The sequence below is a fragment of the Chionomys nivalis genome, chromosome 10 (genome assembly GCF_950005125.1).
Source record: "Chionomys nivalis chromosome 10, mChiNiv1.1, whole genome shotgun sequence".
Lineage (NCBI taxonomy): Eukaryota > Metazoa > Chordata > Mammalia > Rodentia > Cricetidae > Chionomys > Chionomys nivalis.
The window spans coordinates 18,913,876-19,202,233 of record NC_080095.1 but is presented as its reverse complement, the minus strand read 5'-3'; the positions used below and the strand labels follow the sequence as shown (position 1 = coordinate 19,202,233).

The window sequence follows — 288,358 nt, the reverse complement described above, 5'->3', positions numbered from 1 at the left end:
AACCACCATGTGGTTGCTGGGAATTGAACTCAGGACCTCTGGAAGAGCAGCCAGTGCTCTTTACCTCTGAACCATCTCTCCAGCCCCCTCAGCATTAATTCTTAGACTGCAGAAAATTAAATGTGGGGCTGGAGAGATAGATAGCTCAGAGAAGCATTCCAGAGGTCCTGAGTTTGATTTCTAACAGCCGCATGGTGGTTCACAACCATCTACAATGGGATCTGATGCCCTCTTCTGATATAAAGGTGTACACGCAGATGGAACACTCATACAGAAAATAAATAAATCTTTAAAACAAAGAAAATTAAATGCTCATTCATTTTATAGTATAGCCAGCTTGGAAGAATTCCTGTGAAACTGTCCCTCACAGGCTTGTCATAAGAATGTAGTAGAGGGCTAGGGAAATGGTGCCCAGGCTAAAACATTTTCCATGCAGACAGCAGGAATGAGGACCAGAGTTCAGATCCCCAGAACCCACCAGTGAGCTCTGGGTTCAACTGAGAGACCTGGCCTCAATAAATAAATTGGAGAGCAATCAAGGGAGACTTCTGACTTCAGTCTCATGGCTTCACATGAATGTGCACACACATATAAACACACATGTACAGACATACACACAATACAGCAGAACCTATGGAGTTCACCGAAATGCTAGTGGCCTTGGGGACACTGAGAATCTGGGTATGGGTACTGAGGAGCTTGGAGGACACCTGTGGGCGACATCTGCTGCCTCTGTGACTCAGAGTGGAATCTGGCCACCAGCATACTTGCCATTTTCTCTAGTTTGCTCTTGAGGTCCCGCCTAAGAAGATGGCCATGAACCGCAGCCACACCATCGGGGCCCAGGGCATTGCTTCATGAGATGATGCTTCGTCTCAGCAGAGGCTGGGTGCCTTTGTCCCACTCACCACACTCAAGAAGCTTGCCATTATATGGTGGGTGCCCCTGTGGCCCTGTGTCTACTTTATTCTGACCACAGTAACTGCTCTGTGGAACACTGCTGACTGTCCCCCACCCATCAGGTGAGACACAGAGTAGACTCAGTGAGACACATGGAACATTTTATCTTAGTTTCCTGTTGCTGTGATAAAATGCCCCAGCGTGAGCAACTGAGGAAGAAGGATTGATTTTAGCTCAAAGTTTCTGGTTACGGCCCATCACTTTTGGGAAGACAAGGCAGGACGTAAATCAGCTAGTCACACCCACAGTCAGGAGCAGAGAGGGAATGAGTGCATATGTGCCTGCCAGGGCCCAGCCCATGAAATGGTACTGCTCACATTTAAACAGGATCTTCTAATCTCAGTAAACACGGTTCAGATAATCTCCCATGGGCACACCTACAGACCAGCTCAGCTCAGGCACACCTGCAGACCAGCACAGCACAGGCACACCTGCAGACCAACACGGCCCAGGCACACCTGCAGACCAGATGGCCCAGGCACACCTGCAAGACCAGCACGGCCCAGGCACACCTGCAGACCAGCATGGCCCAGGCACACCTGCAGACCAGCACGGCACAGGCACACCTGCAGACCAGCACGGCCCAGTTACACCTGCAGACCAACACGGCCCAGGCACACCTGCAGACCAGATGGCCCAGGCACACCTGCAGACCAGCACAGCTTAGGCACTCCTCCCCCTGACACACACACACTCTTCTTTATTTTGTTTATGTCACGTTGTCAATTAAAAATGACCATCACGATCACTGAGAGATCCATGGAAGAAGGGTGCCGGTGGGGCCCATGGACAGTGCTCAACTTTTGGGGGGCTCTGCTTTTATTAGGGCCAATGTTGTCATCTGGCTGGCTGTCACAGAGTGTTGATAGAGACTTCAGAGAAAGTAAGAACCAAGAGGACAAATTCCTGATGTCCCTGGTGCTGACGGTTGTTTCCTGGGTGGCAGCTGGGGAGTGTGCTGAGGTTTGGGTCAGTGAGATGAAGAATGAGTGAGTCATTCAGATGGGAGGAGAAGCTGTAAGTAGGCCAAAGGTGACAAGATACAGCCAGTTTCCAGTTTCCGATCAGTTCTGACCGGCCTGGAAGGGATGCGCATCTGCGGCTGTGTTAGTTACGACGTCATCTTTGAAATCTGCGTAGGATTGGACAGAAAGCTCTGCCCGTCGCCAAGCAGGCTCTTCTTGTGTTTCTTCCTGGAGAGTTTCAAGCGTTCATTTTTTTAAAAAATGATTTTCAAAAGAATCGGTTTTGCAGTGCTTTTTAAAACTCTAAAGTGCTACACTTAGCCACAGTTTAGATCTTTTATTTATTTATTTATTTATTAAAGAATTCTGCCTCCTCCCCACCCCCACCTCCCATTTCCCTCCCCCAGTCAAGTCCCCCTCCCTCGTCAGCCCTAAGAGTAATCAGGGTTCCCTGCCCTGTGGGAAGTTCAAAGACCACTCACCTCCATCCCTGTCTAGTAAGAGGAGTATCCAAACTGCCTAGGCTCCCACAAAGCCAGTACGTGCAGTAGGATCAAAAACCCATTGCCATTGTTCTTGAGTTCTCAGTAGTCCTCATTGTCCGCTATGTTCAGCAAGTCCGGTTTTATCCCATGCTTTTTCTGACCCAGACCAGCTGGCCTTGGTGAGTTCCTGATAGAACATCCCCATTGTCTCAGTGTGTGGGTGCACCCCTCGCGGTCCTGAGTTCCTTGCTCGTGCTCTCTCTCCTTCTGCTCCTGATTTGGACCTTGAGATTTCAGTCCGGTGCTCCAATGTGGGTCTTTGTATCTGTCTCCTTTCATCGCCTGATGAAGGTTACTGTTCAGGAGGATGCCTATATGTTTTTCTTTGGGTTCACCTTCTTATTTAGCTTCTCTAGGATCACGAATTCTAGGCTCAATGTCCTTTATTTATGGCTAGAAACCAAATATGAGTGAGTACATCCCATGTTCCTCTTTTTGGGTCTGGCTTACCTCACTCAGGATAGTGTTTTCTATTTCCGTCCATTTGCATGCAAAATTCAAGAAGTCATTGTTTTTTACTGCTGAGGGAGAAGATCTTCACCAACCCTGCAACTGACAAAGGTCTGATCTCCAAAATATATAAAGAACTCAAGAAACTAGACCGTAAAAGGCTAATCAACCCAATTATAAAATGGGGCACTGAGCTGAACAGAGAATTCTCAACAGAAGAATTTCAAATGGCCAAAAAACACTTAAGGTCATGCTCAACTTCCTTAGCGATCAGGGAAATGCAAATCAAGACAACTTTAAGATACCATCTTACACCTGTCAGAATGGCTAAAATAAAAAGCACCAATGATAGCCTTTGCTGGAGAGGTTGTGGAGAAAGGGGTACACTCATCCATTGCTGGTGGGAATGTAAACTTGTGCAACCACTTTGGAAAGCAGTGTGGCGGTTCCTCAGGAAATTCGGGATCAACCTACCTCTGGACCTAGCAATACCACTCTTGGGAATATACCCAAGAGATGCCTTATCATACAACAAAAGTATATGCTCAACTATGTTCATAACAGCATTGTTTGTAATATCCAGAACCTGGAAACAACTGAGATGCCCTTCAATGGAAGAATGGATGAAGAAAGTATGGAATATACACAGTTTATATCTTTTGACTCTTGCTTGGATCATCTGTTTTCAGAACTAATTCAAAATGACTTTTGGAGTTTGACAGTAGCAGGAAGTACTCTGGCTCGCTAGATGTTAAGACCAACAAAATTGACTTTTTTTTTCCTGGAAGTTTCAGAACTTTATGTCTTTTTTTAAAGTTGTAATCAATAAACAACTAACATTAAATTTGCCCTCTTACCCATTTGTGGGTGTAGTTCATCAGGGTAGGAATATTTGGGGTTTTTTTGTTGTTGTTGTTTTTTGTTTTTTTTTTTTTTTTTTGGTTTTTTGAGACAGGGTTTTTCTGTGGCTTTGGAGCCTGTCCTGGAACTAGCTCTGTAGACCAGGCTGGTCTTGAACTCATAGAGATCCTCCTGCCTCTGCCTTCCGAGTGCTGGAATTAAAGGCGTGTGCCACCATCGCCCGGCAGGGTAGGAATATTTGTATGTTGTTGTCTAGTAGATGATTGAAGCCTTCCAACTCAGAAAATATAATCTCTCCACCCATAAACAATAGCTCTGTTCTCTGTCCCCACGGCCCCTGTCACTGCCCCTTTCCCTTGATTCTATGGTTTTAACTACAATAATAATAATAAGAAGAATGTGTGTCTGTGTATGTTTGTGTGTGCATGTGTATATGTGTCTGTGTGTTTGTGTGTATGTATGTGCATGTGTGTTTGTGTGTGTATATGTGCGTGTGTGTGTTTGTGTGCGTCTGTGTATGTTTGTGTGTGCATGTGTGTATGTGTGTGTATGTTTGTGTGTGTAGATATGTGCGTGTGTGTGTTTGTGTGTGTGCTTGTGTGTATGTGTGTACATGTTGTGTATGTGTGCGCGCGCACGTATATACTATCACACACATGCCACAGTGTCCATATAAAGGTCAAGATGACAGCTTGTAGGACTATTTCTCACCTACCATGTCAACCCTGGGGGTAGCACTCCGGTCATCATCTTGGTGGTAGGTGCCATTACCCACAGAGCATCTTGCTGGCCCACTTTGGGATATTTTCCACACTTATATGAGTGGAGCTACATATTTGCCCTTTTGTGACTAGTTTCTTTGCTTAATGTAGTGTCCTCAGGGTCATATCTGCTGTAGTGTATTACAAATTTTGTTTTCAAGGCTGAGCGATATTTCATCAACTCTGTATAGATAGGGTTCATTTTGTTATCCGCCATTCAGTGAGGGATAGGGAATTGCTTCCACGTTTCCGCTACTGTAACAGTGCTGCCGTCAGCACATCTGGGCACAGCTGTCCCTGTGTCATGGCATTTGGTCCTTTGGAAAGTGTGTCCATAGTAGGATTGATGGGCCATGTAAGAATTCTGAGTTAAACTTTTGGGAAATCTTCAGGCAATTTTTCATAAGAACTACATCATTTGACATTCCTGCCAATAGTGCACCAGGGTTGGAATTTTCCCAACTGTCAGCATTTGTTAGTTTCTCTTCTTTTTGCTTGTTTGTTTTAGTTATGTTTAGGAAAGTGTCTCCATCTGTAGCCAAGGCTAGCTCTGAACAGATGACCCTCCTGCCCTGGCCTCCTAGATGAGATTATAGGCATGAACCATGTAAAACAAGAAACCTGGCTTTCTCTTCTTTTGGATGTTGTCATTTCGATGGGTGTTGAGTGATCTCTCAATGTAGTTTTTTTTAAGGTTTATTTATTAAGCATACAATGTACTGCTGGCAAGGAAGGCACCAGGTCTCATTACAGACGGTTGTGAGCCACCATGTGGTTTCTGGGAATCGAACTCGGGACCTCTGGAAGAGCAGCTAGTGCCCTTACCCTCTGAGCCATCTCTCCAGCCCCTCTCAATGTAGTTTTGAATTATATTTCTACCCACCCCACCCCCCCATCTATGCAGCCCTGGTTGGCCCATAGCTCACTATGTAGACCAGGCTGACCTCGAACTGACACTGAGATTCTCCTGGCTCTACCTTCTTAGTGCTGGGATTAAATGTGTGGGTAACTACAGTTGATCTTACAATTTTTAATTATATTTTTATTTTATATTTTATTTATTATTATTTTTATATTTATTTGTGTGAGTGTGCCTGAGCATGGCCTGTTAGTGTAGGTCACAGGGAAACTCGGAGAAGCCGGTTCTCCCTTCCACCATGTAGGTCCCCAGGATGGAACTCTAACCGTCAGGCTTGGAGGCAGATACCTCTACCCACTGAGCCATCTTGTTGGCCCTTGCACCTTAGATCATTTTCTCATATGATTGTAGACCATTTATACATCTCCTTCAAAGAAATCTATCCAGCACCTTTATATATGTACTTATCTTGTCGTATTTGTGCTTCTTGAAATAATATCTTGCTATACAGCCCAGGTTATCCTGATACTTGTGATTCTCCTGCCTCAGCCCCTCCCTGTATTTGAATTGCATTATGGTGTTGTCATGGAGCTGTAGAACTTCCTTACATATTGAATAGTCACCACTTAGGTGTGTGACTTGCAGGTATGTTCTGCCAATTCCCTAGATTGCTCTTCCGTTCTGCTGAGCCTTTGCTTTGACATCAAGAGGTGTTCAGGACGTGCAGATTATGGTCTGATGAGCAGAATATATTTGCTTTTGGTGTCAGCTCAAGAAACTGAATCCCACACTCTAAGACTTCTCCTCTGTATTGTCTTTTAGGGGTACTTAGGTTTTAGGTGTTAATTGTAGGTCATTAGTCACTTCTGTGTTAATTTTTAGACATCCTATAAGGCAAAGCTCCTCCCTCATTCTCCTTATGTGTGTATTTCCAGTTTCCCAGTATTCATTTGTTAGAGAGTCTGTCCTTTGTCTACTGGGGAGTCGTGCTGCCTTTATTAGCAATCTTTTGTCCATTTGTGCAACGGTATATTTCTGGACTCACTATTCTGAACCACTGGTCTCTAAAACTACCTTCGTTGCTAGTGTTTGATGTCTTCATCATTGCGCTTTTTTTTAATATTTATTTATTATGTATACAATATTCTGTCTGTATGCCTGCAGGCCAGAAGAGGGCACCAGACCTCATTACAGATGGTTGTGAGCCACCAAGTGGTTGCTGGGAATTAAACTCAGGACCTTTGGAAGAGCAGGCAATGCTCTTACCCTCTGAGCCATCTCTCCAGCCCCCATCATTGCGCTTTTAAGATCAGGAAATGTGAGCCCTCCATCTTTATTTCCTCCCTCACCCCCACCTTTTGTGCCCCCCCCCCCCCGGAGAGATTTGGTGATGGGATTGGGATTTGAGATTTCGAGTGAGTATTAGGTTATCGATTTCTGCAAATCCTGTGGTCCTAGTTCGCTTCTCTGTTGTTGTAATGAGCACTATGAAGCAACTTGGGAGAGAAAAGGTTTGTTTGGCTTCCAGTCACAGGGCATCATCAAAGGAAGCCAGGGTAGGGGTTTAAGGCAGGAACCTGGAAGCAGGAACTGAGGCAGAGGCCATAGAGGAGTGCTGTTCTTGCTCAGCCTTCTTTCTTATACAGCCCTTTCTTATACAGTGCCCACCTGCACAAGGGGGGCACCGCCCATGATGGGCTGGGCCCTCCCACATCAATCATTAATCAAGAAAATGCCCCTTGTATAGGCATGCCCACTGGCCTGTCTGATGTGTGTCAAGTTGACAAAAACTAACTAGCACAATTGCCTTTGCAGTTTTACTAAGGATTGCACTGAATCCAGAGATTGCTGTGGGTAATCTGGCCTCTGAGTCTTCTGATCTACAAACATCTGTATGGTTTCATAGTGCACCTGTTGCTTACCTTCTGAGAAAACTTGTCCTAAGTAGCTTGTTATTTTTAATGTTGTAATAAGAAGAAATCTTTTCTTCATTTCTTTTCAGATCATATGGAAATATACCTGACTTTTGTGTGTTGATTTTTTTAAATCTTGAAATTTTGCTAAGATTGTTTTGCCACAGCCTGCATAACTCCAGGGATGGACTGGACTGGAGCCATGAGGGAATGAATAAGGGATAGACAGCCATACACAGAAGACATACATACACACATACATAAATACACAGAAGACATACATGCATACATACATACATACATACACAGAAGACGTACATACACATACATAAATACACAGAAGACATACATGCATACATACATACATACACAGAAGACATACATACACACATACATACACAGAAGACATACATACACACATACATGCATACATACATACACACATACATACATACACAGAAGACATACATACATACACACATACATACATACATACATACACAGAAGACATACATACACACATACATACACAGAAGACATACATACACACATACATGCATACATACATACACACATACATACATACACAGAAGACATACATACACACATACATACATACATACATACACAGAAGACATACATACACGCATACATACATAATACACAGAAGACATACATACACACATACATGCATACATACACAGAAGACATACATACACACATACACACATACATACATACACAGAAGACATACATACACACATACATACATACACAGAAGACATACATACACACATACATACATACACAGAAGATCTGGAATCAACTGGTCGAGGCTCTTGGATAAAGTCGCCTCAGCAATGTGGAAGCTTAGTGTGTTATTATAGACAACTCATCAAGGAGAAAAGATTATTACGCAGATACAACTGAACAAGGAAGTGGGTTATTACGTGCAGAAAATCAAGGAGGTAGAGTTATGATGTACGGCTGAACAGGGAGGCATGTTTAGCTAATCTTTGTAGAGGCAGTCTGTAAAAATCTGGGGGAGAGAGCTACTGTGGTCATTTTCCTCACACAGTTAGAATCTGCACTTGGACCGGAGGAAGGCTCTGTCTCTGTCACGGGGCTGAGACACTGAGGTTCCTGACATGGCCATGGCCAGGACAAACAATACACATCCAACCCAGGACTTCTCTCTCCCTACGTAGTTTGTGTGTGTGTGTGTGTGTGGTTTTTAAAAAGTTTTGTGTTTCATATTAGCATTTGTTGTCTACAGAGGTGTGCTTTTCCTTTCCACTGTGGATGGTTCACTTTTCTTGTCTAACTCTGTGGCACGCATTCCTAGTACTATGCTGGGTGCTAGAGGCACCCGTGAGCCTTGCTGCTCTTCTCCCATCTTGGAGAGAGTCTTTTCAGCCTTCCATCCTTGTGTACAGTGGCTGTGGTTTCCTGTATGACTTCTGCTGTGTGGGAAGTAGTCAGTTTCTGTTCCTAGTTTTTTTGAGTGTCTTTATCATGAAAGGGTTTTTGATCACTTCTTTCTTTCTAAAATTTTTATTATATTTTATTTATTATTGTTTTACTGGCATGTGTACATGCCACAATATGCATGTGGGGTTAGCAGACAACTTCCAGGAGTTAGTTCCCTATCACATGGGTCCCAAGCTTGGTCAAACTCAAATTTCAGGCTTGAATGGCAAATGTCTTTGCCTACTAAGCCACCTCACTGACCCTCAAAGGCTTTTTCTGCATCAACTGAGATGATTGTGTGATGTTTGCTCTTCATCTGTTACTGCGATTATTACATTGTTTGATTCTGATCTGTCGAGATACCTTTTCATTCAAATTATAAATCCCTGTTGGCTCTGTTCAATCTTTTCCCCCCATTTTTTTTCTAGACAAGGTTTTCTCTGCGTAGTCCTGGCTGTCCTGGAACTCGCTCTGTAGACCAGGCTGGCTTCAAACTCAGAGATCTGCCTGCCTCTGCCTCCCAAGTGCTGGGATTAAAGGAAGATCTTTTTAATAGATTTTCATCAAGGATATTGGCCTTCTTGTAGTGTCTCTGTCTGGTTTTGGTATCAAAGTGGTACTTGTCACATAGAAGGAAGTCAGAACTATTCTGCCCCCTTCAGTTCTGAAGAGGAGGGTTGATGCTAATTATTCTTTCCGTGTTTGATAGAACTCTCCAGTGAAGCCAATTGGTTTGGGACTTTCTTTCTTTGGGAGGTGTTTTTATTGCTGCTCAGACTCCTTGTTAATTAGGGGCTTGTTCATATTTTAATTTCTTTATGATTCATTCCTAGTAGGTTATCTACTAGGACTGTATCCACTTCCTTTGGGCTATCCAATTTGCCAATGTGCAGTTATTCATAGAAGTCTCTTAGAATTCTTTATATTCCTGGGTGACGTCAGTTGCAATGGTCATTCTTTCAGTTCACCCGTTAAGTATTTAAACTCCTCTCTCTGTGCCTCTTTTAGTTTCACTGAAAGTATTTGGATTCTGCTTGTCTTTTTATAAAACCAGCTCCTGGGATTGCTGGTTTTCCTTTCCTGTCTTATGTCCATGTGTCCATGTCTCTTGTGCTGATCTTTATTGGTTTCTTTCGTCTGTCAGCCCTCTGTTTTGTTTTTTTCTGGTTTGCCAAGGTGTGAAGTGAGGTGGTATCTCGGTCTTTACCTCATTTCAGCCCAGTACGAAGGGCTCTGGGGTAGTGAGGGCCATCAGCAGAAGAGGGAGAGAAGGAGGGGAAAAAATTATGACTCATAGCTACAATGCTGTGTGTATGCACACAAGTGTAAGGTGCAAGTGTATATGAGTATGTGTGCTTAAACATGCCCTCTCTAGCTCTGTAGATTTTCCTTTTCTTTCTTTCCAATCTTCTCCTCCCCCCATTTGTAGTATTGACACTTCTTGTGGCACTGGGAATTAAACCTAGGATCTTATGCATGCTAGGCAATCACTACCGTGAGCTACACACCCCCAGCTAGACTTCTTTTTCAATTTACAAAGTGATCCATGCAATTCACCTGCTCTGCTGTTCTCAGCATGGAGCTTCGGACTGGATGTGTGTGGTTTGCTAGACTCAGCGCTGAGAATGAGGAGGACTGTGGTTCTCCAGGCTGCCATGGGCTTCCCATTCATTGGGGGAAGCTGGAGGCAGGAACAGCCGCCTCTAGCTGTGATGTGGTGAAGTGGCTCCCATTAGGAAAGGTTCTGACAGCAGAAAGAAGCCAGTCAGCCTTCCTGAACGTGGAGGTTAAAGCAGGGTGGAGGCTGGGCTCCACAAACACATTTACAATCATGAAGAATGTTGTTGTAATCGCGACTCCAAATGAACCAAGCTGGGACATCTGGGGGGCATGCATGTGTTTGTTTTCAGCAGAAGGCTCTGGGACTGTTAGCCTGGTGCTTGAGAACAAAATCCCCTTTGGAAGCAGTCCAGCCCCAGCGGTCGGTCATGCATTGTGTTGCCAATTAAAACTTAGTCTGGGACTGGGCTCCCTTGTTTGGGAATCCTTGGGAAGAGGTTTTCTTTCTTTTTGTCAGAGGAAAAAGGGCAGAAAATCCAGGGAAGATATTGTAGGTCACACCTTACTCTGTAGACTACTGAGGCCATCAGTTTCCCCGTGCACAAGAAAGAGACAATTGCTCATTGTCTTGGGGGCTTGGGGGAGTTAACAGAGAAGAACAATTGGGGTGTGAGTGTGAACAGAGATCAGAGAAACAAATCCGGTACAGACATCTTTTTAAAAAGTGCGCTGTGCCAGTCTGAGACCGAAAGAGTGAAGTAGCTGTTGCTTCCAAACAGCCAATGGCCATCTGGAAAAACAGTCAGGCTGCTGTTGTTGGATGTGTGACCTGGCAGAAGTCAGTGCCAGAAACACACGCCATGCAAAGAGCCAAAAAGCAAAATCCGACTTCGTTTGATTTTTTTTAGAAAAGTCATTTCTAGACTGGGCAGGGCCACTCATCTCTATCGTCTCAGTGCTTGGGAGCCTGAGACAGTCTGCTTGCCACCAGCACCAAACAAGTGGTGTGTATAGGGGGCAGTCTATAAGAGTTCCAGGTCTATGATACCCGAACCTCACCGGCAAACCACGAATCTCGTGGTAAAATACAGAATAATAGAAACGGGTTAATTTAGAATGTAAGAGTTAATTAATAAGAATCCTGAGCCAAGTAGTGTTACAATTTTTCAAAAAAGAGTTCCAGGTCTAACTGGAATGAAGGGTAAGACCCTGCTATTTTTAATATATGTCTTTGTACTCAGATCCAATACAATGGCATTGTTAATGGAATATAGGTTTTGCATCTGTTGTTGGTAATAAGATGGAGAAGGGGTGGTTATGGTGTTAAGGAAGGGAGAACCAATTGGCCCCTGCTGGTTATCAGAAACCATGCCATTCCCATATCTCAAGTAGTCATTTTTCTGTGAAAGGGGAACCATGCAGTTCGGTAAATGTTTTTCTTCTCTAAGACTTTCTAAGGTGATATTTCTGGGAAAGTACTGGTGTTCTGTCACAAAGGTTTTAGGGACTGGATTGATGGCTTGGTGGGTAAGAGTGCTTGCTGCGCTAGCCTGAGGGTCTAAGTTAAGGTCCTCAGCACCAGCACAAAGAAATCTGGCGTACTTGTGCATGTGTGAAACCCCAGCGCTGTAGGAGGCTGAGATGGGAAGGTTCTGGGGACCACTGAACTGCCAGCGCAGTTTCAAGTTCAGTAAGAGACCCTGTACCAAGGGGAAGGGCAGAGAGCATTAGAGGAAGACACGTGACACACTCCTTGGGCTTCCACATGCACATGGACAGGTGCACGCATCTGTCCTTACACCAACACGCACCACACAGCACGGGCACACACACAAAATAAGGAAGGAATTTTTGAAAGACACAGTTTAATCCATATTTATCATAATGATAGGAAAGAACATTTTTATTGAATTATTAAAGTGTGTTATCTCAGTCTATCAGAACTAGATATTTCATAATAGGCAGGGCATAAAGTCCCTACGACCCTGGTCCCTACAGCACTCAGCATAGCATGGTCAATGCCTACTGTTTGTTGAGTGGGGTCACAGTTTTTAATTCACTGACAGAAACCCTGGTCTTAGAGCTCTGGTAAGATTCCCCCTCATTGTAAGTATTCAGGACCTTTTTGTGAAATTTTGGAGAAACACATTTCTTGAGTTCAAATCCTCTGATGACAGAAAGCCATAATTCTAGCTTCCTGGGCTGAGAGCTATTATCTCATCACAAGGAGGAATGTCACAATCTCCTCTGCAGAAATTTTTTTTTAATCAGATCTGAGACTCAAATTGGCAAGAATTCTTCAACGCATATATAATGAACTAAAAAAGCTGCCTTCTCTTCAGACTTAGAAGTTTGGGGTCAGGGGTGGAGACAGAGAAGCAAATGGGAAGAGATGCTGGTGTTTATGTACGGAAAACACTCAGCCTCCCGCAATCACCAAGAGATGAGCTGTGTTATTGTGAGGCCTCTTGCAAGCTGGTACCCCTGCCATGTCCCAGATAAAGAGCATTGTTTTCAGTTGCTGTCCAGAGGGACTGTAAGGTCTTTGATATTCCCTGCTGGTGATTAAAGGGAGCTTCCTGCAGCGAGTCACAGCCCCACTCTCTCTGACTGCCCTTGTTGCTGCAATGTCTCCAAGCTTTTGTTTTCAGTCCTCCATCTGAGTCCTCCTAAATCCTCTTTAATTCATAAGGTCTCTTGGTTCTCAAAAGGAAATGTCTTATTTCTTTTTTTCCCCTGCATATAGGACAATAGTAACTTTCCTTCTTAAAGTTTAACATTTTGATGCAAATGTGCACATGACAAATGCCCTACAAGAGCTGTGATGAATTGGGCTGCGCTGTGTGAGTGGAACATGGTGTCTGTCTGTTCTGATGCTTGCAGCCTTCAGTTTTCTGAAGCTTATTACAGTTTCCGCTGGGGCTGGAGAGCCAGCTCAGCGGTTAAGGTCACTGGCTGCTCTTGTAGGGGTCCAGGTTCAGGTACCAGCACCCACAGCAGCCTACAACAGAACTCTGGTTCCAGGAACCCTGATGCCCTCTTCTGGTCTCCTTGATCACCAGGCATTCTTGCAATAACATACATACACACAAGCAAGCATTTATACACATAAAATAAAAATAAATAAATCTAAAAAACAAAATGCTTTCCCGCACTGGCACTCTTATATGTGGACAGAGCTCTGAACAGATCAATGCCAAGGCGAAGGAGCTTAGATCTGCTGTGTAATCCTCATTCCCCCCCACTCTAACATGATGGCTTACTGGCTTTATCCAGGGCTTCCCATGTGGCAAGGCTTAGGCTGTATAACTATATCACTTTGTTATATATTGGAATTGTAGAAACTTATCAGATATACAGAGCTGGTGTTCCTCAAAGCCCTGCAGGAACATAACCCCTTTGACATCGCTACTGGGTGACTAAGGAGGCTTCCCGCAGGAAGGTCCTGGTTAGGTGACCAGCAGAGAGACCCTGGGCTGCAGCCACTAACCCAACCACTCTCCGGAGCTCAGACAAGTCACTGGATATCCCTGAATTTATTTTCGTCATCTGCAAGCCGAGGGTGATGATATTCTTGCAGCTAATGTGTGAGATTTAAGTGAAATAATCTTTGTATGACGGGAAGTATCCATTTCCCATCAGCCGCTGTTCCCTTCATCAACCTCCATTGTCGCCTCTTCCAGGCGCCGGCTCGAGTTTGGTTAGTGTTTGCCATAGCTGGATAATAGATGGGCTTTACCATGCCATTGGGCAATAAATTGCCATGAACTTAACACGAACTCCCACAGGGACACTGTAGAGGCAACGCTCTGGGTCTCTTTCTGCCACTGCTGTCTCTTAGGGCCCTTTCAACGGCTCCCACGGGTTTTCATCCAGGGAGGATGGTGAACCCTGGGCATAACAGTTTCTCTGATCTCCAGACTGTAATTTTAGGTTTCAGAAAAATCGAGCTGTCCTAAGACATGTCATTTTCTTGTCCCCAAATTGAGCATTCTAAAACAAAACTTAAAAAAAAAAGAACAAACCATGTGCTGACCTTTAGGCACGCCCGTACAGAGCCTTTTGTCAGATGCCTGGTGACTCAGATTCAAAGCCCCTGCAGTCACCAGAAAGACCGTGTGTAAAAACGATCATGGTCACCGTCACTTGGAGTACATTTGCTCACTCTGAGAACAGGGTGACTTTTCAAAAGCTGGCACATAACACAAGGTTACTGTCGAGGAAGAGGGCTGAAGGCTGGACTGAGGGAGGAAAAGATCAAGGAGGAAAAGAATGGCAAGAAAGGAAGATGGATGAGTGACAGGAGCCCAGCAGGGACTGCCTGTGCTAGAGGCACACAGGGGTGGTTTCATCCTGGAACTGGGCCCTGGTGGGGTCCTGCTGTCTTAGGTCCCTCAGCTCCTGCCCACTACTTTATGAGATTTGATGTCCTGTCTTCCCCCCAGAGGGCATGTCCTTCACAGCTCCTGAGATAATCTCACTCCATCCCACACTTCTCTGTACGATGCTACCAGGTTCTCTGTCCTGTCTCTGCTACCTGATTCCATGCCAGCTTTTCAACCTGCTCCTAAAAAGGCACTTTCCTGGGAGTGGGGAGCTTTTCTCATTTTCTTCCCTCTGCTCTTGCTGCTTCCCCTACATCGGTGGCACAGAGACACCCTTCAATAGCCACCAGATGAATAGTCCTGTCCCAACCGTGACGTGAGTTGCACGCTCATGCATGTAACCACCAAGTTCCATGTGTCCAGCCATACTGACTCCTCTTGAGCACGGAACAGCCCGACTCTGCCTGTAGCAGGAGCAGAGGATGAAGCTTCATTATTTCATCCATTCAGTTCATCCATTTTGGCCTGTGTGAGGCTCTGCAAAGGATGCCAGACTGGCTGGTGTGGAAAGATCTCAAGACTGGCCTTCAAGGGAGGTAAGGGGCCTCCAGAGAAGCCTGTACTGGCCCTGGGCTCACCTAGGGAGTTTTGGCTGCTTTACCACAATACCACAAGTCTGTTGACTGACAAGCCACAGAAGAGGAAGTGGTTGGTTGCTCATGGTTTGGAAGTAGGATTCTGTCACTCACCAGATTCTGTGAGGTCCTCTTCTGGCTTGCAGCCTACTTCTCACTGTGTCTCAGGGAGGAGAAAGACTCTCGGGGGCCCCGTTTATGAAGGCACTAACCATATCCATCAGTGCTCATTGACCTAATTACCTCCCAAAGGACCACATCTCCAACAGTGGTACACAGTCAGGGTTTCAATGAGTGAAATTATTGGATGCTTTGGGGGGAACACTCAATCTTCACTGTCCCCAGGCTCCTTGTTGTGTCCATTTGAGATATATATGGTGTGTGTGTATGTGTGTGTGTGTGTGTGTGTGTGTGTGTGTGTGTGTATGCTGAGACAGGGTTTCTCTGTGTAACAGCCCTGGTTGTCCTGGAACTTGATTTATATAGACCAGGCTGGCCTCGAACTCAGAGATCCGCCTGCCTCTGCCTCCCAAGTGTTAGGTTTAAAGGTGTGCACCACCACACACACCTAGAATTCCAATAGATTGATTGCTTTCTCCTAGACCGTACTTTCAACTGCGTGTGACAAGCATGTATGAGTGTCAGTGACTGAATGAAGGGATCAGGAAAGTTTTATGAATAAAAAGGCAAGAGTAAAAGATTTCTGAACAACTAGCAGCCAAAAAGTAACTCAAAATTAAATGCGTAATGAAGCAGAGGTTTGTGACAGCACCCACCGGTGTGGCATTGTGTAACTTCGCTGCAGCCTTGGTTCTGAACACGGTGTGCACTTTGCGCTGCACACGCTATCATGCCTGCAGTACCAGGGAAGTTTGCTTGAAGCACCTAGGTCCATATTCCAGGCTATGTATACTATAAATTGTAGTGGTATTTCATTTGTATTTTTATAAATAAAGCTTGCTTGAAGTTCTGAGAGTAAAACAGCCACACTGAACAGCCTTACAGACCAGGCAGCGGTGACCAGTAGTCATAGTGGTGTACGCTTCTAATCCCAGTGGTGCACACCTTTAATCCCAGCACTAGAAAGGAATATAAGACGGGAGGAGATAGCTCTCACATACAGTCTCATTCTGAGAGTCCTGGAGGCAGGATCACCATTTTGGACTGAGGTAGAGGTAAGAGCCAGTGACTGGCTGTTTTGCTTTTCTGATCTTTAGGTTGAACCCCAGTTTCTGTCTCTGGGTTATTATCATCGTGCTATAATAAACTGTGGTGTTTTTACTATATATACAAAGTCTCCTGCTCTTGTAGGTACATAATTGCTTAGTGAGTATTTTCTTACTGTCCTTCCTCTGCATGGATGTCTCTAATAACATTCTTTAAATTCTATGGTGTTAGAATGTGTGAATTTTTAAAATTACTGTTTGAGACTGCAGAGATAGATCAGTGGTTAAGAGCACATGCTGCTCTTGCAGAATTTGGTCCCCAGAACCCACACTGGGTAACTTTGAACTGCCTGACCTCCAGCACCAGGGGATCCAGTGCCCTCTTCTGGCCTCCAGTGATCATTATGTGCGTGGATGTGCACATGTGTGCACATCCTCACCCATACCCACACCCTGTGTATATGCATAATAAAAACAAAAATAAAATAATCTTTGAATTGCTGTTTGAGTTACAGCCTTGAATTTTGTAAATCACTGAATAGATTTAGTTTTAGCACAGAATTTCCAACAAGTTCTGATATGATCCTAAACTATACCTCTGCCACTTTGTACTACAAATTTACATGAAGTAGAGATCTTGGCGTCCACAGTTACTCAACCAGAATATCAGTGAGTTCTGATAGACACTGAAGATACTCTACGCCCTGTAGCATCAGATCTACAGCTAAGATTTAAATCTTCATGTCAAAATAAAACAATCACATCATTAGCATGCAAATTGGCTCTCGTTTCAGTAGTAGGAAATCATAGGTATACCAAAGAACTGTTTTCAAATAAATGTATAGTTTATTAGTGGTGAGTGTTCCCTTTGTATGCCCCTGGGGACGGCATCTCTGGAAAAGGCACAAGCAGAAGGCTGTCCTAGACCAGGTTCTTCTGTGTGGGTAATTTTAACACATCCCAGCCCCTGTTGGTGCTTTCCCAGGCTCCCGCATTCCAGTCCCTCTCTTCGTGTGCCTGAAGCGGAGTGCGCGTGTGCTCTCAGACTCTCAGTAAAGGTAGTTAGTTCGCCTGTGGTAGATGCCTCTGCCGTGACCTGTGGCACCCTGTCTGCATTTGTCCCTGCTGTGCTTTTGGCATGAGCTCTCCTGAGCCAGGTCTGTTGCTGCCCTAGTAACCCTCTGCTGAGGGATGCCCCATGCACTGCAGGGTGATCTGCAGTCTCTCTGGCCTCTACCAACCACATCAGTAGCAGCCCCTTCCCGAGTGGTGACCGGAAATGCCTCCAAACATTACCAGGTGTCTCCTGGGGGATAATGTCACCCTTGGATAAGTGCCACTGATCTAGACTGAAGCACTCTCCAAGGGCAGGTCCGGGGCCTTCAAAGCCCTCTCACGGTATATAGGGGGTCTGTGACTCAGTCTCCTCTGTGACTCTGAGCTGAGTCACTTGCCTCAGTTGCAAAGGCAGTGAGCAGGGGTAGGGATTCCAGATGATATTGTGGGAGCCTTTTGATCTCTTTAGTAAGGCTTTTGGACCCCTCTGTCTACATGGCAGTATGATAGCTAGCCCGAGTGTGTACCCCATGTACCTCGATATGCTCAGCAGCAAAGGCCAGTCACCTCTGGAGGCCTCATTCTCACCTGCCTGTCCTTCTTGCAGCATCAATAGGACCAGCTCTTCTGAACGAGTGTCCCCAGGTGGCCGGAGGGAGAGCTCCGGGGACTCCAAAGGAAGCCGCAACCGCACGGGTTCTACCAGCAGTTCCTCCAGTGGTAAGAAGAACAACGAGAGGTAAGGAAGCCCTGCTGGCAATACCTTCTGACATGTTACTACCCGAGGCCCTGTCCGAGCTCCAGGCTTTCTGAGATTGCATTAATGGTGGGGGGTGGGGGACGTGGGGGACAGGGATGACGACAGCTGGCAATCACAGGTCACAGCCTGAAAACCCGTAACTCAGACTTCTAGCCCCCCCTGTCTGGGTTACTAATACTAATACTGATACTAATAAAGCCGTGTCTGAGAAATCAGCTCAGGAAGAGGATCTGAATTGCCAGGTGCGGTACTTCCCATCACCAATACACCCTCCTAAATTAATCTTGAAATTAATTTTGCTGGAGTGTTTAAAGCTTGTCAGCAGTGCTTTCTGGGATAGATGGTTGAAAGCTGTGTTTTTATACTCACTCGGGGGCTGTTTTTGATAGTGAGCTAATGCCAGAATTATGAACTGTTTCCCATTCTGGTATCCTGTCCTGCATTTACTCCTGATTTTAAAGTTTCTATAACTTTTGTTTGCTGCGAATTATGAGAGATACTCGTGAATCACACAGTAACGTTTTACTTACAAAAGCTGCTTTTTGGCACATTAACAGCCTGTTTTAAGAATGTGTTGTGTCAGTGAGGTTCCTGTGCCTGTCCGCCTCGTGTGGACCTTGCTTTTATTGCACTCTGATTTTACTCTGCTCTGTGAAGTCTGGAAGGAGGCTCAGTTTTAGAGGTCAAGCTTGCTTCTTTTTAGATGTTCGTGTAGGGAGACGGCTTAGTCAGAACACAGTCGGTTCCAAACCACAGACTGTAAAGCTTCCAAGTTTGAAACTATGTGGGGATTCAGTCTTGTAAGGGATGCTTGAACTCCTCAGTTCTAGCTCTGAAAAGAATCTTTGTAGAAGGAATGGGAGGAGGAGGAAGAGCTGGCTGTTCTTCCAGAGGGCCTGGGTTCAAGTCCCGGCACCCATGTAGCACCTATACAGCAGCCTGTATGTAACTCCAGTTCCAGGAGCTCTGATACCTCTACCTGAATACTGCATACACATGGTGCACAGACATACATGAATGCCAAACACCCATACACATAAAATAAAACAATTTTAAAAAATATTGACACCTCTTTATATTGTATGGTAAGTTGTGTTCACAGTCCGCTGACAACTTCAGAAACCATGGACTCATCTTCGCAGTATTAGTGCTTCTTAGGGAAGGGTTATGCTAATCTCATGCTAATGGAGGGGGGTGAGTGGGAGACCTTAGCAGTGAGGCCAGGTGGCCACAGAGTGTGGTGGCCAGAGGCTGCTGTGAATGGAATTCAGGCTGAGTTTGGTGCTGATTTGAAATGTCTAGATTTTGGCAGGTCGTCCGAACATCCGATTTTGATTAGGAATTTCCAGAAAGAATCCGCATTGTGTAAACTCTAGACCCGTTTTATCCTTTAAATCCCGTGGTTTTGGTTAATGTACTGGGTAAATATTTCCATAAAAGATATTTACAAAGGGATTTTTGAGAAATGCCCCGGGAAGGAATTTTGATTTGGAAATGAGAGAATGGGAATGTTTGCAAATCATTTTCTAAAAATAATCCTGGCCACTGAAAGAGTCCGCTTGAAGCCAAACTCTCCATCTCATTGGAACCTAGAGACCACCCAGGCCATCATGCTGCCAGAGAGGACACTGGGGCCATAGGAGTGATCGGGTCAAGCTAGCAATGTGGGCACTGCCTGGCCCAGCTCTTCATTGCTGTCCCCACATGAGCAGCTCCCCACCTGGCCAGCTCCAGCATTGCACCCCAGGCCCTGGGGCTTACTAAGAAACCCTTGGGTTCTAGGCTAGTACCAGAGGAAAGCCGGGGCTGAGTTCCAGTGAGTCGCCTTAGGTGGCCGCCTCCCGTCTGAAAGGATCTGCCTGTTCAGTTCCTGTAGGCCATGAGAGTCTGAATGGAAAGTACGTGAAAAGATCCGGGCACCTTCACTTTGGAGAGCCCTGGCTTTTCCTCTGTGGTTTTGAGACTTTGGGGCCTCATCTTGTCACTCCATGCTAACTAGGAAGACAACACCAGTGCTTGGTGCTCACTCAGTACAGGGTCATCTGTGCTGGGCAGCAGGGCCCAGGAAGACAACACGTGAGGCTTCTCGAACTTCTCAGCCAGTTCCTCCTCAAGCGTAAGGTGAAAGTGACTGATGATTTCTGAAGTGACCCGCCTTTTCTTTGGGTTGACAGGTTTAATTACACCTGTATGAATGGTCCAGGTCCCTGCACACAGCTCAGATTTTGACACAATCTAACTGTGATTCTGTGGATGGATGGCCCACTTCACGATCCTCCCAGCGGCCAGCCAGGCACCTGTCGTGCACCGGATGCAGAAGGGTTGGCTCTGGCTGGAGGCCCTTCCACTTCCTCTGATGACAGCCGTTGGCACATAGGTAGAAGGGCACCGATGTCACCCAGGTCTGTGGACTCAGACCTCACACATTAGTAGCCACAATACTGTGTGTCTCACCCCACGTGCAAAGCTGTCATTGGTGTGAGAATACCACACCAATGTGTGTATTCCTCAACATCAGTGAGAGTAACTATAGGGCTGTTCTGTATGCATTGCGCGACTCTTCTCTCTTGAGCGGAAAATAAGTGTTTGACACGTCCTGAGCATTCCCTGAATGCAGTAACTTCTCCTGAAGCAGGTGTGCTTTTCTTTTCTTTGGAGCTGTGTTCTTTATTAGGCCTCCCATGTTTCTGTTCCCATATCTCATTTTCTTTAGAAGTCGTCAGTGGAGGTGCCAGTCTTGCCTTCCATCTTAGACTGTTTAACATGCAAGAATACTTGCTTCTACCCTGCCTCAGGATTTGAACAGCATTTAATCTCTGCACTGACAACTCTTCCGTTCGAGACAAAAGCAATGTAGGGCAATGTAATATTTTACTTTATGTAATATTCATGGCAAATGAATATTAATAATTACATAATGAGTCTTGTCACCACAAAGTACTTATTAAATTTAAATAGGGAGTCAGCAATAACATTCTGAAAGAAGAACGTGATGCAGCCAGTACACTAATCCACTAAGGAATTTTTTTAACTTAAAAAAAGTTTTATATGAGAGAAATGACAGCTTATTTATAAGTTTATAGGCACCATGTATATTAGATGCTGCTGGAACTGAGAAAGCCACTGGTCGAGATGTGTCAGCTTCATAATTAAGACACTGTGTGTCTCTACAATTTGCTGCAATGGGCTGCTTTTGTGGAGTAAGAACTGTCTAGCCATCTGTTGGAAACTCAGTTGTCACATATGTATGCACTGCCCATCTTTGGAGTCAACAAATTTGTGGAGGAAAACAAGTGTCCCCGCCCCCCCCCCCCCCAGGCACCACGCCTTCCTGCTGTACAGCCCAAACCGTGGCAGGCGGCCCGCTGCTTTACAGGTGGCGAGGTCAACTGTGCTGGGCTCTCTGGCCGTTCCTCCTTAGGGCTCAACAGGCCATGACTTTGTCCTCTGGCTGCTTCCTCCAGTTGCTAAAGGCTCAGTTGTTTAGCTTCTGCGTTGCCACCCTAGTGGTGACCTCAGTGCTGAGCTCTGGGTTCCAGGTCCTTTGTCCGGCTCCTCATCCTCTTCTGGGCCCTGACATCACACTTCTCTGGCATGCCTCTTATGTTGTCCAGCAGGGTATTTTTCCTCTCTTTTAAAATTAGTTTATTACACAAGTTACCTGTTTCTGAAAATCCCAGGAGAGGTCTTGAAAATCTCCCATGGTGTCAGCAGTGATTCAGGACTCAAGGGGCACTTTCCTCATTCCCAACCAGATCTTCTTTCTAGGGCGCCCTGCAGGCCGTGTGGTTAATTTTGACATCCCTGGCTCCTCTTTGTTTCGCTGTATAAGCACAGTCCTGTGTCAGCAGATGAACTTATTTTAGAGGTGGGTCCCCACACATCCAGCCAAGTACACAGAGCACTTTACACAGTTAGGTAGTAACAGGATTTTCTTTATCACACACACACACACACACACACACACACACACGATGTATAGTCGATGTGAGTTGAAATGCCATGTAAGAGGTTTACCTTTTCTCTTCTTCCAACACAGTAGAAGGAATATTAGAACAATGAAATACTGTTTTGAATAATCTGAACACCCAGGTAACTGTGTATGTATAGTACACGTTGGGGACTTTAAAAACAAAAGACAGGATTTTGCCAGTGTGTTTCAGATTAGCCTAGAACTGGCTGTGGCATTGGCCTGGTATGCACAATCCTGCCTTAGCCTTCCAAGTGCTAATATTTCAGAAATGTGCCACCACGTTCAACCCCAACAAGGTTTTTCTCAACCAGTCAGACTAGTTCACCGTCTCGAACAGTGCCAAGGCACAAGCAGGTGCCCAGAAAGCATTCGTTGAACAACTGTGCTTATCTCTCTTGATGAGATGAGAGAAGGCTAGAGTGATGGAGCCTGACGCTCACACCCAATTTTCCATCCCAGCCCTGCCGCTTTTTGCTCTATGAGTCTCAGTTTCTTGACTTTGGGAGGGAGGGTGAATTCTTCAGCATAAATAGTGTATATCTCTATCATGAGATATCATGAGGATTGGATGAGGTCCTGCCCCCAGCTTCCCCACACCGGGGTGGCCTGCCATTGCCATGCACAACTGTGATTACTGCTGCTCTGTCCCAGGGTATCAGGGTCCATGTTTGCACGTGTTTGCTCACACCCCGCCTCCCCCCAGGAAAGATGCCGCTCTTCTTGTGGACCGTTGGTGTCTGTCACTGTGATGAAAAGCAACTTTCAGCTCACGGTTCCAGGTCAGGGTCTGTCACTTTGGGCAAGTCGCTGTGGAAGCTTGAGGAAGCGAAACCCATCACTTCCATAGTCAAAAGAAGAGGATGGGGGGCTGGACTTGGGTTCAGTTCCCAGAACCCATGTTGCAAGGCGTGGGGAGGTCACAGCCATGTGTACCTCCAGTTCCGGGGATCCAGCATGCTTTCCTGGCTTCTATGGGTACCAGACATGCATGTGGTGTGCAGGCATACACGCTAGCAAAACACCCACACACGTTAATTTTTAAACGAAGGAGCAGAGAACAAGGCTTGGCTCGAGCCTCTCTCCACAAATGGTGCTGCTCATGTTCAGGATAGGGTGGGCTCTCCCCCACTCCAGGTAACCCAATCCAGACAATTTCTCACAAGCAAACCCCACCCAGATAACTCCTCAGAGAGACGCTCTTCCCAGGTATCGCTGGGTCGTGTCCCGTTGACAATACTAACCATCACACAGACATTTTGGAATCTGTGCCTTTTACTGCCAGCCTGAAAAGAGAGGGATCAGGAACTTGGACAATGCCTATCACCTTACCATACAGTCCCACAGCACTGCTTCAATTGGACCTGCTATGTGTGTGGCCTGACGCAAGGCAGGATGGGGAATGGAATGGGCTACATGAAGAGATTCATCCTCACAGCCCTGAGCAGATAAAATGGCGCTCAAACCATCTTAAAGCGTGGAAGAAGGTGCTTACCTAACTCCTGAGTCACTCTGAGACACCTCCCAGTACCTACTTGTACTGTGGTCTCCCCTCTGGTGCTGTGGAGGGTGGAGGGGCTATGGCAATGTTTGGACGGACTTCAACTCACCCTGCAGGGCTCAGCCCTTCTTTAGGCCCCATCTAAGGTAGTGTTTTGCAGAGAGCCTGTGTCTATGGTTGAGGATTTGCTACCTCCTCTGTGCCCGCCTCCAGTCCCACCCATGACCTATCTTGAGCTCTAGGAGAGCAGAGACATTGTCCTTTCTCGGTCTCTGATCCTGCAGCACTTTGCAAAGTGCAGGGAATAAAAAAACTGCCCAGTATGCATTCCTTGAATGAGTGAAATTATATAAAACCTAGAACCATTTAAGAAACTGGTAAAGAGCGCCATCTAGAGGTTGATTATTGACACCATGCTTTAGCCTTAGTGTTGTTTTGTGTCTTGGTCCCTTAAAGGATCACGGCACTCTTCAAGCCCTGGGGCCATTTACCTCTTTACAAAGTTTTAAATAATTGGTGCTAGCTTTCTTTACTTGTTGTGAGCATCAGCAGAGGGCCCCTGAGATAGAGAAAATGTGGGTTCTTGTGGGTGAAACTGACCGAGAAGTAATTAGCACCAGTGTGTGGGCACTCTGTCCTGTCTCACTCAGTTTGAAGTGTTTCTGTCCATCTTGTGGCTGAAGGAGCAAAGCTTACTGAGGGGAGGCTGGCTGTATTCCCCCAATGTGCTGCACAGCTTTGATTTAAAGGAACAAAACCCTCCAGTACCCCTTGGTGCCTCTTCCATGACCTTTGGTACCCACCTTGTATCAACTGCTCCTAGAAGCTCTTCCCTCTTCTCAGAGTCCTAGAGCTTCCTTCAGGTATCAGATTCCTCATTTTGGTGGACTATTGTCTATAGCTATGTATACGTGTGTGAATGTGTGTCTCGTGTGTGTGTGTGTGTGCACGTGCGCATGCCTGTGCGCTCACCTGTATGTACATATGTGCAAGCCAGGGGGTAATGTCAGTTGTCTTGCTCAATCACTCTCTCACTGAACCTGGAGTTCTGACTGGCTGTGCTGGCTAGCCAGAGTATCCCGGAGATCCTCCTGTCTCTATCCCCTTGGGCCCCTCCCCCACCGGCACCAGCCTCTCTGTGTGGGCGCTGGGGATCCGAACCCAGGTCCTCATACTTTGCAGCAGGTACTTTGCTGCCGGCGTCCCCTCTCCAGCTCCCGTAAACTGCATTTTCCTGTTTCTGGAAACTTCCCAGGATCACTGATACCAGTACCCAGGGCTTCTGCCTCTTTTTACCTGTGTGATCAGCATCATGAGGAAAAGAATTCTTTCCTTGTCTTTTGAGCTCCTATCTGGCTGCCTTGATCCTGTTTCTATAACCTCGGGTGATTCGCCTTGCTGCCTTCTTTCTTAGCCTGCCCTCTGCTGTCCTCACTCTGCCTGTGAGCCTGATGCATAAGTGACATGAAATCGGGACTCTGGACAGATCACAAGTCTCATGCCCTGATAGTGGGGACAAGTCAGGCGAGCCACAGGAAGACCGCCATCCTAAGTCTGATACAGAGCTGAAGCGGTATACTGGACTTAAAAAAACAAAAAAAACAAAAAGGACAGGCCCCTCTCAAGGGACAGGCCCGTGCTGTGTGTTAGGTAAAACGTCAAGAAAGGCGATGGGACTTTGCACACTCTCACACACCCCTTCTGTAGAGCTTCAGGGAGGGCCCAGAACAGACCGGGGTGGGATGTGGGCAGTGATGCTTTCTGAGGCTCATCTATGCTGTGAGGTCAGAGGGGGATACCCGAGAGAAGCAGCCCCCAGGCCCTGCCCCAGTGCCAGACAGTGGTCCACCCTCTGTTCTGCACTGCAAATATCAGGGTAAGCAGGATGAAAATCCCGCATTCATGGGTCGTTCTTCCCAGTGGAGAAGCAGAATAAGCTATAGGGCTGAAAGTGCTATAGACAAAATGTCCAAGGGTCGGGAGTGTGGGGATTGGGTCCCAAGGGAAGACTGCAGTGTTGGCTGGACATCCAAGAAGGCCTCCACAGGAAGTGGCCGCAAGTATAGATGTGAGCAGCAGGTGTGTGCCATTTGCAAGCTGATGTGTCCAGGAGGAAGGTTGGAGCCAGTGATGCATGCTGGAGTGCGCCAGGCAAGCACACAAGACAGCAACTATGGGCTGGAGACAGGCTGGAACTACTTAGTCCAAGGAGTGTGGCTTGCCTAGGGCCATAGAGCCCCAAGGGAAATGCAGGTATTTAGGTTGAAAGGTCAAACAGGGCTTCTACAGCCCTGATTTTGATGACCACAGTTCAGAGTCTAGAAAGCTTCTCCAAGAGCAAATTCTGCTGCTTAAGTCTGAGCCAGGCGTGAGCCACTGTGCAGGCAGTAGCCTTACCACCCACACCACACATGCATGCAGTGACCTGGAAATCAAGGGTGGTCATGGGTAATACCATTGGTACAGTGTGGTCTAAAGGGTGACTTCCAGTTTAAGGTATTTTTCATAGTATTTCAAATAAGAACTAAGGAGACAAAATGTAACCTTAGGATTGTAGGAGGAATGACTCCATTAGAATGCCCACCAAGCAAGGTGATGTGCTCGTTAGTTCTGTGTCCGCTTGACACAGCTGGAGTCATTTGGGGAGAGGAAACCTCCATTGAGAAAGGGCTGTTGGATCCCGCGGAGCTGGAGTTACAAATGGTTTGCTTGACCTGCCATGTGGGTGCTGGGAACTGAACCCAGGTCCTCTGAAAAAAAACAGATAGTGCTCTTGACTGCTGAGCCATCTCTCCAGCCTACCTAAAATGTGTTTTATTAGTTTTTCTCCCTTTTCTCCTCCCCTTTTCTCTGTCCCCCATGTATCCCTGACTTCCCACAGCCTCCTTTCCACTTTCAAGTCGCATATGCTTTATTGCCCTCCCTCCCCTCCCCTCCCCTCCCCTTCCCTCCCCTCCCTTTCCCTCCCCACTCTTCTTTCCCTCTGGGGTCTCATATTAAATGTCAGCGCCTATACCCACTCCCCACTGCGTGCACACACGCAGACAGACGCTGGAAGCGGGACTCTGATAAGAGGACCTGCATGCGTGCTGGCTAGTTCTGAGTCAACTTGACACAAGTTCAGGTGATCAGAGAGGAAGGAGCCTCAATTAAGAAAATGCCTCTATAAGATCGGGCTGTGGGCAAGCCCATAAGGCATTTTCTTAGTTACTGACTGATGGCAGAGGGACCAGTGCATTGTAGGTGGGATCACCCCTGTGCTGGTGGTCCTGGGTTCTATGAGAAAACAGGCTGAGCAAGCCATGAGGAGCAAGCCAGTAAGCAGCACCTCTCCATGGCCTCTGCATCAGCTCCTGCCTCTGGGTTCCTGCCCTGTTTGAGTTCCTGTCCTGACTTTCCTCATTCGTGGATTGTTACCTGGAAGTGTGAGCTTAAATAAATCCTTTCCTCCCCAAGTTGCTTTCATCATGGTGTTTCATCACAGCAATAGTAACCCTAACTAGAACAATGTGCGATGTTTGTCCTTCCGAGTCTGGGTTATCTCAGTTAATATAATAATATTCCAGATTCATCCATTTCCTGTAAATTTCATTTCTCTTTGCAGCTGCATAAAACTCCGTTGTATGCCTATACCACGTTTTTATTCTGTGGTAGACATCTGACTGGTTCCATTGCTCCTGTAGATGGGCATACCGCTGGTTCCATCACTTCTGTGAGTGGACAGACAGCTGGTTCCATTGCTTCTTTTGGTGGACATCTGGCTAGTTCCATACCTCTGTGGATGGACAAACAGCTGGTTCCATTGCTCTGTGGATGGACAGACAGCTGGTCCCATTGCTCTGTGGATGGACAGACAGCTGGTCCCATTGCTCTGTGAGTGACACACAGGTGGTTTCATCCCTTCTGTGGATGGACAGACAGCTGGTCCCATCCCTTCTGTTGTGAATAGTGCAGCCATAAGCATGAATGTGCGGGTATCTCTTTGGCAGGAAATAGGACTCTGCTCATTTTAAATAAGTTCCCTGCGTCTGAGAGAGGGAGAGCAGGAAGTTTAAACCTTACACACTCACCAGGGTCATTCTCACCTTGACTAGTCAGCTGACCCCAACCTGTATCTGCTCTCCTTGAACACAGCTTTGGTGAAAAACAAGATTGCTGTCTCATTCACTTAATTTTGAACATTTATATATACACATGTTTCTTCTGCAGTGGATTTAGCCCTGTTTTCATAATTCGTACATAATTTCCACACCAGCATGTGGAAAATGGCTGTAGCGTGTGGCTGGGGAGTGGTGAGAGGGGACACCCAGGTGCCCTTCAAAAAGTGTTTGGAAGCCGGGCGGTGGTGGCGCACGCCTTTAATCCCAGCACTCGGGAGGCAGAGGCAGGTGGATCTCTGGGAGTTCGAGGGCAGCCTGGTCTACAAGAGCTAGTTCCGGGACAGGCACCAAAGCTACAGAGAAACCCTGCCTCGAAAAAACCAAAAAAAAAAAAAGTGTTTGGAGGCTGGGGAGGTGGCTCAGCAGGTAGAACACTGGCAGCAGCACAGGGATGAGGACTGGAGTTCGGATCCCCAAGGGCACCTGAGTGGTGGTGGTGGGGAGGCGGAGATCCTCGGGAGCAAGCTGGCCAGCCACAGAGCTCTGGGTCCAGTGGGAGATCCCGCCTCCATCTGTGAGGTGGAGAATTACCAAGGAAAAACATGATGCGCCCTCGGACCTCCGCTGACTTGTTTGTTTATTTTCACAGCAAACCCAAGGAGCCCACATTCAGCCCAGGTAAGTTCTGGTTTTTTTCTTGAGTGGGGGGGAGGGCTAAAATTTAGACCTTGGCTGAATGGCAAATAGGAAGTGGTGGCCTCAGAACCAGGCCTCAGGTACCTCAGGAAACAGCTCTGTGTTTGTGAGCACAACAAGACAGCCATTGGCAGCTCAGCCAACAGCAGGATAGCCAGAAAACAGGCATCGAGACTAGAGCCCTCCCCGCCCCTTGTCAGACCCACACAGGCCAGAAAGGGTTAGAGTGGGAACTCCCATATAAAGATTCCCCTGTCTCTCTGCCCTGTTCCTCTGGCCTCTCCTCAAGGGAAAGGCTCTCCCCCGTAAAGCTGTTCAAAATACCTGCTCCCTTTCTGCCTCCAATTTCCTTAGTTACAAACCAGTACTTCATAGATAGCTGTCCATAGATCTCTCTAAATCACACTTTATAAGAAAGTGGATGCTACGTTCTCTTTTTAATATATTAACTGTATTTTAAGATATAGTTAAACATGCAAAAATTATGAGTGTGTAATTAAATAAATTCATCTGATTTTAATTTTCCCAGTGTCCCCTTTCCATACAAAATAAAGATTAATCCCTGAATATGTAATCACCATAAACCCACAGGCGTGCAACCTGAACATACATGTCAGGATACATGAAATGTCCCCTTGTTCCATTGTCCTCTGGGGGCAGGGTAGCACCAGCCCGCAGCTGGCCAGTGAGCACCCCACCCCAGACAGGCCAACCACACTTGCAGTACCAGCCATCTCTTTGTCTAGCCCTTCAGTCTCCGAAACCCCAAGGGAAGCGCCGGGTGACACACTGCAAAGGTAGGCAGAGCTTCCTGGCCCACAGCTCTCTGCACGAGGCTGCTGCCCCAGTCCAGAGGCTGTTTTAATACAGGCAGAGCCCTCCTCGCATGACGTTTCTGTAATTTGTCCTAAGTTCAGCGCACCTCTGGACATTCACTGGGATGGGCTTCAACACGTGGCTGTGGTTTGGACTTGCCATTCATCGTTGGCTGACCGTAGGCAGTCTGGAAGGATCCTGAGGGAGCTAGAAGGCAGCCCCTTGAGTGTCCACTGTTTGGCATGAAGCTCTGCACCGCTGACCTCTCCCCCACTAGCACCTCTGGGTTTGGTGATTGTGTGTTGTGCTCCTAACATGTCTGAAAACAGCATTGCTTTCCCGTGTCGGTGTTGACTGTAGATGTAAGCCCTCTGAGTTTCTAGTACACAACGGCACACAGCTAAACATTGTTTTGGCCTAGGAGGTAATTTTTTTCTGGTCAGGTAAGGAAACCTCAGTCACGGGCGTTTTTCACTGGAACCTAACCACCACGTGATTTCAACAGACTGCCCAGTAGACTGTGCACTGTCTGCGCCCACAACTGGCTCTCCGTCTTTTGGAAATGACGTCATATGGGCCTTGGTCCTCCACCCAGCTGGGCTGACCCACATCTGACAGAGTTAGCGGAATCGCTTCCCATTTCACTCTCAGCTCCGGCATCCCTGCTTCCCTGCTCTCTAAGGTGGGGCTGGTGGCTGCTTTTTAAGTCTCCGTTTGTGGTCACCAATGGAAGAGCAGTACCTTGGGTGAGAGGTTAGATAGCGAAGAGGTTCAGAAGAGAAGGGAAGGAAAGAGCTGTAGCCAAGGCTCAGCGGGAAGACAGGGTGGGTACTGAGAGACACTGCTGGCCTGAGAGAAGAATGCTCGTGGGGTGGATGTAGAAGATGCGGTCAGATAAAGAGAGCCAGGATGTGAGTAGGCAGTGACCATCATGGGTGAAGCATCAGATGAAGGGCAGTCTTTGCTGGCTGCGATTCGCAACAGGCTGCAAGGTGACTCGAGGGAGCACTGCTGCAGATGCAGCCAGGGGGGATGGGTCCCCATGTAAGAAACATCCCAACCATCCCTGGAGCAGTGGCTGGGACAGTGTGTGCTGCGGGGATGAGCGCATTCATGGCTCTTACCTGAAAGTCAAGCTTCATTAAACCCAAAACGAAGTGGCACATGCATTGGGATCTGCAGCGCATGCCCTTGGGGACAAATGGTGTTGCATGCAGCCTTGTTTGAAAGTCCTTAGCCACTGAAGTACTGTGATTGTCTCTCAACTTCTCCTCATCAGTGTCCTCTCCAGGGTGATTTTTTGTGGGGTTTGTGTGGGTATTGCTGTTCACCCCTGCCTATTTTAGTTCCATTGGTTCTGGGTTCTCCAGTCTGCAGGAGCATCAGAGCAGAGGGTCCGACTCCGAACTCAGCAGGAGCCCAGGAGATGTTTTCTCTGCTCGCATCAGAGCCTTGAAACTCTAGTTAGAGTACCCCACGTGGGTTTGATTCTGTTTGTTTTGTTATTTTTTTTTTTTACCATGGACCTTCTACTTATTAGAATACCAAAGGTTATTTTAGGGGCCTAGGGAGATGGTTGAGCCGTTAAGAACAGTTGCTACTCTTGCGGAGGACCCAGGTTCAGGTTCCAGCATCCACATGGTGGCTCACAACTGCAGTCCTACGGTACCTGGTGCCCTCTTCTGGCCTCCACAGACAGCAGGAGTACACATGGTGGATATACTAATACATAAAAATAATAAATTTTCCAATATAAAACAGTTATTTTAATAGAAATGTCATTCTAGAAAACTCTCGCCATCTTGATCCCCCCTCCTCCCTCTCCCCTCCCTCCCTCCCTCTTCGTTTGGCCTTCCCTTTTTATTTTTCATTTCTAGTTTCTCTTTAAGCATTTTTTTATTTTAAAACTTTGCTTTTAGGATTGATTTATTTAGCTGGGTAGTGGTGGCAGATACCTTTAATTAACCCCATCACTCGGAAGGCAGAGGCATGCGGATCTTGGTGAGTTTGAAGCCAGACTGGTCTACAGAGCAAGTTTTAGGACAGCCAGTGCTACACAGAGAAACTCTGTTTCAAATAACTTTTTTAAATTTAGCATTTTCTTTTTTATTGAATCCTTGCATGCACTGAGCATTCTGCTGACTCAGCATTCTTGGCAATTTGAAAACTGTACAGTGTAAAAGATACATGGAAGTCTATTTTATTTTACACTCTTCTATAACAAATCAATTTAAATATCAAAGGAAATTTTTTTTGGATTTTTGAGACAGGGTTTCTCTGTAGCTTTAGACCCTGTCCTGGAACTCACTCTGTAGATCAGGCTGGTCTCGAACTCACAGAGATCCACCTACCTCTGCCTCCATTAAAGGCCTGTGCCACCCCGACCAAAGGACAGTTCTTAAAGTCTGATGCTGAGATTGTATATACACTGGACTCCATGACAGACTGAGTGGGTTTCTTGAGTTAGTTGTGATTCTGGGCTGTACATTTTGTTCGGATGATAGAAACATATCTGCGCCAAGATGTCCCAAGAAATGATTGTGAGAATCTAGTTCATACCTATTATAAATTCTTATCTATGGTGTGAACTTGAACAAGAAGCTTAGAAATAACAATGACACAAACTTTTGTTTCAGGACATTTAATTTTGTGTTAGATCTTTAATTTAATTTTTCTTTACATGTGTATGTGTCTCTGTGTTGGGGTATGTACATATGTATGCAAGTACCCCAGGAGGCCAGAAGAGGGCAGAAAATAGATCTCTGAGTATTGTGAATCATCCCATGCGGATGCTGGGACCTAACTTGGGTCCTCTGGAAGAGTAGTAGTGCTCTTAACCAGTGATCCATCCGTCCAACCCCGTGTGTTCAGTTTTATGTCCTATGGACAGTAACTGAAAAGGACATGGCATGGGGGTCTAGGGGTGGTGGTGGATGGGGACTCTGGGGCCAGTGAGAGGGCTCAGCACATAAAGCTGCTTACCACAGCCTGACCATCGGAGTTTGATTCCCTGGGTCTTCTGCAATGGTAGGAGCCAATGGAAGGAGAAAACAGACTCCCAGAGTTGTTCACATGTGCCATGCAACCCCACCCCACCCCCACCAACACATTAAATAAGTAAATGCATTTAAAAAAAAACAAAACCTTTTAAGGTGCACAAAGGAAATTGTCCCTTGTGCACTGACAGACCAGCATGTGTGTGGCATTTGCTTTCAGGGGCCGAGATATGTCACTGACACTTCATTGTTTTTGTAGAAGAGGGATATGTAAAAATGTTTCTCCGAGGCCGCCCCGTCACCATGTACATGCCCAAAGACCAAGTGGATTCTTACAGTTTGGAAGCAAAAGCCGAGCTGCCAACGAAGCGGCTGAAGCTGGAATGGGTGTATCCTTTTGGCTGACCAGATCGTCGTGGGTGACTTCTGGAAGTCTAGTGGTAAAAGATTCATAAAAGTTAAATATTTTACTGTTAACTTAAAAAAATCAAGTTTTTAAATGTGGCCACGTAGGAGAAGCAATTCCTGAGCAAGTTCTCACAATCGTGGTTTCTGTTCAAATGCTCACCCACTGTCTTCCTAAAGACAGTATGGAAATGATCATTGTATAGATGAATGGTTTGGGGGCCAGGGGATACTGCATGTTCATGGCCTTCCTGTCGATCTAAAAGAACAGTTAGACAGAGGACTCATGATGAGACCATTTGTTGCTCTTGATTTTTGAGACAGTGTCTTACTATGTAGCCTAGCCTTTAACTCACAGCAATCCTTCTGCCTCACTCTCCTGAATGCTTGGCTTGTAGGCATGTGCTACCATCGCCCACAAGAGTTGGTGATCTGTTTCTGCCGCTCAGTGCGGTCGACTCATTTTCACTGTGGAGGAAGGCTGCAGTAGCTACTCACCCCCTGCAAAGGCCTTACACTCAAACACATGGTGATTATCTGCTGCTACTGACTAATGTCACACTCTGAAGACAGATTCTTAGATGTTGATGTCAGTTGATGCTGCTCTGCCTTCACTGACAAGAACTTAGTAGCTGAGGTTATGGAATCAGATTCCATGGAACTCAAAGGATTAGATGTTGCTTGGCAATCTGTTTTGGCGCATGTCATGTATGGGATCTGCCTCTTCTTTAGGTAAATCAGTTTATTAAATTTAATCCAGAAAACGCTACTCAAAAAATGTTTCCTTGTTTGTTTGGGTTTTGTTTTTGTTTTTTGTTTTGTTTTGTTTGTTTGAGACAAGGTTTCTCGGTAGCTTTTGGAGCCTGTCCCAGAACTAGCTCTTGTAGACCAGGCTGGCCTCCAACTCACAGAGATCCACCTGCCTCTGCTTCCTGAGTGCTGGGATTAAAGGTGTGCACCACCACCGCCCGGCTTAAAGTCATTTTTAATGAAAAGATTTAGCTCCTAGATTACAGACACTATAAACAGACTCAGAGTTAATAGCTTCTAAAAAAGCCGGGCGGTGGTGGCACACGCCTTTAATCCCAGCACTCGGGAGGCAGAGGCAGGTGGATCTCTGTGAGTTTGAGACCAGCCTGGTCTACAAGAGCTAGTTCCAGGATAGGCTCCAAAACCACAGAGAAACCCTGTCTCGAAAAACCAAAATAAGTAAGTAAGTAAATAAATAAATAAAAAATCTTCATGCTGTAAAAAATACATGTTTTCACCAGGCGAGGCGTGGCACGAAACAAGACATGTCTGTAATCCCAGAGCAAGGGAGGCTGAGGCAGGAAGATCAGAGTTGAAGCCAGCCTGGGCTACACAATGGTCACATGTCTCAAGTGTATTAGCAGAGTATTTACCTAGCACAGGAAAGGGCCTGGGTTCAATCCCCAGCACTGCAAGACGATATGTTCATATTTTTACTGACCACTGACAACTTAATTTCAGGCATGTAGGTATTAAGGTCTACTAGGTAGAGAGTGTATTTCATTTTGTTCTGTTTGAGACAGGGTCTCACTCTGCAGCCTCAGTTGGCCTGGAACTCACAGAGATCCAATTAAAATTGAAAGCGTGTACCCCCATGCTCTGCACATTTCCCGTCCGATCTTGTTTAAGTTGGCGAAACTGGCAGGAATCATTACGTAGAATTTATACACCTGTGGGATAAAGTAGTGGCTTACCAGCTCTTAAAGGCAAGCTGTTTTCACCTTGACTTTTACTAAGCTATGGGTACCGGGGGCGAGACTGTCGCAATAACCTGTACTTGCTCCCGACGGGGGAGACGGTGTACTTCATCGCATCGGTGGTGGTGCTTTACAACGTGGAGGAGCAGCTGCAGAGGCACTATGCGGGCCACAACGATGACGTCAAGTGGTGAGTCCTCACAAAAAGGCTGTCACAGCAGAGGTGAGCTAGCCTTAGCCGAAAGGGGTGGGGGCTCTGAGACCAGACTGGGCAAAGCATGTATAGCTATTCTTTCTGTTCTCCACGTTGGGCTCCCTGGCTCGGCTGCCAGATTCCTGCTGCTCTCTGTCCTCACTGCACTTCTGCCTGACCAGATATCAGAGGGGGAAAAAAACAATCTTCAGGAAGCTTTCCTAGCATATCAAATGCTAGGCTTCAGATTGGGTCTTTAATTTTAGATAAAGGTAAATAAATGTACTTTGTTGTGTACATTAGGCTCAGTCTGATATGCCTACAGTTCATTTTATAGCTTAGGGAAGACCTTGGAGTGATTGGATGGGTGGATAGATCTGTGCTCATCCTGGATCCCTGGCTAGTGATAAAATATCCTATGGATAAAAATGAACACACGCAGAAATGCCTTGTAAGAAGGGTGTGGACTACGGCAGTTGTTCTGAGACTGAAGTGGTATTTTCCCGAAAAAGGATGCCTTTCCTTAAGTTTAAAGGTTCCCAAGAAGAAATAAGAGGATTCTGATAAATGAAACCGCCCCTACTGTCTAAAGTTGTTGGGCTGTTTAGGGAATTCGGGTGAGTCTGTAGGAAGGGAGGCAGTATGGGTTTTTGTGTTTAAACTTTTGGAAGATTGTAGTTAATGAAAGAGAAGTAAAACTCAACTATGGTGGAGGTGTCTGATAAATATCTTTGTTTTAGCCTAGCAGTCCATCCCGACAGGGTCACCATAGCAACAGGACAAGTTGCGGGCACGTCTAAGGATGGAAAGGTGAGGTTTGTTCATTGTCTTCCTGGTTTGTGTAAGGACCCGGCAACAGCCTTCCAGAAACATTTTTGCCGATGAATCTATCTGGCTACCTGTAGTTACAGCATCTGGGAACTTCTGGGTCCTCCTTATGCAAATTGACTGTGTCATCGTGACCTTAAGCCCCCTGAGCTCACCTTAATTTCAACAGATTTTTAAATAGCATCATCACTGGTTATGGTGGCATATACCCTTAATTCCAGCACTTGAGAGGCAGAGGCAGGCGGATCTTTGTGAGTTTGAGGCAAGCCTGGTTGGTCTACAGAGTGAGTTCCGGGACAGCCAGGGCAGTTAACCCAAAGAAACCCTGTCTCAATAAATAAACAAATAAATAAATAAATAAAACAGAGAGAGAGAAAAAAAGGGAAAGAGAGAGAGAAAACAAACAATACCAACAACATGTTAAAAACATCATTGTCTTGTCAAAGAATCAATTCTTGAAATTCTTATCTCCATACGTGATCAGCATGAAAAGAATTAATCCAATAAGCAGAGTTAAGATCCCATATGTAAGTAACCATGTGTTATGGGAAGTCCTTGGCTGTGAGCGCCCACCAGTCATTTCCTCCGCGGGCGGAGTTGGTGCCTTGTGCTCATTACAGAAGCTGCTAGAAGGAGGTGAGGGGGTGAGTGGGGCCAGGCAGCTCAGACACTTCCAAGCTGGCTTCCATGTGGGTTTGTCATGTTTTATTCAAAACTCTTGCAGCTTCTTAAGCCCCTGTTTGTACACCTTGTGCTAGTGTGACATATAGCCTAAAACCCATCACGATGTGAAGCTTCAGCTTTATCAGCATATATCCGACCAGAAACCATGAACGTGACCTCATCCGAGATGTTTTCATAACAGCGAGTTTTAGCCATCCATTTCATGCTGGTTTTCATCAGCATCCTACACTCGTGAAGAGCGAAGTAACAGAAGCCAGACTTTTATGTGAACGCACGTAAATGGAGCAGTCTTTCGTGTTATAAAAAAGAAAAAGAAAGAAAGCCTCGAAGAACGCTTTGAAATTAGAAACAAACTCTTTATTCTGCCCTCTAGTGGCACGGACGTGTATTTCCATTTCTAGCATTGGAATTGAATCTGGACTGTAGAACCAGAGAGAAAGTTACAGTTATCTGAGCTAATTTTTGACCTGCAGGGAAACTCAGAGAAACCACATGCACAACTACCTGGAGAGAAGGCTGAACTAGAACAGGGTTCACCTAACACCTGCCTAGGCGTTGGGCGCGATTCCCGTGCCCTTTCATGATGACGAATCTGCTGGTTGCACTATGATGCTATCTTTGGTGAAATGTCATTTCTAAGATTTCGAGAAATGCAAATATACAAAGGGGGCATCAGTTACTCTGGTACGGTTGCCAGAGGCTGGCTTAGTCAAAGTTTAAAGCTTGGTAGTCTTCTCCTGACGTCTCAGCTGCCCACACAACCCAGCACCTCCTTCAGCCACGGGGAATACTTACTTCAGTTCCCAGGTGTACCCCTCAAATGTAGAAAGACGTTTTATTTGACGAAGTTGAAGTCACTCCCAGAATAATTTTATGGTTCCAAGATAAAGAAATTAACTGATAATCACAAACGATGACCATATTGTTCCCAACAGCAACTGCCACCACACGTGCGCATCTGGGATTCTGTGACCCTGAACACTCTGCATGTCATTGGCATCGGCTTCTTTGACCGGGCCGTCACCTGCATCGCGTTCTCAAAATCTGTAAGTATGAAAGTGTCCAGGGCACATTTCTAAGCAAGCATCTTTATCCGCATGGCTTCTAGCCTTTCTCCAGGCATGCTGGTCCAGCAGACCCGTACTTGAGGTACTTCAGTTTGGAGGCTTACGTTCACATCGATGGTCCACACACATGTCCAAACACTCCTGTTTAGCCCCCTCGTGCTTTGCCCTGCATTTAACCCTACAGCAGCCATGTGTATAGCCAAGAAAGCAGGCCTCAGAGACAGTGAGTGCGCCGTCTTCATGGGTGATATAATGGACCCTTTCTGTGTGTTGGGCGTAGTGTATGTGCAGCTGCACAGAGTGGGGCAAGCATGCGTACGTGTGCATGCAGGGGCCAGAAGTCAGCCTCATCTGGTGTTCCTCACTTGCTGCCCACCTTGTTTTTGAGGCAGCCTCTCTCACGGAGACCGCGGGTTCTCTGGTTCAGCCAGGGTGGCTAGCAGCAAGCTCTAAGGATCCACCTGCCTCTGCCTCCCCCAGTTGCCATTACAAGTGCACACGCCATCACAACCCAGCTTTGGGTACTGGGGATCAAACTCAGCTCCTCATGTTTGTGCAATTAGCTTTTACCTTCCAATCCCATTACCCATCTCAACAATGAACTCTATTAAAAGTAAAATTAATAGCTGGGTGGTGGTGGCATATTCCTTTAATCCCAGCACTGGGGAGGCAGAGACAGGCAGATCTCTGTTGAATTTGAAGCCAGCCTAATCTACAGAGTGAGTTCCAGGAATTGTTCCAAAGCTACACAGAGAAACCCTGTCTTGAAAACCAAAAAGAAACAAACAAACAAACAAAAAGTTGATTTTTTAAAAAATCATGTTTGTCCCACTTAATTCTCACATGCCGTCTCCCTGTGTATACTTTTTCTTGGCAGAACGGAGGAAGTCATCTCTGTGCTGTGGACGACTCCAACGACCACGTGCTGTCTGTGTGGGATTGGCAGAAAGAAGAGAAACTGGCAGATGTGAAGGTCTCGCTCAAGCCTTTCATTGCAGCTAAGCCATGTCCTGCAGGGCACTGCCTGCACAGCCAGCAGCCTCCAGAACAGCCCCACCCCACCCTGGGGACAGTCCTTTCCTTCAGCTCTCTTTGCTTCTGTCTCTCTTCCCTCATGAGGCCCCGCTGCAGACCCACCAGGGCATGTCCTGCCTCCCACGGTCTATAGGTTTTTTTCTTTACTTATTTCCTAGTGAGAACCCTAATTTTAATTCATTCAGCCACTATTTGCTCGCTTTCATTCATTCAGCAAGCCTGGGTGCCCACTGTGTGCTGGGCTGCCCCAGTGAGGAGTGCCTGAGATGGATGAGGACTGGGGTGTGCTCAGTCCCTGCCAGGATCTAGGGCTACAGGAGAGAAGGGTGCTAGCACCCCAGAAGTCAAGACTCTGCCTCTAATCAACAGCCTAGAATGTTGAGTTGACCTTTCTGTAGCTCTCTTAAGTTTTTCTTTTGTCAAGAGCACCCCTTGATTCCTATTTTTACAGAACAGACTTCTCATTTCTCCTCTTGGCATCTGTGCCTCAGCTAACCTAACCCTAGAGAAAACATCATTCTGCCTTCCTTGGACAGCGGTAGGCTTGCTCAGACCGCCTCAGTACCTTACGGGAAGTTGCTCTCAGACACCGTTAGCTACCGAGCTCCCTGCCTTGTGTCTGGGGTGCAGACCTATATTCTAACCAGATGTGTGTCCAGACCTGACCTTCCCTGTCGTCCACTGTTGCAGCAGGGATGTGTGGTGTCTGTCCTGTGTGCCAGCTTGGGAGCAGCCAGAGGTACAGGATCATGCCCATAGAACTGAACAATTACATGGAAGCAACAGTCAGGGCCAGACACCGTGGACCAGGACGCCTGTCCTGGAAGTAGGAGTAGGCTTGAGAAGGGCTGATGTGGCTATCGGAGAGCCAACTCATGAGACCCCAAACTAAGGAACTCCTGGGGAATCACGGCAGCCATAGTGAGCCAGGATAAGGCAGCCATAGGCTGTGCAGAGTTCTGGGTCCTCCCTAGAGATCCCAGTCACTGAGGAGAGGGAAGGGGGTGGTGTACCTGTCTGTCACCACCCATGGTGACATACCCCTGCTCAGCCTTCCCAGCACTCCCTGGGGCTCACAGCCATAGGGCGGGAAACAAAGGGGAAGAGGCACCAGCCGGAATAACCATGCCAAGTGAAGCCGGTGGTGCTTGAGAGGCCCAGTACCCTGCTCGAGGCTGGTGGCATTTGATTCTCTGTGTTCTTTTTTCTTAAAGTGTTCAAATGAAGCGGTGTTTGCTGCGGATTTCCACCCCACCGACACCAATATCATAGTCACCTGTGGGAAGTCACATCTGTACTTTTGGACCCTAGAAGGAAACTCCCTTAACAAGAAGCAAGGGTTGTTTGAGGTAAAATGCACTTTTCTCTCAGTTTTCCTGCGTGACACATGCGAGGGACTGGGTGGGTGTTAAGGGAGCATCGAGAAAGTTCCTTAGTGTTTGTTTTATTGACAGATATGAATGTAGAGAAAGCTATGCTCCCTTGGCGTTCCCCAGTCTGCTGGGAAATCCTCCGTGTCTTGAGAAGCTCCCTGGTTATAAAATGGGAAGAGAAGTCAGGACCTCCGGATGGGGCAGCTAGCTGCAGTGAGCCTGAGGCAGACACCTGTTCCCAGGGACCAGCACCCTGGCTTTGCTAATGGTGTTGGGGACTGTCTGTGCTCTGTTCCCCATCCCTCATGCCCCCCTTACTGTCACCGTCCTTGAACTGTCTACAGCTTTAGGATTCCACAGACATTTAGGGTTGCAGAAATTTCCTTTCTCTTAGAGCAACTAATCTGGAGGCACCATCCAGCTGGGCTTGATGGGGTCCTAGCTTTATTAGCACAAATAAAAGGATGTCTTCAGTAAATGATATGTCTGTGCGTGCTTGCTACATTCCACAGAAACAAGAGAAGCCAAAGTTTGTCCTTTGTGTGACATTTTCCGAAAATGGGGACACCATTACCGGAGATTCCAGTGGCAACATCCTGGTGTGGGGAAAAGGTAACAAGAAGTTCTCCTAAAGCCATTGGATGCTCAGTGATGCTGTAACTAAGGCATTGGAGGGGATGTTCATAGAAAGGAGCTGTTGGTGTGACATACAGGATGGCCACTAAGTTCCAAGTTACATAGGAGTGTTCATGTGTGTGGTTTTAGTGAAGCTATAAAGTTATGATGGAAGAAAACTGGAGAACACTAACAGTTGTTGGCTTTGCATATACCATTGTAAAAGACTTTTTAAGGTCAGGATACTGTGTGGAGTTAATCACATTGCTGAGAGAGCTAACAGCAAATATAACCCAGATGTTATTAACAGCTATAGAGCTGTGACCTATGTGGGTAACTTTTCTGATCCACATAGCACCTGACAGACATTGCCAAAGTGCTGTAGACACCAATATAAGCGAGACGCTTATGCACAGGTCAGATCTGAATCCCTGCAGTTAGAGAAGGGAGAGCATCACTTACAGTTAGAGAAGGGAGAAGAGGTGCCAGCTAAGGCCAATGAGAATTCACAAGAGTTTTCTAGATTCAGGAAGACATCCCCCACTTCCTCCAGGGTCTCAGAGTTGGGCCTGGGAATGAAGGGGAAGATAGGCCTCCCAATGTAATTTCAAAATGGCAAGGTGATTTTTTTTGGTATCTGCTGTAGACAGTGCTCTTTTGCCCCTTAGAACAGCCCTTCAGGGTAAGCAGTAACCCCATTCTACAAGTGGGCTTGAAGGAAACAGCCCACTAGGGAGAAACCAGAGAGCACTCGCAGAGTTCATGTTCCTGGCCACACAGCTCCCACGACACTTGTGCTTTCCTCGGTTACAGGCGATCCGGTTCATGCACACTGGACTCCGAGAAGGTCAAAACTCTGAGTCGTTGCTAGGAATGTATTAACATAACGCCATAACCTATCATAAGACCTTTAAAACAAACTGAAATGGGACTAGCCATGGCCAGAGGCTAGCCTTTTGATACACTCTTCATTAATGGTGCTTTTCCTGGTGTGTTTAGGTACAAATCGGATAAGCTATGCAGTTCAAGGGGCCCACGAGGGTGGCATTTTTGCACTTTGTATGTTGAGAGATGGCACGCTGGTGTCAGGAGGAGGGAAAGACCGGAGGCTCATTTCCTGGAATGGAAACTATCAAAAACTTCACAAGACAGAGGTAAACCCAATGTGGACCCTGAACCTGTTCACCTGATGCATCTGCTCATTATTTAAAATCTTTAACTCAGTGCTTTGGAAAAATAAATTAGATGAATTTTTATGGGGGCAACAATCTTAGGAAAATCATGGAGGCAGTTTCTGTACACATAAAACAAAGTAAGACTTCAGGCTACTCAACACTTCCTGTTTTGAACATCGTTTTAATAGATGCAATCTTCATTTTCCAAGGGACCCTTTCTCTTTTTTCCAATTCCATATGCTGCTTGCGTATAGCATCACTGTGAACCAGGTACATTGGCGCCTGATTTGTTCACAGCTCTCAGCTGAGAGCCAGCACACTTTCTCACATTTCCGGTCCTTTGCAGTTCATTTCACCACCTAAGAACCAGAAAGCAGGCTGTCTTCCCATGGGAGCCAAACTGAGACCCCTGGCATCCTCAGCCCCGCTGAGGTTTCTCCCTCTAGTTCAGGTTAGGAGCAGGCGGGTTGCAAAATTGGCATCAGTGTGAAGGGCAGCACTCCATCCCTAGCATGCGAAGGCATGTCGATTTCTGCAGCTTCTGAGTCACACTCCGCCATGTCTGTGGCACTGCTTGGGGTAGTCTGAAGTTGTGGTTCATGCTTCCTTGGTAGAGAAAGGCTTTCATTAACAGTCCCTTCCCTTGTAGCGCGAATTCTAATTGGTCTTAATAATAAAAACCTGGAGTCAGATATTGGGGGGTGAAAGCTGAAAGTTCAGAGAAGCAGAGCAGCCACCACTAGTTCTTACTGCTACGAACTCCTCGGACGGAATGGGGTGATCTGTCTCTACAAAACCTCAGACTGAATCCTGAGCTCCTGTCTCCTCCCGCCGTATATTCCTCTTTCCACCTCTTCTCATCTCTTCTCATCTCCACCTCCCTAGTCCTGGGATTAAACGTGTGATCCACCGCTTGGCTCCGTTTCTCTTTTAGACTGATTCAGTCTTGTGTAGCCCAGGGTGGCCTTGAACTCATCCATCTGCCTCTGTCTCCCTGAGTGCTGAGATTAAAGTGTGTGCCACCACCGCCTGGCCTTTATGACTAAGTAGTGTGACTAGCTCTGTACTCTTATCTTCAGGCAGGTTTATTTGCTACAGCACAAACAAAATATCACCACATTCCCTTTTCGTGATTATTTGATAGTATACCTTTATGTATTTTTATGTGAAAGAGTGTGTGATATATATATGATATGATATGATATGATATGATATGATATGATATGTGTGCATATGTGAATGCACACCCATGCACATAATTGTTGAGGCCAGACGATGTCAGGTGTCTTCTCTATAACTCTCTACCGTGAGTCCTTGAGACAGGGTCTCTCCGTGAACCTGGAGCCAGGTTGGCAGCTAGCAAGCCCCAGCCATCCTCCTGCCTCCACCTGTACCCGGTGCTGGAGCCATAGGTGTGCATAGCTGTGCCTGACTTTTTATATGGGTGTTGGAGATCTGCGTTCAGCGTTCTAGCTTTTGTCTTTTTCCCAGCTGGTATCTCCAGATGCTCATGAAGGTCTTGACCTTGGTGGGTTTTTTTATATATATACAGAGTCTTGCTACATAGTCTAGGATAGGATAACCTTAAGCTCATGTGTAGCATAGGCTAGCCTCAAACTCAGGGATATTCTTGTTTCAGCCTTCTGAGTTCTGGATATATATGTCAAAACATCATGGAATGCTTTAAAGACGTATAGTTTTTATTTGCCATGTATATTGTCAGGACTGACCGACCTATTCACACGTACCTGAAAAGGGGAGTGAGGATGGAGGAAAGAAATAGACAAGAGACAGAAGATAGAGTCGGGAGCGCTTCCAGTGAACACTGTAACAGCCCATATTTATTTCTCATAGCCCCTATATACCCCTATCAAAAGGGGGCAACAAAAGACTTCCTTACCATGATACAAGGAACAAGCAAGAGTAATTACTTCCTTACATCTCAAAAATAACCTCGTAACCACACCCTAAGTCAAACATCAGATCTGGCCTTTGAGGAGCAAAGCGACCCGTGGCCACACCTTTGTCCAAACATCCTGTTACTTGTTCTTGTGAAACAAGAAAGGGTTTGAACTCTCTGACCTTTTGTCAAGATGGAACGGAGAAAAAACTGTGGGCTCTCGCAGTATATCTCAGTAAGACTCAACACTCCAGATGCAGAGGCAGAGGTAGGAGAACTTCTGTGAGTTTGAGGTCAACCTGATGATCCACATAGAGAGTTCCAGGACAGCCAGGACCATGTAGAAAGACCCTGCCTTGTTTGAATGCTCACCTTAATAGACCTGGATGGAGGTGGGTGGTCCTTGGACTTCCCACAGGGCAGGGAACCCTGATTGCTCTTCGGGCTGATGAGGGAGGGGGACTTGATTGGGGGAGGGGGAGGGAAATGGGAGGCGGGGAGGAGGCAGAAATCTTTAATAAATAAATTAATTAATTAATTAAATAGAAAAAAAAAGAAAGACCCTGCCTCAAAACATACAACAACAAAACAAAACAAAAAGGAGGTGGAGAAATGCAGAAGACCCAGGTTAAATTCTCAATACGTGCATGGCCACTCACAACCATCTGTAGTCTAGTCTGAGAGAATCTGGCATCCTCTTTCAGCTTCCATGGGCACTACACACATGTGGTACACATACATACATACAGACAAACATTCATATATATAATAAACTAAGTAAATATTTGAATGAAAGGAAAGAAAGAATATGTGAATAGGTATATTATTATGTGAGATTGATATGAGAGAAAGCACTTTGTAAATAACAAATGAGGTGAGACTGTGTATTGTCAACTGGCAAGTTACTCATTATGTTATAATGCCTTTGCCTCCCATGCTGGGATTAAAGGTGTGCACCACCACACCCAACTACTCTATTTTTTTAAAGGACTTTCTCTATCCTTTTTCTTTTCTCTCCCAAGGCTACATATATTTTTAAAAACATTAAACTATTTAGAGGTTTGGTTTTTTTTTTAAATCTGAATCTGTCTTTACTATATCTCTTTCTTTTTCTGAGCACATGAGTCTTTAATCTGCTAAGCAATATGGCTACGGTTAAAGCTGTGGCTTTGGTGGCTGGCTCTACTTCATTCCTTAGCTTTTCGAGAATCTAGCTTCATGGCAGGGGTACTGGCAGTAGCCATATTTTTTGCCACAACTCTGTAGAGTTTCTAGGTTCATGCTACTACCAAGAAGCCTGATGCTGGCTGCACAGAAACAGCATTTAAGTGTTTGGTGGCAGAGGTTGTTAAAGGAGCTGCAAGGTTTTGGCTGCTATTGCTGAGTCAGGAGGTCCTTCTTAAAGGAGCCATACCTCTGCTTGCTGCCAGCAAACAGAGCCTACCAGAGAAAAGATGGTTACAGCTTAACTCTGTTCTTGTCTGTCTAGAATCCTTTTTTCTTAGTTTTCTCAGGCTTTATGTGGAAATTCTTGCCAAATGTTTGGTTGCTGTTTATAGAAGTTTCTGTCCCGCCTGGTCCTATAGCTATTTAGTCCCAATGAAACACACGGAGCCTTATTTTAATTATAAACTGTTTGGTCTATTAGCTCAGGCTTATTATTAAGTAGCTCTTACAACTTAAAATAACATATAATTCTTGTCTATGTTTAGCCATGTGGCTTGGTACCTTTCCTCAGTACAGCATTCTTATCTTGCTTCCTCTGCATCTGGCTGATGACTGCATCTGTACCTATTCTCTTCCCAGAATTCTCTTAGTCTGGTTGTCCTGCCTAAACTTCCTGCCTGACTATTGGCAAATCAGCATTTCATTAAACCAATACAAGTAACAAATCTTTACAGTGTACAAGAGCATTTCCCACAACAACTAATTCATTTGGAGATTTGCTAAGATCTAAGAACACATCTTTGGACAGGCTTGCCCAACTTATCACTGCAAGGAAATTTAGAAGTGTAATGGTTTAAGTAAAATGCTGCAGGTCCCCAAGTGGAGGCAGTGGGCAGCGGGCCATGAGACCACACCGCAGGTCCCCAAGCTGCAGCAGGCAGTGGACAGCGGGTCCCAAGATCAAGGCAGGCCATGAAGACAGCCAGGCCCCAGGCAGGAAGTTGCATAGATGATGAAAGACAGAGACAGATAGGCACACCATGCAGAGTGAGGTTGGTTATTTATTTAGTGGGTTATGGAAGGGGAGAAGAGCAGAGAGAAAGGCAGAGAGAGACAGAGTCAGAGACAGAGGGGGAAGGGGAGAAGTGGGGAGAAGGGAGAGACAGAAGCTGAGAGTGGGGGGAAGGGACTCAGGCTAGATGCTGAAGATCGGGGGAGGGGGTAGGCATGTCTTGTTGCTTAAAGGGACAAGACAGACCATTACAAGAAGACCTGGGTAAGTCATCTAGTTTAATTCCTGTTCTTTAGTTGAGCAGTGCCCTAAAGTTTTACAGAACTCTGAGTCCTGGGATCAGACTGAGACCTGTGGGAACAGGGTCACCACATTGTTCTGAGAAGCTCTGTGCTTGTCTGTCTTACTGAACGGTTGGGTGTGGTTCCATCCTCAGTGTTACTCTGTCAGTGTTCACCATTAAAGAACCATGCTTGACAGTCACCAGCATGTTCTGGACTCCAAGTCTTCTGGACAAAGGAGTTTAGATATGCCTAAAAAATCTTCAGCAACCCAGTTGTGAAGACCAGTTCTGCACAGATGTCACTACGTGTCTGAATTAGACACTGCCTTTCTAGGTCTTTCCTTCAAATTCTTTGTTTTAGGTTCTTCATTGGGGGTCGCTTTCCTTGACATTGGTTTTTCTGTTCCTGATATCTTTCCCTTCGATCATTGCTTGTGCCTCAGTGTAGATAAGTCGCCACCATCTTCTGGCATTTGAAGTTCTTGCTCACACTCATGCCGTCCCATCTCAGAGGACAGTAAAGCTGAGGCACCAGGACAAGACATCACACATGCTGAGTTCAATCCTATAGCACCCGCACCAAAAATAAAAGCATGAGTTCTTTGTAGTAAGATTCGATCAGCATTTGAGGGGATGTGCCGTGCATTGCTAGTCATGGATATTCTTGGCATTCTTATTTTAAACTATAAAGAAGGTACCGGAACCAATTCTGGCATCTCAGAAGATATCTCTCACCACGCAGCTCTTCCACTTCACAGAATGTCATCCCTTCCCTTCTTTATAACTTTTCTTTAAAAAAAAAAAAGCTTCAGATTTGAATTGTGTGTGTGTGTGTGTGTGTGTGTGTGTGTGTGTGTGAATGGGGAGGCTAGGTGTCAACTTTTGGTGCCATTCCTCAAGAGCCATCCACTTTATTCTTTGAGACAGCATTTCACCGAGCTCTGGCGCTTGCCCACTCATCTGGGATTTATCCACTTCTATCTTCTCAGTGCTGGATGGCCTAGAACTCACTATCTACACCAAGCTGGTTTCAGACCCACAGAGACCTGCTCGCCTCTGCCTCCCCAGGGTTGTATTAAAGGTCATGGTGCCCTGATGCCCTGCTAAGACTGTATCCTTGCTGATTCATTTAAGATAGTTAAAATGTTTATAGTTTAAAAAGTAAAGTACTTGCCTAGATACATGAAGTCCCAGGTCCACCTCTAACACCACTAACAGGCAAACACACATGTGTGCATTCTCATTCTCTCTCTCTCACACACACACACACACATATGTGTGCATATTCTCTCTCACACACATACACACACAAACGCACACAGGTTTAGAGTTTTGATCACTTGCTAAACAGCTAGCTGTGATATTTATACAACTGAGTTTCTCTTCTGGGCACATATATATATAACTGTCATTAAAAGTTAACATGCAACACAATTTTTGTTTGTTTGTTTTCAAGACAGACTTTCTCTATGGAGTTTTGGCTGTCCTGGAACTCACTCTGTAGACTAGGCTGGATTCGAACTCAGAGATCCTCTGCCTCTGCTTCCCTGAGTGTTGGGATTAAAGGCATGTGTCGCCACTACTACCGGGCATCACAAATATTTGTTTGTTTGTTTGTCTTTTTCCTTTTAGAGACAAGGTTTCTCTGTAGCTTTTTTTTGTTTTGTTTTGTTTTTTTTTTGTTTTTCGAGACAGGGTTTCTCTGTGGCTTTGGAGCCTGTCCTGGAACTAGCTCTGTAGACCAGGCTGGTCTCGAACTCACAGTGATCCGCCTGCCTCTGCCTCCCGAGTGCTGGGATTAAAGGCGTGCGCCACCATCGCCCGGCTCTCTCTGTAGCTTTTTGGAGCCTGTCCTGGAACTCTATAGAGACCAGGCTGACCTCAAACTCACAGAGATCCGCCTGCCTCTGCCTCCTGAGTGCTGGGATTAAAGGCGTGCACCACCACTGCCCAGCATCACAAATATTTTTAATGCCTGAGATAAATGCTGGTGCACATCTATAATCCTGGCTCTTGGGAGAGATTGAATCAGGAAGATTACCTTGAGTTTGAGGCCAGCCTGGGTTGCATAATAAATTCAAGGCCAGCCTGAACTACACAGTGAAACCTCTCAAAAGAAAAAAAAAGTCAATTGTATGAAATCTTAAATCTTTGTTTCCATGTTACTCTTTACCATACAGATTCCTGAGCAGTTTGGCCCGATACGGACAGTGGCTGAGGGAAAGGGCAATGCCATCTTGATAGGCACAACTAGAAACTTTGTCCTGCAAGGCACTTTGTCAGGGGACTTCACACCTATCACTCAGGTATTGTCAGCTTGGGAAATGCCAAACTCCTACACCCTGCCATTAATGCAGATGTCTGTGAGCATGGGAAGGGTGGCTGGCCCCGGAGTTTCCCAGTGGGATGACCTTCTACTTCAGAGCTGTACTTTGTGTCGTGATTAAGCTGGGGAGGAAGAAGCTGATGAGACCATCTTTTAGACCTGATGTTGGCTCCTCTGTGACCGTGGGATCTCAGAGTTCCTGTGTCTTGGCTCTTTTGTAGGGTCACACTGATGAACTCTGGGGGCTGGCCATCCATGCCTCCAAACCTCAGTTCTTGACCTGTGGACATGACAAACATGCCACTCTCTGGGATGCTGTTGGTCACCGGCCTGTCTGGGACAAAATCATAGAGGTAAACGTGCATGCTCCCTTCCTGGTTTCCTTATAAAAACTCACCTGGGATGGATTTGTGCATGAAATTAACAGTGATAAGGAGTTGTTTAAGAGCGATGTTTTACCTTTTAATAATCGCCTTCTTTTTAAGGATACCTCGTGTTCTCACCCATATCGTTCTGCTTCACCATTGAGCTTCCTCAACAGCAAGTTAGCGTTTCCAAGCAGGTGGTCAGAATTCCTGAGAGGGGCTTTAGCTGACCCAGGTGCTGAGGAAGCCTGGTGAAGAGCCAGTGTTCTGTGATGGCAAATCTAACAGAGCTGTGAGCCACACAGAGGACACGGTGTCACTTACCCCTCTGTGGAGTTTGGTGGCCGAGATAAAGCACTCGCACTGAACTTTGTGGGGGAAACAGATTTCTTATGAGAGTTTCCCGTCCCCTCCCCAGTGGAGACCATGCCTGTGCTGCTGGCTCGTCAGGCTGTGAATGTGTCCTATCATCCTTCATTCCCACAGATCTTCTGCGGGTTGAAGAATTTTAGTTTTGCTCTGACTGTTCACCAGGAAAGTGGAGAACAGAGAGGCTGAGTTGCTTGTCAAGGTCACTAAGTTAGTAAGTGGGGGATGGCTCCGTGGTTAAGTGCACCCCCTGCTCTGCAGAGGACTGTGTTTAGTTCCCAGCCGCCACAGGCCCACTCACAACCATCTGGAACTCCAGTTCCAGGGGATCTGACACCTTGATCTGGCCTTTGGGGGCATCAGGATATGCTTATATACATGCAGACAAAACACTTCCAATCATCATCATCATAATAATAATAATAATAATAATAATAAGTGGCTAATTGCCCAGCTCAGACTGACTCCTAAACCCAGGCTGTGTTCTATCACACTGTAGTGAATCACAGGCAGCCTCCATTGATTACTTGTCTCCTGGTAACTCACACACCCATATAAGGAAATGGCCTTCTTGCAGTGCCCGGGATTGTGCATTTATTCCTGAAAAGCTGCTGGTATTTGCAAGGGCCTGGGCCTGGGTCTGGCCCCGTCACAGGGTGCTGCTCACTGCCCCAGCTGAGCCCCAGGGTTGAGGGTCTGAAGGGTAGGCATTCCCACTGCATCGAGGGAGGGCAGCCCTCCTGCAGTCCCATGAGCATGGCCACCAACTGAAAACCCTGACCCCCCACCTCCCTGCCCTCACCAGGCAGTGAACTAATTGCGCTGGCCTAACATAACTTTGGGACCAGGGCTGGAACCCACAGCCCTGCAGTGTCCTTGACCCTCTGCCCACCATCCCCGATGGATAAAGAACCCTTAGCTTCTCCACCTCCATATGAAAAGAGTTGTGTGGTTCAGGAGAGCTGTTTTATAGAAACAGCTTGTTGGGGAGCGGGTCAAGGGACCCCGAGTTCTGTTTGCAGTGTCAGCAGCACCAGTTTAGTGGGGACAACCACTTTGGAATCAGCTGAAGATGGTGTGACTGGTATCGAGTCTGTCTGCTCTGTGGTTTCAGTTGATCTGGTAGCACCTCTGTGTCTCCGATGTCCACACCTACCCTGGTGATGGCTGGTGATGGTGTTCCCAGATAGATGAAGTCCACTATTTGGCCAACTTTCCGCTGAGCCCGGGGGTCAGTGATGGCCCAGAAGAAGAGCACTTATCTGTCTGCCTTTTGTGACTCCTGTAGATAGGACAGACTATAAGACGACAGAGAGATTCACCCAGGACAGGCCTGCACCCGGATCCCAGTGCATTTCCTCTGGGGAGCAAGGAGGCTTTTCAGACAGAGCTGGGTAGCCGGGGAAGCAAGCTGCATGGGTGGGTTTTGTGCTGTCCTGCTGTGTCTGGCTGTCTATTTACACTTCCTTTAAAATATTTTAGGATCCAGCTCAGTCTTCTGGTTTTCATCCTTCAGGGTCTGTGGTTGCGGTCGGGACACTGACTGGGAGGTAAGCCCCGCCCCCACTCCACCCCTCGCACAGCCTGTGCTGTCAGAGTCCCGGAGAGCAGCTAGAAGTCTGAGCCTCCCCAGAGGCCTGGCAGGTGCAAGCCAGCTTTGGCTGCATCTTTTCTGTTCCGGTCATTTACTGAGAATTAAATCAAAACTCAAAAAGTGAAACTGAGCCCTTCCCATTTGAAACCTTGAGGAAAGCCTCCCCAGCTCCACCCCCACCCTACTCCATCTGCCTCTAACTCCAGAGAGCTCCTGAGAGCCTGCTCAAGAGTAGTGGTTCTCAACCTGGGGGCCGCGACCCCTGAACTCTTTGGAAGATACAGATATTTACATTATTACTCATAACAGCAGCAATATTACACTTATGAAGTAGCAACAGAATGATTTTATGGTTGAGGTTGTGAGGAACTGTATTAAAGGGTCACAGCATTAGGAAGGTTGAGAACCACTGATCCAGAGCCTGTGGAGAAATGGGCAAGAAAACATTCCAAAGCACCGAGGAGCGAAGCCTGCTTTCCCAGCTAGAGAAGCTTTCAACGCTGTAGAAAGTGCCCAGATCCTGGGCCTAGCGTCCAGACTCAGCTCCTCTGACACCCTAGGCAGTAGATCTGTGCTCACTCCTGGCTTCCCCATGAGCAGCAGTGCATCTATGGGCCACGTGTATAAACTCTCTGACTGTCATTCTGATCTGTAAGTTATGGTAAAGCCACCAACACCGGTGACTGAAAGAGCCGTGTACATAGGGACATCTCCTGAGCTGGCTAGCGGGTGATGGCGGTGGCTGGAATTATTGTTGTTTGGCAGGGTTTGGCTGTGTTTCTGTTTTGTTTGACTCAGTAGAGTCTGCCCTCAGGGATGTGGTCCAAGGCCCCTGCTGGATGTCTAAAGATGTCATTTTACAGAACCTCTTATAACCTAGCTCCTTCCTCTCATCCACGCCCGTGATACAACTTCACAGCGTAATGCGGCTCACGTGAGCGGTGAACGACAGTGACCAATAATCAGATGGATCTGTTGAGACTGTAGAGGTTCTGTGCACATGGTTTTGTCTCAAAGGGTCTAGCTATGGTGGGCCCACCCTCCCCGCATGATGGAATAAAATGATTCGGTTCCTCACAGGGAAGAAATGAAGCGAATAGTGTCCTCAGAACAGATACAATGTAAAACTTACAATTCTTTTTCCGAAATTTTCCACTCAATGTTTTCAAGCCTGCGGTTGAAAAGGAGGATAAAATCATTGAGAGCAAAACCCTGCATGAGGAAGACTGAGTCTGTTATAGCCCCAGCTGTATAGTCTTAGATGTTCCCGCCCATCGTCCTTTCCTAAAAGCATACTACTCTGATTTTGTTTTTATACCTGTGGGTTTATAAAGACAACTACTCACACGTCATAGCAAAGGTGTCTTGAGAGTCCTTCTGCAGAATGCTTGCAGGGAAGGGACTGGAGAGATGGCTCAACAGTTAGAGCCCACATCAGGCAGCTCACAGCCATCTGTAACTCCATCTCCAGGGGGATCTGGCACCCTCTGCTGGTCCTTCCTGGTACTACATTTGTGTATAAAAACCCCCGCACACAGGGACCCTCTTTGAGACATCAGAGCTTTAATTCAGTAGGCCCTTCCCTCTGACTGGCTGGCAACCCGGCAGACATCGCCATCACTTAGCTACCGACAGGGAGGTGTGACAACGTTCAGAATGAAGTATCCTAGGATGGAGTAGATGACACCTGCGACCTAATCCTACACTCTGTCTTCTCCTCACACATCTTTGATCCCAGGACCAAATACTCAGCTAAAAGCAACGTACAGGTTTCCTGAAGGCCCCCTGGGTACCCAGATAGTTAGATCCCGAACATAGACAGGACAGCAGGATCTCTGCATCTGTCATCCAGGTCTGAAACCACAGCAGCCAGACCACAGCCAAGGGCCTGGGAGCTCCATCATTCTGATGCTTAACGCACCTTGTTTCCCGCTCCCTGGCCTTAGGAGAAGCTCTGATTAATCCTGGCATAGTGGGGAGCATCGGGGGTCGAACTGTTGTACCCCTCAACTCTCTACCCACATTCTGGGGTCCCCCACCTCATCCTGGGCCAGAGCTCTGGGGCAGCCACCTCGTGTTCTTGGCTCTCTGCTGCACCTCTGACCACAGGCCCTGGTGCCAGTTTTTGCTCGTCTTCCTGCCCAAGGCAGAGCAAACAAGGTCTCGAGAGAGCCTTCCGTGCTAAGTTCTGAAGGGCTTCTGGTGGTTGTCAGTGTGTCGCTCCTTTCCCAAGGGAAGGCTGGCGTGGAGCGAATTTCCTCGAGTGAGAGCTGAGTGCATTTGCAAAGCCCTGCGATTAACAGGCTCGTGCTGTTGGGACAGCCTTGCGTTTTTACGGATACCTCACTGTGTGTCTCATGTTTACCACAGGTGGTTTGTGTTCGACACGGAAACAAAGGACTTGGTCACCGTCCACACAGACGGAAACGAGCAGCTGTCGGTGATGCGTTATTCACCAGGTCAGATACAACTTTCACTTCTCACAGACAATGCCGCTCTGCACAAGAGACAAGTTGACAACTCCTCCAAGGGGACTTAGCTTAAGCATGCATATAGCTGTGTTTGTAGGGCAGCTGTGTTTAAATTTTATATGAAAAAAATCTCTATCTCTCTGTTCTCTCTCTCCCTCTCCTCATCTCCCTCCCCTTGTTAATCTGCCCCCCATACACACTTTAATTTTTTGAAACAGGGTTTTTCTGTGTAGCCTCATTTGTCCTGGAACTCACTTTGTAGAACCAGACTGACATTGATCTCATAGAAATCCTCCTGCTTCTGCCTCCCTAGTGCTGGGATTAAAGGCATGCACCACCACCACCTGGCTTATGTTACAGAAAATCTCAGAATTAGACAGAGTGTTAGGGTGAGGCCCCCACCCTATCACCAGGCTTTGAAGTGATCACTCTCCTGCCTTCATGTCCTTCCAAGATGTGTGCCATTTACCCAGTACAAATGTGTAGTTCAGAGGTTCATGGGGGCTGGGGAGATGGCTCGGTCCATAAAGCATGGGCCATGCAAGCATGAGTCCAGATGTTCAATTTCCCAGACGTGTCTGGTATTTATTCTTCTAGATATTATGATTGTGGATGAAATTTTTCTGAATTTTATTTTCAGATGGTTACTAGTATATTGAAATAAAATTGAATTTTGCATATGGCTCTTTTATATAGGTTCCCTTTTCTAAACTCTCTAATCAGTTTTAAAGAGGTGGGGTATCATATGTATATGTATGTATGTATGTGTGGTTTCTATATATACATGTGTGGTTTGTATGTATTTGTGTGCATGGTTTGTGTATATATGTGTGGTGTGTGTAGTTTGTGTATCATATATGTATGTGTGTCTGTACGTGTGTGTGGTTTGTATATATGTGTATGTGTGTATGGATAGTGTGTGTATGTGTTGTGTTTGTGTGTGGAATGTGTGTGTATGCACATGTGTGGTCTATGAATGTGTGTTTGATTTATGTGTGTGTGTGTGTATAATTCTTCAGGATTTTTCTTATACAGTGTGATATCATCTGTAAATAAGTTTACCTTCTCTTGGATCTAGATGCTTTACTTCTCCTTCACTGCATAGCTGGTTCCTCCAGTAAAATGTTGACAAGGTTGGCCAGGGTGGCTCTCTTGTTTTTCTCTCAGTCTTTCATCTTTAGGGACAGAGATACCGTTTGTAGGGAAAGCATTCTCTTCTGTCCTGATTGCTCTCAGCATAAGAAGTGCTGAGATTTGTCAAATGCTTTTCTACTTATGGAGAATGTAAGAAAAAAAATGAGTTGGGCATGGTGGTGCACATCTTTAATACCCCAGCACATGGGATACAGAGGCAGGAGATTCTCTGAATTCAAGGCCAGTCTGATCTACAAAGAGAGTTCCAGAACATCCAGGGCTATACAGTGAGACCTTGTCTTGAAAAACAAACAAACATGGAGTATAGGCAGAGTTTTCTTGTCCTGGCATCAGTTTCCCAAATAACCAACACTGAGACTTAATATTACTTATAAATGCTCAACCAATAGCTCAGGCTTATTACTAGCTAACTCTTACATTTTAAATTAACTCATATTCCTTGTTTATGCTCTGCCATGTGATGGTACCTTTATTAGCATGGCATGTTCATCTCCTGCTCACTCTGCATCTGGTTGGTGACTCCTGACTCAGCCCTTCCTTTTTCTATCACTCTCAGTTTGGCTTTCCTACCTAACTTTATCCTATTCAGTGATTGGCCAATATAAGAGAGCATTGTCCTGCAACCTGTCTTCCTCAAAAGTTGCTCATGTGAGCGAGCCTGTGTTTCCATTTCTTCTCTGTTATCCCAATGGCAGTCCCTGGAGCTTTCCTCTGGCTAATACTGCCTTCCCCCAAGTCACAAACTGCCCACTGCATGTGAGCACCTGGGCCAGCCAGCCATCTGGAGTCAGTGCTCTCTGTCAACCCAGTGGTTTTGACAAATCAGGCAGCACACTACTGAGAAGCTCCACTAAAAGCAGGTGCCCATGTGTTCTCTGACAGAGGAGTGTGGGAGAGAAAAGATGCCACTAATGTCTAGAAGGTCGCAGAGAAGCCCAGGAGCAGCACCTGGGCAGTGGACAATGACTTTGGGGAGTGGCTGTCCTAGTCAGTGTTATTGCTGTGAAGAGACGCCATGACCAATGCACCGCTTAGATGAGAAAGCATTTAATTGGCTGGCTTACAGTGTTAGCGGTTTAGTCCATTACCATCACGGTAGGGAGCGTGGCACGCAGGCAGCACTGGAGCAATACTGAGAGCTACATCCTGATTTATAGGTAAGAGAGAGACTAGACTGACTGGCTAGGTCTGACATGAGCTTTTTGAAACCTCAAACTATCCCCAATGACACACTTTCTCCAACAAGACCACACTTCCTAATCCTAATCCTTTCAAGTAGTGTCAAACCCTAGTCACTAAGCACTGAAATCTATGAGTTGATGTGAGCCATTCTTTGTTTGTTTGGTTGGTTGGTTTTTTTTAATATTTATTTATTTATTTATTTATTTATTTATTTATTTATTTATTTATTATGCATACAATATTCTGTCTGTGTGTATGTCTGCAGGCCAGAAGAGGGCACCAGACCTCATTACAGATGGTTGTGAGCCACCATGTGGTTCCTGGGAATTGAACTCAGGACCTTTGGAAGAGCAGGCAATGCTCTTAACCTCTGAGCCATCTCTCCAGCCCTGTTTGTTTGTTTTTTGAGACAGTCTTTGTATAGACTCACTTTGTATGGAACTCACTCTGTAGACCAGGCTGGCCTCAAACTCATAGAGATCCACCTGCCCACTGCCTCCTGAGTGTGGGGATTAAAAGTGTGTGCCACCACCACCCGGCTTAATTCAAACCACCACAGTGGCCTCAGCTCCCAGAACTGACATTGGAACCCAGGCAGCCATGAAACACATGACAGGTGAAGGTGCTTACTGCTAAGCCTGGCCGTCTGAGTTGGATCCCTAGGGAGCAAACTAACTCCCTATGAATTGTCTTCTGATCTCTACTCATGCAGTGTGGCATGTGCACACACACACACATGTATGCATGCACACACATACACACATGTGCACACACATACACCCTGGGCCACTATGCTTCTAATCTTAAAATATGGGATTGGCAACCCCTGCCTCCTAATGTTTATTCAAGTTCCTGTGGGAAGAGTTTAGACAACACTGGCCCACAGCCACTGCTTGGAAAGTGGTAGTTACTGTGGTTGTCAGCGTAGAGCGCTGTGGTCATGACCAGATGGGTGTCAGGACAGGGACACTGGATCTTCTGACGTTCCCTGGCCCTGTTTGGAGCCAGCAGTGTGGTGCTCTGCCCAGGATCCCAGCCTCTGTAGTATGCTTCCTTTCCCCCTCTCCAGCAAATATGTTTGCCCCCTCCCTTTGGGCTTCCTGACTGCTTAGGCTGCTTCAATCTTGCCCTCCTCCCCATTTTGCTAGAGCATCCTAAAATACCATTTTCTGGTGGTAGCAGTCCATGCCACCCTGTGTTATCCTCCTATGGGGAGAGAACTGGCCTTCCGGGCAAAGCGATGGTGTGTGCCAGTGGTGCCAGGGACTTCCTAGTGAGCCTAGGACTTCAGGGCAGCCTTCACGTGTGTGTAAGAAAATGGCTCCCAAAGGGAGTGGCACCAGTAGGAGGCGTGGCCTGTTGGAGTAGGTGTGGCCTTATTGAAGGAAGTGTGTCACTGTGGGGATGGGCTTTGAAGTTCCTATGAGGCAGTTCACTTCCTGTTGCCTGCCAATCAAGATGTAGGACTATCAGCTCCAGCACCATGTCCCACCAGGACCATAATGGGCCGAACCTTTGAAACTGTAAGCCACCTCATTAAATGCTTTCCTTTGTAAGAGTTGCTGTGGTCATGGTGTCTCTTCACAGCGACAGAAACCCCAACTAAGGCAGCATGCTCTGTGGGCAGGGATGGATGATCAGTTAGAACAGGACTTGCCTGCAGGCTGGCTGGCTGGAGGAACCCATCATCCCTCACCCCTTCCTTAGCTCCCTCTCAACCACTTGGGGTCACTACTCTGCTGTTGTTCCCTTGTCTTTCCTGCTGGCCCTGCTCAGGACACGCTGGCATTTCTGGACTAGTCTCCAGATCCTGTTTCTTCCTGGTGGGCCTTAGGGTCTCCCCCATCATCAACTTTGGCTGCTTGTTGGCCGGCTACAGGGAGGACTCTGCCACCCTTACCGAAAGCTCCTTGCCTGAACTTTCAGCACCAGCCCTGCAGCCCAGCATCCTAGGCTTCCTTGACACAGGCAGTGAACCCACTGAGGTGGAGCCTCGGGAAGATACAAGGACTCCTTCTAGGGCCCAGACCCTAAGAGGAAGGCTGTGGCTCCAGAGGCCCAGTCTCAGACAGCCGGGGCTAAAAAACACCCTGTAAAGGTAGAGAAGAGGACAGCCAGGGAAGGGTTTCATACAATTTATAGGATTATATTTCAGGGGCCAGAGAGAGCTCAGTGTTTAAGAGCACTAGCTGCTCTTGCAAAGGATCTGAGCTCAGTTCCCAGCACCAACATGGCAATTTATAACTACCTGTAACTCCAGTTCCAAGGGTTCTGACGTCCCCTTCTGGCTTCCTTAGGTACTGCATGTACATGGGGCACATACCTACATTCATGTGGACAAAATATACACACACATAAAATAAAAATAAAGATTTCAAATTGTATTTTAAAAGTTTGAAAAAAAGGATTTTATAAACATTTACCAGACTCTATACTTATACACTTATTCAAACAAGAACTTTGAAAGCTTTATAGGATGCATTGAAAAGCAATGTATTTCCCTTTGAATAGTACGTTAATTGGGCTGCTTGGTTCAGCTCTGTGGTGGCAAGTGCCCTTTTCTCTTGTGATGAATAACACAGTGGCTTCACATTCGTAATCTGTCCTGTTTCTGCAGATGGGAATTTCTTAGCAATAGGCTCTCACGACAACTGCATCTACATTTACGGAGTTGGCGACAACGGGAGGAGATACACAAGAGTCGGCAAGTGCTCTGTACGTTTTTTCTGTTTCCTGGGGGCGCTTACGTGGTCATTTCATGACGGTGGCGTGGTGTCTGCCCCGTCCAGAAAGGCACGAGGGACTTACCCAATGTCCCCCCCCTCCCCCCCCCGCCAGGGCCATTCCAGCTTCATCACCCACCTCGACTGGTCCGTGAACTCACAGTTCCTGGTGTCCAATTCCGGGGACTACGAAATTCTTTACTGTGAGTAGCGGGCAGCAGGGTTGTCTGGGTTTGGATGACTCAGGACACTCACTCTGAGACCCCCACAGGCCTGTGTGGGATGAGGCCCTCACCATCCCTCAGTGTCCTCTGTGAGGTGGGGCCTGACATTGGATTGGGTTGATTGGGAGGGATCTTGTTCCCCACCCTGGGGAAGAGGTGAGCCCCGTGTGGAGGTTTTGGAGGTGGGTGAATGTCACAGTATGGCTGGCCTTGGTGAAAGTACCCTCCCAAGCAGGCAGAGACCATGAAGTCCCCCCACTTGAGTGGATAAAAGCCCCGGGGCCCTATTCCTTTTCTTCAAGCCTTTCTTAGGCTGGTCCCTGTGCTTAGTCAGTTCCTGGGAGGAGGAAGGATGCCAACAGCCTTTGCTCTGAGCAAAATGGAGGGGGCAGAGATGTGACAGTGTGCAGGTCTCCACCGTAGAACGTTCCTTCGAATGCACACTGCTGTTTGCCCACACTGTCTCATGATCCACAGTGATTTCTGTCACTTTCAGGCTTGTTCCCTTTTATGAATAAAGAAGTTAGGGTTCAGATGCAGGTGAGGGGCCTACAGCCAGGGGTAGAGAGGAAATTACTCCCCTGGGCCTGTCGCCTGCTTGGTAAGGAGCCTGGGAAAGTCAGAGAAGAGAGGCAGCCAGTTCCAGGAGGGAGCCCTTCCTCCACGGGTCCCGCCTCACACGGGTGCACAAGCAGGCAGTTGCTTGGGGGAATGGGCCTGAATCTAGAACCTACCCAGACAGATGAGCCTGGAGGCCTTGGCACCTGCTGAGACTGGTTTCCATGAACTTCCACCCTTGCCTCAGAGCTGAAGAGGCTAAGAGATGCGCGTGAGCATGTGCATGCATGTGTGTGCGTGTGTGTGTGGTGTGTGTCTGTCTGTGTGTGGTGTGTGTGTGTACATGCTGGAAGAGGGCTGAACAGTCCAGAAGCAAGGCAGGGTTCAAGCCTGCCATGAGGACACTGCCACGAGGTGGCTGGGGACCAGAGACTGGCCACAGATGGGAGAAGCCATGCTGGTGGTGGGGAGCAAAAGAGGGTGTCTCCGAGAAGGACACTGAACCCTGAAAGGCAGCCTCTCCTAAAGCCCAGATTTGCGCTCCTTCCCTGGCAAACTGACAGCTGTGCACCACTGCTCCCATGGCTGGGAGGAGGTTCTTCCCAGATGGGACGTGGCTCCGAGGACCCTGCTTGGCCCCAGGGAGGGTGGAGGCCCTTGGCTGAAAAGTCACAAGGCTATTTGCTTCTTCCAGGGGTCCCGTCTGCCTGTAAGCAAGTTGTGAGTGTGGAAACCACAAGGGACATTGAGTGGGCCACCTACACCTGCACCTTGGGATTCCATGTCTTTGGTAAGGGTCCACAGATGTCATTGGCTTTGAACATGGAAAATGTGTTCTAATGTATGAGATCACACCACCTCAAATCTTTCATTAAGAATTTATGTATTTTTAATTGTTTATGGGTATGAGTGTTTTGTCTGCATGCATGACTATGCACCATGTGTGTGCAGTGATGGTGGAAGCCAGAAGAGGGCGTCAGATCCCCTTGGTACTAGAGTTACTGATAGTCGTTAGCAGCCATGTAGGAATCGAACCCAGGCCCTGAGCCACTGAGCCATCGGTCCAGCCTCACCACCTTCAGTCTTGTCATGGGCTCTGCCTCTGCTTGGGGCCATGATACACACTCTCCTCATCTCCCAGGCTCAGGCTGTGTGAGAAGGATGAGGGAGGAATGGACCCAAAAGCACAGTCTGGTCCTCCCACAGTGATTTCATGGATGTTGTACCTATGTGAACCATGTAACACTTGATTCATTTGCCACTTGTTAGGATTATTATATTCTTTGATCCTTAGCCTAAAATTTTCACTTCCTTCAAAACTCATCTTAGCCTAAAATAAGTCACTACAATCTGAGAAGCTAGAAGCCAGCAGGCTGATAGAACTTCGTAAGTCCCTTCAGTGTGGCTACTCTGTTTTCTGGTGTTGAATGTCAAGCCCTCTAGGTTCACACCAGGGCTGTTTGCTGGTGTGCAATCAGCCCCCTCATATGTAAAGTTTTCAACCAAAAGTCTCTCCCTGGAAACAGTGTCCCTACCATCCAGGTACCCCTGCAATCTCAAGAACCTACAACGGAAAACCACCTCTTCATAACCAGGGCAGTTGGTACTCTGCCATTGCACCCAGACGGGCCCCGATGGAGGCAGGTAGCTCAGCAAAGCTGTAGGGAACAATGCAGAGCTTCTCAAGGCTGGCCCAGGCTAGACTGGACCAGGAAGCAGAGAGAAGCAGGAGCTGGAAATGAGCATCCTCCTGGGCCTTGATTCTAGAGCCCAGGCTGAAGGTGGTTTTCTTTTTGTGACGTGCTGGTGACCAGGTCCTGTGTGTTGTGGGTCGGGGGTTTCCAGTGTTATCTGTGCTCTGTTTCAGGAGTGTGGCCAGAGGGCTCTGACGGAACAGACATCAACGCCATCTGCCGAGCCCACGAGAAAAAACTCCTGTGCACAGGCGATGACTTTGGCAAAGTGCACCTCTTCTCCTACCCTTGCTCACAGTTCAGGGTAAGGCTTAGCCACTCACACTCTTCCTCAACAGGGCTTGCACTGTGCTCTGACCTGTTGGAAATGAACTGTGGGTAAGGGCTGCCAGCATGACTCTACTAATTTGCTGCCTGAGCACATCTGGGGTTCCCCTCTGCCCTCAGAGCAACCTCAACCCAGATGTGGCCACAAAGCTCTCTATATCTGGTATGTCTACTTCTGCAGCTATATGGGCTTCACCCCAACATACCACACACACACACACCACTCCAGCCCTGCTGAACTGACCATGCCTGTGCCTAGATTGCTTTCCTGGGCCTTGGTGAATCTGAACATCCTTCAGCCAGAAGACCCTATCCCTCACCCCAGCAACTGCCTAGTCCCACCCTAGGTTGCCTCATACCTGGTGCATCCTCTGGCATTGACTTACTTGATTTCAAGAGTATCGTGTGTTTGTTTCTGTCCTGGAGGATTGGTTCTACACTGTTCTTGAGCCCTGCACACGAAGCAGGTGCACAGACAAGAGCAGCTTAAATTGGGGGAGTAAGGGAGTTACGGACTGATCTCAAATGCAAGCATTTCCTGACGCCCATCAGCTCCATCTAAGCTTTCCTCCTTGCCATATTTTTCCAGGCTCCAAGCCACATCTACGGTGGACACAGCAGCCATGTCACCAACGTCGACTTCCTCTGTGAAGACAGCCACCTTATCTCCACCGGTGGGAAAGACACGAGCATCATGCAGTGGCGGGTCATTTAGTCCCCAGGGGAACTCTGGGAGCAGATGGCGCCCGAGGAGACAGACTCACGTTCCGCTTGGTCACTGTGATTTCTGTTTTGTCTACAAACTCTTACAAACCTCAGGAAAATTGTCCCTCTACCGGTTACCTTAGTTGGGGAGCCAGCGAGTGTCATACCAGATAAGCGGTTTCGTGTCCGCTTTTGTTATATAGGACAGGACAGAATGCATGTTGGGTAAAGAAAGTTCCCAAGGTTTACATGACAGTGGCATCAACGGAAGGGACTGGTGTGTCCTTATAGTCACTTTTCTATGAACTCTTCAGAATGGTCACAGAATGCCTTTTAAAATATTGTATATTGTCTTCACTGCTTCACCTTGCTAGGTCGGATATTTATAATGAAGTACCGAACTGCGGTCATTGATTAATTGGTCCTAAAAGGATAAATCACATAACTGAGTCAGGAATGCAAATACCAGACTTTCCTTGGTCATGTAACTAAGATCTCACTAACCCCTCCCTTTGGGAGGCTGGCAAGAAAGGGAATGTGTACTCTCAGAATAAACGGTTTCCACTACAGAACCCCTGGGCTCCAGTGGGCTGTATCGGTGCTTCCACACTCTGGACAGACTGTCCTTCCCGGGGGCACAGCCAGTTTCTCAGCTCCTCCACAAATTCACCCCCGCTGCCCATCTCTGTTTGTGTGCCCTGATTAATGGTGAGACATTTAGCCACCGCCCTGTATATTAATGGCATGATACGGTATTGTCCTTGTATAGGGTTTAGTAACTCACGATAAAATGCCCAAGGCTGGGCCTCGCTGTGCGTGCTTTGGACATTGTCCTCTTGTACCCAACGACCAAGTAGATCAAGTCGGAGAGGGATTGTCTTCAGTGTGGCGGCAGCCTGGGGAGTGCAGCAGCTCAGGGGCTGCCAGTGCTAAGGGCAGCCCCCCTTCCCGACTCTCGTGAGCGCATCAGATGGACTAAGATTGTGCTCTGCCAAATAGGACATAGGTGGTCTAAATGCGTCGAGAAAGCCTTACCCACTGTGTGACAGATTGAATTTATTGTTTACATTGGGGACTGCATCTCAGATTTCTAAACAGAAGAATCACAAAGAGCTAAGGACAAATGCTGAGATTTTTAAGCAAACAAGCGAATCGAGTTACCCGAACTCTACCACACCGGTTGTTTAGAGTGGCCGATGGAGGAAAACTTTGGAGGCGTTTCCTTTGCCGGCTCTAGCCTGCTGTGAAAGGGCGGGGCACCAGGAAACAACGTGACTCAAGATGAAGCCGTTTGTATGAACCCTTATCAGATATATTCTATAATGAAATAAAATCTTAAACGTGGATTTCTTATTGACCTATGTTTCTGAAAGTGTATTAATTAAAGTATTTAAAGTTAGATATGACCCACACTGCACTGTGTTCCCACACAGAGGGCTCACTGGGTCCCTTGCAGATGGAGTTCTGCTCTGTGGACAGTATGGCAACCTTCATCAGATGGGACAACTCTAAAACGTACTGGCAAAATAGTCACTTTGAGTTGATAGTTAAAGGACTAACTAGATATCAAGGAAGGGAAAGAGACCCACGAAAATTTGCATATTGGCTCCTTTGGTATTACCATGGCCTGGCAGAAACCACTTCAGGGAGACAGAACTTGGCTTAGATTATGGTGTCGGGCTACAGGCCACTGTCATTTGACCCCAAGCATTTGGGGACAGCGTCATGGTGAGGGGAACAGATTGGAGAAGTGACATCGTTGTCTGATAATCAGGAAACAGCAAGAAGGAAGGGACCAGAGATACCAGCCATCTAAGGACCTACCCTCAGCGGCTACTGCCTCTATTGGTGCTGCACCTCCTCAAGTTTCCAGAACCTCCCACAATAGCACGCCAACTGGGACCAAGCATTCAAAGCCTGTGGGTGACATGTCACACATAAACACATATAACAGCTTATAAGTCAAGAAGAAAGATGTGTATACATGTGCTCATATTTAAGATGTTTACTTACAAAGTATTATTCTATATTTTATTAGTTATGAAGACAATGATAAGTTTTTATATATTTTAAGCCAACCATCACAACATTAAGTACATAGTATATAGTAATTATTTAAGAATAGTATCAAATAGCACTATCGCAGTGGTATTGTATTTAAATGGCCCAGTGTTAGCTTTACAGGTAGTATTTGTTCATTATTCATATAGTATACAATAACAGCTTACCACTGCTCATCCCATCCTGGAGACAAGGAGCTGACTTGTCTCTCCTCGTATTCAGGAAGCTGGAGAGAAGGATGTTATTAAGATTCTCTGTAATGCAGATATTTAAAAAATTGTTTTCTAGGCTTAAAAAGCAAGTAGGTGTCTTAGTATCCGTAAGTTGAACACTGTAGCAGTATTTAGCTTCACTTTGAACTCGGAATTAAAATTAGTTAGCACTTCCTGGACAGCTCCTCTGTCAGATGCATTCCGCCACCTAGTGGCAAGACAGCAGAACACAGTCCATCTTTCCCCTCAGCACCGTGGAGGAGGACAGCACTCTTATTCCAGTGAGTGGTTTGTGCTGTGAGGAGCATGTGCACAAGCCAAGGGCTTGGAAGGGCTTTCAAGGGTTCCTGAAAGAGCCTGACATCTCTCCAGTCTTTTGGAACCAGGAAAAGATTTCATGTTTAAGGAGTGGCTTCCTCCCTTGAGGGTCCCCCTTCTGAGGCTGAAGGGGGTGCTGCTGTCGGGAACCCAGGCACCGCTCTCTGGCTCTCTTGCTCTAAGGAGGGTCACTTCTATTCCAAGGACACATTTGTGCCTCATGGCTAACACTAGCTTCATCTGGGCACATGGCTGAGAGTGTCTCTCTTTTGGCTTTGGAATTTTCGTCACGGTCCACAAATCCAGGGAACACATACCACGTTCCCCATGTGACTTGGGAGAAGACAGAGGTGACCCCTGACCTTCCTTATAGAAGGAAGATGGTGTAATCAGCAGAGCATCCCACACACACACTCCGAGAAATTCTCCTCCAAATTCTTTTAAAATATTTTAAAAACAATTTTTGTTATAGTTATCTATTTAGTGGGAATGAGGGGAATGAGGGCAGGTGTGTGTAACACAGTGTATATGTGGAGGTCAAAGGACAGCTGGTCAGTCTGTCAGTTTTCTCTCTCTCTCTCTCTCTCTCTCTCTCTCTCTCTCTCTCTCTCTTTCTCTCTCTCTCTCTCCCCGTCTTTGGTTTTTCGAGACAAGGTTTCTCTGTCTAGCAGTGTTGGATGACCTGGAACTTGCTTTATAGACCAGGCTGGCCTCAAAATCACAGAGATCTGCTTGCCTCTGCCTCCCAAGTGCTGGGATTAAAGTCCTGTCAGTTCTCTTTTGTCCTGTGGGTTCTGGGGCTCGATCTTGGCCCGTTGGGCTTGGCAGGAAGCACCTTTGTCCACTGAGCCATCTCTCTAGCCTATCTTTTTAAAATTTCTAACTCCTGACTTTGTATGTCTGTAATGTGCATGAGGGAGGCTAGGGGAGCCCTTTGTAACCTGTACCTTGACCTATGGAGTCTTTGAAGTGCATTATCTATTAGCTCTTGACTCAAGGTTCAACACCTGCTTACATCACCAGCGCTGCTGTGACAAGCCTTAGACGGCTTCTCCGTGCATCTGTGCAGTGGGATTAGATGTGTTCTGGGTGGACACGGGTATTGCCAGCCCATCTTCCAGGATGGACCAGCAGCAGAAAGAGGAACCCTCTGTTCCTCTTCCCTACCACATCCAGACATGTCCTTTCAGTTTCAACAGCACAGCAAACCCCATAAACTGGCTGCCTTTTGTGAAAATGAAGCAGCAGGCGGTTAGAGATCAGAAATGCTTTTCCAGGGTTTCTCCATGGCTGGTGGCAGCAGAGATCAGGGAAGACGCCTCCACCCTCCCAATCCATGTCCTCAAGTTCTATGTGCACCTTATCATCAGCCCCCACTGGAGATGATGCTAAGAGAAGGGTAGAAAGTACTGCATTCTGTGTGCAGTCTGCAGCGTGCGGAATGAGTGCCAGCCACCTAGCCTAGGTCTGGACACGTGTGTGACTAGAAAACTGGCCATTTCCCCAACGAGAGCTCTGGATATTTTCTCTCCCAACAGTGATTATTGGACCAGTACTCTGCACATACCATTCGGGTGAGTGCTCATATGGGACACATTTAATTATTGTGATGGTTAATGTTGATTATCAAGTTAATGGGATTTGGAATCACCATGGAAACAAATCTGTAACTGGAGGTTTCTCTCCTGTCTGTAAGTTCCCAAATAACCACTCTGAGGCTTAATATTAATTGCAAACTGGCCTATCAGCTCAGGCTTGTTATTAACTAGCTCTTACAACTTAAATTAACCCCTTTCTATTAATCTGTATATCACCATGTGCCCTGTGGCTTACCAGCAATGCTCTGGCATCTGACTCCTTCAGCAGCTGCTGGCATCTCTCCGACTGCCTTCTTTCTCTCTGCATCTCTGTTTGGATTACCTGCCTAGCTATTCTCTGCCCTGCCATAGGCCAAAGTAGCTTCTTCACCAATGATAATAAAACATATTCACAGCCTACAGAGGGGAATCCCACATTGCAAATCTCTGGTCATATTTATTAGGGATTATCTAGATTAGGTTAACTGAAGTAAGAAGATTCATTTTAACCATGAGTAGACTCTTTTCCATGGACTGGGAATCCCGAGCTTAGCAAGGGAGCTGAGCAGGTGGCCTTCTTCACTCCCTGACAACAGATGCAGTGTGACGAGCCATCTCATGCTCTTGCCTGCCACGACTTTCCGGTTGTAGCCGCCTCGACGGGTTACTCTGTCTAGGGTTTGTAACCCGCCTGGCTGGCCAGTTATTCCAGGGTCACGGAGAGGCACCACCTGAAAGGCATAGGCTGATGAGAAGAAGGAGGCTAAGCGTATTTGTCAAAGCCTCAGTTTATTAGGGTCATGGTTACAGCTTATATAGCCCCTGAATAGCTTGGGGGGCTGGGGCACGGGATCTTGCCACGTGGTCCACAGAGTCTGAGAGGTTACGATGGGTCGGGTCACGATTCCTTGGTCGGGAAGTCACAAGGTGACACACCTAGTTGCCTAGATAGTTTGGAATGTGAGGCAGGTTCTGCTAAGAGATAACTCTCTATTAACAGTTAATTTGGGTGTGGGATAGACTTGGTCAATAAGACTATTCTCAATACAATGGAGAAGTGAAGCCCTCTGCAAAAACTCCTCACGGCGGTGCTTCCTGTAAATTTTGGGGGGACACGGCTCCTGACATCCGGTCATAGTTAACTGAGCCCTTGAACAGTGGGTCAAAACAAACCCTCCCTTCCTTAACTTGCTCTGGTGGTAGTGAGACAAGTAACAAATGCATTCAGACAGGACTAACCTAAAAGAGGTGAGAAAGGGAAGCCGGGGGCCCATCGTTCCACTCTCACCTCTCCAGCACTGGCTGGGAATGGACAGGCAGGTGAGGCTTTCCTGCTCTCCTGAGAGTTCCCATCAACTTCTTCAGGGTCCTGTGACAAATGTTCTTCAGCAATGAAGCAGGTTCCTGGACAAGGGAGGACTGTCAGAGCCCGTGGGCCCCAACATAGAAAACTATTTTCCCTAACTGTACTGGTACGGAGGCGCAAGAAATAACCAGACACAGTTCACACAGTCATCATGGAAGGGCATCTCAGGCTTCATCTCTCCTAAAGATCTACCTGTGTTTATTACACAAAACACCTTTTTTCCCCCAGGTAAACCAAGGTGGAAGCTCATTAATATTCTCTCTCCGGGGGGGACGCGGGGCTAGGGATACACCTGCAACCTAGTCACCAGCTTTGGCAAAAACCTCTCCCCAGGCGATCTTCATTTTTAACAAAGGAGAAAGAAGCAATTCATCTTGGCCTTTGTCAGGCAGCTGTCTTGCTTGTTTGGCAGGATTGCATCCACCTAGTGGTCAGTGAGCCTGTCTGTAAATTACTTTATATGAAATATGGGCCCACAGAGGACTCAATCCTCTCTTCTTGTTGGTGAGTTGCTATGGCAATAAGTGGGAGGGGCAGACAACATAGAAGACCCTAGAAAGAATTTGGTGATATCATTTCCGCTCATAACATAGCAGACCAATCACTCCCCACTTCCCAAACCTGAACTAGGAAGTTGAATGTCTCCCTGCCATGGGAAGGTGATGTCACATGCTCTGTGATATTTTTGGACAAATGAGTTTACCAGAAGGCCCTCAGATTATGGCTGCAGGAAAAGAGAGTGGGCCTGGCCCAGCATGCTGCCCAGCTCCTCATGGGCCCCCATCACTCCCACAGTGGTCCTCTGTTTCCCTGTGGTCTGTCTTACTCCAGTGTACATAGAAGTGGCAGGCTTAGAAATAACGTGTCTGCTCCTTGTCTGCATTTGCAGTAAGTTAAGAGAGAAGCCAGACATATCCTGTGATATCTGGGCTCATCTATTCTCACCTCCAGTCATTGCTGGTTTGTACATGGCATTGGGCAATGAAAGCATCCTCAGAAACTGGTTTTCTCTCATCCTGGCGAGTCCTCAGCTGTTCATCTTCCTTCCCAGGCAGGGGAAGATCCAGGGCTTAGGCATCAGCAGAAAGCGGGGGAAGAATTCCCTGCATACTCAGGGTAGCCAGATAGAAAGATGTGGGACTCAGGCTAGTCAAGCAGCCAGCACATACTTTACCACCCTGGAGATGCCCTGGCCTCTTTTGGCATGGCTACACTGAAACTGAGGGGCAGATAGTCTTGGGGAGTGTCCCCAAAGTGTTCCATAGACCACTGATGCTGGGGACTCCAAGTATGAAAGGCGCTCAGTAGACTGTATTAACTTACACCATAAGCCCCAGAGTGAGTGCTGTGTCTGTCTGCCCACCCTTCTTTCCTCTCCCCCCCCCCCCGCCCCCTCTGCTGCCTTTCTTCCTCTGAGTCAGGGCCACCCTCAGGCTAGGGGGTAATGGGAACTATCATTGGAGATGGTGACAGAGACAGAAAGGGTACAAACAGGCAGGTGAGCAGGGATGCAGGCTAAGTCTAGCACCTGCGTGACCTTGAGCAGTCAGGGCAGTGGCAGACAGAAAGCCTAAGCCTTGCAGTTGTCTGTGGGACACCTCAGACCCTGGGGCATTCCAACCCTCCAGTCTGTCCTTAGCCATACAATAAGCCCTGGCGAGCCAAGAGCACTGTCCCTGGGGAGATAGCTTCCTCCAGATCCCTTTTGCTAGCAACAGGGTTTTTGTTTTGCTTTATTTTTCTTAGTTATTTGTTCTTTCTTTGTTTTTCAATACTGAGAATCTGGGACTCCAACTCAGGGTATAGCAATGCTAAGCAAGCTCTCCCCCACTGTGTTGTATCTGCAGCCCCCTCTCCTACAGATTAGAAGTAGATTTACTCCAATGCTAAGCAAGCACTCCCCCACTGTGCTGCATCTGCAGCCCTCTCTCGTACAGATTAGAAGTAAATTTACCCAAGGTCAATGAGACCTTCTCAGGCAGTACCAACTGCCCTGTTTGCTTCTCTTTATAAAAGTACTGTGCCTTTAAATGATAAAATTGTACACTCTTATTATAGCAAACTCAAAAAGAGACTCAGCTGCTCCTACTACCCCAAAATAGCACAATTACTTCTTAGTGTATGTCCTTCCTATATTTTCTATCAGTCAATTTTTAGATCTATTTCGCTGGTTGACATTTTTGCATGTTTCAAGCTATATAATTTTATATGTATTTTCCCATTATAGCTTGTTATAAATGTTATAAATGACTCGTGTACATAGTATGATGATTGATACTCTCACACTGATGATTATGATGATGGTGGTGACGATGATAGTAGTGATGGCAATGATGGCAATAGTAATGGTGATGACATAATGGACCTGGTGATAAGGATGCTGTTGACAGTGATGATGACAGTGGGTGCAATGATGATGGTGATGGTGGTGATGGTGATGGTGGTGATGCTAATGGCTATGGTAGTGATGCTGATGATAATAATGGTGGTGATGATAAGACGATGGTAGTGATGGTGATGATGACAACAATGAGGACCGATGATAATGGTGATGGTGATCTTAGTGATAATGATGATGAGAGTGGTGGTGCTGATGACAGTAATGAGAACTATGATGATGATGATGACGACGCTGATGGTGATAATGGCAATGTTGATGGTGATGGCATATGGCAATGCCACATAAATTTATTCAGAAGAATTTTGGCCTTCTGAATTCTAATCTAAAGGAAGTCTACTCTAAGAGAGTAGTCTAAGAGGAATCTATTATAAAAAATAGAAGTAGAAGTCCTGACCAATGGCATTGTCTCTCTATGTTGAGCAGCACAGCAAATGTGTAATGAAAAGCAATGAGCAACTTTTGTTGCAGTTGTCTCTTGCTGTCGTCTCAAAGAAGGGAAAACTTGTTTTTATGGCCTTGTTGACTCAGAACGCCACACAAAGCCCCAAGTAGGTGTTAACACACTGTATCTACACGTTGTTTTCAACATTGTGGGGTGCTTGCATTGCTTTCAGTTCCTTGATGCTCTCATGACCTTAGAAACGCTCATGGCAAATGCACACATGCATGCATGCACACACACGAACAATTTTCTGAGTCAGGGGCATGGATTGGTAACTAAGATAAATAGAGATCATGGATCATGGTATATTTGAGGCTGTGTGTAAGCGTGACTTACATCGGGAGTCCAAAGTAGAGGCTGGTTAATCCTGAGCAGGTTGGATGTGCGGTGTGTAAGCAGAACGAGTGCATCTTATTAAACAATCTGTAACTCAGCGGCCACGCATACTGAGTACTGTTTGCAGTTTTTGCCATCGTTTCACCAGGCGCAAAGTTTCCCTACTATGAGGAATGCATTTTCCCCTGACCTGCAGGGCTCTGCTGTCCTCTTCTTGCTGTCCCTCCCACCAATACTACCGGGGCTATCACCTCAGCTCCCAAGACCCCAGGCACCTCTTCAGCCTTGGCAAGGCCAACATCCTCATCTTCAGCTGAACCTGCCTTCGTCTCTTCAAACCCAAATAGTTAGCACCCTGAGGATGTGCCCATGGGCTCACCCCTCTGGTGGCACAATCTGCCATGTCCCAAACTGAATTAATCTACTCCCTTAGCCCTGGAGCCCTTCCTCCCTACCGCCTGATCCCGGAATGAAGGCATGCCTCTCAGCCCTCTTTTTGTCCCACCAGCTGCCAATCACAGTGACTTGCAAGCAGTCACTCACTTCAGGCGCTACAGGGGGCTGTGCTCCTAGACCCCAACAACCTGAAGAACTGACTGGTGATCACAATTGTCTCTTTCCTCCAAGAGAGGCTGGTTACCTTTCTGAAAGTCACACAGCAAAGAAGCAAAATCGTAACTCCCCTGACTCACGTTTCCAAGATCAACCTCATGGCTCTACCTTCCTAAGGTAAGCTGATTCCACCTCACAGGAAGCCATGGCACACATGTCTCCACCAGGTGCCATGCCCGCCCTGGCTTGTGACTGCAGTTATCACTGCTGGCGCCACCGTGGCCTTGCTATTCCAGGCAGGCTAAGGAAGCTTTCTTACCTCTCAGCCTGACCAGCTCAGTCACTCACGCCGCCACGCCCAGGTTTGCTCAGGAGCTCTGGGTTACTCTCCAGCACCATGCTTCCCACCACAGCATGCTCTCTGTCACCACAAGGTCTTCGGATGCCCATCGTTCTCCTTCTTGTCACTCCTAACCAGTCATCATTTTCATAACTCAGCTCCACGGTCACATTCTGAGGGACGTGTGCCTTCAGTGCCAGCTCCAGCTTCTGGTCCCTCCTCTGCCAATACATTCCCCTCACCCCTCTGACTGGTTTCCAGACTGTAAGGTCAACATCACACCCACTCTGCCTGAGCCATCACCTAGCACAGTTGATACTCAGTACCGTCATGCTTGGTGAGCCTCAGTGAACACACTAATGGGCTTTTGAGCTTGCTTGGCACCCTTCTTCCTAACAAGAAGACTGTAGTCAGAGCTTTGTCCTTTGGGCTGAGCTCAAAAATCATGAGCATTTGTTTCTTGGGGACAAATGCCCAGGGATGGAGTCACCCAGTTAAAGGACAAGAATGCCTTGATGTCTCCTGACACAATTTGAAAAAAAAAAAAAAATCCAAAATTACAGTGGCAACGTGGTAGGCTTCTTCTCTTTTAGCAAATGACTCCTTTATTCCCTTTAAAGTGTCTTCCTGGTGGAAGGCGTCCAGAGCTATTTTTTACCTAAAGGCTATAAACCTCCTCATGCTCCAGTACAGTGCCAGCGAGGGTGAGGAAGCTGTCTGCCAGCCTCGCCAGCCCTGGCCCCACTAGGCCCCGAGCCCTAGCCTATTTCTAGGCTATTCGGAAAAAGTAAGTTATGTACCAAACTAAGCTGTGGTTTGGGGAGAGGAGCTAAGTATTATGGGAAGTGTGAATGACCCACGCTGTCTTTACTATCAAAGGGCTAAATATAACAAAGGAAGCTCCGTCTTATTTGCAGGCGATGGTGGTGCACACCTTTAATCCCAGCACTTGGGAGGCAGAGGCAGGTGGATCTTTGTGAGTTCGAGGTCAGCCTGGTCTACAGAGTGAGTTTCAGAACTGACTCCTTAGCTACCGAGAAACCCTGTCTTGAAAAATAAACAAACAAAAAACAGAAAGAAAGAAAGAAAGAAAGAAAGAAAGAAAGAAAGAAAGAAAGAAAGAGGGAGGGAGGGAGGGAGGGAGGGAGGGAGGGAAGGAAGGAAGGAAGGAAGGAAGGAAGGAAGGAAGGAAGGAAGGAAAGAAGGAGAAAAATTAGTAAAAATGCCAGCTGTCAATGTTTTGTTTTGTTTTTTTCTGAGATCAAAGCACCCTTCTGCAGAAATAAAACTTTACCCTCACCAAAATACTTACTTGTGTGGTCACATTTTCTTGAGACCCTGGACTCATTTCTAACAGCAGCAGATATCTCTTTTCTGTTGTTTGCTTGTTTGTTTGAGTCAAGGTCTCAATACATAGCTATCCCACTGTCCTGGATCTCACTATGCAGACCAGACTGGCCTTGAATTCAGAGATCTGTCTGCCTCTGCCTCCCGAATACTAGGATTAAAAGTGTGCACCACCATGCCTGACTTCGGTGAACGTCTTTAAAGTTCTCAGAAACCAGGAATCAAAACCAAAGAATGCAGGAGAATTTGGAGAAGTCAGAGCGGAGTGGGTGTGGGAGTCAGGGTGATCAAGCTTTCAAACGTTCCCCACAGACACAGCTTCCTAAGTCTGTCTGCTTTACTTCTTAGGGACCTCAGAGGGCTGGAGACGCACCATTTTGGGATGTTTCAAGGAGACTATTTCCAATAAGTAAAGTGACCCACCTCCCCAATAAGGCCTCTTCCAGTAGCTGAGCCCCTGAACCCAATGGAGAGATGGAGAATCTGCTCGTCCTCAGCAGCGCCCCCTATCTTCACTCCCTCTCAGGTCTTTGAGCTTGAACTTGCCATTTGGGTCAGGATTTTGCCTGTTTTCTTTGCATTAGATCCTGGCCTTCTCAGTCTCCATGATAATAGGTTCCAATCCCCCAAAATCCATATCTCTCCATATCCTAGTTCTCTGAGGAACCCTTACAAGTGTAAAGTCTTTCTTCAGACAGAATCCTACAGGAGAATCTACCATGAATATGTGTGGTCACTGCTACTCTAGCTGAAGCAGCCAGAAGGGCAAAGCGACCCAGAAAACTTTGGCCAAAACCCAAAGGGACAAACCTCCCCTGTGCTTGTCTTGCTAGTACCCCGTCCCCTCCTGTCTTTGACTGCCTCCAGCTGCCCTCCTTAAAGCCCAGCTCAGGTTGACTCTCTGGAATCCTTCCTTCAAAGCCACTTAGAAGCTGTATTTGCTAAAACAGTGCTGACTCCTCACTTGGGTCCAAAGGTAAACAAACGCAGAAGGAAAGTCCGGCCTCTGTGCCTGCATTCTGCCTTCTGTCTCCTGTACTCTGGGTTACCTGCTGACCTCTTCAGGTAGGCATGCTATTCACGAGAAGAAAGCAGTGATTCCAAACCTTCCTTGTCCTTTCAAGTATGAAGCCACAGAGATCAGAGCACAGGATATATGTTACTGTCTGCTTTTTATGGTGTCTCCTCCCAGACTCCACACAGGCCCCACAAGGCCATACCTGCAGTGACCCTTGACTCCAAACAGCCGAGCCTCATGCAAAGCACGTCTCCAATGAGTTGAGGAGAGGCTGCCCTGGTGTAGAAACTATTGCCTTCTAAGAACCAGCAGTAAGGACTTCAGCTGACCACCCAGTCAAGTCAGAACTGAGGCAGAGACCTAAAAATAGATACTCTGAAAAGACTGCTTAGTTACCCATATGCCTTGTCCTTCCCACCCCGGTTCTCTCTGTGTTAAACTAAAGCACATGCCAGGAAGTCAGAAGACAGACTTGGGAGGCCCTGGACCCGTTAATCTGCTCTTCCAATGCAGCCGTATTGATAAGTCTCTTCTCTCTGCTCTTCATCACTGTGAGACTGTCTTGAACTGTGACAGGAAACCCAGACTCCTAGGTCCGGTGATGATCACTCTTCTCTGTGTGTATGTTCTAAAATCCAGGGAATCCTCAGGACCCTAGAAGCTGGTTTCCCTGTGCTTCACCAGCCAGGGGTCCTTTCCTTGCTATCTGATTTTTAAAAAACTATTCCATTTTGTGTTCAAGAGATAGTTTAGCAGTTAAAAGCACTTACTGCTTTTGGAGAGGACCCAGCTTCTGTTCCAGAACCTGCCAGCTCCAGAGGATTCAAAACCTCTTCTGCATTTAATTTTTCTTTCCTTTCTTGGACTTTTTAGGGTTTCTATTCTATCACTTTCAGAAGTAGATGTTAATTTTTCAGTTATCAAATTCATTATTTCCAGTTTTTAACATTATTCCAACTATTACCATGCACTTTATCATTTTCTGTCTATTACACTGAATGTTAAGTTGAATGCCTTATTATTTATATGCATTTGGTTTAGTTTGCCATCACCTACAGTTGTTGCTATGACGTTTTCCCATTTTCATTAGTTTTTTGTTGTTGTTGTTGTTCATTTGTAACAACTTCTTTCTTTTTTTAACAACTTTTTTCTTAAGGTGAAAATTATTCAAGAATATATTTAGTTATTAGCTAATTTTAATTCTATTTTGTGGTTATTTATACCTTTATTACATTCATGAGATTTTTAAAAGATTTACTTCATTTGTATGAGTGTTTCACCTCCATGTGTGCATGCATATAACATATATGCCTGTGGAGGTTAGAAGAGGGCATTGGATTTCCTGAAACTGGAGTCATGGGTGGGTGTTTGTGAGTCCCCAAGTGGGTGTTGGGAACTGAACTTAGGTCCTCTGCAAGAACAAGTATTCTTAAGTGATAAGTCATCTTTCTAGCCCTCTCCTGACATTTCTGAACTTCAAGGATAATAAGAAACTCCAACTTCTGGGGAGTGTTGTGAAATATTGAACTATGTAAAGATGTGTTACATTTGTTTATGCTGTGGAATATTACTTTAGCTGTGTAAAGGTGTGCTACATTTGTTTATGCTGTATTTGTTTAGTTATGTAAAGGTGTGTTGCATTTGTTTCGCCTTGCCTGCTGAAGGTACCTGACTGGTATAATAAAAAGCTGAATAGCCAATGGCTTAGGCAGGAGAGGGATAGGTGGGACTGGCAGGTAGAGAGAATAAATAGAAGGAGAAATCTAGACTCAAGAGAAGAGAGAGCCGGGCGGTGGTGGCGCACGCCTTTAATCCCAGCACTTGGGAGGCAGAGGCAGGCGGATCTCTGTGAGTTCGAGACCAGCCTGGTCTACAAGAGCTAGTTCCAGGACAGACTCCAAAACCACAGAGAAACCCTGTCTCGAAAAAACCAAAAAAAAAAAAAAAAAAAAAAAAAAAAAAAAAAAAAAAAAAAAAAAAAAGAGAAGAGAGAGAAGAAGATAATGAGGGAGAAAAAGAGGGACATGCCCAGGGTCAGAAGCCAGGCAGCAGCCAGCTAGCCAGACATGGAATAAACACACAGAAAGAAAGAAAGAAAGAAAGAAAGAAAGAAAGAAAGAAAGAAAGAAAGAAAAGAAAGAAGATCCCCGAGACAATATGGTGCGCCAAATGTAGCAGACTTTTTCCTTTGGACCACACAGAGACTTATTAGTTATGAGTGCCTGGTCTTCTCTTCGCTCTTATTTTAATCTTTTTCTCTTTATCCACGTTTTACCTCGGGGCCTTTTAAATGTAACATAAACAAATGTAACATACCTTTACACCGTTAAACTAATATTCCACATTATAAACAGATGTAACACATCTTTACATAGTTAAATATTCCACAACAGGGGAGGACATCACATTTTTCATATATAGAAGTGCCTTTTGCCCACCTTGAGATGTTTGGCCTTAGAACCTGTGCTACAGGTTACATAGCAAAGAGGAATTGCAGTTGCTAGTTGGAGGGTCTCTGTATTGGCCCATTTTCTATGTCATCACACAATGTTGAGGACTCCAGAGTGAGAGCACAGGGTACCAGAGGTTGAGAAGGGACTGGTTTGTTCTTTTATTGTAACTGCCTTTCAAGAACTAGCCAGGGTATTGGGAGAATTCTTTAATCCTTTCTAAGGGTAGCATCTCCAATGACCTAATGACCTCCCAGGAGGCCCTATCTCTCACAGCTTCCACTGCCCCACAACATGGCCACACCAAGGCTTAAGCCTCTAATGCATATATGGGCTCTTGGTGGACAGACTCCATCCAAACTGCAGCAGCCTTCAGTTTGGAGGTGACACGTGTAACCCCTGGGTCCAATACTCACAGGGTCCCTAACTGGGAAGATGATAACAAAGAGGTCAGAGGGAGTGACCACAGAAGTAAGGTCCATATGCTACTTGAGTCAAGGTGTGTGGGCAGCTTCTAATATGTGGACAGGTGAGGGGCATAGTTTCTCCAAGTCTCCAGAGGACTCAACCCACCCCACCTGCTTCAGACATCTGCACAACCATGAAGTCATGATGTGCTCCGTTTCGAACTGCCTAGGCCTGTGTGTTATTTGTTTGCCATGTCTGCCACAGACACTAATGCACAGTGTGGAAGACAGAATCAGACCGGCCTTCAGCGTTTTAAACTGTGACTTAGAGCTAGAAGCTCGAGGATCTCTGAGGAGCGAAGACAGCAGGCCATTTAGTACAGCAGAGAAAACAAAGGTCATCCCTTCTAAAGAAATCATATGTCTCCTGTACCCATCTTCTCCCAAACCTGGCAAATCCTGGGTTTTATTTGTCTGCAACTTTAGCGAGCTAGAATTTGCCTCCTCTCAAGCTCACCTTGTGAAAGTGTGCACTGAGTGGGCTTAGCATATTCTAGAGTGTGCCACCGTCACTACTAATTTTAGATGGCTTTTCTCATCTCTCCAAAGAAACCTCATTTGCTAGGGCTGCCACGACAAAAATCCCACGGGTGTGTGATTAAACAACAGCTGCCTATTTCCCCACAGCTCTGTGGGCTGGAAGTGCAAATAAAGGTACCAGCCGTGTTGTGTGTGTCATAGGCGCATGTGTTTGAACACTTGGTCCCAAATTGGAAGATTGTGGAATCTGCAGGAGGTCTTGCTCACAGGAGGAAGTGGGTCACTGGGGATGGGCCTTGAGACCCTGCCCACTTCCGGTCTGCAGGCTTCCAATAATCGCAAAACTGAGAGTGCCATTAGTCAGCATCTGAGCATAGACGCTGTATGTAATCCACCTACCTGATGTTCCCACTGCCGTGTTTGAAAAATCCCTTCATTTATGACTTTCTTTTGTTATGCAGCTCTAGTTATTTATTTTTACTTTATGTGCATTGGTATTTTGCCTGTATGTTTGTCTGTGCTAGGGTGTTGGATCCCCTAGAATTGGAGTTACAAACAGTTCCGAGCTGCCACATGAATGCTGGGAATTGAACCCAGTTCCTCTGGAAGAGCAACCAGTACTTTTAACCACAGAGCCATCTCTCTAGCCTTGTTTTGCATCTCTGAAAGCTTCTTGAAACTGTTACCGTGTTGGAGCATGGTACTTGGGGTAAGCTGAATCTGTGTTCCTGGGCCACGCTCACTCATATTTGACTCCAGAATAACCTTCTCATTCCCTTTGAGATGACAGCTTTGTTTTTGAGCTGACAACAGAAAAGTGTGCTATTTTTATCCTAGATAAGCATCTCTTCTGTTTTTTTACTACTTCTTATTAACTTCTTGTAATTTTGAAATTATGTGTTATTTTGTCACAAGAATTATTTATTATACTCAGATTGCTCTCCTTCGGTGTCTTCCTGACTTGGGATGGCAAGATGGCTCAGTGAGTAAAGCCATTCAGTTTCTGCACATGAGTAAGGTCTTCCATTTGCAGCCTTCAGTCCTTGGAAACTAAGCATTAATCTACTGACAAGGTCAGAGCCCTATGCTCCAGTGACTCCCTCTGAGGTCCTATGCTCTTGCATTGGACACTAAGTTCCCAAAACATACTCTTTGGGAGACACATTGAAACACCATGGTGCCGCTCCTCCAGACTTCTGGCCAGTCTGCTCTGGAAATGTAGTTGGCCTTATCTTCTTGAATGGTGGGAACGCTCAACTCCAAGCAGGACTGCAACAGCCATGCGTTTCTGTTTCTCCTCAAGACACGACAGCCACCATAGGTTCCCTCCCACTGACCCAGTCTAGCTTCCCCTCAAGTATTCCCTGTCTTGGTATTTTCCCAAGAAGGGCGGGCAGCAAAGCCCTGGTGTAGAAATCAACCCCCTTCAAGCTTGCAACAGGATGTTAAGGAGTCACCAGAGGAGTGGAGGAACTCAAGAGGGGAAGAGTCAAAACAGGAACCCCAGGCTAGCCTCAAGTTGTGAGGGCAAAATGGATCAAAGGTAATTTTCATTTCTTGCCAGAACCAGAACACAAGCATGCTTTGTTGGTCTTCCGTGCCCAACCGCAGCAAGTACAAGTATTTCCACAGGAAAGACCTAGGTGTTCTGGGAAAGGGAAAATGATCGTCCCCACGTCACTCAGCAGTCACTAAATTAGCAGTTCAGGTCCCAAGGAGGTCTCCTCAATCTGTTTTCTCATCAGCCGGCTCCATGAGCTGCAGGAAGGGCTGGGGGAGGACAGACAGGGGCCACTCCCATCCTCTGCTGTGTCCTGCTTCCCTGGGCAGGATGCTGTTCTTTGTCTAAAGCAACTCTAGGATGCCTGCATTGCAGATGCCCCACATTTAATACCAAGGCAGCTCAAACACCTCCAGTTCCTCATCCAATAGGTGGGAATCCTAAAGCCACCTTACAGGCTGCTGAGGATCAGTTGAGGTACCAACTACAGTGGGAAACAGACTCTGAAAGGCTGTTTCCCACAATTCTCATCGCCCTACCTGTTCTTCTCCTTTCCCTAACAGCCAGCCATTTGAAAACAATGTCTATTCAGCAAAGCTTTCGCGTACAGAATGAAGGCTTTATCCCTTGGAAGTAGAATTTGTGTTTTCCACTCTTTTGATACAAACTATTACAAAAAGTTAACGTTTTTGAAGCATGTGGACTTCAAGATTTCTTTTTGGAGGCCACCAGTCCTCAACTTTGAAAATAGTTTCTTCACAGTGATTTTATGACACGTGCTGTGTGGGGTGGAAAAACAGACAGTATCTTCACAGCAAACCGGCCAGTTGATGTTTCTTGCCAAGTCACAGCATGGCAACAACTTGTTAGATTCCAGGACCCCAGGGGCAGCAGGGAAGACACCCGATCTGGAGATCAGTACAAATACAGGAAGGGCACCAATAAGCCAGGCTGGAATCAAAGGATGCACCAACTAGGGCTAAGCTTGTCTCTCCTGGACACACCTGGGCCGCTTTCGGGTGACCTGAGGCTCGAACATCCGTCATTCTTAGGATGTGACAAGGCTCTTCTGTAACAAACAGACCAATCTGGACCCCAGGAAGACTGGAACAAATGAGGTTAGGACGGCTATAACCTCAGGCACTGAGGAATCCAGTAGATTGCTGTCTTTCAGCTTATAGTGCTCTGTGAATGCCCTGGAAAGCCCGTACAATAGGTCGCCAGGTGCCACTTGTCACCCTCCCCGCTCAGCCTTGCCTCCCAAATCACGCCTTTGGTCCTACACCTCTCCACCTACCCTTCCCTCTAGCTCCGCCCCACCGGGCCCGACTTGCTTCAGGTCTACCCGCTCCCAGGCTCACGACCCTCCAGGGTTTCGGCGGAGCTCCACCCAGTTTCTCCCTACTAACTCTTTCCTCATAGCATCTCCTTGTTCCTGCGGGGCCACCCGATTGCGCCCACCGCTCTGCCCCTTGGTCAGGCCCTGATCGCCAAGTCCTGTCTCTAGACACCCTCACCTTGCAGTTCAGCCCTGCCCCTCTGAGCCCTAGGTCACGTCCACTACCCCGCCTCCTAGACTCAAGACCCCAAAGCTTTCCTGCTCAAGTTGGCACCAGTCTTTCTCTTGGACACAGGGTCTCACCACTTAGCCCTGACTGCCCTAGAACTCAGTAAGTTAACCTGTTCCTCTAAGTTGCCGTTTTGCCTTTGGATCCCAGGCCCCGCCCCCTGCCCCGCCCCCAGACCCGATTGCCCACCTACCCTATCCGCAAAGCTTCGCCCCGCCCCTCTGGACTTGGGCCACGCCTCTGACCCGCCCCCTTGCGCTCCGCCTTCCTAGAGGCGCGGACCGTGGATCCCCGCGCCTTTTGTGTGGAGCTTCGCTGCCGCGCGCGCCCATTCCCTCAGCCGCTGCCGACCGAGGGGCGTCGGCGCGCGCAGTCCCCACAGCGGGAGGAGGGGCGCCCCGCGTGCACCCCACACCCCATCCGCCGGCCGCCGCCCCGAGTCTCTGACGGGCGCGCGCCCGCTCGCTCCCGCCCGCGAGACCCCGCCGCTCGCCCCCTCCCCCGGCCCGTCGGCGGGCGGCACGCGCACGCGCCGGCTCGGGCACGCGCGCCCGCCAAGATGGCAGGGGCAGGGGCCCAGCTGTCAGTCGCCGCCGCCGCCGCAGCCGCCGTGCTGCCCCGCAGCTAGCGGCCCGGACGCCCGCCGGAGAAGATGAGCCCCCGCCGCCGCCTGCAGCCCAGCCAGACGCGGAGCCGCCGCGCCCGGGGCCGGCTGCCTCGCTAGCGCCCCGTCGCGCCGCGCCTTCACCCCCGGCCCCGCGCCCGCCCGGCAGCCACGATGAGGTGAGTCGCGGCCGCGAGCGCGGCGAGGCCGAGAGCTCGGGGCTTGGGGGGCGGGGTGCCCGAGCATCGAGATGGCCCCGGAGCTCCAAGCCGGCGCCCCAAGCTCCCGAAGACGCGCAGGCCGCGGGGTCCACGGGAGGCCGCGCCCGCCCTGCGGTGGTGTCTTCCCACCGAGCGCGCCGCGCCGCTGCCGCCGTCCTGCACACTTTGCCATCGGTAGCTGTCCGCCCTCAGGGTGCTCTCCTCTTCACCTTTCTTTTATGACCTGCCCCTTTTCTCTTGCAAACCTGCCATCCTGTGTAACCCCAAAAGGTATGGCTACTGATTCAGCCAGTGAGCCTCGTCAACACCCAGAAACTCGCGTGCGCTCTTCGTTCGCAGCACCCACCCTTCTCCAGGTTAACCATACCCAGATTTCTGGGGTGGTGGAAGTAGTGGTGTATGCTGGTTTTTGTTTTTGTTTTTTTCTGTGCAGTTTTATTTTCTAAACTCATCTTCCTTTTATCTGTATTGTGAACTGTATATAAATCGAATAATGCACTATGTAATTTTGTGTCTGGCTTCTTTCTTCAAAGGTATTTCTGAAGTTCATCCATCGTGTTTCTGTCATCTCTGGCCATACATAGGGTAGATGGTCCACAGTTTAATTCAGTCTACTACTGTTAGTGGACTTTTGAATTGTTTGTAGCTTTTGGCTACTAACGCTGCAGTGTATGTGCCTGTGTACTTCCTAACGCTTGTATTTTCTTGAGTATGTATTATGCCTACCCACAAGTAGATTTTTTGGGGGGAGGGGTTGACTTTTTTTGAGACAGGGTTTCTCTGTGTAGCCCCAGCTGTCCTGGAACTCACTCTATAGACCCAGCTGGTCTTGAATGCAGAGATCTGCCTGCCTCTGCCTCCCAAGTGCTGGGATTAACTGGTGCACACCACCACCGCCCTGCTAGATTCTTTTTTAAACATAAAAACATCCATATCGTCTGCTGTAGTGGATAGAGCAGAATTTCCAAAGTGGTGGTACCAGTTTACACCAGTAAGCATTAATAGCTCTTGTTTAAAATACTTGACAAGCCTTGCTAGTGTCTGCCTGATTTTTTAGCCATTCTGGTGAGCGTGAAGTGACAGTCCATCAGAGTTTTAATTTGCAGTTTCCTGTTGACTAACGAGGCTGATTGTCTTTTTATGTTTGCTTGGCATCTCTTGTAAAGTGCCTATTTACTGTCCGGTTTTGCTTGAGGGGTTTACTTGTTTTTTCCTAATTTGTAGGGTTTCTTTTCCTAAGTGAAGAAGATAGGTTGTTGACTTCTTGCAGAAATCTCAATGTTTTGCTTCTCACATGAAATGATATTGTTCACCTGGAACTGAAGTATGAATATGGGATTGAATTGAATATGAAGTAGGGATTATATTTCATTTTTACCTCGCATCATTTAGTCCTCATTGTTTATCAAGGTCATCTTTTCCTCAACTGCATTGCTGCCTTTGTCATCTTCTATCTGGAGAACATTTTTTTTTTCCCCAAGACAGGGTTTCTCTGTGTAACTTTGGCTGTCTTGGAACCTGCCCTGTAGACCAGGCTGGCGTCAAACTCACAGAGTTTCGCCTGTCTCTGCCTCCTGAGTTGAAGAGCATCTTTTAGTGTCTGTCTGTCTGTTTCAGTGTAGATATCAGGCTAGGAGCCTTGCACTGAGCGATATCTGCAGCTCTTGTTTGTTGGACTTTTGTATCTTTTATGTATATATGTGCATACATGTTTGTGTGTGAGGGCACACATAAGTCTGAGGTTGGCATTGGGCGTCTTCCTCCATTGCTCTCCAACTTATTCATTGAGGCAGGGGCTGTCAGTTGAACATACAACTGGCCAGTATGGGTAAGATTCACTAACCATCCTCTTGGTCCTGTCTCCTTCTAACAGCTGGAATTGCAAGGAGGATGCCACAGCTACACAACTTTTATAAGGGTTAATATATATATATATATATCCATATATATATGGATAGACCTTCCTCATGTTTGCTTAGCAAGCGATTTATCCTTAGAACCACCTCCTGAGCTTTAATCGTTGTGTTTTTGAGACAGGGTCTTGTTCTATAGCTCAGGCTGCTTAGGAACACAGTAGCCCAGACTTGCCTAGAACTCACCATCTTCCTGTCTGCTAAGATTCCTTTTTTTTTGGTTTTTCGAGACAGGGTTTCTCTGTGGTTTTGGAGCCTGTCCTGGAACTAGCTCTTATAGACCAGGCTGGTCTGGAACTCACAGAGATCCGCCTGCCTCTGCCTCCCAAGTGCTGGGATTAAAGGCGTACGCCACCACCGCCCGGCGGTCTTTAGTCGTTTTTTGTGTGTGTTTAGCTAACAGCAGGTTGCTGTTAGATTTTGTTTGAAAATGCTTTATTCACTTTTTTTATGGTTCATAAACAATTTTATTGAGATGTAACTCGTACCACAAAGGTCGTCGGTTTTTAGAATATCCACAGAGCTGTGCAATCATTACTTCCCTTCCACTTTAAAAGAATATTTTCATTAATTAGCTGCAGAACTCAGGACTTCATCAAGCATTTGAAAGCTGTCTTGTAGTCTGACTTGATTTTTCCTGTTGAGAAGTCACTGGTTATGTTGTTGTTCCTTTTGATAGTCTTGATCTGTCTGCTTCTTGTTTTTTGATTTATTTTTAGTTTTGAGATAGGTGCTCACACCGTAGTCCAGGCTAATTTCAACTTCATGGCTGTGTTTGGTCTCTTAAATGCTGGTATTCCAAGCCTGAGCTGCTATACCTGGCTCTGCTTTTCAAGTGTTCTCTTTGCCTTTGGTTATCAGTAATTTCACTAGGCGCGCTCCTTCCCTCCCACTCCATCCACCCCCCCTCTCTGTCTTTCAGTCTCTCTGTCACTCTGTCTCTCTCTCTGTGTCTGTCTCTCGTTTGATCTCTCACTCTCTCTTTCTGATGAAATCTAGTCTGGCCCACACTGGCCTTAAGCTTGAGATCTTCCCACCTCAGCCTTCCAAGTGCTGTGATGGCAAGTGTGCAACAGTGCTCAGTCTCAATCTCTTGTGTGTTTTTATCTTTATAGTTAGGTTCTTATGGTTTTTGTTTTTTTCTTTTTCTTATTTTTTGAAATAGGGTCTCACTGTAACTCTGGATGTCCTGGAACTCACTATGTAGAGCAAACTGGCCCCAAACTCACAGAGATCTGCCTGCCTCTGCTTCCAAGTGCTGGTCTTATGGCCTCTTGAATCTATGGATTTGTGTCTTTCATTAGCTTTCCGTGCATCCGCCATTAGGGCTGCTTTTACCTATTTTCTCTTACATTTGCTTCTAGGACTGCAGTTGTTTATGTGGGTTATTTTATAGATATCTGTTTCTCTTTCCTTCTTTACCCTTTGTATTTATTTCTCCATTCTTCATTCTGGAGTTCTCTTCATTTATCTCTCTTCTGTTTTTTAGTAGAAGCTGTTATTGAAATTATCCATTGTATTCTTAAGTTCAGTCACATCTTTCAAATCACAATCTTACCACCTTTTATAATTTCTAGTTATCTACTTAACTTTTCAGCCTTGTCTTTTATCTCTCTGAATACACAATTTTGTCTGTGTTGATACATTTTCAGGGTCTTTTTCTGCTGATTTTCATGCATATTGTTTTTGCTCCTTGTGAGCCTAATTCTTTTTTGTTTTGTTTTGTTTTTCTGAGACGGGGTTTCTCTGTGTAGCCCTAGCTGTCCTGGTACTCACTGTGTAGACCAGGCTGGCCTTGAACTCAGAGGTCCATCTGCCTCTACCTCTGCCTCCTTAGTGCTGGGGTTAAAGGCGTGGGCTACTGCTGCCCACTGCTCAGGTGAGTTCTAGCCAAGGATCACCTGTCCAGAGGTGGCACTGCCCTTGGTGGTCTGGGTCCCTCTACATCAATCTTTAATAAAGAAAATGCCCCCACAGACTTGCCTACAGGCCAGCCTAATGGAGGCAGTTCCTCTACCGAGATTCTCTCTTTCCAGGTGACTCAGTTTGTGTCAAGTTGATGAACTGCATAAGTACCTTCTCAGTCTCTGGCAAGCCCTCCCACAGTGGCTCTAAGTAAGCATTGCTATCTTTTGCCTCTGGTGTTTGTGTCTCTGTTCAGCTAAGAGATTCTTCTGATTTACTTAGTCTACAGTCATCAGACATAAAAGTCCTTGGTTTTTGCATTTTCCTGGAACAGTCTGAGTCAAAATTCAGTTCTGGAGACTTATGCTGCCGGGTAATGGAAGCTGTCGAGAATAGTAACAGCCATTTGCTTGTGTTTTGTCCCAGCTGCGTTCATTTGTTTCTTTTTGTTAAATGCTTTGGGGCTTCTTTTTTCTGTCCCCAAATGTGAACTCCTCGTAATATGTAATCAATTTAAAAAGTGACATTTCAGCTCAGTAATGCAAGTCAAGTATTGGTAGGTAGGGAGTGTGAGTCTCCTGCTTCAGGCTCGTTTATTTCTCCTGTGTGGCTTCTTTAGTTGTTGATGACTTAGTAAAAGGTCTTGAAGAGACTGCAGTATTTGACCAGAAATAGTACAAGTCCCAGTTTCGCTCACTGGGTCCAGTAAGACGGCAGCTATAGAAATTTGAGTTCTTAAAATTACTTCCAGGATGAGTTGTTCATTCTCTTATTCTTTTTCCTCCTTACATTTAATTTTAATATGGTTTTAAATTAGTTTAATTTGGTTCATTGTCGAAAAAAATATTGATAGCTGGGCATCTATAACGTTTATATTTACTTGGAAGTATTTGACTTTTGCAAATAGTAGACGAGACCAGGGATCCTTTTGCCTGTAGTTAAGTGTTGATTTGATTTGGCTATTTGTAACTATAGGAAAACACACCGTCTCTCCTCCACTTTCACATCATGGTGATCAGCAGAAAGGAGCCAGGTGGCATGCACCTGCGGTGCCCAGGAGGCTGATGTAGGAGGATCATTTGAGCAAAGGAGTTTGAAGCTAAATTGGACAACATAGTGAGACTCCTATCTTAAAAATAAAACAATTTACAAAAAAGAAATTGAAGACTTTTGTGACCTCAAAGGTGTGATTTCCTCCACTCTGCAAGAGTAGAAACTAGCTGAGTCTCCTCCAGTTTCATTCAGTTCTTTTTCATTTAGTTGGATTTGATTTTCTGAGACACAGTCTTCCTATGCGACCAAGGCTGACCTGGAACTCTGTGTTTCTCAAACTGTCTTCAAGTTTACAATCATCTTGCCTCTACCTCCTGAGTATTAGAACTTTTGTAGTTCACTCCTGATAACTGTCTGTGTCAACTCCCACAGGCCAAGGACAAAGTTCTCAAGACTGCCCAGCAAATAGTTACCATACCTGAAAGAGTTACGGGAATTTACAGGGTTCTTTTTGTGCCTATTGCCAAAATCCAAAGGTGTATGACGGTAGCTGTAGTGTCTGGTGAAGTGAGGGTCCTATAATCCCTACACAGCATACCTGCCTCTGTCAGGGCCAGCTGTGTATGTAGAAGGCATGGCTAGTCTAGCATATGGGCAGGTCTGTGTGTGTTGGGAAGATCTCATGTGACCCAGAGCTCTGTGCCAGTTGCGTGTTGTGTAGAATGCTGATTACAGTAGAGCATAGTATAAGATGCACAGACACCCCGGCAAACAGGCCTTGTTCATTCACTGTCACCGACCTTCTCTTGCTAGCATGGCCAGGCCAAGTACCTTTCTGAACTTACTGCTCTAGGTCGAGGGTAGTAGGAAAGAGCTTTCCAGATGTTTGTGCCCTCATGGTAAGATTCGTTTTAGAGGATATGGGTAATTATCAGGATCTCTCTCTCTGTTTGTATATGTATGTGTGTATGTGTGTATGTATGTATTTCTAGGTTCCTGGTTTAGGGCTGATGTCGTTTTGCCTGTGGACAGTGATTTTAAGTTGGACAGTAGCATTCTGTTATTAAACTGTCACTTCTGGCATGTAGTTAAATGGGAGAGTGCTTGCTACGCTTATGAGAGGCCCTGGATTCTACAGTGTAGTTAGCACTACACAATCAATCAAAAGTCAGATCAGTCTGTTAGTAGATCAATCAGAGGGTCACAAAGTATTGTCACTAAATTGTGCTTGTTTTGTTTGATTTAATCTACATTTTTATTTTGCGCATCTACTTTTAAAGACACAAGACATTGAGACTTAGGGTTTTGTTTGTTTGTTTGTTTGCTTGTTTTTTTATATTTATTTATTATGTATACAATATTCTTCCTGTGTGTATGCCTGAAGGCCAGAAGAGGGCACCAGACCTCATTACAGATGGTTATGAGCCACCATGTGGTTGCTGGGAATTGAACTCAGGACCTTTGGAAGAACAGGCAATGCTCTTAACCGCTGAGCCATCTCTCCAGCCCTGTTTGCTTGTTTTTTTTTTTTGTGTGTGTGTGTTTTGTTTCTTTGGGAAAGGGGTTCTTTGTGTATCTCTGGCTGTCCTGTAACTCACTCTGTAGACCAGGCTGACCTTGAATTCACAGAGATCTGCCTACCTCTGCCTCCCTGAGTGCTGGGATTAAAAGTGTGTGCCACCATCGTCCAGTGAGATTTAGTTTTTATAATTATATACAGTCTAATGAAAACAAATCAATAGTGTTTCCTTTGGGATTTTCTTCTCTAAGGGGAATCTGTATACAACAGTTTGAAAAACCCTACAATAGTCCCTGTACTTGATGAAGAGACTCTTGAGTTGTGAGCAAGTCCTAAATGCTGCACTAAGATCCATAGTAGCTTAGAACAGAGCACCTCCAGTGCATGACCTTAGACCCCCTGAAATAGTCAGAAGTAGAGATTTCTTCTTCGTTAGCCTAAGAGAATCACTCCACTGAAGTCTTTTTCTAGTGGAACATTTTTCTTACTTTAAAAAGTCATTAGAAAAGGTTGGCAGTGGATCTGTTATCTACTGCATGACATTGAATAAGCCTGGTGTGGAGGATTGTTTGTCAGCCATCTTACCACTGACAAACCATTTCCTTCACTTCCTTAAATATTCTGTGGGACGTTTGGAGTAGCTGCAGTTCATCACACAACACTCTGTGAGTTACCAGAGCCCAGGCTAGAGCACCTGTCTTTCCAGCTTCATCATTGTAAGTAACATTGTGATGAATATCTGTGTGCACCTCTGATTATGTCCTCAAGGGAAGTTAGCAACTGGATTGCTGGGACCAAAGAGGATAAACATTTTAAGGCCTGTCTGTATACAACCAGGATGTTAAATCTAAAGATAGAGCTAGGGAAAGCAATTTTAACCCTGGAGGTTTAAGTTAGAAGTTCTCCCTCAAAGGAAGGGCATTAGTGATGTTGAAAGGGACATCAGAGAAGCATCTGTTTGTACGTGATGATGGTGGACGGTTAATGCAGAGACCACAGCTGGCTGAAGTCCCGAGAATAAGTGACTGCAGTGCTTGGTCCTTAAGGGGACATCTATATCACACACACACACACACACACACACACACACACACTTCTTTTCTTTCTCTCTTCCTCTTTCTCTCTACCTCCCTCTTTCCCTCCCATCCCAAGCTCAGGGAACATCACAGAATGTAAGAGCCAGAATTAGGGAGGTGTGCTTTGAAATCATGTCTTCCGGGCCTGACATGGTTGATGCACTCTCAAACTCAACACCTCTGATGTGCTGCATAAAACCTGTAAAAATTTGGGTCCAACATTTCATCATGAAATGGGGAAGGGCTCATAAGAGCCCACCCCTCCCTCCCTCCCTGTGGGACAGCTGTGGTGGCTGGGGGAGGGCTTTCTTTTTCTTCATTGGTATAGCCACAGATATATTACCCATGCTTCTGTAGGCAGCCCTCTTACTGAGTCACATAGACACAAAACAGGAAAGTAGGATAGCTTGCTGTGAAGAATGGTTCCAGGGTTTCGTTGTTTTAGTAGGATAATGAGGAGAGGGAGTGAAGAGGACTAAAACTCATTATATAAATGTATGAAGTAGTCAAATGCTTAAAAGTATTAAATCATAAAAAAGGGTGGGTTTGTGGAAGTAACATGTTTTGCACATGTTAGAGAAGGAACCTAGGCTTAGAATGGTGTAGTTTCACCTGTCTGCCAGTGGAGGGAGCCCTGTTTCCAATTCCTCTGTAGGTGTTAGCTATGAAGGCAGAGTCTCCTAATCTTTAGGGCTGTGTGAGTGAACACAGCTTTTTATTTATATTAATAAATTTGAGTTTAACTTATTCAATGTACTTTTAAGCAACCCTAGTTTAAGAGTCAGGTAGCCTTGGATTCTTCTCAGGCTGCTGCCTTTTAGCTAACTCATTGAACAACTAACTTCTTTGATCCTCTATTTTTAAATGAAATATAAATATGGTAGTCCTACTTCCCCAGGATTTTGTGACATCAAATGAGAACATATTCAAAGTTCTTAGCTGTGATATTTACCCTGTTCTATCACAATTTCTTCTGTGAAGAAGATAGTCCCTGGAAAATATGGAATGATTCTGAAAGTTTTGTCAGATCACAATATAATGTCCTCAGTGTGTGATAATTCGGGGGAAGAGGGAGTGTTAGAAACAGAAGTTGCTATTGGTTCTTCAATATTTATTAGTTTCCTTGTTTATTTGATTTCTATGTTGGGGATCAAACCCAGGTTTTGCACATCTTAGATCAACAGTCTGTCACTAAACTACATCCCTTATCCTTGGTTTGTTATTTTTTGTTGCATAGACTGACCTGAAATTCAAAATCCTCCTGCCTCAGCTTCCCAAGTACCAGGATTCCAGGTATGTGTCACCATGCCTGATAAATACTTCAGCTTTAAAAATGAGTCAGGGTCATGTTCTAGAAAAGTCACAAAAGGCAACTGTTAAAAGTAAAACAGGAGACCTTATTTCTGGGAAGAGAAGATAATGGTACCAGAAGGGCAGATTAAGAAAATACATATTACAGCAGAGCACATTTGACTCCTAAACTTAAAAAACAAACAAGACACCTGAGCCTCTTTGTCTGGACTGTGAGAAATGCTTTTGTATAGCTCTACACATGTCTTCTTTGCATCTTCCAGAGTCTACAGACAGTTGAGCTTATACAAGCTTGACTTGGGTGGTCTCTTCACACCTCCTCTGTCTTTTGCCCTATGACAGGTCTGCGTGGGCCTGGCCTTTAAAGGTTCTCTCCTGTAAACATGTGTGCCTTGCCTGAATACTGCAGCTTCTGGGGAACTGTGGTCATTGTTCTCATCAGCTGCTCTCTCAAAGAATCCTTAAGCAAGAAATATTCGGATGAACTAAACCACACAGTTGATCAAAGTCTTGTCGTTGTCACCTTGCTAATTCCTTAGCCTTCAAATCTAGACTTGGGGATTTAGCTCAGCATCCCTAGTTTTGGTCCCCAGGACCACCATAAGCCACTTCCCTGTAAAAAAAAATTTCAAAGCTTGAATGTCGCTTCCTTATGGAAGTAGTCCTTGCCCTGTATCCTACATGAAGAACCTTCCCTGTTTGTTGCCTGTGGACTGTCCTGTGTTTTCTCTTATGTATATGTTGCCTTGAACTCATAGAGGTCCACCTGCCTCTGCCTCCAGAGTGCTGGGATTAAAGGTGTGCGCCACCACCACCTGGCTGTGTATTTGTTTTTAATACTTAAGTTTGTCCTGTAACACCACGGGTTTTGGAAAAGGAGAAATTACACCCCTTTTGATATCTGTTGGACCTATAGGGCCTACCACTGTGCCTGGTACTTGGTAGATACTTTGTAAGTATTGACACTGACACAAACAACTAAAGTGGATGGCTTACCATGGCGTCATTCCAGTTGGCTTCCATCCGCCTAATTATGATATTGCAGACAGCCACGTCAATTGGTGGACATTGGCAGAGACGAAAGCTGTTTGCATTGTGCTTAGTGAGCTAACACATTGCTGGATAACAGTGCCTTTGTCTGTTGTCATACTGCTGCCATGAAGTATTTGTTTGATGACATGGTGGGTTTTTCCCGTTGTTTCCTTTGTAAGAACTGTCCCTCAAACTTTATTGTGTGTGGAAGTCATCAGTAGCAGAGGAAATGGCGTGTGTATGTTTCCAGAAGGTGATCCCAGGTCTCCCGCTCTACGGAGAGGGAGGGAGGGATCCTCATGTTTAAGGATTTAAGTTTTGTAGAAGACAGAGCAGATAGTCCAGCTCTCATATATTCTCCCCTGCTCAGTCCCCTCTGTTGCCATCTAGTGCATCAGTGCCAGGTTGCTGTTGAACTTTATCAGCTGAAGTCTGTGTTTATTCACAGTCCCTTCACTTTTCGCTTTGTGTGCTTTTTCTGTTTCTTAGGCTCCTCTTGATGGTGAAAGTTTCTCTGATTTTCATTTTCCTTTTTTTGGGGTGATTTATTTAAAAAGTTTTAATTACACATATATGTGTGTCCATGTTTGTGCACATGTGTGTGGGTGCCTGTGGAGGGAGGCCAGAGACACTGGATTAACTGGAGTTACAGAAGATTGTGAGCCACCTGACATGGCTGCTGAGATCCTCTGGAAGAGCGCACTGCACTCTTAACTGCTGAACCATCTCTTCAGCCCAGGCCTGTGCTGTCACCCACCGTGACTGCTTTGGAGGACTACTGGTGGGCTGTGTTGAATGATTCCTCTTCATTGGGTTTTGTCTGATGTTTTTTTCTGGTGATTAGCCTGGGATTTTAATTTTGTAGGAGAGGGAGCTGCATAATTGAAGTGCTGGTCTCATCGGTTAAACAGAGGGCGGGTACTAGACTGACAGTGTTGCTGACCTTGGTCACTTGCTGATGATGTCATATTCCTTGTTTCTTCTGATGGCGCAAGTCATAAACAATCCCACACCAGTTTGGAATTATGATTAATAGGGTGGTATTTATTTAAAGGGGAATAAACTTACAGATCACCGTCCCAGACAACAGCCCTCTCCGCAATTAGGAAGAAGTCTAGTCGCCGGAACCGGAGCAGGAAGTAAAAAGAGCGAAGAGGGAAGTAGCCGCTTTTTTAAAGGGAAAGAGACCACGCCCCAATGGGCTGGTATCTCAGCGGCTATTGGCTGGAGGAGCGGAAGGACCTCCCGCAACATTCTTCTCTGCTGTTTTTCTCTTTCCCCTCGGTGTTATTTTTCTCACAGTGACCAGATATCTCACAGAAACAATGCAAGGAAAGGAAACTTGTTTAGAACAGAAAAAAAAAAAAAAGATTATCAAGTGCACTGCAAGGTAGTGGCAGGCAGGGGGCCTTACAGGGACAGGGGGGTTCTTCATTTTCAAAGGGTTGTTTGTCCCATGCACATATAGAGAAGCTCATGGGGATGGGAGCATGTGGAGGCAGGGAGAGGGTCCTGGGGACAAGAAGAGGTCCTGGGGACAAGACACTGCCTTGCAGGCAGTGACCTGCTTCCAGCTTTGCCTTACCTCCTTAGTTTCCAGGACTCAATAGAGCACCAGCAGCTGAGGCCCAATGGACAAACACCAGTTTATCTTGTCCATAGTGTTTTGGGTGTGTTTCCCAAAACTGAACCGGAGACCACAGCTTATGTGAGAGGAGTATGGAAGGGGATATTACTCTAGTTACCCAGTCTTATAGGCACTGATATTTGAGAAGAAAGGGAAAAATAAGTATGTATTAGCTCCTACTCCACTTGTTAAAAGTAGTCCCCAGCACACTACCACCCGAGTCTGGTGACAGTCATTGGTAGATATCAAGAGGAGGGACTGCCATAGCATCTTACTGCGACCACAGCAGAGAACCCAGAAGTGGGCCCTTGTAAGCACTTGCGTATTATTCTTACTAAATAAAAAGTAAATATATTTCACTTTTCAATCCTCTCAGTCACTGCTTCTCAATCTTTAATTTTAGCCCATAAATTCTTTATACTCCTGGATTGAAGTCAGCCATTTTGTTTGATTCTTAATGCATGTGTTTCTGTGTGTGGTTTTATTCAGACATTCAAATCTCTGGTCCATCTGGAATTTAACAACTGCCTTGAGAGATAGATTCACCTTTACCCTTTCCAAATACTACCCAAATACTACTCCTTAGAAAGCCCATTTGCTCTCAGTGTTTAGAGTCCTGTTTTTTTGTTTGTTTGTTTGTTTGTTTGTTTTTGTTTTGTCACAGATAATCAATTGTACCTGTCTCTGGATTTACCATTCTGTTCTCCTGGTCTGTATTTATTTATCCCTGTGCTGATAGTAATAACTGATTTTTAATTAAAGAAGCTTTAAGTTGGTTTGAACTTTTTGTAGGGTTAGTACTATCATTATCATTGCTTTGGTAAGAATCCAGTAACTGTTTAGTCCATGAGGCTGGATATCTCACCTGGTCTTCAGCGTATTCTGGAATCCCAAAGAAGTAGGCTCCAATGTCAGCGAAGGAATGGACTTGTCAAGCAGATTGAAAGCAAGCTGGCAGAGAGGGCAAATTCCCTTCTTCCAAGTCCTTTATAAAGGCAGCCAGAAGAAGGTGTGGTCTAGATTAAAGTTCTGGATTCATTGTGTATCTTCCTACTTCAAAAGATCAGGATGAAAAGTGCATCTTCCCCACTTTAAATTATTTAATTAAGGAAAAAAATCCCTTATAGGTGTAAAACCCAGTTGCTTGGGTTTTAATTAATTCCAGATGTGGTCAAATTGACAACCAAGAATAGCTATCACAAGCCAACTCTTTAACTTGACACACAATTGTATCTCCATATGTCATGCTTAATTTCCAAATGAAAACAATGGCCAGATCATATTTGCACCCGTGGTGGTTTGAATATACCATATATATTTGAATGATTGATCATTAGGGTGCGGCAACTACTAGAGAAGGAGTAGAAGTGAAATGGGTGTGATCTTGCAGGAAATGTGTCACTTGGATAGGCTTTGAAGTTTCAAAAGCTCCCCCCCGCCAAAAAAAAAGTGGGCATGGTGTCCCACCCCTTTAGTCCCAGCGTTTCTGAGGCAGAAGCAGGCAGATCTCTGAATTCGAGGCCAGGCTGGTCTACACAGCTAGTTCCAGGACAGGGTTACAAAGAAAAGCCCTGTCTCCTAACAAAAGCCTAAACCAGGTCCAATGGCTCCCTCTTCCTGCTGCCTTCAGATCCATATATAGAACTCTCAGCTACCATGTGTGCCACTATGCTCCTTGCTTAAGGATAATGGACTAAACCTCTGAAAGTGTAAGCAAGCCCCAATTAACTGCTTTTTATAGGAGTTGCCATAGTCATGGTGTCTCTTCACAGCAATACACTAAGACAACACCTAACATGATATAACCACTGATATTCTCTTAATTGATGTTATATTACATGAAAAAGACATTGAGGAAAGAAAGCACAAATATCTGTACAAATAGTTTCTTAACAAATAGGACAGAAAAACTCATGTTAATTATAATCCATGTTTCTGGTCACATGACCTTAGTTGGTATTCATAACTATCTTTCTCTACTACCCATTCTATATTTTCTCCAACCTCAGCAAGCACCTCAAACAGGTGTTGACTCTTTTCCTGACAGGTCCGTGACCTTTGTCATCCTGCTTGGATTAGGTTGTTATGGTTTCCCATTGACTTTAATCGCAGGACATGATAGCACAAGAGATGCCTTAAAACAGTGTTTCTTAACCCTTTCATAGGGGTCACCTAAGACCATCAAAAACCACAGATATTTGCATTATGATTCCTAACATTAGCAAAATTATAGTTATGAAATAGCAACAAAAATAATTTTATGGTTGGGGTCACCACAACATGAGGAACTGTATTAAAGGGTCTAAACTTGAGGAAGATTGAGAACCACTCACTGCCCTAAAGGTTCTCCTGCAGTCTAGACATAATCTCTTTCTCCATAGGAGAATCAATCCAATTTACCTTTGGTAAGCTGGATCGATCACACCTCCTAACACTGTTATTTCTTTTTTAGCTTGTTGGCTTAAGGGCATCAGAAGCCCAAAGTGGCTGGTGGGTAGTCTGAACTTCCAGTTCAATAGGATGCTCATTGTGGCCCCTGGCAGGAACATTCCCCACTATATAACCAAAGCTTCTAGACCAGCAAAACTTAAGGTTGCAGGAACAGACAACAAAAACCTTTACAGTGGGTCACTAGGGGTGATAGTGAGTGGAACTATTCCTTTTTATACCCCTTGATTCCTGAACCTCTGGATCCTGACTATATATTGGACATTGATTCAAAGCATGTATCACCTTCTGAGAACTCTGCCTGAGCCCTCCAGGCAGCTGCCACCTAATTGACCATGTAACTGTGTCTTCAAAAGGCCATTTCATCTTTCTATCAGTCCAGCTACTTCAGGATGGTGGGGGTCATGAAAGACCAGTGGATTCAATGATCATGGGGCACTGTTTTACTTCTCTGGCTGTGAAGCAAGTTCCTTGGCCAGAAGCAGTACTGTGTGGAATACCATGCTGATAGATAAGGCATTCTGTAAGTCCATGATGGTAGTTTTGGCAGAAGCGTTATGTGCAGGAAAGGCAAATCCATAGCCAGAATGGCATCTACTCCAGTAGGGACAAAGCATCAGCCTTTCTACAGAAGTGGCTCAGTGTACTCAACCTGCCACCAGGTTGAGTGGTCACTGGCTGGTCACCTGGGAAATGGTGCCATATCTGGGGCTCAGTGTTGGTCTCTGCTGTTGGCAGATCTGGCACTCAGCAGCAGCTGTAGCCAGGTCAGCCTTGGTGAGTGGAATTCTGTGTTGTTCAGCCCATATATAACATCCATTGTTGAGGGAATACATTCTGCCAATAGCTTTGGGGTACCGGCCTTCAAGAGTGGCTTCTTGCCTGCAAATGTGATCTCTTAAAAGGAGAGAGAGAAGTTGTACATACACGCTCTCTTGGGTTGTGAAGACTGGAGTTAGGTAGCATGAAGCAGTGTGTGGCCTGTTCCCAACTCCCTCGATTCATGAATCTGTTCTCCCCAGTACCCCTCAATAAATTTATATATATCAATATGTATTTCTTTGTGGTTCTTGCTATTTCTGGTGCCCACATGAGCAGACTCCAAATGCCCCTACTGGGGCAAACTGCCCCACACAGCTTCACGGGGCTAGCTTAATAACCCCTGTCCACCCCACCTCACCCTTAACCCCCCTCCACCATGCCTGCCTTTGTTTATTGGCCTATTGGGCAATGACCGGAATGACTTGAGAAAGAGGCTGACTGTTCACAGAATGGGTCAGCTTTTTGGTGTATTGAATTCCTCCTCTGCTCATGTCACCATTTACACGGGACACAAGTATCTACACATCCTTTGTCCATTTGGAGAGATCCATCCACATACTTCTTCCCCAGATGTTTCTCACCAATGTTCCAATTACGCTCTTTCCTAGTCCCTGACCATCCAGCCAGTCCATTGGCTACAGCTCATGAGTCAGTGAATAATCACACATCTGGCCATTTTTCCTTCCAAACAAACTCTAATACCATGTGTACTGCTTGAAGTTCTGCCCACTTGAAGGTTTCCCCTTGTCTTTGTTTTTCGGGGTTGTCCCAGAAAGGAGCTGTAATGCTGCAGCTGCCCACTTCTGGGTGGTGCCTGCATAACGTGCAGAAGAACCATCAGTAATCAACCCTGGTCTTCTCTTCCCCAGTCACCTGATCATAGCGCACACGCTTTGAGGCTCCAGGTGAATGCTTGGTGGCAGACAGCTTTGTAATGGGAGTAGAGACTGCATGTAGTTTGCTTTTGCCTTCAGGATCTGCTCAGGCTCAGTCACAGATATACCACTCCCATCCATTAATGCGCGCCTGCTGTGCACGTCCTACTTTATGACTTAGTGGGATGCATAGCACCCAGCTTATGATGGGCAGCTCAGGTCACATGATAACTTGGTGGCCCATTGTCAAACATTTAGTTTCTAGTAAGGCCCAATAGAAGGTCAAGAGCTGTTTCTCAAAGAGAGAATAGTTGTCTGCAGATATGGCAGAGCCTTGCTCCAGAATCCCAATGTCTCTTCTGTGGTTCACCTACAGGCCTGCCAAAGGCTCCAAACATCGTGCCACTTACACACCAGGTACCACTGAGTCTGCTGGATCATATGGTACAAGTGGTAGAGCAGCTTTCCCAGCAGCCTGGACCTGTTGAAGAGCCTTCTCCTGTTCCAGGCTCTACACAAAGGTAGTAGCTTTCTGAGTCATCTGGTATATGGGCCAGAGTAACATACCCAAGTGAGGAATATGCTGTCTCCAGAATCCAAACAGACCCACTAAATTTGTGCTTCTTTCTTGGTAGTGAGAAGGACCAGGTGCAGTAATTTACTCTTCACCTTAAAAGGAATAGCTCTACACGCCACACACCAGTGGACTCCTAAGAATTTCACTGCAGTAGAATACCCTTGAAATTTTGGTTGGATTTATTTCCCATCCTTTGATGCATATTTGTGTGACCAACAAGTCCAAAGTAGTTGCTACCTCCTGCTGACTTCATCCAATCAGCATAATGTCATCAACATAGTGAATTAATGTGATATTTTGTGGAAGAGATAGATGATCAAGACCCCTTATAACTAAGTTATGTCACAGGGCTAGAGAGTTGATATTAGCTTTGAGATGAAACAGTAAAGGTATATTGCTGGCCTTGCCAACTGAAAGCAAATTGCTTCTGGCAGTCTTTATGGACAGACAGATACTGAGAAAAAGGTACTTGCTAGATCAGTAGCCGCATACCATGCACCGGGAGAGCTGTTAATTTGCTCAAATAAAGACTTCCATTTAGTCTTTCCATCCATAATAGCCCTCATTCCACAGGCCAGGGAACCAATGTGAGAATTCTGTCAATTTCTAAGTATATCTGTCCCAATTATACATTCCAGGACTGAGTTCAGGAACCCACTGGACCTATTGTGAGTCTAACTTCAACTAAAACTCCCTTAATCACCTGACCTCCATGAAGTTCCTATTTTAACTGGAAGGCCACAATGCTTATTGGGATCTCTCAGAATCAGCATCAATTCAGAGTCAGTATCTATCTAAATACACCCTGCGCCGGGCGGTGGTGGTGCACGCCTTTAATCCCAGCACTCGAGAGGCAGAGGCAGGCAGATCTCTGTGAGTTCGAGGCCAGCCTGGTCTACAAGAGCTAGTTCCAGGACAGGAACCAAAAGCTACGGAGAAACCCTGTCTCGAAAAATCTAATACACCCTGCAACGGCTGTTTCCTTCTCCCAGTGTATCTTTGCAAAAGGCTGTAGGTCCCTCTGGAGAAGATATTTTATTGTGGTCCTTCCTCAGGGGAACCTAACTTCACTCAAGGAGTTTTGGCAAACTGGCTCAAGTCTGGAAATTGATTCATGGGTCAATTTGAGAGTTTTCCCACTTATAAATATCAAACAAGCCAGGTGGTGGTGGCGCACGCCTTTAATCCCAGTACTCAGGAGGCAGAGACAGGTGGATCTCTGTGAGTTCAAAGCCAGCCTGGTCTACAAGAGCTAGTTCCAGGACAGGTTCCAAAGCTACAGAGAAACTCTGTCTTGTTTTGGTTTTGGTGTTTTTTTTTTTTTTTTTTTTTTTTTTTTTTTTGAGACAGGCTTCTCTGTGAAGCTGTCCTGGAATTCACTCTGTAGACCAGGCTCCTCTGCTTCCCTAATGCAGGAGTAAAAGACATGCAACACTACTACCTGGTGCAGTAGCATTCTCTTCTCTTTCATGCCCGGAAACACCATGATTGATTAGCCATTACCAAAGGTCCATACAAATCATGCCACCATAAAAGTCTGTTTGCCTGTGTTGCCCATTACGGGCTAGGACATTATGGACATTGCTTTGTCTATACTGCCCATTACTATAACCACAGTCACCTCGTCTTTAGGGAATCAGTGCTGCCACCTGGTCCCTGCTTCTTCAAGACCCAATTAAACCCCTTGCATTTAATTCACCTAACTGAGAGAAATGTCTCCAACACTAAGGGCTGTCACAAGGAAAAGTGTGACCACAAAGCTCTTCAACTGTGCTAGTGCCCCCTCACCATTTTGCATCTTGTTGGATTAGTGAAGGGCACATCTTCTGGGCTTTCCCATTGTGGAAGATTAGGTTTTACATTGCATTTTCCCTGAACCTTAAAATCCTTTCATCAAAACCAAACCAAGGAATATCAGGCATCTCCAACTCCTTTTCAGTAGGCCATCTATTGACAAATGCTTCAACCAACCATTCAAACAAACTTTTGATACCTTTGTTTGTTTTTAATTGTGAGAGTTTCCATATTAAACCTAGAATCTCCACTCAGTGGGCCCATATAAATAAACCCAACGTGTTCTAGTTTTATGTTCCTTCCACCATTATTCCACACCCTTAAAATCCATTCCCTCACATATTCTCAGATTTCTGCTAGAATGAATTAGCAAACACAGTAAGCTCTTTAGTAGTGTAGTGCACCTCCTCAGGACTACACTTCCCATTCCTCTCTAGGAGCCTGTTGAGCCTTCAGTCTGGTTTTGGGTCTAGAGGCAAGTATATTGGAACCCTGAGGGACATGAGTATTTTCTTGCCTGGTGTCTCGTTCAGAGAAAATCACTGCTTGTTTAAACAGTGGAGGAATAACTTCCTCAAAGGTGAAATAGGCAGTGTTTCTGGATGTTGGGGTGTGAGTACATTTTCTGCTAAGGATGGAGAGACTACTTCCTCTAATGAGATAAATCCTCGAGAATCTGAGGGTTCAAAGTTTCCAGCCTCAGTAGAGTCCTCTCACACATTCCCATCTCTAGTTACAAGATCCTGTTCTTTACTTATTAGTGCCCTTACTTTGACCACCTACACCCACCAAGACTGGGACCCACCTGAATTTTTGCTGTAATTCAGGCAACCTTATAATGAGGGCTTTGGTTAGCTTTTCCATACCTTGACTGCTGAAGACAAGATTCTCTTCCAGAGCACACTTTAGACTGTTTACACAAGTTTGTTGTTGGCCTTCACCATATTCGGAGATGCTAGAAGATGGTTAATTTTACCACGGAGCTCCTCCTTTTCCTTTGTCAGTTCATCCAGAGATGCCAGGAGCAACCAACCAGCATTGTTATTTTCTTGTTTTTCCATAGTCAAAATTTTATGTACAGATTCACCAAATCCATTACCTCTCTCAATTGCTGATTCAGGATAATCAAAGCATTTGTCTCCTTAAGTTTGTAAAAAAATTATATATATGGAATGTATTAATTAGAATGGCTTACAGCTCTAGGTAGTCCAACAGTGACCAACAGAAAGTCTAAGAATCCAGTAGTTATTCAGTCCACGGGGCTGGATATCTCAGCTGATCTTCAGTATATTCTAGACTAAAAAGAAGTAGGCTCCCATGCTAGTGAAGGAATGGACTTGCCAGGCAGAGTGAGGGTGGTAGTTAAAGAACAAGCTTCCCTCTTCCATGTCCTTTACATAGGCTGCCAGCAGGTGTGGCCCAGATCAAAGGTGGATCTTCACACCTTAAAAGATCTCGATTAAAAGTAAGTCTTCCCACTTCCAATGATTTAGTTAAGAAAAAGTTCCTCACATGTGTAACCAGCCACTTGAGTTTTAGTTAATTCCAGATGTAGTCAAGTTGACAACCTAGAATAGCTGTCACAAGAAACGAACAAGCAAAGAAGCATATTTAACAAGCCATACAAGGAAGGGTGGCTGGAGAGATATGTGGTTAAGAACACTAGCAGTCTTGCAGATTACCTGGATTTGATTCCCAGTACCCACATGGAGGCTCACAATCATCTGTAATCCCACTTTCAGGGGATCCAAAGCCCTCTGCTGTCTGTTCTGGGCACCAGGCACTTGTGTGGTACACATACATACATATGAGAAAAACTCTCAAAATGAAGTGAATAAATCTCATTTTAAAAGTAGCTTTAGAAGGGTAGATTCTAACAAGGGTAGACTTCATCAGTTTTCTCTTCATTCTACAAAAATACTCCCAACCCCTCAGAGGTTAATCCTTAGGGATTTAATTAATCTGGGGTTATTCATTTATTTGTTTGAAGTTTCCAGATACTTAAATGTGCACCAGAATTGAGTACTACTGAGCTAGTCCTGAGGTCAAGACCATGCCTGATTTATCTAGTACTGTAGTCCCAAAACTTAGCTTCATAGTAGCTCAAATGTGGTAAGTGCTCAATGAATAGGTGTTAAATGTTTCATTAGTCCCTCGTTTCTCAGATGTACAAGATTTCAGAGGTCGTTTGCCTAGGGCGTTCAGGTTAACTGGCAAGTAGAGCAGTGAAGCCCAGATTTCTCGTCTTTCAACTCTATTTTTTGGCCATTTTCCTTTGTACATATATGCATTCTCAGTTCTTATGTTGTTCAATGTTATAACTTCAACCCCAGTTCCTACTCCACACTGAAGACGGAGGAATGAACTTTAGATGCTTAGAAAGCTAACCACCTGACAGTGTTGTAGTATCAGTGTTCTGTGTCAGCTCACCCTTTAAGTCAAGTAGGAGTGGGGCAGAGGAGAAGGAGGCGAAGAAACATGGAACTGAAATTCACTGTGTTCTCTGCCAGACATCAGGCTTCAAACCTCTGACTTAAGTTACTCATTCTTACTCTCTTTAAAAGAATTGTTCTTATTTTAATTATGTTTATGCATGTGTCTGCTGCCTGTGGAGTCCATAGGTGTCAGATCCTTCTGGACCTGGAATTATAGGTGGTTGTGAGCCGTCCAGGGTGGGTGCTGGAAACTGAACTTAGTCCTTGAGTCCTCTGTAAGAACTGTATACACTTTTAACTGCTGAGTCATCTCTCTAGCCACTCCCATTCTCTCTTCTCTCCTTCCCCCATCTTTAATGGAGCTCTCTGTCCCGTTTCAGCAGTAAAACAATCAGATGTTTTAGAATACTTGACATTTGGATTGTTTTTTCGTTTTTTTTAATTTTGATTTTTTGAGACAAGGTTTCTCAGTGTAGCCCTGACTGTCTTGGAATTTGCTTTGTAGACCAAGCTGTCCTCGAACTCACAGAGATCCACCTGTCTCTGCCTCCCAAGTGCTGGAACTAGCGCTGTGGATTGTTTATTTTAATTAGGATTCTCATGACTTTCTGTTAAGGTGGTTCCAGGTCCGTGTTCCCATATCCTTGTTGCTTTATCCAGTCTTTTTTTTTTTTTTTTTTTTTTTTTTTTTTTTTTTTTGGTTTTTCGAGACAGGGTTTCTCTGTGGTTTTGGAGCCTGTCCTGGAACTAGCTCTTGTAGACCAGGCTGGTCTCGAACTCCCAGAGATCCGCCTGCCTCTGCCTCCCGAGTGCTGGGATTAAAGGCGTGCGCCACCATCGCCCGGCCTTTATCCAGTCTTGACTTGTGTAAGCTCCCCAGAAAAACTCCAAAAATGGTGGAGATCAAATAGGAAAAGCTATAATGAATTATAAAGGATTATATAAGGAAATCACCCTCTGATTCAGTGTGTGTGTGTGTGTGTGTGTGTGTGGTCTGCCTCACTTTAAAGAATTGGATTCTAACAGTGATATACTCTGGACCAATCTAATAACAGCAAGAAAAGATTTAAGGAAAAAATTGAAGGCATAAGGGGGAGGTATAAGGCAGAAAAGATTTACAGCTCTAAGATTTAGAGAGATGGAAACCCTGGAAGATAAAAGAGACATTTAGCATTATTTGTCCCTTTGAAACATTTGCCATTGGTAAACTTGTCACCTGAGATCAGAGCTCTAGTCAGATCTGTGGGATTGGGGAGATGAAAACTGGCATTCTTGTGTACCAAGGAGGAAGAATGATAGTTAATAAAACCCCACTTCCCCCAAAGATTCTACTTAGAGGGAAATAAACCAAAACTAGATTGTCCCAGAAGCCAAGAGGAAAAAGACACCAAGAACAGGCATCAAATCACTGCATTCTAGAGAGTAAATGTGCTGTACCTTTGCTCCTTCACTGTGGCAGTCTCAGCACAGAGGTAAGAGCATGTGTTGTTTGTCCCTTCTGGGCACCTGTGAACAAGTGGGTCTGCCACTTCCCCTCAGGTGTGTGTTCATAAGTGGGAGTGTTTTTACTTAATCCTTAAAAAATGAGACTGAGCGCACAGACATTTAGAGCTTAGAGCCAGAAAAGCCCCCGAAGGTCAGTATTATGACCTTTGTCTGTTTGTCTTTTCCTTCCCTCCCCTCCCCTTCCTTTCTTATTTATTTATTTGGGTACATGTGCAGGTGTGCACTTTTCATGGCTTGCATGTCGAGGTCAGAAGACCACTTTCAGGAGTCGGTCGCCACCTTCCACCTTGTTGAAACAGTGTCTCATTGTTTCTGATGCCCTGCATATTCCAGACTAGCTGGCTTGCAAGTTTCAGGCATTACTATATCTGGCATTTAGTGTGGATTCCAAAGATCATCAAACTGAGGTAAGCAGCCTTGTAGCTAGTGTTTTCACCCACTGAGCCATCTTCCTGAACCTGACCTTGTAATCTTTTTATGTATGTGTGTGCACATGCTGAGGTATAGATATGGTGGTCAGAAGGCAGTTTTATGGAGTTAATTCTCAGCTTCTACCCTCACCTGGTTCCAGCAGTCAAATCAGATCATCAGACTTGTATGGCAAGTCTTTCTTCAGCTGAGTCACCTCACTAGCCTGCCTTGTGCAATTTATGTTTGAGACAGAGTACCTAGTAATTGTTTTCTGATATGTAAACACATAAATATCTTACTGTACACAGTAAAAGTAACATTAAATATTTTATGTAAAACTTCAGGAATATAGGCAACGTGTAGTTAGGCCTCTGATGACTGTCAGTTTTGAACATGTGTAGCCTTATTTTTTGCCATTCTTTTAACAGTATAGCGTAACAGCTGATGACACAGTATTTATATGACACGAGGTATTTGAAGCAACCTAGAGGTGATTTTAAATACATAGGAGTATGTGTAAATGCAGGGCTATTTTATTTTGTTGTTAACTATTATTTTGATGTTATTAAAATGTTATTTTCAAATTTTTATTTAATTTTTTTTTTTGGTGTGTGTGTGTGTGTGTGTGTATCTGTCTGTCTGTCTGTCTGCTGGTAACATGAGGGGCCAGAAGAGGGCATTGAATTACCTGAAGCTGGAATTACAGGTGGTTGTGAACTGCCTGACATGGATGCTGGGATTTAAATTAGCATCTCCTGAAAGAGCAACAAGTGCTCTTATCCACTGAGCCATCTCTCCAGCCCCAACAGTGCTATTTTATAAAAGAGAATTGAGGAGGTTAGCCTCTGTTCTGATTCTACCAGTTGTAGTTTTTTGATTGGCATATTCTCTCTCCCAGTTGTCATTTCAATATATTTGGGCAGATTTCACTGGGTCTAGCTACTGAAATGTCTTACTTCAAATTAGATTTCTTTTGAAGGCCTGCCTTTCACTGAGCTCAAATTTGTTCAAGTCTTAACAGTTTAGATCTCACCAAGCAGGGTGGTACAGACTTCTGTAGTCCCTGAGATAGAAAGGTAGTGAGTTTAAGACCAGCGTGGGTTATATACAGTTCAAGGCTAGCTTGGGCTGCAAGAGACCAATCTTAAGAAAATTAAATCAGGCAAAAGAAGACAAGCAATTTAGATTCTCTAACTTTGTGTTGGACGTAGAAGAATTTGGACCTGGCACATGAAAAACCCTGTGTACAAAATAGAAACACATCCGGTGCTGGAGCTAGTCTACCCGTAGATGAAAATCAAATGTGTCCACTGGAACTGCGTCCTCCTGGCAGCTCAGATTGCCAGCTGAGCAGCTCAGTGCTCTGTTGATAAACATTTCCTTTCCTGTGCAGAAGGGAATTTCTGTCCTTGATTTGTGTCACTAAGTGGAACGGAATTGTAAGCAACAGACAGATGAGTCTCAAACAGGAGCAGCACTCAAAAGGACCAGTTGGCCCCTCTGCAAAAGCAGGCAGTGATGTGTCTCTGAGTGTCATCTGTGGGTAATGAAGCAGTGGGACTGTCAAACTCACAGATGGGTCATGACTCATCAGACATTTATTTTCACTGGGTTTCTTCCTCCATGTGAGTTGAAGACATAGTCTTCTGTACATGCAACTCAGACCAAAAGAGCACCACGTGCCTCAAGCCTGTTTCAAACTAGACTTCACTACCCTGAAATTAATGAATAGTTGTCAAAAGGGTACCAGAATTCCATCAACATACCTTTTAACAAATACAGGACAGCAGAATATCCATGTAACTTTGAACTCTTTTTCCATCAAGCCATATGCAAAGTGTAACTCAAAATGGATTGAAACCTAAATACAACATCTAAACATTTAACCCTCTAAAGAGCTGGGCACATAACCAACTGTAAGAAGGGTCTAGATTGGGGGCTGGAGAGAAGGCTTAGTTGTTAAGAGCAAGCACTGCCTGCTCTTCCAAAGGTCCTGAGTTCAATTCCCAGCAACCACTTGGTGGCTCACAACCATCTGTAATGGGATCTGGTGCCCTCTTCTGGCCTGCAGGCATACACGCAGACAGAATACTGAGAATACTGTATACATAATAAATAAATAAAATCTTTTTTAAAAAAAAGAAGGGTCTAGATTTAATTGCTGACTCCACAGTGCTAATGAGGGCTCTGTCACTCTGGTTATAAAGCCCTTATCACATGATTCACACATTTCTTTCCCCTTTTAGGGATTTTGTTTTCATTATTTGGATAATACCATTTTTAGCACTAACTTTTAACACTGATGACATTCAATTTGTGTTGTGTTTGTTTGTTGTGCAGAATTGGGGTCAAACCCAAGGCCCATATACACATTTAACAAGTGTCTGTCATTTTGTTTTCTTTTTGTTATCTGGTACCAGAGATTACTAGAGATTTCTTCTACCATTCAAAGTGTATAATGGGTTTCACTACATGCATTTGTGCAAACATGCCCACATTTGAATCCTAGAGTGTTGTCATCATGCTAAGAGAACCCCGTGTTCACTAACTGCCACTACACATTCTTACATAACCCCCACCCTGAATCTTCTTATCTGCTTTTTGTCTTTGAATTCATCTGTGCTGCACATGGAGTCATACAAGACATGGGGTTTCCTGACTGCACCTTACCTTTGGCACATTTCTAAGGTTCGTTCATGTTCCCCCAGTGTCATTCTTTCTTTTCATCCCACCCTTGGGCATGCCACACTTAGTTGATTCGTGTTTGGATTTTGTAGTGTAAGATGCTCTTCGTTAAAAGCACTGACTGCTCTTACAGAGTACTTGGGTTTGATTCCCAGTACTCATCACATGGTCTCTCAGCAACTACCTGTAACTCTAGTTCCAGGAGATCCAGTGCCACCTGCTGGGCTCCATGGACACTGCACACTACACACATGCAGGCAATGCACCTATAGATATAAAAGAAACAAACAAAATCTTAATAAACAAAAAATAGCTTACTACCATCCTCCTAGAATCTGAATGCATGGAGAGGCATACTTTGCAAGCAGAATAGAAAACAGGCTTGATGAACCACATGATTCCCTGTCTGTTTCCACATCCAGGTGGACATAACATTCTGATTTTTGCCCATCTTTGTCTTTCTACTGCCATGGCACTAATTTAAGTATGCTCTATATTATTCAAATGCTGTCCTGCATTTTGTTAAATATTAACACTCAAGTCCAAGGTAGCACTCTCTTTGTGAGTGTTTACAGGACGTTTCTGTATCTCTCTGAATAGTTGTGACCCTTTAGCATAGCTTGTGACCTCTCACAAGAACTGAGCTCTCAGCATCTTCAGATTAATTTCCTCATTCTTATGAGACTACTCCCACATGTTGTCTATAGTCTTCTTGTTATTTAATGTATGAATAGTCTTTTTTTAAATAAACATCTTTATTTAGACATCATAGCGGGAAAGTTCCCAGCTAAATGCACAGACAAGCAAGGTATTACTGTGTTAACACAGGAGCCAATGAGTTACGTGGGTCTGAGTATGGAGGAGACAGCACTAAGGTTGTGGGTCAGACCAGGATAGAGGCCATAGGCTGATGCCACTTTCCCATAGTGGGGCATGCTTTCAATAGTTATTTTGTTTCAGTAATGTCAGGAACAAATACAGAACTAGTGCCAGATTCTATTTGCATATACAAATTCCAGGGCATTTCAGTAGCACTGCCGTAGGCAAAGAAAGCCCATTTCTTCCTCACTGCTTTCTTATGTTCATTCATGCCTGAACTCTCAACTTTGAACCATGTCTTGATGAAAGTCTCAGATACACAACGGAAGTGTCTCAGATGGCAATAGTTATGGTTTAAGAGCAACAGGCATCTCTGCTTAGCTCTCCACTTGGAAGTGGCCAATACCTTACCTCACGCACAATACAGAGAACCAGTTTAGGAAGTGGAGTATGAGTAAAAGCAGTAAACAGCGTTCGAGATCTCTGGTCTGTGCAAACTGACTTGAGGCTGCGGAGCTGCTGCTCACACTGCGCTAGCGACCGCAGCCTCTAGTTCAGTCTGCAAACTGCGGGCTAAATGTCTTATCTGTAGGTCTGACTTTAGCTTGTCTCTATAGCTCTATGAAAGAAACCAAATCTGAAGGAGTAGCATTATCTACAGCACAGGAAGGACCGTGAAAATGCTGAAGGCTCACACAGAATTAGCACTTTTTTCTTGAAGGGCACCTTGAGTTACATTTGGCACTTGTTTGAATTTATCTATTAGGTACAGACTTAAGGACATTTTATTTGTATTTACATTTTGGCAAAAAAAAACTTTGGTCATAGTTCTACAAAAACTTTTTAAAGATTTATTTATTTATTATGTATACAACATTCCTTCCGTGTATGCTTGCATGCCAGAAGAGGGCACCAGATCTCATTATAGATGGCTTTGGGCCACCATGTGGTTGCTGGGAATTGAACTCAGGACCTCTGGAAGAACAGTCAGTGCTCTTAACCTCTGAGCCATTTCTCCAGCCCCTACAAAAACTTTTTAAAGAGTTATTTTTGATTAAAATACTCTTTGAGAAGAACAGAAAAGTAAACATTCACACCCAACATGAGAGCATCTTAAATACAGCAGGAGTCAGTAGTGCTTACAGAAAGGAGGGTCCTCTTAAGGAAAAGGAGCCAGTATCAAAATAAGGCACACCCTGTTATTGTCACCAATTTGTACTAGGCAGCTGGGAATCTAATCACCCAAAGGTTTGAAAATGTGGTTTTGAAGATGATGTCAGATGTGGGGACAACTGACTGAATAGAATCCCCTTCCTGGAATCCACAGCAAGTCATCAGTGACAACATCCACCTCGACTCCAGCACTGTGGAACACCAGAAGTCCTCTTTCCTAGTCGGTGCATAGCTCTGTGAAGGCACTGTGCAAAATGTGGGCAGGGCAGCTCATACCCCCATTTGGAGTGTATATTAAAACACAGGCACATTTCCTAGGTACTGAACTCTATGTAAACTAACAAAAATAACCTTTTGGGAAAAAAAAAAAAACAGTAGGTAAGCTCAATAAGTAGGCTTCGGTTTCACCAGGTTCCTCATTAAGAGACATACCACACAATAATGATGATGACAACAATCACCAGGACACCGACCCCTATCGCCCACAGTTCTTCCACTAGTACTTTCTCTTCAGCTTGGCAGGACTTGTTTCAAACTGAGAAGTGCCTGCCTGCAGTGCATCTGCGCGGTCATCTAGCTCTGAGAGCTTCTCATCTCTTTCTAACACCTTGTCCACGTTGACTCTCATGATATCAACCACCTCATCTACTTGATTCTGTGTCTGCTGGAGTCTGCGGTTACTGCCAGAGGCAGCTCTTGAACTTCCTGAAGGCACACCTGTGGACATTTTGGCGGTGGCAGCAGCAACCAAGGGTCGGTGGACTTGTATGAATAGTCTTGATTTGAGTGCCAGTTTGAATTGATCAATAGTCACAGGTGGCCGATGCCTGTCATCCATCCTTGTAGAAGGCCCTCTAGGACAGTGCTGGTCTGCCTAGATATTCAGTACAGTAAGCACCAGCAGATATTTATTGAATGACTGAATATAATCATGACTGTTATCTAGGACAGGAATTCACCCACTCTCTGCTTTTGTACTTCAGCATCCCGCCTGGACTATGAGGCAGATTATTGAATTATTAAGACAGACCTAGGTATCTCTTCCCTCTTCATGTATGTGGCTGTTATTAACTTCTTTAAAATTTTTGTAAAATAATCCATTTTACATAATCAAAAAATAGTGCCCAAGAATTAAAAGATGACAATGACTTCCCCAAATCGACTCTGCCCTAAGTTAAACACTGCTCACATGAGCCTCATGCAACTTGGTGAGTGGGCTCTAGTGTGTCAATGATTCTTACAAATAGTTGAATCTAGATGCAGTGTGACCAGGGTAGAATCGGACCAGTTGTCACTTATTTCTGGCACCTGCATCTGCCTAACTATAAAGTTCATATTCAGCCCAAAATTTAGCAGTTAGCACACTAGATAGCCAAAAAGTTGTTCACTGTATATATGCTGATAAGCTTAACACTTAATGTTTTTAACTACAAATTAAAAAGTGTCATGAACTTTTTTTGAACACTACATCATGTTTAATTATGCTTTTTTTATTTGATTAAAACAATTGAGATTTATTTGCACCCAGTGAGCATCTACTTTGAATTTAGTTTTGCTCTTCCCTGTCCATGTTATCTACCATTGTTTATATCAGTTCATAATACTTTTAACATTAAATTTTAAAAAATAACATTTATTAGTATGTGTGTACATGCATACATGTACCATCGTGTGCATGCATATGGAAGTCAAAGGGCAACTTGTAGAAGTCTGTTCTCTCATTCCACCTTGTGAATTTCCCAGGCTTGGTGGCAAGTATCTTTATTCACTGAGCCAGCTAATCAACCCAGTTTCCCCCTTTTACTAAAAATAGATTCTTTTCTCATATAATATATTCTGATTACAGCTTCACTTCCCTCTGCTCCTCCAAGTTCCTTCCTATTTCCCCTTTGACCCAAATCCACTCCCTTTCTATGTCTGTTAGAAAAGGACAGACGTCTAAGAGATAGTGACAAAACATAACAAAATAAAATATAAGATAAAAGAAAATGGTCACATTAAAGCTGGACAAGGTAAACCAACAGCAGAAAAAGAGCCCCAAGAGAAGACATAAGAATCAGAGACCTACTTGTTCACATACTTAAGAGTCCCGTAAAAACACTAAATTGAAAGCTGCAATATATATGCAGAGGACCTGGTGCAGGCCTATGTAGGCCCTTGCTAGCTGCTTCCATCTCTGAGTTCATGTGAGCCTTGCTCATTTGATTTAGAGGAACTTGTTATCCTGGTGTCCTGCATCCCTTCTGACTTTTACATACTTTCTGCCTCCTCTTCTGCAGGGCTCCCTGAGGTTTAAGGGGAGGGATGTGATAAAGACATCCCATTTTGAGCTATGTGTTTCAAGGTCTCTCACTCTCTGCATAATGTCTGGCGTGGGTCTCTGTATTTGTTCCCACTTGCTGCAGGAGGAAGCTTCTCTGATGATGGCTGAGCAAGGCACTGATCTATAAGTATAGGAGTCATTTTATCAGGTTTTTTTTTTTGGATATACTGGTTTTGGTACTTGGTTTTACCCTAGTCTCTGGACTATCTAGTCTCTGGTTCGTGGTCACCCAGGCAGTGTCAGGTATGGGTTCCATCTTGTGGAGTGGGCAAGACATTAGTGGCTTACGCCCACAAGCTATATGCCACCATTGTCCTATCGTGTTTTACAAGAGGACAGCATTGTAGATCAATACTGGGTTGGTGTTTACATTTCTCTTTTGGTAGTCTGAAGAATACCTGTACCAAAGACACTAGAATGTAGGAATGGGGGTCTATGTAGGCACCAGCTCGACTCTCCATGTTCATTGAGTTCTGTGGGTGTTGTCTTTGGCCCTGCTGTCAGTTTGTAGTGAGTAACCTATTATTTTATTTTTATTTATTTTGTTTTTTGAGATAGGGTTTCGCTGTAGTTTTAGAGCCTGTCCTGAAACTAGCTCTTGTAGACCAGGCTGGCTTTGAACTCACAGAGATCCACCGAGTGCTGGGATTAAAGGCATGCGCCACCACTGCCTGGCTGTAACCTATTATTTTAGCAACAGCCTTGGATTGCTTGGAAATTTCTATGGGACCCCTTTGGTTAACAACTCAACTGAATGTGACCAAGTCTTGGTACTGGAAGCTTAGTTTGGTGACAAGAGACAGCCAGTTGGGACTCCATCTCCTTCATTATTTAGAGACTTCATAGGATTGCCTTCATATATTTTAGAAATTTTGACTGTACTAGGTTTCTTTACCACCCCTCAAATGCCTCTTAATTCTAGCTATCTCTCCCAACATTCTCTCCACCAACCCCATGTCCCTTCTCCCTCCCCACACGATCTTTCCATTCCTGTATCTCCTGTCATTTATTTAATGGCTACTATCCACATATAAGAGAATATATACCATATTTATCTTTCTGGGTCTAAGTTACTTTACTACAGATGATTTTTTTTCTAGTTCCATCCATTATCCTGCAAATTTCATGGTATAACTTTTTTAAACAGCTGAGTAACACTCCATTGTATAAATGTACCACATTTTCTTTTTCTTTTTCTTTTTTTTTTAAGATTTATTTATTTATTGTATACACAGTGTTCAGCCTCCATGTATGCCCTCAGGCCAGAAGAGGGCACCAGATCTCATTACAGATGGTTGTGAGCCACCATGTGGTTGCTGGGAATTGAGAACTCAGGACCTCTGGAAGAGCAGTCAGTGCTCTTAACCTCTGAGCCATCTCTCCAGCCCCTGTACCACATTTTCTTTATCCTTTCTTCTGTTGAGGGACATTTTGGTTGTTTCCAATTTCTGGCTATTACGAACAGAGCAACAATGAACATGGTTGAGCAAGTGTCCTTGTGATAGGATGAAATGTCCTTTGGGTATATGACCAAGAGTGGTGTAGCTGGATCTTGTGGTAGATCAATTCCCATCCTTCTGAGGAATTGCCACACTGATTTCCATAGTGGTTGTACAGGTTTGCACTTTTACTAGCAATGAATGATTGTTTCCCTTATTCCACATCTTCATCATGAGCTGTCAGTTGTGTTGTTGATCTAAGCCAATCTGACAGGTATAAAATAGAATTTCAAAGTAGTTTTGATTTGCATTTCCCTGATGACTAAGGTGTTGAACATTTGTGTTTCTTAGCCACTTGAGTTTCCTGTATTGAGAATTTTCTGTTTTGATTGTACTCCATTTTTAAATTGGATTATTTTGTATTTTGATATCTAGTTTGTTGAGTTTTTTATATATTTTGGATATTAGTCCTCTATCTGATGTGGAGTTGATAAAAATCTTTTCCTGTTTTATAGGGTGCCACTTTATCCTAAGGATGGTGTCCTTTGCCTTACAGAAGCTTTTCAGTTTCATGAAGTCCCATTTATTAATTGTTGATCTTAGTGCCTGCAATAACAGTGTGTTGTTCAGAAAGTCTCCTATACCAATGAGTTCAAGGCTATTCCCCACTTTCTCTTCTATCAGGTTCAGTGTATCTGGTTTTATGTTAAGGTCTTTGATCAATTGGGAGTTGAGTTTTGTGCAGGGTAGTAAGTATGGATCTATTTAATTAGTCCAAATTAAAAAAAATTGTAGACAATGTCTCACCTCTCACAAGGTCTTTTTCCTGCCTGACCTGGAACTGGCTATGTAGGCTGGGCTTGAACTCACAGAAATCTGCCTGCCTCCGCCTCCTGAGGGCAGAATTAAAAGTGGTGGTTGCACTGCCACCACCTAACATATATGTATTAGTTTTAAAGATAAGTTTTGTTACATAGCCTAGGCTGGCCACAGACTTAGATACTTGTCCAAGCCCTTTGCCTATTTATGATTTTTGATCTTGTTATTGTTGAGATGCAGGATTTCCTGATGGATCCTGAATATCAAATACTGACCAGATAGGTAATCTGCAGATATTTTCTCCTGTTTTGTAAATTGTTTTTCAGTTTATTTTTTAATTTTTATTTGGGTGGGTGGATACAATATGTACTTACAGAGGCCAGAGGTTGGTATCACATGACTTCTCTATCACTCTCCATCTTATATTTTTGAGATGTGTTCTCTCCTTGAATCTGGAGCTCACCAACTAACCTAGACTGACTGACCAGCAAGTCCCAGGGATCCTCCTGTTTCCACTCCCAGTGCTGGGATTACAGGAACAAGGCCACCATACTTAGCTTTTTATGTAGTTGCTAGGCGGCTGAACTTAGCCCCAGTTGCACAGCCAGCACTTTGCCCACAGCTTGCCAGGCCCTGTGTGCAGAAGTTTTAAAGTTTCATATGTTCTCATTTGCCTATTTTGACATTTAATTTTGTAACTGAGGAATAATGAAAATTCCAATTCCTCAGTTACTAAAGAAAGTGTTATGCTTTCTGTAGGGTGTTTTAAGTCTTGATTTATTTTGAGTTTACTCTTATGTATGGGTTTGAGGTTCAACTTTATACTTTTTGTGTGTGGCAGTCCAGTTTTCCCAGCACTGTGTGTTGAACACTGACCTTCTCTGTATCCTTAGAGGCTTGATGAAGACCATTTGACCATATATACAAGGGTTTGCCCCAGGATTTTCTCTACTGCTTTATTGTCTTGTATGTGTCTCTATGCTAGTACCATATCTTGGTGATTGGGTTGTGCATTTTAAAATAAGAAGTGTGAGACCTCCAGCTTTGTCCTTTTTCAAGGCTATTTTAGATGTTCAGAGCCCCTTGAGATTTTGTATGAATTTTAGGATTGTTTATTTTATATTTCAGGTATGGTCTTCTAATTATAAAGCTCATACTTACTTTATAGTCAAGGCTGGCTTTGAACACGGTATTTCCTGCCATATCTTCCCAAATTCACAGATTATAGGTGTGTGCCAACATGCTCAACACAGAAAATTTTCTATGTCTGATTTTTTAAAAATGTTATCAGGAGTTTGTTTTGTCTTAAAATAGTGTCTTCCATTGATGCCCAGGCTGGTGACAAGCTCATGTTTTCTTCTTCTTCTTCTTCTTCTTCTTCTTCTTCTTCTTCTTCTTCTTCTTCTTCTTCTTCTTCTTCTTCTTCTTCTTCTTCTTCTTCCTCCTCCTCCTCCTCCTCCTCCTCCTCCTCCTCCTCCTCCTCCTCCTCCTCCTTCTTTCTTCTTCTTTTTTTTCTAAGACAGGGTTTCTCTGTATAACAGCCCTGGCTGTCCTGGAACAAGATCTTGTAGGCCAGCCTAGTCTCAGACTCACAGAGATGTGCCTGTGTTTGCCTTCCAAGTACTGGGATTAAAAATATGTGCCACTGCCCAGCCCTCATGTGATCCTCTTGCCCTAGCTTCCCACATTGCTGGGACTATAGGTGAATGCCACCTGTCCACATTGGGATTTTGACAGGGAGTACATAAAACCTATCAGTAATATAAGTGTAGAAGGGCATCGGGAAAGTGGAAAGCTGTGACTAAAGAAACATAAAAGGCTGCAATGAATCACAAGAGGAAAGACTAGATCCTGGTTACCCCAGGAGAGTGCCAAGAGCTGCCAGGTCTTTAGGGACAAGGGTCTCAGACCTGGGCCAAAGCTGTACTCTGGCCAATATTAAGAGCTAAGGATTCTGGACTTTCTAGGCCTACATAAGAGCTTAGCAATGTCAAGGCCCGGCTTTGTATGTTGATGCTGAGGACCTAAATTCAGGCCCTTATGACTTGTGCCATAGCACTTTATAGACTGAGCCTTGGCTCCAGTACCTTCTTCAAGCACTTATTAAGTGAATACAAACAAAAATCTCCCGGAGAGTAACTGTTGTGGATGGGAATGCAAAAATTCTGCACTTTGAGTAGTAGTGAATTTTAAGATGTAACTATGTTTGCTTTTAGTAGAACATTTTCTTTTGGTAGCTTAAATAGATTTCCTCAAAATAGAGATATGAAATGGCTTTACTTTACATTTTTAAAGTTTATTATCACTGAAGTCCAGTTGAATTGTGTAATGTGGAATAGAATTTAATTTACAATGTTGTAGTCATACATTCTCTGTCAATTTAAGAAAGGTTTGATTTTTAAAATTTTTTAGAAAAAAATTAATTCATCTAGAATTCTAGGATATTGGGTGATTTCAAAACATTATTAACCGAAGATTTCCTATCTCTGCCTAACCGTTCTACTTTCTGAAAGTTCAGATAGGACTTAAACACAAGGGTCACAGCTAGTGACCTCTTACTTTTAAAATGGGGAAGTTTGGGGATAGTGGCCCAAAACTGCAAAGGATTTTTTAAAAGCTCTATTCATATAACAGATGTGCCTTTTTCTTTTTAAGGTTATATGTTGATCAGGGTTACTACTGCTGTGATGAAACCCATGATCATACAACTTACAAAAGAAAGCATTTAACTGAGGCCTTGCTTACAATTTCAGAGGGTTAGTTCATTATCATCATGACAGGAAGCATGACTCTGAGAGCTCACATCTGATCTGTAAGTTGTAGGCAAAGAGAGAGCAAGACTAGGCCTGGCATAGGCTTTCAGAAGTTCAGCCCCAGTGACATACCTCCTCCAACAAGGCCACACCTCTTAATCCTTCCCAAATAGTTCCTCCAACTTCAGAACAAGCAATTCAAATATATGAGCCTATGGAGCCATTCTCATTGAAACTACCGTAGGTTATACGTATATTTCTTGGGATAAGCTATAATAATCTGGTGAGTTCTGGAGCTGCCTCCTCAGATGTTACCAGCCAGCCCTGTCAGACCTGTACATTGTGTAGTTAGAGGCCTAGGGCCTGTACTACACCAAGTTACTTAACATAAGACAATACGTGGAGGATTTTGTTTTGTTTTATTATTTATTTTCATAGTAAAATTTGAGTTTTAACTGGTTTGGTCAGGAAGGAGATTTGGCAAGCTTTTGACACATATGTACTAAAATGAGCTACATCAATTGTGGTTACTGTGTGCCCTGCATTTCATCATCTTCACAGCATCCTTACAAAGTATGTGCCATCTTTCTCACTGTAGTGTGTGGAGCTTGAGGCTTCTTAGCCTTTAAGAGTAAGCCTTGAGGTTTTTCAGAACTCCTTCTTACTGTAACCACTGTGGAGGAAGGTAAAGGCATTTTGATTGGGGACCAAGGAGAGCTGGAAGTGGAGGTGCATGAAATGTGGAACCAAGTCGATGAGTTCATGTGAAACGTCCAGGTTGGCAGGTGTGAGAGGCAGCCGAGTCCAGGTCAGTGAGGCGCTGGAGGCTGGCTGCTTAGCTGCAGGCTGAGACTTTTCAAGGAAAGGAACTGCAGCGTGGTGCAAATGGATGGGGGAGGGAGGGTAGAAGCGCGGGGTATTAATTAGAACTAAATGAGACTAGAAAGAAGCAGGCATCTGAGGACACTCCCAAGTGCTCCCTACTCATTGGAAACACCCCGGGTTGGACCATGGTTTGGAAGTAGTATTTTTAGACATGACTCTGATTTCCATTTGTGTCTCCTGTTTCGTCTCTCCACGGAGAGTAGTGAACGTTCATTTCCGTAAATGTCAGGACTGCTTTCTTGTTTTACTTGATTGGCACATCAGACTGTTCATGTGCTCAGTTCTTATTTTGTTTCACGTACATCATGGCTGTGTGCCCACAACCTAAAAATGTGAAAGGGAAAACAGTTGCCAAGTAAACAGAATTTAAAAGATTCCTCTTGGTCTCTTGTGAGATTGAGTACCACAGACCAGAAATTTGCTTTCTTGGAAAACTGGTCATTTCACAGAAGAAAACATGTTGCTTCCAAAACTCAGGTATTCGTGTTATCCTAAGGTCACTTGTTTAAAATATTCTGATTTAGCTTTTGAAAATTGTCAGAGACATGGAAACATTTGTGCTAATGTTTGTGTTGTACATAGCATACCAAATTTATTTATTTATTTTGAGAAGTCCTAGTCTGCCAGTGATTGGGGGACGAGTGCTCTGCCACAGAGGCAGGAACTGACTGCAGAGACCATTGTAGCACTATGACGCTGGGGGGAAAAAAGAAAGAGAGAGAGAGAATGGGTTAATCAGGGCAGCTGTGGTGGTCTATGAGCAGCAGCACTGAGAGCATCTGCCAGAGAATAGGTGTCTTCCAAGGATGTGTTTGGGTGGTGATGGCATCTCACAGCAGGACTCTAGACTCCTCCACTTTCTGCAAGAGCCTTTCTATTTTATATAAGGTATTTGTTTTGTTCAGGATTGCATGGTAGTACTAATTTAAAAAATAAGTACCTGAAAAATTAACATGTAGTTATTCCTTCCTACTACATACAGAAACTAAGTCCCAAAACAGGAATATGTGTTTTCTTCATCTCTTTGATAGATGCCTCGGAGTGACCATTTGAGTTATTTAATATTGTATGGCCACAGAAATACTCTTTAGCCCTATTCCAGAGAAAATTGGAGCTGTTAGAAGTCTTGGCTATTTACCTCAGTTACCATTCCTTACACTTAAAGAGAACCATGTGGTAAAGGATTTGCCTGGTCTGAGAGGCAGACTCCTCTTCCCATTGGTCCCAGAATCTTGTACGCTCAGGTTTCTACCCGTTTTCTTCCTGAGTATATCTGAGCAGTTTAAGCCTTCAGAGGTCTCTTGCCTTGCCTTAAATCTGGTAATCATGGGCGGTGGGTGGTGCACGCCTTTAATCCCAGCACGTGGGAGGCAGGCAGATCTCTGTGGGTTCGAGCACAGCCTCGTCTACAGGGTGAGTTCCAGGACAGGTTCCAAAGCTACAGAGAAACCCTGTCTCCAAAAACCAACAACAACAACAAAAAATCTGGTATTCATGATATTCAGCTCAACTATATAAGATAGCATAAACAGATAGATCATAATGTCCCAGCCCTGCGATGTTATTTTACTTTCTGCATTGCTGTGACTAAATACAGACCTGCCAAGAGGCAACTTAAAGAAGGAATTTATTTTGCCTCATGGTCTTTCATGGCAAAGAAGCAATAAATAGCAGGCATTTCTATGATAGTAGGAGCATGTATCTGGGGCTCCATCTTAGTAGAACAAGAACCAGTGATGGAAAAAGAAGCAGAGCCAGGTTGTAAGTCTCAGGGCCCATCCTCAACAGCCACTCTGTCCAATGAGGCCCTACCTCCAGAGGCTCTGCATCTCCTCAGAACAGTGCTACCATCTTGGGATCAAGCATTCAAACCCAAGCCTATGAGGACAGTTCACATCCAAACCATAGCACACCTTTCTTAGAGCCACTAGCAGCCCTCCATCTATTGAATAAATCCTCTTCTTGAGGTAGTTTGAACTAGATGGATTCATTGGTATTAAGGCACTAGTAGAACATGTTAGAGTTAGACATCCAGTGTCTGAGCCATTGTTCGTTCACTTATGGCTATGTGATATTGAAAACATACTTAACTAAATTGGGCTTTGCCTTTTTATTGTTATTTGGAGGATCCTGGACAGTGATGTCTAAAATGTACTTGCTAGTAGGATTTGATTTCTTAGCATTTTTTTTCTTCTTCGAGACAGGGTTTCTCTGTAGCTTTAGAGCCTGTCTTGGAACTAGCTCTTGTAGACCAGGCTGGCTGCATGGCTGGTTTCTTAGCATTTATTTGTGCCAACTCTTGCCAGGACTTTAGGGCATAGTTCAGAAAGATGTAATCAGCCCCCCACCAGTGAGTTATTGGTGGAAAACAGCTACAGGGTGTAGAAGCTCTCCATTCCCCTGTCCTTATACATGTTATTATTTCCTAAGTAAAACAGCAATTATTTATGTAGGCCTTATGTTATTGTTACATAGTATTAGATATTATATGCTAATAATGAGTTAAAGCATATGGAATGTATATAGATATATGCAAATACTGCATAGCATTTTACATTAGTGACTTGAGCATGTGTGGATTTAACTATTCAGAGACCCAATATCCCACAGGTCTCAAGAGATAAATAAATGCATCTTCCTTGACCAAGACAGGGTTTTTCTGAAACTCACTCTGTAAATCATGCCAACATTGAACTTGGAGATCTGCCTGCCTCTGCCCTGAGTGCTGGGATTAAAGTGTGTACCACCATCCCCAGCTTGAAGGTGGCTTCTCTATGAAGAGTCCCCAGTAATCAGCTGTACAATGAGAAAGTATCTTGGGAGGTGGTAAAGATTGCACTGACCATCTATTTAATGTTGTATGCTCTATAAGCACTTAGACTCATGCCTTGTTGGCATGTTTGAGAGATGTACAAGCTGTGTACATGTTACTACAGCTTTACCTGTGGGTTTTTTAGCTTGCCATCAGTTAGCGTTAACAAGTAGGGATTCTGGGATTTAAAGCCAGGCTGTTTGATGAGTTGGAATGTCCTATGTCTGCTACAATGTGATTCTGTCAAAAAGCTGTTGTCACCAGAAGGGTCACACTGAGAGGGTTGTGAGGAATACTGGGGACAGTGTTCCAGATCAGCTTGGTTGGTGGTGGTGTGATTCAGGGAAGGGACTCAGGACCCTCGATCTCCCTTACTCATCTGTCTGTTCCATGCATCTGGTCATTGTATTCCCTGAAGAGTTCTGGGCTCTCCTTTCTCTGTGAGACAGAGATAGTCACATGAAGAACTTCACCTCAACCCAGAGCACCTTTGGGACTGTGAATACTGGATCACTCTTCTCCCAGACCAGAGACAGGTACAGGCCAAAGGAGGTTCTTTCAATGACCCCCTTTTGAATACCCCTTTTTGTCAGTGCTATCCTAGGTGCTAGGAATACGGAACTTAACCCCGTGTGAACACCCCTGCTGTGGCGGGAGTGGCATGTCAGATGCTGTAATGCCACACAGTCCATGGCAGAGAAGCCACGAGCTGTCCTTGATAGTTCAGAAGAAACAAGTACCTCTGCAACTACAGGACAGCAGATTGCAGACCTGGTTTGGCTAGGACCACCCAAGAAAGGAGGAACCATAAATGTCTGACTGAGTTTGGTGTTTGTTTTGGTTTTTTGAGATAAGGTTTCTTTGTATAGCCTTGACTGTCCTGGACTTGCTCTGTAGACCAGGCTGGCCTTGAACTCACAGAGATCTGCCTTCCTCTACCTACCAAGCACTGGGATTAAAGGCGTGTGCCACCATTGCCCAGCTGGTGTTTGTGAAGTTTTGATTGAAGAAACAATACCTCATAATCCAGGGTTTTTGCTTAGTCTTGTGGGCACAGGGTTAAAATAAGGTGGCATCAAAATCCTATTTGGAGAGTGCTCTGGCAGACTTTCAGAGTAGAATGGGAAAAGAAATCCAGTTACTGATGTGAGAGATACAGAAATGCTGAAGGCCAGAGCTCAGGCAATAGTTGTAAAAAGGGTCAGCTTCCAGAACTTTCCTGAAATGGAATTCCAGTTAGTAACTGATTTTATTTGTGAAAAGGTTGAGTGACTCAAAGTTGTTATTTGAGATTTTTTTCTCCCTTATTTTATAAAAATTTGCAATCCAAATGCTGAAGATTTTCCTTCGTGGCAGGTTTCAGGAGGCAGCCTCAGTACACTTGCCAAATCTTGCCAGCCTGAGCTTTACAAACGGGTAAACATTTCTCTTTCTTTTTGGCTGACATCTCATTTCCTTTCTCTTCTATTCTGAAATTATTACAGCCATTTTTGTACTTCAAGGAACTGACATTATTCTCCGAGTAAATGAATAATCAGATAAAGGAGACCACTAATTATGGTGGCCCTCCAGGGTCATTTTAGGTATGGCATGGTGGTGAGTGTGAACTTTGATTGTGGCGCTGGAGCAGCAGGTGCACCTGTGCTAGTTTGTCAGTAGGGCAGCACATTAGATTTGGAAGAATCGTTCCCTTCTCTGGCTGTCCTTGAAAGGTAGCCTGGTCATCACTTATCTGATGCTCCTTTCTAACATGGGTCGTGTCTGATCTTTGTAGCAGCAGCAGCCTTTGGAAGATGAGGTCATTAGGCAGATCACAATAGAGCAGGTCTCATTCTCATTGCAAAAACCGCACCCCACTGTACACAATTCCTGGAGGTGGGATGTGTTACGTGATTTACCCAGGATCCTAGGCACACCCTGGGTTCGACTTATTTCTCTAGACTAATCCAGTTCCCAGCCTGAAGTCTAAGCATTCACTGCATTAATCAGACTTGCTGGAATGATCACATGGTTTTCTAGCTGCCTCCCCTGTTAGCTGCCGCTTGTCAGCAGCTGGCGGAGCTGGAGGCTGCAGGCCCCTGTCTGCAGAGAGCCTTTTACTTCAGAATATTAGGGGGTGTGGAAACCTCATTTCTTCTTTCCTTCACTTTGCACCATCTGACTGACTAAATGGTTGTCCTCGGTACCAAAAAGGCTGTCATACAATCCAAGGAAATTGCCTCTGACTAGGTCATGTTTGCATTTGAAGAATTCAGGTATGTTCTGGGTTTTCTCTCAGTCTGATGCTGGGTTTTTGTTCTCTCTAGGTTTTTGCTGTGTAATGACTGCTTAGGCTCTGGCTGGTTCTACACACAAAAAGGGATTCATTCTTGTCTGCATTTGGTGTGGTTTTATCGAGGTGGTGAGGGTCAGGGATGTTTACTGCATGGAAGTGCAGCATGGATAATTGGTCTGATCTTGTGTAAATTTGTGGAGGATCCCACCTTGTGCATCCTGCAAGCTGTTCTTGCTGGTATAGTTATGAATACAGAATAGCAACTGTGTGTCCAGAATGTTGCTATCTTTTGTTTTCTTCCTTTGTCAAACTCATGCAGTCTAATGCTGCTTTACAAAAAAGAGAACTGTAGCGGCTGCGGTGAAAAATTCTGCAAAGGGATCTGCATGACTGGCTTGGATTTGGCTCTGGTTTCTTGTTATTAAAGCGGCAGCTAGGTTGCTTTCTGGGATGTGCTTGACAACGTTTAACTGGGTGCTTCTTTCCGGGGCTCTTCCGCTGGTGTCATCAGTGTTTCAGATTAGATCCTTTGTGACTTCTTCCTTCTGCTCCTCCATCTCTTCCCGAGGAAGCTATCCCTGAGTCTGAATGTAGGAAGGGATGTGCCAACAGAGATAGTGTCTAAGAAATGAGAATAAAGGAGGCAGAACAGAGGCGTTCAGATCTTTCTCTGCCCTTTTCTATGGACAAGTGTATGTGTGGGTCTGTGCCTGGCAGCTCCTTCTTTTTGCCAATGGAATTCCTATGTGGCTTAGAACTGGGCGTAAATACCACATTGACTGGCAGAGAGGGTGATTGTGCGGCACCTCAGATTTTCTTTGACAGGCCTTTTTTGTTCCTTCTGAATGTTACTTCAATAGACATTGAACCTGTAAGAGAAGAGCCAGCCAACCCAGAGAGCAGATGGGCGATCATGAGATTTCTACATACATAGAAAAGTAAGCTGCAGAGTGTTGTCTCCGCCCTTTGCTCTAAACTTGATGCCTTGGGTTCCAGAAGTCATCCTTTGTTTCAGAGCATGTGTCTGCATTATTCTGAGTGGAGTGGACTTGTGGTAGGGAAAGCCTTTCCATGTGGCAACAGCGCTGATGATATGAGACCTGTGTCCTTTCAGAGTGACCATGCTCAGTGCTTTAGAATAGCTTCCTTAGGGAACTATTTATGTAGTGTCTGGTGTGATGTAGTAGGTGCACACTTAAGGGATGAATCAGGAATCCTGGGTTCTAGTCTTGTTTTCAAGATTAGCCTTGCTATCTAGGAGTCACTTAAGGTCTGGTCTAGTAAGATGAGTCAGCATGTAAAGGTGCTTACAGCTAAGACTGAGAGTCAGAGTTTGAATCCTTTCACATGGTGGAAGGCCATAACTGACTCCTATAAGTTGTCTTTTGATCTCCACACACATGTACACATGTAAAAATAAATGTAATAAATTTTTAAGAGCTATAGAAGTTCTATAAATTGTAGAAATGAGAATGGACCCTATTGGTTCATATATTTGGATGCATGGTTTCCTGTTGGCCCCACATTAGGAAGTGTGGCTTTGTTGGAAGAGGCGTGCCATTGGGGATGGGCTTTGAGGTTTCAAAAGCCCACTCCATTCTCTTAATTAATGCCATTCTATTAGCTGTCTCTTTCTCTCTTTCTCTCTTCCTCATTGTTGTGTCTCAAGATGTGAGTTCTCAGCGACTGCTTCAGTGCCATGCTTTTCTGCTGCCATGATTCCCACCATGATGATGGTCATAGATTTACTGTCTGAAACTGTAAGCCCCCAATAAACTTTTTCTTTTTTAATTGCTTTGGTCATAGTGTCTTATCACAGCAATAGGAAAATAACTAAGATAGCTGTGGTATTGTGAAGCTCAGATTTTGTTGTTAACATTTTTTCTGAATGGAGTCAGCCTTTAATGCCTCTTTGAGCAGAGTTTAGAGTTTTGATTTGTGGTTAAGGAGGAAGGATATAGAGCAACAAAGTTGTTTTCACTGTGATAGACTCTGACCCCAAAGCCAGGAAAGACTTGGTGAAAGGGGGTTAAAGTCTTCTACTCGGATTAACTAAGAAAATGGCATTATGGGAAGTAGACTAGAAATGGGAGTTTGTTATTCCCTGATTTAGGATTCTGCCCAAATTGGCAGCAAAGAATCTTGATAGATACAGCTGCACACTACTTTAGTACCGTACAGACAGATGACATTCTTTAGTCCAGGAGCTTGTGTACCTGAGAGCCAGATGATGGTGGTGGGATGCCCTTGGAACTAGAGAGGAGTGTAGCACCCTAGTTTTAATAACTTCCCGGGTAATTTTGGTACTACAGGTTTAGGGACCAGACTTTCAGATCCATTGAGTTAGGAAAAGCAGACAGACCCAGAGATGAGAAATTCAAGGCAAAGGCAGTGAGGGGGCACAGAAGACAGGGGGGCACAGAGGAGCAGAGAAGCAGTTCAAGTTCAGCCCTTCCTTAACATCTACATTTTGATGGTTCCAGAACTCCCCTCAGGACACCGTACATGAAATGGAGGATTATGTGCAATTTACTTAAGTTTCTCACCCTGAATGCTGTAAATCACCTTTAGGTTACTAATGGTGCCAAAGACATGTAAATGTTGTATATGTTGCTATACTATATTGCCCAAAGACTAATGCCAAGAAACCAGCCTGTACATGTTTTGTACAGATACAGACTCTTCCACATCTTTTCTTTTCTTTCTTTTTCTCTTTTCTCTATTTTTCTTTCCTCCTTTTTGTTTGTTTTTGAGGCAGGGTCTCATTGAGCCCAGGTTGACCTCAAACTTGCTATATAGCCAAGATGATCTTGAACTCTGTTGTTCCTGCCTGTCTCTCAAGTTCTTAGATTGTAGCCTTGTGCCACCACGCCCAGCTTCCTATATCTTTGGCGTGAGCTTGGTTGAAATCCTTAGATAACTTGCTATACAAGTGGTGCTTAAGAGGCTCAACTATGGACAGGTCAGTTTGACACACAGCCCCTCCTCTGTAGAGGTCTTGATGAACAGTGGTTTATAATCCTGCTACTGCTGCAAATTACCTCCATGGGCCTAGCAAGTCTCTAGATCTTTCTTTGGGTCAACTTTCTCATCTGGACAATGGGGATGGCCATTCTTACCAGAAAAATCTCTGCTGTTGTCAGCATGAAATGGGATAATATAATTTACAAATTATATCAGTCATTTCTACATGAAGATGAAGGGAGAAGAGGACACTGAGGGCACAATGGCCACTTTCATCTCAAAAAAGGAATCTAATTTTGATAGAAAATGTTTGCATGCCATCACTCTTTATTGGACTATGAGTTCCTTGAGAGCTTTGGTGAATCCTGTCTTTCTTAAATGTTCTTTCCTTGGTTTTTTTTTTTTTTTTTTTTTTTTTGGTTTTTCGAGACAGGGTTTCTCTGTGGTTTTTGGAGCCTGTCCTGAACTAGCTCTTGTAGACCAGGCTGGTCTTGAACTCACAGAGATACGCCTGCCTCTGCCTCCCAAGTGCTGGGATTAAAGGCGTGGCCACCACCGCCCGGCCTTTCCTTGGTTCTTAACACTGCTTGACATATAGGAGAGCTGTACTTAGCAATCAACACATTTTATTTAACCAGGATTCTGAAAGGAATAAAAGCAAGCAAGCCATGTGGTTAACTCAGTGCCCTCCTGAGATTTATGCTGTGGTGTATGCTGGACCAGTAGAGCATTCTGAACAGCTGGTTGCTGACCTGACAGTGCTAAGAAGCATCTCAGCCCAATACCCATGTGTGGGAACACATAAGGAATTTACTTCTGCTTGCACCCTACACCCAGAGTTACAAGATCCTAAAAGCTGGAGAGGTGACTGGCATTTCCCAGGGGTTACAGAATTTTTTCCCACCATGGAACTGTAACACCAGGCATGCTGCTGCTGTATCTTGCTGTTGTGGTAAACATGGGTCATTTGTATTTGGCCCTTTTGATTTTCAATGATACTAGAGTGTTTTTTACTTTCAAAAACAGTTTTAGAGATCTAAGGAGATAGTTTAGCCAGTAAAGTGCTTGCTGAACACTAATGAACCTGGGTTTGAATACCCCAGAACCGTGGAAACCCAAGTGTTCCTGTAATCCTGGTGTTCCTACAGACAATAGGACCTGGATAAAGGGGAATTTCCACAAGCTTCACAGACCTCTGTTTCTTAGAATCCTTAGTGCGTGATGATTCTGATTTATTTCCAGAAGGTACCCTGTACACCAGTTCCAAGGTGTAAAACCCTGTTGGAATGTGTCAGTCATGTGGGGACTTACTATTTTGAGTCTGTTTTGAATCTGTTTCATAGAATGATTGAGGTTCAAACTCCAACTGACTTCTTTTTCTTTATTCTAACTTAAATCTGGTCTTGGGAAATGTTACAGTTTTTTTTTCCTGGCCTTGTATTGGAACGTTGACATGGGCTGAAATGAGTAGGCTCAGAAAAGACATGAAGTTTGTAAGCTTGAAGCACCCATGCAAATGTCAAGAGCCAGAGTTTGGTCCTTTCCATTTCAGGACTGCTGTCACGTGGTGAGTGGACCAGTACTTAAGTGGTTGGCTGCACAGTGCTGAGGAATTACATCTCAGGTGAGGTTAAGAGAGAAGCAAGCTGGGTAGGGAAAGGAAAGAGGAAAAAACCTCAACAGATGCTGCCAGTCACCTCTTACATGATAATCTCAATCCATATAGGACCTTATCATTGAAGACGAGAGTATGACCCAGACCTTGCCTCCAAAGTCTGGACACATCTGCTTGCTTGGCATCAGTGTGGGAAGCTTGATAAGTACTTCACGTTTAGCGCTGCTAACAGCTCTTCTACTCTTTCTCAAACCTGTTCTTTCTGGAGTCACTCCAGTCCAGCCAGTGCCCACCCTTTTCCTTATTCTTCCATCTCATCTTGTCAGCTCTCTCAGAATGTACCCAGCCATTCCTATTGCTAGTTGAGACTGCATTGCAGCCTTGTCTTTCAGGCTTCCTGCCTTGTTCCTGTAGTCATACACATTTTTCCTTTTGAAGTTTAAACTCAAGTCATGTCACTGTGGTACTCTAACCTCGCTGAATGGGAGAGCCCTGACTCCCATGATGCCCTGCGTGTTTTGGTCAGCCTGTCTTGATAGTGTCCACATTTCACCTTCAACAACACTCCAACAGCCTTTGCCACTTCAACCACACCAGCCATACCAGCATTGTGGTGTTTATATTGCCCCTCTCCTCCCTGAAGATGCTACCTATCTTCTCTTTAGGCCTGCACTCAAGCGTTGCCTGGAGTCTCTTTTAAAAGCCTCCACTGTGGGCCCTCCCCTTCTTTCTCCTTCGCTTTATTGTCCTTTAACAACATCTGTATATTCTAAATGTTGATTTTATATGTCAGCTATTTCCCTAGTGCTCTTGTATGTCATAGTTTCTAGTAAGTGTGTTAAATGAATGAAGGAAATGAGAATAGAATTTGTGAAAGGTTAGGTAATTTGCATGAAGTTACCCAACAGAGGGATGTCTGGTCAGTTTCATGTTTTGTCTGTCTGCAGTAACATCTTGTGAATCCACCTTAGCAATGAACAAAACCCTCAGAGACTCTTCTGGGATCCCAGGATATGTCATGGTGCCTGTCACATATTCCATAGTTGTAAAAAGGGATAGGGGAGAGGAAGAACAGAGGATCCAAGATATAGTGATTGACCCTTTCTGCTTCCGACAGGCTTTTATGCCTCCATCTCTGCACAGTGACTGGGGCAAAGTGGTCATGCCATGATTGATTTTTGTAGACTTGTCTATACAGAAGCATGAGTCCTTCAAGTCAAGGGATTATCTCAACACTTGTCACCACCACTCCTCTGGAGATATTCCTTATCTGCTGGCAGGATCTGAATTAGGCCACAGGTCCTGTGAGGCTTACTCTTTGATTTCCTAGAGACTTTTCAGGTTCATAACCATGTGGGTCTTTAGAGGTGACAGTAGGAGCACCTGGTTGGAGGAAATCAGCACAGAATGGGAAGTTAAAAGTGAAGAAATGCACTGGGAACAAGAAGCACAGTTGATCTTCACTGGTGCCACAGTTTTGTTAGTGTCTGACAAGCCACAAGCAAAACAAGCAAGTTAGCTGCCAGGATGCCAAAGCAGAACCTACCAGTCTGCCTCCACATTACAGTTAATGGTGAATCTACTCAACCAGAGGCAGTGCTGCGGGTTTGCCACCCAGAGACTGACATCCAGTGCTTTCAGGAGAAACAGATATTGTGGCTGTGAGAAGTCATTCTCACCTTGCTACCTGTCTTTTTAAATCAAGCTTTGGGGGGGGGGGGAGGTCATGTGTAGAAGGACTCGTGTGTGTGATGAAGCTTTGCTATGCTTGCATTCCGTATTGGGATCTTAATGATGTGCTTAATCAGTGCTTAGCTGGCTCAGATGCTGCTGGTAGTGGCCCACTCTTTGCTTAAGGTGTAGTAGTCTCTTATGTTAAGAACAAAATAACTGAGGGGACAGAACAAAACCCATTACTTGAAGAAATGAGGTGATATGACCTGAGTCCCAGCACATTCTAAAACACCACGGTGGAGCCATGTGGCTCTTGACAGTGACTTAGGAGAGTGTAGAAGTTGATCCTGTTGCATAGGATCTACAAACTCTGGGAGTAGCTTTTTGGAGGTGGGAAGTTAGGGGGGTCTTTCTGCTCTTACAGTTAACATTCATTCACCTGACATTTCCTGAAAAGCTACCAAATAGAAGCCATAGTTGAAAATGGAAAATATGAACATGTCTTCCAGAACTTATGTCCTCAAGAGCTGCTGAACACAACATGCCAAAAGCTTGGGATGAGGAAGCCAAGGGTGAGAATACCATCTTGGAAATCTGAACTGGAGGAGAATGGCAACCCTCAAGGAGGAGGTATCTCCTGGAGTGAACCCCTGGACCAGTAGCATGAGTTGTGGGGTTGGTGGGTAGGAATTCTGAGGACTGTTGGTAGAGTGTAGGAGCTTACTTTGGGAAGCAGAGGAAGGAGCTGGGTGCAGTGTGTGCCCCCCCCCCCATGTTTTGGCCAAGAAAACCCAAGGACAGGCTTATATTTTGATGTGTGATCATGTCTGTGGTATTTTTGCTGTGTCCTGCAGAGGGCACCCTTTACCCCAAGGAAGTGATGTAAGTTCTTTGTGCTCTAATTTCTGTCTTTAAATGTGACTGTTACCTGCTGCAAGAGTTATTGTGCTTAAATGAGACTTCTCATAAAAAGCATCTACGAACGTGCCTGGAATTTCGAAGACACTTTAATAAATGAATAAACCTGCATTTACTGAAAGCAGGGCATTCCGTCAGATCCTTTTCTTGACTTTGAATTTTACTGGAGAGAGGAAAAACGCCAACATATTGTACAGACAGTATTTCCCATCTCTCCCTACCCACTGAGAGTTGAGACTTAAAATGCTAAAAATCTGCCCCTGGAAGATGACCCTGTTTGCAACTGAAGCATTTATAACAAAGTGAAATAAACATGGTGTGATTAATAGGGAAGAGCTGGGATCTTTGCTTGGCTAGCATATAGACTCCCTTGTCACTGCTGTTGACAAATGAATTGTAGAGTTTTCTGGCTAAGGTAATTTGACCAGAGATCAGCACCAAGTGTCAACCTTCCCTGAGCCCCTGTATCGTTTCTTATGTCCAGAGCTTGATAATAAACAAATGCACCAGACAGTAATATGTGCATTTTGTTCCACTGAAAGGAGAGCAAGCCAAAGTAAGACTTCAGCGATGAGAATGTGTCAGCAAAATGGGTTATTATAGCTTTAATAAGGTGTATATGGGTCTTAAGAGGAGCTATAGAAGAACTTTAAAGAGTGACTTTAACTCGAGAATCTTTGTACAGGTTTAAGATTGGGGTGGGGTAAGTGGGAAAAATTACAATCAAATATGACCACTCCTCAAACCTCTTAAGAGACAGGAAAATTACTGCAAGTTTGAGGCCAACCTGGTCTATAGCAAGTTCTGAGCCAACAATAGACACTTAGTAAAACTCCATCTCAAAACACAACAGCATTGTACTCAGTGGAATGCCTTTCCCTGGAGAGAGGACACATTCGCAGACAAATACACCTCAGAACAGTCTCAGCACCGGGAGATAAGGACTCAGTATCTTTACATTCTGTTCCCCTTTGTCTTCAAATGTGGGTACAATGGCTGCAGTGGATTAAGTTCTTGTCAACCTTACTAAACTTCTGGGCTGGGACATCTGTGAGGATCAGATTCCTGGTGTGAACAATGTGTGGGTCAGCTTATTCTTACCCATGACTGAAAAGTTAAAGGCAGCTTCCTTCAAAGACAGGCAAGAATGGAGTGAATGGGTCCTCCTGTTTTGGGGACAGTCCTTCCCAACATATAATGCAGAACTCTGTTCATTGCTGGTACAGCTTCTCATTTTCTGCACATAAAGCCCTTTGTGGTCTTTCTGCCCTTTCTCTTGAAGCTCAACTTGCAGAAGTTTAGCTTCTGTGCTCCAGAAAACTGCTTGAGCAGCAGGCTCGATGGTGTACACTTAGAGTTCCATCCGTGGGGAGACTGAGGCCGGATAACAAGCTTGAGGCAAGCCTGGCCTACTGGACTACACAGGCAGGCCCATCTTAGAGGCTGGGAGTAGGAGATCTGCTTTGGCTGTGGGTCTGTGTGTGCTGCCTTGCTCCCTGTCAAAACCTTTGTTTTTCTATTGATGACATCCCTCTAAATCCTCTTCCTCGGATGCTTTTCCAACCTCTGTGCCCCATGTTCTCTTCTTTTCTGAATTCCTATTTAACACTTAAGAGATCTAATCCATAATCTACTATTTAATGTTTCTTAACTAGGCAGAAGGTGACCAGAAGATGGGAACAACACTTCTTACGCTTGCATCCCAGCACACTTAACTGGGTAGTCTTGGCTTCCCAGTACTTGCTGTGTTCCTGTTTTTCTTTTTAACTTTCCTGTCACATTTGAATCATTGTTGCAGACCAGAATGAAAAATGACAGAAAAGGGGACAGGTACTGCCATTTGGATGTCTCATTTTTAAACATGAAAGTCTTTGAGGAGTTTGATAAAGCCATTGAACTTAATAAAAGCAAGATCTGTTTGTTGTAGTTGAGCAGAATTTATCCAAGTAACAAGAGCAGGAAGTGTGTGATAGGTTTTCACAGTTCTAGGAATCGACAAAATGTTTGAGTTGTAAAAATTCATGTGGCCTTAAAAGTCCTTATTTGTTTATTTTGACTTTTTGAGACAGGGTCCCAGTAGCCCAGACTGATCTTGAACTCTCATGTAGCCAAGGCTAGCTAGCCTTGAAATCCTGATCTTCCTGCCTGCACTCCTGAGTGCTGGGATTATAGGTGTGCACACCACTCTCAACTGAAAGTCCTTATATATTTAAACATAGTTCCTGATTCTTCCATATTCAAACAGAATAACAGTGCAGGTGTGCACGAACGAGCTAGTTATTGTGTCTGATTTTCACTGTAGTCTATGAGTAGAAAGCAGGGATTCCAGTGTTTGGGTACATTGTGACCGTTTTACCTCCCAGGTACTTAAAGTTTGGAGAACTTAAGTTACATCTCAGACTCTCACTGGGTACTGCTAGTGCTAGAATTTGAATCTTTATAAATACACACACTTTGTCTTCAAAAGAACCTAGTGAGGAAGCTGCTGTTACTGTCACACTCATTTTATGAAAGAACTGAGGCATACCCTGGTTAGATGGCTCGTCCTGCATTAGATAGCTGCTGTTTGAACACAGGAACACTTGATTCTGGGAGCTGTGCTTCGGCTGCTGTACTCTGGCCTTTCTGGAGGCTTTGGGGGAAAGAGTTCTGGTGGTCATTTTGAAAGGAACTATAAATCCCAGTCCACTGGAAAAAGACAATATGAAGTATCAGGAAGGCTCTGAGAAGATCTACTAAGGGTAAACACTTTGCTTCCTGAATTTCCCACGTGTCCTCGGAAGGAATCTCTTGCTTAACAATTTGGAATTTATGCTCAAGTACTGCTGTAGTAAAAAGAGAATCCTGGCATGGAACGTAAAAGAGTGTTTAGGAGAGAGAAAAAAATACATAAGTCAAAATGCCTAACTGGAAGGAGTCCAAAGTGTGTAATATCAAATATCCCATTGGAATGTGGGTTCACTTATTCTTTTACTGAGATGTATGCATCATTTAGATTATATATCCAAAAATGCTTGGTAAACAGAAAAGCTCAAGATCTTTTTCAAAATTGTCATTTTCCAAGCTTGCATTGTCATAATAGCTAGGACAGAACCTCCAACTCTTAGAAGGACTAGAGTTTGAGACTTGGGATATAATTTAGTAGGAGAGCACTTGCCTAACAATGAACCCCTGGGGGGCTGTTGAATGGAAAGATAGTGAATTCTTTCTACCTCTCTAGGTTCTCTATCTGGCATGTTAGAGCTGAATTTTTTTTTTTAATTTTTATTTTTATTGAGCTCTACATTTTTTTTCTGCTCCCCCTCCCTATCTCTCCCCTCCCCTTCCACCCTCTCCCAAGGTCCCCATGCTCCCAATTTACTCAGGAGATTTTGTCTCTTTTACTTCCCATATAGATTAGATCTGTGTATATCTCTCTCAGGGTCCTCATTGTTGTCTAGGTTCTCTGGGATTGTGATTTAAACATAGAGCTGAAATTTTTTAAATAAAACTTTCTTGTGAATTTATTTATTCCCTCCCTCCCTCCCTCCCTCCCTCCCTCCCTCCCTCCCTCCCTCCCTCCCTCCCTCCTTCCTTCCTTTCTTTCTAAAGACAGGTCTCTATTAAGCAGCTCTGGATGTGGCTGTTGAACTTGCTATGTGTGTAGATTGCGTAGACCAAGCTGGCCTTGAACTCAAAGAAATCTATCTACTTGCCTCTGCCTCCCAAGCACAGGAATTAAAGGTGCTTGTCACCATACCCAGTTTGAATTAGTTTCTAACTTGTGTTTTGTTTTGGGGGAGTTTAATGGAGTTCAACCAGAGGTCATGTTTTTCTCCTTCACTTTATTACACTCCCCTTTGGATTTCTAAGTGAGTTCACTTTTTGTTTTTCTGACACATCCCTGGCAGAAAGTGTTTCTTTGGATAATTCCAAAATGTTAATTTATTTATTCACTTATTTATTTATTTATTTATGCTTGATTGTTTTGTTTTGTTTTGTTGAGTCAGGGTTTCTCTGTGTAGCTTGGGTGACTGTCCTGGAACTAGCTCTTGTAGACCAAGCTGGCCTCGAGCTCACAGAGATCCACCTGCCTCTGCCTCCTGAGTGCTGGGATTAAAGGTATGTGCCACTGTCACCTGGCTCCAAAATGTTAAATTTCACTCACTAGTGTATTGGGCTTTTTTTAAATCTTCATTTTTTAAATTCTGCTCATTCCCTCAAATGTGGCCATCTGTTTTTTGTTTTGTTTTTTGCTATTTTTAAAGGAATTTCTAGTATGTCGTCCTGTTGATGTAATCACTCTAAATGTCTCTATAATAAAGTCTGGCTCGTGTGAAGGACTATCAAGGATGGAAAACCTGCTGCTCCTTTGCATGCCAGAGCAGTTTCTACTGACAGGGAGGGAGGTGGGAGTGTTTTTACTCTTGGTTACTAAACCCTTTATCCTGCACATAACCAATGATGTGAGTTTAAGGTCATTCCAATACATAAAGTGTTGCACAAAAGATACTTTTTAAAAAGGTACTGAAATAAGCTTTGCCTCATCTATTTGTCTGTTAGGACAGTGTTTTTTCTATACAACTGTTGTGTTTGTCCAGCAGCTGTTTGGAGAGGAGAAACTTGGTGGTAAAGACATAGTGTCCTCTGTCCTTTGTGATCCAGGCTTGTCCTCTGGCTCCTGGGAACCTGAGGCTTTAACCCCACTCTGTGGCATTAGTATGGACTAAATTGTGTTCCTTCACATTAACAAGTTGGAGAGTTGAACTTACTGTATTTAGGCCTTTAAGAAGATAAGGTTAGAGGCTGGAAAGATGACTCATCAGTTAAGAGCACTGGCTGCTCTCTCAGAAGACCCTGGGTTCAATTCCCAGTACCCACATGGCAGCTCACAGCTGTCTGTAACTCCAGTTCTAGAGGATCTGACACCCTCATATAGACATCATGTAAGCAAAACACCAACGCACCTTAAAAAAAATAAAGTTAATTGTTGTAGTAGGGATGGAGCCCTAGTCCAATATGACTAGAGTCCCTGTGAGAAGAGGAGGGCAGCAGAACACTCATGAACAGAGGATCCAGAGAAGGCAACTGCTTGTCTGCCTGTCTGCCTGGAAGAGTGGAGTCCAGAGAAAGTTGCCTTGTGGTGATGTGAGGTGCAGCCACAGTATAAATAGCTACAGAACAGGGATTGCCACACAGGCCAAGAAAGACTTTGCTAGCAGTGGCCCTCACTCTGCTTGAGGCCTGGCTTCAGTCCTGCTCCTCCAGGCAGAGGTAAGTCTCCTTCTCTCATACTCAAGAGCACTCTGCCCCAACCTGTTTCTGTGCTTACCATGCCTTCTGTCAGCCCCCACTTTTAAATGAGGAGCTGCTGTTAGGAGCTTGTCATGAATCCTGGACTGGAATGAGTGCAGCACGTGTGTCAGCTCCCAGGGGTGCTTTCCTGGGAAGTACTGGCAGGGTGAAGGAGCAAGAACAGTGCTCTACAGATTATGTTCTGAGAACAGCACTGGGTTTTCACTTCCTTGAAGTAGAATGTCAAAGTCTCCTGAGGGACTTCCAGTGAGTGGGGGAAGTACTGTGTACAGTTTCCCAGGCATGGTATTCAGAGTTAGTTATTAGTGATATAGAAGAATATACCTTCTGTTGACTCAGCCAAGATCTGTATTTTAAAACATACTATTTAATTAACACTATGCCTAGTGAGTTGGAAATTGATGGCAGTTGAAAAGACAAACCTTCTAAGGGCCAGAACTTGACCACGGTTGGTAGGCTAGTAGTAGACCAGGACTAGAACTTTCTTTTGGTTCCACTGTGGTGGTAGGTTCTTTCTTTGGCCTCCATCCTGACAGACATGACAGCGAGAAGAAGCATCAGTAATCGGTTCTGTCATTTTTTTTTCTTAAAAAAGCAAAACAAAACAAAAAAACCTCTATCCTGGCCACACAGTAGGTTTGAGGTAAAAAGAAAAACTTAAAATCTTAAAAAGTTACCATAACTGCTAAGCCCGGACAAACCAAATGCACCAGATTTGAGACCACCTGTTCCGTTCCATGTGGGCTGAACGTGCAGCTCTGTTGGACTTGCAGCCAAAGAGCAGAAACCATGGCCTGAACTGGCAGGTGAGGTGGACCTCCACCTCTTCTCATTCTTTGTATCATAGAATCTTTGCTGCCGGAGCTCTTAGTCCCAAACAATATTGCTGTCATAACCTGATAAGCAAGATTGACCGTGCTTCCACTGTGTTTGTTCCTTGGCTAATTAATTTGGGGGATCCGCCCAAACCTGCCTGCTGGCAGGATCTCACTATGTTGCCCAGGCTGGCCTAGAGCTCCAAATCCACTGCTTCAGCCTCCTCAGCGCTGAAATGGCAAGTACCACAAACAAAGGGAGGAAGAGTTTATTTCAGCTGATAATACCTTAGGATATAGTCCATCCCAGGGAGAAAGTCTTGGCTATAGGTGCTAAGAGCTGCTGGTCACATTGTATCCAGTCAGGAAGCAGAGAATGAGAATGTTATTACTCAGCTAGTTTCTCTTTCTTATTCAAAGTCTAGGAACTCAGCCCAGGGAAGGGTGCTGCCCACATCCAGAATGTCTTCCCACCAGAGGCTTGTCTTCTAGGTGATTCTAGATTTGTCCAGTTGATAACATTAACCATCACCAGATCTGACCAATTTTCTTTTTAATTAACTAGTTTATTTCTCTTATTTATTTATTTATTTGGTGGGGAGTAAGCTATGGCATATGTGCAAGTTAGAGGACAGTGTAGTGAAGTCAGTTCTCTCCTTTCACCATATGGTTCCCAAAGATCAAACTTGGATCGTCAGGCTTGGTGGCAAGTGTCTTTACTGGTGGAACCATCTCACCACCCCAAGATGATTTTGTTAAATGCAAAATGATAAACTGCTAACAATATTAAAACTCAAATAGAATAACATTAAATCTTCAGACACCCTTACACTCTCAACAGAGGCCAAAGTTGGGCAGGAAATTGTCTGTAATAGTCTAAGGTGCATCTCAGGATCCTGTATGTCCTAGGAATCCCTCCCCCACCCTGTGTGTTGGGGGTGGGGGTGGGGAGGTGTTTTGCTCTAAAGAGAAGATATTTTGACCTCATTAGAAGTTAGGTGGCAGGCCTGGGTTATTGGTTTCTTAAGGATTGTCTTCTGGGTATACTCTTGAATGTACTCTCCCAATGCAGATGGACTCTTCAGAAGTTCTCAGAGCATGGAACCAATTTCTGCAGAGCACAATGTTGGAAAGAAAATAGAGACATTATTCAGGCCACCAAATAAGCATGAGACTCAAAGGGAAAAGAGGACAACATTAGGAAGAACATTAGAGCTTTTAAGAGTTTAGCCATGGGACTGGCTACTCTGTAGGTAGGAATTAAACACGGCTCCTCATATACTTCCTCAGTTTCAGATCCCGTAGCTTTTCTGGTATGGTAGAGTTTTGTTATTTTTCTTAAAATAGAACTTTAAATCAAATGGATACAGGAGCTAGGTTTCCTCAAATGATGTGCAAACCACAGGCAAAAAAAAAAAATAGCTCTGTTGAATGTCTGAGTAAAATGCCTAGTGAGGCCCTGCCCCTTTAGTGATGAGTGCTAAGGAGCTTGCTGCTCTGCACTTCCTGTCCTCTCTGCTGTGCAGCCATGCCCTCGAGCTGCTGCTGGTCTTCATGGGTCTTGGCAAACAGCTCAGTGCATAGTGTGTTACTAGTTCTCTGCTGCTTACTACAAATCCTTAACAGCTCCTTCTCTTTTTTTCCTCTCTGTTGTGAACTTCAATTATCATCTCCTCTTTTGAGCTCTTCCTTCTCCTTCAGATCTGGTGTTTGGTTCCTCTTCTGACTCGGGTCTTCTTCCTGTGGGCTCACAGCAGCCTCCGGTGCTCTACATTCATCCTGCTGTGGTCTGTGTTAGAGCTTGTTCTATTTGTCATGGTTTTCTCTGTTTTTCTTAAGCTTTGGAACCAAGAAATGGCTCCTACTACTCTGCTGCTTAGAAAGCTGTTGTCTGGGAAGAACATAAGATCTTCCATAGGCCTCCTGGTCCTTTCTCATTCTTGTTCAGCACTTCATTGCTTCACTGCATGTGTGTTCAGTCTCTTTGGACCACAAATAGCCTCAAGAGCTTTCAATGCAAATAATGTTGTAGGCATGAAAGAACAGATGAAATAGTGGGCATAATAATCCATCATGTGTAGCACCATAAATCCATGGTGCTTTGGCAGCATTTTATTTCTCTCCAGCACAGCAGATCATACATGCAGAAATAATTACATTGTGGTCGGTGTGCCTGATTGTCATTAATAGAGAGGCCTCTTCTGGTGTCCCTTTACCTCCATGCCTAAGGGAAAATCAGTATTAAAAGATGGAAGTTCTGGAGCCAGTGGAATGGCTCACCAGATTAAGCCTCTTGTCAACAAGCCTGACAACCTGAGTTCAGCCCTTAAGGTCTGTTTGAAGGTTGGGGAGGATACTTTTACTTCCGTCCCAACTCCTAGGTACAAGGTTATGCTTTCCCATTAGCAGTCTTGAGACTGAGCTTCCATGCAGATTGGATGCTTTCCTTTAAATAGAGGATTTGAATGTTCCTGTATACTTCAGAGAATAGTTTGGAAATGAACAACATAATGTGTCTGGAGAAATTTTATGAACTAGAGGGTGGTGTGACTATAACAGAGGGCAGAAGTTGTAGGGGGCAGGTCAGTGGTATAAACAATGGTTTGGTGGCCTCTACTAACTGCCTGAATGGTGGGAACAATTCTGAGCTTCAGCTTTTCTACTAATAGAAATAAAATAATGATGAAAATTATAAAGATGCTGACATATAGAAAGTGCTTTAGCGAAGAGGTTCTCATCAGGCGTTTATCATGGATATCACACTATTAGGTTTGGGTTCTGGGTAGTTCCCAAATGGGTTTTGCAATAGACATTTGTAAATGTATTTTTGGCCAACTGTTTTATGTGTATGCCAAACTTAGAACTCCTATTTGAAAGCTTTGCCTTTGGTTTACAGAATAAAAAATTTCAAGATGGGGATTCATCCATAAATCACTGGTGGAAAACAGACTAGTGAGTAATCAGTGTCTTCCTTAGAACACACAAGCCACAGATGGGGCCACATGCAGAATGGAAATAACCAATAGCATCATTAACAAAATTAAAATATCAAGTTAATTGTAATAGTATGTATTTAAGCTTTGTGCCCAAAATATTATAATTTGAACATGTGACCAGCATGAAAATTATTGGTAAGCTGTACTATATTACTTTCATGCAAGTTTGGTATGTATTTGTACCTGTGCCACTTTTCAGTTCAAAGTGGCCACATTTCAAGGGCTCATGCTCACCTGTGACTTGAGTCTGATCCTCATAAGCTGAGACTTAGTAACTAAGACAGAGATTCCCTAGTACATTGATGCACACAACAAAGGCATTTAGAAGTTCTGGGCAAGCCATGTCTAGTTTTTGTGGCAAACCTTGCTGTGTGTTAGGTTCACCAGATGCTTGCTGTGCCAGTAGGTACTACAATGATGGGAACACTGTGGATTTACCCCCTCTGGCCAGGGTGAGAAGACTGCAGCAGAGCTTCAACAAGTTCACATGCTCACTCTCATTTCCTTTCTTTCAAAATATTTTTAATTTTAATTCAAATATAATTACATCATTTCTCTCTTCCCTTTTCTCCCTTCAGCTCCCCTCATCCCCTCCCCCACATTCCTGGCTTTTTTTCTTTATTATTGTTATACATGCATGCATGCATACACTTGCTCCAAAGTTTGCTCCTTCTGATAGGAAGGACTTCTTTGGAAGGTCAGGAGTCACTGACAAATTAATGTTGGTTATGAACCCAGGCCCCTGAAAAAAAAATTACATTCTTAAGCTGAAACATTGCATTGACTCTGGATTTTATGGCCCTGAAGCTCCTGTTCTTTAGCAGGGTAAAGCAAGTGTGTAGAATATGTACCCTAGGCGTCATCTAAGTTTGTGATGTTTACAGGAAACATTAGTGTGAGTGATTGGCCTGGCATGTTTCTGGTTGTAGAGTGAGAGCACCCAGCAGTAATGTTTTAATTGGCAGTCACCACCCCAACTATTAAATGAGTCAAAAGAGCCCTTCCCAGTTACATTTGCTTTGTGGTATAACATTGGCTTCTGGCTCTGTCATATGGAAGAATAAGGACAGGTGATGAAACAGGCCCAGGGCAGCAAGGTGAAGAGGCTGCCAAGAGTCCCACAGGGCATGGGCCTGGAGCCAAGTCCTCTGGCTTCAATATTACCATGCTTCCAGACAGCTTCCTCTACAAGCACCCCAAGACCTTTGTTGCTCAATTTACTGGTGGTTTAATGAAGCATATCACATCAGGCTGTGCTCACAGAAACTTCTCCTTGGGTGTGGTGGATCCAGAGTAGGGAAGCAGGGAATCACCCAGGCATGGCAGGAAGGGTTTCCCAGACAACCTGAGTGCTGGGGAGCAATGGGAGTTCCCTATGTGTTCTCCTGATTGTAGGGGTCTCAGAGAAGTTTCTCTGAGTCAGTTTGGCAGGAGCATGGTTGACAGGGTTTCCTGGTAGTTAATGTTAAGAAGAAAGACAAGTGGGCACAGAATCTCAGATGTGCAGTTGGTGAAAGAAGTCAGTCTGAAAGGCTGCACACAGTGATCCCAGCTGTTTAGTGTTAGGAATTTTCCTAACGCAAGCTCTCTGCCGATGCAAAAATCCCAATCAAGCCAAATCACAACAAGCCAAATTAAAAAATATTCAGCTTTAATGGGATTCCTGCTCTCTCAGGTGGCCCTGAGGGGGAACCAGGAAGCCGCTAATGCTAGGGGAGGACCACGAGGGAACTTTCAGAGGGGTGGGGTGGAAAGGTAGGGGTAATAGCAGTTTAAATAGACTGGAGGAGTGGTCAAGATTTTGGCAGATTTTGTCTTGACCCTCCTCCAGGGATGGGTTGAGGCTTGGCGGGCACAGGGATGGAGCCTCCAAAGATGGAGGCCAGAGACCAGAACTTACATTTAGCATTCTGGAAAACTACAGAAATTAAGTCAATAGCTGTCAAGAAGTGGGTAGAAGGAACAAGTCCTGAGAATGCAGTCTTTAAAAAAAAAATTTAAGTTCTTAGCAGTATTGAGAGGGCGGTAGATATTTCCCATACTCCCCACCCCCATATTTGCATATCCTCCATTATAAACATCCCCCAGTGATCAGTGAATGCACATATATACTTTCTAGCCACTGGATTCTGTCATTTATTTTTGATATTATATACCCAAGTGTCTGTGGATTTGGACAAAGATACAGTGATATGTATTCATCATTATAAAATGAATAGGCTGTGCCTGTTATGGGGACAGTAATACATGGGAAATCTCTGCCGCCTTCTTCATTTTGCTATGTGTCTAAAATTCCTTTTCTTTTTTTAAGTCTCTTTTTAAAAAGGGGATACTGAGAAGATCGTTCAGCAGTTAAGAAGGCTTACGGCTCTTGCAGGGAACTGGAGTTCATTCCCAGCATCCCCGTCAGGTGGTACACACATACACATGGCTAACATTAAAGGGAAAGAGATTGAGTAATGAGAGCTAATGGTCAAGTGAAGACCCAGATCTTTGAGGACACTAAGGACCTGGGAAATGGAAAATGCTGGTCTAAGTGCCATCTAAAGGCAACTTCAAGACTAACGGCTTTGAGAAGAGCTTACGGAAGTGCAGATGAGTGCTGTCCCCGGGAACAAGGCTCAGAAACTTCACATGTATACTAATACAGAAAAATTTGACTGACATCTGTCAAAAACGAATATACAAACCATGGGTTCTAGAACTAGATGATAGGAGTAACTTTTTTTTTTTTAAACAATAAACTCAGTAGAGCAATGGCCCCTTGTTAGCTAGACCATACTAATTATACACTGAAGTGGAATTCAGTGAAGTCCTCTGAAGAGGGAAATAACTGTCAGGTGGTAGAATGTTTCTAAGATGCTGGAGGGCATGTGGAATGTGGCTCCACCCCTCACTGCAGGATCAGTATAAGCCAGTGAGCAGATTAGAGGGATCCCAGTAACTAGCTTTATGATAGAGAAAATGTACCTGTTATAAACCTTGGTACTGATGGCAACTGTGTGCTCTGCAGTGTTCTCTGCAGTTGCTTCCAACACTGTTGAGTCCTCTGAGAACTGCTTTTTAAAAAGCCCAGTCCATGAACAAATTGTCATCAGTATAGATGGTCATTAGCATTAATAAGAGTGTTAACTGAGCACTGTCCTTTCGAACAAGCATCTCTGATTGGTGATATGCTCTACTGTTTGAGTCTTTTCCAGTCCAGTCACTGCTTCCAATAGCCTTCACAGCCAGGTAGGAATAAGACAGGAGACTGAGGCAGGAAGACTGAATTTAGAGAAGCCACAGTAAGTGCTGAACCTCCTGCCTGACCCCTTATCCTCAAAATGAGGAAAGCAAGGTTTCCAAACAGAGCAGACAAGTTTAAGTTGGCCCCTGTCTCCAGATGCCACATCATTGCCAATGGCTGTAGCTCTCCATAGCCAGCTCAGCACACCAGCCCACCTCAGATCATAATCCACGAAGCTACATTAAATTAACAATTTTGTTTGAAAAAACAAATTTGAACAATTTTTAAAAAAGGTTTCAGTGTTTTAGAAAATTAATTCCTTAACATAGTGAGTGTATTTCCTCTCAACCAAGCTAGGAAACTACGGTCTACCAGCTGCCTCCCTAGTAACAGGTTTTGTTGGCCACATTTGAAGCGGTACCATTGGCTCTAGGAAAAGAGCATTTTAAAATCCTGTTTTTCAGAGCAGCATCCCTCTCAGGAGGGACAGGGATGCCCTGAGGCCAGGTAACTAGCCTGAAGTTACTCAGGTATTGGTGCAAACACAAGTGTCAAGTTCCCACCCCACCCTCACCCCCATGCCTTCAACCCCTTGTCATACTGTGGTTCATGGCTCCTTTGAGTGCTTGGTCCTGACTCTGGTTTACCCAGGATCTCGTGAACCCCTTACAGAGAGACTGCAGTCCTGCTGCCATGAGCTGCCGAGGACCCAAGGAACAGATTTCTTAGAGCTGCTATGAAGCTTTGTGTGGTGGAGTTTATCCTGGAGTCCTGCCCTTGTTGGCACAGGGCTGGACCTTGGTCATCACTCCTCATTTTGGTAGGCTTCAGAAATTCAGAAGACTGGTCTTTGCTTGTCTGGTGGTGATGGAGTTAAACAAAGCATGTGAAGTGGGCTATCTTAAGTTTAAATCATCACCAGAATACTTAAGGTATTATTTCTAATTCAGAAATGCACTGGCAGCTGCCTGCTTCTTTCCTTGACTCTTTCCTCTTTCTCCTTCCTTCTCTCACTCTCTCTGTCCTAAGCTGCAGAAGGTGTTTAAGAGGCTGCCTCAGGCAGCCCCTGCCCTGCCCCACAGCTCCCTTGCTCTTTCTCATTCACTGAGATGCAGTCCCCTCTCCTGTTGCAACAAGTAGAAATGTCTTTGCATTACCAAATTCTCTCCAATCTAGATCCGTGCTTTATAGACTGTAGGGGTAATAATAAAAAGAGGGCCCATTTGATGAAATTATTTAGAATATTAATGGAATATGATATTTTCTAGAACCTGGTCCATAAGTCCTCCTATATCCTTATTCTTTCCTGCTTTGCCTTTTTGCATTCATCTTTCTCACTGTCCAAACTGAGGAAAGGACCCTGCTTCTGCTCACAGTTGCCTCCTTCACTGTTCTGACCCCATGGGTTTTATCTGGTTGTTTTTATTAAGGCACCAGACTTCATTGTACTTAACTTGATATCCATGAAGTCTATATTTCAAGGCATCGTTGAATAAGGTACCTGGGTATCTGCTAGGCAAGTATAGTAGTCAGAGTTCTTTAGAGTAACAGAATGTATAGAATAAATCAATCTCAAATCAACCTCAATCTCTCTCTTTATATTACATAGAAAAGGGATTTATTAGAATGACTTGTTTGGTTAGAGCCTCTGGATTGCCCCTGCATGTTCTGGAAAGCCCCACTCCTTTCCCTCTCCCTCCTCCCTCTCTCTCCAAACCCCAGAGAGTCTCTGAACAAAGGGAAGACATCAAAAAGTCCAGTTCCACATTCTTGGTGACTATTGCAACTTCCTCCCCTGATGCCGCCAACCACTCAAGTCCCCCCACCAAAAGCACTCAGCTTTTGGCCATCCTTGGGCAAATTATTACCCCTTACCTACAATCTATAAAATCTCCTTGACTTAGTTTGGGTGCTTGACTTCTCTGGCCATATTCTCTGAGACCATTAACCTGCCTAGGAGTTGCTTTGTTCAGTATACCTGTTATACTTTTTAAACTGGACTTGATCTGGCTTAGAAACTTAGTATCAGTGGTCAGAAAACCTATTATGACTTTCTGGCTGTGATTCACCTAATCTAACAATGACTGCCTGTGAATGGAAAGTCCAAGAATCCAATCAGTTCACGAAGCTAGATGTCTCAGCTGGTTTTCAGTATATGCTAGAATCCTGAAGAAATAGGTTCTAAAGCCAGTGAAAGAATGGACTTGTAGCAAGCCAAGAGCAGGCAGGCAAACAAAGGGCGAAAGCTTCCTTCTTCCTTGTCCTTTTATAAGCGTCCAGCAGAAAGTATGGCCCAGATTAGATCTGGATTAAAGGTGTGTCTCCCTATCTCAAAGATCTGGATTAGAAGTAGATCTTGCCACTTCAAATTAAACAGAAACCCCTCACAGGTGTGCCCTGCGTTTGGGGGTTTTAGTTAATTCTTGATGTAGTGAAGTTGACATCAAAGCAAGGAAGTCTCACACAGGTAGCAATGACTCTCAGTTTGCAAAGCCCTTCTCATACCTGCTACCTCACTTGATCCTCACCAAAGCACTTTGAGGTAGAAAGGACAGAGATGAGTATCTCACCTAAAGGTGAGCACAGTGTTCAGAGGACTGGGGTAGAAGGAGAGAGTGCTGACTTCTGGACAGGCCACACTGCCCATGGGAGTATGGTTTTAGTTCTGACCTCTGCCCTGCCTGAAGTCGATGTGTAAAGCTAAGTCAGCCAGTGATGTCTTTCCCCCCAGTGTGTGTCTGTGGTTGATGGATGGAATGAGTTATGGAATGAACCAAGGAATTCTTGAACTCCTCTGAAGTTAGTGTGGGCCTGTATGATCATAAGTAGTCTTGGCAACTTTTTCCTCCAACCATATCCCAGACTTCATGAAATCAGGCTTGTTTCCAACCTAATTAGAGCAGTAGGTCACCTAAAACATCTCAAAGCAGAAGCAAGACCTTTACAAGAGCCTGTTTGATTTGATTTTTCTCCCCATTTTGTCATCACAAAGGGTTGAAATTCAGGAATGTAAGATTCCTTTTCTTGTAGAAGTCTCTGAGACTGTGATCCAAAAGACCAGAATCCCAATGGAGAGGATGACCTCAGAGCACAGTTTTTCTCTGAAGGAGGTGCCGGGACTCTTCTGTAAATGGAGGTTTCTCTCCCGCCTGCCAGTTCCTGAATAATCACTCAAAGGCTTAATATTACGTATAAATGACTCAGGCTTATTACTAGTTACATCTTAGATTTAAATTAACCCATTTCTATTCATCTATCTATCTATCGCTATGTGGCCTGTGGCTTACTGGTGGTGCTCTGGTATCTTGCTCCTTGGGCAGCTGCCAGTTTCTCCCAGACTCCGCTCTTCTTCTCCTGTATCTCTGCTTGGATTTCCCACCTGGCTTCATTCTGCCCTGCTATAGGCCAAAATAGCTTTATTTATCAACCAATGAGAGCAGCACACAGCGTACAGAAAGATATCCCATAGCACTCTTCAGTAAAAACGGTGCTGGTTTAAGAGTTTTGACCAAGTAAGCATCCAAAGCCTGGCTTCCAAACTCAGTCTGCAGCCACAGTTTGACACCTTGTACACATTTCTTCTTTCACATGACTTCAGTCTGCTTGTGAGGCTATCAGGGCAGAGACAGTCATCTGTTCAGTGGAGCTGTAGAGCCCCTTTGGCAACTGCACTATCAGAAAGAAAGTCATTGGATCCAGTCTCTTCCCTAAAGCAAAGGTACCCTGTTGTTAATTAGGTCTTGATTGCCACAATAGGATCCAAGTAATTTACCACATGGAGCTTCCTTCTTATGAAAGTAGGAAGTGTCCTATCCATGTCTGGACCCTAGTGCCAGCACAGTGCCTGATGCTAGCCACTGATCCAGCTTTACTCCTTCAAGTGACTTTTTCCCAGTGAGCTCTGTGCCATAGGTCCAGAGTTAGTGCTCACATTGCACACCTTTCAAGACTCAGGTTCCACAGCCCTACTTTCCTCGGCCTTCATTGGTTTCCATTTCCACTATCTCAGCACCCTCTAAGAATATTTCTGGTTGCCAGCACTCCTCTTAAATTATGACATCAAGACTAATCTTGGTGCTCCTTGTACTTTCTAGCCTAGGCAAGAGAATGAGCTGCCTGTCTCACAGCCTGCATCGTAGAATAGTAATCCTGCTTCAGGGCTTGGTTTAGCTTTATGCTATGACATAAAGTCATTTTTATGTACCAGCAAGTTTGGTTCCAACTTTGTGGCACCAGCAAGTTTGTCATATGTATTTACAAGGTCTCTTATGGGAGGTTCTGTATTTAGATAGAGAGTCCAGAAACAGATCCAGAAAAAGCACATGAACTGATGCTCACCCGAGGTGTGAAGATGACTTAGTGATGAAAGCCCAGCTTGACAAAGGGCACCTGAGTGATAATGCATTATACACAGACAGATTTGTTGGGGAAGAGGGGAGCTTATCAGACAGCCAGTCAGTGAGCTTCAGGTTCAATGAGAGATTCTGTTTCAAAAAATAGATGGAGAGTGATAGAGGAAGACACTGTCCTGTGCATGCTCATGAGTACACATTCACACACACCACACACATACTTGGCAGTAACGAAGCAATCCGGGTTTTAAATTGAGCAAAAGACTTGAACCCTTTAGCAAAGAAATATACAGAGGGCAGATGAGCATGTGACATGATACACAGGATCATTAATCACTAAGCAATGAAATTAAAATTACAGTAAGATCTCATTATGCACTTATTAGAATAGCAGACAGGAATGCCCAGCTGGTAGCTTTCCTGCATTGCTAGAAAGAACCAGAGCAGTCCAGCTACTGTCAGTGAAGTTTCTAGTTAACTAACTGGCGATCTTGAATGTTTATTCTCCAGATAGGGAAAATCTGTGTGTGACTATTGACAGCTGTCAAGAGTGGTAAGCTGTTCAGATGCCTTTCAGCTACATGGATAGATACTGTGTACTGCTTTGTACAGTGAATTACTATGAAAAAGACACCAGAAGCTGCTGTGCCTACTAGGAAACAGTAGTTTTGGTGAACTTGGATATTACATGCTAAGTGAAGAAAGCCTGTGTGAAAAGCTGCATAGGAAAGTGTAGTGATATTTTGTTTGTGTTTTAACAAATAAAGCTTGCCTGAAGATCATAGTGCAGAGCTCAGCCACTAGAGGCCAGGCAGTGGTAGTGGTACACATCTTTAATCTCAAGACTCAGGAAACAGAGGCAGACTGATCTCTTCTAGTTCAAGGCCACCCTGAGCTACATGAAATTGATCCAGTCTATAAGAGAAACAGAGCTCACACAAAGGTGATCACAGTACTTGGGATCCCACAGCTTTAATCCCAGCACTAGGGAGCTGGAGACAGGGGTGATATGGCTGGACAGGGAGAGGAATATAAGGTGGGAGGAAACAGGAGCTCGATGAAGTCAGAGGACGCAGTCTGAGGAGACAGTCTCAGGACAGGATCGTCCTTTTGGTCTGAGGATTCAATAGAGGTAAAAGGTCTCTCTAGTGGCTGGCTGCACTGCTTCTCTGATCTCTCAGCTTTTACCCCCTAATATCTGGCTCTGAGTTTTTTTAAGAACAATTAGAATTCATGCTACAGAAGAGGGTCCCATAGTGTGGCATTCTTCAGTAGGCAACATTCAAAAATGGAGGATGCATTAGTGGCTACCAGAAAGAGGTGTGTATGTGTGACTTCCATGGGCAAGCCAGAGGGTGTGGTAAGGGTTGAACTATGGGGATTTCTACAGTGGAGTTTACATAGAGCTATACAAATGTTAAATTTGTAGAAAGCAAATTCAGCCCCACACTCAGAGAAACAAACAGTCCTAGCACCTGAAGATGATGAAAAGTGGTTCTTTGTCATTATTCTCCTTTGGTTTTGTTTGATTTCAAATTAGCCATCTCCATCTGATGTGGAACTCACTGCGTAGCCTAGACTGGCCTTAACTTTTTTTGTACCTCTGCTCCCTGATGCTAACAAGATTATATATGGACACTACCATGCCTGGCTCTTTCTTTACATTCTCTTTAAACACACTGGAGTGCTAAGGAGACCTGAGCCTTGGGAAACAGCTTTTGGAATCTGTGGTTTTCAGGTGGAGTTAGTTCATGAGCTTGCCTTGATGCCAGAGGGCACACAGGAGCTTCTGTATTCTGGGACCTTTTCCCTCAGAAGTATGCTGGTCTCTTTGGGTTTTCTGTTTACTCTCTAGACAGCTGAAGTAACTTGAGGATTATCAGCTTGGGCAACATCTTTTCTAGTGAAAATTATTACTGATACGAGCCAGGATGGTAGGATGCCTTTCTTCAACCACCTTAAAGCCCCACTCTTGTTTATAACCCACTCAAAATGTTTATATTTTCATTCTGCATTTGGGGCAATTTTTAACCATAGCTTTATTGAGATATAATTTATATATTATAAATCCACCCATTAAAAGTGTATAATGGGGTGAGTTTCAGCAGACTGCAAACCAGTTATGGAACATTTTTATTGCTCCAGATGGTAACTGCTCATTAGTGTGGTAGTTTTTGCTTCATTTTTTCTTTCCCATTGGTTCAAAGTCCCCAACGTCTGTGACAATACCCTCACTCTTGAATGTACTCTTGCTGCCTTCTGTTCCTTGCAGACAACACACCCCATACATACACAAAATATACTGTGACTTAAATTTTGTTCTAAAGTTGCAACTATGCTTTCTTTAAAAGTGGTTATTAATTATCGTTGTATATTCAAACTCAGCCCTTAGTTAATAAGAAACTTCACTAAGCAGATACAATGGTCCACTCTAAAACTCAGCATTTGGGAGGCAGAAACAGGAAGATCATGAGTCAGCCTAAGCTATCTCCAGAGACCTTGACTTAAAAATATAAATAGATACATTGAGGCAGGAGAGATGGCTTAGCAACTGCTTTTCCAGAGGACCCAAGTTCAATTCCTGGCACCTACATGGTCACTCACAGCCATCTCTAACTCCATTTCCAAAACCCTCTTCTAACCTTCCCAGGCACCAAGTATGCATGTGGTACACAGACATACATGCAGGCAAAACACCCATACATATATTTTAAAATAATAAATATATTAACAAACAATACATGCATAACAATAAAGTAAACAAGAGGCAGGCCTAGGCGGCGGAAGCACCAGCGCACAGACAGTTCCGGCCGGCGGAGGCACCGGCAGGCAGGCCTAGGCGGCGGAAGCAACGGCGCGCAGGCAGGCCCGGGCAGCGGAGGCACCAGCACGCAGGCAAGTCCTGGCGGCAGAGGCACCGGCATGCAGGCAGGCCCGGGTGGCGGAGGCACCGGCAGTCAGGCCCGGCAGGCAGGCCTAGGCAGCGGAAGCACCGGCGCAAAGACAGGCCCAGGCGGCGGAGGCACCAGCACGCAGGCAAGTCCGGGCGGCAGAGGCACCGGCGTGCAGGCAGGCCCGGGTGGCGGAGGCACCGACAGTCAGGCCCGGCAGGCAGGCCTAGGCGGCGGAAGCACCGGCGCGCAGGCAGGCCCAGGTGGCGGAGGCACCGGCAGGCAGGCCTAGGCGGCGGAAACACCGGCGCACAGACAGTTCCGGGCGGCGGAGGCACCGGCAGGCAGGCCCGGGCGGCGGAGGCACTGGATACAGGATAGTGCGGGCAAGAAACAGTGAAGCCTGCACTGAGAACAGATTGCCCCGCTACAATTAAATCAAACCCAATAGATAGCATCGGTAAGAGGAGATGGGCAGACGCCAAGGCAAGAATTCACCCAACAATCTGAAAAACAACATGAAAACACCAGAACCCAATGATCTTACAACACAAGGACTTGAACACCCTATCACAGGAGAAGAGGAAAAAACTGACTTTTTGAAAGCAATAGAGTCCCTTAAACAACATGTAAAAAATGCCCTCATAGAAATGGATGAGAAGTATAACAAAAAGTTTGAAGAAATGAGTAAATACGTAAATGATACCCTGGGAAGCCAAGAAAAAACGATCAAACAGGTAATGGAAACAGTCCAAGAATTGAAAACTGAAATGGAAGCAAGGAAGAAAACACAAACTGAGGACCAGCTGGATATGGCAAATATAGGTCAACGAGCAGAGACTACAGAAACAAGCATAATCAATAGAATACAAGAGATAGAAGAAAGAATCTCAGATTCTGAAGACAACATAGAGAAAATAAACGGACTGATCAAAGAAAACACCAAAACCAACAAATTCTCATCACAAAACATTCAGGAAATATGGGACACAATAAAAAGACCAAACCTAAGAATAATAGGGATAGAAGAAGGAGAAGAGGCACAGCTCAAAGGTCCAGAAAACATTTTTAACAAAATTATGGAAGAAAACTTCCCCAACATAAAGAAAGATATTCCTTTGAATATTCAAGAAGCATACAGAACACCAAACAGACTGGATCAAAAAAAAAACGTCCCCTCGCCATATAATAATCAAAACACAAAATATACAGATTAAAGAAAGAATATTAAGAGCTGCAAAGGAAAAAGGCCAAGTAACTTATAAAGGTAAACCGATCAGACTTACACCTGACTTCTCTATGGAAACCATGAAAGCCAGAAGGTCCTGGATAGAGGTACTACAGAAACTAAGAGACCATGGATGCAAACCCAAAATACTATACCCAGCCAAGCTATCGTTCACTATCAATGGAGAAAACAAGACATTCCAGGATAAGAACAAATTTAAACAATACGTTGCCACAAATCCAGCCCTACAGAAAGTAATAGAAGGAAAATCACAACCCAAGGAATCCAACATTGCCAACACTGCCTACAATAACCCAGGCATCTAGCGACCCTTCAACAGCACAACTCAAAGAAGGGAGACACACAAACTCTTCTACCAAAAGCAGTAAGAATAACCGGAGTTAACAACCACTGGTCATTAATATCACTTAATATTAATGGTCTCAATTCACCAATAAAAAGGCACAGGCTAAGAGATTGGATACGAAAACAGGATCCAACAGTCTGCTGTTTGCAAGAAACTCATCTCAACCACAAAGACAGGCATCTACTCAGAGTAAAGGGTTGGGAAAAGGTTTTTCAAGCAAATGGTCCTAAGAAAAAAGCAGGTGTGGCCATACTAATTTCTAACAAAACTGACTTCAAACTAAAATCAATCAGAAGAGATCGACAGGGACACTTTATACTCATAACAGGAACGATTCAGCAGGATGAAGTCTCAATCCTGAATATCTATGCCCCTAATATAAAAGCACCCACTTATGTAAAAGAAATATTGCTAAAACTCAAGGCAGACATCAAATCACACACACTAGTAGTAGGAGACTTCAACACACCTCTCTCACCAATGGACAGGTCAATCAGACAGAAAACTAATAGAGAATTAAGAGAATTGTTGGAGGTAATGAATCAAATGGACTTAACAGACATCTATAGAACACTCCACCCAAATAGGAAAGAATACACCTTCTTCTCTGCAGCTCATGGAACCTTCTCGAAAATTGACCACATACTTGGAAACAAAGGAAACCTCCACAGATACAAAAAAATATCAGTGTCCACCTGTGTCTTATCAGATCACCACGGATTAAAGTTAGAAGCCACCAACAAAGCTACCCCCAGAAAGCTGACAAACTCATGGAAACTGAACAGTCAACTACTGAACCACACCTGGGTCAAGGAAGAAATTAAGAAAGAAATTAAAGTCTTCCTTGAATTTAATGAAAACAAAGAGACAACATACTCAAACCTATGGGACACGATGAAAGCAGTGCTAAGAGGAAAGTTCATAGCACTAAGTGCCCACTTAAAGAAAACGGAGAAAGCATACATTGGGGACTTAACAGCACACCTGAAAGCTCTAGAAAAAAAAGAAGCAGACGCGCCCAGGAGGAGTAGAAGACTGGAAATAATCAAACTGAGGGCAGAAATCAACAAAATAGAAACACAGAAAACAGTCCAAAGAATCAATGAAACAAAAAGTTGGTTCTTGGAGAAAATCAACAAGATTGACAAACCCCTTTCCAAACTAATTAAACGACAGAGAGAGAACACGCAAATAAATAAGATCAGAAATGAAAAGGGGGACATAACCACAGACACAGAGGAAATTCAGAGAATCATTAGATCTTACTACAAAAGCCTGTATGCCACAAAACTGGAAAATGCAAAAGAAATGGACACTTTTTTAGATAAGTACCATATACCAAACCTAAACCAAGACCAGGTGAACCATCTAAATAGACCTGTTAGTCGCGAAGAATTAGAAACAGTTATCAAAAATCTCCCTTCCAAAAAAAGCCCAGGGCCAGATGGTTTCAATGCAGAATTCTACCAGAACTTCCAAGAAGAGCTAATACCTATACTTCTTAATGTATTTCACAATATAGAAACAGAAGAGTCATTGCCAAATTCCTTTTATGAAGCTACAGTTACCCTGATACCAAAACCACACAAAGACCCAACCAAGAAAGAGAATTACAGGCCTATCTCACTCATGAACATCGACGCAAAAATTCTCAATAAAATACTGGCAAACCGAATCCAAGAACACATTAGAAAAGTTATCCATTATGATCAAGTAGGCTTCATTCCAGAGATGCAGGGCTGGTTCAACATACGCAAATCTATCAATGTAATCAACCATATAAATAAACTGAAAGAAAAAAACCATATGATCATTTCATTAGATGCTGAAAAAGCATTCGACAAAATTCAACACTCCTTTATGATAAAGGTCTTGGAGAGATTAGGGATACAAGGGGCATACCTAAATATAATAAAAGCTATTTACAGCAAGCCGACAGCTAACATTAAATTAAATGGAGAAAAACTCAAAGCCATCCCACTAAAATCAGGAACACGACAAGGATGTCCACTCTCTCCATACCTCTTCAATATAGTGCTTGAAGTTCTAGCAATAGCAATAAGACAACATAAGGGGATCAAGGGGATCCATATTGGAAAGGAAGAAGTTAAGCTTTCATTATTTGCAGATGATATGATAGTATACATAACCGACCCCAAAAACTCTACCAAAGAACTCCTACAGCTGATAAACACCTTTGGTAATGTGGCAGGATACAAAATCAACTCCAAAAAATCAGTTGCCTTCCTATACACTAAGGATAAGGAAGCAGAGAGGGAAATCAGAGAAGCATCACCTTTCACGATAGCCACAAATAGCATAAAATACCTTGGGGTAACTCTGACCAAGGAAGTGAAAGATCTATTTGGCAAGAACTTTAAGTCTTTGAAGAAAGAAATTGAAGAGGACACCAGAAAATGGAAGGACCTCCCTTGCTCTTGGATTGGGAGGATCAACATAGTAAAAATGGCAATTCTACCAAAAGCAATCTATAGATTCAACGCAATCCCCATCAAAATCCCATCAAAATTCTTCACAGATCTGGAGAAGACAATAATCAACTTTATATGGAAAAACAAAAAACCCAGGATAGCCAAAACAATCTTATACAATAAAGGATTGTCTGGAGGCATTACCATCCCTGACTTCAAACTCTATTACAGAGCTACAGTACTGAAAACGGCTTGGTACTGGCATAAAAACAGAGAAGTCGACCAATGGAATAGAATAGAAGACCCTGACTTTAGCCCACAAACCTATGAACACCTGATTTTCGATAAAGGAGCTAAAAGTATACAATGGAAAAAAGAGAGCATCTTCAACAAATTGTGCTGGCAAAACTGGAAGTCAATCTGTAGAAGAATGAAAATAGATCCATATATATCACCATGCACAAAACTCAAGTCCAAATGGATTAAAGACCTCAATATCAGTCCAAACACACTGAATCTGATAGAAGAGAAAGTGGGAAGTACTTTACAACACATGGGCACAGGAGAACACTTCCTACGTACAACCCCAGCAGCACAAACACTAAGGACATCATTGAATAAATGGGACCTCCTGAGACTGAGAAGCTTCTGTAATGCAAAGGACACTGTCACTAAGACAGAAAGGCAACCCACTGACTGGGAGAAGATCTTCACCAACCCCGCAACTGACAAAGGTCTGATATCCAAAATATACAAAGAACTCAAGAAATTAGACCGTAAAAGGTTAATCAATCCAATTATAAAATGGGGCACTGAGCTGAACAGAGACTTTTCAACAGAAGAAGTTCAAATGGCCAAAAGTCACTTAAGATCATGCTCAACTTCCTTAGCAATCAGGGAAATGCAAATCAAGACAACATTAAGATACCATCTTACACCGGTCAGAATGGCTAAAATCAAAAACACCAATGATAGCCTCTGCTGGAGAGGTTGTGGAGAAAGGGGCACTCTCATCCATTGCTGGTGGGAATGCAAACTTGTGCAACCACTTTGGAAAGCAGTGTGGCGGTTTCTCAGGAAAGTCGGGTTCAACCTACCTCTTGACCCAGCAATACCACTATTGGGAATATACCCAAGAGATGCCCAAACATACAACAAAAGTATATGCTCAACTATGTTCATAGCAGCATTGTTTGTAATTGCCAGAACCTGGAAACAACCTAGATGTCCTTCAATGGAAGAATGGATGAAGAAAGTATGGAATATATACATATTAGAGTACTACTCAGCAGTAAAAAACAATGACTTCTTGAATTTTGCATACAAATGGACGGAAATTGAAAACACTATCCTGAGTGAGGTAAGCCAGACCCAAAAAGAGGAACATGGGATGTACTCACTCATATTTGGTTTCTAGCCATAAATAAAGGACATTGAGACTATAATTCGTGACTCTAGAGAAGCTAAATAAGAAGGTGAACCCAAAGAAAAACATATAAGCATCCCCCTGAATATTAACCTTCATCAGGCGATGAAAGAAGACAGAGACAGAGACCAACATTGGAGCACTGGACTGAAGTCTCACGATCCAAAGGAGGAGCAGAAGGAGAGTGAGCACGAGCAAGGAACTCAAGACGGCGAGGGGTGCACCCACACACTGAGGCAATGGGGATGATCTATCGGGAACTCACCAAGGCCAGCTGGCCGGGGACTGAAAAAGCATGGGACAAAACCGGTCTCGCTGAACATAATGGACAATGAGGACTACTGAGAACTGAAGAACAATGGCAATGGGTTCTTGATCCTATTGCATGTAATGGCTTTGTGGGAGCCCAGGTAGTTTGGATACTCACCTTAATAGACCTGGATGGAGGTGGGTGGTCCTTGGACCTCCCACAGGGCAGAGAAACCTGCTTACTCTTTGGGCTGAGGAGGAAGGAAGACTTGATTGGGGGAGGGGGAGGGAATGGGAGGTGGTGGCGGGGAAGAGGCAGAAATCTTTAATAATTAAATTAATTAATTAATAAAAATCAGAAAGAAAAAAAAAAGAAAAACAAAAAAAAATAAATAAATAAAGTAAACAATAGCCTGACTAGCTATGAAGTGTGTGAGCTTTTTCCTCCAACTCTGAATGTTCATTTTCTCACTATCTCACTGCCTCTGGACACAGAAGTTACTCTGGGTTTTCTTCTGCCTGTGGTTTGTTTTTTCATGGACAGTTTTTTTTTTTTTTTTAAATTTCCTCTTTATCTTTAATGTCCTTTAACGTACTCTGTGTTTATGTGGATACATGTGTGCACTTATCTCTTTTCTTAATTGTATTTGTGCTCTGATCTGAGCTTTCATATTGCTCTGAAATTCTACATAATTCTGTCATTAACTGTCCACATATTTTATCTCGATTTTTCTTTCCCTCCAAGATTACTTTTTATAGAGAATTCAATATATTTGATCCTGCTCTCTCTAGGCTCTTTTTCTTATTTGTCTTTGTCAGTTCTGTGAACCTGTCTGGGTGTTTTGTTTTGTTATTTTTCTAACCACTGCCTAGATTGCTGGGCCTTTTGAACTCTGTGAAGGCTAAAAGTCGGTTGGTTCTTGTTTGTTTCTTGTTGTTTTCTTATTCCCACTTAATGCTTTAAGTAGCTTTTTAAATACAATCTTTTCTCATTTTACATAGCTATCCTCGTTCTAGGGTTGAGTTAAAAGACCTCCCGAAAGGTTCACTCTAGCCACCTACTACTGGAACCAGAAAAGACAGTAGCACCATGTGAAGGACAGAGGAGGTGTTGAAGGAAACCGAAAGGCACTTTCTCACAGAGAGTGTTACACATAGGCCAGCATCTTCAGGAAATGAAAAAAGAATGCCTTTGCTAGCGTGATAACCATAACTAATTCTGCTTCTGTTCTTGATGAAATGATGGTGATGGTTTACCTTAAAAACCACTGTAAAATGAGTGGAATCTACACAGGGTACTGATGCCCATAGAATACCAAATCTTTGCTCCTTTTAGTTGTTAGGACTCTAATTTTTGAAGAGAAATACCATGATAAGCTCCACAATAGCCAGAGCCACCTGCCTCTGTCTGCTTTTCTGTCTTAGGGAAAATGGTCTAAGTTAAAGAGATCACAGGAGGCCAGTCCTGGAATTCTGGGTTACCTGTAGTAAGATTTGGTAAAAACTAGAGGAGGAAGCTCTGTGGTCTGAACAGAGACAGCTGAGTTGTGTGTAAGGCTCCACTTGAGCTGTTGCCTAGGGGCTGCCTGTGCATGTGCAATGCTCTCTAAGCCCAGCTCAGAATGCCCTTTGCAGAGATAAGGACCAAAGGGTGATGCTAGAGGCCATGTAATGCTGCAGGATGTGTGACAGTCACCTCTAGCTGAGTGATGAGACCCATTGTGGTTTTAGTGTAAAATGTCTTCTTTAGGCTAGTATGTTTGAACCTGTAGTTCCAGCTGATAGCACTGTTTGGAAGGGTTGTGGAACGTTTAAGAAGATGGAGCCTCACTGGGGAAGCAGGTCACTGGAGGTGGGGCTTGAGGTTTTATCCCCGACCCCATTTCCTGTCTGTTTTCTGCTTCTTGACTGCTGACACAGTATGGCCAGATACCTAATACTCCGGCTTTTCCTACCCTAAAAGACTTTCTCCCTTTGTTTATTCATTTTTTGATGATGGCTCACCAAGTACACCAGGCTGACCTTGAACTCACAGAGATCCACCTACTACTGCCTCCAAATACTGGATTAAAAGTGTGTGCCACCACACCTGGCTGGATCACTTCTTAAACCATTAGCCCAAACATACCTTTCCTTGGGTTTTTGTCACAACAACAAGAAATAACCAAAACAGAAAGCTGGCACTCAGAAAGTGCCTGCCATGCAAACATAAGGACCTAAGTTGAGTTCAGCTCTCTGGCACCCATGTAAAAGACAGGCGTGGCAACATGCATCTGCAAACCCATCGCAGTGGTTGAAAAGGAGCAAGATAGATCCTTGTAGCTCATCGGCCAAGTGTTGAGTTCCAGGTTCAGTGAAGGACCTTGTCTTAGTGAAGGACAAAGACAGAAAATGGTAAGAAGTAGATGACACCCACTATTGATAACTGGCGTCCATGGGTATGCACAAGTGTGTAGTCGTTTACATGTGTGCACACATACACATGTGAACACATATGTACAACACACACAACAATAACAACAAAGAAATGCAGACAGTAGAAGCCTGGCTCATAAGGTTTCAGAGTGGAACTTTGTCAGACCCTGGGTTAAAGTCCATTCATGTGGTATTCTGGGGAAAATATATGCCTGTATTTTGCCTGCGTCCTGAGAACTTAAGTAAGACTAAATTCAAATGCAATGGATTTACCAGGCCTGCTGCCTTACACCTTTAATCTCAGAATTCAGGAGATAGAGGCAGATGGATCTCTGTGAGTTTGAGACTAGCCTGGTGTACATATTAAATTCCAAGCCAGTCAGGGCTGCCTAATGAAACCCTGTCTTTAAGCAGGGGTGGGGAGTGTGGGGGGGAAGCAATGAACTCATTTGTTTAGCAAAGGACATTTCAAGGTAGCAGAGCCACTCAGCTTGTGGCAGTTGTAATGGTCTGTCTTGTCCCTTTAAAAGACAAGCCATGCCCACTCCCCCATCCGAGGCTGAGGCGAGCTGATCTTCAGCTTCCAGCCTGAGTCTTTTCCTTTCAGTTTCTCTCCCAAAGAGGTAGCTGCTGCAGTGGCTCCTCTCCTCTCCTCCCTCCTTCCCCCCTTCTCTCTCTGCCTCTCTGCTCTTCTCCCTTCTCCCTTCTCCCCTTCCTGGTTTCCCTTCCATAACCCATTAAATAAATACCCAACCTCACTCTGCATGGTGTGCCTATCCATGTCTTTGTCTCTCACCCACTGTGTGGCTCCCTGCCTAGGACCAGCTGTAAGCCACTAATTAAGTTTGTGGTTGTTACAGTAGTAACAATAAAGAGTACAGAGTAGAAAGTGTTTTTAATAAAAGCTCCAAAATGTATAAAATAAGTATTAACAGAACTGAAGATGGAGAGAGACATGTTCACCCTTAAGCCACCTAGAAATTTTAAGACATTTCTCTCAGCAGTTGATAAAATGTTTAAAGAAAATAGTAAGGACGTAGGAGTTCAGCACTCCTTGACCTAACTAATATTGTTAGTTACTTTTCTCTTGTAACTAATAAAAAATACTTTTTCTCTTGTAATCATTATATGTTCACCAAATTGGGCTATATACTGGACCCTAAAAGTCTCTATACAGGTTAAAACAATGGAATTCATACCTGGAAATACAAAAGAAGTCAGATTAAGGACATGCTCTGACCACAGTAGAACTAAGTAAATAGCAACAAAGCAGGAAAACACCAAAGATTTTGAAGCAAAACAAAATTAAATAATACACTTCCAAATAATTCACAGATAAAAAGAAAAATTCACAAGGGAAAATAGTAAATACTTGAACCAGCAAAACCACAAGTCAAAAACATGGTTTGCAGCTGACATGTGCTTAACAGGAAATGTAGATCTTTAATGCCTTTGAAAAAATACACTTTCAACGTTCAAAGGGTGTTCATGTCTCCAGTTAGAACAAGCCCTTTATGCTGTCTTTCACATAGCTATCTCCCATTGTTGCAATGATATTTCAATGCATCTATTTGCCCACAGGTCCATCTATCCATTGTGCTTCCAGCCCTTCTTTCCTATTTCATAGGATCTCATGTATATTCTGGAGTGACCTCAAATCCATGAACCTCCTGAGTGCTGGCATTGCAGGTATGCCATTGCACCAGGCTGTATAGGACTCTAAAAGCTGTCTAAATATAAGACCTACCCCTCCTTCCAGTTCTTTCAGCTGTAAATTGCTGACTGCAGTATCCTGTTAGAGAACTGTGTCTCACAATCATAATGCAAATTCTACCCTAGAGTCAAATGGAGAGTCTGGTATAGCTGTGCACACTGTACAGGTCCTTGCTCTCAGAACCTGCCAGGCTTTTCTAAGTCTAGCAGCCTTCCTGTAGGAAGTCATCTGCCATGTCCCTGCCCTATGTCAAGTGGAAACTGCGGTCCAGACAATGGAGCCAATAGTCACTGGTGGGGCCAACACCACAGCCTGGTCCCCAGCTCCTGACCAGCTTTGTTAGGTCTCCAACCCTGGACAAAGGGCTAACTAAGATGCTGATTAACATTTGAAAATGGGGCTGGAGAGATGGCTCAGAGGTTAAGAGCACTGGCTGATCTTCCGGAGGTCCTGAGTTCAATTCCCAGCAACCACATGGTGGCTCACAACCATCTGTAATGAGATCTGGTGCCCTCTTCTGGCCTGCAGGCATACAAGGAGGCTGAACACTGTGTACACAATAAATAAATCTTTAAAAAAAAAAAATTTGAAAATGGACACTGTCCACCAGCCTCTCTCAGTATCACCAGTTCCTATTACAGAGTCATCTTGACTGGTATGCTCCACCCTGACCCTACATCTCCAGCCTAGGGCTGAGCTACCCTTCCCCCAGCTGCTCTTCCCTATAACCTCAGCTAACCAGTCTTCTTGGCCTCTTTGTCTCTGGGTCTCCTTGTCTCCTGTCTTGCTCCTGGCCCCTTAGCTCCCGGCTCTCCTTTCCCCCTTCTCCTGACATGACCCAGTTCAGTTTGTTGGTCATGTCCACTCTGGACTCAGGATTCTCCCAGATGCCTCTACCTCTGCCTGTGCTCTCTCTTATATCTGTAAGAAAAACCTCAGCTCCATAGGAGTAGTCTGGCTCTCTTTTTATTTCTTTTTGTATTTCAACAGGAAACTCATGAGCTTGAGATTGCCATTCTCAGGCCTAGGCAGCAGATTTCAGCCGCCTACACTTTTGGGGCCCTGTGTGCTGTTAGCTTCTTGTTTCGCTGTTTTCTACATAGGTTTCAGTTTTTCACTTGGGTTTGTTTCCCCTTTGTCTCTGGTTCAGCTTCCTTTTCCTGTTTGGTTTTAACTAGTCTAAAATCGTAGCTGTCTTCATAGGGGTCTGTGGTCCTCTGATCCACATAACCTAACCTGGTGGAGCACAGGACTCACCTCCTCAGGATTCCCTGTGCAGCCTTCATTCAGCCATGGCCCCAGGGTAAGTACGGGGACCCAGAATGGGATAGAGGGTGTGAGAGGAAACCTAGACTCTGGATGTGGAAGGTTCTGTGGAGGTCATCTCTGGTCCTCTTGGATACCAGTCAGTGATGGAGACATCTAGGACCAGAGGGTGAGGGACTTAAAACCAAAATCCTAAAGCAAGTTAATGCCTTCAGTCCCCTAGGCTCTTTCCAGTTCCTGGTCTGTGCTTGTTGATGCCGATGACCTTGAATCACTTGAGTCAAATCACTTGAGACTTACTCAGAATTGACCACCTGCCTTGGAGGGTAGAGGGCTTCTGAACTCTGAGAGGAGTGTTTTTGACTCATAGGTTCTTTACAGAATGTCCTGAGGCAGCTTGTATGCTCTGACTCTGGACCAAGATGCAAGACCTGAGTTCCTTTTATACTAGAAACTGCATTGCTATGACCTGTGGAGAGATTTGTCCCCCTTTGGCTTCTTGTCCCATAGACAATGGTGAACATGGTTGAGTATCAATCATCTGCAAACTATGTTATAATGTGGGTGGACATGAGTGCCCCTTTCTCTGTAACTACATGATAGGACCAAGTTTTATCCTCCAAAATCTGGGACTTTTATTTATTTAAATCATTATAGCCTTGTGTCTTCACATAAAATAATAATACCCCACTTTAAAAAGTATTTATTTGCTAGCGCACACCTTTAACCCCAAGTGTTGGGATTAAAGGCAGGAAATCTCTTGAGTTCGAGGCCAGCATGGTCTGTAGAGTTCTAGGATAGCCAGGACTACACTGAGAAACCCTGTCTTGAAAAAACAAACAAAAAATGCTGCTTCACCACTTGTTTTCTTTTCCCCATCTTGGATAGATGAGGAAGGTGTTACTGCTTGTGCCTTGTGCTGAGGCTCTAAAAGGCTGCGGGACTTCCCCAAGGCCCACCTGGTTGAGGAGGGACCAGGCTTGGAGCTTACTCAGAGAGCCTTATGCAGGCTCTTGAAACATGTTTTGCAGTGAGCTTCTAGAGTGAAGGAGACAATGAGTACAGTCTGCCGGTTGTCCCTGGGCAGCCAGGGGCACGCGTGCCCCTCCTATTAGTCTCTGCTGAGGAGCTGCAGCCCAGCTAGGCTAGGGAAACACTGATTTCTTTGCTTGAGTTTTGGTATCTCAACCAGTTTTCTGTCATTTTAGTAGTTTTTCTGTAGCTTCAAGGTATTTTTGTTTTGTTCTTTTACTTTGTTTTTTGGGTTTTTTTTGGTATTTTTGTTGTTGTTTTTGCATGGAGCTGTGAAAAACAGAACATATTCAGAGGTATGATATTTTCGGTTGTAAATTACATTGTAAACAGTTGAGGAAGCTTACTGGTGGTAGAAAATAGTACCAGGAGGAAATAGGGAGGAGGCACCAAGAATTTTTAAAGGCCTTTTACTCCTTTGACATTGGAGAAGTTGCAGCTGGAAAACACCCTGGAGAAAGAAACTGTAGGTCAAGGGCAGCAGAGCTTCAGGCCTTGAACTTTCCACTCCAGCCAGAGTAACTGCTGTGTACTCCTTATGTACTCCTTGCCTTATGCTGAAGAAAAGTCCTCTGTATCGTATTGTTGTGAGTGACGATGAGTTTGTGGTCTCATTTCTAGCTCTGGAGACCTAGAGTTGGCCAAGACTAACTTGTGAGTTAGTAGCCAAAAGTAAGACAAAAGCTGGGTTTTCTTGTGTCTCCCTTCTTCAACAAGATTGTGTGTGCTTGTTTATGCAAATAGGCTCACGAGTTGACACTGGGACTGTCCATGTGAGATATGATAGCGTCTAGATTCGCCACTTACCCTGGCATCCATAGTAGGGCTGCAGAGGGCTTCCTGCCACCAAGGCCACTTCTGGACCAGGAACCCTTTTCTAAGCACCTAGTCAGAGACAGGAGCTGAATTTTCTTGCACACTTGTCAGGACACAGAACACTGTCTCACAGCAGTCCTGATGAAGACAAATAGGGGGGAAATGACCCCCCCCCCAAGCCTCAGCAACTGAGACTCTGAAGTAGATCAGTGTCAGTGATGGAGTGATATGAAAATGGCATGAAGGCAAAGCAGATATCCCCAGTACCTAGAGAACTCCAAAGATCCTATGTCTTTTCCATGTAGACAGCAGAAAGAGGAGTGGGCCCTCAGCTGAGTGAGTGACATACTGCCTATGTATATAGCTTCTATGTATGTAGAAGTGTGTAGCTTCTGTTATCTTCCTCCTGTGACACAGTACATGTCCCTGCAGGTATTCCAGAGAGGGCTGTCATGACAGTTGGATTCTTTCTAAGGGATCCACTTTCAGCGAATAAAGGAGTCAGGGAAAGCTCCTCTTACACATTTGTTATTCCCCGAAGCTAGAAGTTGTCCACACATCAGGGTCACAAACTAGGGGACAGCATTCTTGGACTTCTTCACAACCATTATTCACAATTAGATTTCTGTTTCATTGAGAAACAAACCAAGAGGAGGAGAAAGGACTGGACCAGAAGTGTAACTAGTGAGTGGTAGATCCAAGGCTGGAATATGAGTCTCCTGAATGCTGTGCTGTCTTGGAGGAAGAGCTGACTTTCAGCCTCAGACCTATCCCTCAGACCAGAGGGACAGGAGCTACGAAGGAGTGAGGAGATACTCTGTACAGGACAGTGCAGCACAGACAACGTGTAGACAAATTTAACGCCACGTTCTCATAATCCCAGTGCTTGAAAGGCTGACGCAAGAAGTGCTGTGAGTTTGAGGCTAACTTGGTCCACAGAGTGAGCAATTTGCTGCAATCCAGTCTCAAAAAACAAACAAAAAACCCCAACAAGAAAATGTAGGTAGCATGAGCATGTGGGGCTCTTAGAGAATGCTGAATGCTGAAGCTCGGGAAGGATTTCAAACGGGCCACAGCAGGTATCAGTCAGCCTGGGACTACTGTAGCTCTTACACAGTTTTACTACCAGCAGAGGACGGGCACACAACAGTTAAGAAATCATCAAGAGAGCCGGAAAAAGAGCAGCTGGAGCGATGTGGAAAGAATGGGGGGGCCACCACCTTAGCTGTCCTCAGTGGGAACATTTTCTTTAACCTTGCCATGGTTACATAAGACAGACATAAAATTTAGAAATGAACACTGGTGTAGCAGAGAGGGAAAGCAGATGCCCTGAGGTGAGAGCAATTTGGTGGACTGGGAAAAGAATAGGGAGGACCAAGTCATGTGACTCTGGGAAAATGGAAAAAAATAAGGGTCAAGGATGTAGCACACGGAACCTGTCAGTACACACAGAAAGTTTGATTTCACTTCCCAAGTTGTGAGAAGCTTTGGAGGGAAGGACAGCTGACTGTAGCAGGGGTGCATCCGCACTGACTACTGTGGTAATAGACGGCACTGTGGAGGAGGTAGGAAGTCTTCGTGGGAAGCTGCCTCAGTCATCTAGGTCAGAGGCAGTAGACTGGCGGTAGAGAGAGGTAGCCAGATGCAGTAGGGAGGTGGGAGGGATAGCCTAAAGGACTTCCTAGTATACCCATGTGGGTGTGAAGGAAGCACGGGGATCTGGTGTGACTTGGGTGGGTGGTGGTTCCTGAGGAACAGGGCTTAATTCAGGCAGCCTGGAAGAAGCTATGGGCTTTGGACTTCGTACAACATACATTCCCTAAAATGTTTCTTGCACAAGATTGACAAGCAGGAATTAGCCACTATCACAGTGTAGCCTCGGGGGAAATACAATGTGAATGAGTAGTTGATTGCCCCTTCCAGTGTGAGCCAGTTTGATTCAGTCCCATCCCTAGTCTCCCAGTGATCTTTATCATATTTAGGATTTTCTTCTCCAGCACTCATCACCTCCTGAAATACTGCATGACTCATTCAGGCTTTGTTTACTGTTTGTTTTCCCTCCACCCCAGCTAGAATTCCATTTTTGAGACAGCAGGAACTTTTTGGTCATTTTAGTTCCCTAGGATTTCTCCAAAGCCTCAGATAACGTCTGGGGAACTCACAGGTACTGAATCTCTAGGTTGAATTCTGTTTTGATCCTCTATTCTTGGAGATACTTGGCTACCATAGCTGCTGCTCAGTGAAACTTCCTCCAGTGTCGGACATTGTGGTTGCTCTGAGTGGGGAAGGAACGGTGGCCCCTGTGAAGTTGGTACTGGCTCTCGACACAGTTGTCTCCACTGCTCTCAGGGCCTACAGATCTCCTGTATGTGAAGATGTATGAAGTCTTTCACAGTCTGACTCACCAACAGCCTCAGAGAGACCCTAGGATTTCCTTCAAGGTCATCTGTCCCAGAAGCTTGTGATCAAGCAAGCCTCAAAGATCACAAAGTTACTCGTTTCCCTGGGCCCTGAAACCACATTACCCAGGAGAACTTCTAAAATGTTTGCCCTCTTTCATCCCCAGTGGTCCAGTGGCCAGAGTGACCACATTCCTGGTCACTCAAAACAGGGCATCAGGTTCCTCAGGCACCAAGTAGAAAATGTGGGAGAACTAGACAAGCCCAGGGGGGCTGCTCTGGTAATTGGGTCACTGGGGAGAGAAGTCCAACAGCTGCCCTTGTGTAAGTTCTGGGTGACAAGCATTCTACCAGTTGAGCTGCATATGTTGCATGTCATCCCCATCTTCTGAGATTTTGTCTTGCTTTCCCCCCAAGTGAGACAGCACTGTTAAGGTGCTTGTTTCAGGTCACACCAGTGTCCTTTCTACAGCTCTGATTACAGCTAGATCTTTTGTACCTCATCTGTCCTCTCAATTGTAGCTCCTCAAGGGAACTTGCCTCAAACTATACTCAAGGTTAGACTCTTATTCTGAGTGTTCTTAACCTCGGTCATTCCACACTAACTCTCTTCCAGTAGCAAGTTTTACTCCTCTCTGGCAAGGGTCTATTATCTCAGATCTGCCCACCAGCCTGTTTGGGAGCAGGATATATGTTATTCGTTTCTGTTTGTCCCTATACCTAATAAATAGTGAAGTTACTCAGCTGTTGGTTGAACTGAGTCAAAGGGCTATGTTGAGGATTGGAGGTGTTAGTTGAGACCCCATACTCATTCCCAGGCTCCTAATTTACCCTCAGAGCAGAACATTGCCCTAGTCCTTGTCCCAAACTGGATCTCCCCGGCTGTCTTGATGTTGTGCTAAACCCATTCTACTTAATCAAAATCAGAGACTAGTATCACAGTTTAGACCAGAGTGTATTGGACTTTCTGAATGCTTTCGAAGCATTAAGCAGCCTAATGTCCACATGGCCTGTTAGGTGGCTCTCCAAGCAAGGGATAAAGTTGGTGGCTATGAGAAGGTATAGGAAGTGCTGTGAGTCTAAGAATATGAGATTTCCTTAACAGTTTGTTGGGGTATTCTCTCCTCAAGTCTTAAGAGAGAAATGGAGTCTAGCTGTACATACATTTAGGATGGTGACATCATAGGACAAAAAACAAACATCTGGATTCCCTGTGACTTCCCAGTCTGAACCTCTAGCTAGTCTGACTGGAAGAAAAGATGTCTAGACTTAACATGAAATTTAGGCTGAGTTAGCCCAAAGCCCTTATCGTGATAAAGGGTGATCAGACCATGGCACTTTGTTTGCGCAGGACTGTATGCAGATCTAGTTTCTTGGTTTTATTTCTGTAGTTTAGTGAACCACTAGATGTGGCCAGGAGGTTGATCTCTTTAGGATTGCATCAAAACTGTTTCTATAGCTAGGTGGTGGTGGCTCACACCTTTAATCCTAACATTATGAGGCAATGGCAAGCAGATCTCTGTGAGTTCAGACCAGTCTGGTCTACAGAGTGAGTTCCAGGACAGTCAGGACTATTACACAGAGAAACCCTGTCTTGAAAAACCAAAACCACAAAACTTTATCTATGATGATACCAAGGCTTTATTGCTCTTGCCTCATAAGTTCACAGTGGAACTTTCCAGAGATACTCAACATATTGTTATATTCTTAAAACTTACTTTGAAAAAGAAAAAAAAAAAACTTACTTTGACTTCCAGTATTATTAACTGCTCACATCACATTACTATAAAAATACTTGAGGTAATTAACTTATAAAGAAAAAAAAAGATGTATTTAGTTCACAGTCCAGGATTGGAGTGCTGTGTTACTTTGGGCTTCTAGCAAGAGGGGCCTATCATGGAGGAACCATTCATATCACACACCAAGAAGAATGAAAACAGTTGAAAGGAAGACCAGCACCCTGCAGTCTTTTGTGAGGACATGCCACCAAATACCCTAAGCACTTCTTAGTAGCCCCACTTCAAAGGCTTCACTGTCTCCCAACAGTGCTACCGTAGGGACCCATCCTTGAACACATGTGTCTTTGAGAACATTTATCCAAACCAAAGCAGTGGTAGATAATGTGCAAATGTAGCCTTCATGAGCAGGAGCTTGTGATCATTTGAGAACCTCATGTGTAAGCTAGCCATCTACTTATCCTATGAATAGTCCATGTAGAACTGATAATCAACCAAATTTGGGGTGGTCATTTCCAGTGCAGAGATGAGGGGCGCAAGGGTCTGGGAAGACAGATTTCACCTTGAACCAGCAACTTTGTGATGTGGCCTCACATTTCCCATCCTGAACTACTGGACTGCAGGAATCCTACGCCACACCATAAAATAACCATTTAAGTCCAATGCTAAACCTGTTTAAGACCTTTTCCCGTTAAGGGATGACGGAGTCACCTTGTAGATGGTTGTAAATTTCAATGGACGATCTGGTGATCACCCTAAATCCCTTTCCTCAAACAGAAGGTAGCCTGACGTTTGTACCACTTGGGTGCTGGGATGGATGCCATCATCCTCCTAACATATGCCATACAGAAATGGAAGGAGGGCAGCCTAAACAATGGGGCCTACGTTGTTCCCAAAAATCATTAGTATCAATGAAAACAAAAATAGCCTAGCAGCTTAGCTTAGAGTAAGGAAATAGCACAGCTGTATGTAAAGGCCTGAGTAGATTCTGGGTCCAAAGTTTCCAAAAACCTAATTGGAAAAGTATAGACTCTGTATTAGATTTAAAGAAAAAATTATTGTTTTCTTTAGTATAATAATGATGTTTCAATTATATGTTAGAATGTCTGTTTTATTGTGCTGGGCATGGGACCTAGGGCCTTATAGATTGTAGGTGAGTGCTTTTTCATTGAGCTACATCCTAGCTAGTATGTCCTTATTTTAAAGAAATGTATGCCTAGGAACCTAGGTTTGAAATGCCATGTCTGAAATTTCATATAGTTCAAGAAAATACACACATGGGTGGGAGAGTTGACTCAGCAATTAAGGGCACTGTTGCTCTTGTGAAGGACCAGGGTTCAATTCCCAGCACCCACATGACAGTTTACAACTATCTGTAACCCCAGTTCCAGGGGGTCTGATGCCCTCTTCTGGCCTTGTGGGCACCAAGCACATACTTGGTACATATAGATGCATGCAGGCAAAATAATCATACATATAAAATAATAAACCTAAACGAAAGAAAACATACATGCGCACAAAACAAATCATATGTGCTAGACTGTTAGCTGGACAGTTTAGATGAGAGGGACAAGGGTGTGTTCTCTGCATCTCTGCAGGTTTGGCATTTTCAAGCAGCTTCGGAATAACAAGGAAAAGTTAGATTTGGGGATTTTCTCCTTTGCTAACTAAATAGAGTAGAAAAGCCCATCACATGGCAAAAGTGGGGAGTAAGCAAAAGTTTAGGCACTTTTGTACATCAGCATAGGCTTGGGCAAGGCACTGACTGTTACAACAGAATGTTTGTCAGTAACTCTGATTCCAGGTGTTTCTCTGTTACTGAACGGGGACATGGTAATGTGATGCAAATTTCCTCATCTCCCTGTCGAGGTGTTGGGAAGCAGTAAGGAGGTTCTGTGTCCAGTATTGCCCTGTCACTAACTGACTCTCTTCACTCCTCAATTGGCTCACTATCTTTTCTATTTTGGGAGGGGAGGTTTGCTTCTTTCTCACAGCAGCTCCAGTGATCCCTTGGGCAGCATTAAATGGGTTCTCTTCTTACCCTGGTGTTACCAGAGACCTTAGTGTTTGGGTCCTCTAATAGCTAGGTTCATCTGAGTATGCCAGTTAAAGAGACAGTAGTGAAAAGCAAAGAAAGACGGTTTGTTCATTGTGGCCACATTGGGAAAAGGAACAAATGAAGAGGTCCAGTGACCCTCAAGTTAATTCTGAGGGAACTATCTTCAGGATTAGGTTTAAATAAGGGCAAGAGATATGCATAATTAAGCCATCCTGATCAAGGCCCATCACTGATTTATCATGGTTTTACTCAGGTCTATCCTGATAATTTGTTAGAAGTGTAAAATCTCTAATAGGGGACCAGTTCCTTCGCTGGCTAACACAATATTTCCTCCCTCCCCCCGTTATGAGATTCCTCAGGAAATTTTAATTTTTTAAGGTCTGCTGTTAAGCCATCTGAAAGCCAAGGCGAGGGGCACAAGTGCTTCTTTAGAATATCTTCCATCCTGCCAAGACAGTTACACTGGTGGCATCTTGTACTAGGACAAAGGACACCACAGACCCAGTATATGCACTCCATCTGGGGACAGGGACTACAGCTTTTATCTAACATAGCTGATTGCCTTTGTTGTTGTTTTGAGACAGGGTTTCTCTATTTAACAGTCTTGTTACAAGGGGAGGGCTACTTGTTTGTCCCTGCCGCCTGGCTAGCTTACACCCGAAATAACCACACAGAAACTATATTCATTAAAACACTGGTTGGCCCATTAGCTCTAGTTTATTTTATTTATTTATTTATTTATTTATTTATTTATTTATTTATTTATTTATTTATTTATTTTGGTTTTTCAAGACAGGGTTTCTCTGTAGCTTTGGAGCCTGTCCTGGAACTAACTCTGTAGACCAGGCTGGCCTTGAAGTCACAGAGATCCGCCTGCCTCTGCCTCCCAAGTGCTGGGATTAAAGGTGGGCGCCACCACTGCCCTGCCTAGCTCTAGTTTCCTATTGGCTAATTCTTACATCTTAATTTAACTCATTTCTATTCATCTGTATATTGCCATGTGACTGTGGCTTACTGGCAAGATTCTAACTGGCGTCCATCTCAGGCAGAAGATCCATGGCATCTCTCACTCTGCCCTCCTTCCCAGCATTCAGTTCTGTCTTCTCCACCTACCTAAGTTCTGCCCTATCAGGCCCAAAGCAGTTTCTTTATTCATTAACCAATGAAAACAATACATGAACAGAAGAACCTCCTACACCACAGTCTTAGCTGTCTAGCTGTCCTAGAACTAGCTTTTGTAGACCAGGCTGGTCTCAAACTCATGGAGATCTGCCTGCCTCTGCTTCCCGAGTACTGGGATTAAAGGTGTGCGCCACTACCACCTAGCAGCTCATTGTCTTTTAAGACCTAAGCAGGGAAATAAATTTGATATGCACTCAGTAAATAGGGTGTTTGCTTGGTTTACTTTTTAAATGAGTGTAGTGAGAAAGTAGAGATAGCCAGAGTTCAGGTACATTATCATCCCCATTCCCAACAAAATCTCTTTGAACACCAAGAAATAGGACACTGAATAGAACTCTGTACACTTAGAAGCCAGCATGCATTTGCTGAGCAATCATTTGGTCCCAGTGGCTGGAGCCACAAAGATGAATGGCACTGTAAATATCAAGCAGACACCCTGTCTTAATTAAGGACCTTAGGTTCTAGTCAGAGACAACAACCTGTGCATCAGACCCAGTGGCTCATGGGTTCCAAGACCCAGCACAGAAATTCCCAGTGAGACCTGAGGGTGGGAATCCTTGCAATGGACCTCCAAGATACTCTCTGGTACACCTGGGATGCTCCACAAAGACAGGACCCAACAGTCCCTCTCCAAGCCCTGTTGAAGAATCTGCCCCACTACATGTCTCTTTGGGGGTTGAAAGAATAAGAGGCAATAGTAGCTACACAAGGCACACGGAAGGAAGCTGTATACCAAGTCCCTCTAGAAGCATTGCTACTGCTTCTCTGAACCAATGTTTTCCTTATTCAGGATGCTCTTAGCTGGGTGCTAACCACATTTGGTTCATATCTCTCCTGCTTCCTCAGCCTCACCTCTAGTTCATCTCTAGCAAACTCAAAAGATAGTCCTGCACGATCATTACCCTGAGTACTCTCGGTTACGCACACTCATGTACCTCCACTATGTGTGGCAGAATGGTGAGATAGCTTGCTTTCTGACTTTCTCCAACATTCATTCATATCCATGTTTTCTGATCATAAAAGAAAAAAAAGCTGTGTGGAGGGCATCAAGCTAGGGCTGTGTCTCAGTCCATGGTGGCTTTGACCCTGGAGGAGGCAGTTAGAGTAGAACAGTGGGAGCAGGGTAGGTGGAGCATGTGACAGTGATGAGGACAGTGAGGGAGGCTGAAAGAAGACTCCAGATGGGCTCCCATCCAGTGACATTTTTCCATAAACTTTATGTCACTCAGTGTGAAGTGGGAGTAAATGGAATGGCAACTTCATATTGGTGGTTTTGTGTGCCCACCATATTATTGTAGGCTTTGCCATGCAATGTTCTACCATATTAGGAAGTGATTAGCTTCTCAGAGAGCTGGGAATTAAGACCCCTATTTGCTTTACCCACAGCCTCTTATCTGAAATTCAGCAGATCAGCAGGAGCCCTGCTTCATTCTAGAGCCACCAAATAGGCTCTTAGGAGGGACTGTCTTTCTCCCAGCTGTTGTGGGGCAAGGGCTTCTTTAATGATGGTCTCAGCCACTTTTAGGGATTACTTTTGGTGTTGTATGTTGAAAGCAAACAAGCCAGGGTGTTATACATTGCCTCAGAGTCTGGTCTAATTTCTTGACTTGGGACATGTGTCACCACATTCCAACGCTCTCTGATTCCTGGCTGCCAAGTCAAGAGCGCTGGCTTATCAAGTGAATATGGAGTCTGGCAGTTCAAACATGTCCTGGCCTCCAGAAACTTACAGTCTTGGGCACATAAGCTCTAAATAGATTTTGTTTTTTATTTTTTTCAAGACAGGGTTTCTCTGTAACAGCTCTGGCTGTCCTGGAACTCAGTTTGTAGGCCAGGGTGGCCTCAAACTCACAGAGATCCAACTGGTTGCCTCTGCCTCCGAGTGCTGGGATTAAAGGCATGTACCACCACCACACAGCTCTAAATAGCTTTTATAAAAATCTCCAAAGTAATCAGATACACATAGGCCCTGTAGTGGGGCCAGATGCAGAGATACCTCCTGCAGTCATGAGTGACAATAGTGTGTGTTTGTTAGTCACTACAGTGCAGGTTTATAGGTGAGAACTCTTCTCTTCCTGGATCATATCCTCAGGACAGACACATGTTCAAGGCAGCATGTCTTACTCTTAGTAGTTGTCAAGTGAGTAGGAACGGATGGACAGTTTTCTCAAGGCAGTAGCCCTTCATCTAAGCTTTGAGTCAGATGTAAGAAGGAGAACACATCCTAGGAAATAGTTTTCCTAATTACTTGAGTTACAGTGAAGTCATTTTAAATGCCCAAATGTTGTGGGGATGCTTTTTCTGCAAGAACTGCTTTACCAGCAGCCTAGCTTTCCTCACTGAAGTGTTCTAGGCAGGGCAACATCAGTTCCAGGACATTGAGAAAGGAAACTCCATGGGCCAAGACCAGGAATCCACCATTGTCTTGGTCCTCCCAAGGTGGGGATGGAACTGTGGTGCACATCTTTTAGACCAGTGCTTAGTGGAACTTGTCAGGAAGCATTGTCCAACAGAGGGACCTAAAAGAGACAGCTGTTGGAATGGCTTTTAGGATAATGTTTAGGTGGTCGGCTTGGGACATGATAGTAGAGCTCAGAGAGGGATCATCTCACACTTCAGTTTAGAACTTTTGCAAAGAGATAACACACTTCACATGTGGTAGCACACACCTTTAATCCCAGCCCTCAGCAGGCAGAGGCCATCCTGGTTTACATGGTGCATTCCAGAACAGCCAGAGCTACAAGTCAAGACCCTGTCTCAAAAGAAAGGTAACGTGTCCAAATTCTTTACAGATTAATGGGAATTACTTGTGTCAGCTCAGCTGGAAAGAGTGTCCTAGGCAGAACAGAATGAGCTGGGCTAGAGAAGCCACAGAAGCAGTACCTGTTAGGAGCCATGAGTGTTTCCACCAGACTAGATGGGGGAGGGGCTCAACTGGGGACCAGTTGGGAGGATAGAATAGAATGTGAAGGGTTCTAAGGAACTGCCAAGAGCTGGGTAGTAACACACACTCTCGCAGGCTGTGCCTTACATGCTGACACAGTGCTCGCGGAATTAAGGAAATCTTCAGGGAAATGAGGAAAGAGGAAAGAGAGCAGATAGTTGAAGGAAGATGAGTTACAGACAAACAGTTTGTCTGAGGTCATAATAGCTGTAAGTGGCAAGGCTTCCAGTGAGGCTTGAAGAGGTAGGTCGGTCTGCCTTTGAAGTTCTTTTTGTGACCTCATGAGAGGTATATTAGGACTCAGGAGACTGGAACCCAGAGATAGAAACATAGCCAGAAAGATTTTGTCATAGTATAAATGAGAAAGGGCTTAGAACACTGGCAGCAAGGAGGGACAGAAAGCAACAGAATTGAGATATGTTTAGGAAATCCAACAGCTGGCCTGTTGGCCACAAAGGGCGAGGAGCGAAAGGGTAAGTATCCGAAGTGACTCTCAGGTGTCAGGAGTGGCCTTGAGGTGGGGTTGCTGGCATTTCGCATATTAGGAAACACTGTGTAGGTTTCCTGTTTGATCTTACTGAGTTTTGAGGTACTTAAGGGATAGCCGGTAGTCCAAAGTATAGGTCAGGATCAGAGCTTCATTAACTTGGGATCTCTCGACATACTGGTGATCACTGTGAACCCTGGCCATGGGTGAGAGCCATGAGGAGACTCCATCCAGGATTTTGGGCACTAGAATCTGCAATCATGTAGAAACCCAGGAACCACCTGAAGCTCACACTGAGCCAGAACCACACAAGGGGATCTGTGATGTCCCAGGAGGAAAAGCTCTGAACTTGGTAGTTTAATGTCAGTCAGAACAAATCACAGTATGTATTTTGAATCATCCCCTCAAACACACACATACAGACACAGTATAGAATGATTATATAAAAAGCCTGTAAGATATTGGGACCTCATGAAAATCACCCTTTTCTTTCCTCTCCAGCTTTGTGGGGTTGAATTTCATCAGCGCCATGGAGCTCTGAGGCCATGTGGATGCTGCCTTGAGTTACCAGGGGCCTGTTGAAAAGGAAGTAGGAAGCCTTTTTATTTATAGAAGATCATTTTGTAGTCTATATTTTAAAAATTCATCCATGTATTTAGTAAATAATGTCTTTTAATAGAAAATAAAATTATCAAACTTCTTCAAATGATAGCTGACTTGGACATAAGTTCAGCACGTCCATGGAATGTGTGCATTCTGCCGTTTGTATTCATCCAAGTGAATGAGCTGAGAAGGCAGTTGAACAGCTAGACTTCAGCAGCAATGACAGCTGCATAGCAGTCAAGATTTTACTCCCCTCCCAACTCCAAGGCATAATAAGCCCACATTAGCAATATAAATGGCAAGAAGAATGTGCACTTCCTTTCATTTAGACTTACTAGTAGCAATAAAATGAAAGTCAGAAAAGTACCATTCAAATGAGAGGGAAAAAAAAACCAACAACCGGGTTTTTGGTTAACCACAAGTTTAATTTGAACCCAGTGTGTTAAAAACAACAGAAAAAAAAAAGGAAAGGAAAGAAAATGGGGACCTGTGGCTATCATTACAGTAACTAAACTTGCCATTGATTCTAAAGTATCTAGCACATGACAGTCCAATGCAAGTGCTTTATTTCTTTTATCTCTCTTCCTAAGATCCCTGAATAGCGTGTGATAACCCACTCTAAGGGGCCTACAGCTCTCTGCATACTACATGGTTCTTGGCTCTGCCTCTGTCTGGGCTGCATGTCACCTCCGCCTATACTAGCCCATCCACTTTCTCTAGGAGCTGAACACCATCATCTTTAACCCCAAACCACTTTCTTCATAACTCTTCCCTGGTTCCCTCAAGTTCTCTTGGCTGACTAAGGTTTGTAGTTCTTGGATTCCCATCTGTAAGCTCCCTGGCATCTGTGCTAAGGTTAACACATGCCCAATTTGATCACTCACGTACTAGAAGAAAAGGTAATAGATAAGGGGTTCAGTTGAAGAGAGTTACTGGAATGACAAAGGGGTTGGTAGGTAGCTTTGCCATGATAATGGGTAGAAAAACCAAGATGTTCCTTCAGTGGTGTTGGGCTGCTGTGGGCTGTCTGGAAAACACTGTGTGACTGGAAAGGTAGAGGTAGAGTGTACTGAGACCCACAGGCCTCTTGAGAGAAGTCAGTGCTTGCTGTGTGTTGTCAGAACTGCCTTATTGAATGTAATCGAGAATTGGATTTTATCTAGAGCTCTTTTCAGCTCTGAGAGGCTCCAGTGAGCACTCATTAGACACTTGTTGTTTACACTCTACGAAAGGTAATAGTCCATATCCTGAGCCACAGGATCGGAGTCACAGAGGAGATCCTGAGCTCAACCCTCCTCACTCAGGATGTGTCAAACATTTACAAATCACAGAGAACTGATTCTTAAAAGCACTATTTCTGTGCTGGGTACAAGGTTCTTTTTCCAGATACTTTGTTTCTCTGCCCTTGATAAAGGACCCACAGTATGACATTTTTCTTGCCTACTTAGTCTGTTCCTTATGATCACTCAACAGTGAATGACTGTTTTGTTTGCTTCATGGTCGTTACTCTGCATGGTGTGGGCTTTATTTCCCGTCTACTGTTGTCCTGCATGGTCTCCTTTCTAAGCACCGTCACTGTCCACTTGTCAGCCACATCTCACCTTTCCAATTCGGGGATCCTTACACGCTACTAAGACTGTGTTCAAGAATCTTGGACTCTGAAAACTAAATTGCTGGCAGGTGTCTTCATGTGTTCATTTTAATGGTGACAGTTTACCTCTCCAGAGACTGTTTCTGCTGATTCCCTGGTTTTTCTAACAATCTGAACAGGTGACGGCACTTTGCCAGGTGTCTTCAGCCCAGAGCCAGTGTGTGTGGATAACTGTTGCTCTGTTCTTTAGGTCACCTAACCTCATTATCTACATAGCATTTCTAATGTTGTCTTGTCTTGATGCTAGATATAAATTGAACATTTGTTGAATGCCAGAAAGAAATCCTCTGTGTGGTGTACTCTGAAGTTGAACAGAACTGGCTGAATATTTGAAATTTCATCCCTGGGTACCTGGGTAAACTCATGTGAATCCTCTCCAGCATCCCAGCCACTCTTCATTAGATGGGAAATAGTTAGTGGCTACGTCATAAACTGTGAGGCAGCAATGCTTAGGTTCACTGTATTATTTAACACAGGGTTTATAATAATCAACTAATAATAATTCCTCTTTCCTTCAAGCACTCCTCCCTGCAAAGCAAAGCTGTGAGTCTCCCAAGCTGTGGGATTTTGGCAGATACTCCTCTACTCATTTTTGGCATTGTCTTTTTTGAGTGACAAACTCATCACTTCACAAAACAGCACTACTGTGGGCAGTTAGAAGTTCTAGCAGCAAGTTTATATCCTGTTTGCCTTTGACCTCTGTTCCAGAAATGCACAGGGCCAGCATCTATTACCATAGCCAGATATGATACTGCAGACTTTCTTCTCTTTCTGCAGTGAACAGAGTATCTGCCAAGCACGGGCTTCCGTGATGGTCTACGATGACACCAGTAAGAAATGGGTACCAATCAAGCCTGGCCAGCAGGGATTCAGCCGGATCAACATTTACCACAACACTGCCAGCAACACCTTCAGAGTCGTCGGGGTCAAGCTACAAGATCAGCAGGTAAGTGCTGGAGTCAGCATCACATCCCTGAGCTGCGAGCCTACCCAGGCACTTTGCCATCAGAGAGAGATCTGGGTTCAGCTCTGATTCTGCAGCCTTATAGCCAAATATAAGACCAAAAGCAAATTATCTTTTCTGAGAGTCACTTTCCATGTCATATGTAAATAATAAGCTACATCTTTCTGCTCCATTGTGTCAGATCAGAATACAATGACAGATAAAATAGAAAATCAAATAAAACATTCTGTCACAGCAGACTAAAATAACATTTGTGAGAAGTCTTTGGAAAATACAGTACACGTGGACTAGGGAGATGGCTCTGTATATAATAGTGCACAAGTGTGAGAGCTAGAATTTAGGTCCCCAGAGCTCATTAAAAAGCTGGACAAGTGTGGTTGCCATCTGCAGCCCCAACACCAGGAGACAACGATGGGGATCCCCAGGCAAGCTGGCTAGCCAGTCTCATTAGAACCTGCAAGCTCCAGATCCAACTAGAGACCTTGTCTCAGTAAGGCAGAGAATGATCAACCACGTGTGGTGGCACACACCTTTAATTCCAGCACTCAGGAAGCAAAGTAAGGAAGATACTTGACATCAACCTCGGCCCTACACTTATATGCAAATAAGCATACATACATGCACACCAAACATTCAAAAAAGAAAGTAAAAGAAAAATATAGTATGTAGACGTTTTAGTCCCATTCTGTACTTACCTGTCCATTTCTCATATACTATTGAGATTTTGGGTTATAACCCCCAAAGTTAACTTTGGCAAAAATACCAAGTTGATAGGAGGATGGTATCATCTCTTCCTGACAAACAGCGTGGACAGCTGAGGTGGTGAGTAGTGTGTCTGGGAAATACCTGTGCAGGTACAAGTAATTTCCCATCCATTCATCTCACACACAATCAAGGCAAAGTAGTCTAATGTAACAAACTTACCCAATACTCCCCACCCTGTTGCCTCTGGGAAGATTGATAAGGCATTTTGAGCAGTGAGGCTAGAAGATTTGTGGTTTTGTTTATTGAAACAACAGCTGAGATGGCTCAGTGGTTAAGGGGCACTCCCTTAGAGGACCTGAGTTGAGTTTCCAGCACCCACATAGCAACTTACAACTGTCCGTAACTCCAGTTCCAGGGCATCCAATGTTATCTTCTGGTTTCCTTGGACACCAAGTGCTTGCAGATATACATGGTACTTAGATATACATGGAGACATACACATAAAGCAATAATAATAATTGTTATTATTAAAGAGGACTTAAAGTCCTCTCCTTAATGTTTTCTGGAGACTTTATGCTCAGGCTGGTTCCCTGCTGGCCCTGCAGGCAAAAAGTTAGCAATGTGAAAAGAAACCTGGAATTCTGATTTAAGTGTTGTCCACTGGGCAGGTTTCTACATTGGTCGAAATAGCCCTAGCAAGTTTCAGAGTCTGTGTCCCTTCAGGCAGAAGACACAAACATGTTTCTGGATTCCTGCTCTAAGGTAGCCTACCTAACCCTGAGCTTATGCTCAGCTTATGCTGCCTTTGCTTTCCCTTGTTGAGTTCTCTCTAGGCATCTCCTTGACATGACATCCATTGTCTGGTACTGTTCCTGCATCATAGTGGGTATCCCTAAGTGATTGTTTTTTTTTTTTTTTAAAAATCTGGAACTGAGGCTGGGAATTTTACTCAGCGCCCTATGCATGGTAAGCTAAGCAAAGGCTTCATGCATGCTAGGCAGGCACTCTATCACTGAGCCACAGCTGTAGCCTTTTCCATGCCCATCACACCATTTGGTTGCTCCTGAATCCCTGGTACTGTGAACCAAATAGATTTCTTTATAACGTGAGCCTGCTTCTGATGCTTCTTTGTAGTAATGAAAACAGACCAACAGCAAGTATACTGTTAGAAGTTGCTGTGTGTTACCCTGTGAACGGGGTTTGTGGGAAGGTTCTGAGAAGGTTATTCCGTCATCAGGTGGAGACTTGTGTCTCAGCATCTTTACCAGCCTGTAGATTCTATATTGTTTTTTAGATCCTAGCCAGCACAGCAGCCAGGGAGACTGTTCTCTACTATTAAGCTTCTTTCTTTGTAAAAGACCTTTAGATTATTTTTGCTCAGAAGTCTCAAAACCATGTTAGATTTTTGGTGTTTTAAGGGCTTCCTCTAAAAAAAAAAAGAAAGAAAAAAAACCCACAGGAAAGGCACTCCCATGTACTCCTACATTCCCCAAAATAAAACATGCACACAGTGTGATTATGAGCTCCTGTGTGGAAAGTGCAACATTTAAAAATAAGCTTATCCTTCGAAAGAACCTAAAGCAGGCCTGCTGAATCTTAGGGAATTTAAAATAAATCTGACTAGGAAAGGTTGAAAGTGGAGGATTAATACACTGTAAACCTTATAAACACTACCACAATAAGCTGGTAGCTGCTATGTATGTCAGATATGACAGGCAACAACTGTTCCAAAGAAAGACTGACCTTTTTAATAAGACGCCCCATCAGAAGAGAAGTCACAGCAGCCCTAAATTTGATTGCATCTAATAATGTATGTTCTAAATATATAAGCAGAAATGGACCAATCTAGAGGTCTCAGGAAATAGACTAATTGCAAAGCCTACTTGCAGATTCTAATCATGGCTCCAAGTAGCATACTGAAGAAGCAGGCAGAAATGAGTGAAAACAGAGGGATTTTTGCTAGCATTATTAACCATCTTGGCCTGATTTATGTTGTAGAAACTGCAGCCAACAGCTGTATTGTATTACAAGTGTCTTAGTTGGTGTTTTTTATTTCTGTTAAAAGACAAGATGACTACAGCAAACTCTTAATAAGGAAAGCATTTAATTGGGGCTGGCTTACAGTTCAGAGGTTTAGCCCATTATACTTATGATGGAAAGCATGACAGCATACAGGCAGACATGGTGCTGGAGAAGGAGCTGAGAATTCTATGTTTGGATCAGCAGACAGCAGGAAGAGAGAGGGACGCTGGGCCTGGCTTGAGCTTCTGAAACCTCAAAGCATATCTCCAATAACTCACTTCTCCCACAAGGCCACACCTACTCCAACAAGGCCACACCTCCAATAATACCACTCCCTATGATCCTATAGGAGTCATTTTCATTCAAACCACAAGATATGTACCAACAGAGAATATGCTAGACTATGGAGCACACCAGAATAAAAAAGGATCAAAATCATACAAAGTATATTCTTTCAAAATTCCTATTATTACTTTGTCTATATTTGGTGTGTGATATACTTAGTGTGAGGCTCTGGGTGGGTGCATGTCACCACTCCTGTGTGAAAGTCAGAGGATAGCTTTATGGATTTGATTGACTACTTTGACCTTTATATAGATGCTGAGCAGAGCATTGCAAGACTTGCACAAGTACCTTTACCTGCTGAGCCATTCACCAGCCCCTAGAGTATATTCTTTGACCACAGAGGAATCAAACCAGAGTCAGTGACAGGAAGACAGCTAATAAAATCTCTTCTTCTCTGTCAGCATTTGTTTTTGTTGTGCATTCAGCTAGTGTGTAGTAGTTATGGAAAGAGGGACATTACTAACTGACTCCTGGGGCAAACAAGAAATGGAAATGTAAGATGAGAATATTTTATGTTGCTAAGTAGTAAAAAACAGCAAAGTTTATGAGGTGTTTCTAAAACTGCTCACAGGAGAAATTTTGTTTTATAAATGTATGTATTGCAAAAGAAGAATGATTAATATTGGTGGTCTATGCTTTTTATCTCAGGAAGCTAGGAAAATAGTTAATCCCAACAAAAGTAGGAGGAAGAAAACCATAAAAAATTTTTAACTGGATCTGGAGAGATGGTTCAGACATTCAGTGTTTGCTGCTCTTCCAGAGAACCTGAGTTCTATTCCCAATACCCGTATCAGGTGGCTCACAAACCAGCTTCAAGGAATCCAACACCCTCCTCTGACCTCTTATGCACATGTGGCGTTCACACACACACAAGTAAATACATAAAATATTTTAAATGAAAATTTAAAAACCCTAATAATATAAAGTAAATGAATGATAGAAGAAAGTAAAATATCTTGGTTCTTTGAAGCAAAAATGTTGGTTCTTTAAAAATAAAATTAATAAACTCATAATAAGAACAGTCAAGGTACTTTTTAAAAGAAAAATACAAACCGTGAATATCAGAAACCAAAGGGGTATTATTACTACCAACCTATAAACATTAAAAATCAATATGCTTGGAAATTAGGCAGCTTAGATAAAATAGATAGATGACTCAAAAGCTGCCAAAGTTAACATGAGAGTAATAGAAAAACTAAATAGTTTTATGTACTAAAGCAATTTAATCTGTAATTCCAAGTGTAACATTCCCACAAAGGAAACTTCGGGCACAGGTAGCCAGCTCAGTGAGCTGTTTCATTTATTTGATGAAGAACAGTGCTAGTATTACATAGTGCCCAGAAACAAGAAGATGGATCCTACGTGGTCTTATTACCATGATGAGAGCATTACAAAGCAGAAAACCACAAGCTAAATAATTAATGACCTGAACCAAATAAATATTTTTAAACTCCTGATAAATGATATAATTTATTACAGGAATACAAAATTAACTTAACAGAACAAGGGGGAACTGTATGAATTAGAAAAGGCACTTAGTAAAATTTAGTGTCCCTTCATGATAAAAATTAAGAGGAAACTGGGAAAGATAATTTGGCAAATAGTATCTACAGACAGCAAAAGCTCTAGTCATTAAACTTGCCCTATATTCCAGGAGAACAAGACAAGGAAAAGAGAGAATAAACTTATCTTTCATCTCAGATGATTTAATAATATAGAGAAGTGTCAACAAGATGGCTCAGCAGGTAAAGGTGCTTGCTGGTAAGCCTGGTGACCTGAGTTCAGTCCCCAGAATCCCCATGGAAGAGGGAGGAACTGACTCCCACTAAGTCCTCTCACTTCAGTACTCATGCCATGGCACATACATGTATATACACATGCATACACACATATGCATACAAATAAATGCAATAAACCTTTTTACATAATTAAGAGTGTCTGAACTACCTACAAACTATTATGGTGCTATAATTACTATAAAATATATATTAACATATTGTTATGCTAAATGAGTTTGGTGGACACCTTTAATTTTTTAATATGCTAGCAGTAAATAACTATAAAATGAAACTGTTTCAAATGATATTTGGAAGCTCACCAGAAAATTTCAAAGGCTTTGGAACAACTCTCACTGTAGCTACAACCTTCTGTACACTGGAAACTGTTAAGATGGTTGAGAGGACTCAAGCAGCCAAGCTTCTCAGAAACTGGCCACGTTCATAAACTGAGGCCCTGGTGTCATTAGATGTCACTTCTTCAAAATCTAACCCACTTAAGATTCCAGCAGGTATTTGTAGAAACTAGTAATCTGTTTCTAAGATTCATATGAAAATGTATAGGATCTAAAAGAGCTGAGATCATCTTGAAGAACCAAGATATGGGGGCTTGTACTGTCATATTTCCAGTCTTACTATAAAGCTGCAATAATTGCAGCAGGGAGATACTGGCATTAAGATCAACTAACAGACTCAGAAATTTAGGAATGGCTAGATAAAGCCACACATATGTGGTCCCTTGGTTTATGACAAGGCATCTTTATGTTCAGCAAGGAAAAGATGTTATTTTCAATAAATAACCCCAGTTCAGTCTGTTTTAAAAAAAAAAAAAAGTTACGCCATACCTCAGAATTATTTCAGCCTAGACACTAAAGGCCAACAGTAGCGGGGCACTAGGAAGCTGAGGTAGGAGGACTGCTTCAGACCAAGAATTCAGGGCTACCCTTGGCAATGCAGCAAGACTCCATCTTGAGAGAAGCGTGAGAGAGTTGTTCAGAAACCAGTAAAACATTGAGAAGAAAGTACAGGAAATTTTTCTTATGACTTTAGAGAAAACAGATATTCAGTGGTTAAGAACACTTGTTGTTGCAGAGGACCCAGGTTTAGTCCCAGCACCCACATGGTGACTCACAATCTGTAAATCCAGTTGTAGAGCATATGATGCCCTCTTCTGACCTCCACTGGCAGTGAACATTCACATGGTACACAGATACCCATTCAAGGAAAATATATAAAATAAATAAATCTAAAGAAATTGAAAAAAAGCATTAGCTATCGAGGACAGATTATGGATGAACTTCATTAACACTGAGGAGTTTCCTCACAGTGCACAATGAGAATGGAAAGGCAAGTTATATCCTGGGAAAGACTACTTCCCCTGAAGTATGTAATAGGCCAATTCAATCAGGAAGGATGTATACAAAGCTGAAAATTAACTTTAAAAAGGCCAAATAGCTTGAATAAGGACTTTACAAAAGAGCAGTGGACAGAAGTGACAAGCTAACAATGGTGGCAAATACGAGGAAGGTGCTCAGCCATTGTGTTTGGGGAGATACCTGGAATAGCACTATACTCCACACAACCCAAGGGTGCCCTTCAGAAGTCAGACAGTTCTGATGGAAACCACCCTGGGATAGTGCTATACTCTGTACAACTCAAGGGTGCCATTCAGAAGCCAAACAATTCTGAGTATTTCTGGCCAAGTGGATCTCTCATATGTGGCTCAGGAGAATGGAAATTGGTACCATCTTCCTAAGAAATCTTATGACCAAGGTTACTAAAACTAAATGCACACAAACCGTACCCCTCCCTTCTTTGTAGATACCCAAAGATACAAGAATTTGTATCTACTAAAAATAAAAATATTCATAGAGCAAAATAGCCAAGGGCTAGAAACCAACTCAGACACTCATCAATAAGAGCATGGAGAAGTTATTTGCTGTTAAAATGACATGTTTAGCCCACAGTGATGCTGAATGCCTGTAGTTCTACCACTAGAGAGGAAAGGGCAGAGGATTCATGAGTTCAAACCCCATGCTACATAGCGAGTACCAGACCAGCCTAGGCTATGTAGTAAGACCCTGTCTAGGCATGGGGGCAGGGGGAGAAATGGATGAATTTCACAGATATTATGTTAAATGGAAAGAGTCAGAAATAGCACTGTATGCCATATTAATCCATTTCTAATTTAAGAATTGGTTGGCCGCGTCGTGGTGGCACACACCTTTAATCCCAGCACTCGGGAGGCAGAGGCAGGCATATCTTTGTGAGTTTGAGGCCAGCCTGGTCTACAAGAGCTAGTTCCAGGACAGGCTCCAAAGCTATAGAGAAACCTTGTCTTGGAAAAACCAAAAAAAAAAGAAAAAGAAAAGAAAAAATTGGTAAGGGTTACCAATGGTGAGAAAAGTTAGAGCATAGTTATCTCTGAGGGGCACTGTTGAGAAAAGGGACATCAGAAGAAAGCTTGTCCCATCCCAAAGTGGCCACACAGTGTTACGAATGCCCCCAACTGTCTCCTCTAACTTGCTCTAAGTAGAACAAGCAAATATCAGGTAGGCACTAAGATTTTAGCTTCCACCAGTAAAACCTATCTGGGAGTTGGTAAATACCAGGCTTCTCTCTGTCTTTGACCAAGTGACATATTAGCTATGCACCGCCTGCACATGCATTCAAGGGACACTCTGTGGGACTCTCCTTTATAAGAGGATGGTTTAGAAGTTGTGAAAATAAATTTTAAAATGGTGGTGTCTCTCTGGTGGTTCAGCTTATAGGAGTGTTTTATCTTCGCAGGTCTATTAGGTAATATATTATTCACACTGTTGCCGTCCCTTTGCATTTCATGGATCTACCAAGAGTTGCTCAGCTGAAAAGGAATAAACAGGATTCGATGTACAGTGCTTTAACTCAATCCTCCTCTCATTTCTTATACCAAGAACCACCATGTCTTCAACGCAGTTGTAGCCTGTTGGGGTATTTGTGGATAGCAGCTGGCAGTCTTTAGTCTCCAGGGTAGCAACAACAAAAATGCCAGGCCCAAGAACTGCAGGAGATACAGAACCCAGAGAATTTCCATAATAGCGATATACCCTCAAGGAAAGTGCAACTGCACCCTACCAGTATAAGGTTTTTTTTTTTTTTAAACATAGGGTTTCTCTCTGTAACAGTCCTGTCTGTTCTGGGACTTGCTCAGTAGACCAGGTTGGCCTCAAACTCACTGGGATTTACTCTATCTCTGAGTGCTGAGATTAAAGGCATGTGTCATACCACCTCCCCAGTATAAGGTCTTAAGACCTGTACAGCCAGAACCAATCCAGGAGGCTCCAGAGATTAAAGCCAGGCCACAGGAAATTAGAGAACAGTGTTAGCTCATTTTGCTGGCAATGAACTGCAGCATGGAGTCCCCTCTACAGACTGTTTCAGCCCTCCCATTAGTTTACTGTCTAACTTTGTACAAGCCCCTTGTTTTTCCTGGCCCTGATTTCCCAACTACAAAGAGACTTCCTAAGATCCCTGTGAATTCTTTTCAGTGATTGTGCTAGCCACACTTTCTTTGTACCTGGAGTGGGTATTATTTTTCTCCTGATGCTTGCACGACTGAGTCACCTCTGAGATTGTAGTCAGCCGTCTCAACTTATAGTCTTAGCAGTCTCACTCCCTAGAGCACCTCCCCAACCAGTCTTGCTTTGTTCTTTCTCAACCAACCTTAATATGTCATTTCCAGACCTCTTCTGCACAACTTTCTCACAGAACATCTGCTATGAGTTGACTGGGACAGAAGGAAAAGGTTCTTAGCTCTCTGATTCTGTGCACGACTCCAGTCACTAACCCAGTGGTTCCTAACTTTCCAAACACTGTGACGCTTTAAGACAGTTCCTCATAATATGGTAACTCCCTGATATAAAAATTTTTTATTGTTACTTCAAAACTGTAATTTCGCTACTGTTATGAATCTTAATGTAAATATCTGTGTTTTCTGATAGTCTTATGTGACCCCTGCAAAAGGGTTGTTTTGACAACCCCCATAGAGGGTCATGACCCACAGGTGGAGACCCATTGCTCTAACCTTAACAGCCATTTTAATCATGCTAACTTGGCAGTTCATCTCATACATACGCTTCACAAGAACTTGAGCCTTTATTCAGCAGTGTAAAATTAAACCAGTCAATCCCCAACTTGGGTCTTCTGCTTAGCAGTACACATATGTATGTCTGCTCCTACTCAGGAATTTGTATATAGTTACTAGCCAAAATGCTCACCTGTTGCTGTGTAGCAAGTAAGTTGTAAAATGATTCCATCTCTTCTCCTGATTTAGTACATGTGTCCAATGACTCATCTTACTTGTTCACTTCATTATACGTGGACCTAAGTTCAACTTGCATGTGAGGGAAATCTAGGATGATGCTGTTCTAGATATTGTCTGTAATTACTATTCTCTGGCTTTTCCTGATCTTGTAACACAGCAATATGAACAGTTATGGAGAGCAACAAACCATTACCGTATTCTTCCTACTTTACAGGCAAGAGGACTCTTAGCTGGAGGATTACAGCCGGTGATGGCTGCACCTGGAGTGTTGTCAGGCTGCCACTGACTTCACAGAGCACCACTTTCTAAATAACCTGAAATCATTCTCTTTCAGTATTTAGAACAAACATCAAGGGGCCCACAGACCTGCTGTTGAGTCTCTGCTGACCATGCTCTCTGAATGTCTGCCTTCGCGGTCTTTTGCTCTGCCTGGCTGACAGTTGTTATGTGTAGTAAGGGGGGAACTGGCCGTGTCCCGCCGCCCGACTAGCTTAACCCCCAAAATAACCACACAGAAAACTGTATTAATTAAATTACTGCCTGGCCCATTAGCTCACCCTATTATTGGCTAACTTTCACATCTTGATTCAACCCATTTTTAATAACCTGTATGTCACCACGTGACTGTAGCTTACCAGCAAGATTCTAACCTATGTCTGTGTCAGGCTGGAGATTCGTGGCATCTGCCACACTTCCCTTCTTCCCAGCATTCTGTTCGTCTACTCCACCTATCTTTAAGTCTGCCCTATCAAAAGGCCAAGGCAGTCTCTTTATTCAACCAATGAAAGCAACACACAAACAGAGGAACCTCCTACAATATTTCCCCTTTTTCTTTTTAAACAAAAAAGAAAGGCTTTCACTTTTACATAGTAAAATTACATATAACAAAACAGTTATCAAGCAAGAATTACAGTTACAATATTTATATCTATTTTATCTTTTATCATAACTAAGGAAAACTATAAAAAATAACTATTTATTCTTCAACTCCATCAAAGTCTCCAGAAGGATATAATATTACCTAAGTAAACAAGAAGGAAGCAACTTCTAAAACTCTAGAATTGACAGAGACAACTCACTTCCTAGACAGTCACCCAAAGGTTTTCTGTACCATTGGGGCATCCATCTTCAGCCTACAGGCCCATAGTATCCAACAGACTTTTCCATGAAGCAGGAAATTTCAAAGACAGTTCAGTCACTTTCTTTTGTATCCTGCAGAATGTCTCACAGACTCTTTCATGAAACAGGAACACCAAAGGATCATCTCACCTTTAGGCAAGTTCAGCAGTCCTCTCTCTGCGGCTTCTGCATGTCCAGTGAAGCAGTCCAGGCAAGAGCAGTTTCTTACCCAAATGGCTAGCCAACTCCATTAGGAGCTTCTTCGATGCCCATCTTCCTCTTGAAGTAGATTGGTACTGCCAGGAACATATGTGTCTCATTGTCATGAAAAGTCCTAAGTTACTAAAATATTTTAAATGCCATATTCTATAGTCTTTGAAAGATATGAAGAATGCCTGTTTAGCTGAAATATATCTCTATATATCTAGAAAATCTAACTAACATGACTACAAGCTTGACTATTGTCTATAATTATCGATTAACAACCTATATTTCCTAATTAAACAATTCATTTTTAAATGAACTACACAATCACAATACCTTAATCAAGATCGGAAATACATATATGGAATTGACCTTAAATTTATATCAACAAAGCAAAATTTATACCAATGCAAATTAGCCATCTCTATATCATATCCCCCTTTAAATGTAAAAGAACATTTATGAACAATATATGGGAATATGGGCACAGTTTTTTCTCTCCAAACTGCTTCGTGCTATATGGGGGTGCTGTTAATCAGGTCTTTCATGGTGTATCCTGTTTGCTAGGTTTTCCTCAGTCAGCAGTTGAGCAAAGTAATTTTTTGAGGGTGTTTATGGCAACCTTTCAGGAGGTCGTGGTCTATCATACCATATTGGTCTAGAAGCAATCCACAGGGTCTCATCCTCTGTGAAAACAAAAGAACCTCTTTTCCAAAGCATCATATCCTTAGACCCAAATTCTGAAGTCAAGATACCTTTATAATATCCATGCTGGTTTAACTTGGCAGCCCATATAATGAATTGTCTGTCTGCATTTAGCTCCTTTACAGTCAAAAAATTCAAAGAAAACACAATAATACATATAATCCAGACTCTTTGTGAATTTTCCATTTTTACGTGGCTTATTTTTATTTACTTCTTTTAATCTATGACTATATGTACTCTGTCTTTTTAAAGACTTTACCCTTTTTTTAAAAAAAAAAAGCATTAACTTTATTTTATGACTTTTCTCTTTTTCTTCTCTCCCAAGCCTATGTACTTTAACTAACACTATGACCTATTTAGAGGTCTTTTATGTCTGAATCTGTCCAAGTGCATTGTCTTTAATTCTCTACTGTCTTGAGCTTTTAAAATACTAAGCAGCTTGGTTGGGGCTGCTCTGGATGTTGGCTCCACCTCTCCCTAATTTCAAAATGGTGGAGGTACCAATTCTGCTAGCTCTGGGGCCGCCAGATAGGAGCTGCACTCAGCACTTTAACTCTGAGACTGAGTGTGTGGCACATAAACTCTTTCTTTCTGAGTTAACAGCCAAATCTGCCACACAGAGCACTGCACAGCCTGGAAACATCTCTGTGTATGGCGGCAGGAATCCGCCATGCTCTCCTGCCTGTGCACACCTAGTAGACCTGATCCCGCCGCCTGCCCAGGCAGGTAGCACCAAGTGACAGGCATGGTCTCAGTACTTTGTTCCCAACCCCGAGTGGGCACACAAATATCTGGGCCCACAAATGCCATTTAAATGCTTCATAGCTGGAGTTTGTGCTGGCAGCACAGGCCAGGAAGCCGTGTTTTAAAATGGCGCAGCTTTTTTCCTGCTGCTATTGCTGAGTCGGGAAAATTTCTCTGTGGCACCTCGCCAACAAACAGCAAAAGGCTGTGTTAAACTCTATATTTGTGTCTATAATTCCTTTTAAAACCCTCTTAGGTTTTACGTGGAGTTAGTCGACCACATTGAGGCACCAACATGTAGTAAGAGGGGGAGAGGGTCACGTCCCACCACCTGGCTAGCTTAACCCCTGAAATAACCACACAGAAAACTGTATTAATTAAATTTCTGCCTGGCCCATTAGCTCTCACCTCTTGTTGGATAACTCTCACATCTTGATTCAACCCATTTCTAATAATCTGTATGTTACCATGTAACTGTGGCTTACCAGCATGTTTCTAACCTATGTCCATCTCGGGCTGGAGATTCATGGCATCTGCCACACTTCCCTTCTCAGCATTCTGTTCTGTCTACTCCACCTATCTTTAAGTCTGCCCTATCAAAAGGCCAAGGCAGTCTCTTTATTCAACCAATGAAAGCAACACACAAACAGAAGAACCTCCTACACCAGTTATGTCTGTTGGTGATTAATAACAAAATTAGCTGTGAGGCTGTATATGTGTGTAATATATTTCTACAAGTCATCGTTGAAAATAGAACTTGTTTATTATGAATTCTGAACACTGATAAGGGCTGTGGGAAATTGAAATCAAACTGCAAAAGACTGTTACCCTTAATGAGCTTCATATCTAGAAAATATGGATTAAGTGTGGCTAAGATATAGCTGGCACCAGGAGATCCTTTCAGAATCCCCACAAGGTCAATAAGGCAGCATTAGTACCTTCATCTTATTGTTGGAGAAACTGAACCTTAGAAAACAGCGTTGATTCCCTCAGTGGCACAGTCAAGAGACAGGGTCTGGACCAGAACCCAACCGGGGAATTTTACTCCCAGTTCAGACCTAGTTAAGTGAAATAACAAGTTTTCCAGCTGTTCAATTATAGCCTGAAATGCCTGCTTACCTTTTCCCTCCTGTGAACCTTATCCCCCACACTACCCATGGTTGAAAGGATACAGTATCTTTGCCCCATGGCAGCTCCCTTCAGCTCACTTACATTTAATTTATTTACACGTATTTCTCTCTTTTCTCCTCCAGGTTGTGATCAATTATTCAATCGTGAAAGGGCTGAAGTACAATCAGGCAACACCCACCTTCCATCAGTGGCGAGATGCCCGTCAGGTCTATGGCTTAAACTTTGCAAGTAAGGAAGAGGCAACCACTTTCTCCAATGCGATGCTCTTTGCCCTGAACATCATGAATTCCCAAGAAGGAGGTAAGCAGGACTTTGTCTTTACTGGATGCTGAGGCTCTCTCTTGTTCTGTCTGTGTCCCAGCTCTGGTTGTCTAGCATCCTGACATTGCTGCTACTTTTATTGACATGATGTAGACCCTCAAAAACCTGTTACTTGACTTGAGGTTCACAGTAATGACTAAGAATAAGGAAGAGGGATTAATGTGCTATTGTGAAATGCAGGTTTGTACTAATGTGCTCCTGAAGCCCTCTGTGAGATGTGTTGTATGTTAGCCATCCTACTACTATATTCCAGAACACATACCTGACATGGCAGAATAGATAAGAAGTGAATGGAGTCCTACCCACTTTAGAATTTAGAGTTCACAGATTCAGAAATAGCTAACTTTAATGTTCTACAGTGAGTGCTGGAATAAAATGTGTGCAAAGTACTTGGGGACTACAAAAGAAAACAAGTAACTGCCCATCTGGACTGTAAGAGAGGCCCTGACAGCAGTGGTGACATGTGAGCTGAAGCTCAAAGAAACAAGGATTACACTCAGCAGGGTGTGCTGAGGAGGGAGCTACTGCTGCAGAGTTAGAGGTGGGAGAGCTTGCATGTGTCAAAAGAAAAAACCCACAGTGCAGTGTCTGGGGCCTGGGTACAGGTGCAGAGCAGCTAGATGAAACTGGAAGCATGGCAGGTTGACAAGTTGGACCCTGTAAGACTTGGGAGAGGGACTAGCAAAAGTCCCGGAATCGAGCAGTTACAGCAGAGCGCCAAACTGTTGGTGAGTTTTGACAACTTTGAGGAAGGACGTGAGCTTTCCCAGTGGTCCTACAGTTGGCAGGCATCTTAACCTTGGTGGAGCACAGTGGTGGTGGAGCACAGTGGTGGTGGAGCACAGTGGTGGTGGAGCACAGTGGTGGTGGAGCACAGTGGTGGTGGAGCACAGTGGTGGCAGTGCACGGTGGTTATGAACCAGGCTTAGAGCCACTTTATTTACTTGGTTTGAGCTCTCGTTTGCTACATTCCCAGTCAAGAAACCATTGAGCAACTCACTGAAGATTCCTGGGCCTCAGCATCCCTGTCTACAAATGCAGACAAGGAGAGTTGCTTTTACATTTAAATGAGCTAGATGGTTGTCATCTCTTTTTTTTTTTTTTTTTTTTTGGTTTTTCAAGACAGGGTTTCTCTGTGGTTTTGGAGCCTGTCCTGGAACTAGCTCTGTAGACCAGGCTGGTTGTCATCTCTTGATTCAGCATGTGTATTATGTCGCTGCTGTTGCTACTACCTGCAGCCACCACCACCGCTGCTACCCTCACTACCAAAACTCAGAAGTAAGGAGACAGGTGCCCATGCTGCTAAAGGGAAATGACATTTAAACATATACTGAGCCTGACATATTGGTGCTTTGGGCCCAGCTTAAACACTTCAAGAGATTTTGTGAGCTAAGAAGACTATATGGAGTGAAGTTCTGTGAGTTATGTGTGAGTCTTCTCTTGCTGTGCTAAGACACCATGACCAAGGCAGCTTATTGAAGTTTATAGCCTTACAGTTTAGAGTCCATGACCCTCGTGATGGGGGTTTGGGAACATGCAGTAGGCAGGCAGGCAGGCATGGCATTGGAGAATAGTCACAGGGCAGCTGGAGAGGCGTTGGCCTTTTTTGTTTGTTTTGGTTTTTTAAATTTTTTAAAAATCTTTTTCAAGACAGGATTTCTCTGTAGCTTTGGAGCCTGTCCTAGAACTAGCTCTTGTAGACCAGGCTGGCCTTGTACTCACAGAGATCCCCCTGCTTCTGCCTCTTGAGTGCTGGGATTAAAGGGCATATGCCACCACTGCCCAGCCCTTTTTTTGTTTGTTTGTTTGTTTCTTGAGACTGCGTTTCTCTGTGTAACAGCTCTGGCTGTCCTAGAACTAGCTCTGTAGACTAGACTGGCCTCGAACTCACAGAGATTCACCTGCCTCTGCCTCATTTCCAGGTATTGTAACAGTCATGAACTATCACGAGGGAATAACTTATTAGGGTTACATGGTGTCAATTCTAACACAGGCCCACATCCCCAGTGGACTGAACAAATGCTCTTGTTGATGCTGGAATTGAGCCTGCCAGTTTGGATTTGTAGATACAGAGTTAGTGTGCCTGGTTAGCACTGGTAGTGGCTGCTGCTGACTGAGCTTTCTCAGCAGCTGATTCATGCACAAATGTGAAGCATGTATCTATGGTGCTTACATGCAACTCCCCAGTACTTACCAAACCTGAAAGAAAGGTATCCTTGACCCAAAGGCTTCAGCAGCCACATAACCTTCAATACTGCAGAGTTGTTTTGACAGATTTTGAACTTCTGATTGTGCAGTTGTTTGCTCTGTGTACAACTGATTGCCCAAATCATATGGATTGTATAGTTGCTTGTAGCGTGACATCTTGAGTCCCAAAACTGTGCAGGATCCCAGGCTTAGGGTGGCATCAAGCACCCCATAAACAGACATACCCCTTTCGTTCCCCCTTGGGAATCTTTTCTTTAAGGTGTCTGGTTCCTGTGACCTTCTGAGGTCTCCTGTAGACCTCCGTCACCACAGGTGAGTCTTGATCAGCTTTTCCTACCCCTCAGTATGTGGATAGACACGGGTATGGACTTGGAGTCTTCCCAGGCCTGCAAGCACAGGCCGCTTAGCTGTCCCACTTACAGCAAGCTATATTTGCCCACCCCCAAAACCAAAGCATGTCTTTGTCTTCAGGCTCTTGGTTAACTCTCACCATATCCCTGGGAGATGTTATCTCAGATGCCTTCCCTGCTTTCTGTACCAGAAAGCCAAAGCTCAGAGAGGAGGTAACTGCTCAGAAATCCCATAACCATAACTGCCGAAACTCAATGCTGGAACCAAGTTGTTTCACAGTTCTGTTTTCTGGGCGCTGAAAAGCAAACATTTGTGCCTCCAATGATTTCTTTTATTTGATTCTTTCTCTCCACAGTGAGATGTACTAGCTTGTTTTTGTTTTATCTTGTTTAGTTTTGTGGGTTGTTATTATTTTTTTTTTCTGAGACAGGGTCCTCTAAAGCCAAGGATGACCTTAACCCATGATCCTCTTGCCTTAGCTTCTGGAATACTGGAATTACAAGTGAGCGCTATCTTGTCCAGCTTTGTTTTAGTGTTTTGTTCTGTTTTAAAGACAAGGTTTCCTGTGTAGCCTAGGCTTGACTTGCAATCTCCCTATCTCATTTTCCTGAGTGATAGGATTACAGGCATACATCTCAGTGTCTGACCTGAAAACCACTATTAACTCATGATTCTTCACATTATTCTGGAAGAGGTTAAAGTATAGTATAATAGTTTTTTTTTTGTTTGTTTGTTTTTTTGGTTTTTTTTTTTTTTTACTGTCTGAATTCTCCATGGAAGAGATTCTCAGATGTTTGACCCTTGACAAAGCTACTTTGCTGGGGTTTTTTTACCAGGTACCTACTGGATCTAGCTTCTTGTTTCAGTGATTTTTGGAAACCCAGTCTTCAACTTCAGGCCTAACCCAGGGAAACTAAAGTCAATTTAGCAGGTACAAAATAGTTAAAGTAACAGTTACGGAGTGTTTCCCATTGCCTATGAAGAGGTTAGGTATCTTAGAGCTAGCAGAAGGTCTCACAGTTCTGGAGAACACAATGCTGAGTTCAGGGATTGTCCTGGGGAGGTGGGGGCTTACTGAGGCTTTTTCTATAGATGTTGATATCTAGAAGTTATCTTAAGTAGAAAGGGCTATTTGGCTCTAATGCCATTCCCTTCAGTGTTAAGGAAGTCAAGATCCTTGTGTGGGTTGCTCTGGAAGCTCCCACTAGTGGAAACAGTGCTACAGCCTAACTTTAGTGGCTGCCATCTGTGTCTGCTGCCAACTATGGAGCATGCCCTACAGACCATGTAACCCAGCTTTCCTGGGTACCATATGATAAGGCATGGTATGATGGCCACACATGGTACTTAGGCTCAGGTGGGACTTGGAGAGAGAAACTTCTCTGGCCTAGGTACATGTAATTATGGAAATAGTTAATACTTAGACTTTCTCTTTAAAGCCTACACTTTTTATTTTTCCCCAGGCCACTTATTCAGGTGGCCTTTTCCTGTTCTTCCTGAGAAATGGTTCTCACCAACCAAGAAGCCAAGAACCCCCAAGGAAACTAATTGGGGTATAGAGGTTTTTGTCCTTAAACTCTAAAGCACTTAGGACAGCCTACTGTGATACATATTTTTTTAGAAAGGGTTCTGAGATCCAAAATAGAGGTATGTAAAGCCAAATCTTGTTTGGAGTTGAGAGTTAAGGTTAGGTCTTCTGGTTTGGAATCCAGTGCTTCTACAGCTGTGCTTCTAGGGATCAGGGAAGGTACAAGTCCAGGTTGTTGAGCTGTTTCCATGCTGCAGCCATTGGTGAGCTTCTCATATTAAAGATCAGATCTCAGGTAGCCCAGCGAGAAGAATGAGGTGGACTATAGAGTCAGTGTCTGTCTTGTTGCTGACTCTTGAACTGCTGATACCACTTCCAGAAAGCATTCAGACTGTCTCTGCCTACACTGTTGGTCTGCCTAGTCCCCAAGCAAGGAGAGATGTTGACCACTGTTCTACACTCTGTCCTGCTCAGTTTCTCTCTCTACCTCAGACATCCTCCAGCAACAGGGAGACTGTCTTAGTTAGGGTTTCTATTGCTGTGAAAAGATACCATGACCACAGCAACTCTTACAAAGGAGAAACATTTAACTGGGGTGGCTTACATTTTCAGAGGTATAATCTATAATCATCATGGTGCGACATAGTGCTGGAGAACGAGCTAAAAGTTCTTAAATCTTTATTCGAAGGCAACAGGAAGTGAACCAAGACACTGGGTATAACTTGAGCATAGGAGACCTCAAAACCTGCCCTCACAGTGACACACTTTCTTCAGTAAGGCCACATCTACTCCAAGAAAGGCACACCTTTTAATCATACCATTCTGTATGAGATTATAGTGGCCTTTCAAATTACCACATTCCATTCCCTGATCCCCATAAGCTTGTAACAATATCATAATGCAAAATGCAACTTCAAAAGTCCCCATTTAACAGTATTTAAAAGTCCAGAGTTCAAAGTCTTTTCTGAGATTCATGCAATCTCTTAACTATAATCCCCTATAAAATCAAAATCAAAGAACAGATCACGCACTTCCAACATATAATAGCACAAGATATTCAATACTGTTCCAAAACATGGGGAAAGGAGCACAGAGAGGAAATACTGGATCAAAGCAAGACCTAAAACTAGCTGGGCAAACTCTTAAACTCTGCATTTTCATGTCTGATGTCAAAGTACTCTTCAGATCTCCAACTTCTTTCAGCTTTGTTGACTGCAACATAGTCCTTTCTCTTGGGTTGGTTCCACTTTCTGTTAATAGCTTTCCTTGACAGGTATCCCACAACTCTGGCATCTCCAACATCTTAGGGTCTCCAAGGCAATCCAGGATTTACCTTCATAAGCTTCTTGAAATGGCCTCTTTAAGCCTTTATGCAGGCACACCACTGATAAATGCCTGGCCTCAGTGTTTCCTTAGTCACTCTCTAAGTCTAAAGCCAGAACCATGTCACTGAAGTTTCCACGTTCTGCTGCTTAGTGGGGCTGGAACATGGTCCCCTTGTTCAATTACATCTTCATCAACTTTGTTTAGTTCCCTTCACTGCCTACACTTAGCTGTCCTGAAACTAGGTTTGTAGACCAGGCTTCAAATTCAGAGCCAGCCTCTGCCTTTCCGCTGTTGGGATTAAAGGTGTGCACCACCACACCTGGCCCCAAGCTTTTCTTTAGCTCCTTTTCACTTCACAAGCTGGAAACTTAGTTGGGTGGGATCTTGCCCTAAGGTTGCCACTCCCTTTATTCCATTTCTTAATCTGTCTATCTCCTTGAACACAGAGCTTAGTTCCATTCTATGTCCTGGTGCTCTTTTTCTCCTCAAATTTTACATTTGGTATTTTCCCTTGCTCAGCTTCCTCTGTTTCATTATAAATCTTTACAAGCATGAACAGTAGTAACCATATGACAGAGTCTATACTAGGATATTTTGAGATTTCTTCTGCCAGTGGAATTAATCCAGATCTCTTCACTTTAGCCTCAGGCAGACCCTTTGAATAAGGGCAAGAGTGGCCACATTTTTCACCAAAATACCACAAGATCAGTCTCTAAGCTACATACTAGGATTCTTCTCCTCTGAAACCTCTTGATCCAGGCAACCACAGTTCATATCACACTGAACATCACTGTCTTCCCTGTTCCTACAAGGATGACCCATTAAACAGCACTTAAAGTGTTCAACTGCTTTTCTAATCCACAGTTCCAAAGTCCATATTCCTTCCAACAAAAGAATGAATGGGCAGGCCGATCACAGCAATATCACACTCCTGGTACTGACTTCTATTGTTTGTTAGGATTTCTTTTGCTGCAAAGAGACACCCTGTCCACAGTAACTCATATAAAGGAAAAACATTTAATTGGCTTACATTTTCTAAGGTTTAGTCCATTACTACCATAGTGCTACATGGTGGCATGCAGGCAAACATGGCATTCTTAGATCTTGATCTGAAGGCAACAGGAAGTGAACTAAGACACTGGGCATATCTTAAGCATAGGAGACCCCAAAGCCTGCCCCCACAGTGACACACTTCCCCCAACGAGGCCCTATCTACTCCAGCAAAGGCACGCTTTCTAATAGTGCCACTTCCAATTAGCTTATGGGAGTCAGTTAATTACTTGAACCAGTAGGAAGAGTCTAGCATCCAGAGTCAGTCTAACCCCGCTCCACTGCTGCACTGCAGAGCTCATAGTTCTAACCCCGCTCCACTGCTGCACCGCAGAGTTCATGGTTCTAACCTTGCTCTACCACTGTACTGCAGAGCTCAGAGTTTTGTTTCTTTATCTTCACTGATAGACTCTGAAATGGCAGGGTTGGTGTAGATGTAGGTTGTTCCACAGGGAAAGTGTGGGAACAGAAAGGTGATGTAGTGGACAGGTCATGCCTGCCAAGCATATTGCAGCACACAGGTCAAGCCTACACATGAGAAACTGCTTTAAACCAGGGTGGTGGTGGTGGTGCGTGCTTTTAATACCAGCACTCAGGAGGCAGAGGCAGGCATATCTCTGTGAGTTCGAAGCCAGCCTGGTCTATAGAGTGAGCTTCCAAGACAGCCAAGGCTACACAGAGAAGCCCTGTCTTGGGGTGGAGGTGGGGCTGGGGGAGAGAATTGCTTCACCTGTACCAACAAAGTCATGAAGATAGAAAACAGATTTTTAATTTTTTGCCCCTACCTCCCCAGATTTTTAGTTTCTTTGTTTTAAGAAACAAAATGACTATTTTTGAACAGTTCTAGAATGTACTAAATATTCTAGGACTATAACTATGGCATATATCGAAGGAAATTGTTTGATCCTGTTTGTAACTTAACTGAGAGTTGTTTTCTGTTTTGGAAAACCCTATCTCTAGCATTGTAGCTGTGATATTTTTGTCATCCAGGTGACTTTCCTGTAACAAATGCCTCTGTGGCAGCCACATTTCCTCAGAGTCTGTGGGCAGGTGCAAGCAGCTCTCTGATTCTCTCTCCTGCTGTAGGTGTGTCTGACCTTTTACATATGCAGTAGACACTTTATTAAGACCACTTCTCTGCCTCCCTTTACAGAACACTTAAGGTACTTCCCAGATTTTTTTCATCTATGTAAAGCAATTGTATAATCCCTGAGTTGCATTTCAGGGTAATAATACAGTTCAAAATGTTGGTTATAGAGAAGAGCTTTGATTCTGAGAGGCTGGAGAACTGCTTGACCAGGAAGCTACATGAAATCAGACTCCCTCCTTGTTCCATACTGTAGTTTCATTTCATTGTTACTTAGCAGTGCCCCATCCCACAGTGAGGAAAACTGAATCTCAAAGGGAGGAAATGTGGCGAGCACTTGGTCCCAACCACTTGCTGACTTGTAAAGAAAACAAACAGGGTGAGAAAGAACATTGCTTTTCCATTAATCTTGAGACAGCAGGTGTGGTTTGAAACAAAATGGCTCCCAAAGGGAGTAGTACTATAAGATGTAGCCTTGTTGGAGTAGGTGTGGTCTTGTTGGAGGAAGTGTGTCACCACTGAGGCAGGCTTTGAGGTCTCATATCTGCCTGCATGCTGCCATACTCCCAGCCACCATGATGACAGTGAGATAAACCTCTGAAACTGTAAGCCGCTACCTCAATTAAATGTTTTCCTTTATAAGAATTGCTGTGGTCATCATGTCTCTTCACCCTAATAAGATAGGGGGTATCAGACTAGAGCAGCATGGTGGGAAGAACCAGGCTACCTTGACTCAAATTTCTTTTTTGCTGCTTGGGCCCTGAGCATGTCACTGCATCTGTAGATGGTCAGAATGCCATGCACCAGTGGTGGTTATGTGACCTGACTATGTAAGATGCCTTGTGCCCGTAAGGGCTGTTCCCCCACCCTGAGCCACTCTCTGTCCCCACATCCAGCATTCTCTCAGATGACTTAAGTTCTCTCAAAACTCACAGGTATCTTGCAGTAATGTTATTCCAGGAGAGCGGAACACCTAAATGATGGGACTTTATCTCCTTCCTTCTCAAAGCTTCACCTGACATTTCCAAAGGCAGAAGTCTAGCCTCAGATGGGGTCTGCTTAGTTAGAACTGGGAAAGCCTTTCCTGTCATAAAGCCAAGTTTGTTACCAGTGGACAGGGTCTAGGCCAGGTGTTTCCAGGTTCTTGACCTCTTATCTAACTGAAAATCAGGGCTCACACAGATATGCCGAAAATAGCAAGATAACTTATCTGGAGCAAAGCCATAGTACAATTTAAAGAGGAATAACACTGTCAAGACTCACAGCAGACCATATGAGTATGAAGGACACTCGGGGGCCCCGGTTACTGTTTGAGGCTTCCTCTTATGGGGTTCAAGCAAAGGAGGAACTGGTTACTAAGGGGTATAGTTTGGGTGGTTCTGTTTTGATTGATAGATAAGGTCATATAATTTTTTCTACTGTGCATGTCTCTTCTCATAATGCATCATATTTTAATGGTATGATATGCATACCCAGTATACATTGCCATAAGGTAGTAAATAGGTGGTTCTTTCTAAAAGATTACTTGGACAAATTTGCTTTATGCAGTCAAAACCAGTTTAGGCCAGATCAGCTTTTATGTTCTTCCTACCTACCTGGGTACATTAGGAATACACTTGTATAGAAACTCTAAATTTGATAACTGCACAAGGCAGAGAAATTTATACTACTGTTTAGAGAGGGGGTACATGTAGTCTGATATCATGCAGGTAGGGATCTGAGGAGGTTCTGAGGTTTTAGGAGAGTGTTCAGAGAGGGGATGTGTGTATTGTACATGCAGGTAAATAAGCTGGGCTGCTAACTGCATTGCTACAAGAGAGGTGTGTGCATACATCAAAATCAAATAGGGTCACAGGCCACTAAACTATTCTGTGTTTACCTGCCTCAAGTTTACATTTTATAGGTGACAGACTAGCATCCAATCTGGGATAAGGCTCACACCATAGACTAAAGCTAGGTCCACACCAAAGGGTTCTTCCTTTATCCCTGACAGTCTGGGTCCGAAATGCCCTTTATTTCTGGAGTCAGAGTGGGCCTTTGGAAATTAGGTAAGTGCACACATCTTTTCTCTTCTGGCTCTTGGATAATGAAGACCATCTAGACTTTCCCAGTAGGTATAGTGCAGGAACCACAGACTCTTCTGAGAGTCTGACTACCATATCCAGAATCTAGAACTCTTCCTTTCAGCATACTGGGGAGACTCTTGTCCCCATGAGCCTGAGTCACAGTGTCTGCAACAATGATGAAAAATTGAATCCACAGGGGAGCAGCCCTTCTGTTGCTGACAGGCCATCTGACCTTGGGCAAGACTTGAGCCTCAGTTTCCCATCTGGAAATGTGATGCCTACCAGAAATGAGATCATGTAGGTGAAAATTCTAATGACAAGAATTTTGAAGACAAGTTGGTCAGAATAGCCTTAGCATGAAGTTAGTAGTTAGCCATGAAGGTGTGTCCAAGCTCACCGTGGAAGTAGATGGCTCTTTTTAAAGTATGAATCTGATACCAGAAGCTGCAGCCTGAGAAAGCTCCATATGTTAGATCTAGTTTGGCAAGCGGCAGGAGCTAGAGCAGGTAAATGACCACTCAAAGACAAGGTTGCAGGTTTGGGGTTGGATTTGACTGATTTCAGACTGCTTGTCTGAGGAGGACCAGGGGCCAGCAAACTACTCCAGCATCTCACCTTGAAATAACCCAAACAGTTCTGCTTTACTGATGTTATGGAGTGGGACACTAAAGAAAGAAAAGCTAAATCTCTCAGCTTAGTGGAAATCTACATTGGGCCACTCGAAGTGATGTAAAGTGGTCTCTCAGAACATAATGGTATGTCCTTTTCATACGTGGCTTGATGTAATATCATGGCTCTTAATATCTCACCATCCTAGGACTAATAACAAATGTTTTCCCAGATTTTCCAGTCATACCATCCCCACCCCCTATGCAAGGTCCTCATTCAATGTCTAGTGGCCCACTGTCTGAACATGCTTTGGGCCAGAGCAAAGAGTCCACCAAAGGAATGTCTAACCAAACATCTTGTGAATGGCACCATTCAGACCTGTGAATGGGCATAATTTGTTTCCTCTCTGAAAAGCTGAGAGAAATCTTTACTCTCAGAGCTTCTTGAAGTCAGCTCCAGTTTTGCTTCCCACAAATCTTTTTTTTTTTTTAAATCAAAGTTACCCTCCCCCCAAAGAAATAGAATTCCTGAACTGTTTGTGTGGTTGTTGGCTGTTGGTATGGTTTCCTTCTGGGCTTGGTGGAACCAAGATCACACTCTTACCCAGGCTTTGTTCCCAGCTTCTGCCTCATCCCGCCTGCCCTGCCCCCTAGTGGCCACACTGTAAAAGTTGGACCTTTGTGCTTTCCACCCATGTCACTAAAGATATGGCTGCCAGATGAAGCAGGGTCTTTGTATCATCCTCCATGCCAAGAATATACCCGTTACTTGCCACACTTTGCTCCCGCTGTGCTTTTCCCACCTCTGACACCTTCTCCCTCCTTACTTGCCTGACATATTCAGAATCCCAGGGTTCCTCACTCTCCCCAATGTATTCCAATGGTGCTGTATTTTTTGTTTCTATCTTGACAACATCACTTGGCACAGCTCATGGATTCAGTTGGTTTGAACTTTTTAATCCCTAGAATCTATCTCAAAATCCAGCATGATGCGGTGACTTACCAGTAGTGGTGGTGCACAGCTTTAATCTGGCGCTTGGGCGGCTGCTACAGATGGATCTCCGAGTTCGAGACCAGCCAAGGATACACAGAGAAATCCTGTTACAAAAAACAAATCTAATATGACATCTGGTGTAGGAGCCCTCAGTACACCCTGACCAGACGTGAGGAGCAAGCCAGGATTAGGGGATGTAGCATATCTGGATTCATTTACAAACACCTAGTCTTTAACTAAGCTTCAGGTGCCTTAGACCATGTTTGGGGAACAATATGTAATGGGCTGTGTTCCAGGAAAACTCTGTTATCATGGTCTCCTATCAGATCCCTCAGCCCCATACATTTATCGTCCCTCTCCTGAAGTGTGAGGACAGACCTAACAAGTTAGCCTTCATTTTGCCTTCCAGAAGAGAGTCAAACTTCCATCTGGCCTGTCAGTGCTTCTAAGTTGTTGAGCTCTGCAGCCCTCCACAATGCTCCCCACCTTTAATTTACTTCATGCCTCTGCCCAGTACTCTCCTGCTAGTGGCCTGTCTTTTGCATTGCTATATCTCAAAGAACCTTGGATCCTTTCCCTAGCTGTGAACACACTACTGCCATCCCATTGGCCTGAATCTTGGTTGGCTGGGTTAGGCTGTGAGCTCCTTTGGACAAAGTGCCTTGCCTTCCATATCTGTATTTACTTGCATCCTAAAGAGATTAACATGTGTTTGTGGTTTATGCTTTCATGAATGAGTGAGTGAGCAAGTTCACCACGTGTTCCTGTGTCATTCTGTGCACCTTGCACACATACTCCACATTCCCTGCCTCTGTATCCTCTTCTGAAGACCACGATGAAGCTCGTGAATCACCAGCACCATTTGCCACCTGTGAAATTGGGCTCAAGGTGAGGGGTGCTATCTGTGATTGAGGGACATGGTCAATGGAATTGTCTCACACAGAAATCGCACCCGTCACCTTGGCCTGCTGAGCACCATCCCAAACCAAGAAGCACACCATCCCACCAGCGATCCTGGTGAAGGACCTGTGACTGTGGCCATAAGGTGTGTGTACTGCAAAAGGAGCTTTGGATGCAGACCTGAACAATGTGTGAGTCTCTGTGACCACCATGGCCAGCAGAGTAACAATCTGTGGGAAATAGTTTGGTCCAGCATGAGTAGCTGGTGTTGGTTCAAACTGCAGGAGTCTGACCCTGAATAGTTTAGTCTAGGCATATTTAAGCATAGCACAACTTGATGTAAACTTTCCTGGTAATAACTAACTCAGTCCTATATACACAATAAAGTTTAAGGTGTGACTAAACCAAAACACTTTGTAAAGTACCTGTGTCACCTTACATAAAGATGGGTTCTAGTCGGGTGTGGTGGTGCACGCCTTTAATCCCAGCATTTAGAAGGCAGAGGCAGGCAGATCTTTGTGAATTCAAGGCCAGCCTGACCCATAAATCCAGGACACCCAGAGCTGTTACACAGAGAAACCCAGTCTTGAAAAACCAAAAATTAAAAAAAAGATGGGTTCTATAGATTGACGACATGTTACACCTGCCATGCTAGGTTCTATAGATTGGCAAGCTCGTCTAAAAGGTCTGGGGGAAGATCCAGTGTGATCTCCTATACAGATACCACAGAGGTTATCAGGCTCTTAACCATATCTGCTCCCAGACTTCTGGCTGGATAACCAGCTATGCATTCCTCGCTTTGAAGGGACAGCCCTGTGAATTTAGCATTCCTATTTCCCATAGTGCTGATCTGTGAGCACAAAAGCTTCCAGATCTCCCATAGAAGAGATCTGTTCTTCAGCCCTTGTGAAAGTCACCCTTTCCAAGACTGTTTCTCCATCTGTGAAATGGGTTGTCACACCTACCTCACAGGGGTGTTGTGAGGGCAGCATAAGACATTGTACAACTTTTTTGTCACCTGAAAGTCACTACAACAGCTTGAAATCCCTCTCGTTACAAGGCAGGAGTTCTCATCAGCAGCCCCATGTGGCAGTGCTGAGTGCGCTGGGGCACAGGATGATAGGACATGGTCTCTGAGGGAAGCGGGTAGGTGGCTTGGGAGTTTACATCAAGGTGTAAGGAGAGCTGGGCGGTGGTGGCGCACGCCTTTAATCCTAGCACTCGGGAGGCAGAGGCAGGTGGATCTCTGTGAGTTCGAGGACAGCCTGGTTTACAAGAGCTAGTTCTAGAACAGGCTCCAAAGCTACAGAGAAACCCTGTCTTGGGGGAAAAAACAAACAACAAACAAACAAAAAAGATCTAAGGAAAGACTGGGCCTGGCCTTTAGGGTATCCTTCATGGGGACCTTTGCTCTCTGAGCATCACCATCCTCCTGCTGTGACCTTGTCCTTTAAAGAGCTGCTGGCTCACCTGCAGTTTACACCCCAGAAGAGAAAGACTGTCTCCTTCTCCAGCACCAGAGTCACTTCCTTAACACTGATGGCAATGTGCCTTTGGGGTTTCAGGCTCCTGACATACCACATACCCAGAGAGAATTTGTGAGAGACTGAGCCAGATTATAGCCATCTGATGCACTCCTGTCTTTCTGGGACTCAGAGAGAAGCCAGCTAAGGTGAGGTACATATAGTCATCACAGGCAGTTGACAGGAGGGGCATAGACAGGAGACCCTAGCTGCATCTGCTCCACACACCGTTACCCTTAGCAACCATGGGCCTAAAGCAATCCATTCCCCACACCCCCATGCCAAGTCAGCCTCCTTATCTTTAAAGTTGGATATAAGGGCTAATGAGATGGCTTAGATGAAGGTACTTACTGCCAAGCCTGACAACCAGAGTTCAATCCCCAGAATCCACAATGGTGGAATGAAAGAACTAACTCCTGAAAGTTGTGCTCTGACTTCCATATATGCACACACAGAAATAATGACAGACAGACAGACACACAGACAGACAGACAGACAGTAGATACTGTTGCCTTTTTGAGGCTTGAGTTATGGTGGTAAGAGAGACAGGAGTGCGACTTGTAAGGCATGAAGCACTGTACACATTCAGTCTGTGTTGCTCTTGGAGCCCTGGCCCCTTTGGATCTTACATTGTTGGTGTGACACCTCTGGGACTGTCGTAAGCTCCTTACAGAAAGGAAAAAGCCTCCCTTTCCACACTGCCATTGTCCAGTCTCCTAGCTTCTCTGTCTTCATAGTATCTCCTGCATCCTATAAAGAGATGTTAGGAACTGTTGCCTCTCCTTTAAGAATGAGGAGGCAGAGGGTCACAGCGTTTCCGAATTTGCTGAATGCTACACTAGTGAGAGAGACTTCAGTTTTCAGTTGAGGTCTCTGCCATCAGACTGCCTCCCAAAGAGACTCTGCTTGCCTGGTAGCTAGCACACTGTCTAATGATAACACACCCTCATTGGAGGCTAATTATGAACACTTTTCTTAGCCCATCTTTGTGGGCAGAGACTCTAGAGTAAGTGGAGAATTCTTTTATATCCGCTTTCCTTTTCTCTCATAGCATGTATAATCTTTTTCCTGAAGAACAACTCCAAACCTGGTGTGGTAATACACACCTGTAATCCTAGCACCTGGGAGGTCGAGCAGGCAGACTGCCTCAAACTTAACACCAGCTTGGACTACATAATGAATCCTTGTCTCAAACAAAAAAACACAACAATAATAATTTCACAAGTAGCTTTTTGCCAGCTTCAATTCTTGTATGAAAAGAGCCAACACATACTGTAGTAAATAAACATCCTTAGGGCTTGGAAAGTCAAGTCCTGAAGTTGAGATGCAACCTTTGCTTTCTAGAATAGATAGGGTATGTGATTATGAGGCCCTGTGCCCACCTGTTTGTCTGCTGCCTGCCCACCTGCTTGTCTGCACCTGCCCACCTGCTTGTCTGCGCCTGCCCTCCTGTTTGTCTACTGCCTGCTTTCATCCATCTACCCATTCATTCAAAACAAATGGTTTTTTTTAACACCCACCCAGTCAATTTGACTACTTCTGCATGTAGCCCACTTGAATATCTTTTCCACACAGCAAGCAGATCTTTTCAGTTCTACGTATAACCTGGTCACTTCATCTTCATTCAGAGCTCTCAGGGCCATCAGTCTTAACTCAGAATGAAGTCTAAGACTTTACAGGGTTTGCATGCTCTGGTCCTGGCTGCCTCTCTGAATTCTTTCTCCTTACTCCACGTTGTGTTTATGTAAATGCATTGGTCTCCTACCATTCCCCGGAAATGCAAGGGCTCGATTCAGGACCTATACACTGAGTGTATCATTAAGGTCACAGTTGCTCCCTCACTTCACTGGAGACTCTACCTAAACATTGCCCAGCCAGATGTTAGCCTATTATAACACGTTACCATGGTTCTCTCATTTGCTATATTTTTCTTCGTATGTCTTATTGCCTGCCTCATCTCTTGATTATAAGCCAGGCAAAAGTTTGTGCAGCAGTTTGTGTCTATGCCTGGTTCGCCAGCATCTAACAACTGTCAATTGTTTGAATGAATGAGAAGTCTGTGAATTACTGAACTTCTATTCTGGGATTTGTAGCTTTCCACAGCAAGATGAATTAGACATGGTCCCACACTCACCAGGCTTACAGCCAGGCAAAGAAGGGAGACTCGTGGATGTATGTTATGTGCCACGACGGAAGGAAACTAGGGGTTTATGGGATTCTAGAGCAAAGGGCTGGGATGCAGGCAAAGGAGATGGAGCAGGCTCCTTGGTCAGGCAGGCAGGTGTAAGTTTTTCTGTTACAGTGATAAAGTCTTCAAGGAGCTTAAAGAGGAATGAATGTTGGACTCAGCTTGGTTTCAGAAGTCTCAGTTCTGTAATAGAGCAAACTATGGTGGGATGGCATGGAGAAGAGGTACTCACCTTTTGGAGGCCAGGAAGCAGGAAGAGGTAGGACAGAGTTCCAGAGACAAGATGTACCCTGCAGAGCCACACTACTGACGTACATCCTAATAGCCCATTGCTCTGACCTTGTCAATTGATTTACCTGTTAATGAGTTTTGCACTCTCTTAACCTACTACGCATCAATAGCACTGCCATACCTTCAACACATGAACTTCATACCTATACCTTAACATCATTCCTGCTGTGGATTGATAGAAGATTGACAGTTAAAAAGTTGTCCAAGGGACTGGAGAGATGAATCAGTGGTTAAGAGCACTGGCTGCTCTTCCAGAAGACCCAGGTTTGATTTCCAGCACCCACATGGGGACTCAGACCCATCCGTAACTCTAGTCCCGTGGCCTTCCTGATACTTGGAATACAGACATAAATGCAGGAAAACATTCATAAAAATAAAACTTAAAAAAAGGGGTTTTGTTTTGTTTTTTGTTTTTTGTTTTTTTTCTGAATGTGGTAGTACACACCTGCAATTCTACCACTTGACTCAGGAGCTCAGGACTCATGAGGCCAAAGCAAGATCATGAATTCAAGATCAGCCCCAGCTACAGTGCAAAACCTAGTCTTTAGAAATAATGTATGTGTTCTTGGCATGTCTGCATGCTGCTCCAGGGAAGCACAAAGGGAACAGGTATCAGTATGAGGAACAGCTTCAGGGAAGTCATACATTAGAGAAGGGAGGAGGTCATGGACTTAGCTGACTGATCTAAGTAGGGTCACTGGTGAGAAGAAGTAGTGAGAAGCTAGGTCAGGAGTTTAATCCTGAATGAAACATCCTAGAATGGACGTTTCTCATGGGAAGCACTGTGGAATCTTTACAGTTCCCTGTCCAAGGAATGCTGAGGTAGGACTACATCTCTGATCTTCAACCTGTGGACACAGGCTTAAGGAGGCAAGCCTGAGAAGAGGCCAGTGGGACGTAGCACAAAAGGCTTAGATGTAGACAAACCAGAGAACGTGCACCTAACAGTTTTCAGGAGAAATGGCAGAGACCAAAAGCAGGAGAAACCACAGTTGATGTGGGGAAAGAGACATCTCTCATAAACAGCGCTAACTTTGGTATCCCATATAAAGTGTGGGTACCCTGTTGTTATGCCAGGCCCTACCCTGGGGTGCTGGGGTACACGGAAGATTGATTGACCACATTCTGCACTACTGGTAGCAAGCACTGACAGGCCACTCAGAGAAGCCCACGTGAAGGAGGACAGAGAAGGAAGCAACTCCCTCAGCCATCTGAGTAGTAAGGGAAGGCAATAAGTGTAGAGAGGTGCTATTGTGTTACTTCTCCCCAGGAGTCTTAAAACAGGCAGATAGAGGGTACCAGCTGGCTCCATCCAGGTCCAGCATAGATCAGTGTGTTTACAGCTGCCATCTCCACAAAGTGCCATCCACCCAGCCAGCCTTCTACCTCCTTATATGCTTTGACACCCTTGCTCTGGTTTCATTTTTGCTATTATAAAACATCCTGGCCAGAAACAATCTAGGGGAGAAAGGGTTTTGTTTGGCTTACAAAGTCGCATACCATCCCTTCAGGGACATCAAAGCAGCTAGTCACAGCCACATTCGAGAGTGAAGAGCAAATAAATGCATCCTTGCTTGCTCTTACTAACTTCCTGGACCCCACTAAACTGTTTTCCCAAGTGATTCTAGGCTGTCAAATTGACAGTTAAAACTATCCCACGCAACCCCTAGGGAGCAGGAGCAGCTAGAGGGTAGGAAGGAACAGGGGTGTCTGGTATCTCAGGCCTGGTTTATACTTCCCATCACTATTCCCATGGACCTTGCTGTCACTGTTTGACCTGTCTTGTACCATAGCTGCCAGCAAGGTGTTCTGTAGCCATCATAGCAGCTCTGCTCTGGAAGGTAATGTTTATGTCACACCCTGAAGAAACAATTATAACAGCTGCAGAGCCAGGTTTTGTGAACACGGCAGGGCGCAGCAGGAACAGGAACATTAGCCTGACACACAGAAGACATTGTCACTATACCCACAGGCATGGCAGCACTGAGGCATGGCACTGCCCGAGACAGCAAGAATGGCAGTATAGTGTGGGAGGTGAATGTTTGCTGCCAGGTTTAGTCATTCCTACACACACCTTGGAACTGGTAATGCTAGAAAAAACTCAGGAATGACATGAGCATCTTAGGAGAAAAGGCATATACGTTGGTGACCAAAAGGTGACAAAGAACCAATAGGCCAAAGGAGGACTAGACGAGATCCAGTGACAAAGCTATACAGTACCCAGGAGTTCTTCTGTCTGCTCACCGGTCCTCCCTCCCTGCATACATACCCCACTTCCATCAGGGAAAGAGGAGAGCTGGGATGGGAGGTTCCTTCAGACAGACACCTGGTATCCTTGAGGCCTATGAGCAGAGCTGCTACAAGGGGTCTGCAGTCCCTCAGGGCCCATAAGCATACTGGAATCAGGTAGCCAGGAGGATTCTGATAGGTTAGCTGGGAAGCTTCATTAAAGATTGACAAAGTGAAGCCCACTTGCCCACAGAACAGCATATCAGTTACCACTGAACCAGCCAGACGGCTGAGGAAGAGGAGGTAAGTGGCCAGGATGCGAAAGGCACCTCGCAGACTGTGCCGAGGAACCCTGCCCGTAATGGTCAGCAGGGAGTGGACCTTTCACTGCTTCTGCTTCTGCCACTGTGACTGCACCGTGCTTTGCAGAGTGACCTGTAGGTGATGGAGCCCCTTCCTCTCCTTCCTGCTCCTCCTGGGATTCTTCTCTATTCCTGACTGCTGGAACTGGGGTAGGGGGGCTGAGTGCTGCATCTTGGGGGGAGCATCTCTTACTGCATCCAGCATCCTTGCAGAAGTGGCAGGATAAACTGACATTGGTTGGCCTGGGCTCCTGTTCCAGCTGTAGTGCCCAGTAGAGGTCTACAAGATGTCCACCCCATGCAAAATGTCCACCTTTCCCAAGTTGAAACTCAGTTTCCCTACCTATAAAGGGAAACTAATATATCCTACTGGAGAATTAGGCAACTTAATCCCCAAAGTGATGTGAAAATTCTTTGTAAGCCATAAAGGTATGAGATGGTTATTGTAATTTACTCTGTTTGAGGTTCGTTTTAAGATCAATTTTATTTTCTTTAATAAGTTTTTAGGAAAGAGGAGAAAAATGTTACTAGGAAAACTGCTTGCCTAAGCAGACTACTTGAGCAGGCCAAGCCTGCAGATGGGGTGCTCGACTTGGGAACTGGAGTCTGGGTTCTGGCTGTGTGTTGGCTCTGATGTGGACATGACCTTGAACAAGCCATTGTCCTATCCCTGGACCTCAAGACCCCTCCATGAAAGGAGACGGTGGGGGAGACAAGAGAAGGGGTATTCACTGGCAACAAATCTCTAGCTGTCATCTGTCAAAATTAGAAGAGGTCCTCTCCTCTGCCATGTTATTTCTGAAGACCAATGTCAAGGGTTGGTCAGTTCTTTTCCCTGTGTGGCCTGGGCTTTTCCCATCTTGGAAGCAGTCTCCCTGTCTGTAAGAGAGGTCCTTGTGTATAGCAGGGTTTTCACAGCCTGAACTCTTGGGCCAGGCAGTGTCTGCTGGTTACAAGGAGTTGAATTATAATTGTCTAGCCCAGGGCCAGCACTCAGGGGTGAGGGTCTGTTGCTGGAGTTATCAGGAGTGTTAGATCAGCCGACACATAAGATCTGAGCACAGCAGCTAAGCCTAAATTGCTGTGCCAGAGATCAGGCAAAAAAGACTGGAAAATTCATGTAGCATTCCTTTAAGCAAGCCGCTTAACCAGCATTAAAATGTGGAGGTGGCCAGGCATGGTAGCACATGTCTTTAATCCCAACATTCAGGAGGCAGAGGCAGGTGAATCTTTGTGAGTTCCAGACCAGCCTGGTCTATATAACAGTTTCAAGGCAGTGAGGTGCTGTCTCAAAATACAAAAAGGTGGAAGGCGGTGGCAGTCAAGCATTTGTCCACTGGTGAACTTGACACAGGAGCTGCCTTTGCCTTATGAGTACGGCCTTTGCCTTATGAGTACGGATGCAGAGGTGTTTGTGTGGCCAAGACTGAATATAATATGCTAAAAGGGCTAGAGTCCTGGGCTGGGGGACATTTGTCCTGGGAGTTTGCCCCAGTCTTCCTACCCATTCCTTTGTAGCTTAGACCTAGTAACGCTATAGTGGCCAGATCCTGGATCACAGATTCAACTCTTACATGGACACTTGCCTGCATAGCAGCAAGAATGATACCCATGCAGAAGGACGGGCCTAGTCTCTGGCCAAAAGGGAAAGGAAAAATAGACAGCTAGAGAGATGGTAGCAAGGGAAGCGGAGAGTGACTCAAGAGGGCTTGGGATACTGCCCAACTCAGACCAGGTGGTTGTCGTCTGCTGGCCAGAAATTACATCAGGTGTTACTGAGAGGTGTAGGTCCTTTGTCTCTGGCAGTCCCGGGATCTCAGGTTCCATCTTTTCAAAAGGCAGGAGATGCCTTTCCTATAGATGGTAGCTGGAAACTTAGCCTGTGCTCTGTCCCAGAGGAGCTGAGGCTGCTGTGCTGAGTCTCATGGGTGATAGGGAGGGAGTAGGAGACCCCCATTAGGAACAGCTGGCAGCTTCGCCTCATCTGCCCGCCTCAGAATGTAAAGTTAGACAAGACACTCAGGTGAGGGACTAGAGGACTTGTAGCCCCTTACTTACCTGTCCTTACTTAGCATGTAAGCATGCTAGAAGAGCGCAGCCAGGAATGGGCAGGCACTGAAAGACGAGACTGAGGACTAATGGGAGGACTGAAGGAGAACAGAGCCTGGTTCTCCACAGACCGTGAAGGATCCCTTCTAATCCCATCAGACTTCTGGGGACAGCTCTGGCCAGACAGTTTCCAGACGTGAAGAAAAGGACCCAGTGCATAGCTCACTTGATACCCAGTATATTCTAGTCCTCTTTACCCCAGCCACTGTGGGTGACCCAGAATACCTCACCTGCTCTATTGTCTTAAAGTTTATTGGGTGTGGGCTCCAGCTTAGCCACTTTTTGAGAGTCTTTGAACCATAGACCTTTGCTGCTTTCTAAGAATATTTTGTCACCAGTGCTCTCAGCCATTGCTTGAAGGATCGTCTGAGAGTTTGTCAGCCATCTTTATTCACCAAGTATTCACTGCATGTTGACTGGGTGCCAAGAATTATGTTAGTGTTGGGAATCTGGAGGTGTCAACAGTGGAGCCATGGTTAGACTGTTCTGTGCCTGTGTTCTTCCTGTCTTCTGAGCCTGACAAACATGCATAATGTGCCCTAGTGATCACAAAAGCTCACTCAGTGTGAGAGGCCAGGCACAGAGCACATTTTGCACCTGGGCACTCATGACCTGGCTCGTCCATGTCTCAGCGTCTTGGCCAGGTGTGAGGGTAATGGCAGGAGATGGGAGCTGTCTACATCGGGTTCATTCTCTCTGAATCTGAACCCCGATTCTTCTTTCCTCTGCTCTCTCCTCATCCCTCCCCCTGCACAAGGGCAGCATTCCTGAAGATGATGGAATCCTTAGCAAATCCTAAATCAAAGACAGGTATTATGGGAGTCGTCTGTAAAGGAACTTAACACTGCCTAGTTCAGTCAGTAAAGTGCTTGAAGACCTGAGTGTGAACCCCAGAACCCACATACAAAAGGAGTGATGATGTGTACTTATAATCCTGGGTTATAAAGGCAGAGACAGGCAGATCCCTGGGGTTCACTGGCCAGCCAGCTTAGCTGAATGGGTGAGTTCTAGGCTGGTGAGAACCCCCCCAAAGTTGAATGGCACCTGAGAAATGATACCCTGCGGTTGTCCTCTGACCTACACGTGCACCCATACACATGTACACACATACCCTCAGATACATGTGCACTTGAAGACTTGAACAAATGCATGTGTGTGCACATACACATGAGGGAGCACTGCAGTTTAAGGAGTATGTTCCTAAAGCAGAACTCTTTTGTTCCTTATAGTATGCCAGCCACTGAAAACAAAAGGAGTTTTTTCAAAAGCAAGTTTATTCCCAAGGTGATCAGGTGTAGAGATGGGAGAGCAGGTCTTGGGTCAGCCTCTCCAGGGACAGGGGGTGAGGATGGATATTCATGAGCTGGACAGGGTGTTTGGAGGTGTGGAAAGGTGGTGGGTGTAGAGTAACCCATGATTTGCATGTGCATACTTATCTCCACAAACCATCATAGAGTCATTTAAGAAATCATAGCACACCTAGGAGTGGTGGCAATGGCCTGAGATTCCCCAAATTCAGGAAGCCAGTCTAAGTTGCTTAAAAAGACATGAAAGGAAAGGAAAAAGGTATGGATGCATGCCTGTAACCCCAGCTTAGGAGCTAGAGTCAGGAAGATCAGGAGTTCAAGGTCATCCTTCCTAAAAAATGGAATGAGTGGAAGTAAGAGGACATTACCATGATCTCAGAGTGGAATTTGGGGCCTTCTGTTGTTACAGGATCACCAAAGGGTCAGTAATTTCAAAAACAAAAAAAAGTAGGTTTCTAATACTTGAAAAAAAAAATCCAGATGACCATTATGACCCAAACGTCAGCAAAAGTAGTGGACTAATAATATATTGCACAGGTGCATTTCCTTCCAAAGTAGTGATTTTTTTTAAGTCAGCGAAAACATGACAAGTTACATTTTTTTTTCAGTTTTGCCTCAGTTTCAAGAATAAGATTACTTAGTATTTTTCTTGTTGTTTGTTTTTGTTTTTACTAAATAGGATCTCTGTGTGATCCTGGCTGTCCTAGAGCTTTGTAGACCAGCCTGGCCTCAAACTCATAGAGATCTGCCTGCCTCTGCTTCCCTGCTGGGATTAAAGGTGTGCGCCACCACCATGCCCAGCAAGCTCACTTAGTCTAAAGGAAGCCTGTGAAGGGTGGAGGAAGTCGCTCTTACCTGCTTGTCTCCTTCAGTGGGTTCTGGGTGTGTTTTGGTTCTTCCCTGCCCAGTGCTGACTTCTCTCTTAGGGGTGATTCAGTTTGCTGTCTTCCTCCCACTGTCTTCCAGCTACCTCAGGACTTTCCGCACCATCTTCTCCAGCCAGCTTCCTCTCTCCTCCTGCCCTATTTCCAGTGGGCATTCTCCTTACATCTATGAGCCCAGAGATGGAGACTGGTCCCTCTTTACTCTCTACTTGTTTATTTGCTGTTGTAGTTCCCACCTTGTGAACGTCAAGGGTACAGGGCATCCTCTGATTTACTAGATGTTTAAGAAGAATGAGTGGGTGGTGGCACTTGGAGTTGGGGCTGGGAAGCAGACTTCCCCAGCATGGAGAAGTCTCTTCCTGAGAACATTCATACTCCATTGGGCTTGAAGCAGACAAGTTTGGTTCTGGTTTCGGCTGAAGCTCAGCCTCTATTCCCTAGCAGCTCTTTGTGTTCTGAGAGGAAATCTGTCAGGAGGAGGATCCAGTCCTACCTCTTCTCTTTCATCTCTTGCCTGGGTGGCTGCCAGGGTATGGCCTGCTGCAGGGGCTGGACTCACAGGTAACAGTCATGCCCTGTGGGGGTTATAGGTATATGTTACCACTCCTAGTTTTTACATGGATACTTGTACAGCAAGCACTTCGCAACCCCACATGGCCACCAGGGGATCCAGTGCCTTCTCTGGCCACCAAGAGCACCCACACTCACTCTGCAGCCACAGAGACACATACACATAAATAAAAATAAAGTAAATTAAAAAATACCTTTAAGTACTAAGCTGTAGAAGGTAGATGAGGGGATCAGGGTCTGTCCTTTTCCTCACCCTACATCTTGCAGACAGAGTCACAACTCAGCTCAGGAGGTAAGAGGTGACACAGCGAGTCTGCCGTCTTGGCCTGTGATTACTACCGTCAGGAGTTATCTGCAATAGTCAGCCTAGGACAGATGAGTGACCAGAGCTTTCCTATTGACGTCTACTTCCACTTGAGAAACACTGCCTTGCTGAAGAGGCCCTTTTAAGTGGGCTATTGTCCAGGACTTCCCAGGGGACCAGTATCTATTCTGGAGGAATAAACCTCTTCCCCAGCCCCTCTATCTGAGTCTGCTATGGGACAGCTGGACCAATGGGTAGGGAAGAGGGCATCCAGGGATATCTTCTGCTTTCAGCTGAATCTGAAGTATGTCTTCAGGACAGAGCTCTGGGCCTGCAAGGGACTGTGGCTCCTGATGGCCTTCCCCTGTTCTCTGTAGTAGCAGGTGAGCTAAGGATTTTGGGAGTCTAGGCCAGCATGCAGATTGAGGAACCCAAGTGTGTGACAACAGAACACTGGTTGAGCATGGCCGCTATCAGACGTCTTAACAGAACAGGCCAACAACTGCAGCAGACCTGGGCCAGGTCTTAGTCCTGAGGTAGTGACCACGCCTCAGACAACAAGCAACACAAGGTTGCCAGAATAGGAAGTCAGCATGCAGAAGGAGGCAGGACAAAGCCTAAACTCAGGGGTGGGCTCATCAGTTACTTGTCTGCTACTGTGAGAAAACACCATAACCAAAATCAGCTTTCTTATTTTGGCTCACAGTCCCAGAGGGATAGACTCCATTATTGTGAGGAGTGGTCGCAGGAGCAGGAAACAGAGCATAAACTGAAAGTAGCACAAAGCTGTGAACTCCCACAGCCTGCCCCCAGTGACAGTCGTCCCACAACAGCATCACTAGCTGGTGACCAGGGGTTCACATAGCCAAGGCTGTGGAGGATGGTTTTCATTTAAACCATCACAACCTTGGCCAGGCTAACAGTGGAGTCCCAGAATGTAGAGCTGAGGTGCGGTGAAACCTGTCTTCGTCAGAATGAGTGAGGCAGGCAGGGGTCAAGGAGCCCCTTCCCACTGTGCACACACAGGTGAAATCCGAGAGCAGTGTCTAGGGGCAGGGCAGCTCGTGGTTCTTCGAGTGTCATATGAGTCCACCTCATTCTTCAAGCCAGTTTCAGTCTGACATGGTGAGACTGAACTTGAGAAAGAATGTGATATTTGGCAAGAATTTTGTCTTGCTCTGTGTCTTGCACAACCTTTGAGCAAGTCATCTAACTTCCTGGGCCTAGTTTCCTTAGTGGTCCCAAGTCCTCATGGACACCCCTAGCTGTGTGGGAATTACAATTGAAATATAGATTAAGTAAAGAAATTATCAGTGCATTGCTCTGATCAAGTTTCCTTAGTATAATAACATTTTCTGCTCATGAGGTTATTAGGGCAAAGACTGGGCTTCAGGGAGTAGGAGGCTGAAGAGTTTCTCAGCTGTCTGAGGTTGTAAACTTGCGCTCACTTCACCCAGAGGTAGAAACAAAGCTGTTTGCACATCCCTTCCACCAGCCACTAATTGTGCGCTTCCGAAGGGACACCTGACCCTCAGGAAACAATCAGCTCTTTCTTAGGTTGGAGTTGCAGCCTGGATCTACTCTCTCTCTCTCTCTCTCTCTCTCTCTCTCTCTCTCAGTTTTTCGAGACAGGGTTTCTCTGTAGTTTTGGAGCCCATCCTGAACTAGCTCTTGTAGACCAGGTTGGCCTCGAACTCATAAAAATCCATCTGCCTCTGCCTCCTGAGTGCTGGGATTAAAGGTGTGTGCCACCACTGCCCAGCTTGGCTTTCTCTTTAAATGTGGCACAAAGCTTGCTGAGGCAGCCTTCTAGCACCAGCCGTCCTGTGAACATAGGCTCAGCATTGGGTCTAAAGTGGATACGGCCAGTGTTTTAGGTGGCACAGAACAAAGGGAGCAGTGGCAGGGCCTCATTGTGCTACTCACAGCTCCAGACTCCCAGTGTGAGCAGTAGATACAAGGAGGGAACACCCCACATGTGTAGTCCCTGGGTTCAGTCTGGCCCTGCCATTCACCAGCTGGAGGCATTAATCCTGTACTCAACCCATCGGTTAATGATTCTTAACATGCTGGTGAAGGGGCTTAGGAGACAGTGGCAAGTGAGGAAGCAGACAGAGCAAGTGTTGAAAAGTGGATGGGGGCCGGAGAGATGGCTCAGCGGTTAAGAGGCACTGCCTGCTGTTCCAGAGGTTCTGAGTTCAATTTCCAGCAGCCACAATAGTGGTTCACAATCATCTGTAATGAGATCTGATGCCCTCTTCTGGCCTGCAGGGATACATGCAGACAGAGCACTGTATACATAATAAATAAATATCTTTTTTAAAAAGTGGGTGGATGTCAATAGTTATGACTTGGGGGTCCCACCTGTGCTTCAGAGGGAGGAGCCACAGGACACAAAGAGGAATGGTAAGTGGGAGATGAAGGTATGCAGGTGCCGCACAGGTGGTAGGGCCCTCTTTTAAAGGAAGGCCAGGAGGGGTGGAGAGCGTGCTATTACAGTTATCTATTGGGCCTTTCTTCCCTCTACTGATCACTCCACTCTGCATCTCTTCCCCACAGGCCCCTCCACACAACGTCAGGTGCAGAATGGCCCCTCTCCTGAGGAGATGGACATCCAGAGAAGGTAACCCAGTGTCCCACAGCTTTCTGCCTGAAAGCTTCTCAGGAGTGGCAGGAGCATCCTTCAGCTAGCTGAGACATACAGCTCAGGCCAGCACTGGGGCAAAGGGAACACCTACTTAATGTCAGAGATTAAGGCTACATGTCGCTAGCATGTAGACCCATACTTCCCTAAACCACTTCTGAAGTGTGCCAGGTGTCCCTCTGATAGGGGACTAGAAAGAGGTATGTGATCTTCTGACCATTTCTCCTGAGGCCACATCTATAGAAGCCATAGGCCCCCAAAGCCCACTCTAGTGAGGCAATCAGATCAGCCAGAGGGTCACACAGGCTTCTTTGAAATGCTTCCTGCTCAGTGTGTCCCAACTTGCCAGTCCTCTTCCATCTAGGTACCTGAACCTAACACATCCCTCACCCCCTCTTTGAGACAGCATTTCTCTATAGCTTTGGCACCTGTCCTGGAACTCACTCTGTAGACCAGGCTGGCCTTGAACTCACAGAGATCCACCTGTCTCTGCCTCCCAAGTACTGGGATTAAAGGCATGCGCCACCACTGCCCAGCCACATCCCTCTCTTTATAGAAGGCAGCCCAGGGATGTGGGGAGATAGCTCAGACAGTAAAGTGCTTACCAGGTACTAATTAGAGCCCCAGTGCTTTTTTATATATAAACAAAAAGTTAGATATGCCACCACCCACTTGAATCCCAGAGTTTTGGAAACAGAGATAGGCAAACTCGGGAGTTCACTGATTTGGCAAGTTCCAGTCAATGAGAGACCCTGTCTCCAAAAGGAAAGGAAAAAGTGGATGTTGCTAAGGAACAATATTCAGGGTAATCCTTTTGCCTCCACATACACACGTGTGTGTGTGTGTGTGTGTGTGTGTGCATACACACACCCTAGTGTTTTGGCTCACCTGGACTCTCAGACACAGAGAAGTCAAGGCTTCTGCTATGGTTGCCTTTCAGACAAGTGATGGAGCAGCAGCAGCACCGCCAGGAGTCTCTGGAGAGAAGAATCTCTGCCACAGGTGAGTGAGAGTCTCCTTCCTCCAGCTGCCACACACATTGCCCCAAGTGACCCCAACTCAGATAGACCTCTCCCTACTTCTGACTGCCTAGGCTCAAAGTGTGGTCATCACTTCAAATGAAGTAGGACCGAGCATAGGATTAGGAAGCCTCCTGGCCCTCCCATTGTTCAGTTCCTCCAGTAGACATGTCGGAGCACCCCTGTGTCAGGAAACTGAGAGCTAGGGACATGCTATCAGCAAGGCGGTTTCTGCCCCCAGGAAGTCATGCTTGTCCTTGTGCCATGGGTGCTAGAGACACCCAAGAGTCAGGGCCGAGGCTCGAGAGGAGCGTCAGAGCAGGTTCTCGGGAGCCAAGTGGGACTTAGCACACCACAGGAGGGGGTATCAGGTGTATTGATGGGACAGGACTTTTTCATTTGCCTTGTGCTTTTGTAGCCTCATCTTACCTAACTTGCTCAATGCATTCCCAAGTTCTATCTTGCTCATGAGAAAACAGCCCCAGCTGCTTTCCAAGCACCCTGCACTCAGGTGATACTGCCTTCTCACCTGGCATCACAGCCTGCTCTGTGTTCCCCATGCCCCTGTGCACAGTTCTTGAGCAAGTCTAGTTTTGACTTCATGTCAGCCCCTCCCAGCACCCTGGCACACACTGAAGTGGAGCCTACCCTGCACTCCTTCTTACCACGTTGCTCCAGCACTAGCTTCTCCTTTCTTTTCCTTCCAGGCATCCCATTTTCTTTGTTCACCCCTGCTTCCCTTCACTTACCCGGATACTTCCTCTCCTGTGTGCCTACTCTTGGTAGAACTTGCCTTGCGCACTTGTCTGTGTTCGCCTCTGTGGTTTGTTCTCTCTTCACTAGCGCCCTGAGCTGTTTTCCTCCACACACGACACAGCGCCTGACACCCAGTGAAAGTTCAGGCAGTTTTCGGTAGAGGGTGCCTGGCTAGATGCACAGGGAATGCCAGCAACACTCAGCATTAATGGTTCCATGACCAAAGCCCCAGTCAGCTGCAGGACCCACGGTTTTTGCTTACAATCCCCAGGGACCTAGGGTTAGTAACTTCAATCAATGCCTAAGATAGAGCCAAGTACTTAGAATGGATAAAGGCACTGCCGAGAACTCCCCTCCCGCTAGAAAAGCATTAGTGAAGCAAAAAGTTTGCTGCACTTAGGGAGTGTTAAACCACTGTATGCCAGACTAACCAGACCCCAGGTGCTGAAGAAACTGAAACAGAGAGTGACTGTAACAGAGCCAGGTTCTGCAGGGCCTTCCTGAGATGTAAACTGTTCTGTTCTTCATCTCTCTGAGGAGCAAACTGCTCTTCATTCTTCTCCAGGAACCTGAAATAAAAACAGTAGACTGGACACCAGGTAGGTGCTGGAAACTGACTCCTCTCCTTTGCGTTTCAGGGCCCATCCTCCCACCTGGGCACCCTTCATCGGCAGCCAGCGCCACCCTCTCCTGTAGTGGACCTCCACCCCCACCTCCACCCCCAGTTCCACCTCCACCCACAGGGGCTACGCCCCCGCCCCCACCTCCTCTGCCAGCTGGAGGAGCCCAGGGGGCCAACCACGATGAGAACTCTGCATCAGGACTAGCTGCTGCTCTGGCGGGAGCCAAGCTGAGGAGAGTGCAGCGGGTAAGAGGGTGGGCATGCCAGTCACCCTCACACATCAGCAGAGCAACTCACCCTGTCCTCACCTGTCATCAGTGAAACACTGGGCAAAGGGCTATCCCCGGGCCCAGCCAGCCCTCTGCCAGGTATTAAATAAGTAAACAGGGACAGCGCTTTGTCAGCTACAAGCTGCCTTAGTTAATAAGTACATATCTGCCTTTGCTTTTCCCATGGAACTCACTTCTCACTCATTCAATTTGCTCCCCACCCTTGGGGCGTGTACTCTGGAATGAGTAGCATGTATGTGGTCATAAAAGAGTGGCTCTGATGCATATCTCTGGCTCGAAATTTGCTTCCCTGTCTCTTGTGACCTTCTGACTTTGGCAAGGACTCAAGCCTGTGAGCCTATCTTGCCAATGCCTGGCCCTCTCTAGATTCTCATTTTCTGGTCCGTGGAGTTGGGAGTGTTGGACTAGCAGCCTCACTCCTAAGGTCTTTCTACATCCTGCATCCACTGGGGCTGCTGTTCCCCTCACTGTACCAGAGCGTGATACACATACGCTTTCTCACCCTCAGCCAGAAGATGCATCTGGAGGCTCCAGTCCTAGTGGGACTTCAAAGTCCGATGCCAACCGGGCAAGCAGCGGGGGAGGTGGAGGAGGCCTCATGGAAGAGATGAACAAACTGCTGGCCAAGAGGTAAATCTGATGTCTTCCAGAGTTTGTGTGCCTCCTGGGAAGCTACCATCCTCAGCTGATGGTCATTGCCAAGACACATTCGGGGGTAAGAAGAGCACCCCCTGCACTTACAAGCCCAACCAACATAAAACACACTCCCAAGAGCTTTAGAGAGCACTCAAGAGAGTGTACCCAAGTGGATTGTGTCTCAGAGCACTCAGAAGTGAAAAAGGCTTCAGATAAGAGTAGAAAAGACAATGTTTACACCTTCCCAGTGAGTGTAGTCCAAACTGAGAGGGAGTACTCTTTCACTATCTAAAAACAGGAAAAGACCAGGGTTGCCAACAGCCATGGAGACACCAGGTGTGGATGGAGGCAGTTCCACGTCCTACAGAAGCAAATGGGCAATGGAGAATGGGATGTGAGTGCCTAGGGCTGCTGTGTCACAGGCATTTCCCTCTAAATCTCACCAGTGCAGAGAAGAGTGACTTGGTCTCCAGTTGTCTGTCTGACAGTTTTTACACTCATGGCCGCACACATGCTAGGCATATGCACGACCACTGAGGCACTCCCGGGCCAAGCTACCCTCTAAGAGATAAAACATGGACTTTTGGGCATCACTGGTTAGAAATGGGGTAAAGTGGCTGGGTAGACCAGTGAGGAAACCCTTGTAGTCCAGGAAGAGGTGATGGTGACTGGCATAAAGTGGTTGGCAGTGAGGACAGGTCAGAGTAGGAAGAGATCTAGAGACAGAATTGACGAAACTTACTATTCCTGGTTTGTAGACCTGTCCTGAGATGAGACAGCTGCGTGAGTCCTGCCACTGCCGCCAGAGGCTGCTCCTCCCCACACACCAGGCCCACTTCTCTCCTGGTGGGCCACTTGCCTCAGGTTATAAGAGGCTAATCCTTTGAGGGCCTGACAGAGTTGAAAACCAACCAAAGCACATTGTTGGGAAGTATGGGAGGCCTATGTCGGCCTGGGAGGGAGCCAGGTGCAGGTAACCATTGAGACCAGAAACACTGTAAATCAGAGTCCCGTAAAAGGAGTTTTCATGCATGTGAGGAAAATGCATGTGTTTTGCACTCTTGGGGCACCTTTAGCTCCTTGGTGTTGTCCTGAACTGGGAAGGGTGTGACTAGGTTAGCTGAGGTCACAGACAGAAGAGGAGCAAGAGAAAATCTTCTTCCCTGTGACTTGATGCTGAAGTTGAGGTTCCCCAGCCAGTCAGCTGCAGTTCTCTTAGCTCTGACCCAAAGAGACAGATTGGGCCAGGGTACCAGTCTATCCATGGGCCATGAGTGCCTTGGGAGTATAGCCTTTCAGCTAAACCCTGTCCCTGGGGACCTAGACAGGGTACAGCCAGTTTCTTTCTCCCTCAGAAGCTATGGCCACCACCAGCTGAGCTTAACAAAGAAACACCCCAAGGGCTTCCTTCCTGTCCAGACTAGTTTTGAGTCTAGGTCACGGGTGAGCACAGAAAGTCTTATCCCCCTGACCTTGGCTCATGTGAAGAAGGGTGCCTGGCCAAGTGGCCTGTTCACATAAGCATACATCCTCCTAATCTACGCAATCCACTGGGGAGCCAGTTGTGGGCGGAGGCAGCCCAGATCTGGTTCTAGGTCACTGTGAAACCTTGGGAAGCTGATTTGTATTTTTTTTTCTCTCCAACATCTAGGAGAAAAGCAGCCTCCCAGACAGACAAGCCCGCTGACAGAAAGGAAGATGAGAGCCAAACGGTAGGCAGCATTCTACCCAGCCTGCCCACACCCTCAGGCTTGCCTCCAGTTTAAGCAAATCTCCCAGAAAGATCGCTGGGAACTGGGAACCTGGTTTGGAGGCAGCTGTGAGGGAGGGACAGGGATCCCAGCCAGGCTTGCATCTCCAGAGCATTCTCCTGACCAGACCCTTGGAGCCATCACTCAGGTTGAGAATCCCAGGGAGCCATAGGGCCACTATACTCCAACATTTCAGGGCTGCATCTGCTGAAGTCTTATGGAAGTCAGAGCAGTTTTATTTCAAATTACTTAAAATTCTAAATACTTGAATCTGTTAAGCCCAGTGGGAGCTGAGGTCTCCGCCCTGGCAGAGGATCCTAGAAACCTGGGCTCTGTCCTTGGCAGGCATATGGAGCCTGATCTGGCAGCCCAGAGCTCCCAGCCTCAACTTCTGTTTGTGGTCACAAGTTTTCTTATGGACGTCATAAGCTTTCTTAAATAAATAGAATTCTACTGGGACTACTGAGTATATATCTCAAGTACAAACAGCATAAAGGCTGCACCTCATGAGCAGAACTAGAGAGAATTATAGCTACCTAGGACCAGTGTGTGTTCCCCACCTACTCAGCCAGTGAGGTGGGCCTGGTGCCCCTGGACTCCAGTCTGCTCTTCTCATTGTGGTCTGTGCTGCTTTGCTGGGCCTGGGCATGTGCAGTTCTCTCTGCCACCAGCTAGCTCCTCAGCCTGGACTTCTACATGATCTTTACTCCCTACAAATGGCCTCTCAGACTCCAAGCTCTCTGCTTCTGCCATGCCCTCCATGCACTCAGGGTTGCCTTGCAGACCTGTCAGGGACCAAACTGAGATCCTCACCCACTGACCCATGTCTTGCACCACTGGGACTTAAACCACACATGATGGAAATACAAAGGCCTGTGTGGCTAAGAACCACAGACAGGATATTTACACACTAGGTGTGTTAGGACCTGGTGGCCACATTTGCTTGAGTCAACACTGTTTTTCTTAGGTGGTAGCTAGTACTCCTCAGCCCCAGCTTCATAGTGCCCTCGGGCCACAGAACCTTGATGAGTGGATTTCACTATTGAGGCACCAGGCCTCATTTTTTTCACTTTTTTGGTAAAGGCAAATCTTCCTGTGTAAATCAGGTTTGGGTAGGATGCTAGGGGCCAGGAAGCTGTCTTCCTGAGGCCCCTTCCTCCTCACTGTCCACAGTCTGGTGAACCTGCTGTGATGTGAGGGATTAGTTCTTTAATGGTAGACATTTACTAATCATATTCCAGAGTCCATTTGGAAAGCAAGCTGGTGCACAGGTGTCCTGCCTTGTCCCTAAACAGCTTTCCAAACAGACTAACGAAAGGGCCCTTCTCTTCCGTTTTAGGAAGATCCTAGCACCTCCCCATCCCCAGGGACCCGAGCCACCAGCCAGCCACCTAATTCCTCAGGTAAGAGGGTACCTAGCCCAACAAATCTTGAGGTCTTAGTGCAAGTGGTCAGCTAATCTGGCCACTTCCCTCTGTGGGCAAGCAGAGAGGGTCAAGTCTACTCTGTTCCAGATCCTCAGAGCTCCCCAAGGAGACCAAGCAGAAGGCTGAGCCAGTGTGACAAGGGTACCTTGACCCTGCTCCAACTAAAGGAAGGCACTAAGAGTACCATCCACAGTGGAGATGTCATGTAGGACCTGGATAGGGGCTGGGCTGCCAGGAGGTTTTGTGACAGTAGGGTTTTTTACAGTTCAGAGCTTCCACAAGTTACCACTTAGCCATACCCCTGGCCAAAGAGCTATTAAATGTCATTTTTTGTGTCCGCTGTGTAATATCAGCTAGAGTGGTGCTACAGTTAGGTCACTGCAGTGACCCCGCTCTATCAGAGACACAGCGTCCCTCTACCTGGTCACTGCAGTGACCCCGCTCTATCAGAGACACAGCCTCCCTTCACCCGGTACCGCCATCAGCTGTGGCCGAGGGAACGTGAGTAGGAGAGTGTCGTGAGGCTTAGCTGTGATATCACAGCACACTCAGTGTCAGCTATACACTAAGCTCACACACATGGTGAGGAGAAGCAGAGGAGTCTGTTTGTCCCACCTGACAGGTAGATGTTCTTCCGAGCTTATGTCTGTATCAGGGCTGATGTCTACCATCCTTCTGGGACTTCCTGAGCTCCCTATGTTGCAGATTCTTTGGTCAGTGTTACTGTCCTTATTTTCCTGCTGTGTAGATGGCAGTAGGAGGGGTTTCCCACATTTAGCAGTTTTTGGCTCCCTGTGGTAAAGTTCTGCTTGAGGTCACACACCCTGTCCCAGTTATTGTTCCTATAAGCCCAGTGACCTGCCAGGTGGCTCTGTGAGGTAACCTGCCTCAGACCTGAGGTTGGTCTGCAGACAAGGCTCAGGTTAGGGCAGGACAGCCTCACCGCCCCTTTGCTCAATCTCTGGGCAGCGTGTTCTGCTCATTGTAGTATATTTCCTGTGAATTGGGGCATGAGTTGTAATCTAGTACAACAAAGGTTGGGTATTCCCAGTCCAAAAACCCAAAATGCTCCCAATTCTGAAGCTTTTCCAGCAAGCTTCAGGTGAACTCTGAATCCACACATGTCTGGTCCCAAGTGTCTTAGATGAGACACCCTCAGCCTGTTGCACTAGACTTAGAAAAGGGAAAGTGGTTTCCAGGCTGAAGAAGGGAGCAGGCCAGACTCAATGTGAGGAAACTAGTGAGCTGAGGTGCAGTCAGATCACAGGAAGCCTAGCCAGAGGAGCATGGAGGGGGACAAGACAGATGAGAGCATTGGGAGGGTCCCCGTCTGTCCTGTAGCTGGGGTTTCTGTTTCCCTATCAGCTGGGCCAAGCTCCATGGAGAAGACTCAAATTTGAAGGGAATAGGAACCCTGGAGTTGGGAAACGGGGTGACAGTAGTGCTGCCTGCAGTTCCAGGGGTACCCTGGCTAAAAGTGGGCCTGAGATCAGGAGCAGCCTTCCCACAGTCGCTCTGCACCGCCGCCTGGGCAGGCTTCTAAAGGGATGTTTAGGAGAGGGGTCACTAAGCCCTCTCGACTCTGACCCTTCATGAACTGAATTGGCAGAGGCTGGTCGAAAACCCTGGGAACGGAGCAATTCGGTGGAGAAACCCGTGTCCTCATTGCTCTCCAGGTGAGCTGTTCTGGGAAGGGCCAAGAGACAATCTCATGGGTGGGATCTGGTGCTGGTTCACATGTCTGTTTCATTCCATTGCCCTAGAACCCCATCTGTGGCTAAGAGCCCCGAAGCTAAGAGTCCCCTTCAGTCGCAGCCTCACTCTAGGTACCGACAACCCCTCCTGCCCATATGTTACCTGGGCTCGGGGGCCTCTCTTCCCCCTTGCCCATGACTAACACCTCTCAGCCCTGTCTTGTGTCTTGGTATTAACAACTTGCTCTGGGAAGGGTGGTCCCCTCTTTCATACCTGGGGAGAGGAAAAGCTAGAGACCCTTACAGTGGTGTAGGCTGGCTCAGTCCTCTCCTGAGAAGGGAAGGCCAAAAACCTGGAGAGGTATAACTCCCAGACGAAAAGGGAAGCTAAGCAGAGAGCCACCAATCCCTGCCACCCAGGGCAACTGCACCCCAGCCCAGCACCCTGCCCCTTCAGATCATTCTTGGTCCCCTTCCTTTGCATTCAGCAAATGTAGCCAGTTTCCTCACAAATCAACTGACCATGTTTCCCCAACCAAATGCTGGTGTGACCGCAGGGTAGACTCTTGAGCTATGCAGTGTGACCGCAGGGTAGACTCTTGAGAGCTGTGCAGTGTGACCGCAGGGTAGACTCTTGAGAGCTGTGCAGTGTGACTGCAGTGTACACTCTTGAGAGCTGTGCAGTGTGACCGCAGTGTACACTCTTGAGAGCTGTGCAGTGTGACCGCAGGGTAGACTCTTGAGAGCTATGCAGTGTGACCGCAGGGTAGACTCTTGAGCTATGCAGTGTGACCGCAGTGTAGACTCTTGAGAGCTGTGCAGTGTGACCACAGTGTAGACTCTTGAGAGCTGTGCAGTGTGACCGCAGTGTAGACTCTTGAGAGCCGTGCAGTGTGACCGCAGGGTAGACTCTTGAGCTATGCAGTGTGACTGCAGGGTAGACTCTTGAGCTATGCAGTGTGACCGCAGGGTAGACTCTTGAGCTGTGCAGTATGACCGCAGTGTACACTCTTGAGAGCTATCCTGATCCCCAAAAACCTGTTTTTGAAGGCCCCTAAGCCCACACCAGGGAATATTCTCACGGCCACCCCAAATGGAAGCAAGCGTGTCTTGTCACAAAGCAGGTGACAACAGAAGCCCGGCTTGCAGAGTGAGACAAAGTCATGAGGAGAGCAGAGCTCCAGCATAGCCCTGACAGGCATGCTCGTGGTCAGCCAGGCTGTGTGCCAGAGAGAACTTTGGCTCCTGGAGAGGCTCTGGAGAAGACTGAGGGCAGGGGTAGAGCTTTAGAGAAGGCCTGGCCAAGCCTCCATGAGAAAGAATCTGCTGTGCAGACATTTGGGAGGTGGCCTAGGATGTTTCTGAGAGTAGAAAGCAGTAGAGCACCCTTCCACCTAGAGAGTCTAGCATGAAGGAGGTGGTACCCCAGCATGGAGTTGACTGACCCCACTGCTACCAACCAGAGTTCAGCTGGAACACAAGCTCCACATGGAGGAAGACGTTATCAGTACTTTCTCTCAGGAAGCACTAACACAGTCTGCCTCGGCTGCCTCCTCTGCCTAAGGCCTTTGAAGCCAGAAGACTGCTCCTGTGTGGCCCCATGTCCTGTCTCAGACTGGGAAAAGTGGTGAAGGGACCGAGGAGACCATTAAGGGGCAGGACATTCACATCCTTTCCCAGCAGCCCTGCAGCAGAAGGGCTGGGGAGCAGGTGGCACTCGGACCCTGAGCAGAGGCTGCTGACGTCTCGGGCTTCCCCAGCATGGGTCCCTATAGACCCCGGCACCCACCTCCCACACCTGCCATTCTTCTTCCAGGGTGAAGCCTACCGGGAGTGTAAATGATGTGGGCCTGGATGCCTTAGATTTGGACCGGATGAAACAGGTGAGAGCGAGTAGCAGTCAGCAGGCTGGGACCATCTCTAGCCAGCGGGTCCCCTGCTTGACTGCCACAAAGGCAAGAAGCTGGCCAGTGGAGGAAAAGGGAGTCCCTGGGCACCCTGGGCTTCCTCCAGTATGGTCTGAGGGGTGTTGAGAGCAGGGCTCGCCCAGGGCCTGGCTGAGGGAGAGGCCCCTGCATCCCCTAAAGCCAGCGTCTGTCCCTTCACTCTGAGCTTCTGCCCAGCAGGAAATCCTGGAGGAGGTGGTTCGAGAGCTCCACAAGGTAAAAGAGGAGATCATTGATGGTGAGTGGGGGCCGCTCCAGCCAGGGATGAGCTCATTGTCCTCCCAGCATCCTACACTCACCCCCATGTGTAGCTGTGGAAACTGAGGCCCAGAAAAGTGAAGTGGGTTACTGTGATGCACATCTCCCTGGGGTGTGGCTTCTGTGTCTGATATTCCTCCCAGAAGGTTACCCTGTGGAGGAAAGGATGGGCCTGGAGACTCTGCCCAAGTTTCTGTCCTTTCCTGTCCAGTCTTCCTGTCAGTGCTGCCTCTAGAATGCCCGAACTCCCTCACAGCCTGCATGGCTCTGCTTAGGGAGCCCCTGGCTGCAGAAGTAGGACTGTGATGTCCCCACCAGGGCCTGTAAGGAGCTGGCCCAGGCTGGAACAGAGCAGCAAAGCACAGCCTGCCCCCATCCCCCACCTGTTTCCCTATCGCTGGTGCCCAGCAGTGACCTGAGCTAGAGAGACCTATGAAGTCAGAGGGACAGCTAATAGCAGGCTCCCAAGGGAAGATATGCACAGAGGCACTGCTGAGACCTGGCAGCCGTTAGCAATAATAGCTACACTCCTTGGCCGCAGAGACCATGACACTTCTGTCCCATCCCACCAGAGGACAGGTGTGGGAGAATGTTCATGAATGCAGGGAAGGAGACATCACAGCTGTGGAGCAGTTCACTGCCTTACTGCTGCCCCACAGTTCCAGTCTTGGGGGGCTCCCTTTCTGGCACTTGGGGAAATAGCTGGGTTAGAAACCCCAAGCATAGTCCAGCTGTCTTCTAGAGAGTTGCCTGGGAAGAGGCAGTGGTGAGAGCCTAGCCCATGCTCAGAACCCTCAGGAAAGCAAGTGAGCGTCCTGGCAAAGATCCTATTATTTAATGGTTGCCCCTCTCTGGCTGTTGACTACGGACAGGTCTGTCCACTGTGAGGGCGCCGGACGCTTGTGAAGGAAGAGGGAAAGTGTGGGAGCTAAGAGAAGGGAGTCCAGATCTGGGGAAGAAACGGGATGAGGCAGGCAGAAGAAGGAAGAGAAATTTGGGAAGGCTTAATGGGTCTCAAGCAGACAGAGCAGAGTCAGCTCTGGAGGACAAAGACCAGGCCGTGGCACCAGCACAATCCATGGCTCTGTGGCCAGAGACTCTTGCTATACCACATGCACTAGGCAGACTGGAACCAGCCTCCATCCTGTGTGGGGAGGGACTCAAGGGCCTCTGAGCAATGTGGGTACCCTCTGCCAGACTCTAGGAAGACCTGAGTCCCCCCCTCCAACAGCAGCCTGAGGAAGCAAGGCATATCATTAGGGGTTGAAGCCCATGAGGTCTGGGTTGTTTGCCCAAAGGTCTGTCAAAGCTGCCATGCTGGTGGGCATCTAGCCCATGTGTGGTCTCCGGCAGCCTGAGCAGGGTGCTTCCATGCTACACTGAGCCTCCCTCTCCTGTCCTGCCCTTAGCTATCAGGCAGGAGCTAAGTGGGATCAGCACCACGTAAGATGGCACCAGCCTTGGAGGATCGCGAGGAGCCGTGCTGGCCCCAGCACACAGCGAGCCTGCAGAAGCGTGGATGTACTTAAGTCTCAACCTGTGATACAATATTAAAATGAGGAAACAAACTTCAACTCCTGGATTTTTAGCGTATCTGACACAGAACACCGGGTCTATTCTTTTTTGTATTTTATATTTGCTTATTTAAGTGTACATTTCTTTGGTTTATAGAGAGAACACCCCAAAATCACCTGCTTTATTAGATGGCTTCCAAGTTTTCTCCTAGGTGACACTGTTAGCTCCAGAGCTAGCAGTGAGCAGCTGGGTAGCGTGGCCTTTCCACGCCACAGAGCTGTCAGAATGCAGCTCAGCCCCAGCAGCTATGGTGTTTCCAGTCTGTCCACGCAGTGCGTGTTATGTCCACTCGATAATAAACCGTTCACTGTCCACACTCAGGCTCTGGCTTGCTCTCTCTTGCGCCGGGTCTTCGCTGCCCTGGGGTGGGGGTGCCTCTTTACAGGGAGTGCCCAGGCCAGAGCATGCAGGACTAAAGAGATCAAGAGGGACCTCAGAGAGGAGCTGGGTTCCGTCAGAATGTTCCTGGGACCCAAGAGCGTGGCCAGGCCACCAGGTACCTCCTGTGTGTGGAACTGAACTCAGGCCCTGCCTGCGGGGAGCCACACAGCCGTAGGATCACAGGATGGCGTGGCTCTGAGTGTAGCACACTCCCTGAACTTAAGGATTCCATGTGCAATCTGCCTATCGAGTGCTGGAAGTGGGCCTGGGGCTCAGGGAGGTGAGAGGAAGCTTTGCCCCCAGAGACTCCCTGCTCCCCGTGGCATTACTGGGAACAATCCATAGCAACCTAGGGAAATCCCAGCACTTAATCTTCACTGTGGCTACGGAGATCCTCTGACCCATATGGCCAGTAGACAGCGATGAGAGCCTTGCGACCATCCCCATGTGAGCTCGCATGGCTCCCAGGACCGTAGAGGAGAGTGCCTACTGGTGTGCTCAGTGCTGAGGGCTGGGTAGGAAGGGTCGAGGTGAGATCCTTGGCACATTGCATCTCATTGGGTTCCAATGATCCTAAAAGCCAGGAATGATTTGGGGGCCTTTGAGGAGATAAGAAACTGAACAACCTTGGAGGCCTGGCCACAGCAGCACACTCCACATCCTTGAGAAATGCTCTCAGCCCTCTCTACTCAGGCCTCCCGCCTCTCCCAAATGTCCTCAGCACGGCCTAATCACAACACCTTCAGACGTTCCCTTAGCCTCAGACCAGCCTCTGACTTGAGGCAAGGTCTAGGCTCAGTCAGGGCAGTGAGTGGCGGCTGGCCTCCCTGGGATTTCCCTCAACCCCTGGAGTAACTGTGTAACTGCCCTGGCTCAAAGTCCTCACATCTCAGAAGGTCAACTGTCACACTCTTCAGAGATACCTGTTCCTAGAGCTGCAGGGCCACTCCCAGGCATGGGGCATGGGCTATAGCACGTCCTCTTTCCCAGGCTGCCTCTGTGGTGGTGTCCTTGCCCAAGCCTAGCTCCTCAAGCCCCAGGCTGTAGTGGGAGCTATAAGGCTGGGCCCACTCTTATCCCTCTCTGCCAAGGCATCCTCTTTCAACACACTGCTGATGCCTACTCTGGACACCAGGACCCACCATGGTCCAGCCCCTTAGGACCAGGTCACTAACCAAGGCTACCTCTCTATTCACAGCTATGCCATCACATCAGTATTTATGCTCCACCTGCAACTATTACACACACACACAGAAACTGCCCATCCAGCTATCTGACTTGGGAATCCTGTCCAGGGCTGTGGACCCCGTGCTGCCTACCCGATCCGACCCTGTCCAGGGCTGTGGACCCCGTGCTACCTGCCCGACCCAACCCTGTCCAGGGCTGTGGACCCCGTGCTACCTGCCCGACCCAACCCTGTCCAGGGCTGTGGACCCCGTGCTACCTGCCCGACCCAACCCTGTCCAGGCCTGTGGACTCCGTGCTGCCAGCCTGACCCGACCCTGTCCAGGGCTGTGGACCCCATGCTGCCAGCCCCACCCAACCCTGTCCAGGGCTGTGGACCCTGTGCTGCCAGCCCAGCCCTATCCAAGCCCGGGATGGTTTCACAGGTCAGAGGGCCTAAAGGGGAACTGTTCCATGGCTTGGAGGGACCTTCTGAAGCCCATACCTTGAAGCTTTCCCACAGTGGCAGAGGCCTCAGGGACACACCCTTCCAGAGCCTGAGAGAAGGAGAGACAGGCACGGAGCTGGCCTTCACCCACCTGGATTCAGGCAACATACTCTGAGGGCCCAGGTTCAGACCAAGGCTCCATCCTGCCCAAAAGAAGGACAACACATTGACTATAAAGACAAATATTAGGTTTAATCTAAGGCATAAGAACAGAGAAGGCAACTCCATGGGACCACAGGCACAGAGTATCCTGGTCAGTCGGAGGGAAGGCCAGAGATTAGGTAAGCCTGGTTGCCCCGACCACAGCTGCATCCCCTGTTGCTGGGCCAGAAGCAGCCTAGATTGCAGGAGCTGATGTAGCTAGACCAGTTCTGTGGCCCTGGCCCACAGAAGTGGGGCCAAGAGGCACGGGGCTGCACCCCTCAGGACTGCTGGCCGGCAGGGTTCACAGGCGGTCCTCTGCCAGCTTACACGTGCGCTTAACCCTGGCATAGGGTCCCATAGAGTCCTCAAATACAAAGTCCCAGAGCACCTTCACCCAGGAGTGGTGCTGCGGCAGGTGGTCGTAGTATTCGGGTGCAATCTTCCGCACCTGTGGAAAGGGGTGGGGGGTCAAGGCTGAACCTTGGCTGGTACTCTACCACACATGCAATGAGAGCACACACGCGTGCACACCAGCTGTACACACACACACACACCAGCTGCAGGTGAAGGAGGCCCCAGCAGGGAGGGCACCACAGCCAGAGTGCCCCACCTCCACACCCACCAACTTTCTGATCCCAAAGGTCAAGGTGGGTCCATTATGGTCCTGCAGAGTTCTGAGACCTGTACCCTGAGGTCTTGACTAACACCCTCATTCCTCACCCCAGCATCCTATGCTCTGCCAGGCTCTGGGCTTCAGCTTTCACTGCTTCCTCACCCAACACACCTCTTCACCCAACACACGTCTCTACCCCGTCTTTCCCCTGACCTGATACGCCATGTCTGCCTCCTTCCCCTGGGGGTGTTCCAGCCCCAGCACCTGTAACCGAGCCATCACGGTGCTGTGGAAATTGCCCTGCCACCTCCCCAGGCAAGGCAGTGCTCCACATCTGAGGTGGGCTGTGAAAACTGCTCCTGTCAGAGGCAGCTTCCGGAGAGACGCAAGCGTGACTTCTGAGATGAGCTATCCCTTTTAACCTCTGCTTCCTTCTCAAATGTCCATTTGAGTGACAGTTACAGCAGGTGCGGCTTCATAGGCTGCACAAGCACAGCACTGGGAGCATCCAAAGTCACCCAGCCCACTGTGTGTGCACAACAGACACACACACACACACACACACACACACACCTGGGCACCCAAGAAGAACATACACAAACATACTCAGGAATTTCCCAAGAACCCTCCTCCACTGCTGCTCCTTGGCACACCTGTCTAACAGGCACTGGCATTCAAGGCTTCCTGTCCCTCTCAACCTTCACCCCCTGCACCTCAGCCTCCCCTTCCTGTAGCTGTAACCGGTCTCCATTGGTTATAAGGACAAAACCACAGCTGTGCTGCCTGGCCAGCTCCAGGCTGGAGAAGTACGCCCAGACTGTCACAAGACTGACAGGAAATTAGCAGCCACAGGCGGGAGACAAAGTGGAGTGCTTCTCATGGTGTCCACTGATACAGAAAAGGAAGCTGAAACGGGGTGAGTACGTGAGCAGGACACACCATCAGCAGGTCTAGCCTACGCTGCTAGCCCGCACCTGCCTTGAGAAACTCTGTCTTATCTGGATCTGCCTCTTCCATCTCCAGCCCAGCACGCCAGAAATGAATGACCATCCCCTTACCAACACACAGAGGAGAAGTCAACCTGGGAATGGCAGAGCCTTCCCCCTTACTCCTCATCCCCCCCCCCCCGCCCCCGTGCCTGCTCAGCCCAGGCTGAGCACTTACCAGTGGCAGGTAGCAGCCGGGGATGCTGGGAAAGTCATGGTGCTCCATGTGGTAGCCCACATTGAAGGTGATCCAGTTGAGGGGCCCGTAGTAGGAGTAAGTCTCGTGGCCCTTCATGAACATATAATGTTCAGCCACGAAGTGGCCAGAGATAGGGTGTAGGCCCAGGCCCAGGAAGGAGCCAGCTAGAAGGTAGACGACGGGTTTGATCCCCCAGAGGGCAAAAATGGTCAGGTCAACAGCCAGCTGCACCAGGGTATTGAGCATCTCCATACGAGTCACCGCCTTGGGGTTCACATAGAGTGGCCGCAGCGAGTAGAAGAAGGGTTGTAGGGCCAGCCAGAGCAGCTTGCGGGCCGGCGTACAGAAGAACCAGCCTTCAAAGTTCGTGGGAATGTCCACGTCCAGCCCATCTCCGCCCAGGTATCGATGGTGGTCCACATGGTACTTTTTGAAGGATGTGGCATAAGGTACGCCAATGGGTAGATTAGCGAAGATGGCGAACCAGCGGTTGCGGGAGGCAAAGTTCGTGCCAAATGCAGTGTTGTGCGAGATGTCATGAATGGCCAGGGTCAGTGAGTGGTTGATGCAGCCACCGAAGGCATAAGCCCAGAAGAGCAGCCATCGCCAGGAGAGCCCCTTCACCAGCCAGCAGGCCAGAAACTGCACCAGCACCAGACCCAGCACTGTCCACTTGATGTGGGGGTCTGGCCGCATCAGGTCCTTAATGGCTGGGTACTTGGCTACAGGGAAGACAAGAGTGATGAGTGTCTTGGCATTCACTGAACCCGCATCCTCTTCCTGTCATCTCCCATCTCAGCCCCTAGCAGTGCCTGAAAGCATTCAAGATTCCACCCCATACCCTCAAGGGTCTTAGAGAGACATGCCATCCCTATACTTCGTGTCTTGGAAGAGTTGCAGCCTGGACTGTGGGGTACAAAGGATCTCCTACCTCTGACTACCTTTGGGGAGAGGCTGGCAGACTTCTCAGGGTGCAGGAATTTGTCACCAACCTAAATAAAGTGTAGGTGTCACAACAGGTCACAGAATCAAAGTAGCATCAGAGCCACAAGCCTTCTGGCCCCTAGTGTTCCAGTCAACACGTGTCTATGTCATGTACGACTTGGTCAAAGAGGGATGATGTGGACTGGGCATTCCCAAACTTGTCAGGTGCTCAGAGTGGCAAGGCATGGCTTGGGAGGCAGTCCCTAAAATAAACAAGCACCGTAGAGAAGCTAACAAAATTTACCTGTCTCTTCGGGGCAGCAAGCGTCCATCCTTGCATAGTTGGTGCTTTTTTGTGTTTTGTTTTCTAGAAAAGGGGCAAATGGTACGTGTGGAAGTTAGCCAGGTTGGGAAGGGCCAGGAGGGAAGGGCAGGCAGAGTGGTGACATATTTAGGTGCTGGCATCTAGAGACTAAGGGTGGGGCAAGATCAGAAGGAGACAGCAGGATCTGGTCAAACATCAAGCGCTGCATCCAGGAACAAAGGGTCATCAAAAGCTCAGGGTGACAGATTCCCCCAGGTCTGCTCTGTCCCTCGGCTTCCTGGACAAGGGCAGACATCCCAGAGATGGGGCCAGCACTGTCCTACAGATGGGGTGTAGAGAGCCGTGTGGAGTCACACCTGATGGCTGTGTGTAGAGAGCTGCGTGGAGTCCCTGATGATGCTGGCTCCTGCCCTCCGATCCCGAAAGCGAGTGCTCTCTGTGATAATCAACTCCTAATATCAACTAGGCCTGACTTATGCTATTATCATGCAATGATTGTCAGCTGTTTGCATATGCATGGACCTATGAGCAGTGCCCACCTGGCAATCCAGGATTGGTAGCCCATGCCTACTTAAGGGCTGGGAGAGAGAGGAAGAGGGTGAGTGTGAGTGAATGAGAGAGAGAAAGGGAGAGAGAGATATAATTGTAAAAAGGTCCTGAATAAACTGCTTAGCAAGAAGAGCTCCAGTGTTGTGCGTCCTCCTTGCTGGCCGAGGGGGGCCGCGACAGTTGGTGGCCCGTACGGGGACAAGTGGTGCCGCGCATGGGGAACCTCCAAACCTCTCTCCGTGGAGCCCAGAACTTGCTGCAGTCAGGGGGTGCACCGGATAATCCTCAGGTAAAGACTGGGGATCCGCAAAAAAAGCGGGTTTTCCGCTCTCCCCGGTAGAAGAAGGGAGAGCGGGGGCAGTATAGCCACGACCAAAGTGGACGGATAAAGTAAAACTAAAAGAATGGGATTTTAGAATGGGCGCTTCAACATCACACCTGATTTTTCTGGCTCTTAACGAGCTGTTAAGGAGCGCATTGGAAAAGTTTTTGACTGAATGTGACACAATTGCTCCTTGGTTTGCCATCTCTGGCAATCTTAATGTGTCATCCTGGGACAAGCTTGGTAGAGATCTGAATTTTGCCGCGGAACAAGGTACGCTAAGGAAGGGAGTTAGATTCATGTGGTTTGAATTACCGAGACCTCCTGAGTTTGCAGTGGAGTGTGAGCAGCTGTGGCTCCAAGGCCAAGCAGCGCTGAGGGTCAGCGAAGCTGCAAACACCCAGGACCTGCCTTGAAGAGGGAGACAAGGCCAGAACGCTAGGCCACTCCCAGCGTGTGCCTCAGGGCATAGAAGTGCAGCCCAACCAGGGCTGTTCTGTGCTCCCTCGCCTCCACCTTCCAGCTTGGTGGGGAGGTAGAGTCCCCTCCTCTCTCCAGTCACTGCCTCGACCTGTGTCCGAGCTCGACTGAAAATGGCAGTAAGAATGCAACGTCCCGCTCAGCAGGAAGTAGCCAAATTGACAACGTCCAAATTCCCTAAAACATGGTGTAAGTGGGGCCCCTTCAATGGTTGCAGAGCAGCAAGCCTGCTTTCCTGGGTTCTGCTCCACCCTTCAGTGGTTGCAGAGCAGCAAGCCTGCTTTCCTGAGTTCTGCTCCACTCTGTGCACCAGTCTGGACCCAGAACAACTGCAGCTGGGGCTAGAAGGCAGCTGGAGCAGAGCTTTGCTAGGTGGCTGTGGTGGAAGGCACATTGCCTCAGCAGTCGGTGCCTAGCCTGGCAGATGCCACAGCAGTGCTAAGAGTATCAGCAAACGCAACAAGTGCTGGAGCTGAGACAAGCTGGAGCACAGACCCCACAGGGCTGCCCGAGAACGCAGCGTAGCCGCAGGGCAAGGAAAAGGCAATGGCAGTTTTAGGCTCTGCACGCCGCTGAAGAGTCTGTGACAGAGCGAATTTAAATCAAGAGACTGCCCTATTGTAGGAGCAGGTACCTGTGTGTACTGTTTTAGCCAAAGGGTTGGTAGAATACCGTAGCCCAAATGGGAGGTTGGGTCTAGTGGGGATTGGGAACCCTACTGCTGGCAATCTCAACACCTGTTGTCATGGGCATTTATCTTTAAATCCTGTGTAAGATCAGACAACCCATGAGAATGCAGCATATGGTCACTTAGCAGAAGCAGGATCAGCTGAGCTGCTAGGGAAGCCAAAGAGGTGCACGAGGGAGAAGGTGTCTTCCATGCACTCAGCTGACAAGAATGAATGTGTCACGGGGGTATGGCAGCTGGGGTATGAGAGGCAAGTCTATACCCTAGTCAGATATTTCTGTCCATCCGGGGCTGTGTGTGTCCAGCATTCAGCATGAAAGATTAACCCATGCAGCTAATCTGTCTAAAGAATTGTCTAGATATCTTTTAGGTAATTGGTCTGGTGAATTCGAAAACAACTGGAAAAGCTGCGAGTGGCGACTGCAGATTCCACACGCATGGATACCAGCCTGGCAGAAGGACTATCCTCCTGGATCACTCCATGGATCATCTGAAGGAGTGGGCGGGAGTAGGAGCCCTAACAGGCTTAATGGTGCTTGCCTCCCTGGTATGCCTGTGGTGCATTTGTCACATAAGGGTTTCACCAGCATCGCAATGCAGTTATGACCATTCAGGCCTTCACGGCCATCGAAGCAGGACAGTCTCCCGAAGTATGGCTAGAGATGTAAGCGAGCACAGGATGCGAGGCTTGCGCACTGCACTTGAGGTAAGCATACATCAACCTCAAGAAGAGCAAGTCTGATTGCATGTGGGTTGGTGTCTAGCTCCCACCTCTGTAAAAAGACACCGGACAGGTCTAGTGTTCTCTGGGTGGATGACACCTGGACAGACACTAGTACATGTTCCATTTTTAGCAGAGATCAGACCTCTACTCTTGCCTGTTGCTTTGCAAAACAAAAAGGGGGAACTGTAGAGAGCCGTGTGGAGTCACACCTGATGGCTGTGTGTAGAGAGCTGCATGGAGTCGCCCCTGATGGTGCTGGCTTCCGCCCTCCACGATCCCAAAAGCGAGTGCTCTCTGTGATAATCAACTCCTAATATCAACTAGGCCTGACTTATGCTATTATCACTCAATGATTGTCAGCTGCTTGCATATGCGTGGACCTATGAGCAGTGCCCACCTGGCAATCCAGGATTGGTAGCCCATGCCTACTTAAGGGCTGGGAGAGGTTTGCCCTAGGAGAGAGGAGGGGGGAGAGGAGGGGGGAGAGGAGGGGGGAGAGGAGGGGGGAGAGGAGGGGGGGAGGAGGGGGGAGGAGGGGGGAGAGGGGGGAGAGGGGGAGGGGGAGGAGAGAGGGGAGGAGAGAGGGGGAGGAGAGAGGGGAGGAGAGAGGGGGAGGAGAGAGGGGGAGGAGAGAGGGGGAGGAGAGAGGGGGAGGAGAGAGGGGGAGGAGAGAGGGGAGGAGAGAGTGAGATATAATTGTGAAAAGGTCCTGAATAAACTGCTTAGCAAGAAGAGCTCCAGTGTTGCGTGTCCTCCTTGCTGGCCGAGGGGGACCGTGACAATGGGAAAACTTCACCAGCCAGACAGAATCTTATTCTAGGGCACCTCAGTTAAATAGCACCAGTCCTCAGCATCAGCACCACTCTGAGCAGACAGTGGCCTCAGCTTGTGTGGCCTAGGGCTGGCCAGTAGGATCATAGCAGGGGCTGCAGCCTTGACTGGGATGGGCAAGGCCATGTCAACAGCAGTGATGCTATGTAATGCCTCCAGCTTGCACACCCAAAGGGGCAGGGTCGGAGGAGCAGTTCAGTTGCCAGGCCGTGGGTTCATTCCCAGCACTGCATGAGCAAAGTGTGCCAACAAACACGGCTATAATCCTAGCACGTGGGGGTGGAGGCAGGAGGGTCAGAGTTCAAGATATCTCTCAGCTACATGAGTTTGAGGTAGCCTGGACTGCATGAGACCACGTATAAATAAATAGGCAAATTGTATATATGTTTTACCACAGGAAAAGAAAGTTCGGCTGGACAGTGTTGGCTCACACCTTTTATCTTGGCACTCAGGAGGCAGAAGCAGGAAGATCTCTGAGTTTGGTCTACAGAGCATGTTTTAGGACAGCCAGGGAAATAGAGAAACCCTGTTTTAAATCCCCACCCCCAAAAGAAAAAGAAAAGGGAGAGAACATTATCCTGGGAGACACACAGAATCACACCTCTGGTCCCAGGCACACAGGGGCTGAGGAAGAAGGGTGGCTGGACCTCAGGAGTCCCAGACCACCTGACAAAGCAAAACTGAAGTCCCACTGTTGAAGAATTCCAGCTCCCAGATACCTCCCCTGAGCAATCTGGCATGGCCCTGAGATAAGGCCTTGCTAGCTCCCTGAGGGATTTCAGGGGCAAGCTAAGGCAGGCTGACAGAGGCCACTTGTCAAGGTTCATGGTGGCATGTGGTGTGATGACGTGGGCATGTCCCATCAGGGCATTAAATGTTTCCATTTCAACCCCGCCCACAGTTACGGGGGAGGCCATTTAGCACCAGTGGTAAGCAGAACAATACACCCCCCAAAATGCCCACATGCTAACATCACAACCTATGACCACCTTAGGTGAAAGGTCAAGAAGAGACACACATGATTAAAGCCATGACAAGGCTCCCCAGGTAATGCAAGAGCCAAGCTGGGAGCCAAGGGCTAAATGAGGCACGAGGAGAGGCCGCCTGTCTTGGAACACAGGAGGCCTGGTGAGGAAGGTGGGGGACTCCAGAAACCAGGAAAGACCATGGAACCTGCTCCCCCGTGGAACTTCCAGAAGGAATACGACTCTGCTGATGTGAATTTCTGCCCAGTGAAAAATAGGCCAGAATGCCAATGTCCAGAGCAAAGGATACTGTGAAGTGGCATACACCCAACACGGGTGACTCCATTCAGGGCCTCCTCCTCCCAGCCTTGGGACAGAGGCCAGCCAAGTGTGGCCTGGCTCTGAGGGCCCTGCTCCTCACCAGTCCTGGCAGGATGGCCCCTCCCTCTGGACTCAGCAGGGGTGTGGCTCTGAGCACACAGGACAGACAGATATGTGAGCCATACTCTGGCCTTCTCCTGGAGGGACTGATGTGCCTGCTGCTACCTGGGGAGTTGGAGGGTAGGGGGGACAGATGCAGAGCCAGGGTCCGAAGGACACCATCAGGGAGGGCCTCAGTGCCGCAGGAAAACGGAGAGGAACCCAGGATCATGCGGAAGGCAGCATGTCTTGCTGACAGAATAGGGACATCTGCAGGGTGACACCAGGAAAATCACATGCAAAGTGTCTGCATCTGTGCATGCCACCAGCTTCCCAGTCCTCCGTGAGTGGCTTCTGTGTACCTGCCTCACCCCCTCGGCCTCCCTAGGCAGCAGCCAGCCACTAGCTCCAGCTAAGGACGTCCAAAAGGCAGCTGCCCTTGCTTCCCCATGGAAGGAAGCCAAGCATCAGCGCAAGAAGGCGGGTCCAGCCACACCTGCGTCAGGTGAGCCCCAACCAGGTGAACTCGAAGGCAGCGGGGCCCAGGCCCTAGCTTAGATATAGGCTAGCACATGCAGGACCCACATGAGCACACAGCCTAGCAGAGGCTAGCACATGCAGGACCCACCTGAGTACACAGCCTAGCAGAGGCTAGCACATGCAGGGCACACCTGAGCACCAGCCTAGCAGAAGTGACTGTGGGCCTGCTCTGGCTGGTTCTGTGTGTCAACTTGAAACAAGCTAGAGTCATCTGAGGAAGGAGCCTCAGTCGAGGAAATCGCTCCCTGAGATCCAGGTATAAGGCATTTTCTCCTTTAACGATTGATGGGGAAGGGCCCAGCCCATGGTGGGTGGTGCCATCCCTGGGTTATTGGTCCTGGCTTCTATAAGAAGGTGGGCTGAGCAAGGCAGGGGAAGCAAGCCAGTCAAGAGCACCTCTCCATGGCCTCTGCACCAGCTCCTGCCTCCAGAATCCTGCCCTGAATCCTTCGGTGATGAACAGCAATGCTGAAGTATAGACCTAATAAACCCTGTCCTCCCCAGCTTGCCTTTTGGTCACAATGCTTCATTGCGTCAATAAAAACCCTAACTAAGACAAATTGGTACCAGAAGTGGGGTATTGCTGCGACAGTCCTGACCATGTTTGGTGGGAGGATTGTAGAAAAACTTTGGAATTCGGGTCTAGAAGAGCCATTGAGAGTGAAGAGCTCTGTGGGATGCTCTGTGGAACTTGGAAGATGAGAACATTGAGAGCAGCACAGAAGATGGAGGCCTGGCTTGTGGAGTCAGAGGGAAGTTTAAAGACTCGATCAGGGCCATTTGCTATTCTGAATTAAGATTCTGTGGCTCTGGTTATCTGGGGCTGAAGAATTAGCTCTGGTCAACAAGATACCAGAACTGCTGAAGCAAAACTTTGCTGGGATACGTGATGCTCGTCGGCTGTAACTAGGAAATTCGCAGTGATGAAGAAGAGACCAGTGTCACTGAGGTGAAGTCTTCTGGGAAGTGTTTCCTGAGATCACAGTGAAGTTGTGTTCCACAGGTGGGCAATGTTGTGCCTCATGCTGGCCGCCAGACTTGGTCATGTGTAAGAGCCACCCAGGTGATAATGGTTTTGAAGGCATGAAGGGGTCATGGAGAGCAGCTGAGGCTCGGCACTGTGAGAGGCCAGAAGAGGCCGTTGGTGAAAGTGCAGCCTCGGTGGCAATTGAAGGCCCAGGACAGAAGGGGTCATGCAGAGAAGCTGAGGCTTGGCACCTTGGAGAGAGCCTGTGGGAGGCTATTGGTGAAAGTACATCCTGGTTGCAGCCTAAGACCCCAGCGTTTTGGAGATGCCAGCACCGTAGGATGACCACCAAGAAGAGTGGCGGAGTGGGACCAGCCGGAGCCTGGACACCAAGCTGTGTGTGCTGTGGAGGGCAGAGCTGGAGAGCAACCCAAGCCATCTGTGGGAGTCCCGAAGATAGTGAGTGGGTCCCAGATCGCTGGTTCGTCCCTCTTGAAGATGGTACTTACTTTTGACTTTTGAGGGAGCCCACAGATGAAAGACTTGAACTTTTCAAAGAAACTGGACTGAAATTTTAAAGGCTAAATTTGTAAAGACTGTGGGACTTCCAAAATTATTTATGATTTTAGCGTGAGATCTTGGGGATGAGTAAGAAAGGAAGAGATGCGGCTTACTAGTAGGCATGTCTGTGTGTCAGGTTGAGAAGGGGTCCGTTGTACTGGCTGGATTTGTGTGTCAACTTGATACAAGCTAGAATCCCCAGAGAAAGGAGTCTCGGTTGAGGAATGCTTCCATGAGATCCAGGTGTAAGGCATTTTCTCACTTAATGATCAATGGGGGGCAGCCCATGGTGGGTGGTGCTTTCCCTGGGCTGGTAATCCTGAGTTCTATAAGAAATCAGGCCGAGCAAGTAAGGGGAAGCAAGCCAGTAAGCGGCTCCCCTCCATGGCCTCTTCATCAGCTGCTGCCTCCAGGATCCTGCCCTGTGAGAGTTCCTGTCCTGACTTCCTTCAGTGATGAACAGTGACATGGGAGTTAAGCCTCATAAACCCTGTCCTCGCTAACCTGCTCTTTGGTCGTGTTTTATCACAGCAATGGAAACCCTAAGACAGGGGTGTTTGCTCAATGGCCCCTTCCCTCTGCCCAGGCCCTACCCCCAGCGCCAACAGCTCCCAATGAATAACTCAACTGCACCCTGGAGTCCTAGCTGTCCCTCCTCTGCCTCAGTTCCCTCCCATAGAGGAGAAACATAAGACACGGAAGGACAGTGTGTTCCCCTCCCCACCCCATCCTGAACTCCCTAAGCTTCCCCTTGACAGACCCTGAGTGGCCCCTCCATCCAATGGGCATGCCACTTAAGTCCTCTCTTGGTGGACATGGGCGGTATCCAGTCTCTAGCCCACTGAGCCTCTAGCCTGGATGCCCTATGCATGTCTCAAGAGTTCTCAACTCTGCCACATGGCCTGGAGTCCAGCCCTGGCAGCCAGCTAGAACTCCACAGTCAAGCATCCTCAGACTCAAACCAGTGCCCCCCTCTCTTGGGCTGCCTTCTCCACCCCACTTCTGGTGTGCTTTCCATGATAGCCAACTAAACTAGGGGCACGTGGAGGTGGCATCTGTCCTAGGGGCACATGGCCACTGGATCTAAGGAGGCCTGACCTAAATGCCCCAGATTTGCCACTACATGTGCTAGTCACTTGTTCTTAAGGACCCAGAGCCTATGGTAACAACCCCATCTACAAGACACTCCTTGTCGTCGTCGTCTCTTCTTCTTCTTCTTCTTCTTCTTCTTCTTCTTCTTCTTCTTCTTCTTCTTCTTCTTCTTCTTCTTTTCTTCTTCTTCTTTTCTTCTTCTTCTTTTCTTCTTCTTCTTCTCCTCCTCCTCCTCCTCCTCCTCCTCCTCCTCCTCTTCTTCTTCTTCTTCTTCTTCTTCTTCTTCTTCTTCTTCTTCTTCTTCTTCCTTCTTCTCCTCCTCCTCTTCTTCTTCTTCCTCCTCCTCCTCCTTCTTCCCCCCTCTCTCTCTCTTGTTTTTAGAAACAGGGTTTCTTTGTGTAGCCTTGGCTGTCCTGGAAATTGCTCTGTAGAGCAGGCTGGCCTTGACCTCACAGAGATCCGCCTGCCTCTGCCTCCTGAGTTCTAGGGTTAAAGGTGAGAGCCACCACTACTGCCACTACTGCCTGGCCACAGACACTCTTAACCTGTACCTCTGAGGAAGCCTTGGTTTTTCCAGAAACTCTCCTGTTTGTCAACTGTGTCATCAGGGACAGAGTCAAGAGCTGGGAGGAGAGAGGGCCTGTCGGCTGCAGGCCACTCCAGCACCCCCTCCCTATTGACCCATGGAGGTGGCGACTCCCCCCTCTCTTTGGTCTGCAATGGGGTCCCACCAATAAGACCTATCATCACTTCCGTTCTGTAACCATCATGCCCCTCCCAACTGGCATCCACACCACCCAGGAAAGGATTCTCCCACCCCTTTCCAGAGAAGCTAATGAAGGCACAAGACTACTAGTCTGGCTACAGGGGAGTGATCTTGTCTCCTGGGTCATGGGATCCTTCAGAGGTTCAGCCTCTCTCCTCCCGCCACCAAACCGCTTAGTGATGATGATGCCCCCTAGTGACCATAGGTAGAAGTGCTCACATGAACAGTACCACCACCTCTCCATAGCTGACCAGTCTCTCATCCAAGCACCCAAAGCTTTCTAGAACTTCCTCCCAGCTCCACCTCAGACTACAAGGATGACTCCCCACTACTTTGATCTGTCCTAGCCCAGTTCTGAGTCACGGGCAAGCCTGGCCCTGCCCTAGCACGTTGGAGTCCCCTGGGAGAACTGGACAGTATTAACAGTGGTCCGGAGCGCCTTCCCGAGTCTCACATCCTCACTCGCCCACGTGTTAGACCTGGGTCTGCATGCAGGTCTCTGGGGATCCCCAGCTGATGAATTATGGACTTCGAATCAGGGACTGGCATGTGAGCTCATACAGAGCACATAGTGTGCCCTGGCTAGAGTGCTGTGACAGGCCAAACAGTGGGATGGACACTTGAACTGAAATTTATCCACTGAAGATGCCAGGGTAGCTGCTGGTGGGAATGGCCTCAGACCCTAAGAAGTGTTTGAGGTAACAGAAGTGTGGTCAGATTGAGTCACGTTGCAAACCAAAGACACCTGCAGTGTGGCCTTAAAATGAAGCCCTTGCATGACATGCTAATATACCTCCATAAGGTTGCTAAAAACGAAAGCAGGAACACGGCATTAAGACAGACTAAGTGCAGCGTCCCGGAACGTGTGAGCCAGGCTGGCAAGGTGTGTTTGGGGACATAGAGACGGTGCTCTATCTGAGCAGAACCCAGGCAGCCCCAACTCAGATCCCCACACGATTGGTTAGGAAGTGAGGCCTTGGGGTGATTAAATCACAAGATGGGTCCCTTATAATGGGACAGTAGACCAGAGTGCTCCCTCACACAGAAGACCAGCATTCTCCCTCGCCTCTCAGCTGCACGAGGCCATGATAAGAACATGGAACTGACCTTCACCAGACCAGGCACCTGGCACCCAGGCTGATCTGGTGACCTTTGGCTCAGGGTGGCTATGGTGTAGAGGTTCGGTTGCTTCTGCTTTCCCTAAGTCCCCAGAGTCACTGCACCAGACACAACTGAGCATTGAGTGGGAAAGTCTGGTGCAGAGTTACACCTGGGGACAAAGGTAGAGGGTGTGGCATCCCCGGAAGAGAGCAAGGGAAGGAAGTAGGCAGGGGAGGGGCATGTGGGCCGACTCCCAGGGTTCCCCGGGCACAGGAAGCAGAGCGGGAATCTCTTCCCCAGCTCTACCTCAGGGATGTGGCCAGGAAAGTGGGTGCCAGCCACAGTGAAAACCATTACAGAAATTGGTAAATGCCTCAACTTGGGGCTTTTAGTTCCTTCCAGAGAGCCAGTGGCTTCACATTTACCATACGCCACGTGCACACGTGCATGTGTGTGACTGTGCATTCGTGTACACACCTGGGCATGTGCTGCCAGGTTATTCTTTAGAATACTTGAAGCTAAGACATGAAGAAAGCACATGAAGTCAGTTGATGAAAAGGGAAGAAAAAGAAGTCTTATCTGGCACTCAGCAGATCTCTGAGTTAGATACCAGCCTGGCCTACAGTGTTCCAAAAAAGGAGGGACTACATAGAGGAACCCTTCTTGAAAAGTCAAAAAAGAAGGAGGAGAAGGAGAGGAAGGAGGAAGAGGAGGGGGGAGGGGGAGGAGGAGGAGGAGGAGGAGGAGGAGGAGGAGGAGGAGGAGAAGGAGAAGGAGAAGGAGAAGGAGAAGAAGAAGAAGAAGAAGAAGAAGAAGAAGAAGAAGAAGAAGAAGAAGAAGAAGAAGAAGAAGAAGAAGAAGAAGAAGAAGAAGAAGAAGCAAGAAGCAAGAAGCAGCCTGGTGTCGGCCCAGCATGCGCCAGGTCCTGAGCTCCACCCTTAGTACCATGAAAATAAACAACCAGGACCAGCACAGAACAATCTTTACAGAGGCCGGGAAGTTGCCTGGACCTCCCAGATTGGGGAGGAGGCAAAATACAGAGAGACAAGTAGCAGGGTCAGTGTCTGGGTATCCCTGCTAGGCCAGAGCAGAGGCCAGAGTTTAGCAACAGAAGGAGTAACAGGAAACAACATGACCGCTAACTCCTGCACTGCTGGGGACCGGCTCCCCACATCCCATTTTCCCATTTCTGCTTGCTGCAACATTACAAATGCCTGCCCTGCAGCACATTGCCCCTGACCACAAAACCATGGTCCTATAACTGGGGGTAAAAAAAAAAACCAAGCCCTCAAGGAGACCCTGGCACTAAAGGCAGCCACAGAGCTGGGCAGGAAGGCAGGCAGACCCCTCTCCTATAATCTCAGACCCTGCCTGGCAGAGAAAGTTACAGACTCAACCAGATCCCTGAAGAGCCTAGCAAGAGGCAGGCTTCCAGCCAGCCACCCTGGAGTCTACATGTCCCTGGCTGGGTGATCAGGGCCTCACCTTCCCCTGGCAGCTTGCTTTGTGCCCTAGACTCTCGGGCGGCGTTTAGGTCTTCTGATCCATCGTCAGTGAGAGAAGTTTCAACCAAGCCTTTCCTAAGCAAACAATCCAACAACTGACTTTTATTTCCTGGTTTCCCTCATGTGTGTGTGTGTGTACCTTGCTTTCATATTTTTTTTTAAAAAATCAAACAAAACTACAAAGCCATTTATCTTCAAAAAAAAAAAACAAAAAACAAACCCTTTGTGTGGTCATAGCTCAGTGTGCAATGGGTCAGCTTCCTGCATGCCCTGGCCTGAGAGGCATGTTCTTGGATGCTGCCATGAATCCTATTTTCTTAGGACTCCATGCCAGGAGGGCATGTTCTCATCCTAGGTAGCAGCAGAGGTGGACTTTGGTCTTATCGCTGAACACCTGAAGCCAACCCTTAGCAATGACTTCCTGGGACCTGGCTGGGAGATTCTGATCTTAACCAACACCTACAGGCTCTGCGCTCAACGTAGCCACCAGTCAGTCATGTGAGTTACAACTGGACGTGAGCAACCCAGACCTCGGCAGCCCCTGCACTGTTTGGCACAGGGCAAATTGCTCCTTCTCTCTGACTGGCACTTAGAAAAGAGTTATGTTCAGGATCCATCCCGAGGCTGGGAGGGAAGGAGAAATGGGTGGGTCTTCTCGTACTGTGTCCTTATTGAGTCCCCAGCCCTTTCTGGAGGAGGTTGCCATCGATGTCTGTGGGGATCCTGGCCTTCATGAATCCTTCACACATCACCTCCCAAGTCTGAACAGCAACTTCGTAAGGAAGGCTTTCCCTTCAGCCTTCCCGCTCGACCAAGCTGCAGCTTCCTCGTCTGAACACTGACTCACCCCCAAGTCACAAGTGACTCTTGGAATCCGGGCCATGGGATCAGCCTTTCTACCAGTCACTAAATTGCTGCTGCAGAGCCCAGAGCTTGGGCAATGGAGCTGGGGAGGCAGAGCCTAGGGAGAGCCTTCACCTGATTGGCCGGGACCATCAGAGCAGCTGGTGGGGTGGGGTGGGGTGGGGTGGGGGTGGGGTGGGGTGGGGAACTTCCTTGATGAGGGAACACTGAACCATACTGATCAGTGCAGGAAATCCAGAGCCCAAGCAGATTAAAGAACACACATCCCAAGTCACCGGCACAAACTGGACAGGGAACAGGAAGTCATAGTCCCTACAGCAGGGGCATGAATGCAACTCCCTGAAGATGACAGTTCTCTTGCTATGCCTGGACCAGAGTGTCCCCATCAACTCCCCACAGCTCCTGCGCTGTCCCCATTTCCCCACCAATCTTTCTAGGAAATCTGGATATTTCTCTGGTTAGCGACATTTAGGGCTGGGCTGCGGCTTGGCTGGTGGTGTTTGTTGTTTAGTGTGTGCAAAGCCCTCGGTTGATTCCCCAGCACCCCATAAATGCTGGGTGTGGTGATGAGCGCCTGTAATCCCAGTCCTAGGAAGGCAGAAGCAGAAGGATCCAGAGATGACCTTTCATCTAGGGCAAGTTGAGGCAAACGGAGCTAAAAAATGAGAGCTTGCTGGTTTCAGTGGGACACATTTTTAATCCCTGCCCTAAGAAGGCTGAGAAGAGAGGACCACAAATCTGAAGCCCACTTGTTCATATGGGAGGGAGGGAGGTCCTTGTCATGTACCTTATTGGCGCTGGTCCCTCAGGAAGCTGCCTCACCCTCCACCACTGTACCAGGAAGAGCAACCCCTGGGGGCAGGGACGCGGGGGTAGGTTGTTACAGGTGCAGTCGCCTGGACTCGATGAGCACCTATGGGCAGGGACACACAGAGACACACCCTATATGTGTCTCTGCTCACAGGTCTTCTCTACCTAAGGCCAGGTGCCCAGAGAATTCAGGAAGAGAGGCTGGGGGGCCAGGGGAAGGGCTGAGGAAGCCCCTACTCCCCTCCCCCCCACACACAATGGAACACCTAGGGCAACGCACCTGCCCTCCTCTGGTGGCGGGAGTGCCTGCTAAGTTCCCACAAGTAGAGACCATGGCTTACCCAGACATATAGGAGACAACCACAAGACACAAACCCACAGGACAATTGCCAGGCTCTGAGTCCCTAACTTCAGCGACAGCTGGTCAAGTGCACCCTGAGTTTGAAAGATGTAAAAGTAAGACAGAACTTTCACAATTAGGGAGGGGCAGATCAGGAAGACGCCAAAAACAAAAACTCTAAGAAAAAGACCCATCAGATGGAGACCTGGCTGAAGACAACCTAAAGACCTGGACCCCTGCCCGGATACCACCGGCAAGGAAAACGGAAGCCGACCGTTGAGTAACCGCGAGTTAAACCCACAGCCAATCCGATGAGGCAGAAGGGTTAACAGATGCTAGGGCGCCAAAGTGAGGTGGGGGGAAAGTGAGCGCTGCAAGGAGCGTTCTGGGCACAAGGAGGTTTGGGACATTGGAGGAAGGAGCTCTTATCATGCACCCTCCACCTGCGGAGCCGAGACTCCTGCCCTTCTCATGGAATCCACAGGACCGGGCCCACCCCGGGAAATGACCTCGCAGACGTCTGCGGCGGGAGAGCCGCGATCCTCTGGTAGGATCCTCGCATTCTACCGTTTCCTGAGAGGGTGTCCTGCACATTCCCGGTGGGTGTGCTTGGCCGCTGCGCAAAGGAGTCAGTGCACAGCAGGTGCCTACTGGTTGCTGCTGAAGAACCCACGGTGCAGCGCGTACTAAGCAGTTCTCCCACTGTCCGCCCATCCCGCAGCGGCCACCGGGTCCCCAGTTATGGTCGCACGCGCTCACCGAGCATCTCCTTGCGCCGCTGCGTGTGCGGCTGGTCGCTGTAGACCCACTCGAAGTCGCTGCGGCCCGCGCTGTTGCCCATGGTGGCGACACTGGGGCCCGAGCGCGCTCCTCTCTGCTGAGTTCTGCTCACCTGTCGCCGGGTGCCCGCTCCGGGCGGGGACCTAAGGACCCGGGAGGAGGCGGGGTGGGGGGCGGGGCCGAGACTTAGGCGCCTCGTGGGCGGACCTGGGCCGGTCGCGGTGGTTCCCCATAACCCAAGAGGTCTGGGTTGGGAGATGCGACCGTTCCCGCACCCTGGCTCCTGGACGCCTGGAGTCCTTGAATCCTTGACCGCTTGGCGACGGCCACTGCCAGTTTCAGGCTGTGTGCTCCAGTGCGCACCTGTCCCTATGCCTGGCTGGTCTCACCGCGGAGCGCAGTACTCTGTGTTCTAGACTTTAGGGCATTTGGGTCTTCTGATCCCAGCATCACGGAAGAGTAAGTGGAAACGAATGTTGGGGGACATGGAGCTGGTAAGAGGTACCCGAAAGCAAGGACCTTGGGACAGGCAGGCCCCAGCAATGTCTTCCCCTGCTTGTCCCTTTCATGCATGTGCGCAGGCATGCACACACTCACCACTCACAACAAAGGGACATTAAAGACACAACAAAAGCATGGCAGTGAGTCAAACATGAGGTTCAGAGATGATTCCGGGTGAGCTGTGCCATGGCACAGACTGGCTTTGGAGCAATTTTGCACTGGACCTTGTGGGACGAGTAGGTGGTCAACAGCAAGAGAAAGGGGAACAGCGTTGATGGTTAAGGGAACAGCAGTGCAAAGTTGAGGGGAAATGAGCAGACTCAGACTTGGGTCTGTGGGGCGACAGAGGTCTCCTCTGCTCTCTACTTGCTTCTGGTGTTCCAGGGGTTCAGAACCTGGCCTCCCCGTGGCCCTTTCTGGCCCAGCAGCCAAGGCCACCACAGGCAGGCATGGGATGGAGAGTGTCCTCTTCTTCCTGAGGCCCAGGCCCATGGGCCACTCTCAGCTCTGGCTGGAGCTGAGGAGGACTTTGACGATATCTGGGAGGAGAAGGGCACCAAGGACAGTTCCACAGTCCAGTAGGGAAGACACTCGTCAGACGCTGTCCCCACTGCTGTGTAGGTAATGGCCTGTACCACAGAGTCAGAGTGATCACTGCCACATCAAGAAGAACCCTCAGCTGCCATCCCACCAGCTGCCAGAACCAGGCAGATGGGAAGGCCTTTCTTGGGGGGGCACAGGAATACAGGGGCACCTTTACCAGGACTCAGCCCCCAACCTCTGGTCTGGAAAGCCACCAAGGTAAAAGCACTTGTCACGTGTTGACCTCCGTGTTGATTGCTGTAATCTTCCATCTTGATGCTTGCTCCTGGGTTCCTGACCTTCTGGTCACCTCCTGCCGACATCCTCAGGCCCAGGCCAGGGGTTAGAAAACATACTCTTCCCTCAAGACACCACCTGCCCAGGGAAAAAAAAACCAGAGTAGTTGGTTCACAGAGGAGACAACAAAGAGGAATGAGATATCCAGGCATAGCCAGGCACCCCTGCACCCCTCAGGAGGCTGAGGCAGGAGACTTGCAAGGATGTGTGTCTCTGATGTCTCCATGAGCAACTCTTGTCACACATAGAGCAGGGGTTCTGTAGGATTGCAAAGGAGCTGCAGCTATGGACAAACCCCACGGTAGCACGTGCATCCTCACGGAGTCTGACGGGATGCTGGTGTGAGCAGACATGTAACTCCACAGCACCCGATCATGTGCCGTGAGTCACACTCCACGGCAGTAATACCAGGCTGTGCCTTCACTGTATTTTATGGTATCGTTTCCCAGGGTGATCCCTGAGCTTCTTAAACAACAGATCACTGAGGCTGTTAGCGTGCCTCGGGCTAGAACCACCACCTAGCATCTCGAGGCGCCAGTTCCATTCACCACACTGTAAACACGGTAAGGTAATGTACGTCTGCAGTGCCCTGTATCTCACTGCATTGTCTCCAGTGCACCGTTTAATCGTGTTTTGTGCACGGTGGCATCGGGAGCAATAGGCAACAATACATAGAGGTTAGGGGCCAGGAGCCATAGGGTTGTGTAAATACGTTATTACACTATCCTGTTAGCGCAATGGCTAAATTCCCTAACCATGAGTATTATGAAACATTTCCTCACTGTCAAGACACACACACACCATATATATACATATATGTGCATAATATATTCATAGTCATATACTATATGCATAATCATATATATGATCATGCAATTATGTGTATCTCTATATTAGACAACCCTATTGAGTCCCTGGCAAGTTGGTAAGCAGAGACTCCCATGGCCTGGCAGTAGGAGAAAGCTTGAATGTCAGTTACTTCAGAGAGCACTTGACATCCATCACGTCCCTAGGCTTGGGAGCAGCTGCCTGCTGGTTTCCTCTTGGGACCTGGTTATGGTCTTTTATATCTGATTCTGGTATCAGGAGTTGTCTGAGGACTCAGGGACTATCCTTTGGTGACAAAAACCAGGCCAGAATGCATCGTTATCAAACCCCCTGCCCTCGGTGCCAATAACCTGGCTCACAGCCAGGACCCAGAGTCAGTGACCTCTAAGGGAAGTTGCTCAAACAAAGAAAGGCAGCCCTCCAGAAAGGGGTGGAATGGGTTTGAGGCGGGAAGAGAAACAGCAGAATTGTATGGAGGGTGGGGAACAACACAGCCTTCCAAGAGCCTGGCGTGGCACGAAGTGCTGGAATCTCAGGACTCGGGAGTCAGAGCCAGGAGACAAATTCAAGAGCAGCTATATAGTAAGTCTCAAAAAAAAAAAAAATTGATAACACTCCCCAAGGTGTGTCGTGTTTGAAAACAAAAACCAAGGTTGGGAATGCGTCTCAGTGACAAGGCCTGGTTCCATCTCCACACAAAATAAGTATTAAAAATCAAGCAATCAATTAATAATATACATCAGCTAAAAATGATTTTAGAACATCACTCTGGCCAGCCAGCATTCCCTGCTCTCTGATTCTTGGTCATCCCAGATGGGAGGGGTCCTGCACGCTGAACGCCAGCATGCCTATCCCATCATGACGGACAGCACCCCCAAAATGAATCAAAACACATCCTTCCTCCTATAGTGGCTTTCAGGTATTTGGTCAGAACTCTGTGAAAAACAACGAGGCAGTGTCTCCTGGGAAGGTTCCTCAGCTACTTATTAACTCAGGTGCACTTAGCCCGACAGTATTGGAAAATAATTCTTTGCTGGGTGCGTGAGGTGATTGATGGAATTTGAGCTAAAGAAGTTTTATATCTAGATAACGATGGGCACTGTGTATACTCTCAGAGGAAGGTCATTGCTCCTTTGCTGTCTATACTTTGAGACAGGCTGTCTTGCTGAACCCCCAGCTTGCTGACTTAGCCGTCCAAGCTGGCAGCTTAATCTGGGGAGCTTCCGTCTCCTCGCCCCAAGTGCTGGCACTGCAGGGGGACCACCATGCCAGGTTGGAATCCAAAATCTACTACCACAACAACAACTATTACTACTACCATCATTATAATTATTAGTGTGTACGTGACGGGGGAGGTGCATGCCCCGTAGGCATGTAGGGGATAGAGAAAAACTGTGATATGGTGTGGTGCCTTGAGTGAGAAATGCTCCCCATAGACGCCAGTATTGAGTCCCAGTCAGTGATGCTGTCTGGAGAGGTTTGGAAGGTGTGGCTTGGAGAAGGGTGGGCTTTGAGAGTTCACGGTGTCTCCCTGCTTCCTGTTGGCTCTCTGCTTGGGGCTTCCTGCTCCCGCAGCCTTGCCTGCCTCTTGCTGCTGGCCTCCCTGCCAGGCTGGACCATTGCTCCTCTGACACCATAGCCCAAATAAACCCTTCCTTCTGAACGTTTCCTTGTCATGGTGTTTCTCACAGCCCAGAAAGTAACTAGGGCAAGCAGGTTCTCTCCTCCCTCTTCTTCACGGGTTCTAGAGATGGAACTTAGACCTCAGGCTTGTGTGGCAAGGGCTCTAGCACTGAGCCCTCTCCCCACCTTCTGCTATTCATTTTGGTTGCTAATACAGGGTTTTTGGTAACGCAGGCTAGCTTCAGTCTCTCTGTGTAGCCAAGGGTGGCTTTGAACTCCTGATCCTCCTTCCACCTTCCAAATACTGATGTTACTATAGACTGTCTTTAAAGTGTACGTGTGAAGATTTTTGAAAAATAAACCTTTAGGACTAGAGGTCAGTGAAAAGTTTCAATACCTGAATAAGGCTCTCTCCCTACACAGTAATCCAAATCAGACCAAATCAAACCAAATTAGAAAAAGCACAGGTTTAATGGATAGCAACATTCCCAGTGGCTCTTGAGGCCCTAGAGAGGAGCTGGGGAAGGAAGACCAGACCGGAAAACGATGTGTTTGTTCTCTGGGGTACAATTTAAATATCTTGTGGGAGTGGTCTTGAGCATCTCTGGGGAGGGAGCATCGTTTGGTGGGCTTTCTCCTTGGTGGAGTATGGACTGAGGCAACTCCCAGAGGAGGGTGTTTGGGATGGAACTTACACCTGAACATTCCAGACTCGTTGGATATATGGATGCCAGGGGCTGTAGTGTGGCCTTAACCCAAACATTCTATAATGGTTGATATGTATGCCAGGTGCCATATGACACCTCCAACTAAACATTCCAGACCACTCCCACAGGGTATTTAAATTGTACAACAGAGAACAATCACGTGGTTTTCCAGTCCTCCATCCCCAGTTCCTCTTTGGGGTGCTGGAAAGCCATCCTGGAGTATTTATATCCATTAAACCTATACCTTTTCTTTTTTTAATTTTTAATTGCTTTTATTAAGCTATATATTTTTCTCCATTCTCCTCCTTTCTCCTCCCCTCCTCTTCTACCCTTTCCCATGGTACCCATGCTCCCAATTTACTCAGGAGATCTTGTCTACTTCTACTTCCCATGTATATTAGATCCATGTATGTCTCTCTTAGGGTCCTCATTGTTGTCTAAGTTCTCTGGGATTATGAATTGTAGGCTGGTTTTTCTTTGTTTTATGTCTAAAAGTCACTTATGAGTGAATACATATGATATTTGTCTTTCTGGGTCTGGGTTACCTCATTCAATATGATGTTTTCTAGATCCATCCATTTGCCTGCAAATTTCAAGATGTCATTATTTTTTAGTACTGTGTAGTACTCCATTGTGTAAATGTACCACATTTTCCTTATCCATTCTTTGGCTGAGAGGCATTTAGATTGTTTCCAGGTTCTGGCTATGATAAACAATGCTGCTATGAACATAGTTGAGCACATGTCCTTATGTTACAATTGAGCATCATTTGGGTATACACCCAAAAGTGGTATTACTGGGTCTTGAGGTAGGTTGTACCCTAATTTTCTGGGAAATCACCATACTGATACCCAAAGTGGCTGTACCAGTTTGCACTCCCACGAGCAATGGAGAAGTGTTCCCTTTACCCCACATCCTCTCCAGCATAAGTTGTTATCAGTGTTTTTGACCTTGGCCATTCTTACAGGTGTAAGATGGAATCTCAGAGTTGTTTTTGATTTGCATTTCTCTGATGACTAAGGATGTTGAGCATTTCCTTAAGTGTTTTTCAGCCATTTTGAATTCCTCTGTTGAGAGTTCTCTGTTTAGGTCTCTACTCCATTTTTTTTTTATTGGATTTTGTTCTTTTGATGACCGGTTTCTTGAGTTCTTTGTATATTGGAGATCAGCCTTCTGTCCGATGTGGGGTTTGTGAAGATCTTTTCCCATTCTGTAGGCTGTCGTTTCGTCTTGTTGACCATGTCCTTTGCTTTATAGAAGCTTCTCAGTTTCAGGAGGTCCCGTTTATTAATTGTTTCTCTCAGTGTCTGTGCTGCTGGGGTTATATTTAGGAAGTGATATCCTGTGCCAATGCATTCAAGTGTATGTCCCACTTTCTCTTCTATAAGATTCAGTGTGGTTGGCTTTATGTTGAGGTCTTTGATCCATTTGGATTTGAGTTTTGTGCATGGCGATAGATATGGATCTATTTTCTTTCTTCTATAGGTTGATATCCAGTTATGCCAGCACCATTTGTTGAATATGCTTTCTTTTTTCCATTTTATATTTTTTGCTTCTTTGTAAAAAATCAGGTGTTCATAGATGTGTGGATTAATATCCAGGTCTTCGATTTGGTTCCATTGGTCCTCCTGTCTGTTCTTATGCCATACCAGGCTGCTTTCAGTCCTGTAGCTCTGTAGTCGAGTTTGAAGTCAGGGATTGTGATGCCTTCAGAAGTTCCTTTATTGTACAGGTTTGTTTTGGCTATACTGGGATTTTTGCTTTTTCATATGAAATTGAGTATTATTTTTTTGAGGTCTGTGAAGAATTTTGCTGGGATTTTGACGGGCATTGCATTGAACCTGTAGATTGCTTTTGGTAAGATTGCCATTTTTACTATGTTAATTCTACCTACCCAAGAGCATGGGAGATCTTTCCTTTTTCTGGTGTCGTTTTCAATTTCTTTCTTCAAAGATTTAAAATTCTTGTCATACAGGTCTTCCATTTGTTTGGTCAGAGTTACTCTGAGATATTTTATGCTATTTGTGGCTATTGTAAAGGGTGATGTTTCTCTGATTTCTTTCTCAGCCCATTTATCATCTGTGTACAGGAGGGCCACTGGTTTTTTTTGAGTTAATTTTGTATCCTGCTACATTACTGAAAGTGTTTATAAGTTGTAGAAGTTCCTTGGTAGAATTTTTCGGGTCACTAATGTAAACTATCATATCATCAGCAAATAGTGAGAGTTTGACTTCTTCTTTTCTAATTTGTATTCCCTTGATCTCCATTTGGTGTCTTACTGCTCTAGCTAGGACCTCAAGTACTATATTGAATAGACATGGAGAGAGTGGACAACCTTGTCTTGTTCCTGATTTCAGTGGGATCGCTTTGAGTTTCTCTCCATTTAGTTTGATGTTGGTTGTTGGTTTGCTGTATATTGCCTTAATTATGTTTAGGTATGTTCCTTGAATCCCTGCTCCCTCCAAGACCTTTATCATGAAGGGGTGTTGTCTTTTGTCAATGGCTTTTTCAACATCTAATGAGATATCATGTAGTTTATTTTTCTAAGTTTGTTTATATGGTGGATTACATTGGCAGGTTTTTGCATGTTGAACCATCCCTGCATCTCTGGGATGAAGCTGACTTGATCATGGTGGATGATTTTTCTGATGTGTTCTTGGATTTAATTTGCCAGTATTTTTGCATCAATATTCATGAGTGAGATTGGTCTGGAATTCTCTTTCTTAGTAATATCTTTGTGTGGTTTGGGTCTCAGGAAACCTGTGCTTTTTCTAATTTGGTTTGATTTGGTCTGATTTGGATTATTGTGTTGGTGGAGAGGTTTAGGTTTATCAGGGTGCAAAAACTTTTTAGTTAGATCAATGGAATAATTCTTTCTTAGCAGTGTATATGAGCCTGACCTCCACCCTCTCAATCCCAAGTAAAAAAATAAGTAAAATTGCTGTGTGCTAGTGGCACACTCTAATCCCAGTAGTCATGAGACAGAGGCAGGCGATACCCTGAGTTCAACGCCAGCCTGGTCTACAGAGTGAGTTCTAGGGCAGTCAAGACTACACAGTGACACCCTGTCTAGAAACCTCCCCCACAAAAAAGTATAATTGATCTGTTATTGCAAAGGTCTGTAGAAGAGGAGACCTCAGGCAGTCTGAGCACACTATTACCAGGTCTCTTGGAGCAGAGACATGAACACTCAGTGCTTTCTCCAAAGAAGCCATTTCAATGACATTCAGTTATAAACAATTCTATATAATCATGACAGTCCTTGTCTGCATTGGTTAGTCCCACAATGTGTTATATTATACATTACCAGGGCCATATCTGCCATTCACGGATAGCCTGTTTGCTCCTGGTGACCTGCTGCAGTGTCCTCGTGCAAGCTGGAGAGCTGTGGAACAATGCCTGCATGTGGCATGTTGAAGAAGCAAGGGAAGCCTTGAGCATCACACATGGGAGGAGTACTGCTGCCCACTATTCACGGGAAACTGTGAGAGCCAAAGTTGCACTTTAAGTTTTAAAGAGTTGCCTAAGAGATCCATGAAACAAAACAAAACAAAAAAACCCCGCCTCTGATCTGCAAGTCCCTTGCCTGAGGACAGACAGTTCCTGAAAGCTGGAGGCTGTTGTTTATGGACAATAAGTCAGCTGTGTTTCAGTCCCCTCAACAACTGCTGTGCTTGATCACATGGGGGTGGGAGGTTTACAGGCTAAGGTACGCCAGGATGTCTACTTGCCCCTGATTGGACCTGATGGGAAATGCAATGAATTAAGAGGTTTATAACCCTAATCTTAACCCTTCTTAAGTCACTGCAAGCTGGGATTCTGGCCCATTTCCCTGGAACCTGGGTATGGACCTGGCCAGAACCCATCCACCTGGCCGGTGTTTAGTTAAAGCTTGCTTAAAATTTGGCTTTATACTGTGCTAGTGATCTTATTCTCGATTGATGGGATTAACAAAACCTCACTAAGTTGGAGGACACAGTAAAACAATGGTAATAGTCACTTAGGATCCTTATCTAGTCCTACACAATGAACCATGAGATACATAGTAAACGGTGTTCTTACCCTTTACTTAAATGTAGGACTAACCATGTAGATAGAAACACAGGGCTATGTGGTGGTTTAAAAGAAAAATGGCCCCATAGAGAATGGCACTATGAGGAGCTGTGGGCTTGTTGGAGTGGGTGTGGCCTTGTTGGAGTAGGTGTGGCCTTGTTGGAGTGGGTGTGGCCTTTTGGAGTAGGTGTGGTCTTATTGGGGTGGGTGTGGCCTTGTTGGAGTAGGTGTGGCCTTGTTGGAGGATATGTGTCACTGTGGGGGTGGGCTTTGTGACTTCTATGCTCAAGCTACACCCAGCAATACAGTTTTCTTTTGCTGCCTATGGATCAAGGTGTAAAATTTCCAGCTCCTTCTCCAGCACATGCCTGCCTGCAGCCATGTCCCACCACAATGATAATGGACTAAGCTTCTAAAACTGTAAGCAAGCCCCAATCAAATGCTTTCCTTAAATAAGCGTTTTTGTGGTCATAATGTGGTGTAGGAAGTTTTTCTGTCTATGTGTTGCTTTCATTGGTTGAATAAAGAAACTGCCTTGGCCTTTTGATAGGGCAACACTTAGGTGGGCAGAATAGACAGAACTGAATGCTGGGAAGAAGGGCAGATGGAGAGACACCATGTGGTTGCTGGGAATTGAACTCAGAACCTCTGGAAAGCCAGTCAGTGCTCATAACTGCTGAGCCATCTCTCCTTGAACTGTCTGTCTCTTTAAAGACTTTACCCTTTTTTTTTAAAGCATTAACTTTATTTTATGACTCTCTATACGCTTTTCCTACCATGGAGCTGCCAGGTCAGAAATGTTGAATATTTCCTGGTAAGCCACAACCCTCTGGTGACATACAGATTATTAGAAATGGGTTAAATAAAGATGTGAGAGTTAGCCAATAAGAGGCTAGAGATAATGGGCCAGGCAGTGATTTAATTAATACAATTTCTGTGTGATTATTTCCGGTGTAGGCTAGCTGGGATGACAAGCTGCCTGCTCCTCCTGTAACAATGGTGTCTCTTTGCAGCAACAGAACACTGACTAAAACAGGCCATGCAGTAGGTTTGCTCACATCACCATACATACCCAAACCCCTTGTGATCTGCTGCACCTGATAGATGAGTCACTCAGAGGTTTCTCAACCATTGTAATTGGATAGGAATCCTGTCATAGATGTGGTGTTTGACTAGCGTGGCATTACGTGGTGTGTGGTTAGTGTTTTACTCTCTAGGAAACATCCCTGGTTTTCCCCCATAAAACAAGCCCTGGCTAGGGAGATGCTCTTTCATACATCATAATGGCTCACTAAGGAAAGAGCAGGTGGCTCGAGTTAAATGACTAAGGAGGAGGGAGATGGACGTCTTTAGACTGACACGGGTGTGGCCGGCAGTGTGGAGAACTCACCTGGCCCACTTTGAGACCTCTGCAGTGCAATGCAGCTGCACACACCCCTTGAGAGCCCATGGGCTCTGAGACAGGGAAGACTTCACATTTTTTCACTGGGTGCCAGGTATCACCTCCATAGTCTTGTTTCTAAACCTCAAATCGTTGTCCAGAACCTGATGGCTGAACAGAGCCCAAGAGCTAAATTGAGCTACAGCTTAGCTCAAAGGAACTTCCAAACTGACAAAGCCTATCTGCAGAGGAAGAGACAGCCAGGCAGTTCAACAGTACCCCCGCCCCAAAAAAAAGAAAGCCAGTCACCAAATGGTAGTGACCAACAATGGTTCAAAAGGAGCCCTAACAGCTAATAAGAACCTCTCTGCCCCTGCCCCCTCCAATAAAGCCAGAAGGTGAATTTGGAAGCGCTCTGATGGGGAAAGACATACCAAAGATTAGACATTCCCCAGAATTCAGAGTCCAAATTCCCCTGTTCTGTTTCACCAAACAGAGGAGAAAATGCTGGCTGAAGTGGGGAGGGGGTAGGGAAGTGTTCTGAAATAAGATGATCCCAGAAACTGCTGCAACAATCCCATCTTTTCTTCCAGATTTAACTTGCTGTGAGTGACAGACACCCTCTTCACCAGCTCCTGGGTGACTCGCCAAAACTGTTATAGGAGTTAGGGTCATAGCCCGTGCCCTGGCAGCCCTGAAACACTGGGCGAGCCTGTGCCCTGGCAGCCCTGAAATGCTGGGCTCACCATTCATCCTCAATACACCAGATAAAGGAGTCAAACTGATAGTGAAAAACAGAAAAAGAGGTTCATTTGATGAGGACACACTGGAAAGAGGGGCAAAGGGATCCGGTGACTGCCCTACTTCATCTTGGAAGTCATGTGAGGGAAGGTGTAACTGGAAGACAAGAGATGCACAAATCTAAACAGATCCTCTGTTGGCCTGTCTGCCATGGTCTGAGCTCCAGTCCCACAGAGACAAGCAGGTTCCATCTCTGTTTGTCTCCAGGGTGAGATTCCCAGGACAACTCCAATTTCTTTGGAGCCCACTGTTTTATTAGGGAGCACTGTCTTAATGGTTGGATAGCCAAGTGTCTCTTTCGAACAACTCTTCTGTCAAAACTGTTAGTTATATGTCTTCAGGCTTTAGCTCTTTCAGCCCAACCTGCTCTGCTTCCTGTTACTTTTGTCTGTCCGTGAATATCCATGTTCAGTTCTCTTGCCTGTAGATTCTAGCCTGCTGTGGTTTCTAAGGCACCAGTGGGGTACAAAAGCTCTCAGTTAAGATGGCAGTGAAGTCACCTGACCTCAGTTAAGATGATGGTAAGGTCACCTGACCACAGTCAAAATGATGGCGGTCACATGTTATATGGAAAAGTCATTTTTTTTTTTTTTGCCACGGAAGTTTTAACAAGAGAGACCTAGAGGCATGATCTGCCCTGTTGCCCAGCTGCCATGCCACAAGCCGTGGCAAGGAGCAAAAGCTGGAATTGAAAACAGCCGCCTCGTGGATCTGACCAATCTTGTCAGCAGCAGTAGCATTGGCAGGGACAGTTTGAGGAAAAGCAGAGCTGGCAGGACACCAGCGGAGCATTTACAGGTGGGTGACTGATAGTTTGAGGGTTTACACCACAGCTGAAAATGTGAAAACCCGTGAAATACCACGGGGTCTGCAAAAGAGCATCCTCTCTCTACGTGCAGGGTGTTCAAGATTGACTGGCTCCTGTCCAGGCGACTTGGAAGCCAGACAGGCTAAAGGCTGCTCTGAGTGGTGGAAAAGAAGAGAAAAGAAAAAAAAGGGAGAAAGAAAAATTCGAGGGACCCTGGGACCCCCAAATCAACTGCACCACACAGTGTATGCAGTGCTAGCACGGAAGGACCAACCCTGGGTTGTCTGGTCATGTGTTTAGCTATGGGGAGCAACCAGAGATGAATGTCAGTGAAGGGCTCAACCATAGCTGTGGAGGCTGTGGTTGGGAGCTGAAAGGGGAAAACTCACCACCGAAGCTGCTGGTGTGCATAGAGGTCAGCGTTCAGGCAGATAGAAGGCAGAGGTGTTGTAAAGAAACCTGGTTCCTGAGCCCAGGTTCCACGTGTCCTCAGCCAGCCCGCCCGTGGGCAGGAGGGAACATGGAGAACCTGGCCAAGTCACAAGCACCAGAGAGAGAGAGAGAGAGAGAACCAGAGGGGCATGAAGGAGCCATAGCAGCAGCTACCTCTTTAGGAGAGAGACAAAAAGTGACTCAGACTGGAAGCAGAGGGAAGATCCACCTGCCTTGGCCGTGACAGGGGAGGGAGTGGGCAGGGCTTGTCTTTTAAAGGGACAGGACAGACCATTACAATGACTATTTTTTTATCTGTGCTAAGATGGGGTGATTTTGGTTTTACAATAAATTGCTAAGTGTTAATATATTTGGTTGTAAACAGTGCTGTAGAATTGGGTGTCTGGATGGTATATGTTGTTGGGGAATCAGGCTTCCCTTGTACATGTTCTTAGTATTGCTAGAAACTTAAAGACAGACTGAAATGATCACTTGTTGGAGGCTGAAGGACCAGAAGAGAGGCAGACTGTAAATCTTGACAGCTGTGAAGGGAGACGGAAAAAGAAAGGCATTGCCTTTGAAGTCAGAAGTGGAGAAAGCAGGCAGGCTCAGGGGTTTGGGTCAATATCTGAAGAAGAGGTAGAAGTGGGAAGGGGTAAAAGAGTTCAGCAAAGAAAGCAAGGGGCTTCCGACACCACTCAGTGGGTAAGAACACTTACTGCCAACCCTGAGTCCAATCCCCAGAACCTGCATGCTAGAGACACTGAGAACAGGGGATAGAAACTGATTAAATATAACAGGGCCCCTAAGCAGCAGCTCAGAAAACAGTTATGGCTCCTGGTCCCTTTTCCTCTCTTTCCCATGTGGCATGTGAGACTGTGGTGGAAAGCTTGCGCTAATCCCACTGGGCAAGAATAAGACTTACCAAAGGCAGAACTCCCAGAGAGTGGGCAGGAAGTATCTTAGTTAGGTATTCACAAAGGCAGCACCCAAAGGTTCCATCAGGGACAAGCATACACCTTGATGTGCTGTCTGCCTACACCTCCTGCCTTTATGTGACCAGGCACATCCTGCGCAGATGGGACAACTAACTTGTTTACTGAAATAAAAACAGGAGGTGTGTTATCTTACATAAACAGCTCCCATTATTCCAGGAGGTTATCTGTCCTTGGACAAGTGGGGCTCACAGGTTAGAGGTATTTTTGTTTTACAGGTCTCTCAAGCACGGTAATTAGCACTTAAAGCCTAAGTATGTGGGAGGAATAATTATCCCGTTAATGAAAGCTCTGTTCTCGGTATAGTCGCTTACCCAACCACTACCATGTAATGATCCACTTGAGAGAGTTATGACAACCTTGCTAATTAAGATAATTAAAATTTTAAGTTCTTAATTGATGGCCAGACCTAGAGACACTTGTGCCTCTAAAAGTTTCTTGGTGCCCAAACTCGGTGATATTGAGTTTTTAAAAGACAAAAACCAAGTTAGATGAGGGTCAGAGTAACCTCGAAACTTTCGTTCCTGGCAGAGCACAGTAATGATTTTAGACACAGCATGCCAGTCATTCCAGCTATTAAGACATCTGGACCATGGTCAAGGCCATGGAAATCTCACACGTGTTGCTGAGCAGTCGTGACTGTTGGGAGAAGCGGGTAAAGGGCAGAGAACTGTCTGAGCAAACACAAAGTGGAGTCAGGACAGGACGGCTTTAGCTTCATCATTTCTGTCCCCGCTCCTTTAAGTTAGCTCACTTCCTTCTCCTTTCCATCGACTTTGATACTGTCCGTTCTGAGCAAGGTTTTGGACTTTCTCGCTTACTCTCTAAAGTCACCCTCCCCTTTTGCCACATGGCTGCTTGTTGATCTCATTGCTGAACATGCCCGCTTAACTGAAAGGGCGTCACTTTCTCTTTTCCCCGTTATAGTTGGACATCAGAAGGTAACGTTGGGGGTGGAGCCAAGGCAACACAAAGCCACACCATGCAACAAAACTCGCGTGGGAGGTTTATTGGGAGTGGGGTGCAGAGGTGGCCTCTGAGCAGCAATGAAAGAGGGAGAGAGGAGTGAGAAGGGTTTGCTCTTTATAAGGGGAAATAGCGCATGTGCATCGGGAGAGTGCTCTACCCGGCTGCAATAGTCGGTGTCACATCTCGGCTGCTGCTCCTGACCTGTCCTGCTAGGTCCCCGAGGGTGGGTCAATGTAAATGCCTGAATGCCAACATGCCCTCTACGCCCCACTCTCTCAAACACTAACATGCCCTCAAGCTTCCTAATTGTCTACTTTCAAATTCTTCCATTAATGAAACAAAGAACCCGAAGAAGATTCTCCCAACTTTATGGGGGCATAAAGTTTGTACCCAAAGCTTCTAGTAACATTTCTTTTCTTCTTTGGATGGCAGAGCTGATCCATTCTCCCCTCTGTTCGAAGGGTTACCTTTCTCAGTGTGTACAGCTTACTCTGTTCTAGCCTCTGTTGTTTATGTGTTTGAAACCACACCTGCTCCTGCTGTGTGGTCACCTGACAGGGTCAAGTATCACCTGGGAACTGGTCCTCAAGGGATGTCTGTGGATAAATTATCTCCTGTTAACTGCGGTGGGAAGACACCCACAGTGTGTCCTGCCCTTCCCTGCCTGGGATCCTGGGATGTGTGGATGTGGGAAAGGAACTGCACGCAGTCCTTCACCACTCCGCTTCTCCTCTGTGGACGCTCCTGCCTCTGGGCACCCCTCCCCCAAATGCTGGGATTAGAGGCCTGCACCACCACTGCCTGCAAACAACCTCTTTTTCAATCTGCTCTTGTCAGGGGTTTTATCAGTAATAGGAAAGTAAATGATAGACTTGGGTTCTCTATTTTGATTTTTAAAACTGCAGTTTAATTGTTTTTTAAGGATGACAAGAAACACCTTCTTTTTCTTCTCATGTTTCTTAAAAGAAATGCCTCTGGTGACTAGAAGTGACAGTTTGCAACCATATGAGACATTTTAGTAAAAGAAAAGCAAAAGTTGGTTGTTTTGTTTTGTTGAAAAAAAATCAAATTTCTGCAGATGTTTGCTCTGTGGTTCATATTATCTAGTTAAGACTTAAAACATTTCTTTTTTTAATATTTATTTATTTATTTATTTATTATGTATACAATATTCTGTATGTATACCTGCGGGCCAGAAGAGGGCACCAGAGCCCATTACAGATGGTTGTGAGCTGTGGTTGCTGGGAATTGAACTCAGGACCTTTGGAAGAGCAGGCAATGCTCTTAACCTCTGAGCCATCTCTTCAGCCCTTAAAACATTTCTTATCAGAGAAACTGGAGAGATGGCTCCAGTTAAGAGTATGTGAGGCCACTTTTGTGGAGTACCTTTGGTTCCTAGCACACCTGTAACTCCAGCCCTCCAAGTTCCATGAACACCTGCACGCATACACACAGACACAATTAAATAAAGTGGTTTTAGGACTGGAAAGATAGCTCAGAGGTTACGAGCATTGACAGCATGTCCATATATATATATATATATATAAAGAGAGAGAGACAGACAGACAGACAGAGAGACAGACAGAGAGAGAGAGACAGAGACAGAGACAGAGAGAGACAGAGAGATCTGATGCCATCTTCTGGTGTATAGGCAAACATGCATACAAAACACTATACACACATATACATACATATGTGTATATGTATGTATATATAATCTTTTTTAAAAATAATTTTTATTCCAGATTTTTTTTTTTCGAGACAGGGTTTCTCTGTAGCTTTTGGTTCCTGTCCTGGAACTAGCTCTTGTAGACCAGGCTGGCCTCGAACTCACAGAGATCTGCCTGCCTCTGCCTCCCAAGTGCTGGGATTAAAGGCGTGTGCCACCACTGCCAGGCTTATTCCAGATTTTTTATTAGAATTCCAGAAAGAGGGAATTATATAATTTATCAGTTACATAAAGCATTGCTAGGTCACATGGAGGGCGTGATTCTTGCTTATAAACGTACTTAACACATATCCATTGCTTACTACCTGCCAAATACTGTCCTTGGCATAGAATAAAGCAGAAACCCTTGGTTTCTTGGTTACACTTTGTAGCGGTATGCGTTTACAATAAAGAAAATATAAGGTTGTACCATTATACATACTATGAAAAATATAATAAGATTTGTGTGTTTAGCAACTTAAAATTGTCTTATACAAAAAGTCTTCAAGAGAAAGCAACATATTTCAACAAACTCCAACAGCTGAGGGAGCAAGTCATAGGCTGGCTGTGTCCAGAGCTTACTAGGCACAGAATAGCCAGTCCACATGTCTCTTGCTGTGTTCAAGGAGGAGGGAAGAAGTTGTGTGGCTGTAGTGGTATTAGAGAGGAAGTAATATATATGGTTTTAACTGTGTTCATAGGGACAGCTTAGTGTGTTGTGGTATACTGAACTATCATAATAATTCTTAAAGCAATATGAAAGACCTTTGTGGGAATTTTGACAAAATAAATGAACTGATGATCCAATACACCTGTTTGAAAGCATCCCTGTAGTTACTGTGTTGGGGGCAGACTGAAGGAAAGTGAGGATTTTTTCAATGTAATGTTTCTCTTTATTTTTAATTTTTTTATTGTTTTTATTGAACAATATGGTTTTCTCCACTCCTCTCCCTTTCTCTTCCCTCCTATTCAACCATCTACCATGGTCCCCATGCTTCCAATTTACTCAGGAGATCTTGCCTTTTCTACTTGCCATGTATATTAGATCCATGTATGTCTCTCTTAGCGTCCTCATTGTTGTCTAGGTTCTCTGGGATTGTGAATTGTAGGCTGGTTTTTCTTTGTTTTATGTCTAAAAGCTACTTATGAGTGACTAAAAGTTTCTTACAAGGCTGTTGCAGGAACTTTGATGGACTGTCCTGTTGCGGGAGGTCCTTCCGCTCCTCCAGCCAATAGCCAATGAGATACCAGCCCATTGGGGCATGGTCTCTCTCCCTTTAAAAAAGCGGCCACTTCCCTCCTCGCTCTCTCTTACTTCCTGCTCTGCTTCCGGTGACTAGACTCCCTTCCTGATTGCGCAGAGGGCTGTTGTCTGGGACGGTGATCTGTAAGTTTTTTCCCCTTTAAATAAATAACCATTATATTAATCATAATTCCAAACTAGCGTGGGATTGTTTGTGACTTACGCCTTCGCCTTCATCTGGCGCCCAACGTTTGGTTTTAGGACCCTTCCTTCCCCCGCTCGGCTTCCTGCCACCAGTTCGGCCGTGGCCTGTGCCTTGCGGCCTGTGCCCTGTGCGTGGAGCCAGCAGTTTAACATAAATCATCACACAGTGGCTTTTCTTGCTGCAGTTCTTTATATTTTCCCTTTAGACACCTCAGATTGACTTCAAGTCCCCACGCAGCCTATTGTTTGCCTCCCTACATGGATTTAAACTCCACAGGCCCGCGTAGTCTCTGCCCACATGGTTTGCTCTTTTCTGAGTCATTTCCAAATCTCCCTTGCAAGCGCAGCTCTTAAGCGGCGCGAACCAGAGCACGCAGTACCGGTTGCCGAAAGCTGCAACCCCTCAGGACAACTCTGTCACGTGGAGGCATACACGGCTTCCAGGTTACTCTTCTCTACCCCTGGATTCTGGGTTTATGGTTCTGTGTACGGAATTGATTTAATTACATTTACTTTGTTGAGCAACTTGCATTTTCCAGTTTTTAACAAATACTAGGCGGACACTGAAACAGGACCCCATTTTCGTCGCGACTTGGCAACAGTGCCACCTGCTGGATAATAGGTAATATGGCTGTTTTCATTTCCAACACGAATTTTACTGTTTTGGCTACCAAAACAATGGGTTTTTTTCATGCAAGGTTTATATGACTATGGGGATAACTTAATTTACTGGTTACTAGGTTTCAGTATTCTTTTGCATATTCTATCATTTAGGAAGAATATGGCACTCCTAAGAACCATACTATCTTTACTAGAAACTCATGCAGGTCAGGAGATTCAAAATTCAAAAGCTTTGGAATCACAGGTGCAGAATGAGAACCAAAAAATTGATACCTCAGTGAAATCACTAGAAACACATGCAGGTCAGGAGATTCAGGATTTAAGAGAGACAATAATAAAAAGACTTGAAATGATTGAAGAAATTATTGGAGCTGGTGAACAGAGTAAGAAGGCACAAGGACAAGAAACAATGCCACCACCAGCTATTAGAACTAGCTTACCCAGGGTTTTAGCGACATACCCTATACTTAATTCTGACAAAGTGTCAACTTCTAAAGGCTCAAAGGGAGTCAAAGAAGCTAGATGGACGCCAATAGCAATGAATGATCTGAAAGAAATTAAGCAAGCTATTGTTAATTTTGGCTTGCACTTTGCATATCTTAAGGAAATGATAAGGACTTGGTCTTCTAATGCTAGAGCTACCCCCCACGATTTCCATCAGTTACTGTCTGCAGTTTTAGATAATGGACCTTCCTTGATGTTTGGAATCTATTTCAGAGAAGAATCCAAACATATGGAACAGCAAGGAAGAGCAAAAGGTGTGGAGGTTTCCCAAGATCAAATTCTTGGTGCAGGAGAATATGCTGATCCACAGGTCCAAGCTCTTTATGATGATGAAGTACTGTGTCTATGTCACTAAGCAGCTTTAAATGCTTGGAATAGGCTACAAGATCCAGCAAAAAGGGTTGAATCATACACCAGAAATAGGCAGGGACAGAGAGAACCCTTTATTGACTTTTTGCAAAGATTAATTAAGGCTCTGGACATAGGGGTAACAGACCCAGAAGCTAGACGACTACTTCTTGAATCTCTAGCTTTTGAGAATGCAAACATAGAATGCAAAAAGATAATTGGGCCTTTAAAGTTTAGATCAGCACCTATGGATGAATGGATTCAGCATACAATGAATGTCGAGACGTTTAGCTATAATGATGAATCTTGGGTAGGAGAAGCGATTTCCAAAGCAATGAGGAGACATCAAACTGCCAGGTGTTTTAATTGTGGTAAATTAGGACATCTGAAAAGGGATTGCAGGCAAAGAATTTCTAGGAATAATATCTCTTCTGGGAATGACAAAAATAGGAGACCTCGGCCTTCAGGTATATGTAGGAGATACGGTAAAGGCCGGCATTTGTCCAACAAATGCAGGTCAACAACAGACAGACAGGGTAACCCGATATCACCAGGAAACTCCTTGAGGGGCCTCTCGCAGGCCCCCAAGCCAACAGTGGCCCAGTCAGTCACAGTCACAATGGAGAACGTGCCTCACCAAGAAAATTAAAACCTCCAATTTCTGCTGTAAAAAGTAATACTGGTCTAAATGATGAATTATGCATGGAGGATGAGTCAAAAAACCCAGTAGGACAGAGTAAACGTATATTTTGGCAGACTTCTATTAACGATCAAACACCAAAGCTAAGAGTCTGTATAAATGGCAGTTTTATTGAAGGCTTATTAGACATCTAATGATACTTATTAGATGTAAGTATCATTACTCCAGAATCTTGGCATCCGAATTGGCCTCTTCAAGAGGTAGATGTTCAGTTCCTGAGAATTGGAACCCTATCTCGTGTAAAACAAAGCACAAGATGGGTTGAATGCATAGGGCCCGAAGGGCAAATAGGAAGACTAAGGCCATATATAGCCAATATTGCAATAAATTTATGGGGCCATGACCTGCTACAGCAATGGAATACCCAGATTAACATTCCTGTAGTTCCAGGAACTCATAATTCTGGGAAGGATATGATGAGGTATTATGGAAAAAGGTCACCAGCCATTCAAGCTGTACAAGAACATATAGCAAATACCAAACCTTTAGAGGTACCAACAGCCCTACCTTTAAAATGGCTAACTGAGAAGCCAATATGGATCAAACAGTGGCCTCTAGCTGAAGCTAAATTACAGGCATTGGAACAGCTGGTGCAAGAGCAACTAGATGCTCACCATATTGAAGAATCAACCAGCCCTTGGAATTCTCCTGTGTTTGTTGTAAAAAAGAAATCCGGTAAATGGAGAATGGTGACAGATTTAAGAGCTGTCAACAAGGTAATTCAACCTATGGGCCCACTACAATCTGGAATTCCTTTGCCTTCCCTATTACCAAAAGGATGGCCTCTTATAGTTATTGGTTTGAAAGATTGTTTTTTCACTATACCATTACAAGAAAAGGATAGAGAAAAATTTGCCTTCACAGTGCCTACTTATAATAATTCTCAGCCTAATAGGAGATATCAATGGATTGTCCTCCCATAGGGTATGCTCAATAGTCCTACATTGTGCCAATATTTTGTAAGTAAGCCATTGGAAATAATTCATAAACAATTCCCCAAGTCCATAATTTATCATTACATGGATGACATCTTGTTATCTGATTCAAATAAAGATACTTTAGAAAGGATGTTTGAAGAAGTAAAGAAAGTCTTGCCTAGGTGGGGATTACAAATTGCCCCTGAAAAGATTCAAAGAGGAAATTCTATTAATTACCTAGGCTACAGAATAGGGTTAGAGAAAATTAAAACGCAAAAGGCACAAATTAGGAGAGACCGGTTAAAGACTCTTAATGACTTCCAAAGATTGTTAGGAGACATTTCCAGTCTATGACCAGCTGTTGGGATAACACCTGATCTAATAGTTCATTTAAACAAAACCTTAGATGGTGATAAAGATTTGAATAGTCCAAGAAAACTGATAGCTGAAGCAGAAAAGGAACTGACAATGATTGATGAAGAATTACAGGAGGCACATGTGGATAAGGTGAACCCAAATCTTAGCTGCATCCTAGTCATATTGCCTTCCAGAATTTCTCCTACAGGGATTCTAATGCAGAGGGAAAATATTATTTTAGAGTGTATATTTATACCTAATAAACCAAGTAAAAAATTAAAAACTTATGTGGAAAAAGTCTCTGAATTAATTATAAAAGGTAAGCTGAGATTTCATCAACTAGCAGGTATAGACCCAGCAGAAATTATAGTGCCTTTTACTACTGAAGAAATAAAAAAGTTATGGGAAGACAATGAACCATGGCAAAGAGCTTGTGCTAATTTTTTGGGAGAAATTAATAGCAACTATCCCAAAAGTGGTAGACTTAACCTCATAAAGAGAACTTCTTGGATTCTTCCTAGAATTGTACATGATGCTCCAATAACTGGAGCCCGTACGTTCTATACTGATGCAAATAAATCAGGGAAAGCAGGTTACAAGTCAGATAAATTGAGTAAGGTGGAACAAAGCCCTTATAATTCTGTCCAGAAGGCAGAATTATATGCCATTCTTATGGTGCTAAGGGATTTTAAAGAACCTCTTAATATAGTTACAGATTCACAATATGCAGAAAGAGTTATCTTGCATATTGAAACTGCTGAATTTATACCAGATGACACAGAGTTGACTTCATTGTTTATCCAGGTACAAGACATAATCAGGAACAGGCTTTGTCTGATGTACATAACACACATCCAGTCCCATACAGGTCTGCCTGGTCCTCTAGCATAAAGCAATGCTGAGATTGATCAATTATTGATTGGAAGCATGTTGCAGGCCTCACAATTTCATAAGAAGCATCATGTCAATAGTAAAAGCCTAAAGAAAGAATTTTCCATTACATGGCAACAAGCTAAGGACATTATAAAGAGATGTCCTACTTGTTCTTTCTATAATCAAACACCGTTGCCTGCAGGGAGTAACCCAAAGGGTACTAAGAGAAATGAAATCTGGCAAATGTATGTGTTCCACTTTATGGAATTTGGTAAGTTAAAATATGTACACCACACCATAGATACGTATTCATGTTTTCAATGGGCTACTGCCATGAGCTCAGAAAAGGTTGATTCAGTAATCACACATTTATTGGAAGTTATGGCCATCATGGGTATACCTGCACAAATAAAGACAGATAACAGTCCGGCATATGTATCTAAGAAAATGAAATGCTTTTTTGATTATTATAATATAAAACATATTACAGGTATACCAAATAATCCTACAGGTCAGGCAGTTATAGAAAGATCAAGTCGTACTATAAAGGACATGCTGAACAAACAGAAAGGGACAGAAAATACCCGCAGAAACAGATTGCATAATGCTTTATTAACCTTGAATTTTCTTAACGCTAATGAGAAAGGCACGACAACAGCAGAAAGACATTGGATAATGGAAAAGTCTGCTGAACTAAATCAACCGATTTATTTCAAAGATGTGCTGACCTCTCAATGGAAGCCAGGAGATGTGCTACATTGGGGAAGGGGTTTTGCTCTTGTTTCCACAGGAGAAAAAAAAATTGTGGATACCATCAAAATTGATAAAGGTTCGATTTGAAGAGAAGAAACCTCTTGAAAAGGAGAAATGACAACTCATCCACAATGATGATATTCATACAAGTGGTAAGAAAAACATATAGAATGGGGGCAAGGTTCTGTTCTTATCTCCACAGGAAAACACTCATCTTTGAAAAATTCAAGGGACCCTGGATGTTTGGATACTGACAGATGGAAAAATACCTGCCCAATAGGAACTATCAAGAAAACTGAATAGGTTGTGTAAGTAAAATATATTAAACCATATTTCTAAATTTATAGAGATGGTTTTGAAGTTGGACTCTGGCTCAGTCCCTCTCCAATTCCAAGCCTGTTGGGAAGAGAAAAACCCAGAGTTTCTGGAGTTTCTGTCTCATGTCAAGAGCCATGATATGGGACAGAAAGAAATATGAGTTTAGAAAACATTTTTGCTTTTCTTCATATCTATCATACTTTTCATTGAATATATCTATCATGCCTTTCATTGAATATATATATGTATATATATATATGTCTATATGATTAATGTTTAAGTTTTTCACAATGAACAATGAGTTTTTCCTGAAGTGACATTTGAAGTTTCCAGGAAGAAGATGGGGCCCCACAACAACAACTCCACCTGGTTGATATGACGTCATGATACTGATAGCGCTACTACAAGACCTGTTTTGGGTACCAGCTGCACAAGACAGTTCCAACTTTGTTAGCTGAAATGGTGCTCATCTTGAACAACATTCTGGCCAGACCTGCACAAAATACTCAGAGACTATTTGCAATTTTAAAAGACATTGATCTTGAAATTTAACCATCATTTTACTTTCACAGGATCCCCCAGAAAGAAACGTCGCCCCCATGACAGCTGTAAGTAATTCTAGAGGACAGCGTCCCCTCTCCCAATAAAGTTTGCCCTTGGGTTTAGGAACATCATTTAGGGGTTGATTATAATTGGTATACGGTTGAGGGTTGGGGAAGGAATTTTATAAGCTCAGGGATCATTTGAAAAAAAAGAGGGATAATGGGATGATGGGATAATAGATTGGTACTTGTTGGTACTTGTGAGTTATTGTTTTGAGACAAATATATTGGTATTGATTCTTATATATTGATACAAAGTGAAATTATATTGACTATTGTATGCATGCATGTTTCTACCTCTGTTTAAAAACATTTTCTATGTATCAACATATATTGTATTGATATATATTGTATATATTTACCATATTGCAGTGTACATTTCTACCTCTGATTAAGATACTTATATATTGTTTGTGTATTGATATATATTTACCATACTGCAATGTATATTTGTACATTGTTTATATTTGGAGGTCATTGTCCTCATTTGTTTCACAGTCGTTTATTATCTTAGTCTTTAATTTAGATAGGTATTGAGAATTATACAGATCAATAGTATTCTAAGTTTGTCATGTATAATTATACTAATCAGGTTCTTTAGATACATAGAGATTATACTCAGTATAGATAAATAATCTTCAACCTCTTCAAAGAGCTGTAGAAAATGGCCTTTAATCTAACTCAGAGTTTTGTGGTAGTGAGACACAATTACTCCTGGCAACACCGCTCTATTCCCGAGAGAATGTTGAGCACCAAAGACACTCCACCTGGAGCCTTTCTTCTTGGCTGAACTGGCCTTTGGGCAAAGAAATGCCCATACCTCAACCACTGACAGAAATACAGAGTATCCGTGAATGGAAAAAACAGGACTGTCATATCCTGCCAAGACAGGGTAAGATAGTTTTGACAAGTTTCTTGCCTTTGAAAATGGTATGTCAGTTATGTTAGGCCTTAGCCAAAGTTGGTTGCTTCAACGCTGCAAACGTGACCTTGGGTGATTGCCCAGGTAGCTAGTTGTCTCTGTGATTTGTTGCATGTTTTGGAAGTTGTTTGATTGCACTTCCTAATTACTCAGGTAACATTTTTTCCCTTCTCAGATCTTCGATGGGGTTGAAGACTATATAAATGTAGTTACTTTCCACTCATGACAAGCTATTTATTATACAAGACCTAAGCTAGTTAGAATAGAATATTTGTACTTATTGTATATAATTTCATAGTAGGTTTAGAACTCTCTTACTTAAACAAAAGGGGGAGGTGTTGCAGGAGGTCCTTCCGCTCCTCCAGCCAATAGCTGCTGAGATACCAGCCCATTGGGGCATGGTCTCTCTCCCTTTAAAAAAGCGGCCACTTCCCTCCTTGCTCTCTTACTTCCTTCTCCGCTTCCGGCGACTAGACTCCCTTTCTGATTGCGCAGAGGGCTGTTGTCTGGGACAGTGATCTGTAAGTTTTTTCCCCTTTAAATAAATAACCATTATATTAATCATAATTCCAAACTAGAGTGGGATTGTTTGTGACTTACGCCTTCGCCTTTACTGTCCCACCTTGTCTTGGCAAAGTTCAGCAGTTGTTTTCTTTTGTGTTCTGCTTGTCCAATTTGGACAACATACTATCAGCAGTCAAGGCAAGGGCCGTTTCTTACTCAGTGGCAAACTTTTGCCATCAAAAAAAATCAAACTACATATAGAGGTTCTTTGATGTCTATCATGTCATCTGAAGTAGATTGGTGCAGCCAGGAGATGTGTCTCATTGTCATGAAAAGCCTCATGCTACTAAAACATTTTAAATGACATATTTTTTACATCTCTGAAGTGATTGAAGGCCACCTTTCTATCTAAAATATATCTGTTTGACCTTGAAAACATACCTAACATGACTAACAGTTTGATTGTTATATGTGGCTAACTACTAACCTGTATTTCCTTATTATCCTAAATAGTATGTAATAATAACTTTCAAGGGCTAGAAATTTACATTACATTGTTAAATAAGCTACCTTAAACAAGAGAAGAAACATATGCACAGTATGTTTTAACAAAAGTAATCTTAAATTTGTATCAATATATAAAAATGCCCTAAACAAGAATAGAAATATATATATGATATTAAAAATAACTTTAAATTTGTGTCAATATGCAAAAATTCAGCAACATAAAGTATTTGAGACTAGTAGTGCCCTTTTTAGCTTAAAAGTAGATTCAGCAATCTATCCTTTTATCCCATAATTTCTGTACTCCCCTTTTCCTTTTCAGAATGAGATCCCTGAATCTAATCTCCTTTGTTCAGCTTTTTTTCTTGATCACATCAATAATAATTTGTAACTGACCCTCAAATGATGACAAATATCCATAACACATAAAATGACCAAAACTCACCCACCCCACCTCTTGGGAATGTAGGCGTTGTGTTCTCTAGATAACTTCCTGTTGTCTGGGGGGTGGGAAAAGAGCATCTCTAGAGAACCCTGAGAAAATTGAGATAATAGTCAAGTCCTGGGAGAGCTAGCTGTATCATTTGTTGCCAGTCTGTGTAATGGAAAAGTGTAGGGCTTATCTGAAGTCCTGGGTGGAGTAGTACATGAGACCAAACACTCTTAGTAGCTGCCTTGAAATTTCCCTGAATAGTTTGTAGTCCAAAGATGATCTTTGGATGGTTTTTTGTCAGATTACCACAATCCAGGTGGAATAATTGTTGTGGGGCCCCATTATCCTCTTAGAGACTTCAAAGATTGCTGTTAGGAATGGTCATGGTTCACTGCAGAAAACTTAAACATACTAAATGTCATATGCTGTTGGAGGAGGATGCTTGTTTGTTCTGACTGCTCATACCCGAAATAACTACACAGAAACTGTATTAATTATTAGCTCTAACTTCTTATTGGCTAGCTCTTACATCTTAATTTAACACATTTCTATTAATCTGTGTATAACCAGTGGCTGTGGCTTACTGGCAAGGTTCGAGCTGGTAGCTTGTTTCTTTCCTCTCTGATGGCTCCATGGCATCTCCCTGACTCCTCCTACTCTCTCTATATATCTCTTCCAGCCTGGCTATGTTCTGTTAAGCCATTGGCTGAAATCAGCTTCTTTATTTATTAATCAATAAAAGCAACACATAAACAGGACTTCCCACACCAATATGCAGCAGATTGAAGAGAGGTTAAAGGACCACAATTTGTTAAATGTAAATGGAACACAAACTTAATTCCTACTTATGTGATAAAAACTCAAACCCAAAATCATGTACAAAAAAGTCAGATTAAACCTTTTTCTAGAATTAGTACTCTATATTATCATTAATATCAGAAAAGACAGTTTATATATATATATGTATATATATATATAAATCTTATGTACATATATCTTATAGATTGGGAGACAATATTAATACATTAAGAAAAGTTTTAAAGAGTCAAAATAAAACCAAAGGATTATGAGATTAGTGCCAATATAATAGTCCCAGTTTTGGTTTTTCTTTGTCCCATACCAGGTGGCAGAGGCTTTGGATTTTCCTTTAAAAGGCACACATGGGTTTAGAGAAGGAGAGAGCCACATTCCAACCCAAAGTCAGCTTTGAATTTTAATTAAACCAGAACTACAAATAGAGCATTTGCTTTATATGTCTATAGAGAACTGCAGAAACAAGTATCTGGAAAGATTTATGAGATTGTATCCTATTGAAAATGTGATATACCATTAGGCTAATTTACTCATTTTCTTTGGACTTTTTTTTGGATGATTCTCTCTTCTTCTGATGTCTCATTTGTCCAGTGGTCTTTAGAGACCATAGTTGGAGACTTCTAAATCCTGGAAAGACAAGAACAAAATCTTGCCCCAACCATAACTTTAGGGGATTTTCTTTTTGTCCAGTTATAGCTGATCAAATGAAAAGCTTTTATTAGTCTTACAAGTTAATTCAGATTGAATGGCCATGTTGTATGATGAACTATCACTTCTTTTAATCAAGAGGTCTCTCCTGTTTAAATATGATCTTTATTAATTTTGATGGTATTTATAGCTATTCTTCTCCTGTGGAAACAAAAATAAAACCTTTCCCAGTGTAAAACATGTCCTGGTTCCCATTCTGAAGTCACAAATCTTTAAAGCATACAGGATTATTTAATTCAACAGTTTTTTTCTATTATCCAATGTCTCACCACAGCTGACATGCCTTTCTTTTTAATTAGCATTTAAAAATATAAAAGTTAACAAAGCATTATATAATCGATCTCTGGGTTTTTTATTACCCCTTATTGTTTATTAAGCATATCTTGTAAGGTAAGATTAGATCTTCCTATAAGTGCTTGCCCTGTAGGATTAGTGGTATACTTGTAATGTGCTTTATGTTGTAATATGCAATAACAATCAATCCATTTAATTTTACTAGAGACATATACTGAAGTATTGTCAGTCTTAATTTGTACAGGTTTCCCCATGATAGCCATAACTTCTAATAAGGGTGTAATTACAGAATCAACTTTAGCACAATTACTAAAAACCCAGAGACAGATATTGGGGTTCAACCTGAAGGTTGGAAAAGCAAAACAGCCATCCACTGGCTCTTACCTCTGTTTCAGTCTGACATGGCAATCCTGCCTCCAGGAATCTAAGAATGAGAATATGTCCGAGAGCTATCCCCTCCTGTCTTATAGTCCTCTCTAGGGCTGGGATTGAAGATGTGCATCAGTACCACCTGGTTTCTATGACAAACTAGTGTGGCTACTGGGATTAAAGGTGAGTGTCACCACTGCCTAGTCTGTAAGGCTGACTAGTGGGGCTGTTTTACTCTCTGATCTTCAGGCAAGCTTTATTTATTAAAATACAGATGAAATATCACTACATTTTCCCTTTTTGTCTAAAATAGAAAAGAAGACTATAACTAATTTAAGCAAAACTGTATACAATAAGTATAATGGTTATATACAATATGTACAGGCAATAAATATATCAACAATGTTTAGTCCATTAGTATTTGATAAATTTAGAGAAAATATTTCTTGTCTATCCTATCTTTGTGAGTCCAAAGTCTTGTACCTAATTCACTTTGTACCATAATTTGCTTTCTGCATCAGGTAAACAAGGAAAACTATAACTATCTAGTCTTCAACTCCCTTAGAGATCCGAGAAGAAAATATTAACTGAATAAGCAGGAAGTGTGAGCAAGTGACTTCCAAAAAATGTGAGAAATGACAGAAACAGCTGACTGCCTGGATAGTCACCCACAGTTCCTCTGCAATGTTAGGGCATCTATCCTCAGCCTACAGGCCTAGCATAAATAGACTTTTCTGTGAGGCAGGGTATTCTGAAGGGCTGTCTCTCTTTGTCTTGACAATGTTTGACATTTACTTACATTTGAGTCCAATTAGGACAGCATATTGTTAGCAGTCGAGGCAAAGACATTTTCTTGCCCAGTGGTTTACTTTTGCCACAAAGAAAGTAAACTCCATGTGAAGTTTCCTCAATGCCCATTATCTTCTCTGAAGTAGATTGGTACTTCCAGGAGCAGACATGTCTCATTGTCGTAAAAAAAAGAGCCTATGTTATTACCACATCTTAAATGCCATATTCTGTAGATCTTGGAAGTGTTTGAAGATACCCTGTCTATATAAAATATATCTTTGTTTGACCTTGAATACATACCTAATGTGACCACAAGTTTGATTGTAATAGGTGACTAATTACTAACCTGCATTTCCTTATTATCCCAAGCAGTTGGTAATAATAAATTTAAAAGACTAGAAATTTGCATTACATTGTTAAATTACCTATATAGGTATAATACCTTGAACAAGATTAGAAACATATATACAGTATGCTTTAACGAAATTAATCTCAAATTTGTATCAATATACAAAATTTGTATACAATATACAAAATTCCAATCCAATGTAAAACATTTAAAACTAGTAGTTTCTTCTTAAAAATAGGTTCAATAATCTACCTTTTATTATATATATATATAATATATATATATCCTCCTTTTTTCTTTACAGAGTAGATTCAATAATCTACCTTTTTATCCCATCATATCTATATCCCTCTTTTTTCTTTTCAAAACAAGAACCTTGAATCTAATTTTCTTTGTTTAACTTATTTCCTGACCATTAACAATAGCAACTTATAACCAATCTCCCTAAACAATGACAAATATCCATAACCCAATGAAAGACCAAAAATCACCCACCCCAACTGTTGGGAATGTAGGTGTCATGTTCTTAAATTTACTTCCTGCTGTCTGGGGATGATGGCACATTTAAGGGACCTTGAAAAGAATAAGTTGCATTAATATCTAGTCCTGAGAGAGGTAGCGTTGTCATTTGTTGTCTAGTCTCTGAATAATGGGAAAGTGCAGAGTTTGTCCTGGCTAGAGGAGTCTGTTAGGTTGGATCATCTCAGTTAGCCATCTCAAAATTGTCCGGAGCAGTTAGTCCAAAGTCAATCTTTAAGTGGTGTTATCAACTGAATAACATCATATGAACCAGGTGGAATCATTATTGTGGGGCCCCATCTTCTTCCTGGAAACTTTAAGAGTACTGTAGGAAAATTTATTGCTTACTGTGGAACAATTAAATATTTATATCAAAACAGAAAGTTTGAATTTTGATAGACATATATTCAAAGAAAAGTACCATAGAGACTAAAATAGATATGGGGAGGAGTAGAATTTTTGAAAGCAGAGGTTCGATGTGTAAAACAACTCTTTTTGCATATTGCAAATCAGTAATTATGTTGAGAGGTTCTTTAAAGTCCCTTAGTATCATGAGAATAGCATATAATTCTGACTTTTGTAAAAAACCATAAGGAATTTTTTTCTGCTTTACTTGAATTTTTTCATTTGTAACCTGCTTTTTTTTATTTATTTGCATCAGTATAGAATGTAAGGCTCTAGTTATTGGTGTATCCCGTGCAATGCAAGGAAAGATCCGATTAATTCTCTTTATAAGTCAAATTCTCTTGCTTTTGGAGATAGTTGTTGAACAAGTGTCTTTGTAGTTTGATTGAGCATCTTTTGGGTATGTGCCCAAGAGTGGTATTGCTGGATACCACTTTTGGGTATATATCCAAAGGATGCTCAACCATTCCACAAGGACATGTGCTCAACTATGTTCATAGCAGCTTTGTTTGTCATAGCCAGAACCTGGAAACAACCTAAATGCCCCTCGACCAAAGAATGAATAAGGAAAATATGGTTCATTTACACAATGGAGTACTACACAGCAGAAAAAATGACATCTTGAATTTTGCAGGCAAATGGATGGATCAAAAAAACATCATATTGAGTGAGGTAACCCAGACCCAGAAAGACAATTATCATATATACTCACTCATAAGTGGTTTTTAAAAATAAAGCAAAGAAAACCAGCCTACAAACCATAATCCCAGAGAACCTAGACAACAATGAAAACCCTAAGAGAGACATACATAGATCTAACCTACATGGGAAGTAGAAAAAGACAAAAACTCCTGAGTAAATTGGGAGCATTGGGACCATGGAAGAGGGTTGAAGGGGAGAAAAGAGGAAGGAAGGGGAACAAAGAAAAATAAATGTAGGGCTCAATAAAAATCAATTAAAAAGTGACATATATTTTATACTTTATAATAAAGTCTGTGATGTATCAAAAAAAAAGAGTGGTATTAGTATTGCTGGATCCTGAGGTATTTGATTCCCAATTTTCTAAGAACCCGATATACTGATTTCCAAAGTGGTTGTACAAGTTTTCATTCCCACCAGCAATGGATGAGTGTTCCCCTTATTCTACATCCTCCCTGGCACTGTGAAGGCAAATTTTTCTCTATCCTTTTCTTGTAAAGGTATAGTGAAGAAGCAATCCTTCAAGTCAATAACTTTAAGAGGTCATCTTTTGGGTAACAGAGAAGGCAGAGGAAGTCCAGACTGTAGAGGGCCCATAGGTTGAATTACCTTGTTGAAAGCCCTCAGATCAATCACCATTCTCCATTTGCCAGATTTCTTTTTTACAACAAACACAGGAGAATTCCAAGGGCTAGTTGACTCCTCAATATGTCAAGCATCTAATTGCTCCTGTACCAATTGTTCTAAAGCCTGCAATTTATCTTCAGCTTAGAGGCCATTGTTTAACCCATATTAGCTTCTCCATTAGCCATTTTAAAGGTAGGGCTGTTGGTACTGCTAAAGGTTTGTTAGTTGCCTTATGTTCTTGTACAGCCTGAATGGCTGGTGACCTTTGTGTATAGTACCTTATTACATCCTTACCAGAATTATGAGCTCCCAAGGCTGCAGGAATGTTAATCTGGGTATTCCATTGCTGTAGCAGGTCGTGGCCCCATAAATTTATTGCAATATCAGCTACATATGGCCTTAGCCTTCGTCTTTGACCTTCTGTCCCAATACAGTCAACCCATCTCATGCTTTGTTTAACTTGAGATTTGGTTCCAATTCCTAGTAATTGAACATCTGCCTCTTGAAGAGGCCAATTTGGATGCCAAGATTCTGAAGTGATGATACTCACATCTGCTCCTGTGTCTATCAAGCCAATAACCACAATTCCATTTATACGTACTCTCAGCTTTGGTCTTTGATCATTTATAGAAGTTTGCCAAAATATATGCTTCATATTTCCTAATTGAATTTCTGACTTATCCTCCAAATTTGCATCATTTAGAACCTTATGATCCTTCACAGAAGCTTCTAGAGTTTTTAATTTTCCTGGTGCGACATTTCCTCCATGGTTACTGGGAATGACTGGGCCACTTTTGGCTTGGGGGCCTGCGAGAGGCCCCTCAGGGAGTTTCCTGATGGTATCGGGTTGCCTTGTCTGTCTGTTGTTGATCTGCATTCATTGGTCCAATGCTGTCCTTTATCACACCTCCTACATGTACCTGAAGACCAAGGTTTCCTATTCCTGTCATTCCCAGATGAAGTGTTATTCCTAGAAATTCCTTGCCTGCAATCCTTTTTTAGATGTCCTAATTTACCACAATTAAAACATTTGGCAGGTTGATGTCCCCTCATCACTTTGGAAATCACTTTTCCTACCCAAGATTTGTCATCGTAATTAAAGGTCTGAAAATTCATGGTATGCTGGATCCATTCATCCATAGGTGCTGATCTAGACCTTAAAGGCCCACTTATCTTTTTGCAGTCTAAGTTTGCATTTTCAAAAGCTAGCGATTCAAGAATTATTCATCTAGGGGGCTGGAGAGATGGCTCAGCAGTTAAGAGCATTGCCTGCTCTTCCAAAGGACCTGAGTTCAATTCCCAGCTACCCACATGGTGGCTCACAACCATCTGTAATGGGGTCTGGTGCCCTCTTCTGGCCTGCAGGCATACACATAGAAAGAATATTGTATCCATAATAAATAAATAAATATTAAAAAAAAAAGAATTATTCATCTAGCTTCCGGGTCTGTTACTCCTGTGTTCAGAGCCTTAATTAATCTTTGCAAAAGTCAATATAAGGTTCTCCCACTCCCTGAGTAACCCTTGTATATGACTTTATCTTTCTACCTGGCTCTGGTATCCTATCCCAGGCATTCAAGGCTGCTTTTTGGCATAGGGACAATACTTCATCATCATAAAGAGCTTGGACCTGTGGATCAGTGTAAGCTCCTACAACAAGAATTTGATCCTGTGAAACCTCCACACCTTTTACTCTTCCTTGCTGTTCCTTATGTTTGGATTCTTCCCTGAAATAAACTCCAAACATCAAGGAAGGTCCATCTTTGAGCACTGCTGAAACTAACTGGGAGAAATCATGGGGGGTAGCCCTGACATTAAAAGCCCAAGTCCTTATCATTTCCTTAACAAATGTAGAGTGCAAGCCATATTTAACGATGGCTTGCTTAATTTCCTTTAGGTCATTCATTCCTACTGGCGTCCATCTAGCTTCTTTGGCTCCCTTTGAGCCTTTAGAAGTTGACACTTTGTCAGAATAAATTACAGGGTATGTTGCTAAAACCCTGGGTAGGCCAGTTCTAACAGCTGGTGGTGGCATTGTATCCTGCCCTTGTATTTTCTCACCCAGTTCATCAGCTCCAATAATTTCTTCAATCATTTCAAATCTCTTAATCATTGTCTCATGTAAGGCCTGAATCTCCTGACCTGCAAAGGTTTCTAGTGATTTCCCTATGGTATTAATTTTCTGGTCCCCATTCTGCACCTGTGGTTCCAAGGTTTCCTTTCAAAGATAACATCTCCTTCTTGAACTGCCCCCAGATATCATGTAAGTTGCCATCCTGGAGATATAGTCTGTCTGTTACCTTACCAAAACTCTGTGATAACTTCTGAAAGTCAAATTCAACAGCTTGTACTCTTTCAGGTAAGTCCCTAGTACCTTTAGATAAGGAGTCAATTTTGCCTATCATGGTATTAATCCCATCAATTAATGCCACATACTTCCATAATGATATAATATTAAGAAGGAAACTAAAACCTAATAAGTAAATTGAGGTATCTCCATAGGCATATAGGCCTCTTGTGATTTCTTCCAAAGTGGCAGCAAAAGCCATGGCTAGAGTCCCATTAAAAATGAAACCTGCCATTTTACCTGTTAGCCAGCAGTCTTAGTCGCGACTAGAATCAATGGAACCGTGTCAGGATAAATCCTGTGGTACTCGAGAAGTTAGATGTACAAAAATCCAGTGGCTGATAAACAGCACTGTTCGCCCCGGGCACCCGCCCTGCTCAGACACAGCTGCTGCGAGAATGGCAGGCTGAGAATGGATGACTGCCCACCCAGCGTCCATTCTACTGGGTAAAGGTGACGGTACAAATGCAAATGCTGTGGCAGGTATTTCAAATAGCACTTCTGCCAGATATGACAACGGCTTGCGCTCTGACTCCCGCTGCCCAAGTGCTGAGCTTAAAACCCGCTCAGACTGTCTGGGCCCGTGGATCCTGGGAGGCGTGGAGTTTTTACAGCTGAGGGAGGGCTCGTGCCAAGCCGAGCTAGTGGCAGGTAGCCAAGCCAGAGGGAGGCAGCCCAGCCAGGGGAGGGGGGCTTGCAGGGTGGTTCTAAAACCAAACCCAGGGAGCCAGATAATGCGTGAAACAATCCCACACCAGTTTAGATTCAAAAGGGTATTTATTTTAGGGGAAACTTACAGAAACCGTCCGACACAACAGCCAGGAAAGGAGTCTAGTCGCTTGAGCAAGAGCCAGAAGCAAGAGAGCGAACAGAGGGCTGCCGCTCTTTTTAAAAGAGAAATAGACCACGCCCCGTGGGCTGATATCTCAGTGGCTATTGGCTGAAAAAAGCAGAGGGGGCTCCCACAGCAGTCTGTGTCTTGGGAACTGTTCTTGGTCTGGTCTGTACCATCATTGTCTGTGTCTCAGGGGTTTTGGAGCAGCCTACCTGCAGGGAACACACCTCCTGCCTGGAGAGAGAAGCCAAAGCAGGTGAGGGAGGGGCCTGGGGTTTTATCCCAGTATGGAGGGCCTAGAGAGTGGGGTGTCCTGCCAGGTGGCTCGTCACTCACCTCTTGGTCCTCTCAGTGTAGTAGCAGGCTGTGTTTCAGTGTTCCATTGAGGTTGCAGGGATATAGGGTTGAGGGTCGAGAAAGAAATATTAAATATAATAAATACTTCCAAACTAGACTCTTGAATTGAAAAAGAGCACTCTTTGATAATTGTTTTCAATATGCTATTTTATGTTAACTTATTAGTCTGCCTGTTGAAAACAGCATCTGGGCAAAACTTGACCATCCCATGGAATTCCTGAAAAATCATTGACATGCAGCCACTTAATATTTGTAAGCATTACAGCTCAGATGAAAAGGTAACAAAGTCACACTGCACAACAAACCGCACACAGGGATTGGGAGAGAAAAAAAAGGGGTAGCTGCCTCTGCTTATGCGAGAAACAGCAGCCAACTGAATGGGATATATAGAGTTTCCTGGGAAGGGTGTAAGCATTACAGTTCATATGTAAAGGGATCCTGGCAGTCGGGAGCTGAGGAGTACCACAACGTCACCATTAGTGTAGCAGTTTATAGCTCTCCTCCACTGAAAGGTTTTTCCAACTTAACAGCTCTGTTCAGGACAGAGTTTTTTCCACAGCAAAGTTGTTACATTGTTACAGTTCTGCTCAGGTCCCCCAGAGGGTAACAACTCTGCTCCCATAGAGAAAGGTTTCCCCAGAGAAACTGTTAGAGTTGCTCTGCTCCTGGTCCCGCTCTGCCCTGCTCCTGCTCCAGAGTTGTTCCTCCTCAGTTACACTCCACTCCTGTGAAAAAAGGTCTTACCCAAATTTCATTCAAGAGTTTTATTGGGAAAGATCCAGGAGAGTGGCTGCCTCTGCCAGGGTGAGAAAAGGCAGCAGCAAACTGCACAGGCACAGGCCTTATATAGGACTTCTTAGGGGAGTTTTTCCAGGGTGGAGATTTTCAGGGTGGGAATTGGTCTGATTTCAATCCCTGAGCTTGGACAAATTCAGAGATTGACTGGATTTTGTGCTCAGGGATTGGTTGGTTTCGTGTTCAGGGACTGGTTAGTTTTCCTACCCAGGGATAGGTTGACTTCATGCTCAGGGATTGGTTGGTTTTCCTGCGGTGATGGTCAGGGGCAGAGTGTGTTTCTTTGGCTCTGGTTTCAAGGCCAAAGTGTGTTTCTTTCACCGGCCCCTTGTAACCTTTGGCTCTGGTTTCAGGGCCAGGGTGTGTTTATTTAGCTGGCTCTTTTACCCTACAAATGGGGTGGATCTTTTCAGGGTAAAACTTTCCAGGGTGAAGATCGTTGGGATTTCATGTACACAGATTAGGCTTTTTACTCTGTAGGATGGGGGCAAGGCCCAGCAGTTAGAGTATTCTGTGGGTGGAACCCGGAAGTTAGAGTTCCTTGGAGGAGGGATCTGGCCAATTGTGTGGCTTAAGGAATTTACATTTCCCCTTTTTGTTATTAATAAACAGCCAGGTCAGAGGAAAAGGGGTGATGTTATCATTAGACTACTTCCTGTTGAATCAGGCCGCTGAAGTCCTTGGGCAAAACTGATCTTCACCGTTGGTATAATCAGGAGTTATTGGCCTCTGGCTCTGTAGCTAGGAGGCAGTAATCCTGTAATAGCATCTAACTAAAAGTCTGGTTAGAGATCTTTCTAATTTGTTGTTGAAGAAATTTAGACAAGAAGTTTATAAGGTGGGGTGCAGCTAGTAGGATTAAGAGAACCAGGCGAAAACAGGGCAGTGGTGGTGCACACCTTTAACCCTAGCACTTGGGAAGCAGAGGCAGGTGCATCTCAGTGAGTTTGTAGGCTCAGGTGTGTTTCTAGCTAGCTCTTTTATCTTAACCCATTCCTATTAATCTGGGTATCACCACGAGGCTGTGGCTTACCAGTAAGGTTCTGGCATCGTTCTCCCTGTGTTCAGTTTAGTTTTCCAGCCTACCTATATTCTCTCCTGCCATAGGTCAAAGCAGCTTCTTTAATAACCAATGGTAATAAAACATATTCACAGCAGACAGAGGGGAATCCCTCATCAGTACACCTTAAAGGCCATTGCTAAAACTTCCACCTGTGGAGTCAGGGGTCGTTTCTCTAGATGTTTAAGTTTGGCCCTAACATCAAGAAAACTCTGGGAGAAGTAGTAGGTCCTAAGGAGTTTTCTGTCTGGGGATCTTGGGATCTAGATTGGATTGTAAGAAGGCCTTTGAGGGAGTCTAGGAATCAAGATGGGTTTTCATGTTTGTCCTAGATGAATTCTTGGATTTTTTTAATAATTTACCTCTTTAAGGGTGGCTATTCAGGAGGCAAGTGACAAACTGATCCCTAGCAAGGATGCCCCCTAGGATATTGTGATTTCATTCAGGGTCCTGGTCAGGGACTGCCTCAGCCCTGACTAGATGACCAGCCTGCCACTGAGAAGGGAGAAAGAGAAACAAGAGAAGCTAGAGAGGAAGAGAAGGGACTGTGGGGTGAGGCTTGTTAATATGATGAAAATAGTGTCAGAATCATCTGGTTTAGGCTTCACAGATAGTTGTTGTTTTCCTTGGATGGCTTATGTCCTATAGTCACCTTCATCAAGATGGGAGTGAGGTCACATGGCAAAGTCCTCCTTCCAACCCTAGCAAAGATGACTGTCAGACACATGCTTCTTTTAAGATTAACTGTCAATCCTGGTATTATGAGTTTTAAATTAATCCTTTTGTTACAGACTTTACAGGGTTTTAATTGTACCCAATGTGCTTACAAATCTTGGGATAAGATTTATACCTTAGCAAAAGTTTCAGAGAGTTAAACCAAACCAAAAGAGTATGGGATGAGTAGCAATGGTCCCTGCTAGGGGTAATCTGTCTCTTTGTTTTGCTCTCCTTTCTCTGTCACACAGCAGATGGTTCACCTGATATGAAACAGAGATTTTTGGAAGAAATCTTTCAACAAGCATGCTTGGGTCTAGAGGAGGGGAAACCATACCCTAACTCTAGAGCCAGATTCAAGTGAGAGAGCAGAAAACAATGGTTTAATGCCACTCATATCTCAAAGATGCCTGAATGCCTGTAACATTGCTTCTAGTAAACTAAGAACAAGAAAGCCTTAGAGATAGGACATTTTTGAGTCCTGGCCATAGACAGAGGAGGCTGCAGGAGGGAGTGGAGAAAAGCACCAGCCAGAGAAGAGTGTGTGCAGGATGTGTGCATGCTGCAGCTGGCCTACTCCTTGCTTTCTCCCCTTCCTAATAGCTTAGTTCCCTTCTAGCTCCCACTTTGAAAAAAATTACAGATCCATCTATAGTAACTTAAAAGACAGGACATTTACACAGTGTGTGTGTAGGGCAGACTAGACAAAAACAAACAGGGTTTAGAGCTGAGAACTAGGGAATGGGGAATCTCTTCCCGTTTCCCAGTCACTTACAGTATTTGTAAAGGTCCCAAATAACATTAGGATCTAAGGTATCATTAGATGGCCCTGTGGATGGATTATTTAAGAGGTATTGAAGCCAAATCTGAGTGCAAAAGTCAGTAAGTTTAGGGTTCTTCAGGTCAGGTGTTGAGGCTGGAGGTTTTCTAAGAGGCATCCCAAGGGGGATGACAGGGATAGAAGACACATTCCCATAGATGAGAGAAAGGAAAATGTCACTGCAGCCTGTAGTCATGGTCATCCAAATGACTCAGGGAGGGCCAAATAAGGACCAAACCATTCAGTGTGTCTTCACCACACTCAACAGTGGTCAGGGGCTCAACCACTAAGCCAGCAGAGGGATCAGTACCTGGTACCAAGGCTTTCACAGAGGCGAGAAGGGAGAATCTAGCTCCAGGAGGAGGGAACTCATCAAAAGAAAAGGCTCAGGGAATGGGGTCACAAAAGCCTGAAGGAGCTGTGGGATTATGGGCAGCTCTAGTGGGAAGTTTGGAGAAGAGGGAAGGAAGGGGAGTAATAGCCTGGTTTTATGTAAGGAAACTGAAGGATTACAGCTTCAAGGAGTGGATGGGGTCAGGTGAAGAGGGACAGCCATAGACTTAAAGACTGTAGCTGGGGGTACCATCAACTACAAGAATCCCAGAGGGCTGCTGAATACTCAATGGTCACTTCCTCGGACTCAGGGAAATGTTTACACCTACTAAAGGGGAAACTTATCTAATTGCTGCTAGTAGATGGGGTGCTGAGCGGTCAGTGAACTGGAAGGTGAGTCTGTTATGGGTGGACTGGTGATGAGGGATAGGGTCCCAAAGCATCTTAGACAGTCAGGGGAAACACAAGCACTTGGAGAGCTTTTCCAAGTCACAGCACCAAATGTAAGCATTATAGCTCAGGTGGAAAGGTATCCTGGTAGCCAGGAGCCAAGGAATACCACAGAGTCACACCACACAACAAACCTCACACAAGAGATTTATTGGAGGAAAAAAAACCAGGGGGCATGATGTGGAGGCCCAAAGAGGTCAAAAGTCAGAGAGTTTGGGACTTGTTTCTAGTTCATTCAAAGTTATTGGGCTTCTAACTCAAAGGTCCCACCTAGTTGTAAATCAGAGTTCTGATCTCTCAAGGCTATTGTGGCTAAGTTGCCAGACCTTGTGCTCCTGAAATAGGGAAGTCGTTGGTTCCTACCTAAAACAAAAGTCTAAGGATCCAACTAAGTTCCAGTTCCCTTTATGGAAATAACTTGGGATTCCACCCAGGGAGTGGTTTGCCTACAGAGTGTTTGGTCTAGGGCACGAGTCTAGGGCATGAGTGATGAATGTAGTCCATGGCTTTCAATTTGTATCTTTTGTTTTGCTCCTGCATTTTGGGGTTAGGGGTGTTAACCAGTTGGAAATTAAATGTGGGCAAATTTTTAGTACTCACTGAAATTCCCTCCCGATACCATCATACATGTTTCTGCATTTATTATTTTTGTTCACATCTTCATGATCTTTACTATATTTCTAAATTCCCATGCCTCCACTCTGGAAGAAGGCATTTTTGTCAACGTTGGCCCCCCAACAGCACGACTGCCTCTGCTCAAGTGAGAAACAGCAACCAACTGAACAGGATTACAGGGCTTGTGTAGAGTTTCTTGGGAAGGAGGTGGTGTTTGGCTGGGACCTCCAGCTCACTCCTACTTGATCCAGAAAGTCCCATTCCTCTCTCTCCAAACCCCACCAACCCAGAGAATCTCTACACAAAGGGAGGGCACCAAAAAGCCCAGTTCTGAAATCTTGGTGGCTATGGTAGCTCCTCCACGGAAATTGCCAGCAGTCTAAGTCCCTGCCTAAGCATTCCAGAGTTTGACCATACTTGGGTACAAACTGAGCTTATGGTGAGCCATCATCATCCCTCACCTACAACCTATATAAGCTCCCTGCTTTTTGTGACTTCTCCTGTCTCAGTCTCTGGGGCTGGAAGACTCACCCAGGAGTTGCTTTGCTCAAATAAACCTGTGGTTATACTTTTTCAATTTGGTTTGATCTGTCTGTGTCAGCAGAGAAACGTAATTAGGTGGAATTTTCCAGGGTGGAGATTGATGAGATTTCATGTTTATATATTAGATGTCTTACTCTGTAGGATGGGGTCAGGGCTCGGCAGTTAGGACAGTTAGAGCACGATATGGGTGGAACCTGGCAGTTAGAGGTTATGGGGGAGGGGCCTGGCCACAAGTGTGATTAGAGGGGATTACAATATTTATATTGTTATGGTTTTGGCCCCTGGTCTCTTTAAGAGACAAGCCATGCCCACTCCTTCCCCCATCCGCTGAGGCAGGCTGATCTTCAGCTTCTAGCCTGAGCTCGCTCTCTTTTCCATCTTCCTCTCGGAGAGGCAGCTTCGCTTCTGCCTCTCTCCCCACTTCTCCACTTCCCCCCTTCTGTCTCTTTCTCCTCTCTCTCTCTCTCTCTCTCTCTCTCTCTCTCTCTCTCTCTCCCCCCCTTCACCCTTTCCCCTCCACAACCCCCTGAATAAATATTCAACCTCACTCTGCATGTCGTGTCTATTCACGTCTCTGTCTCCTGCCTGCCTGCCATGTGTCTCCCTGCCTGGGACCAGCCACTGCTCGAGGACTGGCAGCCATCTCTGCCTTGGACTGGCTGCTTCCAGGGCCCGCTGTCTGCCACCACATGGCCCGCTACCACCATTTGGGACCTACAGCATTTCTGCTGCCTACTGCTGCCAGGGATCTTGTAGCATTTTTAAAAAAATTATAAAATATATATTTTACTCAACTTGCTATTCTTGACATGCCAAATTTAAAATGTGTGTGTGTTTGAGTGTGTATGTATGTGTGTATTAAGGAGCATACATATGTATATATTTTATAGATATAACTTTTTTCTCTTATAGTTTCCTTTTTTAATTGAAAATAAGTGTTTCTATGTATTATGTTTTGATCATGGTTTTCCCTCCTCAAATTCCTCTCAGATCCTCCCTATATCCCCAAATATACGCTTGTTCTTTCTCCAGCATCAGAAAATAAACAGGAATAAAAAATACATAAATAATAAAACAAAAACAGAATAGGACAAAAACCAGTCAGGTGTAGTGGCATTCACTTTGCGGAGGCAGGTGGATCTCTGTGAGTTTGAGACCAGCCTCAAACTGGTCAGTTACACAGAGAAACCTTGTCTCAAAAAGAACAATAAATAAAAGCCAAAGAAAATAAACTGTAGAGACACAAAAACACACACACACACATGTCACACAGACCCTATAAAAATCACAAAACAGGTAAACATAACATATAAGCAAAAGACTTGTAAAGTAAAAAAATGGCCAAAGTATTATGGGATAAAAATACTTAGAAAACGTCATTGAGTTTGCTTCACGTTTATCACCTACCACTGGTCATGGGTCTGCCCTAAAGTGCGGTTTGTATACCCTGTGAGACTCTGTTAGAGAAAACTCATCTTCCTTTGTAAGCGGTTGTCAATTCTGAGTTGTGGATGGTGTGATGGATTGATTAAAAATTGCTGCAGGTTCCTGAGTGGCTGCAGCAGGCATGAGACCATGCTGCAGGTCTCTGAAGGTGGCTGGTCCTGGGCAGAGAGACACGCCGTGGTGGGCAAGCGACAGAGACATGGATAGGCACACATGTAGAGTGAGGTTGGATATTTATTTAGTGAATTATGAAAGTATGGAATGGAAGAGGAGAAGGAGAAGAGCAGAGAGAGAGAGAGAAAGGGGGAAAGAGAGAGAAAGAGAGAAAAGGGAGAGACAGAAGCTACCTCTTTGAGAGGGAGATGGAAAAGAAAGAGACTCAGGCTGCAAGCAGGAAGGAAGATCTGCCTGCCTCAGCAGATGGGGGAGGGAGTAGGCGTGGCTTGTCTCTTAAAGAGACAGAACAGATTATTACAGATGGGAGCTTGAGTCCATTTCCATCTCAGTGCTGGGATCTCAATTGACTTAGACCTGCACAGGCCCTGTGCATGCTGCCTCAGTTTTCGTGAGTTTATATGTGCATCGGTCCTGTTGTGTCTAGAAGGCTTTGCTTCCTTGGTGTCTTCCATCTCCACTGACTCTTATAATCTTTCTGCAGAGTTCCATAAATCCTGGGGGAGAGATTTGATGCAGACATCCCATTTAAGGCTGAGTGTTCCAAGGTCTCTCATTCTCTGCACATAGTCCTGTTGTGGGTCTCTGCATTTTTTCCCATCAGCTGCAGGAGGAAGCATCTCTGGTGATGGCTGAGCAAGACACTGATCTATG

The 288,358-nt window shown here is 45.3% G+C and overlaps 4 protein-coding genes across 13 annotated transcripts in view; 2 read left to right on the top strand and 2 right to left on the bottom strand.

The window, feature by feature from the left end:
- Eml1 (EMAP like 1) overlaps positions 1-62,879 on the top strand; it is a 157,937-nt gene extending 95,058 nt beyond the window's left edge. For 3 of the 4 annotated variants that reach the window (XM_057782213.1, XM_057782215.1, XM_057782212.1), the window contains 20 exons: positions 18,134-18,265; positions 28,507-28,535; positions 29,300-29,350; positions 32,625-32,754; positions 34,538-34,687; positions 35,431-35,500; positions 37,138-37,248; positions 38,147-38,242; positions 39,519-39,653; positions 40,190-40,289; positions 41,292-41,446; positions 48,010-48,135; positions 48,377-48,508; positions 50,372-50,439; positions 52,854-52,942; positions 57,909-58,006; positions 58,130-58,217; positions 59,491-59,586; positions 60,664-60,794; positions 61,407-62,879. In XM_057782213.1, the coding sequence (XP_057638196.1) occupies positions 18,134-18,265; positions 28,507-28,535; positions 29,300-29,350; positions 32,625-32,754; positions 34,538-34,687; positions 35,431-35,500; positions 37,138-37,248; positions 38,147-38,242; positions 39,519-39,653; positions 40,190-40,289; positions 41,292-41,446; positions 48,010-48,135; positions 48,377-48,508; positions 50,372-50,439; positions 52,854-52,942; positions 57,909-58,006; positions 58,130-58,217; positions 59,491-59,586; positions 60,664-60,794; positions 61,407-61,532 (2,113 nt within the window). In that variant the 3' untranslated portion in view covers positions 61,533-62,879. The remainder of the gene's footprint in view (positions 1-18,133; positions 18,266-28,506; positions 28,536-29,299; positions 29,351-32,624; positions 32,755-34,537; positions 34,688-35,430; positions 35,501-37,137; positions 37,249-38,146; positions 38,243-39,518; positions 39,654-40,189; positions 40,290-41,291; positions 41,447-48,009; positions 48,136-48,376; positions 48,509-50,371; positions 50,440-52,853; positions 52,943-57,908; positions 58,007-58,129; positions 58,218-59,490; positions 59,587-60,663; positions 60,795-61,406) is intronic. The other variant, XM_057782214.1, reaches the window with a different exon arrangement.
- A 17,362-nt stretch (positions 62,880-80,241) lies between these two features.
- On the top strand, positions 80,242-226,915 carry Evl (Enah/Vasp-like). Of its 6 annotated transcripts, none has more exons than XM_057782845.1 (15): positions 80,242-80,741; positions 127,773-127,893; positions 174,543-174,711; positions 187,905-188,082; positions 214,548-214,611; positions 215,573-215,634; positions 217,046-217,275; positions 217,828-217,949; positions 219,607-219,667; positions 221,046-221,109; positions 222,743-222,809; positions 222,897-222,959; positions 224,644-224,710; positions 224,954-225,011; positions 226,441-226,915. In XM_057782845.1, the coding sequence occupies exons 3-15, from the start codon at positions 174,577-174,579 to the stop codon at positions 226,476-226,478; spliced, it is 1,209 nt and encodes a 402-aa protein (XP_057638828.1). In that variant the 5' UTR covers positions 80,242-80,741; positions 127,773-127,893; positions 174,543-174,576; the 3' UTR covers positions 226,479-226,915. The 6 variants fall into 6 exon arrangements, with proteins under 6 accessions (XP_057638828.1, XP_057638827.1, XP_057638829.1 ...); XM_057782846.1 differs by lacking the exon at positions 80,242-80,741 and adding an exon at positions 120,784-120,990; XM_057782844.1 differs by lacking the exon at positions 127,773-127,893 and having other exon boundaries at positions 80,243-80,741.
- LOC130882594 (vesicle-associated membrane protein 3-like) lies at positions 108,124-108,433 on the bottom strand. The gene is given in 2 exon segments (XM_057782849.1): positions 108,124-108,191; positions 108,194-108,433. Coding segments are annotated over 2 exon segments (306 nt in total). The 5' UTR covers positions 108,432-108,433.
- A 1,949-nt stretch (positions 226,916-228,864) lies between the features above and the next one.
- Positions 228,865-246,259, bottom strand: Degs2 (delta 4-desaturase, sphingolipid 2). 2 transcript variants are annotated; one of them, XM_057782944.1, is made up of 4 exons: positions 246,135-246,258; positions 231,830-231,892; positions 230,581-231,323; positions 228,865-229,251 (listed from the first exon to the last, which is right to left on the bottom strand). In XM_057782944.1, exons 1-4 carry the CDS (start codon positions 246,214-246,216, stop codon positions 229,105-229,107), a joined length of 1,035 nt encoding a protein of 344 aa, XP_057638927.1. In that variant the 5' UTR covers positions 246,217-246,258; the 3' UTR covers positions 228,865-229,104. The 2 variants fall into 2 exon arrangements, with proteins under 2 accessions (XP_057638927.1, XP_057638928.1); XM_057782945.1 differs by lacking the exon at positions 231,830-231,892 and having other exon boundaries at positions 246,135-246,259.
- Positions 246,260-288,358: the final 42,099 nt, after the last annotated feature.

Bases quoted from the DNA above. Each gene is read 5' to 3' on its own strand.
- Evl (XM_057782842.1), top strand. From the start codon at position 120,968: ATGTTTGCATTTGAAGAATTCAG. The intron at 217,276-217,827 runs GTAAGAGGGTGG...TCTCACCCTCAG, and splicing joins AGCTGAGGAGAGTGCAGCGG to CCAGAAGATGCATCTGGAGG. The intron at 222,960-224,643 runs GTACCGACAACC...TTCTTCTTCCAG, and splicing joins CAGTCGCAGCCTCACTCTAG to GGTGAAGCCTACCGGGAGTG.
- Degs2 (XM_057782944.1), bottom strand. From the start codon at position 246,216: ATGGGCAACAGCGCGGGCCGCAGCGACTTCGAGTGGGTCTACAGCGAC. The intron at 231,893-246,134 runs GTGAGCGCGTGC...CCCCTTTTCTAG, and splicing joins GCGGCGCAAGGAGATGCTCG to AAAACAAAACACAAAAAAGC. The intron at 229,252-230,580 runs GTAAGTGCTCAG...CCCTTTCCACAG, and splicing joins CCGGCTGCTACCTGCCACTG to GTGCGGAAGATTGCACCCGA.